We start from the raw sequence: 273,140 nt of genomic DNA, 5'->3' as shown, positions 1-273,140 counted from the left end.
AGAATTATTATCCATTACGTCATTTCACTGTAAAGAGATTACAGCTCCACAGTTTAGAATAAATAAATCAGGATATAGATTACACTCTCTATGACTGTTATTTATTTACACAGCATTCTTCAGGATAAGAGTTTCTTCAAGAGACACCAGTGTATTTCTTCAGTATCACATGATCATTTTTAATGGGGCTAAGGAAGGGTAACAAGAGACACTTTATTTTGGATATATTTGTGTTTTGCTTCATTGAGAGCCTGTGTCACAGCCCTATTATACAATATAGCACAGGCCTGAGGAATAGTCTGTGGGTTGCCAGCTTTTCAAGTGATAAATCTAGGTGCGTTTTGAACAGTCACTTGGTGTGGAAATGCCAGCAAGTAATACTTTCCTCTCTATTATGTGAAAAAATTCACATGTTGATTTTTGTGTATCACAGAAGAGCAGCACATTGCATTTTTCTGATTTTTTTGGTAACTCAACCAGCTACATCATTAAGCCACTACTGTGCACCTCTACGCTGGCTTGCAAAAACAGGACCGCAAGAAAGCCAGCCTTAGACAAAACAGCACCCCAGCTGTCAAGCACCTTCAACACAGAGAGAATACTTTTTTGATTATTAAATAATACATGGCTGAAAAGATCATTCTAGGAGATTTGAGGGAAACGTAGTTAAAGAACACTCCAAAAGGTTTTGCTCTCATATAATGATTAACACAATAATGACCCAGCTATTACCCCGACCAAACCTAAGAGGAGGCGTGTAGTGGTGATGGGGGATTCCCTACTGAGGGGAACAGAAGCAGTGATCTGTGGGCCTGACAAGATGTCTCGGGAAGTGTGCTGTCTCCCCGGGGCTAAGATCCAAGATGTAACTGAACGACTGCCAGGAATCATAAAACCCACTGACAAATACCCCTTCCTCTTGGTTCATGTGGGAACCAATGACACTGCAAGCAATAGCCTCCAGAAGATCAAAAGAGACTACAAGGCTCTGCGCGCCGCTGCCCTGCAAACACTGATAAGCTCCTCCCACAGCTAATCACCTGCCTCAACAGCAACCCTGCCCCCTCTGACCTTTGTACAGGGAGAGCAGCTAATCAGCCACAAAGAATCACACACACAAGAAAACCCTTTTGGCTCCTTCTTCAGCCGCTGGCCTGCAAACTTCTATGATTCTATGATTCTATTCTATGAAAGACTGTCGCAAGGCAACTCTTAAAAAAAATGTAGTATAAACACAGACAACTGGGAAACACTGACCTGTGAGCGCTCCAGTTGGAGAACAGCCTTTACCAAAGGTGCATGGGCTTTGAAGACACTCAAATTCAGGACTCAAGGGAGAAACATGTTAAGAGGAAGGCACGCTTGGCAAATCCACACTGTGATCAACTCCCACCCGGAAACCAATGTCCCCACTGTGGAAAGATGTGTGGGCCCAGAATTGACCTCCACAGTCACTTACGGACTCATTGTTAAAACCGTCTTTATGGAAGATAATCTTACTCGGCTACGAGTGATCGCCAAAGAAGAAGAAGACAAGAATTATCCACATCATCCAAACATAAAATTTTATATTACCATGATTTAACCTTGAGGTGGGAAGACCTAAGGGATGCGGGTGGCGCTGTGCGTTAAAGCACAGAGCCTAGGACTTGCCGATCAGAAGGTTGGCGGTTCAAATCCCCGCGACGGGGTGAGCTCCCGTTGTTCAGTCCCAGCTCCTGCCAACCTAGCAGTTCAAAAGCACATCAAAGTGCAAGTAGATAAATAGGTACCGCTCCGGCAGGAAGGTAAACGGCGTTTCCGTGCGCTGCTCTGGTTCGCCAGAAGCAGCTTAGTCCTGCTGGCCACATGATCCAGAAGCTGTACGCTGGCTCCCTTGGCCAATAAAGCAAGATGAGCGCTGCAACCCCAGAGTCGGTCACGACCGGACCTAATGGTCAGGGGTCCCTTTACCTTTACCTAAGAAGACCTAATGTTTAACTAAGTATGACCAGATTTCAGCAAATGAGGCCTCTCCTCCCTCATGACTGGTCCAGAGGAGGGAATAGCCAAGAATGGTAGGGAGACAGAACTAAGGAGAAGCTAGAAAAATCTTTATTGACAGTTTCCAGTTTTAACTGGAAAGAGATTCCAGGAATGGCTTTATTCTATCAGCAAAGCTCCTAGTAGTCGCTAATGCCACACCATTACAGCTTGACCTGTGCACATTCAAAGTATAATTGTGTTGCAGATGAACTACTCTGATACATGTGCTGAATGTGTGAATGACTATTCAGCCTATATGGATATGAGTTGCTCATTGACTCAGAGCTTCCTACAGCGACTTACCATAAAATCGCTTTGCTAGCTCATTCCAGTGTGCAGTATGTCTAAATGTTTGACACCTTGATGAAAGACTAAAGTTAAGTAAGTGGGAAGCAGGGTAAAAACCTCTGGAGAGTTAGAGCTCTTAACTTACCCCCACTGCATAATCAACAGCATGAAAACGAGAAAGCAAACATGCACATCTAATCAATATCCTGTGATTAATGGCTCATGTAAAAGAGTCTTGAGTCAGGCTGATAATCCTGAATCAACAATTAGGAAAATAAGTATGTATATAATCAGAAAGATTTCATATTGTGACTGAAATCACTGCCACATGAACAATAGCAGTGATATCAGCTACTTGTGTATAAGTTATGTGCAGCCTAATTCTATGCACACTTGATTGATTGGAAGAAAGTCCCACTGCATCCAACATGGCTCACACCATTTTGTGTGTCTGTGTGTGTATGTATTGGATTGCAGCCTTCTGAACTTTTTATACACCCTTTGTGCATCAAGGGAGCCATTCTATTGCAATCATGCCTACAAGAATACTACAACAACAAAGGACAGGGATTTCATCAATTGTCCTTTATTTGGCATGTCAACATTTTCTAAAATATTCCTGTCCTTTTTCCAATGTACTTATTGACCCTGGCTTCCCCTTGTTTTGCCCAAATGTATGATATGCTCTTATTTAACCATGCAAATAGTGCAACACAACACATTGCTACTCAGAATAAGTCCCGCTAAGTTCAATGGGGTTTATGTCTAGGGAAGTGTTACAGGGAAAGCTAAATCTGTTGCATCTGTTATTTTCTGCCAGCCACACAGGTTTAAAATTATTACAGAGGAGCCCTGCCAGAGAACTCTGATTCGTAGTAGAAGACCTTAAAGGTGATTGCCTGGTGATAGCTGTGGAATAGTCCTGTTAGGGCCAAATTGCACATTACACTATAAAAAGGTAAAGATAAAGGACCCCTGACACTGTTAAGTCCAGTCGCAGACTACTTTGGGGTTGCGGTGTTCATCTTGCTTTACAGGCCGAGGGAGCTGATGTTTGTCCGCAGACAGTTTTTCTCGGTCATGTGGCCAGCATGACTAAGCTGCTTCTGGCGAACCAGAGCAATGCATGGAAATGCCATTTACCTTCCCGCCGGAGCGGTACCTATTTATCTACTTGCACTTTGACGTGCTTTTGAACTGCTAGGTTGGCAGGAGCAGGGACCGAACAACGGGAGCTCACCCCGTTGTGGGGATTCGAACAGCCGACCTTCTGATCGGCAAGCCTACGAGGCTCGGTGGTTTAGACCACAACACCACCCGTGTCCCTATGTGTAACAATATGACAACATCTTGCCACCCACCAGGCTGTTTCTTCCTCCCATCCCCTGTGGTTCCAGTTTCACATTTATATGGTATACAGAAATCCAGAACACTGGCATGGGTAAAAGCATATGGGGAGTTTTTTTTGGGGGGAGGCTAAGCACTCAGCTTTGTCTGGTAGGAGAAGGGCTAAGCTGCACAGCAAAGAATCGCCCATGGAACTAACAGGTAGCTGCAGTATGATGTGAGACTTGACCCTTAAGAGTTTCATCCAAATGCTCCTTCTGTTCATTTTCCAAGAACACATGCTAGAGATTCCAACACATGATGTCTAGAATAACACTGAGAATTTAACATTGAGTAGCAAGCATTTTGGGTATGGCTATTCTAACTTTTAAAATAATAATAATTAAAAAATGGCTAGCCGCTAGACCAGCCTGCTTCCTCTAGCTATTTTTATTGAGACTAAAATCAACTCTGTATTTCGACCTGTGGTTTGCAATGTCAGTTGGCTTCAACATTTCTTGAAAACTGTGGCCCGCCCATAGGATGGGAAAACAGGAAAAATCCCCAGATCTTTAAGCACTAGCCTTTGAACCCAGAATTTCTGGGTTTCTTTTGCTTGAGATGAATAGAAAACAGACTTAAGCCATCAGGAAAATGACTAGTCTGTGGCTTCCTTGAAATAGAAAAAACATGGCTGTCATCGACAGCCAATGATAAGGTACAGAAGAGGAAAAGATTAATTATGTCAGTTGCCAAGCGCAAGAACAACCACATCAAAAAGTTACATCATCCTGTCAAAATACAAAGTAGACTTTTTACTGTGTGATTTATACTTGGCCTTAGTAGTCAGAAAACATGCTTCTTGATCATCAGTTTTTCCCTTTGCTTGATGAAGTCACTTTCTGTTTACCTCTTGTGATCAGTTTGTGTTTTTTTTAAAGCAATGGCTGTTGCTAAGGGATTAGTAGAAATAGCTTTGGCTCTTGTGTTTCTGGTAACTAGCCCAACGACATAAACACAACAGTAAATTTTCCTATTGCCTGCAAAACCTTTGTGATTCCTAAGGCTGATGTCTTTATCCTCATCCCCTTCCACTCATGCTTTTAGCTTTAAGCTAAAATGGATAGCTTTAAGCTTTAAGCTAAATGGATAGTCAGGCTACTTTTGCATGAATTACAAACTTGGTTCTTCCTAAGGAATTTATTGGCCTTGATGTTTGCATGTTTTCAAAATTTCAACACAAGAACAAAACTGGTGTCTCAAGCTGAGTAAAAATGAAAAGTTTTTCTTTCTATTCACATAGAATTGCAAGGTCATCAGTTTTACATGAGCTGCTAAGAAAAGAAGGGAAATCAACACTGACTTCTCAACAAGCGAGGCCCACATCACTGTTACTATTTAAATAGAGAACACTTGTTCTCACGTACCTCAGAGGGCAGGATGAGATCTAATAGGCTTAATTAACAGGAGTAGATCTCCGTGGAACATTAAGAGAAACGTATTGACAGAAAGAGCAGTTCAGCAATGCAGGCAAACATCTAGAGCAGGGTTGGGGGACCTTTTCAGCCCAGTGGCCCAAGCTCCTTATTTCCACAAGCCCTGCAAACCATGTTTGACAGGGGGACAGGGCCCCCAAACCCATGCAAAGAGTGGGGCAGCCAGACACATTTGCCCCAGCCTCAGAGAGTAAAGCTGGCTGGGAGAACACTCTGTGCTTCTCAGCCAACCATTGACTCCTACCCTGGGCCTCAGACAATTTCTGCATGGGCCTGGGGCACCCACTTGTCAGTTGTTGTGATACTGTTGTGATACTGACTCACACTTGTGTGCGTGAAAGGGTTAACCTGAGATCTTAGCTCGAGTGGGTGGAGTTTAACAGGCCCCCAGGAGCCTTTGATCACCTCTTTGCTGCATCCTGGAACATGCTGAAGTTGCTTCATGGTTTCCACCATATGGAAAAACCAAGTGAATGGAAAATCTCTCTAAAATGAGATTTTTACAGTCTGCGTCTTTGCTAACCAAAAAATTACATGGTCCTTTTTGTAAGGAAACCAAATTATTTTGAAAAACTTTTTTCTTATTTATTTTACTGCCAGCAGGAGGAGACTTGTTTGCTGTAACTCCTAAAAGTAAAAATCGTAACTTATTTGCAAAGCTAAGTGTCTGTGATTTATTCTAGCCTAGGTATTTTTATGAGAAACATCTGGATGAGGGCAGGTGTGAATCTAAGCAAGTTTTAATTTGCTTGGAGCAATTGCCATTATGCTAACTCTGCTACTAGAGAAAAAGAATCTCTCTTCCCTCCCATATCAGTCACCTGACATCATAATTATATCAGCTGATGATGCCTTTGAAGTGAGTTTCCAAGTGGTTTCTTTTGAAACTGTCTGGAAACACACTTGAAAGTGAAGGCTGCACCTTTATCTGTCTTTCACCTGAAGTGACATTAAAGGTAAAGGTAAAGGTACCCCTGACCGTTAGGTCCATAGAATCATAGAATGATAGAGTTGGAAGAGACCACAAGGGCCATCGAGTCCAACCCCCTGCCAAGCAGGAAACACCATCAGAGCACTCCTGACATATGGTTGTCAAGCCTCTGCTTAAAGACCTCCAAAGAAGGAGACTCCACCACACTCCTTGGCAGCAAATTCCACTGTCGAACAGCTCTTACTGTCAGGAAGTTCTTCCTAATGTTTAGATGGAATCTTCTTTCTTGTAGTTTGGATCCATTGCTCCGTGTCCGCTTCTCTGGAGCAGCAGAAAACAACCTTTCTCTATGTGACATCCTTTTATATATTTGAACATGGCTATCATATCACCCCTTAACCTCCTCTTCTCCAGGCTAAACATGCCCAGCTCCCTTAGCCGTTCCTCATAAGGCATCTTTTCCAGGCCTTTGACCATTTTGGTTGCCCTCCCCTGGACACGTTCCAGTTTGTCAGTGTCCTTCTTGAACTGTGGTGCCCAGAACTGGACACAGTACTCCAGGTGAGGTCTGACCAGAGCAGAATACAGTGGCACTATAACTTCCCTTGATCTAGATGCTATACTCCTATTGATGCAACCCAGAATTGCATTGGCTTTTTTAGCTGCCGCGTCACACTGTTGGCTCATGTCAAGTTTGTGGTCAACCAAGACTCCTAGATCCTTTTCACATGTACTGCTCTCAAGCCAGGTGTCACCCATCTTGTATTTGTGCCTCTCATTTTTTTTGCCCAAGTGCAATACTTTACATTTCTCCCTGTTAAAATTCATCTTGTTTGTTTTGGCCCAGTTCTCTAATCTGTCAAGGTCATTTTGAAGTGTGATCCTGTCCTCTGGGGTGTTAGCCACCCCTCCCAGTTTGGTGTCATCTGCAAATTTGATCGGGATGCCCTTGAGTCCATCATCCGAGTCGTTGATAAAGATGTTGAATAAGACCGGGCCCAAGACAGAACCCTGTGGCACCCCACTAGTCACTCTGCTCCAGGATGAAGAGGAACCATTGATGAGCACCCTTTGGGTCCGGTCAGTCAGCCAGTTACAAATCCACTGAGTGGTAGCATAGTCAAGACCGCATTTTACCAGCTTCTTTACAAGAATATCATGGGGCACCTTGTCAAATGCCTTGCTGAAATCAAGGTAGGCTACATCCACTGCGTTCCCTTCATCTACCAGGCTTGTAATTCTGTCAAAAAATGAGATCAGGTTCGTCTGACATGACTTATTTTTCAGAAATCCATGCTGACTATTGGTGATCACAGCATTCCTTTCTAGGTGCTCACAGATTGTTTGCTTAATGATCTGCTCCAGAATCTTCCCTGGTATTGATGTCAGACTGACTGGGCGGTAATTATTTGGGTCCTCTCTTTTCCCCTTTTTGAAAATAGGGACAACATTTGCCCTCCTCCAGTCTGCCGGGACTTCGCCTGTTCTCCAGGAATTCTCAAAGATGACTCCCAGTGGTTCTGAGATCACATCTGCCAGTTCTTTTAATACTCTTGGATGCAGTTCATCTGGCCCTGGAGACTTGAATACATCTAGACTAGCCAAGTATTCTGGTACTATCTCCTTGTTATTCTGGGCTGTGTTTCCTCTGCTGAATCATTTGCATTCTTCAGGTCGGGCATTGTTTTCTTTATCGGAGAAGACTGAGGCAAAGAAGGCATTGAGGAGTTCAGCCCTTTCTGTGTCCCCTGTTTACATTTCACCATCTTCTCCTCTGAGTGACCCTACTGTTCTTTGTTCTTCCTTTTGCTACGAACATACCCATAAAAGCCTTTTTTGTTGCTTTTAACCTCTCTGTTCCTCTTGTTGCTTCTCCCACTTTCTGGACAATGAAGTTGTCTGCAAGGCCAGTGAGGAATCTGTTTGACCTCCAACAAATTTGAGTTTGACATCCAACAAATATCTGGGTAATTGAAGTCCCCCATTACTACTATCTCCCTTCCTTTTGCATGCTTGGCCATCTGTTCCAGGAAGGCATCATCTATGTCCTCGGTTGGCTTGGGGATCTATAGTAAACTCCCACAATGAGGTCACTGTTATTCTTCTCTCCCTTAATTTTGACCTGACCCAAATGCTCTCACTTTGGCTTTGAGGTTCTAAATCTTGGATCTCTTCACAGGTATACACATCCCTGACATATAACGCCACTCCTCCTCCTTTCTTGTCTGGTCTGTTTCTCTGAAATAGATTGTATCCCTCCATTATTACATTCCAATCGTGGGACTTATCCCACCAGGTTTCAGTGATGCCTATTATGTCATATTTAGTTTGCTGTACCAAGAGCTCAAGCTCATCTTGTTTATTTCCCATGCTTTGCGCATTAGTGTACAGACATTGAAGTCCATTAATCATTCCCCCGTGTCTCCTATTTAAGGATTTTTTCCTCCCACCACTAGGTCTGCGTGCTGTTTGCTCCATTTGGTCTATGACATTTGGATGATCATCTTCATCAATTGATAGACTCCTACCTTCAGGAGCACTGTCTCCCTCCCCCACATTAGTCAGTTTAAAGCCCTCCTGATGTGGTTTCTGAGATTTTTGGCAAAAACATTCCTCCCAACCGTTGTGAGGTGCAGTCCATCGCTTGCCAGAAGTCCATCTTCAAGAAACTGCAGTCCGTGATCTAAGAATCCAAACTGTTCCTGTTTACACCATTTGCGAAGCCAGCTGTTCACTTCCACTATTTTTCCCTCTCTCCCTGGGCCACGTCGTTCAACTGGGAGGACAGATGAGATGACAATTTGTGCATTTAATTGCTTCAATTTCCTGCCCAGAGCCTCGTAGTCTCTTTTGATCTTCTGGAGGCTATTGCTTGCAGTGTCATTGGTTCCCACATGAACCAAGAGGAAGGGGTATTTGTCAGTGGGTTTTATGATTCCTTGCAGTCGTTCAGTTACATCTTGGATCTTAGCCCCGGGGAGACAGCACACTTCCCGAGACATCTTGTCAGGCCCACAGATCACGGCTTCTGTTCCCCTCAGTAGGGAATCCCCTATCACCACTACACGCCTCCTCTTAGGTTTGGTCGGGGTTCTTCCGTGAGCTGTCCGTTCTAAGGTTGCCTGCACATTCCCTGAAGACTGACTTTGCTGCTCGTCTTCATATACCTGATCGACTGTAATGAGGGAGAGATCCTCAAATGGAGTCTGCTCTTCGTCTTCCATGCTAGGGGAGAGGACCTCAAAGCGATTGTGTATTTCTAAACAATCAGAGCGAACCCTGGGCCTCCTACTTCTTTGAGTCACATTTCTCCATATATCTGGCTCCTTTGTTGGTGAACTAGCCTCCTTCTCAGGGGAGTCCCCTGTCTCCTCCTTGGTGGAGACAGTGTGCTCTGTTTCTTCCAAGAAGAGCTCCAGCTCTCTAATTCTTTGGAGCGTAGCTACACGTTCCTCCAGTTGCTGGACTTTGTCTTCTAAGAGGGCAATCAACATGCAATTGCTGCAGGTAAAGCTGCCTGCAACCTTTGGCAAGATGGCAAACATTGCGCAGGAACCGCAGGCGACTGCAGCTGTTCCCTCCCCCTCCATCTTGAGAACGTGTCATTGGGGGTGGCTAGGGCGGTCCTCCATCGTAAAAAGCGTGAAGACAGGACAAATAATTCCCCCCCAAAAAAACCCTAGGTCTCCCCCAACAAACGTTTGAGACTAGCTCCCCTAAATGTAAAAGATGGATCAAACTGCGCACGCCGCTGGCCTGCAAGCTCTGATAAGCTCCTCCCACAGCTAATCACCTGACTCAATGGAAACCCTGCCCCCTCTGACCTTTGCACAGGGAGAGCAGCTAATCAGCCACAAAAAATCACACACAGGAGAAAACCCTTTTGGCTCCTTCTTCAGCTGCTGCCAGTCGCGGATGACTCTGGGGTTGCGGCGCTCATATCTTTTTCAAGCTGAGGGAGCCGGCGTTTGTCCGCAGACGGCTTCTGGGTCATGTGGCCAGCTTGAATAAGCCGCTTCTGATGAACCAGAGCAGCGCACGGGGAAAAAAAACAAAAAACGAAGTGGCATTATGAAGTCAAATTTACGACTCCCGTCGGGCCTAATTAGGCTCACACGCCTGATGTACTGCACCCCGTCCTTTCTCACTCAAGGGCTTCCAGCAAAGGCTGGTGTGGGTGTGATGTTATAGCTCGGATTTTCTGCATGCAGCACAGGTGGGACTAGACTGTTTTGAAGACCCCTTCCCACTTTTATGATCATTTGACTGTATATACATCTGGCAATGTAGAAGCTGTAAAAATAAACCTCCCAGTGAATCTGAGTTTTGATTTTCTAAAAAAAAAAAGATATAAGTAATAATAATAATAATTATAATAATTTTTATCTATACCCCGCCCTCCCCAGCCAAGGCCGGGCTCAGGTCGGCTAACAAGCAATAATAAAAACAAGTTGAATGAATGCAACTTAAAAACAAAATTAAAATACAGCACTTAAAATATTGAAACATTAAAATATTAAAATGCAGCCTCATCACAGGAGGAGAAAGGAAAAAGAAAAAAAAGGGGGGGGAGGGAATCAAATTGGCTCCAAGCCAAAGGCCAGGCGGAACAACTCTGTCTTACAGGCCCTGCGGAAAGAAATCAGATCCTGCAGAGCCCTGGTCTCATGAGGCAGAGCGTTCCACCAGACCGGAGCCAGAGTTGAAAAGGCCCTGGCTCTGGTTGAGGCTAATCTGACTTCCTTAGGGCCCAGGACCACTGGGGTGTTGCTAACAATGGACCTTGAGGTTCTCCATGGGGCATACCGGGAGCACATTTGTCAGGGCTGGCTCCTGGTCCCAGCTCACAGAGGACCAACGCTGGCTGGTATTTATGTACAAAAGTCTTTATTGAAGTACAGTTTCCAATTCCACGCCGCAGCGCTCCATCCCTACGTCTAAACTTTAGACCGGCGAAGCTCCCTCTGAGTCCCCGCCCCCTGTACACCAGTTTAAGACTCTAGCTTTACTCCACCTCTTCTTTCTCCTCTGGGTCCTGTTGCCCTCCGGGGCCCCTGTCTCCCTGGATTCCTCTGAGGCTGACGATGACGACCCCCCTGACTCCTCCCGCTCTCTTCTGCGGGCTTTAGGACCTGGCTCTCTTCCCGGGCTGCCCACTGTGCCTCCCTCCTGTACATTTGAACTTGGCGCGCGCGCGCGTTTAACTTTCCTGATGACCGTTTCCTCACTCCCCGACGGAGGTGTGGTCAATCCTGCCTCATGTTCTCCCGCTGGCATCGCTCCACCTGATCCCGATGCCTGGGACTCCTCCCCCCTACTGCCCTCTGGGGGGGACGCGGGCCCTGATTTCCAACTGCTACTCTCTGAGTCTCCTCTGGCCCCTTCTTCCCGAGGTGTCCCCCTGGGCACTCCCCTTGCCCTGACCATGGGGGCCCCTTTCTGTGAATCCTCCGAGTCACTGGAGAGACTCAGAGACCTCGGACTACTGTCGTCGCTGACATTTCCTTCAGACTCCTCCCCCTCGCTCTCCGTTTCCTCCCTCTCCTGTGACTCTGCTCCTGAACCCCTGACAACATTCATTCAAATTGCTGAATTGGAAACACATTTATCAGTACAGAAATGTACTGCAGTATCATCAGTTAATAAAACCACGCAGGTCCTTTTCCTTTTTTTAACATTATATGCTAAAATACAACCTTATTCTATGTGCAGTTTTGAAAGTTTAGCCTGCAATGCATGTTTTTCATCATCACAAAAACCCACCATCAGCATTGGGGCATCACTTTAACACGCTTAATCTGCGGTTGAGAAGAACATTCAAGTGATATAAGCTGCAGACACAACTTGAGATGTTCTGTCGTCAGAAAAACTGTTCCCATTCTACTAGGAGGCTTTTACATGCAAAACAAAAACAAATTTCAAGCACAACGTATAGTGTACACATAAAAATACCACTAATAAATTAAGCAGCAGCAATAGTAGTTGTAATAAAAATACATACATACATACCCCAAGCCCAGACACGTCATTTAAAATGCAAAAATCTGCCCAGATGGGCATGCTGACTCCCAAAAAGAAGGCATGTCGGGGAAAACCTGGATGTATGGCAATCCTAGTTTAGCCCATGCTCCAGCTTCCCCTCTCTGTCATGTTTAAAAACATTCTTAAAATTAAGTTTTTGGTGGGTTTTTCTTTTAAATGACTGTACATATGAGTGCTGTGCTGTGATACCATGATGCCAAAAAGAATTGTTGTGCCCCCTTAATGAATGTAGTGTGTGGGTGTGCGGATGTGGGTGTGTAAGCATACATACCATTGGCATTAAAGTATTAAAGACAAATAACAAAAAAGGAACATTCAGACAGGAGAATGTTAGATTCATATTTTACAGAACGTTTACACTTTGAAGAGCTCAGGGAAGGTGATAGAATTTTTTAAAAAATCAAAGGAGGGAAAGCAAATTCACCATCATTATTAAAAATATCCAGCTCAAGCCTGACCGTCACAACATGAAACAGGAGAGAAGTTCCCAGCTTGCTTCTGCCTTATTACAATTTGCAGCAAAAACAGAATGAAACTAATTACACAGAGTGTTATACCAGGAGATTTGCAAAGCTCCAAGGGAAACAAAAATCCCCTTTCTTTGTCCCTTCTGCAGTTTAGCAAAAACATTCATAAGGTCAGGATGAGAACCACAAGCTCAGCTGTAGATAAGGGGGGGGGGGGGAATAAAACTTCACTGCAAGATGCCTTCACTCTGGCCGGTGTGGGGGTGGGGGAAATCTTGGCTGTTTCTTTTGGTGATCTGCCAGTGCACTTTTCTGAAAATGAGCAGGATTCTTCTGTCAGCCACGTCATACAGGGATGAAACTAGACTTTATTTCACCTGGGTCAAAGACCCAGTTTGGCAGCACGCACCCCCCATGCATATTTGCAGCCAAGGGGCGTGGATCAGCCAGGAGGACCACTTGGATGTTAAAAGCTAGCAGGGGGGGGGGGGGGGACAGCAGGCTGGGTCAGGGAGGTGATGAATGCCTCTTTATGAGAGGGGGTGGTTCCTGTCTGCTTGAAGGAAGCAGTGGTAAAACTATTCCATGAGAAACCCTCCCTGGATTCAGAAAATCTAACTAACTACTGTGGAGCCTTCAATGTGGGCTTCCTCTGGGTTCAATTTTATCCCCTAGGCTGTTTAACATCTACATGAAACTGCTGAGTGGGATTATCTGGAATTTTGACCTATAAAGCCTTAAATGGCTCAGGACTGCAATACCTCAAGGATGCCTGTTATGTACTGAGTTGAATAGGACCCAAAATGCAGCAGTCTGATTGGTCCTAGAACAATAGGATCCAAAATGCAGCAGTCTGATTGGCCCTAGAACAATAGGATTCAGAATGCAGCAGTCTGATTGGTCCTAGAACAATGCTGCAGTATGACTGGTCTGCAGGAGCCACCCAATCCGGCTCCAGATGGAAGTGAATTAACAACCTGATTGGCCTACAGGAGAATTCCGGAATTAGCCAATCACGTGCAGCCCATTGTGTAAATAATGTATATAAACAGATACTTTGAGGGGACTTTCATTCCTCCTCACCACTATGAGCTGAATAAAGAGCATGAAATCCACTCTCGACTCTGAGTATATTTCACTGGCGACGAAGGTGGGATCCCGCTGAGCTGACCACCACACACAGTACCGCAGCACCGCCATCTGCCACACCGCTGCCTCGCACCGTGTATCCAGGCTTCAGCTCCGGGACCCAAGGAACTCAGAATGGCAACCGACAGCAGCTTCTCGCTGTTCAACCCAGCATCCAGAGACTGGGAAGCGTATGCCTCCCGTTTCACTTTCCTCCTAGAACCAAAGGGGTCACCGATGAAGAAGACGCCAAGAAGAGGGCAATATTCTTCAGCGTCTGCAGAGAGGAGACGTTTGAAATCGCCCGGGCTCTCCTTGCGCCTGAAGACGTTGCTACTGTTCCATACAAAACAATAATGGAACAGCTGAAGGGTTACTTTTCGCCACAGCCCTCAGTGGTGGCTCGTCGAAATGCCTTCTACGCAAAGCAGCAAGCCCCTGGGGAAACCATAACTGGGTTGGTGACCTCTCTCCGCCAAGCCGCCCGGTTCTGCAACTTCTCAGAGTTGGAGAACATGCTTCATGACCACCTCGTCGGTGGCCTGAAGGATGAGAAGCTGCAACAACACCTCTATGCTAAGAAGAACCTAACGTTCCAGGTTGCTCTGGAGGAGGCCCTGGCAACAGAATCTGCCAAGAGGTCGACGCAAGAGGCACGACCAAGCCTGCCGTGCCAACCAAGGGTCCACCACAAAGACCTCACCGACGACTCAGGATCCGACAGGGAGGAGGCGCACCGAGTACAGCAGCGCACTCAAGCAGCTCACAGACCACAGCTGCCTCAACGAGAAGGGGGGAACTGCGCAAGCTGCGGGGAGAGTCACGAGAGGAGGACCTGTCGTTTCCGCAACACAGAATGCAGGCAGTGCAGAAAATCTGGACACATCACCCGGGTGTGTCGGGCTTGGCCCACCCAATGCCAGGCATCCACTAACCAATCCAAGAGCTCCAGGTCCCCGGGCCCAACGCACCAAGGCAACTCGACGGAGCTCACAGACTTCCAGGTATACCAGTTGCCCCACCCCAACGTAGAGAAAATTTATGTAGAGGTACAGATAGAGGGGGCTGCATGCCGCATGGAGCTGGACACGGGTTCAACTCTATCCATAATCTCGGCAAGGACCTTAAAGGAACTGTGTCCTAGTGGGGGTCCCAAACTCAGGCCGGCCCCATTCACCCTCCGGGACTTCCAGAAACGTAAGGTCCCCACAATGGGGGTGGGGACCTTCAGGGTGCAATACCGAGGGCGAACGCGGCAACTGGACTTGCTTGTGGTCAAGGGCCCCTACATTAGCTTACTGGGATTGGCATGGTTTGGACCACTGGGGATAGCCGTCACCGGGGTGAACCACACTAGCTTACAAGTGGACGTGGACACCATATGCAAGGAATTTCCGGGGGGTTTCAATGGGAAATTGGGACAATATACAGGGCCCCCTGTTGCTCTACAGCTTGACCCCGCAGTACAACCTGTCAGGCTCAAGGCCCGCCGGGTCCCGTTCGCCCTGAAACTCCGTATAGACGAGGAATTGGACCGGCTTGTGGAGCAAGGAGTGCTGGAGCCTGTGCCTAATGCCCCCTGGGAAACCCCGATCGTCACACCCGTCAAGCCTAATGGTTCAGTCCACATCTGCGCAGACTACAAATGTACCATAAACAAGGCCCTCACGGCCCATGCATACCCAGTGCCAGTGGTCAGCCATGTCCTTGCCACCCTGGCTGGGTCAAAAAATTTTGGCAAGCTGGACTTGGCCCAAGCATATAAACAGCTGCTGGTAGATGAGGCCACAGCAGAGGCACAGACGATTGTGATGCACAGAGGAGCGTTCAGGGTAAAGCAGCTGCAATTCGGTGTCAGTGTGGCACCAGGCATATTCCAGACTCAATGGACTCTCTCCTTAAAGGGATTCCTGGTGTCACCCCCTTCTTCGATGATGTGTTGATTGCTGGGCCCACGCCAGAGGAGTTTGAGGACCGCCTCCGCACCGTTCTGCACCGTTTCCAGACGGCGGGTCTCAAGGTGAAGCAGGAAAAATGTCTACTAGGAGTATCTCAGGTGGACTTTCTGGGATTTATGGTGGATGCAGAAGGGGTCCACCCGACGGGGGACAAGGTACGGGCCATTTGTGATGCCCCAGCGCCCAAGAGCAAGACTGAACTTCAGGCCTTCTTGGGACTATTGAACTTTTACCATTCCTTCCTTCCTCACAAGGTGGCGGTAGCAGAGCCCCTACACAGACTCCTGGACAAGCGGGCCTCTTGGGGGTGGGCAGTCAAGGACTTGCTTGTCTCCAACTCGGTCTTGGCACACTTCAACGAGAGGCTGCCGGTGGTGCTAGCATGCGACGCCTCACCCTATGGCATCAGCACTGTCCTGGGACACCAACTCCCAGATGGAAGAGAGGTGCCGGTGGCATACTTTTCCCAGACACTCAACGCAACCGAGCGGAACTACTCCCAAATCGACAAGGAGGGTCTGGCAATCGTGAAGGGAGTAAAAAAATTTCATGATTTCTTGTACAGGCGGCCCTTTACCGTGGTGACTGACCACAAGCCGTTGCTGTCGGCCCATGAACTGTCGGCCCACAAGGGGTGCCTGTTATGGGGAAGTAGGATCGTTGTTCCCTAGCCCCTCCGCAAAAGGGTCCTCACAGCCCTACACAAGCCACACCCAGGGGTAGTGAGAATGAAGGCCCTTGCCAGGAGTTATGTGTGGTGGCCGGGGATCGACGGAGAGATAGAGGCCTGGGTCAAACACTGCCAGGCCTGTATGCAACAACAGCAGCAAGAATACTTATCGCAAAGTATTGGAAGACACAAGATTTACCCACCCGGGAAGAATGGCAGATGAAGTTGATAGACTACATGGAACTGGCGGAAATGACTGGCAGAATCCGAGACCAGGGAGAGGAGTCGGTGGAAGAAGACTGGAATGTTAAAAGATTTTTGGAATGATCTTATATGGCTTTAGTAGAAATGTTATAAGGATTTAAGTATAAATAGATTAATGGAATTTTAAAGGTAAAATAAGGTTAGAATGTGCTAGGATAATTATAGGACAGATAACAGAGGAAGATGGAAAGGAATTGCTGAAACATTTGACAGAAGTGGAATACAAAAAGGGAGGTGTGAGGAGGTCGGTGAAATAAGTGAATGAAAGATAAGATACTGAAATTGTTTGAGTGTTTTAAATTGTTTTTGTTTGGTTTTGTTAGTTTAATGTGTCTAGTGTAATGTAGTGTTTTTATATTGTATTGTATTGTCCTTTTCTTTTCTTTTTTATTTCTTTTCTTTCTTTTTTCTGTTTTTATTTGGTTTTGTAGTGTGTAAATTGTTCAAAAAGCAATAAATATTAAAAAAAGAGAAAAAAACAAAAACAAACACTGCCCGGCCTGCCAAGAATCCCGCCCAGATCCCCCAAGGGCCCCAGTCCAGTCCTGGGAGTCCGCCCGAGCACCATGGTCACGCCTGCATGTGGACTTCACTGGCCCCTTTCAGGGGAAAACATTCTTTATGGTGGTAGACTCCTACACCAAATGGCTGGAAGTTGCACTGGTACCGTCCACTTCTACGTCCGCAGCCATCCGGGTACTACCGCAGGCTGTTTGCAACCCACGGGCTCCCTGACACTCTCGTCTCAGACAACGGGACTGCATTTACATCAGGAGAATTCCAAACCTTCACAGCGCACGCCATCCGCCACATCCACTCGGCGCCATTCCACCCTGCCACCAATGGTCAAGCAGAACGCATGGTGCGGACCACCAAGGACACCCTCCGCTGCATGACGCAAGGGGATTGGGAGTACTGCCTTGCCACGTTCCTTCTAGCACAGCACCCCCAGCTCAACGACTGGCCAGAGCCCCGCTGAACTACTTATGGGTCAGCGCCTTGTAATCAGATTGGACCGCCTTCACCCCGATAGAGCTCAGGATGAGGTAGTGGTGGGGGAAGGAAGGAACCCCCGGACCTTCGTGGCCCAGGACCCAGTGTACGCAAATAATTTTGGGGCAGGCCCAGCATGGGTACCCGCCACAGTCACCAGGGTCACTGACCCCGTGTCTTACGAGGTGCTAACAGATGGGGGGGGGCAATACTGTCGCCGCCACTGCGACCAGATACGGCGACAATTACTGGGAGAAAACCAGGAGAAGGACAGGTCAGAGGAGTCCCAAGGGAAAAGAGGGGCAGTGAGGCCCGTAGAACAGGAGGGGCCAGCAGGAAAGGCAGAATCAGTAAATACAGAGAGGACCCGTGAGGCCGAAAGGACACCGGAACCAGAACCACGACTGAGTGAGCCAGTTGCGCCAGACCAAACGGCCCCATCACAGCCAGCATCCTTTGAACACGAGCCAGAACCTGAACCCCGGACCAGGGAACACCCCAGGCCGCAACGCACATGTAGGCTGCCGGCGTACCTTGAGGACTATGAATGTGACCTCCTGGGCAGGACTGGAACTTAGAGGGGAGGGGTGTTATGTACTGAGTTGAATAGGATCCAAAATGCAGCGGTCTGATTAGTCCTAGAACAATAGGTTCTGAAATATAGTCGAGAGTGGATTTCATGCTCTTTATTCAGCTCATAGTGGTGAGGAGGGAATGGAAGTCCCCTCAAAGTATCTGCTTTATATACATTATTTACACAATGGGCTGCATGTGATTGACTAATTCCGGAATTCTCCTGTAGACCAATCAGGTTGTGGATTCACTTCTATCTGGAGCTGGATTGGGTGGCTCCTGCCGACCAATCATACTGCTGCATTGTTCTAGGACCAATCAGACTGCTGCATTCTGAATCCTATTGTTCTAGGACCAGACTGCTGCATTTTGGATCCTATTCAACTCAGTACATAACAGAATCCAAAATGCAGCAGTCTGATTAGCCAATCACACGCAGCCCATTGTGTAAATAATGTATATAAAGCAAATACTTTGGGGGGACTTTCGTTCCTCCTCACCACTATGAGCTGAATAAAGAGCATGAAATCCACTCTCGACTCAATTTCAATGCCTCTCCCCAGGTGAACCTACCCGGACCCTGCAATCATCCGAGGCCCTTCTTCATGTGCCTCCTCTGCAAAAGGTCTGGAGGACAGCAACATGAGAAGGGGCCATTTCTGCGGTGCCCCCCCTTGTGGAATGCTCTCCCTAAGGAGACTCACCTGGTGCCTTTGGTACAGATCTTTAGGTGCCAGGCAAAAACATTCCTCTTTTCCCAGGCTTTTGGCTAACATTCTACTGTATGTCTTTTAAAATGTGTTTGTGGGGGCAGGGGATTATTGGTTTGTTCTTGTTCATGTTTAATTTTGCATTGTATGTTCTCATTTTGTTCTTTTATGTTTTGGATGCCCTGTGATCTTATGATGAAGGACAGTATACTACTACTACTACTAATTAGAAGCAGGAACAGGACTGCACTTCTGCCCCTGCCCTCATCTAAATGATTAGCATAGATAACTGAAGAGGCAAACGTCTTCTGTTTGTGATGGGGAGGAAATTCAATTGAGTTCACATTTAAAAATGAATCTTATCAAATTCATACTTTCTGAAACAATATGCAAATCAAAATATCTGTCAAAATTCACACTTATCTGAATTTTGTGATGATGTTCTCCCACCAATGTTGACAAAATGTGTATGTTGCTGGGCACTGTGCATAAAAGTAATATATTAGTGAAAAACAACATGTAAAATGAATATATTGGGAGAAATTGCAAAAATTAGTCAAAGCTGCATGCAAAAATGTCTTTATTAGGAGAAATTCATACTAAAATGCTGGTGAATTTTTATGAGGATTTTAAAAATAAAAAATGCAGGTTGCTACAGAAATGTAGAGAAATAGATTTAAAATTAGAATAGTGAGAAAAGGAGAGAATCGAAATTGACAGATCTTCCCATCCCTACTTGTGACTGCCCTACACACAGCAACACATGAGTAGAGCTACAGTTACACATACATAAAGCTTGGTTAAATGAGGATTATTTGGGACTGAATTTGGTTCTTGGCTCACTGTCCCCTATTAAATGATTTCCTTCCCCTGGAGTCTTCTAAGCTCGAATGTCATCTTATAACATTTAAAGATGTTGATATGGAGGCTCCTCACAGCTGCATGCAGCTCATGCAGAGTATATTTATTCTAGGAGCATGGTTGCAATTTCTAATTTTGATGTGGATTCAATGTCAGAGGCTTTGTGGCTCTTTGAAGCTATCTCCAAAGTAGTGTTTTGTATTTTCATTAGGGAGCTTCACCAGCACAGCATACAAGCCAAGAGAAAAAGAACCACCAAAACCTTGCCAGAAAATAAGTACGTAGATTAAATCAGGCAGATGGATGATTTTTAAAGAGGCCATCCAGATTCACGAACATGTGTGTTTTCCTTTACAAGAGTATAAAACAATGAATCAGCATACATTGAATTACTGAAACCAGTGCTTTATATGTGATTTCTGCATGCTGTATACTAGAAGCAATGCAGTAGAACCTCGGGTCATGTACCGTCCTCCTTACAAACGCTTTGGGTAATGAGCTCCGCTAACCTGGAAGTAGGTGCTCCTGGTAGTGAACTTTGCTCTGGGATGCAAGTGGAAATCGCACGGCAGCAGCGGGAAGCCCCATTAGCAAAAGCATGCCTCAGGTTAAGAACAGTTTTGGGTTAAGAACGGACCTCCAGAACGAAATAAGTTCGTAAACCAAGGTACCACTGTATGTGCATTAGGATCTTGAGTAATTCTTTCCTAATCCCATATTTTGCACTGACTAGTGTTCTACTTTTAAGGCTTTCATGCGTTTCTGCTTGATCAGGCAAATATATTACAAACATTAAACGATTTTCTAAACAATTGCTACAGTCTTCTTATACCATATTATACCATCTTTGCAGCGTCAGCTCAGCCGTTAGGCAGGCTGAGGCAGCTCCTTCAGGTGGCAGAAGCCCTGAAGGTGGCAGCCCCTGTGGGAGCCCTGCCACCTCCTCCGCTAGCCAAAATTGTTTGAGATCTTATGGAGCGCACAAGATCTCACACAAAATAGGCAAGAATTTGATACCTATGCCAATGCCGCTTCTCCATCTACAATCAGTATTTAGCTAATAAAATACTACTACTACTATTTTCTAAAACATTATTATGTTTCCTTTAAACTGAATCAACTAAAGAGAAACTTCTCAGCCCTGTGTACTCCAAAATGCACTGTCTTTAGAAGATCACTTTCTTCCAGTGCTTGTGAAGGGCCTTCAGCTTAGTGGTAGAGCACAAGCTGTCCATGCAGGAAGGGCTGAGATGCTGGAGGTTTTGTATCCATCAGACCACATAATGCTAGACTAGATGAATCACTGGTCTCACTGGGTATAAGCTTATAAGGCTCATATAGGACTACAAGAGGAAATGTAGAGATGCTCTTCTCAGTAGTTGCGGCCTGATGAGGGAGCCTTGTTCCTTGTTTACTATCCTTAAGCTGGCAGTTGAATAAATCCCTTTGAACACAATGCAATTTACTTTTGAGTAGAAAACCTATGATTGCACTGTTTTCCTCACCTTGTATTTTGCTTTAATTATGTTTATATTTTTGTGAGCTGCCTTTAATATTTAGGTGTACCCAAAAGGCAGCCTAAACATATTTTGAAAGGAGGAAGATCCCGGATTGTTCCTGGATGTGCTGCCGGCAACCGCAGTCCCTGCGGTGACAGAGTGGCTTCAGGAGCTCCAGTCTCAACAACAACTATTGATGGAGCAACTGTGCCAGGCCAAGGAGGCATACAAGGCCCAGGCCAACCGCCACCGCCAGGTGGGGCCGGAACTCCACGTCGGTGACCTGGTATGGCTCTCCACTCGCCACCTCCACCCCTCTCGGCCGTCGCAGAAGCTGGACGCCCGCTTCACCGGCCCGTTTCCTATCGCGGACCAGGTCTCGCCGGTGGCATTCCGTCTCCGGTTACCCTCAACCCTGAAGGTTCACCCAGTATTCCACAGGTCCCTACTGAGTTCGGTGCCCCCCCCCCCGAGGAGTTCCACCCGAACCATCCCCGACCGCAACCAGTTTTGGTTCAGGGGGAGCCCGAGTATGACGTGGAGCGCATTCTGGACTCACAATACCGCAGGGGAAAGCTCCAATATCTCATAGATAGGAAGGGGTATGGGCCTGAGGACCGTTCCTGGGAACTAGCAGCCAACGTCCACATGCCTGCCTGCCTCCGTGATTTCCATGCGGCGTACCCCAGCAAGCTGGGTCCGGACTCTCTGTTTGGGGGGGGGAGGCTGTGAGAAGGGATGGTGTGATGGCCTGGGAATCTGATTCAGAGGCTGAACCGGAGGAATCCCAGCCTGCGCAGGAGTCCCCGCCTCCAGAGCTGGCTGAGCCAGGGCAGGGGCTTGAATCTGAAGGGCCCTTACCTGTGCCGGATCCTCAGAGCAGACACCAGCTGAATCCGCTCTGGCACCAGAAGTGATCGAGGACCCATTGCCTGCAGATGCACCTCTCCCAGCCCTGTCAGGGCAAGGTGAAGCTGCTCCTGGGTCCAGTAACCCTCCAGCCACTCCTGAGCTGCAGAGGCTCAGGGCAGAGAGGCGGAGGGAACTAAGTGCTCTCAGGAGGAGGGCTCGCCTTAAGGCCAGGGGAGGCGAGTGGCCAGGACCGCCCCAGGCCTCAGAGGAGATAAAGGCCAGTCAGCCCAGTCCCAGGAGCAACATCGTTGGAAACCTGTTCCTGCCAGCACCCTGACCTGCTCTTCTGGAGTTCCTGACCATGCCCGGCTCCTTGCCTTGGACCCTGCTTCACCCTTGTCGGACAGCCTCCAGACCCTCGACCCAGGACCAGACTCAGACCATGCCACACGGTAACCCCCCCCCCCCCGGGACCAGCACACAGACCATCTGATGCGCCTGACACTGAACTGGAAGAACCACTGTTCACCATTGGCCACTTTTCTCCTAAGAAGGAGGAAATGAGTGAAGACTTGCTTCTAGTACGCAGATCTGAAAGGGCCACAAAAGGCAAACCTCCAAAGAGATTTGCTGATGAGTTTGCTAAGACAGCAACTGCTGTTCTTAGTAGCTCAGAGAAGGTGTGGGAACCTTCAAGCTTCAAAGAGGTTCAGGAGTTAACCTCTAAAGATGCTGAACCATGGCTTGATGCCATGAAGGCTGAAGTTGATTCCTTGGATAAGAACCAAACCTGGGAGCTAGTGGCAGTAGTCCCAGGAATGAGACTGGTTGGCAGCAAATGGGTCTTCAAGGCCAAGACAGACCAGACTGGCAAGGTTGTCAGGCACAAAGCCAGATTAGTTGCCAGAGGTTTTTCACAGATACCAGGACAGGATTACCACGAGACCTACTCACCCACCGTCAAGTATGAGAGCATTAGGCTAATGCTCAAGATTGCTGCAGAGGAGAAACTGCACGTTTCTCATCATGATGTGAACACAGCTTTTTTGTACAGGGTTTTGGGGAACTGTATATGCTTCCACCTGATGGAGTGCAGATACAGAAGGGAATGGTCTGTAAACTACGGAAATCCCTATATGGTCTCAAGCAGAGGGCCAGGTGTTGGAACACAAAACTCACTGAGGATTGGAAAGTTCTGAAGCGCATAGCCCGCTATTTGAAGGGGACTTTGCATTACAGGCTGAGGTTCACCAGTCAAAAGATGAGAGATCTTGAAATCTTTGCACATGCTAGTTTTGGAAGTGACACCATGGATGGTACAAGCAGTTCTGGAGTGTGCTACATGTACAACCATTGTCTTTTTGACTGGCTATGCAAAAAGCAGACAGGAAATTGAAGCAATTAAATGCACAAATCGTCATCTCATCTGTCCTCCCAGTTGAACGACGTGGCCCAGGGAGAGAGGGGAAAATAGTGGAAGTAAACAGCTGGCTTCGCAAATGGTGTAAACAGGAACGGTTTGGATTCTTAGATCACGGACTGCAGTTTCTTGAAGATGGACTTCTGGCAAGCGATGGGCTGCACCTCACAACGGTTGGGAGGAATGTTTTTGCCAAAAAACTCAGAAACCTCATCAGGAGGGCTTTAAACTGACTAATGTGGGGGAGGGAGACAGTGCTCCTGAAGGTAGGAGTCTATCAATTGATGAAGATGATCATCCAAATGTCATAGACCAAATGGAGCAAACAGCAAGCAGACCTAGTGGTGGGAGGAAAAAATCCTTAAATAAGAGACACGGGGGAATGACTAATGGACTTCAATGTCTGTACACTAATGCACAAAGCATGGGAAATAAACAAGATGAGCTTGAGCTCTTGGTACAGCAAACTAAATATGACATAATAGGCATCACTGAAACCTGGTGGGATAAGTCCCACGATTGGAATGTAAAAATGGAGGGATACAATCTATTTCAGAGAAACAGACCAGACAAGAAAGGAGGAGGAGTGGCGTTATATGTCAGGGATGTGTATACCTGTGAAGAGATCCAAGATTTAGAACCTCAAAGCCAAAGTGAGAGCATTTGGGTCAAAATTAAGGGAGAGAAGAATAACAGTGACCTCATTGTGGGAGTTTACTATAGATCCCCAAGCCAAACGGAGGACATGGATGATGCCTTCCAGGAACAGATGGCCAAGCATGCAAAAGGAAGGGAGACAGTGGTAATGGGGGACTTCAATTACCCAGATATTTGTTGGATGTCAAACTCAGCCAAGAGCATAAGGTCAAACAGGTTCCTCACTGGCCTTGCAGACAACTTCATTGTCCAGAAAGTGGGAGAAGCAACAAGAGGAACAGCCATTTTAGATCTGGTCCTAACCAATGTCGATGACCTGGTTAATGGGGTAGAAGTGGAAGGATCATTAGGCGCAAGTGATCATGCTCTTCTGAAGTTTACTATACAACGGAAAGGAGCAGCCAAGCATACTAGGACTCAATTTCTTGACTTTAAAAAAGCTGACTTCATAAAACTTAGGGAAGTGCTGGGTGAGATCCCATGGACAGTAATACTAAAAGGAAAGGGAGTTCATGATGGCTGGGAGTTTGTTAAGAGGGAGATAGTAAAAGCACAACTTCAGGCAATACCAATGAGACGGACACATGGAAGGTGCCTAAAGAAGCCAGGGTGGCTATCTAAAGAACTTTTAACTGAGTTAAGATTAAAAAAGGATGTGTACAAAAAATGGAAAAGGGGGGAAACCACCAAAGAGGAATTCAAACAAATAGCCAGCACGTGTAGACACAAAGTCAGAAAAGCTAAAGCACAGAATGAACTCAGGCTTGCTAGAGAGGTTAAAAGCAACAAAAAAGGCTTCTATGGGTATGTTCGTAGCAAAAGGAAGAACAAAGAAACAGTGGGGTCACTCAGAGGAGAAGATGGTGAAATGCAAACAGGGGACACAGAAAGGGCTGAACTCCTCAATGCCTTCTTTGCCTCAGTCTTCTCCGATAAAGAAAACAATGCCCGACCTGAAGAATTTGGAGCAAATGATTCAGTAGAGAAAACACAGCCCAGAATAACTAAGGAGATAGTACAAGAATACTTGGCTAGTTTAGATGTATTCAAGTCTCCAGGGCCAGATGAACTGCATCCAAGAGTATTAAAAGAACTGGCAGATGTGATCTCAGAACCACTGGCAATCATCTTTGAGAATTCCTGGAGAACAGGCGAAGTCCCAGCAGACTGGAGGAGGGCAAATGTCCCTATTTTCAAAAAGGGGAAAAGAGAGGACCCAAATAATTACCGCCCAATCAGTCTGACATCAATACCAGGGAAGATTCTGGAGCAGATCATTAAGCAAACAATCTGTGAGCACCTAGAAAGGAATGCTGTGATCACCAATAGTCAGCATGGATTTCTGAAAAATAAGTCATGTCAGACGAACCTGATCTCATTTTTTGACAGAATTACAAGCCTGGTAGATGAAGGGAACGCAGTGGATGTAGCCTACCTTGATTTCAGCAAGGCATTTGACAAGGTGCCCCATGATATTCTTGTAAAGAAGCTGGTAAAATGCGGTCTTGACTATGCTACCACTCAGTGGATTTGTAACTGGCTGACTGACCGGACCCAAAGGGTGCTCATCAATGGTTCCTCTTCATCCTGGAGAATAGTGACTAGTGGGGTGCCACAGGGTTCTGTCTTGGGCCCGGTCTTATTCAACATCTTTATCAGCGACTTGGATGATGGACTCAAGGGCATCCTGATCAAATTTGCAGATGACACCAAACTGGGAGGGGTGGCTAACACCCCAGAGGACAGGATCACTCTTCAAAACGACCTTGACAGATTAGAGAACTGGGCCAAAACAAACAAGATGAATTTTAACAGGGAGAAATGTAAAGTATTGCACTTGGGCAAAAAAAATGAGAGGCACAAATACAAGATGGGTGACACCTGGCTTGAGAGCAGTACATGTGAAAAGGATCTAGGAGTCTTGGTTGACCACAAACTTGACATGAGCCAACAGTGTGACGCGGCAGCTAAAAAAACCAATGCTATTCTGGGCTGCATCAATAGGAGTATAGCATCTAGATCAAGGGAAGTTATAGTGCCACTGTATTCTGCTCTGGTCAGACCTCACCTGGAGTACTGTGTCCAGTTCTGGGCACCACAGTTCAAGAAGGACACTGACAAACTGGCACGTGTCCAGAGGAGGGCAACCAAAATGGTCAAAGGCCTGGAAACGATGCCTTATGAGGATCGGCTAAGGGAGCTGGGGATGTTTAGCCTGGAGAAGAGGAGGTTAAGGGGGGATATGATAGCCATGTTCAAATATATAAAAGGATGTCACATAGAGGAGGGAGAAAGGTTGTTTTCTGCTGCTCCAGAGAAGCGGAAACGGAGCAATGGATCCAAACTACAAGAAAGAAGATTCCACCTAAACATTAGGAAGAACTTCCTGACAGTAAGAGCTGTTCGACAGTGGAATTTGCTGCCAAGGAGTGTGGTGGAGTCTCCTTCTTTGGAGGTCTTTAAGCAGAGGCTTGACAACCATATGTCAGGAGTGCTCTGATGGTGTTTCCTGCTTGGCAGGGGGTTGGACTCGATGGCCCTTGTGGTCTCTTCCAACTCTATCATTCTATGATTCTATGATTCAGACGACAGTAAGCCTAAGTTCCTGTGAAGCATAGAATCATAGCAGAACTCAATGTCCTGTCATTTTCACTCATGGATTGTGAATGGTTGATACAACTGTTTCAGGACATCAGAGTTTCTGTAAAATGTCCTATACAGGTGTATCAAGACAATAGATCCTGTTTGGCTTTGCTGAACTCACAGTTGCAAGCAAAGAACCAAATACTTGCAGATTAAGTTACATCATGCACTCTCTTGTGTATTCAGAAAGGAATCATTCAGGTGTCCTACATGCCAGGAAATGAAATTCCTGCTGATCTGTTGTCTAAGGTTGTTAACAGAGAACAACTTAAGGTTTATGTACAGAGGTTGCATAGGTACTACAGGTTACACGAAAAGGGGGAGGATGTTAGGATATAGTTCCATTCCACCTTAAAAAGGGAACAGGCTGTTGTGTGTCACATACTTGTTTACTTCCAGCTTCTCGCTGGGAACTTCTGTTTTGTATATAGCTTTTGTTCTGGCTGTTTTCCTGGACACGGAGGCAAGTAGTCATGTTTTTCTTTTCTTTTTTTAAATAATTTTTATTAACCGGCCAATCAAATCAAATTAAATCACATCACATAAATTCCGAATTACAAAGCTGAATTTTAAATTTTGTTGGGGGGACCCATATTTCAAGATCCAAAGGGGGATTCTGATCATCTTCTTGCTACTGCGTTAATGTCCAAATCAGTCCAAATAAGTCCAAACAGAGTTCATAATTCTATCCAGTCTTATCTTGCTGTTTCCACATCACATCTTGTTCATATATTTTCTCTTTTTTCTTTATGATATCTTCTGATAGTCTCCTTAAGACGATAAACACCAATAATAATCCTGTGTGAATTTTTCCGTTCTTCCAATCCTCAAATCGAGATGGTTTCCATATATCATCACCTTCATAGATAACATCGCTCTTTCCATCATTAATTACAGAACTGTCGTTCTTAAGTCCCTCTGAGGAGTTTCACCCACAATATAAAAACAGCTCTATTTCTCTATTTCTCCTCTCAGACTCAAGACCTCCGACAGAACTTCCCAATATGGCGACGGCATTTTTAATTGCATCATTCCAAAGCCCTTATACATTCCACGCTCTTCTTAAAACATGCTTTGGTTCGAAAGTTTATCTCCACACAGCCTTAAATCCACAGCTTAAGTCCTTAAACCGACATTTCTGACTTGTGAGGGGAGGGGATTCTTGTTTAATCACATAAGGAAAGAAAGGAAAGTTTCCCCCCCTCCCCCATCAGTCATTTGCCATACCGAGTCTTGGCGTATCTTCTCATGATTTATTCTTGTTCCTCTGACTCGTCTTGTTTTATCTTAGATCGCTTCTGTTAGCAGTCTTTACTCCCCCTCCTTACTTGAAATATGAGCATTCCTTCATCCAAATTGTTTCTTTTGAAGTTCTTGCAGCTAGTGGTGCGAATCAGGGACGGCGTCTAGGAGCGCCGAAATCCCACAGGAGGGCTTTGTGCCTAGTGCCCCCATCCCCACAAATTCGGGGGTGGTATAGGGCACAGCAGGCAAGGGCAGTCCCCCCCCACCATCCTGGGGGGGGCAGGGAGGCTAATTACTCCCATCATAGCCTCCAAATTACCTCGTGTGGGTCGGAGAGATGTTATTGTCAGCCATCTTCTGATGCGCCCCCTAGTGGCCCCCCAGCAGTAATGTTTTTCCTTTGTTCTGAACTACGTTGAATAAAGCTGTAAATATGCTCTCCTGTCTGCATCCTTTTGTTGTGGAGACTCTGCTGAAAGGATGGTCTTGGAATGTCTCTGTGGCTCGTGTTGCTAATTGACTGATGCTTTTCCACGGGAGACCGGTGATCGTCCAGAGACGACTGGGGGCCTGCCTGATGCCTCCGTCTCCCTGGCAGTATCCCAACAGTGTGGGGGACAGAAGGAAAAACAAATACACCCAATATAGGGTTGGTGTGTTTTCCTTTCCTTGCCAAGAAAAAGGGATGGCTTTGGATCCTGTAGACCCCAAACCTCCTTCAGTGACTCCTCCCTTGGCAGCTTTCACATCCATGAGGCAGCCATGGCCTATTGCAGGGATCACAGGATTGCGCCCTTAAGCTTGCATTTGGAAGGGACTTACTGAAAATACTAGTTGTACAGGGAGGGTGGTAAAAAATCAGGGCATTCAAGTGCACAACAACAACCATTTTTATTATTTGTACTTTGCCCACCCGACTGGGTTGCCTCAGCCACTCTGGGCAGCTTCCAACATAGTGATAGGATATAGATGACCCTGCAAGCAGGCCAACTGTTTTAGGTGGTGTTCACTAAATATGGCAAATGCATATTAACTCCCCACCCCCAGTGTGTATAAAACCAAATCTTATCATCACAGCACTATATATTCATACTAAGTGAGCCCCTTGTCGATGGCAGACCCTGTTGCAGGATGTGGGAAGGATAAGCAGAAAGCTATAAGAGAATTTAAAATGTACTTGCTATTTTTGACAGCAGCCCAAACTAATGTAACATGCAGTTCCTTCCTAAGCAAAGCACAATAATTTACAGAATTCCTCTAACTTGACATCTGTTGGCTTAATCCATCACAGATAATTTCAGTAATCTGGGTTTTTATTTTCTTTTTTTCAACAGGTTAACAACAGGATCCCAATTTGGTACATCCATTATATAAGTACCGTATATGGATTTATTCTATAACCAACTATTCTAAAAGTTGCAATGTTATTTATTTTGCAGTATGATTCTACAATAATCAGATACAAAGATAGACTTTACTTTTGTAGAGTTGCTAGTGCTTAAGAATTATCTTCATTCACATTTGTCCGTATAGGGCTAGTTACAGGAAATACTTTTTGCCTTAGATCTGCATTACCATACAACCCACTCTCATCTTGCCATGTGTTGATCCCATGTCTTCTGTAATCAGCCGTGTCAGTAAACTGAGAATGACATTTTCTGTGAACTACAGAGTAGCCATCTGGCTGAAGCTCAATCTAAAGAAAATACATTCAAGGGCATGTTATTAATCAGAAGGCAAATTTGTAAACCATTTTTGATGATAAGAGAGGCAATGGTTGTGTTTGCACATCCAGCAAAACTCTGCCACAACCTAGAAAACCCAAGAAGCTGCTTTACACTGAATCCGACCATTGGTCCATCTGGCTCAGTATTGCCTATGTGAACTGGGGGGGCTTTTCAGAGTTTCAACTGGCGACATGACCAGCCCTACTGGGAGATGTCAGGGATTGAACCTGGAACTTCTACATGGGAAGCAGATGCTCCACCCCTAAGCTACAGCCCTTATTGCCCCCATAGAAAACCTTGTGCCATTAGCTCCCCTGGTTAAACAGTCTTGGTTTAGAATAGCTACCATTTTCACAGCAGATAAAATAGAATGAAAATCAGTGCTAGGGCAGGCTTCCTCAACCTCGGCCCTCCAGATGTTTTGAGACTACAATCCCATCATCCCTGACCACTGGTCCTGCTAGCTAGGGATCATGGGAGTTGTAGGCCAAAAACATCTGGAGGGCCGAGGTTGAAGAAGCCTGTGCTAGGGCAACAAAGCAAACAGTTTTTAAAGCTTTATTCCCGGTGACAGCAACAGAAAATAATTTTTAAAAAACCAAGAGCAAAGGAGGAGAAGAGTGAATTTCTGGGATTGGGGGTAAGCTATATCCCATGGTAATTTTCAGAGAGAAAAATATTTCACTTTATCCTTCTCATCCTAAACATATTTTATTTAAAGTAAATCCTCTTGATTTTGATTATGCTAATTTTCAAGTAAGCATGTGTCAGGGAACTGCCATCGGAGCGGGAGGCGGAGAGGAGGCTCCCGGATGATGGTGGAGAAGGTCCTAGTAGGAGGAGGGATAGCCCATCCGCTGGGGAAGGTAATCAGCGCAACATCAGTGGAGAAGGGGAGGAGATGGAGGAATCGGAGAGGTGGCTCCAGGACTCTTCGCAGGAGACCAGCGGAGAGGGTACGAGTACTCCGTTGCCCACACCCACCTTGCGCAGAAAACTTTCGTGCAGGCAACGGGGAAGGAGACTGGGCATGAAACAGCTTCTATGCTGGAAGCGGTTTAAGAAACACCCACTGACGGATTCTGCCAGCGACTGATGCAGCCACGGAACTTGAGGCTGTCCTGACAGAAAGGGTTCAACCATGCAACCTAGCCAGGAGTAAAGGCAACTTACGCACGAGCAACCCATAGAACCATTACAGCATGCTTAGGATTGCAGTCTTATTTTAAATGTTCAGTTTGTTATTCAGTTAGATAATTTCTACATGAAAGCTATCTTTCCTTTATGTGTACTAAAGGGATCTAGAAAAAGGAGAGTAGATGGAGATGAGCTGTTTGTTGGGGGGGGCATTTATCCCCCTTATTCCCTGCAAGTGATGCTGATGTTTGTTGGATCATGAAATTAGAGGAGGGCTTTCTGAAATTAATAGTATTTAACATTGTTGTCATTGCCTAGAGCTTGAAGGAAGCTTCAATAAATAAATGTAAAACCAGAATTCAAGCAAAAACCCACCAAGTCTATCGACAAGAAATGTAAATACCAACCCATTTCTTGTTTGATGGGTAGTTTTAAAAACAAAATTAAAAACCATAGGTTATGTTTGCTGTTTTAAAAGAAAAAAAGCCTTTTTTAAAAAAGATAACTAGCTAATAGAAACATAACAGCTCTGCTATTTCCCTCGTACCATTATAGCTCAGTTTATGTGATGTGGAAGCATCAGGTTGGATAAAAATCAATGATTTTCAAAAAAAATGTTTAAAAAACAGATTTTTTTAAAAAAAATCAGTTCTTTTATTTAAATTGGATTTTTAAAATGAAATGCTTTTGGAGGGAAAATCTTTCTAAAGATAGTTTTCTATCTAAGTTACATTATAGTCCAAAGGCTAATCATCAGGAAATAAGGATTTAAGTTTTTCATGTGTGCTAAAACTCAGTCTAAGGTTGTGGGTTTTTTTTTTTTTTAATTGTTTAACCACATCAGTTAACAAACATGGATACATATGCTATAATGTTACTGTTTTAGTTAAATAAATTGTTTGAATTGTTATTAAGGAAATGATTATTATTCTCCTTCCAATAAAGTACAGCGGAAAAGTTGTCCAAATATAGACAGTTAACTTATTAAACCTCACAATTTCATAATTATCTGTCAATGTATTTCTAGTAGTATAACCAAATCAGTAATTTTTGATGTAACTGCAAAAACTACTTTGAAAAATTATTATTCCCTGCAGGATACATTAGGACTAAGGAAGCAAGGGATCTAATTGTCAGGAGACTCAGGAGACAGAGTAGCTGAAGGAAGAGGAACAAAGGGGAAGGACCAGAAGGGAAGGGGAATGCTTGTTCTGGAGGGTTTCAATATTCACATTGTGTCCATCTTGGAGGGACCACGGTGGGACTTAATGCCCACCATGACCACTATGGTTTCTTAATACATTGTCGGCATGACGTTCTGCAGGATACACTTTGGATCTTGTATATTTGACACCACAGAAAGTGGACAGTCTGTAAATCAGGGGCTTCTCTGTCAGTCCAATGTCTTGAACAGACTATTTCTTGGTGAGGTTTTGTCAATATGTGGCCTGACAATGGGGAACCTAATCTGATGAAAGGAAATTGTAGAGGCCCCCCAGTACAACTGAGAACCTGGAAGAACCTACAAAAGTCCCAAAGCAGACTGTAGTGCCTCAGCTCATGAATGCCTTGTCTGAGCTGCGCAGCACAAGGACCACAGCCCATGCCCTGCCTTGATCCCCAATGCTTCCTCTTCCACCATCCAGGCCTTAAGAGCAAAGACGGCAGGGAATTCACTGAGTTCCTGCAAAGCTCCACAGGTGAAGTCATTCAACATCTGTAGCGAGGGGCCATCAGTAGGCCAATGAGACTCAACTCTTTCTCATCTGAGTCAGGTGATCAGGTGAGGTATGCAAGAGCTGAATTGGTGTCTGGACTCAGTAACTGGCAGCATGAATTTCAACAAGATGGAGGCACTGAGAGTGGATAGTTTTCAGGTTCAGAAAATTGGTGTTTGTCCTGATCTGGGTGAGATTTCATTCTTCCTGTAAGGGTAGAGACACAGTTTGAAGATATTCCCTGATCCCAGCACTGGATCCTCAGTGGCCCAGGGTGTATTTTACCAACTTTGGCTGGTTTGCAACTGCAACTGTTCCTGAATAAGGAGTCCTGCTTTGGTGATCTGTGTTCTGGGAACCTCTCTGATCACTAATGTATTATACAGGGGGATGCCCTTAAAGACATCCCCAGAAGCTTCCATTCATGAAAAATCTGGCTGCAAGAGTGTTGGCAGGTATAGCTGAGGTTGTTCATATTTCACTTATTTTGAAATATCTACTGCTTATTTGCTTCTAACCCTAATTTAAGGTGCTGGTCCTTACTTTAAAGTCCTAAATGGCTTGGAGTCCAAATACCTGAATAATGGCATCTTGCCATATGAGGATGCCTACGTCTTAAGATTTGTTCCAGTATTGCTCCAGGTACCCTCTTTAGTGGATTATGTTATACAAAGCAGATGTCTTTTTGTATTGATGTGTCAACATTTTAATGTGTTTGCCAGGGAGACACACCTGGTTTTGTTGACTACTGGGGTCATTCCTACTTGCCCAGGTATTTTAGCCTTTTAAAATTGTAGATGGTTTTGTTGGGGTTTCTATTTGATTTTGTCTTGTTATATTTTGCTGCATTTAAAAAAATATGTTAATTAGTTTTTATTTGTGCTTAAGTACACTCTCCTGGAATCTTTGTATGACGCATAAGTAAGGAATATTTTAAATTAAATAGTCAAGAAACTATGTGATAGTAGCAGAGATTGAGGAGACATAGAGGGTGCCTAGGCATGCTTAGAAGGAGCTTGAGGAGCCAAGGATGCTAATGATGGCAAATGCACTTTAAACATTAACTTGAAGCAGAACCTTGCGCTGGTATGCTTAATGAGATCAAAATATCCAAAGGATGTGCATATGGTAAAAAAGGTAAAGGACCCCTGAAGACAAGAATGCCTGGCGTGCTCTGGTCCATGGGGTCACAAAGAGTCGGACACAACTAACGACTAACAACAAAAGGACCCCTGGACGGTTAAGTGATCTGTGGGCCTGACAAGCAGTGATCTGTGGGCCTGACAAGATGTCTCGGGAAGTGTGCTGTCTCCCCGGGGCTAAGATCCAAGATGTAACTGAACGACTGCAAGGAATCATAAAACCCACTGACAAATACCCCTTCCTCTTGGTTCATGTGGGAACCAATGACACTGCAAGCAATAGCCTCCATAAGATCAAAAGAGACTACGAGGCTCTGGGCAGGAAATTGAAGCAATTAAATGCACAAATCGTCATCTCATCTGTCCTCCCAGTTGAACGACGTGGCCCAGGGAGAGAGAGGAAAATAGTGGAAGTAAACAGCTGGCTTCGCAAATGGTGTAAACAGGAACGGTTTGGATTCTTAGATCACGGACTGCAGTTTCTTGAGGATGGACTTCTGGCAAGCGATGGGCTGCACCTCACAACGGTTGGGAGGAATGTTTTTGCCAAAAAACTAAGAAACCTCATCAGGAGGGCTTTAAACTGACTAATGCGGGGGAGGGAGACAGTGCTCCTGAAGGTAGGAGTCTATTAATTGATGAAGATGATCATCCAAATGTCATAGACCAAATGGAGCAAACAGCAAGCAGACCTAGTGGTGGGAGGAAAAAATCCTTAAATAAGAGACACGGGGCAATGACTAATGGACTTCAATGTCTGTACACTAATGCACAAAGCATGGGAAATAAACAAGATGAGCTTGAGCTCTTGGTACAGCAAACTAAATATGACATAATAGGCATCACTGAAACCTGGTGGGATAAGTCCCACGATTGGAATGTAAAAATGGAGGGATACAATCTATTTCAGAGAAACAGACCAGACAAGAAAGGAGGAGGGGTGGCGTTATATGTCAGGGATGTGTATACCTGTGAAGAGATCCAAGATTTAGAACCTCAAAGCCAAAGTGAGAGCATTTGGGTCAAAATCAAGGGAGAGAAGAATAATAGTGACCTCATTGTGGGAGTTTACTACAGATCCCCAAGCCAAACGGAGGACATAGATGATGCCTTCCTGGAACAGATGGCCAAGCATGCAAAAGGAAGGGAGATAGTAGTAATGGGGGACTTCAATTACCCAGATATTTGTTGGATGTCAAACTCAGCCAAGAGCATAAGGTCAAACAGATTCCTCACTGGCCTTGCAGACAACTTCATTGTCCAGAAAGTGGGAGAAGCAACAAGAGGAACAGCCATTTTAGATCTGGTCCTAACCAATGTCGATGACCTGGTTAATGGGGTAGAAGTGGAAGGATCATTAGGCGCAAGTGATCATGCTCTTCTGAAGTTTACTATACAACGGAAAGGAGCAGCCAAGCATACTAGGACTCAATTTCTTGACTTTAAGAAAGCCGACTTCATAAAACTTAGGGAAGTGCTGGGTGAGATCCCATGGACAGTAATACTAAAAGGAAAGGGAGTTCATGATGGCTGGGAGTTTGTTAAGAGGGAGATAGTAAAAGCACAACTTCAGGCAATACCAATGAGACGGAAACATGGAAGGTGCCTAAAGAAGCCAGGGTGGCTATCTAAAGAACTTTTAACTGAGTTAAGATTAAAAAAGGATGTGTACAAAAAATGGAAAAGGGGGGAAACCACCAAAGAGGAATTCAAACAAATAGCCAGCACGTGTAGACACAAAGTCAGAAAAGCTAAAGCACAGAATGAACTCAGGCTTGCTAGAGAGGTTAAAAGCAACAAAAAAGGCTTCTATGGGTATGTTCGTAGCAAAAGGAAGAACAAAGAAACAGTGGGGTCACTCAGAGGAGAAGATGGTGAAATGCAAACAGGGGACACAGAAAGGGCTGAACTCCTCAATGCCTTCTTTGCCTCAGTCTTCTCCGATAAAGAAAACAATGCCTGACCTGAAGAATTTGGAGGAAATGATTCAGCAGAGGAAACACAGCCCAGAATAACTAAGGAGATAGTACAAGAATACTTGGCTAGTTTAGATGTATTCAAGTCTCCAGGGCCAGATGAACTGCATCCAAGAGTATTAAAAGAACTGGCAGATGTGATCTCAGAACCACTGGCAATCATCTTTGAGAATTCCTGGAGAACAGGCGAAGTCCCGGCAGACTGGAGGAGGGCAAATGTTGTCCCTATTTTCAAAAAGGGGAAAAGAGAGGACCCAAATAATTACCGCCCAGTCAGTCTAACATCAATACCAGGGAAGATTCTGGAGCAGATCATTAAGCAAACAATCTGTGAGCACCTAGAAATGAATGCTGTGATCACCAATAGTCAGCATGGATTTCTGAAAAATAAGTCATGTCAGACTAACCTGATCTCATTTTTTGACAGAATTACAAGCCTGGTAGATGAAGGGAACGCAGTGGATGTAGTCTACCTTGATTTCAGCAAGGCATTTGACAAGGTGCCCCATGATATTCTTGTAAAGAAGCTGGTAAAATGCGGTCTTGACTATGCTACCACTCAGTGGATTTGTAACTGGCTGACTGACCGGACCCAAAGGGTGCTCATCAATGGTTCCTCTTCATCCTGGAGAAGAGTGACTAGTGGGGTGCCACAGGGTTCTGTCTTGGGCCCGGTCTTATTCAACATCTTTATCAACGACTTGGATGATGGACTCAAGGGCATCCTGATCAAATTTGCAGATGACACCAAACTGGGAGGGGTGGCTAACACCCCAGAAGACAGGATCACACTTCAAAACGACCTTGACAGATTAGAGAACTGGGCCAAAACAAACAAGATGAATTTTAACAGGGAGAAATGTAAAGTATTGCACTTGGGCAAAAAAAATGAGCGGCACAAATACAAGATGGGTGACACCTGGCTTGAGAGCAGTACATGTGAAAAGGATCTAGGAGTCTTGGTTGACCACAAACTTAACATGAGCCAACAGTGTGACGCGGCAGCTAAAAAAGCCAATGCAATTCTGGGCTGCATCAATAGGAGTATAGCATCTAGATCAAGGGAAGTTATAGTGCCACTGTATTCTGCTCTGGTCAGACCTCACCTGGAGTACTGTGTCCAGTTCTGGGTGCCACAGTTCAAGAAGGACACTGACAAACTAGAACGTGTACAGAGGAGGGCAACCAAAATGGTCAAAGGCCTGGAAACAATGCCTTATGAGGATCGGCTAAGGGAGCTGGGCATGTTTAGCCTGGAGAAGAGGAGGTTAAGGGGTGATATGATAGCCATGTTCAAATATATAAAAGGATGTCACATAGAGGAGGGAGAAAGGTTGTTTTCTGCTGCTCCAGAGAAGCGGACACAGAGCAATGGATACAAACTACAAGAAAGAAGATTCCACCTAAACATTAGGAAGAACTTCCTGACAGTAAGAGCTGTTCGACAGTGGAATTTGCTGCCAAGGAGTGTGGTGGAGTCTCCTTCTTTGGAGGTCTTTAAGCAGAGGCTTGACAACCATATGTCAGGAGTGCTCTGATGGTGTTTCCTGCTTGGCAGGGGGTTGGACTCGATGACCCTTGTGGTCTCTTCCAACTCTATGATTCTATGATTCTAAGGCAACTATGGGGTTGCGGCACTCATCTTGCTTTTCAGGCTGAGGAAGCTGGTGTTTGTCCACAGACAGCTTTCTGGGTCATGTGGCCAGAATGACTCAACCACTTCCGGTGGTGTCTGATGGGACACCGTGACAAGTGCATATGAGAGAGACAGAAGGGCGGGGAGAGGGAGAGAGACAGAGAGTGTTCATCATGATCACAGGTGAAATGTGTACTGACAAACACTTTCCTCTATGAGTTGCTATGGTTACAAAAATATCTGGCCATGATTCCCATTCTGCTAAAATCCCTGGCGCGTAAAGGAAGGGATCCAGATCAAGCCATGATTCATCCACACACTTTCCTTTCTCATTTACTGGCTTAACTCTGTATTCCATACACACACAATTAATCAATGCAATTTAAGTGGTAAAGTTAACATTTCTCACTGCTACTAGAGGCCAACAAATAATACAACAGGTTTGCAATCCAGTTAAAGATTATGGGTTGTGTTCAAGGTAGCGCCAAGGTTATCATTCTATCAACGCAAGGATTTTTCCTTGCATGACAGAATCTTCTTCCTCCATCCAACTTTGTCCCTAACCCTCTAGAGCAGATTTGGGGACAGCACAGGGTGTGTACAGTGGGGTTGGCCCATAAGGTGGGGTGAAGAAACCACTTTGGGCAATGGGTGCCTCCCCTGTCCCCCCACCTCTGCCACCGGCCTGAGTCTGGACATTAGGTTAAGGCCAACAATTACTCAGCACTAGGTAGTGTGGCAGCAGCATGATCAGGGAGGAGCAAGGGCCTCAAACTGTTGCTGTGAGTTCCCACATGCTTTCTCATTCACACATGGTATGGCTTAATGTTATGTGCAAACTGGGCTGCTATCCAATTTCATTGCTATGTAATATATGTAAAATTGACTATCTTGGGGTGAATCTACATATTTCATTTACCTGGTAGAGCCTGTTTGAAACAACCTCTGAATGGCTACTGTTCTACACATGAAGGCCTTGATGTAAAGCATGGTAGAAAATAACCATTCTGCTCTTATACTTACATATGGTTCATAGTCATATGGTGGAACATAATCTGTTTGGTATGTTGTATCTAGAAACCTGTAACACAGAGAGTATATATTATACCTAGCTTTTGTGTAATGTTTTTAACTTGTCTGTCTCTAAGAGCTCTTAGAAAAACAACTTTAAAATATAGTTAACGTTGACCAAATGAGGACTGCTAATTTCCAGAACCCCCACAATTGTTTTTCAGTACTAGAAAAATTTAGCAGCTATGCCTGAGGCACAGGAAGAGTAATACTTCCAGTGAACTGCCAAAAAGTGTCATGCTAATGAAAATAGAAGTATTCCTGTGATTTGTCATATAACATGTTGCACTCGATTGGAATTTTCTGACAGAAGTTGATCTATTCTCAGCCTGTTTTTAACTGGAGAATCCCAAAGCCCAGTTCACCAACACAGCCCACAGCAGAACAGTTCCAGATATGAGTTTTCCAAAGCACTGCTTTTTTGCAGGGACAGTTCTCATGGCCCTTGGCATCCCTATATGGATGAGAGGATGGCACAGGTAGAGCACTACATTCATATGAACAGTCCAGTTGTTTGTACTTATTTCATACATGTATACAGCTGGAAACTTCTTGAAGTGATTTAGAGGAAAATTGAACAAACCCACAACTGCTGCCAATCAATTTCAGAATATGGCTCTTAGGAGGGTAGGAATGGATTGTGCCAAGTTGGCATTTGGACAGCCATGGCAGTACAAGGATTGATGTAGGTGGACACTGGAATTTCCAGCCCTGACCCAAAGACTCTGTTTACAATTTTAACAAGTTACAAGAGAATATGTAATAAACAACAACAACAACAACAACAACAATTTATTATTTATACCCTGCCCATCTGGCTGGGTTTCCCCAGCCACTCTGGGCGGCTTCCAACAAAGTATTAAAATACAGTAGTCTGTTAAACATTAAAAGCTTCCCTAAAGAGGGCTGCCACCTTCTGCCCCTCACTTAAATCTTATCTCATTCACTTCCAGGACTGGAACCCAGGTAAAGAAAAGTGCCCAAGCACAAGAAGGCACGGGTATATTTAGCTTTCCTTGCTCATATGCACATTTTGATGTAGAAATCAGACCCTACCCAATCCTACACTTGATATATGAACGGGGCAGATACAAGAACAATTAATGTGGCTTCAGTCTTCTCACTTAGTTCAGCCCTATGATGAAAGCAGCAGCAATCATGAATTCATGATTTATTACATAACCAAGCCAATAAATTAAACAAAGCATGTTCTGATCATCCTGTAACAAGATCATCTTGTAACCTCTTTTAAAGATGACCTCTGTAAAGTTTGTACTCTGAGCTAGTGACTAACTTTTTAAAATATGTTCAGAGTTGCCATGAAAGGCAAATGATCCAGCTCTAATAAGCATTATAATATCTAGCTTTCAGGAGAGTTGCAGGGGGATAAATATCAAGTTTATGGGGTCTAGCTAGTTTACCCACTAAAATATTCAACCACACTGCAATCCCACATCCTAGCCTCGCAAAGCGGCACAGGGCTGGCAGGGCAGTGTGAGGATGCAACAGGAACATGTGTGCTTTGGATACATGCCTGTTGCATTCTTGCATCCCCCTGTCAGCTCTGTGCCCAGTGCTTTTCCCACTGCAAAGAGCCCCCAAGCCCCAAGAAGGAGGAAGAGACGTTGTTGACCCTCCTGGAACCTCCTTGCACCCTGCTCGGCTCCAGTTGCCCCACAGCCTTCTAGTAGGAAAAGGCGCAGGCTGAGAAAAAGCAGGGTATAAATAAGAAGGATGGAAGGCAGGCAGGCACAGCATGCAGCCTTCTCTTCTGTTTTCATGCCTCTGCACCGCCAGGCGGACGCAGCCTGGAAGGCGAGTGGAGCCCACGGAGGAGCCTGACTGCATCGGAGGCAGCACAGCCGCGGAGAGGGGGGGACAACACTGACAGATGGGAGGGGACAACGGTAGCACAGATGAGGCAATTTGGGTGGGTCTTTCCCACTTGACCCACCATGTGTCTGTGGGGAGAGTGGTGCCCTCAGTGATTAGTCCTCACTTGCTGCACTCCGAGCCCCGCCTACCTGTGAGTAAGAGCTGTAATTTACAGAGACTAATATTTAGTCATATGGTGCCTTCAGGCAGCCTGTTTATTGAGCATCCATCTTAATTTGCTTGCAGGGAGATTAAAAGACATTGGCTGTTTAAGAACCTTCATTCCGATTTGTCTTCAGGGAGGTGACAAATCAAAGGTAGTGTTGTCCCACACTTTCCAGTGCATTTTCCTGCATGCACCTTGTTGCAAAAAGTCTGATCTTTGGGGGAAGTGGGCTTGTTGTGCAAGACATCCTAGTCAACTATAATGGCACAACCTAAATTTACTAGAACAGTGGTACCTCAGGTTACATACGCTTCAGGTTACAGACTCCGCTAACCCAGAAATAGTGCTTCAGGTTAAGAACTTTGCTTCAGGATGAGAACAGAAATTGTGCTCTGGTGGCGCGGCGGCAGCAGGAGGCCCCATTAGCTAAAGTGGTGCTTCAGGTTAAGAACAGTTTCAGGTTAAGTATGGACCTCCGAAATGAATTACCGTATTTTTCGCCCTATAGGACGCACCGGCACTGATAAGGTTTCCATCCTAAGAAGTCTCTACAGTGCCTAGCAGTTGTGAATATGGGATCGTGCTCCTTATGGGGCAGTGATGTCCAGAATTAAGAGACAGTCCCTGAAAATGAGGCAGCACCCTGACAACCAAGCACTTTAAATTGTTTTGTGTTATTTATAAAAACTTTGGGAGGGGTCCGCACCATAGCCAAAGCAATGATGCATAAACGGACATTTCAGAAGTCTGACAAAGGATGCATTTGCAAAGGCAAAGAAGTCTGCAGTCGTTCTCTTGGAGTGTTGCTTCCTTTACCTCTCTAGCCTTAAGGCTCACTGCCTTTTAAAAAGTACTCCGGCGGGGCTAAGAAGGCATATCCCCGGTTTTTTTGCAGTGACTTGCCCGTGAATGAGCCATCCCGGCGAGTCACAGGCGGCAAGCAGAACTCTTCGTCTGCTCCGAAGCTGACTCAGGCGCACTGCACTTCAGCGGAGAAAGTTAGCACAGCTGGAGCTAGGCGTCTCCAAGCAACAAGTCCACAAGTGATAAGCAGGCGCTCAGTGATCAGCCCCAAAGCGCCACCAGAAGCAGGCAAATCCGGAAGGCTAACGAAACAAGAACAAGCAATGCCTCTCCTCCCGCCGCTCCTTGGGCAGATGCTTCCCCTCGCCACCCCCTCTGCTAATGCCAAGTGCCGAAAGATCCGCGGTTGTTTTGCAAGGGGCTCTTTGCCGCCTTAAGCGCGCAAGTCCCCCTCCCTCCGCAGCGCTCCGAAAATAAGTTGGGAGATCCCTCCCGAACCTCTCCGGCTTCTCTCCCCGGTGCCTCCCGCCGCCACCCCAGCTCAGCTGCGTCCGGGACTCAGGCCCGCTGTACCGGGCAGAGATCTGGGATCCCCCCTTCCCTCGCAGCCTGACCACTTCCTAGGAAAGGGGGGCAGCCGGATGCACAACGCCAGGCAGCCCCGAGGTGGGTGGGCAGCCGAGGAGTGCGTCCTCCAGCGCGGCGGGGCTCTCCATGGGCGGCGCCCCACTGTCCTCCTGCAGGGGCTGCGCTCGGCTCTCCCGTTGGGTGGTTCCGTGGCCCCGCGCTGCGTGCCTGCCTGCTCCCTCAACCAACCCTGCTTGGCCGCCCAACCTGCCCACCAGCTCACCTGGCCGGGGCCGGAGGGGTATCAGCTGCATGTCCCTGGTTCTCCCCGCGTCAGGAGCAGCTCGCCTTTCCAGAAGCAGCAGCACGTGCGGCTGCAGGATCTGCGGAGCTCGGCCGGACGCCCCGGCATCGCCTCGTCTCCCGCCCAGGCGGAGGCTCCCCGCGCGCCGCGTCCCTGCCGGAGACAGAGTGGGCGCCTTCCGTGGGAACTCCCGCCGGGCTCTCCAGGCTTCAGCGAAAGCCTGCATTCGCCCCATAGGATGCACATACATTTCCCCTTCATTTTTGGAGGAGAAAAAGTGCGTCCTATAGGGCGAAAAATATGGTAAGTACTTAACTTGAGGTACCACTGTATGTGCTTGAATCCTACCTGAAAATAGCAACTGTCTGGAAGCACAGTTAGCCTACTTATCTATTTACCACATTGTCTACAAATACATTTATGCCCAAAGTGATTCTTCAGGAGTTCAGTGGAGCAATGCTACGCCAACCCCCACCCTTCCCAAATAGCAGTTACTGGAACAGGGTGGATGAAGGGCAGCAAGTGACATGGGGCTTTGTAGAAGGACATTTTACTTTAATTACAGCAGTATTTTCTTAAAATACAATGCATGTACTTTTGGGGTAAGGGGTTCAATTCTGGATGGGGGAAGGGAGTCAGAGTGTCATGGTCCACAAGCTAGGGGATGCCTTGCCCTGGGTGCTGGCAACCCATGCTACGCCGCTGAGCCTACTCACAGAAGTACCGTATTTTTCGCTCTATTGGACGCACCGGACCACAGGACGCACCTAGTTTTTAGAGGGGGAAATCAAGGGAAAAAATATTATTCCCCCCCCCAGCCCCAAAGACCAAGGGACAGGCTGCGTGCAGCCTGTCCGCTTCTCCCAGAGCTTCTCGGGGCTGCGGGGGAAGCCTGGGTTCCCCCCCCCCAGCCCCAAAGAGCAAGGAAGCCAAGACAGCGAGCGGGATCCATAGCCGCTCAACCTCTCCAGCCAGGAGCTAAACCTTTCCAGCGCAGCTAAAGAAGAAGACAAGGCAGCGAGCGCGATCCATCCCACTCACTGCCTTGGCTTCCTCTTTAGCCTTAAGCAGCATCTTTAGCCTTGCACAACAGGATGGATCGTGCACGCTGTCCACCGGGGCTGGACTAGATGACTCCTGGGGTTCCCTTCCAACCCTGCAATTCTGTGACCTCGGATGTTGTTTGGGGTCTCCACCACTGGAGGCTTTTAAGCAGCGGTTGGGGGACCATCTGCCTGGCGTTCTTTAGCTGTGATTCCTACATTGTGAGGGGGCTGGGCTAGATGACCCTCGGGTGGCCCTCCCAACTCTATACAGTCCTACACTTCTGCGGCAGGAGATCCACAGCCACTTCACACAATGCCCACTCCCAATTTTCATCGGAGAGACATGTGGCTTCACTGTCTAGGTAGGTACCCCCCTACCTGCCACTCTTCCCTCACCCCACTTAAGCCAAGGGAATTCCTGTCCAGAGAAGCTCCCAGGTGAGGGAAGGGTTAAGATCTACCTCTGGTAAATGGCTCTGTATCCTCCCTCTTTCCCTTTTCTCTTCTTCTTCTATGCTAGTTCCTTCTCTTCTGTTTTGTTTACCGTAATCTGTTTTTATTGTATACTAAAATAAAAGCTGCAAAGGTTCCTTTTTTATAATATTCCCCCCCTCCAAACTAAAACGTTAATCTAGATAAAAACACTGATCCAGAGGAAAAGAAGGGGGTGGAGAAAGGAGAAAGATAGAGAGATTTTTTAAAAGTTGGCTTCTTTAGCCTTGCTCAGCCTCCCGTGGCTGGAGAGGCGCGCAAGGCTAAGGAGGAAGCGCGCGCAGCGAGGGGATGGATCGCGCTCGCTGCCGGGCTTCCTCTTTAGCCTTGCTCAGCCTCCCGTGGCTGGAGAGGCGCGCAAGGCTAAGGAGGAAGCGCGCGCAGCGAGGGGATGGATCGCGCTCGCTGCCGGGTTTCCTCTTTAGCCTTGCTCAGCCTCCCGTGGCTGGAGAGGCGCGCAAGGCTAAGGAGGAAGCGCGCGCAGCGAGGGGATGGATCGCGCTCGCTGCCCGGGCTTCCTCTTTAGCCTTGCGCAGCCTCCCCGCGGCTGGACAGATTGTGCAAGGCTTTTCTAGAGGAGGGAGAAGGGACTGACTGACCGTGTCAGTCCCTTCTCCCTCCTGGGGAAAAGCCCGCAAGAGCCACACGAAGCTTGTGTGTGGCTCTTGGGGGCTTTTTCTGCCTGCCTCCCCCCTGCATTCGCTCCATAGGACGCACAGAGTTTTCCCTATAGTTTTTAAGACGGAAAAACTGCGTCCTATGGTGCGAAAAATACGGTAGTTGGTGGCTGATTAGCTGCTCTCCCTGTGCAAAGGTCAGAGGGGGCAGGGTTTCCGTTGAGTCAGGTGATTAGCTGTGGGAGGAGCTTATCAGAGCTTGCAGGCCAGCGGCGCACGCAGTTTGATCCATCTTTTACATTTAGGGGAGCTAGTCTCAAACGTTTGTTGGGGGAGACCTAGGGTTTTTTTGGGGGGGAATTATTTGTCCTGTCTTCACGCTTTTTACGATGGAGGACCGCCCTAGCCACCCCCAATGACACGTTCTCAAGATGGAGGGGGAGGGAACAGCTGCAGTCGCCTGCGGTTCCTGCGCAATGTTTGCCATCTTGCCAAAGGTTGCAGGCAGCTTTACCTGCAGCAATTGCATGTTGATTGCCCTCTTAGAAGACAAAGTCCAGCAACTGGAGGAACGTGTAGCTACGCTCCAAAGAATTAGAGAGCTGGAGCTCTTCTTGGAAGAAACAGAGCACACTGTCTCCACCAAGGAGGAGACAGGGGACTCCCCTGAGAAGGAGGCTAGTTCACCAACAAAGGAGCCAGATATATGGAGAAATGTGACTCAAAGAAGTAGGAGGCCCAGGGTTCGCTCTGATTGTTTAGAAATACACAATCGCTTTGAGGTCCTCTCCCCTAGCATGGAAGACGAAGAGCAGACTCCATTTGAGGATCTCTCCCTCATTACAGTCGATCAGGTATATGAAGACGAGCAGCAAAGTCTGTCCTCAGGGAATGTGCAGGCGACCTTGGAACGGACAGCTCACGGAAGAACCCCGACCAAACCTAAGAGGAGGCGTGTAGTGGTGATAGGGGATTCCCAACTGAGGGGAACAGAAGCAGTGATCTGGGGGCCTGACAAGATGTCTCGGGAAGTGTGCTGTCTCCCCGGGACTAAGATCCAAGATGTAACTGAACGACTGCAAGGAATCATAAAACCCACTGACAAATACCCCTTCCTCTTGGTTCATGTGGGAACCAAACACTGCAAGCAATAGCCTCCAGAAGATCAAAAGAGACTACGAGGCTCTGGGCAGGAAATTGAAGCAATTAAATGCACAAATCGTCATCTCATCTGTCCTCCCAGTTGAACGACGTGGCCCAGGGAGAGAGGGGAAAATAGTGGAAGTGAACAGCTGGCTTCGCAAATGGTGTAAACAGGAACGGTTTGGATTCTTAGATCACAGACTGCAGTTTCTTGAAGATGGACTTCTGGCAAGCGATGGACTGCACCTCACAACGGTTGGGAGGAATGTTTTTGCCAAAAATCTCAGAAACCTCATCAGGAGGGCTTTAAACTAACTAATGTGGGGGAGGGAGACAGTGCTCCTGAAGGTAGAAGTCTATCAATTGATGAAGATGATCATCCAAATGTCATAGACCAAATGGAGCAAACAGCACGCAGACCTAGTGGTGGGAGGAAAAAATCCTTAAATAGGAGACACAGGGGAATGATTAATGGACTTCAATGTCTGTACACTAATGCGCAAAGCATGGGAAATAAACAAGATGAGCTTGAGCTCTTGGTACAGCAAACTAAATATGACATAATAGGCATCACTGAAACCTGGTGGGATAAGTCCCACGATTGGAATGTAATAATGGAGGGATACAATCTATTTCAGAGAAACAGACCAGACAAGAAAGGAGGAGGAGTGGCGTTATATGTCAGGGATGTGTATACCTGTGAAGAGATCCAAGATTTAGAACCTCAAAGCCAAAGTGAGAGCATTTGGGTCAGGTCAAAATTAAGGGAGAGAAGAATAACAGTGACCTCATTGTGGGAGTTTACTAAAGATCCCCAAGCCAACCGAGGACATAGATGATGCCTTCCTGGAACAGATGGCCAAGCATGCAAAAGGAAGGGAGATAGTAGTAATGGGGGACTTCAGTTACCCAGATATTTGTTGGATGTCAAACTCAGCCAAGAGCATAAGGTCAAACAGATTCCTCACTGGCCTTGCAGACAACTTCATTGTCCAGAAAGTGGGAGAAGCAACAAGAGGAACAGAGAGGTTAAAAGCAACAAAAAAGGCTTTTATGGGTATGTTCGTAGCAAAAGGAAGAACAAAGAAACAGTAGGGTCACTCAGAGGAGAAGATGGTGAAATGTAAACAGGGGACACAGAAAGGGCTGAACTCCTCAATGCCTTCTTTGCCTCAGTCTTCTCTGATAAAGAAAACAATGCCCGACCTGAAGAATTTGGAGCAAATGATTCAGCAGAGGAAACACAGCCCAGAAATAAGTAAGGAGATAGTACAAGAATACTTGGCTAGTTTAGATGTATTCAAGTCTCCAGGGCCAGATGAACTGCATCCAAGAGTATTAAAAGAACTGGCAGATGTGATCTCAGAACCACTGGCAATCATCTTTGAGAATTCCTGGAGAACAGGCGAAGTCCCAGCAGACTGGAGGAGGGCAAATGTTGTCCCTATTTTCAAAAAGGGGAAAAGAGAGGACCCAAATAATTACCGCCCAGTCAGTCTGACATCAATACCAGGGAAGATTCTGGAGCAGATCATCAAGCAAACAATCTGTGAGCACCTAGAAATGAATGCTGTGATCACCAATAGTCAGCATGGATTTCTGAAAAATAAGTCATGTCAGACGAACCTGATCTCATTTTTTGACAGAATTACAAGCCTGGTAGATGAAGGGAACGCAGTGGATGTAGTTTACCTTGATTTCAGCAAGGCATTTGACAAGGTGCCCCATGATATTCTTGTAAAGAAGCTGGTAAAATGCGGTCTTGACTATGCTACCACTCAGTGGATTTGTAACTGGCTGACTGACCGGACCCAAAGGGTGCTCATCAATGGTTCCTCTTCATCCTGGAGAAGAGTGACTAGTGGGGTGCCACGGGGTTCTGTCTTGGGCCCGGTCTTATTCAACATCTTTATCAACGACTTGGATGATGGACTCAAGGGCATCCTGATCAAATTTGCAGATGACACCAAACTGGGAGGGGTGGCTAACACCCCAGAGAACAGGATCACTCTTCAAAACGACCTTGACAGATTAGAGAACTGGGCTAAAACAAACAAGATGAATTTTAACAGGGAGAAATGTAAAGTATTGCACTTGGGCAAAAAAAATGAGAGGCACAAATACAAGATGGGTGACACCTGGCTTGAGAGCAGTACATGTGAAAAGGATCTAGGAGTCTTGGTTGACCACAAACTTGACATGAGCCAACAGTGTGACACGGCAGCTAAAAAAGCCAACGCAATTCTGGGCTGCATCAATAGGAGTATAGCATCTAGATCAAGGGAAGTAATAGTGCCACTGTATTCTGCTCTGGTCAGACCTTACCTGGAGTACTGTGTCCAGTTCTGGGCACCACAGTTCAAGAAGGACACTGACAAACTGGAACGTGTCCAGAGGAGGGCAACCAAAATGGTCAAAGGCCTGGAAACGATGCCTTATGAGGAACGGCTAAGGGAGCTGGGCATGTTTAGCCTGGAGAAGAGGTCTCTTCCAACTCTATGATTCTATGATTCTAAGTGCCTGCATGCTTGCCCAGCCTGGCTCGGGATGGAGCCCATGTGAATGACTGTGCCCACCCTACTTGGGGCATCTTGGCTTATGCCTAGCCATCAATTTAACACCTCTGCTTTAACTGCCAGCTTTGGAATAATCATGCCGAGAGTCTGCCTACCATGTGCATGAGTGACAGCCAGGGCAGATGCAAAGGAAGAAAGCCTCTGGACAAACACAGAGGGCTGTAGTCAATGTTAGTCAAACTCAGAGTAGACCCACTCAAATTAAGAGACATGGCTAATTCAAGAACGTAAATTTCAATGAGTTTAGTCTGAGCAGATGTTACAACCCGGAATGCCTAGGCCCCCACCCCAAGGAGAAATGTATAGAATCATAGAGCTGGAAGAGACCACAAGGGCCAAGCAGGAAACACCATCAGAGCACTCCTGACATATGGTTGTCAAGCCTCTGCTTAAAGACCTTCAAAGAAGGAGACTCTACCACACTCCTTGGCAGCAAATTCCACTGTCGAACGGCTCTTACTGTCAGGAAGTTCTTCCTAATGTTTAGGTGGAATCTTCTTTCTTGTAGTTTGGATCCATTGCTCTGTGTCCACTTCTCTGGAGCCGCAGAAAACAACCTTTCTCCCTCCTCTATGTGACATCCTTTTATATATTTGAACATGGCTATCATATCACCCCTTAACCTCCTCTTCTCCAGGCTAAACATGCCCAGCTCCCTTAGCCGTTCCTCATATGTAGTCATAAAGTTACCTACATGGGAGAAAGGAAGGAAGCTTCTAGGCATGCACTGAGTGCAGTATAATTAACTGAGCCTATGCAGTCTGTGCTACCAGACTTCTGTTATAGTAATGCACTTTTAAATATGAAGTAGAGTTGCAGAAGATGGTGAATAGCAAGATACCGGTATATTCTATAGCCAACACAGCAGTTTCTAAATGTAGAATTTTAATGTTTTACTATCTATGCAGTCTGTCAATATCTGTATTATAAACATTTATCAACACCATATTCTTAGGAAATAAATATGGTGAACCAGATGCTGATAAAATTAAAACTTAACATACTTTCGTTTCACCAGAAGTTGTTTCCTGCATCTGCTCCCTAGTCTTGGATATAATCTTGCCCTCCTTTGCTGTCAGATTTAATTCAATTTATTTTTTAAAGTAGCATTGGCCTTCTGGATTTGATTTACTGCTCCACTGCCTTTCTGTTTAGGGTCATTTAATTTGCTGTTTTCAGTTGAAAGCCTCTCTCAAATGTTAATGCTAGTCATCTACTTTCCTCAAGTCTCAGTCACAATGCTAATCATTTTTAAAGTTTATGTTTTGGAACATAAATTGCTTGTAATTCTAGTAAGGTAAATACTGCAGCTTCTTTTATTCAAAACAAAAGCAGACAAAACCAGTTACTAGCCAGAAAACCTTTTAAAAGAAAATTACACTTTCCTCAAAAAATATCTCAAAATGTTTACATAAACCCATGAGCTAAAAGCCTGATTTGCACACCACGGTCAGCCAAACTATGGCTTCCTGGGACCATGCAAATCTGCAGGTTCCCAGGGAGGAGCTCACAGCCAGTTTGCTCCACACCTGTCTTTTCTACTCCCACAAAGCACTGAAGCTGGACTTAGCATATGGTGTGAACAAGCTCTCTCCTTGCTAACCCAGACTGTGCAGCCAAGGTTTATTCCTCAGATCCATTTTCTTTTGCATACACAAATGAACAGAAAGTGGAAGTGCTATGACAGAACATACAACCATTTATTTGGGACTATTCCAGTAATAACACTAACATCACTTACAGTGAGATCCTATACTGTACATGTATTCCCGGGTACTGAATCCTTAATTGCCAGGGAAATATTTCACTGGGTCATGGTCAAAAGCAACAGAAAACTTCTCATTGTGTTTCAAAATACAAAATTATGCCAATGCATTTAATGAAGAAATGAGTACTCCAGTCTTCTTAAGCAGTTTCAAGGTATCCTATGCAAGTATTGGAAGCAAACTCAAGAGGAAAATAAGATATCACAAGAGTTTTAACAAAGCAGCATGGAGAGGAAACATTCATATTTTTCCTTGCTTGAAAATAAAAAATATGATTAATATTCTAATGCAAAATACAACCACTAAAATAATTAACTATGTTGGAACTGAAACTAGTGCACACATGTCACATGTTATCCAATGCAAAAACAGTGGTTGTTAATTACTTCTCTGTGAACCCTTAAAATGCAGTATAGAATCTGATCATAAATTATCTAGCTATTACAATTTTGCAGGTACTAACATTTTAAAGTGATCTGGAGAGTGACAGGGCAATACGGCTCCAGGACCTGTTTCAGGTAACCCTGTCTCCCTGCAAAAAGAGAGTTTTTCAGACTTCAAGCAAAACAATAAAGCATTAAGCAAGTCAGATATTAAGCGTTTTATGATGAATTCATTTCCCATGAATTGAATGTGGGTATTAAAAAAATGATCAGTAGTCATTGGATCAAACTCAGTTATTAAGAGACATTATTGCCACAATGTTTTCATGCTACAATAAAATGCTGTTGCTTTTGACACAGTTGTAGGGTTATCACACGGCATTTTTGCAAGTGGTCACTACTGCTCTCTACTGGATGAAATGTGACAGACAGGTTCAAACATTTATTTATTTTTAAACTTTACTGCTTAGCAGTAGCTGAAGAGCAAAACTATTCTCATCCTGACAAATGTCTCTAGTATAGAGCATAACTTTCCATCTCAACAGCACAAAGAGGCAAGGTACAACATTAATTCTGAACTAAACAAATTTAATGGAGGATGCCAGTTTCTCATTCTACTTTTGATGAACTACCAACCTCTATCACAGATACTTTGGAGCAAATGTAGAAATTATTGGCATCCAATATTAATGGCACTCAAATGTTTGCCGTACAAATAGCGTAAGATATGAAGAAAAAGGGGGCGAAAACAGGAATTCACAATGTGCTATATCCTATAATGCAGTATTATTTGAATACTGAGTATGGATTCAAAAGCTTCCAGAAATACCTGCCAATAACAGCTATTTCAAAATTATCTTCATCCAACAGAGACTTCCGAATGTCTAGTTCTTTATATTCTTTAATTCTGTAGGGTTGAGACAAATGATCTTCATATGTGGTTACCCATTTCTAAATGGAAATGTAACAGAGAAAAGAATGGGTTTTAGAAATACACCAGCTGTCAAATTATTAAATGTAATGAAAAATTATATGTGCTTTTATATGCCAATTATTCTTATGGATGTAGAGTATTTTTCTGGAAGAAGTTCCTGATCCTGCCATTATACTTCTCCTCCTCCTCCTCCTCATGCTTCTCCCCTGCCTCACTCCTCTCCCTTACTGATCCAACCGTGTAGCCCCATCAAACTTACCATGACCTATCTAGCCTGACAGGCATAAGACACGGATAGGTTTCTAGAAGCAAGCCGAACCCCATCCTTCCTTGGCCTGTGTCAATGATTTCATGGGAGGGCAAGGAGTTACAGAAATCCCTTCCACCTCCTTGGCCTTAGATCCATTATGCTGTGAGTTGAATTTGCTTCCAAGAGATGCATGTAAGGAATGAGTCCACCACAGCAATTAAGAAACTGATTCCAATCATGTTGAAAATAAATAATATTTCCACACTTTAGGGAGCTTTTGATTAGAGAGGAAATAATCTAATAATCTGCATATCATATTGGCTGCCCTCTGCTTTTTTGAGGTTTGGAGGATCAGAATGTGACAGAATATTGCGGAACAGCTATTTTATATATCAATACTTTAAAACTGGCACGACCCACACACCCATTTAGTTGAATGAATTGATAAAAGGTATTCTATTCTTGCATGATGGCTCTACCACCAACTATATGGTCAAGATATACGTTAATACAGTCGTACCTCCGTTTACGTAACCCTCTGGTTACGTAAACTTTGGGATGCACGTGCGGCAAACCTGGAAGTATTTTACGGGTTTCGCCGCATGCGCGTGCACAGAAACGGTCCTCAGGTTGTGGAAACCTTGGGATCGAACTGGACCTCCAGAACAGATCCCGTCCGCAACCGGAGGTACCATTTTAATTCACTTACAATTAAATCAGTGTATAGGTTTGTATCAACTGCTATAATACTATAATGTCAGTTTTTGGATTTGATTTGAACTGGCCTCAGAAAGTTAAGCAAGGAGTTTATTCAGATTAATCTGATTCCATGAAAATCAAGGTGTGCTAAACTCTGCAACTCTCTGCTTTAAGAATTATGCTGGCTTTCACGTTCTCAGCAGGCTGCTCCTGCATCTTATTCACCCTTCCAACTTTACCTGGCTTATACTACATTTATAATAATTATTATTTGTTGAATCAACACTCAGGGCTTATCCACACTTCCCCTTCTCCCACTGCTTTCTCCTGGGGAAAACCGCTGTTTAGCACTCAACTGGAACAAATAGCAATTCTGGTTTTCCCTGGAGGTAAGGCAAGGGGGAAATCACTCGGACCCGTGCCTAGAAAGCTCCGGTCACCTGGAAAACTGCTTGGATGCATGCTTTCTAGTCATGACATAAGCGAAAGTGTGGAAGAGCCCAAACAGTTGACTCATGTGTGAATGGTCTCCATCTCCCACCGCCAATGAAAACTAATCAATGAATGGATAAAGAACCTACCCACATGACACTGACACAAAAATCTTGCATGTACATGATGTAAAATAATGAAAGTTCACTACCCCACCCCCGTACATCTTTTCTCCCTCAACCTCGTACTCTCTATAACTTTGGTGTCTCACATCAAAAGTACGCTAGTGGTCAACATTGTAGAAACCTGTTGGAAAAACTGTATTTCTGAGGTTTGATGGCTTATAACACCACTTTTTTGGAGTAATACCATAAAGTTATATATCAATGGAAAGATAATTTAATGAAGAATGCAATGCAATAACTTTTATGAAGGATTATTTATTACAACAGAAGTCATAAAGAAGAAATGTGAAACACAGAAAAAATTAGATATACAAAAATTCTCACCAGTTTCCTGCCATGGCATTTGGCTGCTTTCCCAGGGCACTGGACCCCAATTGTGCAAGTTTTCAGGGATAATATGGGGGTAATTATCCCTGCCACCCACCCCCCAGGGTAGGGGGGCTGGCCATCACCTCGTCCAATAACTGCTGCTCACTACAGAATGCAGGGGCAGGGACGCTGAGCACTGCCCGAACTGGAAACTCTCCAGAGTCATCGCCATGAGCGGGAGGATCCCTGTTCCTCAAAAAACTATTAAAATTCAGACTAAGAAACAGGCGTGTTCTGCAATGAAGGCAATAAAAAAGACCTGCTAAATAAATCAGTCACTGGGTGCCAAGGCTTTGATCTGAAAAGGACTTTCATTGTTGTGCTGTGATTTAAGTGAGGTGAGCGGTAGTTTCTGTTTCTATATTTCTACATTTGTTACTTCATGATTTGGCAAACCTCACCAAGAAAGAATCAACTATCTAAATGAAATGCAGGAGGAATGGTAAAATTGGAGAATGTGATGCTCCACGGTCCTCTGTGGAGAGCTCCTATTAGAACTGGCAAAAACAAGATCAGATATACATGTGGCTCGGGTTGAGAAAAGGGCGCAGGCTGTGGTGCGGGAGAAAAAGAAATGGCCTCCCCTCCAGGAGAGGCTGAAGATAATCGATGGATTATAATTGGGGAATTTTTCACACAAAAAACTGCATTTGCTTGCATGGATTATTGTTATATAAGGATTAATGTCAAAGTGAGGGTGAATCTTTGATCCTCGCGAGCTTTCCCTAGGGCCCAGGGAGAGCAAGCTTGGATTTCAGAGGAACGTAACAATTACTGATTGTGCAATATACCCTATGGCCCTGCTTTTCTATGCAAGACTCATATTTGGAACATCAGCTCGTTAAAAGACCTGAAAGATTGCTGTGCCATAAATCTTACTAAAAGAAGGAGAGCTGGAAGAGAGCCCAGAACCCTTGACGATAAGACTGGAATAAAAAGGGGGGGCCACCAGGGCTGAAAACCAATCGATGGATAACAACACAAAATAAAATGCCTCTTGCGTGATAATAGACATATGGATTTGCTAAACGCGATTGAAAGTCATACAGCAGTGAATGTGATATAAGACAATGGGATAAGATTGGAATTATGAAATTGGAAAAAATAAAAGAAAGCAGGAACAAGGGAAATAAACTTTCTCCCAACAGCCAGAACATGGGAAGTGCTCTTGAAATTTTTAATTTGGAAAGTATAATTGGCTTTACTGTTTGTATTATGATGTGGCAAGAGTCAGTTTGATTTGTTACCAATTAGAATGTTATTAACTGAAAATTAATAAAAAAAATATATACAAAAATTATCACCATGTCAGTTAATACTTAGTTGGGTAACCTTTAGCTTTAATTATGGTCTTACAACGCCTTTGCATGGAGTGAACCAAGTTTTTTCGTTCTGCAGCTGTAATAATGTGAAACCAAGATTGAATTATTGCCTTTATTAATTGGGTTTGTATTGCTGGCTCCATAGATTTTCAATTGGGTTAAGGTCTGGGCTATGTATTTGGGGGCATTTACATTCCCATTAATGATGCAAATTCTGCCCAAACCTTTTGCTGTCATACAACCCCAGATTACAACACATACCTGGGTGTTTCAGTGTAGGTGTAATGTAAGTAGGATGTAAATCTCCAATTCTCCTCATGTATTTCATGCCATCACTACCAGGCAAGGGCATTTTGGTCTCATCACTCCAAATAACACTGTCCCATTATTCCACCGTCCAATTAACATGGGTTTTAGCTCAGTTTAATCTTTTAAACCTTTGTTTAAGAGATAAAAATGGCTTTTTCCTTGGAATTCTAGGATTTAGACCATATTCCTAAAGTCTGCACCAAACAGTCCTTGCACTCAACTTCACATTACATTGCACCATGTCATCTTATATACACCCAGATAATTTTCTTCTGTCATGTAGGCACAGGCTTTCAATTCTTCAGCAGAGCTGTCTGGGCTCCATGCAATCAGAGAGGGCGCTTTGGAGCCAGACAGTCAATAGCCCTGGTTAACTCCGCATTCCAGCGGGCCACCATCTGAAAGGCCATCAACATAGTATAAAACATCCCCTCCCACTCTCTGGAAACCATTTGGATCCATTAAGTGGTGGGGTGTTATGAGCCATCAAACCTCGGAAATACACTTTTTCAAAAAGGTTTCCACAATTTTGGCCACTAGTGTAACATCCGCAGAAAGGACTCTTAGAACCTGAAGCAGAGATGCTGTATGTACTTCTGTTACCCAAGAAAATCTTCAATAAAAACAAAAAACAATATAAAAAAGTAATTGTATTTAGATGGGCTAGTTATTGGAAAGTTCTGCCTACTGGTTTCTGATGGCTCTTTACACATACAACATCAGGTATCACGCATGAAAGGAGAATACTAAGCACCTTCTGGCGAACCAGAGCAGCGCACGGAAACGCCGTTTACCTTTCCGCCGGAGCGGTACCTATTTATCTACTTGCACTTGGACGTGCTTTTGAACTGCTAGGTGGGCAGGAGCAGGGACCGAGCGACGGGAGCTCACCCCATCGCGGGGATTTGAACCACCGACCTTCTTATCGGCAAGTCCTAGGCTCTTTGGTTTAACCCACAGAGCCACCCGCACAGGATTGGGCTACTGTATTAAGACTTTTTTTCAGTCACCCAATCCTCCCCATTCCATACAACAACCAGCTTTTAAAACTAAGACAATTTTAAATAAGTTATATTGCTACTGAAATTTATTTTAAAAATATTTCTAATTATTCTTCATATTCAAATACAAGGAATAATATTTTGACAGCTGATTAAAGGTATACTCCTGACATGTTTATAGGCATGCAAGAGGAAAGACGCTTTCTTACCTCATCTATGGTTCCAAGTCGCCAGTAGGTAGAGCGACATAAGTTTTTCGAGCCCAAAGGAATTTCATGTATGTCATAGTCCTTAGGTTCTGCTTCTCTCTTGTAGTACCTTAAAAAAACCAAAACGGCAATAAGCTAGATGGGCGCTACCGAAGAAGCACACACAACAGACTCCTACCCAGAGGCGCACGCCAGATCTGTGCAAGATCCATCACATTTCGGGGGGGGGGGGGCACTTTCAGAGCTTTTAGGGTGTTACTTGAAGCACAACAAACAATTGAAACCATTCCAACCACAGGCTGCGCCAGAACATGCACGCCCAGCCGGAATGGGAAAACCCGCAACTCGAGCGCGCCTCCCCCCCCCCCCAGCCCGGAGCGACAGCGCGCAGCACCCCGCTCACGCCGCAGCCCGGGACTTCCCGCCGCCGCGCGCCTCCGGGAGCCTTTCCCTCACCAGCGGTGCACCAGGGTGGGCCTCCCGTAGTCGGCGCAGGGCGAGCGCAGCGTCAGGGCTCCCCGCCGCTCCATCACGTCCGGAGGGCCCAGCTCCATCGCGGCCGCCCACCAGCGCGGCGCCCCTCTCGCCGCCTCACAGGCCGCCTCGCCGCCGCGCCTGGTCGCCGGGGCAACCGCAGAGGCTTCGCGATCGCTCCGCCCCGAGACCGGAACTTTTTCTTCCGCGGCGTTTCTTCCGCGGCCGACTCAGGGCAGGGGAAGGGGCAAAGGCCCTAGCAGAGCCCCGGCAAACCCCGTTGGGCTATAAGCACCTCGGTGTGGTAGGAATACTTGGTAAAAACACCCTTTGCGTGAGAAGCCCGCGCGCATCCCAGGCTGGTTGTGGCGAATGAAATTCACTCTGCACATGCACAGAGGCACTGTTGTGTCGATCGCTTCATTGCTATACAAAGGTTGCTGGATGTAGGGCTCAAAGGGATGCAGCATTTCGGACTAAATTAACTCCTTGTGTGTAAGGGGATTCCCTGAGCGTCACGTGAGTAAGAGGATGCTTTCACCTGTCCAGTCGCTTGAAGGGATCACTGGGTGTCCGGGCAGCTACAGTAGATCTCTGTTTGCCCTACAACTCCTCCCGGCGCAGTCTTCCGTTGTACAAGGAGATGCCTTCATCATGGGCGGTGTCGGCCAGACAGACAATGACAAAGATTCTTCCCCCAGATGGAACTGTTCATAATTTATCTCGTGAAGCGCCCTGAATTATATGGATTCGTAGTATACAAAATTAAAAAATTAAATAAACCCCCATCCCCAACTCAATTCCAGGGTACATTGTGAAGGACTTTAGCATGCTAATGCCAACTTTCCCCCAGTAAGCACATTGAAATGTATTGCTCTGAAACAGAATGGGCAAGATTGCGCCTGGCACCACTGGCTGTGATTTCCAGGACGGCGACGAGGCGCCCATTCCCGCCGCCAGGCTCTGGCGGAGCGACCGCGGCGTCGCGCTCCCTCCCGGCTTCCCCGAGCTCGGCGCTCCGCCCCGCGGCGCCGCTGACCCGGATGCGCTCGGCTTTCCCGGCCCGCCTCTGCCCCCGCGCGAGAGCCGAGAAGAAGGAGGCCGAGGCGGCCCGCCATGGCCGAGTCCCCGGAGGAGGTGGCGGTGCTGGTGCAGCGCGTGCTGAAGGACCTGCGCAACGCCTTCCAGCGCAACCCCCACATGTGAGTCCGGCCCTCGCGCCTCCGGCACCCCCCCCCGCCTGCCCTCCCGGGAGGGAACGGCGTTGGCCGCGGGGAGCCGAGAGTCCCCTGAAGCTCAGCCGGAGAATATAGAACCTCCTCGGCGATGCAGCCCAGAGAGCCGCCGCTTTCGGAGTCTAAGCGGGGGGGGGGGGCGCAGGTTCAGTTCTCTGCCTACCTGGTTTCAAAGCGTGTGGCAGCTTTCCCTTCCAAGCCTCGCCTGCCTCTTGTTAGACAGCGCGAGCGAAGAAGGCGCTCCGCCGCGGAGATTTGCCAGTGCTTCTGCCCGAAGAAGAAGAAGATTGCAGTGTTGGTCTCTAAAGCACATTTCCAGTTTTAATGGTTCGGCGTTAATGTACTTTGGCAGTATCCCTCTCTTCATGGGATTTCAGATAGTTTTTTCGTGTCATGATGGCCTCTGTCGTGGGTGATCTAGCTGAGATTTCTGCCCTTCCAACTCCACAATTCTATGAATCATTAGCCAAAATGGGCAAATTGGGAGAGAAGAAGGGGGGGACCCTCTGGATCATTAGCATGGATGTCTTTTACCAGTTAGAATAACTTGTGTAAGATCCCATTTCAGATCTGGGGTGGTGATGATGATGATAATTTATTATTTGTACCCCACCCATCTGGCTGGGTTTCCCCAGCCACTCTGGGCGGCTTCCAACAAAAATTAAAAATACATTAAAATGTCACACATTAAAAACTTCCCTGAAGTTTGCCTTCTAAATGAAGCTGCCTTCAGATGCCTTCTAAATGTCCGGTGGTTGTTTTTGTCTTTGACATCTGGTGGGAAGGCGTTCCACAGGCCAGGTGCCACTACCAAGAAGGCCCTCTGCCTGGTTCCCTCTAACTTGGCTTCTCATAGCGAGGGAACCGCCAGAAGTCCCTCAGAACTGGACCTCAGTGTCTGGGCAGAACGATGGGGGTGGAGATGCTCCTTCAGGTATAGATAGATGGGTGTTTAGCTCCTAAGGTCTCAACTTTTAAATTTTGCTCTGGAATTTGATTAATGTATAAGAAAATATTTTCAAAGATGAAAGATGACAATTATTGAGGTCAACCTCAGTTTCAAAGATGACAATTATTGAGGTCAACACGCTGAACAAATTCAGAATGCTGTTAAAAATAATAAAAGCATGCAACACATTCTCCACTTTTTAAAATATTTGATAATTACTACAGGCCCACCACATATTAAAGGAAATATGTGTTCTTTTTCTCCATCTGTGTCTCCATAGGGACCACCATGACATGTGGAGGGGAGTCATATCTCTGGAAGCAGGCAGTAAAAATGCACAATTGGGAGCTCTGATTGGCACATTTTTAGATAAATGTCTTCTGTGTGTTATGATGATAGCTGCATAGGCAGATGATAGACAATCAGAAATGCGTTCTTAGTAATGTGTGAAGTAGCACTGAGAATTAGATGGCGGCATTATGCATCTGTTAGATATGTGTAGGTCTCTTCAGCGGTGGAGTAAGCTGATTGAGCGCCTGGGGTGGCGCGCTTACCCTGCGCCCAGGAGCGGGGCCAGTCAGGGCAGGACGCCCCAAGCAGTCTGCCTGCTTCCTCCCCCTCAGCCGCCCTACAGCTGAGGGGGAGGCGGTGGGCAGACCGTTTGGGACAGCGCGGAACCTGCAGGCACCCAAACCACCTGCAGGCCCCGTGGTGAGTGCCGCCTGGCATTTTGTCACCCTCCTCAGTGGTGATACCTGGGGTGGCCCACCCGCACCGCACCCCATTCTCTGCCCCTGGGTCTATTATTTTGAAGAGACGGCTACTTTTTACAGTGTCATCCTTACAGGGTTTATAATACAGGTTGCTATAAAGTGAAAATTTAGAATAAGGACCCGTTCTCAGATTCTTAAATCTCCTTGTAGAACTTATTGGAAAAGAGAACACCCTCTTGCACTTCCTGTATCAGCAGCGGGTAGACTTTGTAACTGGGCCAGACTCTAGAACGGGCTTCCTCAACCTCAGCCCTCCGTACGTTTTGAGACTACAATTCCCAGCATCCCTGACCACTGGTCCTGCTAGCTAGGGATCACGGGAGTTGCAGGCCAAAAACTTCTGGAGGGCCGAGGTTGAGGAAGCCTGCTCTAGAATGTAGGAAGCTACCTTATTCCTCTATATAGTCAGACCATTATTCATCTTGCTCTGGATTGTCAACACTGTTTGGTGGAGGTTCTCCAAGCTTCCAGGTGACAAATCTTTGCTAGTTCTACTGGAGATGCCAGAGTTGGATCTGGCACTGTCTGCATGCAAAGCAGCTGCTAAGGCTCCATTCTGAGAACAGAAAGCTTACTAATGAGTCAATTAACAATATCCTAAAGTAGTCCCAAAGTTGATGGCATTAGTACTCATCAGCACTTCGCACTTTTATTCCTTGACTTAAAATCTTGAACAGGCAGCCAGTAGAGTTCATTTTTGTGTCACGTTGTACCTGGCATAGAGAAACTTCCATGGTCCAGATTGCTGACTGGATCTGGCAGATTGGGACAGGTAACTTTGATAGCATATCATCTGTGTTAGTCACCTTTGGATTTCAGGTCTCATTCAGTGGTTTTAATCTTTGTAAATGGTCAGGGACCTATATAGTTCAAGAATTGCCACTATTGAGGCCCTTATCTAGAGTTGCCTTTTCTTTTCTTTTTAGTTTTGCAAGATCTTAAAAAAGAAGAAGTTTTGAGCTATTTTTAAGGTGGGCTTAAGGGGGAAGGCTTTTTTGCTGGCATGGTACCAACCCCTGGAATACTGTCAGAAGTTTGGCTTTTGGAGCAGATAGTGATTCTTTTAAGATCCTGAATCTGATCTTTAATTCCTGCTGCCTTTCATACTCGTTCTAATCTTTTAATTGCTTTTGCATATTCTTTCCTTTTGGTAATAGTTTTAATGGTTTTAAAATTTGTACTTATCCTTTGCTTAAGTCTTTTCTAAAAAGTTGGAATAGACATGATGAATAAAATGGGGTAGAAATGTTGGCTAAAAGTAGAGCTGGAGTCTTGGGCAGGTGCAGATTTTTAAAATTACAACACCTGTACCCTGGGGTTTGTGGGAACAACACCCTCCGCAAAATTCCCCAGCAGAGAAGTCTTCAAGTGGTTCTTTAAAGAGGACAGATGTGATCATGAGATGCTTGCTTTGTCTTTTACTTGGAGGGCAAAACTTATATACCCACCAGCCCTTTGTTGGTGATTGAAAAGCCCTTTGTTCTTTAAGTGTAGAAGTAGGAATGAATTTTAGAACAAAATGTTTTTGTGTGTTGAGATCAAACATAACCATTCTTTCCACATCAAGGAGAGACACCAAGGAGGGCTGGGAAACTTCTGCACTTCAGGGGATGAAAAGTGTCTTCATATATTGAATGGTTGCAAATACACTTTTATTACTGCATGTGAACCGCGACAAACAACTGCAGCCAATCTCTGTTTCCTGGATCATTTCTGTCTGTTGTAAACCAACACGGTGGCCTTAAGAAAGCAGTTGTTTTTTCAGGTTGTGTGGTGTTATCTCTCATACTGAATTTTTGCTTGCTCTCAAGTAGATTGCTTTAATCTCTTTAGAAGAAGAGAACTTTCTATTTTTATGTCTGTAGTGGTTATAAATTAAACATAAAGAGTCATATTTTTGACATGTTTTGCTCATTTGTGTTTTTCTGACTAAAGTAGGACAAGCCATTTTGACTGACATCATGTTCTATATTTAAATATTCACTAAATTTGCCAAATTCAATGTGCAGTGTTCTTGGATCCTGCACTGCCACATAAGTGTGAAGCCTATTCATTAAGTAAGCCATGTAATGAAAATGGGACTACTCTTGTGCTTTTTATTTTGTTGTAAGGAGATGCTCACACTAGCAGTCTTACTGGATGAGAAAATAATGCTTACACTGTGCTTGAAGCATTAGAAAATGGTCTAATAATAATAATAATAATAATAATAATAATTTTATTATTTATACCCCGCCCATCTGGCTCTGTTGCCCCAGCCACTTTCCCTTAGCTTAATATATGTCCTGTCTAGGTTGCTCAGAGATACCTCAAATTGCTTTGCGGTCCAACATCCATTCATTGCATTAACAGATGCAGTACAAGTTAACGCCATTGGGAATGGAACATCTTATTGCCTTCAAATATTAAGCCAGCACAGAAAAAATATAATTGCCATTTCAATTCTTATTTGATGTTCACAGGAGACTCTCAGTTGGGGCAAATCAGGTGGGGTGGAAAATATTCCAAGTGCTTTATTCTTCCAGGGGAAAAAATCCATTTCATTTTTAACATTTTTAAAGCTTTTTGTTTTGTTAGCTTTGTTTATTAAATGCAAATAAAATAAACATGCTAAATTAGATCCCTCTCTAGGGCAGGGCGCTCCAACTTTTCATACCAAGTGGGCCGCCAGAGTATTTCAACGGACTCCACAGGCCATGCATTGCCTTGTCACATGGGGAGGGGGAAGCGAGGCTGAAATCTGACACGCACACCCAGCCCTTGTGCTGCCTTCCCCAAGCCACCTAAGCAAGGTACCCGGCTTTGGGAAGGAGGAAGGAGGTCTCTAGGACTCTGCCAATGCCTCATGCCTCCTTCCCAAAGCCCACCGTACACCTACCTGGCTTTCCAGTGTGAGGGCTTGGGGGGGAGGTGTCAAATGTTTCTGAGGGACACCGGAAAAGGCCTTGGGGGCTGCATGTTGGACCACCCTGCTCTAGGAAATAGGAAATAAATATGTATTTTTATTATTTATACCCCACCCACTCAATTTAAGTGGAAAAAATCCTGATGCAAAATATCCAAATTTGCATCAGAAATATTTCAAGAAATAATAATAATAATAATAAGCCTCCCTCACTGGTTGGGGCCACAGAGCACTAGCCAGTATTTTCACTCTGAACAGGAAGATATTCAAATCAAATCAAATGTTTATTCGGCTTTACGCCCATAATGAAACAGAACACAACAGAACAGAACAAATCAAATAAAACAGCGGACTCATACAAAACACACGTAGTATGACACCGTTCACAACTCACAAGGACATATATTAGCCATTCATAAGAAAAGTTTAAGATTAAAGTTAAAAAAATTTTAAGGACTACTCTAAAATCAGTATCTGATGTCATTATAAAAAATTCTTATAGCTGTCAATAATCAGCTAACATTCCATTCCGTCTCTTATACGAGAGGACGGCTGTTAGGAACTTAGCAACCTGTAGGGTAATATAAGGATCCACATCCTGAAGTGCCCAGGCAAGCTGTAGGTCTACTGGTTTGCCAGCCATAGGCTGGATTATGGAGTTTAGTATGCTGGCACGGACTGAGCTATATAAAGGGCAAATAAACATAACATGATGAAGAGATTCAGATGTTTTCATTTCACAAGCACACGTTGAAGGGACTTGGCCCTTAGAAAATCTATGTCTCAGCACGTTTGTTGGAAAGACATTGAACCTAGCTCTAATGAAGGCATATCGGTGAGACGCGGCCATAAGCGATGTTAAATAGGACGGAGCGCGGTAGATGGGGGTTATGCCAAAGTTTAACGGTGAGCATACTCCACCAGCAGCTACGAAATTTTGGTATAGCTCCGCATCATCCAGCCTTTGGTTAATACACCTTTTTGCCACATTTAGATCCAGCTTGAGCAATACAGTGGGCGAGATCTCATAGGACAGCAGTTTGGCATGGATTTTACCTGACCACAAATTTGTGAAGTCATCTCGCCACATGCATTGAATGAGATTGTGATTCGGGAGTTTATGCCAAAGTGATATCCAATAAATCAGAACTCTCCTCCATATAACTAACTCCACTGAGGGGATCTTCATTTCTAGGCGAATAGCCGCATTACTTACGCATGTTGGTAATTTTAGAAGTCGGCGTAAGAATTGGCTTTGAAGTGACTCTAAAGGTGAGAGGTTTGCAAAGGCAGCCCATAAAGGTGCAGCATAGGCTATTGTGGCCATCACTTTAATGCTATACACTTTCAAGGCCGCAGGGATAAATAGGGCCCCCTCAGAGTAGAAAAAACGGAGGAGGGAGTATGAAAGGGCTTTTGTCTTATTTTGAAGATACTCAATGTGCGCTTTCCACCCTAAGTTGTATTGAAAATAAATTCCTAAATATTTAAATTTATGTACTTGTTCGATTTTCGTGCCCTCCAGTTTCCATGAATAAAGTTTTCGACTTCTTGAAAATATCAGTACTTTGGACTTGGTGTGGTTGATAGACAGGTGATTAGAGTGGCAATATGTCGCAAAGATCTTTAGCGCCCTCCTTAAACCCACTCTGGAGTAAGAGAGTAGTACCGCGTCATCTGCGTAGAGAAGTAAAGGACAACGGTAATCTGCTATACGCGGAGCGTGGATAAATTTTTGTGAGACGGCTAATGGGTTCCTCATATCACTGATAAATAAGTTAAAAAGAAGAGGCGCTAGAATACAACCCTGGCGAACACCCCTATTTACTGGCACTGGATTGGTCAGGTCTCCAGCAGGGGATAATCTCACCCTGGCCACGGACCCGGCATGAAGTTGGGAGATAAGCCACAGGAGCCTTCTATCTATTCCCCAACAGGCAAGTTTATCCCAAAGTAAGTCCCTCGGAATACTGTCAAACGCAGCTTTCAAATCTATGAAAGCTGCGCAAAATTGGCCCCGTCGAGGTGTCTAGTATTTCCGGGCTAAGTGGTAAAGAATAATTGCCTGATCTGTTGTGGATCGGTTTAATCTAAATCCAGCTTGCTCAGGTCCAATCAGGTCAGCCTCAACTGACCACTTCATCAACCTTGCCAGCAAGAAACGGGCATATATTTTCCCAATGGACGAAAGCAGACTGATGTTCCGATAATTCCCTGGGTCACCGGGAGGGCCTTTTTTGTAGATAGGAATTATAATGGCCTCCTTCCACGTTCCTGGTATTAAGCCCGTGGCATTTACTGCATCGAACGTTTTAGCTAAAATCCCTGCCCACCAGGCAGAATGAAGCTTTATAGCCTCAACAGGGACCAAATCAGGCCCGGGGGCCTTACCTGTTTTCAGCTCAGCTATCAAATCTAGGATTTCAGCAGGGTCGGTATTGGGCCAAACGGGAAGGGGTTTAGAAGGTCTCCAATGAGTGGCCGGAGCTTCTGCCACTGAGAAATATTTTCTCAGGAACTGCTCCCATGTAGGGGCCGGAATCACCGTTAGGGGATATTTCATGTTTCTTCCCTTTATTAAAGAACAAAATTTCCGGGAGTTATGGGATTTTGAGGCAGACATTATAGTCTGCCAACGATTTAAATGCCATTCCCTTTTGGCCGATTTCTGGGCCTGTTTGGATGCTTTTTTGGCCAGGGAATAAGATGGAGGTAGGGCCGGAGCGCCGGAAAGTTTATAGTCCTTATATATTGTATGTAAATGGAGTCTGGCTAGTTTGCAAGCAGAGTTAAACCAAGGGGCGCCAGATTTGAAATGATTGTTTTTAACTCCGTAGGTTGGAGAAGTAAAAAAGCAAGTTAAAACTTCTATCAGGCAGGAAAAAAAATTCATACAGGTAATAGGATCACACGGGACTATTCCTACGTCTGGCTGGTCACGAGGAAGATATTCTGTTCATGTAATGGGAGTTGCCCCACAGCCCCTTGTTTCATCCTGAACAGTGGTGCTTATTCCCAGGCAAATGTGCCTAGGATTGCAACCTGAAGCAGGCAAGTGGCAGATCTGAGCGGGTCTAGGGCAGGCATAGGCAAACTCCAGCCCTCCAGATGTTTGGGACTACAATTCCCATCATCCCTGACCACTGGTTCTGTTAGCTAGGGATGACTGGAATTGGAGTCCCAAGCACTTGGAGGGCCAGAGTTTGCCTATGCCTGGTCTAGGGTGTCACATTCCCCTGAAGACAAAAGCAGCTTGCCTCCAGTTGGGCATACCTGTTTGGTTTGTAGTGGGACTGCCTGGATGCCCAGCTCACACGAAACAAGGCACTGTCTTCGGTTTTAACTTGCAATCTGCTATTTGAAGAGACTGGTTTCTGACCATGACAAGCCTCTATTCCCTGCTTCTTAAAGTGGGTAACAGTTTACTTTGTGTCTTGTACTCTGGCTCAGTGGCAATAAGTATTATCATTTCAGTATTATTTCTATGAGAAGTGAATTTTGGAAAGAAAAGAGAGGCCTGAATTGTTCAGTTCAGCTTTCTTTTTTCCCTCCTGAAGCCTGTTTCAGGTTACCAGTGCAAAAGGAGCTACATTCCTTTGTGCAAATTAATTTTTGCACCTCTGCAAGGTGGTGCAAATGAGCTGAGCTACTCAAATGACTCCTTCAAGTTGCCTACAAAGCTTCCTCTGTGATCTTGATCAAGTGCTAAATGCCTTAGGCCCCAAATATCTGAGAGGCTGCCTTCTGCCCTGCAGACCCTCTCTGCTCATTTCAGCAGAGGGGGCTCTCTTGCTAGTTCCAGCAGCCTCAGAGGTGCAGTGGGTGGCAACTTGGGAGAGAGCATTTTCTGGGACAGCCCCTGGGTTGTGAAATCTTTGTACAGTTTCTGTCATTTGCTGAAGAGTGGCATCTTCACACCCGAGAGAGAGATCTTTTCAGAACCCGCCACATTATTGTGGATGTAATTTGTTTTAAACTGTTGTTGTAAGCCACCCAGGGACCGTATGGTAATAAATAAAGTAATAATATAATAGGAAGAAGGTGACACTGTCTCAGCCTAACCCTTAGCATAGGGATTTTCTCAGGATAAAGTGGGTCAGAAACTCTGTTTATCGGCTTGTCCTTGGAGGAAGCATGGGATAAAAATAAATATAATTAATAATAATTAGAATGTTCTGTAGCTGATAATTTTTTATTCAGCAGCTCAAATTGTGTGCTCAAGTCTTAGCATGCTGAAAATTGCTTTGTCTTTATTCTTTTTAAACAAATGAACTAAATGGCCTGTTTCCATACTCCCTGCAGTGGAACAAAACAATGCACTCAAGAATTTATTTGCATGTTGTTGTTGTTTAGTCGTTTAGTCGTGTCCGACTCTTCATGACCCCATGGACCAGAGCACGCCAGGCACTCCTGTCTTCCATTGCCTCCTGCAGTTTGGTCAAACTCATGTTGGTAGCTTCGAGAACACTGTCCACCATCTCGTCCTCTGTTGTCCCCTTCTCCTTGTGCCCTCCATCTTTCCCAGCATCAGGGCCTTTTCCAGAGAGTCTTCTCTTCTCATGAGGTGGCCAAAGTATTGGAGCCTCAGCTTCACAATCTGTCCTTCCAGTGAGCACTCAGGGCTGATTTCCTTCAGAATGGAGAGGTTGGATCTTCTTGCAGTCCATGGGACTCTCAAGAGTCTCCTCCAGCACCATAATTCAAAAGCGTCAATTCTTCGGCGATCAGCCTTCTTTATGGTCCTCACTTCCAAACATCACTACTGGGAAAACCATAGCTTTAACTATACGGACCTTTGTTGGCAAGTCTCTGCTTTTTAAGATGCTCTCTAGGTTTGTCATCGCTTTTCTCCCAGGAAGCAGGCATCTTTTAATTTTGTGACTGTTGTCACCATCTGCAGTGATCATGGAGCCCAAGAAAGTAAAATCTCTCACTGCCTTCATTTCTTCCCCTTCTATTTGCCAGGAGGTGATGGGCCCAGTGGCCATGATCTTCGTTTTTTTTATGTTGAGCTTCAGACCATATTTTGCGCTCTCCTCTTTCACCCTCATTAAAAGGTTCTTTAATTCCTCCTCACTTTCTGCCATCAAGGTTGTGTCATCTGCATATCTGAGGTTGTTGATATTTCTTCCGGTGATCTTAATTCCGGCTTGGGATTCATCCAGCCCAGCCTTTCGCATGATGAATTCTGCATATAAGTTAAATAAGCAGGGGGACAATATACAGCCTTGCCGTACTCCTTTCCCAATCAGTTGTTCCATATCCAGTTCTAACTGTAGCTTCTTGTCCCACATAGAGATTTCTCAGGAGACAGGTGAGGTGATCAGGCACTCCCATTTCTTTAAGAACTTGCCACAGTTTGCTGTGGTCGACACAGTCAAAGGCTTTTGCATAGTCAATGAAGCAGAAGTAGATGTCTTTCTGGAACTCTCTAGCTTTCTCCATAATCCAGCACATGTTTGCAATTTGGTCTCTGGTTCCTCTGCCTCTTCTAAATCCAGCTTGCACTTCTGGGAGTTCTCAGTCCACATACTGGTTGAGCCTACCTTGTAGAATTTTAAGCATAACCTTGCTAGCGTGTGAAATGAGTGCAATTGTGCGGTAGTTGGAGCATTCTTTGGCACTTCCCTTCTTTGGGATTGGGATGTAGACTGATCTTCTCCAATCCTCTGGCCACTGCTGAGGTTTCCAAATTTGCTGGCATATTGAGTGTAGCACCTTAACAGCATCATCTTTTAAAATTTTAAATACAGTGGTGCCTCGCAAGACGAAATTAATTCGTTCTGCGAGTCTCTTCGTCTAGCGGTTTTTTCGTCTTGCGAAGCAACCCTATTAGCGGATTAGCGCTATTAGCGGCTATTAAAGGCTTAAAGGATTAGCGGATTAGCTGCTAAAAGGCTATTAGCGGTTTAGCGGCTTAGAAAAAGGGGGTGGGGAGCGGAAAAAAAATGCAAGACATTTTCGTCTTGCGAACAAGCCCATAGGAAATTTGTCCTGCGAAACGCATTGAAAAACGGAAAACCCTTTCGTCTAGCGGGTTTTCCGTCTTGCGAGGCATTCGTCTTTCGGGGCACCACTGTAGTTCAGCTGGAATATCATCACTTCCACTGGCCTTGTTATTAGCAATGCTTTCTAACGCCCATTTGACTTCACTCTCCAGGATGTCTGGCTCAAGGTCAACAACCACACTACCTGGGGTGTACGAGACATCCATATCTTTCTGGTATAATTCCTCTGTGTATTCTTGCCACCTCTTCTTGATGTCTTCTGCTTCTGTTAGGTCCTTTCCACTTTTGTCTTTTATTATGGTAATCTTAGTACAAAATGTTCCTTTCATATCTCCAATTTTCTTGAACAGATCTCTGGTTCTTCCCATTCTATTGTTTCCCTCTATTTCTTTGCATTGCTCGTTTAAGAAGGCTTTCTTGTCTCTCCTTGCTATTTTTTGGAAATCTGCATTCAATTTCCTGTATCTTTCACTATCTCCTTCGCATTTTGCTTGCCTTCTCTCCCCCGCTATTTGTACGGCCTCATTGGACAGCCACTTTGCTTTCTTGCATTTCCTTTTCATTGGGATGGTTTTCGTTGCTGCCTCCTGTATAATGTTGCGAGCCTCCATCCATAGTTCTTCAGGCACTCTGTCCAGCAAATCTAAATCCTTAAACCTGTTCCTCACTTCCACTGTGTATTCATAAGGGAATCATAGAATCCTAGAATCATAGAGTTGGAAGAGACCACAAGGGCCATCGAGTCCAACCCCCTGCCAAGCAGGAAACACCATCAGAGCACTCCTGACATATGGTTGTCAAGCCTCTGCTTAAAGAATTTGACTTAGATTGTATCTTACCGGCCCAGTGGTTTTTCCTACTTTCTTCAGTTTAAGCTTGAATTCTGCTATAAGAAGCTGATGATCTGAGCCACAGTCAGCTCCAGGTCTTGTTTTTGCTGGCTGTATAGAGCTTCTCCATCTTTGGCTGCAGAGAATATAATCAATCTGATTTTGATGCTGCCCATCTGGTGATGTTCATGTGTAGAGTCGTCTCTTGTGTTGTTGGAAAAGCGTGTTTGTGATGACAAGCTTGTTCTCTTGGCAGAACTCTATTAGCCTTTGCCCTGCTTCGTTTTGAACTCCAAGGCCAAACTTGCCAGTTGTTCCTTTTATCTCTTGATTTTATTTGCATATAAGCTAGTAAATTTGTATGACAAATAAATGAAACAAGTTGCAAGCAATATTCTGTATATGCCTGTAACACTGAATGAAAAAGGATCCTCCTTAATGTTGGTAACAACATTAAGCATATTTGCCGTTTAAGTCAGTGAGACTTCCAATATCAGAATTGTGGCTGTCTGTCTGATTTCAGTGGTAACAGTCTTGCAAAGGACTGACACTTCTGCACTTAAAGACATACTTTGCATAGAAACTTAAATGAATATGATAGACCTGAATGACAGTCAGAAGGGCATCTCCAGATGATCAAAGTGACCAGGCTGGTGTATGAGGGACAAGGTCATGGGCACATTAGAGTTTTATATACTCCACCAGTCATACCTTGGACTCAGCCTGGTCCTAGCAGTCACCGCAGGGTTTTCTGGAGTGGTTGCAGCCCAAAGCCGGGCTGCTGCATTCTGCACTAGCTGTGGTTTTGGAACCAACCTCCAGGGTAGCCCTGCAGAGAGATCATCACAAAAGTCCAGTCTGGAGGTTACTATGGGCCTACGCCACTGTGGCTATGCTACCCCTGTCCAGGGATGGCCATAATGTGTGTTCCAGCCAAAGCTGGAAGAAGGCATTCTTGGCCAGGGGGGTCTCCAGTGACCAGGATCTGAGAGGAGCCCAAGTTACGTACCTGCTGCTTCCAGGAGAGGGCAACTCTGTCAAGAGCAGGCAACTTGCCAACCTCCTGAATTTGGGAACACATCACCAAAAGTTAGCATTGACTTAAAGATCAATGCTTTATTTATTGGTCTAATTTACATCCAATTATATCCATTCTTCCTTGGCAGCAGGTTCCATTGAATTCAGAGGGGGCTATGCCTAAACATACTTTCCTAGGAGTAGGCCCCATTGAATTCTGTGGGATATACTTCTGAGTCAACATATGAAGGAATGAGATACTAATTGCATAATAGGAGTTTTTCAAGGCTGCGTCTTTCAATTCTGGGAATCTAAGAACTAGACAGGCAGGAAGAAAAGAAGAGCCTGGCAAACCAGGAAGTGTAGAATGAACAACGGGCATACTTTAACAAGCATCAAAAGAAATGAAGAAAATAGTTATCTAATTATCTTTTTATATGTCTTTTTTGTTTTTAAGAGATGAAATTGGATTAATTCCCTGTCCTGAAGCCAGATATAACCGGAGCCCTATAGTTCTGGTGGAAAACAAACTTGGGGTGGAAAGCTGGTGTGTCAAGTTTCTTTTGCCCTACGTCCATAACAAACTCCTTCACTACAGACAAAGAAAGCAATGGCTCAACAAAGAAGGTGAGTAATTCCATAAAATGTGTATTGTATGGTGCCCATCATTATTAACTTTCTATACAATTGTAAAGGGAGCCAGAACAAGTAGAGGAACTATTGAAGTTGCATCTTGAGTGTTGATTTTGTGCAAGCATTTTAAATAAGGTGGGGCTCCTAGAGTGATGTTCCCACAACACGGTAGGACACAGAGGAGCAAAGTGACTGAGCTCCTCCCCTTGTAAGCCATAGCTGGACTTACTGTGTCATTGTGGATCATTCTTCACCACGTAGAGTAGAAAGGTAGCCTATTGTCTGCTATATGCAAAGCAAAGAAACTTACCAGTGCAATGCAATGAAATCCTAACTGTGCCTATTCAGCTGTAAGTCCTGTTGAATTTAGTGGGACTTACTTCCAGGTAAGTGGAGTTAGGACAGAAGCTTTAATAATAAAGTTTTAAAAATATGTATGGACTTTCTGGAACAGAAATATTTAGAGGGCTTGACACCTAAGAACTTGAAATATTTTTTATTTCCATGAATTGCTGGCTATCATAAAGGTCAACAAGTCAATTGAGCTTCATTAAAATGTGAACTTTTGCAGTTGCCATTAGTGACAGATTGAGCAAAATCAATCTCAGTAGCCTGAAGACAGATACAGACTTGAATTCCAACTAGTCCTCTGCAAGAGCTCCTTCTGGTCGGGGTGGGAACTGGAATTCAGGCATGTGGCAGCATTTTTTGCCTCCTTTCCCTTTTTGCTGCTGCTGCATCCTGTTCTGCCTCTCATTCTGCTCTGGAGTCTGGAGGCTGCCCAATCCTCAAGCAAAGGGGAGATGAGTGAAAGTCACCTCCTCATTTCCATTCACAGGATCTAAGTGCTTTGGTCCTTATCACCATCTGTAAACCCCTCTTGACAATGTGGCAGTTAGGCTACCATGTCTATCAACTGACTAAATGGATGCTTCTATAAACTGCTTTGAGGTTTGAGCAGTATATAACTTGTATGAAATAATAAATAAAGACACATTTGCAGAGGAAAACTGCATTCTCTGTTAGTACCATACTGTCAACACATTAGTGTCAGAAAAAGCAGGAATCATGTAGTGCAGACCACAATCAACCTCCTCATTTTTAATTTGTATACCGCCTTTCTATCTTACAATACTCAAGGCGGTTTACAAGCTGAAGAAACAAAAATGTACATCTTATAACAATCTAATGCAATACAAAAATGTGATAATAAAACATAACTTTAAAATAAACAACCTCCATCAAAAAAGTCACATTCAACAATCATTAGAATAGTATAAAATAATAATATCAACATATAAAAGTCAAACAGAAATTCACTCAACAGTTACAATAATATCTAAACTACAATCAATAAAACAACGGCAAGCCACAGTACATAAAACAATACAAGACACATTGAGAAGCAGAGGGTAGAGCAAGGCAGGTGGAAGGAGGCCTTGCCTGGTGGAGTCCCTCCCCTCCCAGTTCTTCCTCCAGGAACAGCTCCCTTATGAGGACTCCTAGGGCGCAGGGTGGGGCAAGGCAGGTGGAAGGAGGCCTGTTCAATAAACACCTCAAACTCACTTCCACAGAGCTCTGATGTGGGGTTGGCGGAAGGGGAGTGTGTCTGCTGCTGTTGGAAGGAGAAAAAAATGCCTGTATTGGGGGATGAAGGGGTGCGCTTCTGTCCTTTGCAACCCCCTTATGCTGCTGACACGGCTGCTGCTATGAGAAGAAGAAAAGTCCTGAATTTTAAAATACAAACATTTTCCTGTCCTTTCTCGAGCAGCAGCTGTGGCAGCAGAATTGGAAGGGAGAATGGACAAGGTGAGACTTTGTCCCCTTTGTTCCCCTTCCTCCCCCCCGCCCCCCGCCCTGCACCAAAGGTTTAATGGGGCTTGGCCTGTCTTGCCTGGTCCTCTGTGGGTCACTAGCTGTGCCTGTACTGCTCACTTGCTCTGCTGGGCTTTTATCCATTTCTCCAGTCACACAATCAATCAATCAATCAGTAGCTGAACTGGGATCCGCACAGTCACAAAAACAAATTAACCGAAAAAGCCTCAATAATTAGGAGACAGCCAACCCAAATGTACAAAAATGAATGGGAAATTTATAAAGAATATTTAATTAAACATTGTCCACAAGTGAAAATCTGGACGTGTTTTGACTAAACTCTGCAAACTGCAAGTTAGACTAAGAATAATGAGACAAAATAGAAGAAAGAAATTGTGATAAGGAATACTGAAGCAGTGATAATAAAAGGGGGGGAAAGGATGAACCCTCACCTCAGTGAAGAGGTTGGAATTCATTTGGAGGAATTAAGAATTTGTGAATTAAGAAAAAGACTTAAACAACAACATTCCTCTCTTAGGAATTTAAGGATTTGTATATTTTGGTTTATTTGGAAATTTGTTATTTCTTTTGTGTTTTATTTGGAATGTATAATTTGTGTCATGTTGGAAATTCAATGAAAAGCATAAAAAAGGGGGGAACAAAAAACAACAACGCAAAATAGCAAAAACAAAAGCGCCAAACTTAATCCGTTCTGGAAGTCTGTTTAACTTCCGAAATGTTCTAAAACCAAGGCGCAGCTTCTGATTGGTGCAGGCACCCTGGAAGCAATAGTCGACAACTGCATCAGATATTTGGCTTCCAAAAAATGTTCGAAAACAGGAACACTTGCTTCAGGGTTTTTGGCATTTGGGAACCAAAGCATTTGAGTACCAAGGTACCACTGTATTGATAACATACTACCTTTTGTTTTGATTGCAATCGTCTTCATGCTTTCCCATGGCCTGTGGAGTTATCTAACTGAAACAACACTTCATAGAAATTGGTCCCATTGATTCACCAAACTAAGATTTACAAGGAGATGGATTACCAGAACAGGCATTTCTAAATGTGCACCTTCCCAATCATTTTAGAGCTCTAACAACTCTAGGAAAACGGGAAATGTCACTTCGGATCAGACATTTGTTATTGGAGAAACAGCATGTTGAAGCTGTGGGATGTCTTTGGGAAAAGAGTAAGGATGCATTTTACTGGTCTTTAAATATTTGACATTATTTCCTGATTTTTTTAAACATCCTGCTATGTGTTTGTTAAACTAACTAGTCAGATTAATCTCTCAGAGGGTTTCATTTTTGCTTTTTGAGTTACAGTCGTACCTTGGATCTCAAATGCCTTGGCTCCCGAACAAATCGGCTCCCGAACGATCAAAACCTGGAAGTGAGTGTTCCAGTTTTCAAATGATCTTCGGAAGCCGAACATCCAGCACGAGTGTCTTGCAGCCAATCGGAAGCCGCTCCTTGGTTTTCGAACAGTTCCGGGAGTCGAATGGACTCCCAGAACACATTCTCTTCGAGAACCAAGGTACGAGTGTATTTATATCCTGCTTTTAGCAGACTCCTATCCAAAGGACTGGTCAATCCACGGCTGGTTAGCTTAAGCGATGTCATAGCATCAGATGTGCCTAAACCACCATAAGGTTTCATTTTTAAAAAGGCCCATTACTGAATAACCTAAAATTTTACATTATTGTGTACATCTGTCAGGGATGATTTGTGGGTGCTAGCCGAGATAACAACCCGGGATCCAGCCAGCTTTTACAAGATTTATTAAGTCCAAAAACTACCGTATTTTTCGCTCTATAAGACGCACCAGACTACAAGACGCACCTAGTTTTTGGTGGAGGAAAACAAGAAAAAAAATATTCTGAATCTCAGAAGCCAGGACAGCAAGAGGGATCACTGCGCAGTGAAAGCAGCGATCCCTCTTGCTGTTCTGGCTTCTGGGATAGCTGCGCAGCCTGCATTCGCTCCATAAGACGCACACACATTTCCCCTTACTTTTTAGGAGGGAAAAAGTGAGTCTTATAGAGCAAAAAATATGGTGTGTACAGTACAGAGCTCTTAAAAGCATGTCTTCCTCAGTCGCTATCAGTTGCCGGAAGTGGCTCCTGCCTCTTCCCTTTCCAGCATAGAAACTTCCCCCTCTCCCTACGTAAAGACCGAAGCGTCGGAGGCTGTTCCTTTCTCTCCGTTTCCGTGTTTCCTGACAGCCCCTCCAGTGAGGCTGCTCATTAAAGGAGGCGGCTCCCAGTACATTCCGATCTCTCCCCCCTTCTCAGCCAACAGATCCCTGACACATCGGCTAGCAGAAATTACGCTGCAAATATGGATAAAATATGCATATTTTGTTCGAATTCCCACCCACCCTATCCTGGAGTCTTAAACTGGGTTACAGCATTCTAAACCCAAGTATATTAAAATCTCTTGAAAAATATAAGATTGCAGAATACATTTCCTTCAAAAGAGACAAAAAACTTTTGATTCCTGAGTATGCTAAAGCACAGCAAATACCAGCTCAGCAAGATTAAAATATTGTTTCTTGCCATCTGTTACGCTACTGTCTAGATTTAAACTTATGTGCTATAACCAGTTTGTTAAAGGGTTTAAGATGACAAAAATATGTTAGCATACTATACAAAATTATAGCCTTATGTGCACCAAGGTTCTTAGATCTAGGCAACATTTCATACACTCTAATTGGATAATTCCTGTTGCTTTTCTACATTCTGGCTTTTTATTAGTGAAAGTGTTAACTGCATTAACTTCCCTTGGAGACCTCTTTCTAATTTGTTGCTGTACTGTGGTCTCATTGATTGACCTGGTTTTGAGTTAAATAAACCAACCGCTATATAGGAGAAGTAATAGATAGTTCTGGCACAGTCCTCTGCTGGGTATCTGGTAATTAATTATACTTCTGGCAGAATCCCACAACAAGCAAAGACATTCTAATCCACAACAGATAATAGGTGCTGAATTTCTTCCCCCCTAGGAGAGGGGGACTCTCTGAGAGGGTCAGAAAAATACGTTTGGGATTAATCCTCTCATTAATCTTTCTTAGTACAATAGTTGCTTATAGCTCAACATTTGAATTGAAAACAAGTTTGAGGCAATCTAAATGTACTGTTTTTGATTCATCCTTTGTATTCCCAATTTTATATCTCCAGTCAGTAATGACTTAGGTTTGTGTAACACCAAACTCGGCATTGTACACTACGGGAGTTCCCCTCTCCCTTCTGGTAGCTCACCGATAAGAATTAACGAGCATCTGGTAGATTTATAGCCTTTTTATTACAGTATCATGTTGCGAACACATATTAGCATCTCTCTGCAAGGATAGACGTTGCTCTCTCTGACTCCTCCCCCCTCACTTCCGCTGCAAGAAGTGCCACAACGGATGTCTCTCCTCCCCTGCATCTCTGTTGTTCTCTGACATACCTCTGAGTTCGGGGGGGGGGGAGGGAGGGGGTGCCCCCCTCTCTCTAGTGATGTATCAGCCAGCTGCTCCCTCCCTTCTGGTTGCTTAGCAACTACCTCAAAGCTGGGTAGCTCTGGGTCTGCCTGTTTCTCTGCTTCTGGAAATGCTGAAAGCAAAGGGGGCGAATAGTCCCCCTTCTCTTCTCTTAGATGCTGATCTCCCTGCCTTTCCCAATCCTCGTCTTCAGAGTATTCTCTGACAGGTATTATGCATGTAAGTGTACTAAAATTGATTTCCCTTTTTATCCAGAGGGACAGGTGATAATATGATGCATATTTCAGACCATTTGCAAAAGTAGATGAAACTGGATTACAGGTGCTCCTCATAAGGGAAGCGGTGGCCAATTGTGTGAAAATGTTATATAGTTAGGAAATTATTCCTTTCCCACTGGGTTGATAGGAAAAAAAGATTGTTCACAGTTGTTTAGGATGGGTAGTGCCTGCGCCTGAGCCCTTAGGCTTGACTGTTACATATTTAGGGTAGTTATATTGAAGCTGGCAAAACCCTCAAAATCTTGCTTAGCCACCCAGTGAAGAAAAGTACATCAGCTCTTGCATTTTTGTTCTGCTTAAACTACCATTTCCCATAACCCCTGAATCTGTAAAGCTATCTGAGTTATTTAACAACTCTCACATCGTCACCCAGCAATTACAACAACATTACATTTAGGTAGGTCGTTGTGTTGGTCTGACGCAGTCAAAATAAAAAAAAAAAATTGTCCAGTGGCACCTTAGAGACCAACTACGTTTGTTCTGGTATAAGCTTTCATGTGCATGCACACTTCTTCAGATACCTGTTACATTGAGCTGCATGAAATGGAAGTCCATCAGTATCTGAAGAAGTGTGCATGCACACGAAAGCTTATACCAGAACAAACGTAGTTGGTCTATAAGGTGCTACTTAAGGGACATGGGTGGCGCTGTGGGTTAAACCACAAAGCCTAGGACTTGCCGATCAGCAGGTTGGCGGTTCAAATCCCCTCAATGGGGTGAGTTCCGTTGCTCAGTCCCAGCTCCTGCCAACCTAGCAGTTCGAAAGCACATCAAAGTGCAAGTAGATAAATAGGTACCGCTCCGGCGGGAAGGTAAACGGCGTTTCTGTGCGCTGCTCTGGTTCGCCAGAAGCGGCTTAGTCATGCTGGCCACATGACCCGGAAGCTGTATGCCAGCTCCCTCGGCCAGTAAAGCGAGATGAGTGCCACAACCCCAGAGTCGGTCACGACTGGACCTAATGGTCAGGGGTCCCTTTACCTTTACTAAGGTGCTACTGGACAATTTTTTATCATTACATTTATTTATCAATTTGCACTTTGAAGATGAGAGGAGGTGACTGTACAATTCTTAAGTTCTTAAGATTTGCTTTCTCTCTCACAAGTTCTGGATTATTCAACAAAATCATCTACTGTCATCTCAGTTTCTGATCCATATGGCTGCCCCCACATCTCTTTGTTTTGCCTTGGTGTGAATTTACCTTATTTCTTATGCCAATGTGGGTTGTAACAGAGCTGCAGTTATAACTCAAATCACTCTTTCCCCCTGTTATTAACTCAAAAGGGCAGCATCACTATGTTAGCTAGAGTTCCTTTACTATAAAATAAAAGATTTTTTCTTTCTTGCCCGTTCTGTGTTAAAGTATTTTTACTCTCTGCCGATGATAAGATAGATTCAGGTGGGTAGCCGTGTTGGTCTGACGCATTCGAAACAAATAAACAAAATTTAAAAATTGTCCAGTAGCACCTTAAAGACCAACTAAGTTTGTGATTGGTATGAGCTTTCGTCTGCATGCACACTTCTTCAGATACACTGAAACAGAAGTCACCAGACCCTTATATATATTGGGAGGGTGGGGTGGGGGTGTTCTCAGAAGGGTAGTAGGAGATGGGTGATTGACTCAATGGGTATGGTAAACTTGTTGGACTGTTAACAACTGCCATGATAACATAGTCTTACTTTATTATTCTGCACAGTTAACCCACTTTTTCCGTTTCCCCTGCAAAGCACATTCCCTGTCTTTCCTCTGCTTCCCATAGTGTACTCCACAGGAGCCGACTCCTAGGGGCCAAGATCCCTTCCCCCCAGAATATTTGAGGAGGCTCCCCCAAAGTTGATGGGCATTGCCACTCAAATGGTGTGCGTGTGCCATGGCTTACCTGCTCCCTCCCCATATTTTATTCAAGTTGGCACCCTGGTGTACTCTGTCCTCTTGTTTCCTTTCCCAAAGCTCTTTCTGTAGCCTCATTTCTTCTCCCTCTTTTCTTCCATCCCTTGCTCTGCTCTCCCCTCCTCTCTTCAATCTTCTAGTTTTGCTCCGTTTCCGTACCACCATTCTTCATCCTCACCAAGACTTCATCTTCGCTGGACATTTAAAGCAGCATCATGCCACTTCAGAGAGTCCTGGGAACTGCCGTTTGTTCAGGGTGCTGAGAGTTGTTAGGAGGCTCCGTTCCCCCCATAGAGCTCCAGTTCCCAGAGTTCCCGGTGAAAAAGGATTGACTGTTAAACCACTGTGGGAATTGTAGCTCTGTGAGGGAAAGAGGCATCTCCTCATTACTCCTGGCACCTTTAACAAACCACGGTTCCCAGGACTCTTTGGGGAAGCCATGATAGTGCTTTAAAGGTATTCTGCAGATGGTGCCGGAGGTTCATAGCAGCAGTAGCAGCAGCAGCAGCAGTACTAAAGGCTTTCTTCCTCCAGTTCTTCTCTTCTTTCAGGATTCATACAATGTGGGAGGGTTGGACTTGCAGCAGAGCTGGTTGCCCTGAACTGGGAAACTAGCACCCAATCTCCCCAGGCACCTCCACTTCCAAGGACAGGAGGAGAAATCTAAACTTAGTGCTGTGTGGGCATTTTCCCACTCCCGTTTGGGATTGGCTTTTGAGAGGCTATAGGCTCTCTTTTCATTTTAAATCAACATCATGGGGGAAACTGCAGTATTGCTTTTTGTGACATCCCTTTGGTAATGTGGGAAGCTCCAGGCTTTGTGGGGAAAGTGCTGCCATCCTCATGCTGGTGCTTAGATGCTACTTGGACTACAACTTCTGTAAGCTCTGACCATTGGTCAAATTGACCTGGACTGATTGGAGTTGTAGTTCAAAACACCTGGAAAGTACCAAGTTAGGAAGGAAGAAACATGCCAGTATCACCCTTCCGAGTGTTAGGAATAAGAGTGCAGGAAAAAGTTGTGCCAGCATAATGAGGACTTTAGGTGTTCCTACAAACAGGTGGAAAAGATTGCCAAACAAGGAGTGTTTGAAATTTCCATGGGGACAACAAACAATCACGATGGAGGCCAGAATCAGCCCACAGGTTTTGTGTTGGGCGGTAGAGTAACAAAAAATAGTAATTGTCAACTGCAGTTCACTCTTCTGTAATTGCTACCATCTGCTGGCACATTTTTATCAATCAACTAGCCCTCAAACCAAAATTGTTCAGTCTGGGAATGCTATTTGTTTTTCAGTGCAATTGCCTAAATGAATCAGTTTGCTTGAATTTTCTAAATAAAGCACATGCCCCCTCCCCCCAAAAATTGAGAATTTGCAGTTGAGGCATTGGGGAAGATGTGAGAGTGTTGGTGGGCTCTTATGTAGCTAGCGAAGCTAAACAGGGAGTACTGTATTTTTCGCTCTATAGGACGCACCAGACGATAGGACGCATCTAGTTGGGGGGGGGGAGGAGAGAAAACGGGGGGGATTCTGAATCCCAGAAGCCAGAACAGCAAGAGGGATCTGGCTTCTGGGATAGCCTCTTGCTGTTCTGGCTTCTGGGACAGCCCGTGAAGCCTCCGGAGGGCAGCGGGATGAAGGCACCCCGTTGCCCTGCGGAGGCTTTGTGCCGCTAACCCCGAAGCTAGAACAGCGCTCCGTCTCGCTGTTCTGGCTTCTGGGACAGCCTGTGAAGCCTCCGGAGGGCAGCGGGATGAAGGCACCCCGCTGCCCTGCGGAGGCTTTGCGCAGCTAACCCCGAAGCCTTTGGAGTGCAGCGCGAGGTCCCGCTGCGCTCTAAAGGCTTCAGGCGGCTATCCCTGAAGCCTGGAGAGCGAGAGGGGTCGATGCGCACCGACCCCTCTCGCTTTCCAGGCTACAGCGAAAGCAACGCGTAGCCTCCGGAGCGTGGAGGGAGCGCTCCCTTTGCCCTTTGAAGGCTTCGTTTTGCTTTCGCTGAAGCCAAGGAGCCTGCATTCGCTCCATAGGACGCACAAACATTTCCCCTTAATTTTTGGAGGGGAAAAAGTGTGCCCTATAGAGCGAAAAATACGGTAGTTTTATCTATGTGTTATGTTTGTATCCTGTCTTCCCTTTGCTCAGGAGCTCAGAATGCTGTTTTAAGATTAGGATAAACTGAACAATTTAGCACAGAAGCTTTGTACTTTCATAGCAAAGTCAGGTATCAAAAGTTATTTTGGAAAGAAGTAGGGAGTATGACATCTTGTTTGCTAGCTGTAGCATGTGCTCTGAAGTTGCAAAATTTTGGCGCTGAAATGGAGAGAAGGATGCCAAGGTGCATGGTGTCCACATGGACGTCTCACCAGGGTTAATTCAAAATTAAAGTGCCCCAGTTATTTATCCAATCCCCTTTTTCTTTGTTGCAGAGATGCTCTCTGGGTTTGGATGAGGGGATGAGGTCTGCGTGTGTTGTATGTTATATTGCTAGCATGTTAAATCAGGACAGTCTTGATCACCCTGGTGCCCTCCAGTTGTTTGGGGCTGCAACTTCCACCAGCCCAAATCAGTCTGGTTAATGGTCAGAGATTATGGGAGTTCTAGCCCAAAATGTCTGGAGGGCGCTTAGGTTGGGGAAGGCTGATTTAGAAAAACGTGATAGCAGCACTGCTTAGAGACGGTAGTAGTTAAGTGGTATGTACATTGTTTAAAATAGTAGTTGTAGTAATGTTGTTGTTTAGTCGTTTAGTTGTGTCCGCCTCTTCGTGACCCCATGGACCACAGCACGCCAGGTACTCCTGTCTTCCACTGCCTCCCGCAGTTTGGTCAGATTCATGTTTGTAGCTTCGAGAACACTGTCCCACCATCTCGTCCTCTGTCGTCCCCTTCTCCTTGTGCCCTCCATCTTTCCCAATATCAGGGTCTTTTCCAGGGAGTCTTCACTTCTCATGAGGTGGCCAAAGTATTGGAGCCTCAGCTTCAGGATCTGTCCTTCCAGGGAGCACTCAGGGCTGATTTCCTTCAGAATGGAGAGGTTTGATCTTCTTGCAGTCCATGGGACTCTCAAGAGTCTCCTCCAGCACCATAATAGTGGTTGTAGTAATAATAAATAAATAAATGTCACATGAGGAACTGAAGTGGGCATGAAGACATAATTAATACTAACTTCTGCAGGTTTTGATGGGTTTCTTCTTTCCTTTCTAGAGCTGATAGATATCACCTGTACGTTGCTGCTATTGAACCCAGATTTCACTACTGCATGGAATGTCAGGTAGGTTAAGCAGCTGAGGATGGAAATACTTCTGGTAGCTGCCTTAAGTCTGTGTGAGGCATACGCATGGTTTTAAGCATACCAACTCGTGTGCTTTTTAGCTCATGTGCTTCAAGAAAGCTTTTAATCCTGCTTCTCCTTTTTCTTTTCTTTCCTGACACCCAAGGGAGAGCTTGTATTTTGAACAATGAGCTATGGCTGTTGGTTGCATCCATCTCTTGGTTTCTGACTCATTTTGGAAATGTTGGGGATTTAAGCAATTCCCAGCTACACAGCAAATGAATGCGAAAAGCACAGGACCAGTTGTTTGCTCCACTTTAGTCCACGCTGCAGGCTTCGTTTTAATGTATCCTTAGTTGCACTTGCTTTTTGATAATGAAGTGCAGGTTCAGACAATCACATTGTGGCTTATTCAGCGGAGAAGTGCACAACTCATTGGAAGGGGGAGGGCCACGTATTCCACCGTGAGCTGCCTGGAGGATATTATTATTATAAATAAAACAGAAATACATTCACCTTTTGGGACAAGAGAAAGCCACAAGAAATACCTCAAGGCAAGTGGGGAAGACTTCCCTTTCACTGCTTCTTCTCCCACTCTAAATAAAAATGCATGAAGCCTGTGTAAAACAGCTCATGAAGCAAGTGGGGAAGGCCTTCCAGTTTCCTGTTCTCTCCTTCTCTCAAAATGCCCTGCAGAGCTAGAAAGATGGGGAGGTGGGTGCCCCACTGCTTGTCTCTGCTGCCCCCCCCCTCTAAGTCAATAAAAGGTGGAACACCTCTCCCCCTTCCCAAATAAAAATGCCTTTCAGTGATAGAAAAAGCAGGAAGGCAAACCATCCTTGCTGCTTACCCGTCTCCCAGAGTAGGGCAGAAGTTGACTGCTTAACCAACTGGAGTGGAAGGGAAGGATGAGTCCTTCCAACTGCTCTTGGGTGCTGGGCAATATGACGCTCCTAGAGGGCACCAGTACATTTGGCTCCATGACTGTTTTCTTAGGAGCACGAGAGATATTCAGCATTGAGCTAAAGCAGGCGTTCCATCAGGGCAAGCATTCTGCTTGCCAGGCAGAATGATCCCCTCTCTCCTCCCCATACATGCTGGTCTGGGTGTTCTCATGACCCCTGTGAGCCAATTTCAGGACATCTGTGGATTAGTTGAATCCTGCCATTATTATTTAGGGAAGTTTTTAATGTGTGACATTTTAATGTATTTTTAATCTTTGTTGGAAGGAGCCCAGAGTGGCTGGGGTACAAATAAAATATTATTATTATTTTAATATATTATTAATATTAATATATTATAATATTAATATTTTTAAAAACCAAAAGCTGAAGAACCTGGGGCTCCTGAAGGCAACCCCTGTACTAGTGTAATATGTTTGTAACACCCAGTCCTAGTTAGCAGCCTTGCAGCCATATTCTGTATCCGCTGAAGTTTCCGGATCATTTTCAAAGGCAGCTCAACATATGGTGCACCCCATAATTCACATGGGAGCTTGCCAGGGCATGGGACAAGGCTATTCCTGTCCAGGTAGCATTTTAGTTGGTGCTCCAGCCTCAGCTTCAAAAAGGTACTCCCATCCTCAGCAGCTATTTGTGACCAGTGAGCATCCAAACTGCAACTTTAGAGGCAGCATGGCCTCTTCCATACCAGGTTGAACTTCATTTACCTAGACTCTAAATTTAAAGCAGTAGTATTATAAATACTCCCAAATGAGAATCAGGGAATCGTAGAATTGTAGAGTTGGAAGGGGCCCTGAGGGTGCAACCCCCTGCAATGCAGGGATCTTTTGCCCAATGTGGGGCTCAAACCCTGAGATTGTCTCATTCTCGACTGAGCTTTTTTAGAGCTTTTGCTTCCATTGGTGACAACCACCTTGGGGTTTTGTTTTCAAATAAATCTTTGTACCTAGTCCAAACATTAAACAGTGCTTTCCTGACAATGTGATTTTTGAACATTCTGTGCACTTTAACCTTGTCATACCATAAATATGCATGCCAACCGAAAACATTATTAAATCCTTCCAAATCCAGTATATCTGTATTTTCAAGAAGTAGCCATTCCTTCAGCCAGCAGAAAGCTGCTGCTTCATAGTAAAGTTTTAGGTCTGGCAGGGCAAAGCCTCCTCTTTCCTTTACATCTGTTAATATTTTAAATTTTATTCTAGGCTTTTTGCCCTGCCAGACAAATCTGGATATATCTTTCTGCCACTTCTTGAAACAGTGAGTTTTATCAATGATCTGCAATGTCTGGAATAAAAACAACATTCTTGGCAATACATTAATCTTTATAGCAGCGAGACGACCCAATAGTGAGAGTTTCAAATTTGACCATATTTCTAAATCCTTCTTTATCTCCGTCCAACATTTGTCATAGTTGTCTTTATATAAATTCCCATTTTTAGCTGTCATAGTAATTCTCAAGTACTTTACTTTTTTGACCACTGTCAACCCTGTCTCATTCTGAAACCTCTCTTTCTCAATTTCTGTTAAATTCTTTTCCAAAACCTTTGTTTTAGTTTTGTTCAGTTTAAAACCTGCCAATCGACCAAACTCCTGAATCAGTTCTAAAACTCTTTTCACACTAGATTCTGGCTCCTGTAATGTCAAAACTAAGTCATCTGCAAATGCTCTTAATTTGTACTGTTTAGCTCCGACCAGTATCCCTCTGACCAATTGGTCCTTTCTTATCATGTTGAACAGCACCTCCAGGACTGATATAAAAAGTAATGGGGAAATTGGGCAACCTTGTCGTGTTCCTTTTTCTATTCTGAACTCCTCTGTCACAACATTATTAACAATTAGTCTAGCTTTTTGTTCAGAATAGATTGCACCTATACCATTTTCAAATTCATGGCCTACCCCCATTCATAGAATCATAGAGTTGGAAGAGACCACAAGGGTCATCGAGTCCAACCCCCTGCCAAGCAGGAAACACCATCAAGCACTCCTGACATATGGTTGTCAAGCCTCTGCTTAAAGACCTCCAAAGAAGGAGACTCCACCACACTCCTTGGCAGCTCCAAGAATTCCTTGGAGATTCTTCTTCATAAAACTCCAAGAAATATTATCAAAGGCTTTCTCCGCGTCCACAAATATCAAAACTGCTTTTGTATTTATATTTTCCTGTAAAAGTTCCAAAATGTCTATTACATTCCTCACATTATCAGATAAATGCCTTCCTGGGAGAAAGCCTGCTTGGTCCTTATGAATCTCCTCTACTAAGACTTTCTTTAATCTTCTAGCCAAAATGTCTGTAAAATCCACATTAATCAATGATATAGGGCGGTAGTTCTTAAGTTGGTGCTTTTCAGATTCTGTCTTTGGTATAAGTGTCACAAAAGCTTCTTTCCACGTTTCAGGTGCCCTTTTCCCCTGTAGTATGTCATTGCAGACTTCTTTCAAGGGCTGAATCAACCAGTCTTTCAGTGTTTTATAATATCTCGAAGGCAGCCCATCAGGTCCCGGAGATTTGCCCAATTGCATGTTCTGAATGGCACTCTCAACCTCTTGTTCTGTTATTTTATAACTCAATTTAGATCTATTTTCTTGAGATATTTTCGGTAGCCCATTCACTTTCAAAAATTCCTCTATATCCACTTCCTTCTGTGGTTGTTGAGAGTATAGCTGTTTAAAGTATTTTTGGAAAGCACTCCTAATTTCAGCTGGGTTCTGTATAATTCTTCCTTCCACTTCCAAATTTGTTATCGTATTTAGTTTCTGTCTCTTCTTCATTTGCCACACCAATAACTTCCCACATTTATTTGCTGACTCAAAAGTTCTTTGTCTCATTTGTCTAATCTTCCATTCAATCTCTTGGTTTATCATTTGCATATATTGAACTTGATATAGCTTTATCTCTCTTAAAATTTCCTGTGATTTTGGTTTTGTTCTCAATCTCTTTTCTCCTTCTTTGATCTTTTCCAGAATCTTGTCTCTCTTTTCCTGTTGTAGTCTCTTCTTGAGTGCATTCTGTTGTATCAAGAACCCTCTCATAACAGCTTTGCTTGCGTCCCAAACTGTTCTTTTCTCCACAGTAGTGTTCAAGTTTATCTCAAAATAATCTTTCAGAGTTTTCTGGGCCTTCTTGATTATTTCCTCATCTCTAAACAGAGTATCATTCATCCTCCATCTAAAGGAACCAGTTGGTAGTAAGTTCATCACCATCTTTACTGCGTTATGGTCGGAGCAAGTCTTTGGGCAGATTTCCACTTTTTTTATCTTCGGTGCCAATCCTCTAGTGATCCAAATTTGGTCAATTCGTGTCCAAGTCATTTTGGCTTCAGAAAAGAAGGTTCCCTCTCTCCCTAAAGGGTTTTTAGTTCTCCAGATGTCAACCAAGTCCAAGTTATCAGTCAGTTCAAAAAAAGTTTTCGGTAGTCTCCCATCTTTGGTGACTACCTGCCGTTGTGCCTTGTCCATGTTTGTAGAAACTACTCCATTCATATCTCCCATCAAAATCACATTGTACTCCAAATAGTCTGTCAGTGTCTCATGCAACTTTTTAAAAAATTCGGATTTTCCTTCGTTTGGTGCATATACACCTACTATCAAGTATTTCTGTCCATGATACTGAATTTCAATTGCCAAATATCTTCCTTGTTCATCCTTAAAGATAAACTTTGGTGATAGGCTCTCTTTAGCATATATTACAACTCCTCTTTTTTTAACCTTATCCGATGAGATAAATTCTTGACCCAATCTTTTATTAATTAAAATTTTCCTGTGGAGCCTAGTCACATGTGTTTCCTGTAAACAAATCAAGTCCAATTGTTCTTTTTTTAGAATGTGAAAGATCGATTTCCTTTTTCTAACCGAGTTCAAACCGTTACAATTCCAGCTTAATAGTTGCAGAGACATGATGCGTTTCTTCTGTTATGTCCCTCCAGATGCTCCCATAATCTCCTCGTTATCTTCCGATCCCGGTGGTGTCTTCTTGTCCAAGTTCAATTTCAATATTGCTTTTGCAGCGTCTTTCCTTCTCCTCTCTAGTAAGTCCGACGGGTCTTGTCCTTCTACAGTTTCTTTCTGTAGATCCTCCTCGTAGTCTTTCAGAAATTTATCTTTGTCTTCCACTGATCTTATTTTTATCTTTCTTCCCTTGATGCTGAAAGAAAGTCCTTCAGGGAATTCCCACCTAAAAATGATGTTGTTCTTTCTCAGCAGAGTGACCAGATCTCTGTAGTTGGACCGAAGGTCCAAAAGATGTTTCGGGGTATCCTTGAAAATTTCAGCCCTTGATTGGTTTATTTCCAGCGGTTTTTGGAAGTGCAGTCCCAAAATCTTGTCCCTTTCCTCTTTGGATCTGAACGTAATCAAACAATCTCTTATTTTTATTCTTCTATTTGTTTTACCAAGTCGGAAGGCACTTACTATTTTAAATACTTCTTTTTCCAGATCCAATTCCCAGAATTTTGCAAATTCTTGTGTAAGAAAATCACTTAAGCCCTCTCCATCAGCTCCATTGAAAGACCAGCAACTTTGGGGGCGGGGAGTCATCAATCTTTGGAATTTATTAGACCCTTAATCCAAAGCTCTCAAGCAGGTATTATTATTATTAAAAAGATTTGTTGGTAATTACATTCTTTATTTCAGCCCAAAGACCCACAAAAACATTTTCAAAAGCAAAATAAAACAGAAATACAGGGGAAAGATTCCAAGGTGGTTGCTATGTTTTATCCAAAGCATGTAGGTTTCTGTTTCTTAAAAAGATTTGTAGTTGCTAGAGATAAAGATAGGAAGACAAATCATAACATCTCTGTGGAAGCCCCAGAAGAGCTTCTTAGTCCAAAGTATTTCCCCCTTAGCTATGAAGTCTTATGAAAAATCTTTACTGTCTTTCTAAAATATCATGAACAGCAGAATGTAGTGTAATTTATTTAATCTAAACTTAGTTACATTAAAACTAGTGTTTTAGTTCCTCACCTTATTTTTTTTAATGCCATTTTTGTCCAGCTCCTATTGCACAGCCATTTTAACAGGTAAAGCTGTGCAAGGACCTTTCTCCTTGTGGGGCCGCTGGAGTGGTGGAGAAGCGAATGAGCTGTGATTGATTCAATTTGTATATCATCTCAATCACAAATCTTGCTAAATGTCCTTGGACAAAGCAATAGCCCTAAACCTCTCACCACCCCTCAATCTGCAATACAAGGATTGTAATAGTACCTCACTGTACAATGCTCTTGTAAGGTTTACTTGATCATGTGTGTGAAGGACTTTGAACAGTGAACATGAGTAAGGCAAGGTATTTTGTTATGCCTGTAAAAACCAGATTCATAAGAAGTGTACTTGAAGAAGTAGTATCAGTGACATTGCTTCTCTGCTTAGTTGAAGCAGGAGAGAGTGGATGAGACCCAATCTGACTTTTTCACATGAGGCATACAAAAATACTTTGGTCCTGCAATTCCTCTCACCTGGATTTTTGTTTGGCTACTCTAGGCCCGTAGACTTCAAACTTCCTTAGACCTAAGATCCACCTTTTAACCCTAACATGCATTTGAGGCCCCATTTCTTAACTTTTTGCCAAACATTTACATAGAGACCGTGCTGCTGTTGTGTCTCACTTTGGACCTGGTCATGGCCCTGACCCACCAGTTGCAGGCCAATGCTCTCCATCAGTCATTGAGACCCCTAATGGAACCCATGACCACCTGGGAGACCATTAACACATCCTAAAGCTTTATGCTCTCCTTTTCTCTCCAGCCCCACACATGCTTCCAAAATCAGCACCAGGAGGTTGGGGTTCCCTCTGGAGCCGATTTTGGGAGCACACATGGGGAGGAGAGGAAATGGAAGCCCCATTGGAAACAACCCTAGATCTGTTCTTATTCTGTGTGTAGGACTGTGCCTCAATCAATGGCTTTGGGGAGTATCTATTATCCTATCCTTCTTTCGTGCCCCCTCCAGTTCTATAAACCATGATTCTCCTAACCTGTCATTCTGCACCCATAGTTTATGCAGTGGAACCAAAAGGTTTCTTTACCTAGTGTAGTCATCTGCAGCCCTTGTCATGTTAATAAAGTGCCTTAGAGTTGAACTGATATGATTTCTTTGTACAAGCGTTGCAGTTTCATAGCTCAGTATCACTGGATGCTGCAACAGGAGTAATGAACTGAGTTTCTTCTGTGGAATAACATTTGCATGAAAGGCATTCTGTGAAAGGATTCTTCAGTGGAGATTGGTCCTAGGAAGGATTTATACAAACAGCAATGCAGGCCACGAATAGGTTAAATTTGAGTCTTGATAATCTTGCTGGGTTTTGCTAAGAGGCTGGCAATCAAATGTTCTTCAGTAATAAGCATAATAAGCATAAGTGCCTGCAGGTGGAGTTTGGCATTTCAGATTCTCCACCAGGGCTGCTCTGTCTTTCTTTCATCTTCCCAAAAGGTAACTTCCAGCTGTTAGATGCATCAGCTTCTCAGCGGATGATCTGGCTTGGTCCTGGCTAGCAGGAAGCCAAACTGTATACAAATATATGAAGCCAAGGAACAAATGCCCCTAATAATCCTAATTAGTTTTCCATCTTTGAAGTTCAAGGTCAGGATAGATTTGATTGCCTTGCTGTATTTCATTCTTCACATAAAAATGAAAGCTGAAATAGAGAGCAAAATAATCTGCAGCTTGTTGGGTAGGATAAGTGCATTAACAGCCTGTAGTAGAAAACCAAAACTATTTTTATCATTTCCCCTTGTTGTTGTTATAAATTTATATGTTGCGCTTCACCCGAAGATCACAGAGTGGTTTACAGCATAAAAATACAAAATGAAAACACAAAATACATAACATAATAACAGAACCCCCCACTAATGACTCCTCTCCCACAAAGACATTTAAAAGGCCATAGATTCCAGTTTAGCACAGGTTGGTAAAAGTCTTTTCCTTTTTATCAAATCTTATTTCTGAATGGCATAGGCAGAAATCACATCACTGAACTATTGAATATGGTCAAAAAAAATGAATGTTCCATTATTATTTAGCTGCTTAATTTTAGCTCTGTTTTAAAATCTGACCCTATTTTAAAGTATTTTATAAACAGAGATGTGTATTAAGAACAAAATAGGTCAGAAGCAGACTTGAGGTAGCCGGAGATGTTTCTAAAGAGACATGTCATTCATTACAATTCTCTCACCCAAAATCAGTTCTCTGTGGAGCTCTGACAGTGGGGCATGCAAGTTGTTGCTCCATTTAGATGCATGCACGTAGAATGTGCAGACTGAGTGGCTGCAGCTTAGTATGTTTCTTTCTGTGCGCACACGCTTCACAAAGGGCATTTGTGATATTGTTACACATATCGGCATACTTCTTTCGCTCCTTTTTGTACATGGAAAGTTGTACCTTCTGAAGCAGCTCTAAATAGGATGGACTATAGGATTGGCCTGTTGGGAATTTAATGAAAAAATAATTAGCTTTCAAATACCTTGCATGCGTTGACTTGCACCATTACTTTCTGCTCTGTGTTTTTCTTTGTAGTGAGTAGATTTGCATTAGTTATAACCAAAAAGAGTTTATTTTTCTGTTTGTTTGTTTTTGAGAAAGTAAAAACTTCCAATTCCCAAAGGAAGTACATAAGACTACTGGCATATACAAGGGCCATGCCCAGTGGAAAAACAAATCAAATTATTATTTGTTTTTCTTGAACTAAAATAATTTTGGTTAACTCCTCCCTATTTGGCCTAAGCAGAAGCAGCATATTATTTTGTACAATGGCAGACCCATATAAAACTCCTTTTAATTTTTGACATTGCTGAACCCCCAGCACCATCTGGAAGCACCCATTTTACATCTGTGCAACTTTCATTTGGAATCTGCCAGGGTTCTATGTATGTGTGATATGCATGAGACTGGAATCTGATCCAGAATGTTTATTGGAATGTAGAAAGCATTTAACCAGGCAGATGAAGTGATGATCTGGTTGTGTGGGGAGAGAGGCTCAAGTGGGATAAAGAAGGAATTGACTTGCTAGTTACTACTTCACAGAGTTCAGAGCTTTTACTTTCCTCTGGTTCTATTCAGAGCGACTGATCCTGTGCCTCCGCAATCATGATCAGTTTTAATATATACATATATATATACCGTATTTTTCGCTCTATAGGACACACTTTTCCCCCTCCACAAATGAAGGGGAAATGTGTGTGCATCTTATGGAGCGAATGCAGGCTCCTTGGCTTCAGCGATAGCAAAGTGAAGTCTCCGAAGCGCAGAGGGAGAGCTCCCCCCGTGCTCTGGAGGCTTCGTGTTGCTCTCACGGAAGCCGCCTGAAGCCCCCAGTTCCCGCTGCGCTCCGAAGGCTTCCGGATAGCCGCCTGAAGCCTGGAGAGCGAGAGCGGTCGGTGCACACCGATCCCTCTTGCTCTCCAGGCTTCGCTTCGCTGGAGAGGCGCTGCACAGTTTTCCCCTTCAGCGAAGCGGGAGGAGAAATAGAAGGGGCTCCGTTTCTCCTGCCGCTTCGCTGAAGGGGCGCTGAGCAGAGAGGGGGAGAATTCCCCCCCCCTTCTCCCCCTCCTATGGTCCGGTGCGTCCTATAGAGCGAAAAATACGGTATATATATTATATAGGTATATGTATAGATTAATAAGTTTTAATGCTTTTATCAGTTTTTATTGATGGGTTGGATCCAGAGTTGGCATCCTGCAAATGCAAGGGCTCCCTTTGTACACATTCAGTTACTGATCCTGTGCAGGAAGCCTGTTAGCAGAACTGGGGAAGAAGTTGTTTTTGTCCATTTCCTGCCTCGCTCCCAGTGATCCCATCCCCTGCCCTCGAAAATCTGCTCTGGAGGTTGATGGACAATTTGGTCCAGAACCAGGGGGGTGGGGGTGGGGGAGGGGGAGAGAGAGAGAGAGAGAGGTGTTTCTGAGGTTCTGGGAGGAGGAAATGGTAACCTGCCCTCCCTGACCTCACTTCCATAGCAGTGGCATCCAGAACAGAAGGCTGTTCAGGGGACACTACTGTTGGCAACAGCAAACTCTGGATCCAGCCTTATGTGCAATTTATTACTGGCTACTTTCAGTAAATGTGTCTGTACTAATTAATTCCTTTTTTGGAAAAAATTGCAGGAAAGAATTAATAGTATCTGGCACTTTAAATCCAGTTAAAGATTTACATCTTGGGAAACTGGCACTAACTAAGTTTCCAAAGAGTCCAGAAACGTGGATTCACAGGTTTGTCTCTTTCTGTGGTTATTTCTCTTTCCCTACCCCCTCCTGAAAAGAATATGGAAACGTATAGCAGTGGTTCCTCCATGACGTTTTAAGTGAGAGGAAACTACTAGTCAGTCTATTTTAAAGTTCCTGTATTTGATGTAGAAAATACTGTCCATTTTTATATAAGGGTTTTCTGTTGAAAATGTGTGCTGCCTGTTTCTCTAAAGTGGCCACAACTACCCAGAAACGTAATCTTGAGGCCATAATGGAGATCTCACTGAAAACACAAGCTGTGGGTGCTGAAGAAACGAAAGGGGCAAATGAGTTATTTACAGTTATTAGAAAAGTAATTGGAACCAGGACAGAAAGCTTCAGAATGCTATTTTATGAATCTTTGATTACGCTGGTCACTTTCCCCATCTCAAAACAGGAACTCCTAGAAATCGAAAGGGTACAGAAAAGGGCATCTATGAAGGACAGACTAAGGAGAGTGATACTTTTTGGTTTAGAAATACAGTGACTAAGAAGGGCAAGAAGAGTTCATATAATAATTAGCCATATGGAGAGAGTATCTGATATTTATAGAATGAGAATCAACAGACAAAAGGAAGTAATAAATCAAATGACTTTTTAAAAGGATTTACTGACCTGGTTTGCAGGTGATGGTAAACCAAAGTTAATGAATGGTTTATCATGACTGCTGCCATGGCTGGAAGGAAGCAGTTCATGATCCCTGGCATAACAGTTTGTCTGTTTTGCTCCCAACAAACCATAATCAGTAAGCTAAGGACAGGCCTTGGCTGCACATTGTGGTTTGTTGGGAGCAATCCTTGATTTGTGCTTTCTCCCAACACAAGAAGGAAGGAGCAAAGTGGTGAACTATTAACTTACAAAGGTGGAGAATGTTTTTCAGGCCAAGGGCCACATCCCAGTGACCAGTGGGAGGGACACAGCTGTAGGTGGGCAGAGCTGTAGGCTTGCACACCAAAGTCAGAGGTTTTTAGACTTGCATGCACAACTCCCCGTCCTCCATCCATGCAAACGGCAGATGTCATCCCAGCTCAGCAACAATTTCCATCCCAGCAAAACCACCCAGAAGAAACAGGCTGTGGCCTAGAGGAGGCGAGGGCTTGAGGAGAGCCCTGAGGACCAGATATATTGGCTTGGAGGGCTGCATTTCGCCCCCAGGCCTGAGGTTCCCCACTCCTGGTTTACCATGCCAAATGTCAAACAGCAGGAGCTACAGGCTGAAGTAGCTGATAAAAGCATTTCAGGACCATAAAATGTATTTCCCAGTATTACTTGATTATTAGTGCAGAGGTTGATGTATTTCTTTTCTCCACTCCAACTTTCATTATTCCTGCCTTAAGACCTAGTAACAAACAGAACAAAATAAAATGTTTTCACTCACTTAAATTGGCTTTTGCCCTCTTAACTCTCTATGCCACTTGACCAGACGCTGGGTGCTGCAACAACTAATTCAGGAAAACTCCTTGCCCACTCTCGTGAATAAAGGGAATTTGGAAACAGCTCCCACGGAAAGGATTCAGCGGCTCGTGAAAGAAGAAATGGATGTTTGCTGTGAAGCTGCTGGGAGATATCCAAGTAATTATAACGCCTGGTCCCATCGCGCCTGGGTCTTGCAGCACTTGGCCAAGCTCAGTGGAAAGGTATGTCACAGCAGGGAGAAGTACCTTGTAAGAGCTCTTGGTAAGAACTGGAATGGCTTTCTTATAAATACTTTGAAATATTTGGAATGAAATTTCATCATGAATGGCCTGTGAAATTTTGGGGAAGAGAAGAAGGGATAAAAACTGCATTAGGCTGATTCAGACCATCCAGCTAGCAGCTACGGCATGGAGCCTGTCCCTCCGAAAGGTGAGACAGGAGAGCGGGTGATGCAGGAGGGAGATGGAGCTCATGATGAAGTTGGGACAAACTGTAAAGGCTCCTGTCAGAATAAAGGAAGAAATATTGTACAACAATATTTGAATACTATGATTTTTCTTTTCTTTTTTGATGCCTATATTCTCTAAAGACAGTATGCATTGTTAAAATGCAGATTGGGTATTGGCTTAGGTTCAAAGAGCTCAAACAATTTAGAAGCCCCATAGTGGTATTTATAAGTGCCTTTCACATATCTAAGGATATCCTTCAGCTCAGATTATGCTGGTTTAATGAATTAGCACAACATCAAACAACTGGAACGTTACTAACTGGCTTTAAAAATGCCTTATCAACTGGAACAGAAATGCCTGTTTGAAAAGCAGCTGTTTCCACCCCTTCAGGGAGGTTCTTGGAGGTGGGGGTCTCTAAAACGGGCTGCACCAGCGGGTTGGAAGCAGTTGATATCTGCCCCTTTTAAAATGTAACGTGCAATATTCTTATGACTTTCACATTGCCATTTCTCATTTGCAAAGCAGGCTTGGTGCCTTTTCATTATGCCGGCCCATCGACCTTCCACAAAGCTAAGCTTGAGTCTGCACTCTTTTCATCTCCAACATCATCTGCTTCTCTGCCTGAGCATTTTCAAGGGAAGAGTGCTGAGCTCAGCTCCTTGCAAGAAAATCATTTTGCAGCACCCCATCCCCCAATCTCTGCCTTGTTACCTGAGAACCTTCCAGAAATGATAAGGGCATTTAATAATAACCTGAAAACTATGCCACAGGCCCCAAGAGAAAGTCTGGCAGCCTCTACTACTTAATTTCCAAATGAAAAAGAATTTAGGGCAGCAAGAGTTTGAAGAAGTTAGATGGGGAAAGAAGCAAAAAAAATTTCTTCCATCATTTAGCAAGGGCTGCTTCAGTTTGCTTCTAAGGAGAAAAGTTAAGGCAGCCATTCTGTGGTATAATACAGGGCATCAATGAATACAGCAGTTTAAAAATCTGTTCCCTTTGCTATGCTTAAAGAGGTGCATATGTAGGGTTCTGACTTCAGAAGACTTACACTATGCACAGTTATAAAAAATCCAGATTATAAAAATAGAGTGTTTGGCAACTGCTGTATCCAACTTCACATGCGCTGAAAATGACTGCTGGCTCTTCTGCGCAGTTGTACCAGGTGTGCATAAGCCCTTGTGTCCTACAAGAAAGAAGAAACCCTTTCCCAGGTATCCACAAGGGTTGATTTTACCTTGCTACCTCTCCGATGACTGATGGAGCTATTATCCCTTCCTGACCTAACTAGCAATGTGGGGAGGAAACATTTACAGCGCTTAATTTTTCTGCAGATTTTTTTTTGTTTCATAAGTTCATTAGTAACAATGAATTGAATCCAATTGCAAATACAACAGGCAAGTTGGGCAGTTTCAAAGCTGTAGTTAATGTTTTTCAGGTGATTATCTCTAGCAAGTCTGAGTCACAGTTCTTTAGGGTGCTAAAATTTATTAGTGTGTCAGCAGTTTTTAGTACCTTTTGTGCTTGTTTCTTCTTATACGAGGGAACTATATGCTGTTCCAGTAACAATTTTCACTCAATATACAGCATTTAAACCACATACAGGCTGCATCCAGCAACAGTTTCTTCTGTGTTCCCAACATTTTCCTAACTGTTAATTTTGGTATTATATTTGAGTTTTCATGTGTCATAAAAGGCACTTCCAGGAATATAGCAGAATATAACACAAAGTTATGACTCATTGGCATGTTATTTGCTTCCAGAAAATCAGATTGTGAAGATACAAAATTTTGCCATTTAAAAACTTAAGCAGCAAATGAATGTCAAATTCAACTTAATATAATATAATATAATAATAATAATAACAATATATTATTATTATTATTATTATTATTATTATTATTATTATTATTATTAATAATAATATCCTGCCCATCTGGCTGGGTTTCCCTAGCCACTCTGGGCATCTTTCAACAGAGCATTAAAAACAGAATAAAACTTCAAACATTAAAAACATCCCTAAACAGGGCTGCCTTCAGATGACTTCTAAATGTCATATAGTTGTTTATTTCTTTGGCATCTGGTGGGAGGGCGTTCCACAGGGCGGGCGCCACTACCCAGAAGGCCCTCTGCCTGGTTCCCTGTAACCTCACTTCTTACAGTGAAGGAACCACCAAAAGGCCCTTGGCGTCCACAGAGCTCCCTAAGCATAGAAATGAAAAGCTAAACCAAACAAAAAGTATACATTTTAAAATTTGGAGGTAAAATTCTTGATTTGAAGACTGGCAGGGGAAGCAATGTACAGACTTGATTTGCCACAGTAGATATCAGATCTCTGTAGTTTTGTCCATTTCAACATCGCTTATATTCCTAAATTTATAGCAGGGACTGAAGCCCATTTTCTCTGTTATTTTGGCACTTTTTGTTTAGCTATATGGACGAGCTATGACTATTTTGGCTCAACAGCAGAAGACCTCAGGCAGTTGCTGTAAATGAAAATTGATTTTTTTGGGGGGGGTGTCTTATCTTTATGGATGGATTAATTTGCTATCCGCTTTTGACTTTCAGATTCTTCTAGATGAACTTTCTTCCACTAAGCACTGGGTCTCCATGCATGTTTCAGACCATAGTGGATTCCACTACCGCCAGTTTTTATTAAAATCTTTGATTGACGGAACTGAGACTGAGTGTACTGTAGAAATGCACAATTCACCAGCCAATCAGCAAGCACCCAGGCTTCTAAAAGATGAAGAAAATGATGAAGCAGAAGCTACCTGTGTGGAAGAACAACCAGATTTCCCACTTCTTCTAAATGAAGAAGTAGAGCTCTGCACTGATTTAATTAACACTTACCCAGGGCATGAAACCCTGTGGTGTCACAGGTAAGGAAATGTATACAAGGACCTGGCTTGAAGAGAATAGTTACCACTCTGATAGGATTCATTTATTCCAGCCATTCCACACTGTGGTGCTGGTGGTTTGTGTGTCATTAAAGCTACCTTTAAAAGTTGGCTCACAGAGCTGCCATTGAACATTGGTTGTTTTGCAATAAATCAGCATTTTCTATTTATTATTATATTTGTTTAGTAAAATATTGCTTAAATGTATGGCCTTTCTTCTGACAGTGTTCACTTCTACAAGGTACCAACAGCTCTTTTATTCCTTCATGTCAGCCATTTTTTATAGCACTTGTGTCAATTTATCAATATATAAGTACAGTACCCCATTTTTCACCAAAAAGACTAGCTAAACATCTCGAAGGTAGCCAGCAATGTACAACAAAAGCAATATGAATCATACAAGGACATCTTGTAGAGCAGAGCAAAAGAAAGTAAATTAGAACAACAGGAGCAGGAAAAATGCATCAGGGCAATCCAAAGTTCTCCAGAAGAAGCCCACCTTGATCTAGTGCAAAGTGTGTGTCGTGACCTGTTGGTGTGTCGGCTGCAGAGTGTAGGTGTGTCATGCGAATGCTCCCCATGTTCCTCCCGCAGCTGGAAAAGAGTTAGTTTAACCTTTGGTTTGCAAGTAAAACTGAATTACTGTGTCTTGAAATGATGCAATGTCTAAAAAGTGTGTCACCCACATGAAAAATTTGGAAAGCTCTAATCTAAAAGCTATTATATCTAAAAGCTATTAAGGAAGGAGGAAGGCTCAAATATTTGATTCAGTTGGTTCATAAGGCCAGGAAATGTTCCAAGAAAGACTCAGAAGTTTTGACAGCACATTTATTACTGAGTCAGTGGACAATAAGAAATCCCCAGAGACTCACAAAAGCTTCTACGGAACCTTCCATATCTCTAAAGAGCACTGTCCTGTTATATGTACCCTTTTAAAAAAATCCTTTTGCTGATATCTTCATTTGAGACCCATACTGTTTATGGTTATTGTTTTTCTCATAAAATTAATAAGAAGTTAATTTTTTTTAAGAAAAAAGGGGAAGGAGGAAGGAAGGACAAGGGAGGAAATTCCACAGCTTTCATGCTCCTGAAGAAATGACACTGGTTCACGTTATCACCCACCATACTTTAGCGTTTCCGTGCTCTCTGACTTCCATCACGGTGTCCCCTTGCGCCAGTTTAGTCTTGCTGGCTACATGACGCGGAAAGCTGTCTCCCTTGGCCTGAAGCGAGATGAGCGCCGCACCCCATAGTCGCCTTTGACTGGACTTAACCATCCAGGGGTCCTTTACCTTTCCTTTACCATACTCCAGACGTACCTTTTTGAGTTCTTGCATTCTGGTGTTAGCACCAACCCCCCACCAATAAAAGGTTGGCAGCAAAGTAGGACTTGAGTTTTGATGTCCGTTACATCAATGATATTAATTAGAATTCTCTTGTCCATTTAGCAAGATGCAGATCTGGTGTGAATCTGTCTCCTTGCAAAGTATCACAGACTCCGCACATTGCCAACAAGACATCAGATACAGAGAACGAGGAATTTCAAAGTTAGAAGTCAACCTTTTTAATCAAAAAAAATGCTTAACAAGTTGTGAAGAAGTTTATGGGGAAGAGGGCAGAAATGTTACTTTCAATCAACAGAAGTGCTAGACATTTGATTTACTCTTATTTCTTCTCTTTGAAGACGGCGTGTGTTCTATCTTCAGCACCACTTAAAAAACAAACTTCCACTTCCAAGTGTGTGGTCAGCAGCTGCAGACAAGAGTGAGGGCCTGCTGAACAACTCACACCCTGGTGCTGCATTTGGTCGTGTGAGCCAAGCCATGGATGTGGACGGCCTGCTGGAATCCAGCAGCAGACAAGGCTACACTCAAGAAACCAAACGCCTGAAACGTGCTCCTGTGCAGGACTCTATCAGTCTCGAAGCAGAATACAGGTTCATCGATCAAGTTTTATCAACATGTAGGGATGTAGAGCAGGCAAGGTTTGCTGGGGCATACAGAAAATGGCTGGTTTCCTTTCTAGGTCAGTGAAGAAGGAGATTTTAAAATAATAATAATAATAATAATAATAATAAATATGCAGGGTCCTTTGTTTAGTGCAATATTCTCTTTTCAAACATTGGTGCTTGTCGTGGCGCCTGGAACTTTTCATCCTTTGTTTTTGTTGTCTGTGCTAAACATCCTTTCCAGATGATGGCTTTTACTTATATATATTTTTAAACACCCTTGTGTTGGTCAATAAAAGTTTTTTTCTGAGTTTATGTTACATGTAGGGTGACTCCATATCACAAACTCATTAATTATAGTATTTTAAAAATCAGCTTTAATTAAGATGAATATAAGTTAGGTAGCCAATACCGCTGGAAAATTTATTCACTTTTCAATCTCTCTTGCATAACAAATGCACCTGATCAAAATCATTACCTACAGTGGAAAATAATCCACAATATCAGCGCAGACAGTGTTTGGGCCTGTTTGTTTTAAGTACAGATGTTTTAAGTGGTTTGTGTGTAAACCATAGTTAAAAATTAATTATGGTTTATTGCAAATGAGCAATGTATTGGTCTGCTTCATTTGTCTCCCACTCCTGACTTCACTGTGATGGAGAAACAGACCAGAGAGCAGCTTCATGGTTCCTGCACACCAAGCCTTGCAGTTTGTTTCTCTCCAAAGCAACCAGCTTACTGCTTGTGGTTTGTTTCAGGGAGTGAACAAAGCTGGGCCGCCTTCCTAGCAGATGCACCGGCACCTGATACTTCTCATTAAACCACCATTAGTTTCATGTGTGAACTGGCCATGGAATCCTTGCATTGCTTTCCGTGCTCTGCTGTGCTTCTGTAAATGTTCCAGACGCAGTTGGTTTCTTTCTGAATTACTCTGACCTTACTTACATATTCATTGCAGTGCCAGTTCTAGAGGAATATGGTTAATATGTTGCAGGAAAGTTGTGAAAATTAGTGAGAGAAAATTGTTTCAGTCTTACACACACTAGCTGTGTGGTTATTAAAGTCCTTCATTGTATGTTATATTTTTATTTATTTTTCATTTGACTCAAGCCAGTGTTAATTATGTATATTTATGAATGTATTATGAACACTACAGAATTCTGCAAAGCGTCAAAACACATGCCATGGGTAACTCAGTACAGATTCTTAACCTGAAATTATCTTAGTATAAGGTGGCTGCTGGCCTTTTTGCATTTGTGTTTGAAGAACAAGGGGATAAACAAGACTTTTCCTATTGATGTTGCTGATTCTTCTCAGTGAGAAAGACACTTTGTTGTCTTCAGCCTCCTCCTCATGTCCTTCTGTTATTTATAAATCCATCTTTATGTAAAGAAGCAATTCATTTCCTTGCAATCAAGCTTTTATTCCTTATTGCTTTGCTAACAGTAGAGTGAAGTATGATTGATTTGTTCCGGTATTTATTTAGTGCTGGCCTACATTTGAGATTCCTCAGCCATTATGGCAATACCCTACTAAATGCAGCCCACTTAGCACACAGGCTCCAATAGGAAGCCCCTTCTGTACCCCAAAACAAACGTAAACTCTTGCCCATGACCTCAGTCACAGGGGCAGCTTCAGGCACTGAATGAGAATTGGGACACGCTGGTCAGTAGGGAAACGGATGCTTTGCTTGAAGTTCCCTGCACGGAAGGAGCCCTGGATTGAGCACTCTGGGCAGCGCTCTGGAGTCTGTGAGTCTGTCAGCTCTCCCTCTCTTAAGGCCACCAAGCAAATGCTGCTTGTCTGGAAATAATAGTTCGCTCAGATTTCTCGACCCAGATAGCGGTGAAGCATTTCCATTCATAGTCATTCTGCCTGTTTTCTTTGCACAAAGATAAGTGTGCTTGCAGTTTATCTAAGTCAGAAAGTACTATGCCCTGAGAAACCTGGACAGCATTCTGAGACTGATTACATTGTCTTAAGTGGTGTAGCGCAATGGTTAGTTTATATCCCTTGCAAGTATTGCCAAAGGAAAAGCAGTAATGCGAAGAGGTTTCTGCCTCTCGTAGAGTCTGAGGTTGATTGATAAGGAAGATAAGGAAATGCAAAAAGGCCACCAGGGAATAGGTCCATCTTCATTTAGATCTGCCCCCATCTAGTCTTTTCTCAGCAGAGGCATCATTTGCATGTACTCAGCCAATCTAGGACTTGCCATGAACAAGCGCACATACACAGTGAGAAAATGGAGGCTGCTTTGCTCCTCCCCTGCTTCTGCCACACTACTTGGAACTAAGACATAGTTTGGCTCAGCAGAACGATGCTGTTGGTCTGTATTACGGGGGGGGGGGGGCATTCAAAAAAGCCATGAAATGCAATGAAGGCTGGTTCTTGGTTTATTATCAGCAGCTTGTTTGGGGAGTCTGCAGCCAGTTGGAGACCACCTGTAGGAACTATATTGACAGTGCTGATCCCTTATGTAATTCAGTTTTATTTTCATGAAAACTTCATCATTTAAAATGAAATCCACTAAGCTCTGGGAACATGCACTTTCCATTCATTACAATGGGATCATGCATGCCTCATTGAAATACCGTACTTTACCATGTATTAGACGAGGGTTTTTTACTCCAAAATAAAGAAAAAAATGGGGGGAGGGTCTTATACATGGGTAGTGCAGAGGGGGGGACAGGCATCCGCGAGCAGGACCTAGTGATTGGGGGGGGGGGTGAGTGGTGTCTGCTGCAAGGGCTGCTTTGGATTGGCTGCTGCTTTGTCAATTTGGCTTGCGTTGCTTGCGATTGTTAGCGTTTGCCAGTTGGGTGAGTGATATTTGGTTCGGCATCCTCCCTCCCACACAAATAGTTCATTTTCTTAAATTTGAGCCCCCCAAAATACGTGGGGGCGTCTTATAGACAGAAAAGTACGGTAAATCAAGGCTGTGCAACAGCATCACATAATGGATTTACTCCAATTCCCTCTTGGTTTTGGCATTGCTTAGGTGTATCATATAAATGTACAAGGGAGAAAAGTGGATTTCTCAAATGGGGGTGCAATATTAAAAGGTTCGTGATGGACAGATAATTCCCTCTTTGCTTGAGCTGCACTGATTGTATGAAAGCTTTGAAAGGTAATAGTGAGACGTGACTTGAAATCCATTTTTGCTTTCTGTTGGATTCCTAAACTGAAGTCCCAACTAGATTCCCTGAAGCTATGTATAATGATAACTCTATTAAATTTGGCAGCCCTTCCATTATCTTAGACATAAGGTCAAACTCTGCCCTCAAATGTGCATTTGTCCCTCCCAGTGATGGTAGTAGGAATTGTATGTGCAGAAACCTGCATGCCTGCAATGAAACAGTGAAGTATCTTTGGGTTTTAAGCTTGCAAAATAAAAGGGAGGTTCTTAAGAGTTTTTAAAGGATATAAATTGATTCAGAATGGTTGGGGAACAGTATTTTATAAAAAGATTCATTGAAATATTCTAATGTCTGTTTAACAATTCCAGTGGAAACTAAAAGAAAAATTAAACCTACCTTTTTTATAGCTGAGCTCCGGCAGTGTTTGGGGACCTAAAGGAAAGAGAAGTAACAATTTAGATAAGTAAGTATGGTTCATAGCAGCAACAACAAAAAGGAGTAATTTCTCCTTTAAAATAAAAAGAGTTGTTCGGAAACACAAGCAAATCACAGCAATCATAATAATAATCATAATACAGTGGTACCTTTGGATACGCACACCTCTGGTTGTGTATCCTTTGGGTTACACACGCGGCAAACCTGGAAGTATTTTTCCGGGGTTCGCCGCATGTGCAGAAACGCACTGTGCATGTGTGTAGAAGCAGCACCTCTGATTGCAAATTCCTCGGGGATCTGACCAGAGCTCCGGAACGGAACTTGTGTGCAACTGGAGATACCACTGTAACAACAACAATGTTTTCATTTAGCCGTGTCCGACTCTTCATGACCCCATGGACCAGAGCACGCCAGGCACCCCTGTCCTCCACCGCCTTCCACAGTTTGGTCAAACTCATGTTAGCAGCTTTGAGAACACTGTCCCACCATCTCATCTTGTCGACCCCTTCTCCTTGTGCCCTCCATCTTTCCCAACATCAGGGTCTTTTCCAGGGAGTCTTCTCTTCACATGAGGTGGCCAAAGTATTGGAGCCTCAGCTTCACGATCTGTCCTTCCAGTGAGCACTCAGGGCTGATTTCCTTCAGAATGGAGAGGTTTGATCTTCTTGCAGTCCATGGGACTCTGAAGAGTCTCCTCCAGCACCATAATTCAAAAGCATCAATTCTTCGGTGATCAGCCTTCTTTATGGTCCTCACTTCCATACATCACTACAGGGAAAACCATAGCTTTTACTATACAGACCTTTGTTGGCAAGGTGATGTCTCTACTTTTTAAAATGCTGTCTAGGTTTGTCATCGCTTTTCTCCCAAGAAGCAGGCGTCTTTTAATTTCGTGGCTGCTGTCACCATCTGCAGTGATCATGGAGCCCAAGAAAGTAAAATCTCTCACTGCCTCCATTTCTTCCCCTTCTATTTGCCAGGAGGTGATGGGCCCAGTGGCCATGATCTTCGTTTTTTTGATGTTGAGCTTCAGACCATATTTTGCGCTCTCCTCTTTCACCCTCATTAAAAGGTTCTTTAATTCCTCCTCACTTTCTGCCATCAAGGTTGTGTCATCTGCATATCTGAGGTTGTTGGTATTTCTTCCGGCAATCTTAATTCCGGCTTCGGATTCATCCAGCCCAGCCTTTCGCATGATGAATTCTGCATATAAATTAAGTAAGCAGGGAGACAATATACAGCCTTGTCGTACTCCTTTCCCAATTTTGAACCAATCAGTTGTTCCATATCCAGTTCTAACTGTAGCTTCTTGTCCCACATAGAGATTTCTCAGGAGACAGATGAGGCGATCAGGCACTCCCATTTCTTTAAGAACTTGCCACAGTTTGCTGTGGTCGACACAGTCAAAGGCTTTTGCATAGTCAATGAAGCAGAAGTAGACGTCTTTCTGGAACTCTCTATCTTTCTCCATAATTCAGCACATGTTTGCAATTTGGTCTCTGGTTCCTCTGCCTCTTCTAAATCCAGCTTGCACTTCTGGGAGTTCTTGGTCCACATACTGCTTGAGCCTGCCTTGTAGAATTTTAAGCATAACCTTGCTAGCATGTGAAATGAGTGCAATTGTGCAGTAGTTGGAGCATTCTTTGGCACTGCCCTTCTTTGGAATTGGGATATATACTGATCTTCTCCAATCCTCTGGCCACTGCTGAGTTTTCCAAATTTGCTGGCATATTGAGTGTAGCATCTTAACAGCATCGTCTTTTAAAATTTTAAATAGTTCATCTGGAATACCATCACTTCCACTGGCCTTGTTATTAGCAGTGATTTCTAAGGCCCATTTGACTTCACTCTCCCTATACGGCCTAGGACCCTCGTACCTACGGGACCGCCTCTCCTGGTATGCCCCACAGAGAAACCTACGGTCTGCAAATAAAAACTTCCTGAAGGTCCCAGGCCTCAGAGAGGTTAGGCTGGCCTCAACTAGAGCCAGGGCTTTCTCGGCTGTGGCACCAATCTGGTGGAACGCTCTGTCACAAGAGACTAGGGCCCTGCGCGACTTGACATCTTTCCGCAGGGCCTGTAAGACAGAGCTGTTCCACCAGGCCTTTGGTCAGGGCGCAGCCTGACCCCCTCCTCTGGCAATCTGCACAGGGTCTTGCTTGCTGGTTGCCATCAATTTGTTTTTGATTGATTTTATGGTGAAAAGTTTTTAGAATGTTGGATTGTTTTGATTGTTGTTAGCCGCCCTGAGCCCAGCTTTGGCTGGGGAGGGTGGGGTATAAATAAAATTTATTATTATTATTATTATTATTATTATTATTGTTGTTGTTGTTATGTCTGGCTCAAGAAGAAGAAGACCTTTCACTCCCTTTAAGGAGTCTCAAAGCGGCTCACATTCTCCTTTCCCTTCCTCCCCCACAACAAACACTCTGTGAGGTGAGTGAGGCTGAGAGACTTCAAAGAAGTGTGACTGGCCCAAGGTCACCCAGCAGCTGCAGGTGGAGGAGCGGGGAAGCGAACCCGGTTCCCCAGATTACGTGACTACCGCTCTTAACCACTGCACCACACTGGCTCTCAAGGTCAGCAACCACACTACCTGGGGTGTACGAGACATCCATATCTTTCTGGTATAATTCCTCTGTGTATTCTTGCCACCTCTTCTTGATGTCTTCTGCTTATGTTAGGCCCTTACCACTTTTGTCCTTTATTATGGTAATCTTTGCACGAAGTGTTCCTTTCATATCTCCAATTTTCTTGAACAGATCTCTGGTTCTTCCCATTCTGTTGTTTTCCTCTATTTCTTTGCATTGCTTGTTTAAGGAGGCCTTCTTGTCTCTCCTTGCTATTCTTTGGAAATCTGCATTCAATTTCCTGTATCTTTCACTATCTCCCTGGCATTTTGCTTGCCTTCTCCCCCCCGCTATTTGTAAGGCCTCGTTGGACAGCCACTTTGCTTTCTTGCATTTCCTTTTCATTGGGATGGTTTTCGTTGCTGCCTCCTATATAATGTTACGAGCCTCCATCCATAGTTCTTCAGGCACTCTGTCCACCAACTCTAAATCCTTAAAACTGTTCCTCACTTCTACTTCCATAAGGGATATGATTTAGATTGTATCTTACTGGCCCAGTGGTTTTCGCTAGTTTCTTCAGTTTAAGCTTGAATTTTGCTATAAGAAGCTGATGATCTGAGCCACAGTCAGCTCCAGGTCTTGTTTTTGCTGACTGTACAGAGCTTCTCCATCTTTGGCTGCAGAGAATATAATCAATCTGATTTTGATGCTGCCCATCTGGTGATGTCCATGTGTAGAGTCGTCTCTTGTGTTGTTGGAAAAGAGTGTTTGTGGTGACCAGCTTGTTCTCTTGACAGAAGAACTCTATTAACCTTTGCCCTGCTTCGTTTTGAATTCCAAGGCCAAACTTGCCAGTTGTTCCTTTTATCTCTTGATTCCCTACTTTAGCATTCCAATCCCCTATAATGAGAAGAACATCATTCTTTGGAGTCACTTCTATAAGGTGTTGTAAGTCTTCATAGAATTGGTCAATTTCGGTTTCTTCAGCACCAGTAGTTGGTGCATAAACTTGGATTACTGTGATGTTAACAGGTCTGCTTGGATTCGTATTGAGATCATTCTAACATTTTTGAGATTGCATCCCAGTACAGCTTTTGCCACTCCTTTGTTGACTATGAGGGCCACTCCATTTCTTCTATGGGATTCTTGCCCACAGTAGTAGATATGATGGTCATCCGATCTGGATTCGCCCATTCCCGTCCATATTAGTTCACTGATGTCCAGGATGTCAATATTTATCCTTGCCATCTCATTTTTGACCACATCCAACTTACCCAGGTTCGTGGATCTTACATTCCAGGTTCCTATGCAATATTTTTCTTTACAGCATTGGACTTTCCTTTCACTTCCAGGCACATCCGCAACTGAGCGACCTTTCGGCTTTGGCCCAGCCACTTCATCAGCTCTGAATCTGCTTGTACTTGTCCTCTGCCCTTCCTCAGTAGCATGTTGGACGCCTTCTGACCTGAGGGGCTCCTCTTCCAGCGTCATAACTTTTATATGCCTGTTCTTTTTGTCCATGGAGTTTTCTTGGCAGGGATACTGGAGTGGCTTGCTGGTTCCTACTCCCGGTGGATCACGTTTAGTCAAAACTCTCCACTATGACCTGTCCATCTTAGGTGGCCCTGCCCGGCATAGGTCATAGCTTCTCTGAGTTATTCAGGCCCCTTTGCCACGACAAGGCAGTGATCCATGAAGGATGATACTACTACTACTACTACTACTACTAATAATAATAATAATAATATATTACTAAAACCACACCCATCTGGCTGGGCCTCCGCAGCCACTCTGGGCGGCTCCCAACAGAATATTAAAAAATAATAATAATTCATTTTGGTTGGCAGATTTTGGCATGTGTAAAAGGTATTTCCTTAGTAATATATTTCCTTGTGGGAACCAGTGTAGTATGTAAATGAGAGCTCACAAATATGAACACTCAACATTCAATTTGACTGCATTCTTTGAAGTCCCAGACTGGAAAAAGGCTGTGCAGTCCCATTGATTTAGCTGTGCCTCGAGGAACTGGTGATTACCATACATTAAAAGTCCCCTGCACAGCACTTCAAGCACTAAGTAACACTAGATTGAGTTTTTAGTATGTCGGAGGTCAGGATATTCAAACTTAATAATTAAACCATGGCTTTGCTGGAAAAACACCTGAACATCAATTTAGCACCAAACTGTTGTTCATTCTTACAGTTCTTTGAGTTAATAGCGATACAATGTCCAAAATAATTGAGAACTAAACTGCCTGTGTATTTTTTAAGGATTCAGAGAGTGTTAGGTCTCCTTGCACTGTATCACATATGAACAAATCCATTCTTTTTGTTTTGCCCTTGTATGCTTGCCAGATCTTGTCATGGCAGCTTTTTGGTGAAAGTTAATTGCCGATATCTCTGATAATCACTTCAGAAGTGAGAATCCCATTTAAGAGTATTACACAGTGAGGTCAGTATAAGCAAACAAGCATTGAATACTGCATTGTGTCATCTGCAGCGATTGCACTCGAGGTCAGGGCTGAAGAAGCAATTGACTAGATTTCACGTAGTTTGTGGGATAAAAAAAGCACTATGTACATGATGACTTTTTTGACAGTTACTTGGAAAAGGCTAGTACAGATTCAGCCATTTTATATCAATTTGATATCAATTTTAATGCAATATTAAGCCATCCCATTTAAGCTATTGTAAATACCACGTTGAACGGAGGTTTTGCTTTTAATTCTATATTTTTGAATCAGCGGGAAACACCTGTGTTTGTGCTTCTTGATAGTTACTTGTTATCATGGAGAGAAACATGGGTCAGGAAGTTTAGTCGCCACTCTGATGAGTTTTCTAGATAGCAGCTATAGGATTGGGTTTTGGTCCCCCCCCCTTCACTTTAAATAAGCTTTGGGAGGCAAAAGAACCAGGGCACTTTTGATATTGTGAGTGATACAGTTGTGAAATAATGGACATTAAAATTCAACATGGGAATAGGTTGAGCTGTGGTTATGTAGACTTACTATGGAGAGAATAAATGCAAACAACACCAGCAAAAGCCATTTTCAGTGGCGTAGCGTGGGTTGTCAGCACCCGGGGCAGGGCAAGTAATTTGCGCCCCCTAACCCAGGGCAAGGCAAGTAATTTGCGCCCCCGCTGCATTGTCCCTCCCCCAGATAGTCCCTCGCTCTCTCTCCGCACCGCACCGCACGCCTGGCACCCTCCCCTCCACAGTGGGCGGCGACCCGGCGGCTCGGATCGGATTCGCACAGCCAGCACTGCAGTGAGAGAGAGTGAGTGAGCCAGGTAGGGGCAGAGAGCTGCGAGTGCGAGCGCGCCCCCCCCCGATGTTGCGCCCAGTGCAGCCGCCCCCCCCTTCACCCCCCACGCTACGCCACTGGCCATTTTCTTGTATTGTAGGTTTGTAACGCTTCAGCAGTCTTCCCCTGCTTGTTAACAACAATTGGCAGAGTGTTTTTATACTTTATTTTTTATTGCAGTTTTCTTTTATTATGCAGGAGTTAAATAATTGATATTTGAATAATCCACACATAATTTATAATTAGTTGCATTGTTACCATTACGCAGCAGACTTGTGTTTAAGGAGAAAACAGTGATATTGTTATGCTGTTAGATTAATGTTTATACCTTAAATCTGTTACAAACTTTATTCTCTTTCTGTCTCAGTAAAGGCATAAGCATAAGTAGAATCTGAACTGCATAATATGCTTCACTTTCCTTGGTCTGCCCTGCCTGAAATAATGCCATTTGTAAGCATTCTGAGTAAATAATGTTATTGTCAAGGAATGGCTGGCTGTTATGTGTACAGCCAAATCCAGCAAGCAGGTTTTGATGGTGCTCTGCAGTTTCCATTGAGAGTGGTTGTGTTTTTGGATCACTATACAGTCATACCTCGGATTGAAGTAGCTTCAGGTTAAGTATTTTCGGGTTGCGCTCCGCGGTGACCCGGAAATAACGGAGCGCGTTACTTCCAGGTTTCACCACGCGCGCATGCGCAGACGCTCAGAATGATGTCACGCATATATGTGCAGAAGTGGCAAATCGCGGCCCGCAGATGTGCAGTTGCAGGTTATGCTCTACCCAGGATGCGAATGGGGCTCCAGAACGGATCCCGTTCGCATCCAGAGGTACCACTGTACTCATTCCAAATTGTAATGCTTTTTTTTTTTGCAGAATACACAAGTTGAATCTGAGTTTTTAGTATATTCTTCTACATTGCTGAAAATTAGACTGTCAGTTTAGATTCGCTCTAGACATCTCAAGATCAGCTAAGTGAAAGATGGATGTGACTTTTAAGAGCACCTGAGACACAGTCTCCTCTTCTGTCTGTGGACATTTTGATATTAAAGACAAGGAGGGGGGACTCCACTACTTTCAAACATGTTTTTTCAATATGGCTTTTGAGTGTTGATGGGCATTTTTTCTCTCTTACTCTGTTTAATGTGTGGTGTCCAAATTAGTTTTCTCTCTGAAGAGTGAAGTGTAACAAGGCAGGGGGGTCTTTTTCAGATATCACGGACTCCTTCCCAAGAGTTGAGATGAGGCCATGTCTTCAGATGCGCCTGCTTTTTACCTTGAACCTCAAAGCTCGAGTTTTGAAAAGCAAGAACTGTATCAATTAAGCCAATGTGATTCCTTTTCATGAGGAGCTTTAACTAACAAATGCTTCCAATGGTTTGTGAAGTTGGAAAGCTCTCCAATGCCAGAACTTATTTCTGCCATTTCCACAATGCAAGTGCTGTATAATGATCAAACAATGGAAATGGGCTTGTGGTCATTGATGCTTTCAGTATATATCAAAGCGGGAACAGACTTCTTCTTGTGACTTCTAGTTTGTAATGCTCCTTTACTCAGGGTATAGAATATCAAGTGCATTAGATTCCTTTTTTACCACTATATAACCTATGATGTGTAAATACTTAAATGCTAAATGCATAATAATAGTCTCTTAAAATCTAGCCATCTAACTAATGCTGTAACTGGTCAACAGCTTTTAAAAATCCACTTTTTGCTCTTGTTCTGCAAACATATGGTTTATTTTGTTTTTGAAATGAAAACAGCTGTTAGTAAACTGTGGGCCTGCCCTTATAGGTTGCCAAATATCTCTTTGCAACTAAGAGTTCTTGAGAGGGGGACTTGTGACAATATCCTATTTAACAGCACAAATTAATTTCTTCTGCTGCTCTAGTTAAATCATTATAATACCCACTGATATCTGGAGCAGGCTTATTACCTATTGGCACGACTCAGCCAAAATTAATGAGTCTGCATGACAGTCCTAGGCATGCTTACTCAGAAATAAGGCCCCTAACTTTAGTGGGCTTACTTCCAAGTGAGTGTGCTTAGGATCAAAGTCTAACAGTGTTTAAGGTTGACTAAATAATGCCTGAAGCCAAGAGATATAACGATGGAATACTGTTGTAGAGATACAAGGGAGTTAAAATTGGTTAGATTTAAATTTTGAAATAAGCAAAGGATGCACAATAGCAACACCTGGGGAATTATACAGACACATGTAGCCCTGGTCAACTGCCCTATATAGACTCGGTAAATATTTGGATGGGAAAAGCATGGATATTCCATTGTGTGAAACTGTAAGCGGAATACATAAGTAGCATGAAGCACCTGAGGAATAAGTGTTTTGCACTCATCTCTTCAAGGCTCAAAAGCATTTTCTTGCCTTATATACCTGATATTCCTGATGTCCCACCTGCGTTTTCTTTGTGAAAGAGGCATTTCCTGTTGTAGTGTCATTACAGCATGACTTCTGGTAAATTCTTTAGTGTTTGTTTACATATGCTAGCTTTTACAAAACAATCCAATGGATGCAATCCACAAGTTCATTGTTGCTGCACAATCTCTATTAATTTCAGTGTGGGGTTTCTTTATTTGTTGTATGTACTGGAAGTTAGAATGAAACAAGCCTTAGGCTCATTTCAGATGTAAGAGGAAACCATGGTTATGTAAATGAGCCATAGTGACCCCTCTGGTTTGAGTAGTTTCAGCTTTTCTTTCCCTTGCAATTTTAAACAAGCCACTGTCGCCCATCATGGCAAAGCTCAGGGAATGGTGCTTTGTTTTGAAACCATAGTTAGTGATTTCAGATGCTTACTTGTTATCAAAACATAGTTTAAACACATTTCATGTCCTCTGATCTTTGATGGTGAAAGGAGAGATGGAGTTTTTGAGGGTGAGGCTTACTATGACAAATTTATGTAGTAGGAAACAGGAGCTTTTAGTTACTTCTGAATCAGGCCTTTGTCACCTTTGCTCTTGGTTTAAACGAGATCCGATGTACTGTATAACAGTGAACAAAAATATATGATTTATCCTATTCATTAAGAACAAATGAAGTGAATACAATTTGCCCTTTCTTTGTTGTACACTTTGTCTACTGAACTCTCCAGCAAAGACTGCCATCAAGGGGAAAAGGCAAAGGTGAAATGTGATGTGGTTTGGGGTTTCCGATACCCAAAGTCCAAAATCAAATAGCAGTCAAGAGGTTCTCTGGATGGCTTACGTATCACGTTGAGTGGTTGTGGTCGGGAGGCAAACCATTATTCTTAAAAATAAAATATTCCAGCATGAGGGTGACCTTGTATCCAGGAGCTTGTGATGAAATGCTATGGGTAACTAGTTAACATGACTGTTCTGTGTCTGCTTGTCCACTTTTTTTCTGCCTGGAATTGCAGTGGACTTAAAATGTTTGGACAACTGGAATAGGTGACAAGAGTAGAACTGGCAATTTTCACAGGCAAGTCATATTAGACAACTTGTAGCAGGATATACAATCACAAACAAATTTTGATGTGCATTGTGCATTCAAGGCAACGAAGAAATTACTTGGTTGTACAGTATTCAATGACACTTTATTTCTGTCTATCCATCACTCTTCCATTTTTAAAAATCACACTACCCTCTATTTTTCCAAATTAATGTGGGGTTTTGGATGTTTATTGGCTTTCAGATATATTGAAAAGCCTTTTATAAGATAGAGAGAGGTTTACATGAACTTTCTCTTTGAAAATTGAGCTGTTTCCTTGAGGATGGGCAGTTAAAATTGGGAAAAGTTACAAGTTATGTTCAAATATAAAAGCTGTGTGTATCCAGTTCCTTCATCCTGCCCTATTCCTGGGAGCTTTGCTCCTGGTTTACTGGGTAGGGGAAGCTGCTTCACAGAAGAATCTGTTTCTGGTGCCCCAAATACAGCCTGTATTACATCAAATGCAATGGAAAGAATTGGCCACACGGATCCAATTCAAGGGTGAAATGTTTGTTATGCTATAGTGTTGCTTAGCACACACTTCATGTGGGCATAACTAGATGGACAAAATGCCATTGCAGTGATATTTTTTCACATGTGTTGAATTGCCTAGATATTTTCACATTCTCAAAATCCAAGGTACACATTTTGGTGCAATATTTTAAACACCATAAACCAGTGTCAGTTCTTCCACTGGTTTACACGGTGGCAATGTTTTTAGGTTTAGTGTAGGTTCATAAGTTCTTATGAAATAGTACCGTAACTACCTAGGGGTGTGTGTGCTCTTCCACTCATTCCCACTTAAACCTGCTTCTCAATACGTTTTGCATTTCAAATTGCTGCTGAGTTGTGATTTCATGAAATTCTCATTTGGTCTGGAGAGTAGTAGAAACTTCATCCTGCTTAAAATATTGACATAACTGGTTGTGGTGTTAGCAACAGTGGGCAACAGCTACCAAACAGTTTCTGAGATCTGATCACAAAATGATCCCTTGATTTCTCCCCACCACCGCAAATGTTTTGTATCCTAGTAATACAAAAATATATTACAGACTGATTCTGAAGCTCTAGCCATCCCTATGCAATGTCTTCCAAATCTAACAGAAAAAAAATTGTGGTGGCAAAATTGTGTCAGCAAAATTATTTTTCCACTTCCAACATCCATCTGGATGTTTATGTGGTTCTCTTTTGTGTTCATATATGATGGTTCTAGTGACAGGCTATACTAAGCACAGTTATAAGTTATTGTATTTCTGTATAAAATGGAAAATAGTGTACTTTTTTTGCTAAATGTTGGCAGTTTTTAAATAAAAATATCTTCCCAGTCTTCTGTCTGACCATATCTTGAAGTTCAGTTTAGTTTCTTATTTGTAAGATTGTTCAAGTCTACTAATCTCTGAAATGCCTAACTTCTTAAATCTGTAGGAATACTGGAAGCTGCCTTGGAATACTGGAATCAGACCATTGGCCCATCTGGCTTGGCATAGTCTCCTCTGACAGGCAGCAACTCTCAAGGAAGCGTCCCCAACCCTGCTGGGACATGCCAGGGATTGCGCCTGGCTGTCTGCTCTACCAGGGAGCTACAGTCCTCCTCAGAATTAAAATAAGTGCCAGCAGTGAAGATCAGCCTCTCAGAGCAATTAAGTTATAGCCTGCATATTCATAATGGAATCATAGTCATTTCCATGGGTCTGAACCGTTTTCAGTGCAGTGGGAATCAGTTTGCATTAGTCCCTCAGAAACGAGCAGCATTGGGTGTGAATATATCTCTTGGCAAAGTGATTGCAAAGTGTGCAGGACTTGCACTGAATGCCTCATTTCAGCCCCTGAAGGATGGCTGCCGCTTAAGAGAGAGGTGGCACTGTAATGCCAGGAGGCTAAGTGTTGAAGGCTCCATATGCTTCTGACTGACAGCTGTCACATGGGACTGGGGCTTATGGGTTCGACTGGAAATAATTATTAGTGTTGGGTCAAGTCCGTTTCATATGCCACTCAGCTGTCAGAAATCTGCCATATGCTGCTGTAGCAGAGCTAAGGTGATCAGTTCTGATTAGGCTTTTCATTACTTATCTTCTTAGTCTCTAACACAGGACTGGCCGAAGACAATTTGGCACCTGAGGCAAACCACAAAATGGTCCCATCCCCCACTGTCGCTCTTCCTCTAGAACAAGGGGGCAATAAACATCTTCCTAGGGAACAAGGGCAGGAGCCTCCTATTTCCCCAGAGGATGCTGCAGAGGCAGGATTGGGCCGGCAGGCTGCCAAGGAGGTGGCAGATCCAGCCTCCAGGGAATGTGTCGCAGCAGCCACAGCAGCACTGCATTTCCTGGAGGCCGGATCTGCCCCCCTTGTGGATCCTGCTGCCTGAGGCGCTTGCCTCACCGGTAGATTGGTGCTGCTCTAACAAGATGGAGGTCTTTGGCCAAAGCAGAGTGCTGCAAGGCCCACTGAGGCCGACAGACACCCTTTCCTCCCCTGGAGCCAAAGGCTTTTGATACACAGCCCCATTTAGTTCTCTCCCCACTTCCCAGCCTTGGGTCCCCAGATGCTGTTTGATCACCCCCAGCCCCAGTCAGCATGGTGGCCCTTGGCCAGGGCTGAGGGAGGCTGTAGTCCCAACAACATCTAGAGCAGAGAGAATGAGAATGAATCCACAAGCCATACACGACTCCTGGGCTGCACATACATTGCACTCCTCACCTGCCAGCATTGCAGGATCTGACCATGGCAAAGAGTTCCAAAGATGTAAGGTTCACCCTCGATGTGTCAGAATCTTACCTGGACAGGTGTGCTCTGTTTTGGTTTTTAAAAAAAACAACCCAAGGGACCATGCAGATTTGCTAACAGATTTGTAACTGGCTGACTGACCGGACCCAAAGGGTGCTCATCAATGGTTCCTCTTCATCCTGGAGAAGAGTGACTAGTGGGGTGCCACAGGGTTCTGTCTTGGGCCCGGTCTTATTCAACATCTTTATCAACGACTTGGATGATGGACTCAAGGGCATCCTGATCAAATTTGCAGATGACACCAAACTGGGAGGGGTGGCTAACACCCCAGAGGACAGGATCACACTTCAAAATGACCTTGACAGATTAGAGAACTGGGCCAAAACAAACAAGATGAATTTTAACAGGGAGAAATGTAAAGTATTGCACTTGGGCAAAAAAAATGAGAGGCACAAATACAAGATGGGTGACACCTGGCTTGAGAGCAGTACATGTGAAAAGGATCTAGGAGTCTTGGTTGACCACAAACTTGACATGAGCCAACAGTGTGACGCGGCAGCTAAAAAAGCCAATGCAATTCTGGGCTGCATCAATAGGAGTATAGCATCTAGATCAAGGGAAGTAATAGTGCCACTGTATTCTGCTCTGGTCAGACCTCACCTGGAGTACTGTGTCCAGTTCTGGGCACCACAGTTCAAGAAGGACACTGACAAACTGGAACGTGTCCAGAGGAGGGCAACCAAAATGGTCAAAGGCCTGGAAACAATGCCTTATGAGGAACAGCTAAGGGAGCTGGGCATGTTTAGCCTGGAGAAGAGGAGGTTAAGGGGTGATATGATAGCCATGTTGAAATATATAAAAGGATGTCTCATAGAGGAGGGAGAAAGGTTGTTTTCTGCTGCTCCAGAGAAGCGGACACAGAACAATGGATCCAAACTACAAGAAAGAAGATTCCACCTCAACATTAGGAAGAACTTCCTGACAGTAAGAGCTGTTCGACAGTGGAATTTGCTGCCAAGGAGTGTGGTGGAGTTTCCTTCTTTGGAGGTCTTTAAGCAGAGGCTTGACAACCATATGTCAGGAGTGGTCTGATGGTGTTTCCTGCTTGGCAGGGGGTTGGACTCGATGGCCCTTGTGGTCTCTTCCAACTCTATGATTCTATGATTCTATGACCCAAGAAGCAGACTGAAAATATTTTCTCAAATTTTTATTAATGTACACTTCAAATATAAAACAGCAAACATAACCTTAGTACATGGTGTGCTTCTATGGCTCATAAACACACATTAATATAGGTTCCTAAAACACATTTCCTGATGCTCTAAACTTAGCATTAAAAATAAACTGTATTAAAGTCTACATGATGAACCATAAGACATAATAGTCGATAGATCAAGTCAACTAACAGGCACAGATCCTACCCATCATTGTAGTTTGGCACACTGTGGCCTCTAGGTTGCGGTGAGCCCAAATAAGCTATCTTATTTATTATTTTCATTAGACTTCTGACGTGCCCAATTTTTATGCACTTTAAATTGATACAGTTTTAAAAGCTACTACTTTAAAAAACAAAAACCCTGTCCGGCCATTAACTCTGCCTAAACATTTACAAAATTTCTGACTCCTTATTCTTCCATTTTCTTTGAAATGACTGGAAACCCTGAAGGGTCTCAATAAGAACAGATTTATTGGTTCCATCTCAATCCCTGTTACTTCCTGTTCATGCAGCCTTCTCAATTCAGTAGTGCTTGACTTGAATGAATGCAAAAATTAAAACATGCTGGCCAAACTCTTTCATCTGTAGTGCCCCTGACCTATAGCGGGGGTTATATTGTAATTCTAGTTGATCAGCCTGATGGAAGCTGAGGTAAGAGCATTTCCTAGTGACTGGAAGGTAATGTGGTATAATATTAAAGCAAACCATGCTGATCCTTTTTTAAAAATAAAAAAGTCCAAGCCCTGTGATTAGAGGGAGACCTTGAAAACTGCCAATGGATTTTCAAAATCGACAATAACAGAAACAAATAGATGGATATTGTTCTGTACAGAGCACCATTCCTATGAAGTACTGCAATACATGTCTTGGACATGGCAGAAGTGAGCATGGGAACCTCTACCCCCCCAATATTGTTGGACTCTACTTCATTGCTGACTGAGGCTGGTGGTTTCCAAAAAGACCAAGGACCACAGGTTCTCCAAGAATGGTTAACAAATAAAACTTTTTTATGCAAACTTTTTGCAATATGCTAAATATTAGGAAGAACTTTCTGGCAGTAAGCTGTTTGACAGCAGAAGGTGATGGATTCTCTCTTTCACAGGAGGCTTTTAAGCAGAGGCTGAATGGCCCTCTGTCCTGGATGCTTGAGCTGAGATGCCTGCATTGGTGGGGGCTGGACTAGACGACCCTCAGGGGTCCCTTCCAACTCTGCAGTTCTGTGATTCAACAGTACAAGAGGGAAAATATCTGGACACAATATGAATTATTGGCATGGCTAAGGAATATGAAGAGTTGTGCCTTTGACACAAAAGTTTTGTGTTGTTTTTTTTTAAACTGTGAGTCACAATTATTCTATCTTAAGGTTCATGAGGCATGTTTCTGCCAATGTGATTTATTTTAGATGCTTATATGCTGAATGAAGTCTGAGATGTCATGCAATGGGTTTCCTAGGAGATTTCCAATCTAGGTCCTAATCAGCTCCATATCTGTTTAGCTCAGAAACATTGCTACAATTAGATTTAAGCAGTTTTTCAGCAATCTGGGGAAGATTTGAGTTTTTGTCAGAACAAACATATATATATTTACTATTCAATGAGTTCTGCAGAGTTCAACAGGTCTTACTACAGCATAATTGGTTAATGAATTACTATCTGAAGTGCTTATGCTTATATGTGTTATGCCCATTGTTTGTTTTTTTAAATTCTGGAAATAATATATTTTGGGTCCCTTTCCTATATTTCAAGGGCTTTGATATTTTGTAAGGTATTCTGAGAGCCTTTTGGGTCAAGAGGGGTAGAAATGCTTTAACTCCAGGATAACTATTGTGGTGCCCGGCAGATTTTGTCAGCTATAATTTCCTGGCAGCCCTGGCCAATAGTCAGGGATGATGGGAGTTGTAGTCCAAAACATTTGAAGGGCACCATGTTGGCTACCCCTCTTTAAATAAACTAAAAATTATTTGTAGACACACAAACATATTTGCCACTGTTGCTTCCTCTGGAAGCATAATGGTTTAACTGGTCAGCTAAATGCCCTAGAAGCTTTTGAATGTAGCCTGAGTGTTATTGTAACTTAAAAAAACAGATGGTACTTTTTTTCAGTCATGCTATTTTCATCCCAATGTGGTCATTATGACCACAACATTAGTAATACAGTGCCTGTTGGTGGTAATCAGTTGTAGGAGTGACCACATCATTTTTTCAGTTTAACAAGCGTTTATCACACTTTCTCACAGAGAAGAGCTTAAAGTGAGGAAGAACCAAGAGTATGTGGTCCCCTTTAAAGGACTACATTTATTTAGAAACAGAGTAAGTGTGTGATAGGTTTATTTGAATACAATCTTCTTCACAAGTCAGAAATGTTTTCCTATATATAGTGTGTGACTGAACAACACAGAAGACACATCTTCCTGAATAAACTACACAATGCTATAGCAGCCATAGTTTCCAACATCAATCACTGGATGATTTCAGTTTTGTTATTGACAAAAGTGTTCAGAAACAACGATCAGTGAATTTTATATAAGTTTACTCAGAAGTAAGTCCCTTTGAGAGTGAGAAAACAGTTTTATGCCTCAAGTGTAAACTTATGCCTGAGAGTGAGAAAGCAGTTTTATGCCTCGTGTGTAAACTTTGCTTGAGGACGTGGGTGGCAATTCAACAGGTCTGGCTTTCCGGCACTTCCTTGTCCAGCTGCTTTCCCGTGAGCTTTGGAGCTTAGGCAGGGAACACAGGAGCAGCTGCGCTTCAAGCGGCCTCCGGTGTCCGGCACACGCGGAGCAGGGCTGCCCTGGCCCTCGCGAAGGCCACACTGACACGCAGCAGCTGGCCAGGCGCCCGGCCGGCGGGCGTCCATGGCAAAGAGCAGGCAGCCTGAGGGAGTGCTGGCCTTGCACCAGCTCAGACCACGGGCAGCTGCTCTCCCTCAGCACCGGCCGCTTTTCTCGGGGCTCCAGAGAGGGGTCTCCTCCAGGCAGGGCCGGATTTATGTATCGGCTAAGTAGGCTGAAGCCTAGGGCCTCTAGATCTAGGGGGCCTTGCCAGCCTGCCCTCTCCCCAGCACTGCAGTCTCCCCTCTCCCAAAATTGCAAACCCAAGACTTCATGCGAGGGCATTTCTCCCCCATTTCAATGACATTTTGCTTCAAAGGGAAAGTCGGACTTGGACATCATCTTCCTCTATAGGGAGAGGTCACGTACTCAACTTGGATACCACCCTCCCCCATGATCCTTGGGATATACAGTCAAGTACACAGCACCCCTCCCTTGAGGGGAACAATGAACATCCACTTATGGCTTTCCTGAGGTTGGTGTTCCCACAGTCCATCCTCGGGAAGGCCAGAAGGCAAGGATATGCATTGCTAGTTTTCTTGTTCTTTAGGTGGCGGGTACTTAAGGTGTTGGGAACCTGATCTGATACCCAGGGCAAGTTGATGAACTTGGGTAACCTCACGACTTCCCCCGCTCCTTGCGACATGATGAAGATGTATCAGCGATGTATAAATTATGGTTCTGGATATGTATTCTGGGTAGGGAGGGAAGGTCTTCAAAGAGCTTGTAACCCGTGTTTGGGGTTCTTACTCTGTGTGGAGACCTGTTGCGCAACAATAAAGATTGTGGTCTACTGACCGCTGTTTTGCTCCTGTATTTGGCTTCTTCCGCTAACCACAGAAACCTACGGGGACTTTCACCCTGACAAGTATCCTCGCACCCCAGAATTTTCCATCTCAGAATCCAGAGCCAGCAGGCCCAGAGAGTCAACAACCAGCTGCACAGCCTTCCTCAGCTCAAGGGTCAGTCAGTAGTGGTACGTGCTACACTTTAATCAGTGGAAGGCTGCATGGAGCAGATAAGACTACGCAAGCAAGCTCTCCCAAGTCTCTTCCATTCCTTCCCTCCTTCTTGGCTTGAACAGAGCAAGGCAAGCACATGTGACTGGCACTGGCCTCACCCCTCCCAGGCAGAGAGGTCTATCTTTCACACTTCACAGAGCCCTGTTGGTGCCTGCAGCATGCACTGCAGAGAGAGGCCTTGGGGATCAGGGAAGGGATCCTCGGAGGGATCCAGAACTACCTTCAGAAGGCAGGGGGCCAGGCTTCAGGTTGGTAACTGGACCTCATCCTGAGGGCGGACAGAAGTATAGGGATCAGTTCAGGGTCAGAGGAACTGCGTTTTGTCTTATTTTATTTGTGCCCGGTGGTGTTTTCCTTTTCTGTGTTTAATTTAAAGTGCCTTTTGTGTTTAAAATCCTGTTACTTGTAGACAGTCAATAAAATATTTGTTCTTTGTTTAAAAGCCCAGTCTAGTGCTGTGCCTACAGTCTCACCTGCTCTGCCCTCTACCAGTGCCTTAAGAAAGGTTCTGGGAGGGGCAAAGCCCAAAAATGTGCAAGTGCCAACCCTCTAGGAGAAACACAAAGTTAGGGGTTTTCATCTCCAAACCCCAGGAGTCAGCCAGAGGGGTCTCACTGCCCCTCAAGAAAGGCATAGGGAAGTCAGTGAGTGGTGGCAGCTACTGAAGAGTGACAGAAGCCCGAGTCTACCCAGTTGAAGATTAATTTTTATTCTTATTTTTAGAGTCTAATCTAAGTATGAGTTAAAGATTTAAAAGTGGCGCTAGCAAGCGCAAGAGACAGAGACTCGGAAATGCTATGATAATGAAGTTAAGACCAATCACTGCTTTCGTGCATCAACCACTCAGTGAAGCAACAAGAGTCAGCAGTGAAGCTATTCAGTCTGAACCAAATACAAGCATTCAACCAGACAAAAACCTCCCTGAAAGAGAAACAGTGAAGCAGGATGTGGAACAGCAAGACGATTATGAGGAAGCAGCCATGAAAATATAGAACTAATTCAACAGTCACTTACTGGGCAGGGAGAGGCTAAAGAGCCACAAGAAAAGAATGTGAATAGTCAGATTTTGCAGTTCACACCTGATATGATAGTAGGCCAAGTCCCAGGTGTTCCAGATGCAAGAGAAAGATGATGCCAAACATAGATCTACCGTACCAGATGTTGGTTTGTGGTCAGAATAATCACACGAGGAAGTATCCCATTGGGTAGAGAGGGGTCCCTCTCAAGTTCTGCATCATCGTGGACCATTTTCAAATTCCAAATCAGTGTACAAAAAGCAGTCCAGGTTTTGCACAAAAGCTTGTTTTTATCCAACAAAAGTAAATGGGGAAACATATAGCCGAGAGTGGCTTGCATATTCTCCCTCAAAAGGGCAGATTTTTTGCTTTGTTTGTAAACTCTTTCCAGACTTTGCATCTTCTTCCACAGCTTTGGCTACCGAAGGGTTTGATGACTGGCACAACCCCCATCTTATCCAAAGTCATGAAAACTCAGAGAAGCATAGGAATGCCATGTTGGCCTACCTAACAAGGGAGCGCAGGCAAACATTTACTTCCAAGCTAGAGGAACAAATAAAAGCAGTACAGCAATACTGGCAGCATGTCATGGAATTACTGCTGTAATATGCACTCTTGTAGAATGAGGCTTACCATTCGGGGAGACAATGAACACTTTGGATCACCAAATAATGGTCTTTTAGAACTAGTGGCAAAATTTGATCCATTTTTACATGCTCCTATCAATCGGTATGGACATTCTGGATCAGGCAACCCCTCTTATTTGTCAGAAACTATATGTGAGGAAATTTTTCAGCTCATGGCAAAAAAAAGTTAAGGATGCAATTCTGGCTAATGTGAGAAAGGCTGGATATTTCAGCTTTTCAGTAGATTCCACTCCTGACATTTCACATACTGATCAGTTGACTTTATTTATCAGATATGTATCACCTGAAGATGGTTTGCCAACTGAGAGATTTTTAACTTTCCTTGAGCTGAAAGACCACTCAGGGAAAAGCATGGCTGATTTAGTGTTCAACTATTTTACTACTGAGCTTGAAATTGACTTTAGAAAATGCCATGGGCAGTCTTATGACAATGCTGCCAACATGGCTGGCAAGTACAATGGTATGCAGCAAAAAATCATAAAAAAAAACAATTTGCAAAATTTATTCCATGCGCAGGACAATTTTTAAATCTGGTGGGCTGTTCAGCTGTGGATTGCTGCCTTGATGCAGTGAACTGTTTTGGCATTATCAGTGAAATTTATACCTTCTTTTCATCCTCCACAAAGAGATGGGCAGTTCTAAAATCATTTTTGCCACCTCAGTCTAAAGTCTAAAGTGCCTTAATATTTGTCAGACACTAGGTGGGATGTACACGCAAAAGCCACAGAAGCTGTTTTGGAAAGTTACAGTGCTATCGCCGATGCCCTCAGTCATTTGTACTCTGATGTTAAGGGGAAGGGGGAGACCAGGCTTCAAGCTAATGATCTTTTGCAGAAAATTGAAGAACTGGAATTTGTGTTTGTGCTGCATTTTTGGATCCAAGTGCTTGGTCACATGGTCAGCAAAGCCCTTCAGAAATCAGACCTGTTACTGAGTTCTTGTGCAAGTTTGTACAGTTCACTCCTGGATTTTAAAGGAAAATTAGACTTGTTTTTGATGAGCTTGAGAAATAAGCAAAAGCCACCTTGCCAAATGTCAACTACAAAACAAGGCAAAAAAGAGTGAGGGAACGGCAAAGAAATGACAGAAGTGCACCTGATGCCTCACATGCACTATCTTCAAGAGATAGGTTCAGAAGAAAATCATTTATTAGATGCAGAGCCAGTGTGGTGTAGTGGTTAAGACTCGTAATCTGGGGAACCGGGTTCGCTTCCCCGCTCCTCCACCTGCAGCTGCTGGGTGACCTTGGGCCAGTCACACTTCTCTGAAGTCTCTCAGCCCCACTCACCTCACAGTGTTTCTTGTGGGGGAGGAAGGGAAAGGAGAATGTGAGCCGCTTTGAGACTCCTTAAAAGGGAGTGAAAGGCGGGATATCAAATCCAAACTCTTCTTCTTCGTCTTCTTCTTCTACTTGAAGCCAATTTAAAAAGAAGTAGTGTGTATAGTGATACTGCACAACTGTTTGCCATTCTTGCTAATTTGACAGCATCTAAGCAATAAATTGGGACGCGGGTGGCGCTGTGGGTTAAAGCCTCAGCGCCTAGGGCTTGCCGATCGAAAGGTCAGCGGTTCGAATCCCCGCGGCGGGGTGCGCTCCCGTTGTTCGGTCCCAGCGCCTGCCAACCTAGCAGTTCGAAAGCACCCCCGTGTGCAAGTAGATAAATAGGGACCGCTTACTAGCAGGAAGGTAAACGGCGTTTCCGTGTGCGGCTCTGGCTTGCCAGTGCAGCGATGTCACGCTGGCCACGTGACCCGGAAGTGTCTTCGGACAACGCTGGCCCCCGGCCTCTTGAGTGAGATGGGCGCACAACCCTAGAGTCTGTCAAGACTGGCCCGTACGGGCAGGGGTACCTTTACCTTTACCTTTAAGCAATAAATTAAGCAAGGTGTTGAACGGTTGATGAAAGCATACCCAGAAGATATTGACCTGAAACCTGTTGATGATATTTTGCACTTTGACCTGCTCTGGAGACAAAGCCATAGGCTTACAGCAGAGCACTCTCTGTCTCATACAGACCTTTATCAAATTATAAACAAGGAAAAAATTCAGATAGCCTTTCCTAATGTGAAAGCAATCTTGTGGCTATTTCTTAGCTTTATGGTCACTAACTGCTCAGGAGAGAGGAGTTTTTCAAGACTCAAAAGAATTAAAAATGAAATAAGGACCACAATGTCTCAAGAGAGGTTGTCCACACTGAGCATTCTGTACACTGAAAGTGACAAACTTAGACAAATTTTGATGAAGTTTTGGATGATTTTGCTATGTGAGGAAGGCTAGGAAAAAACCATTTTAGCCTTCCTGTATTTGATGGTTGTAGTTTACTTCCATTTTCAAACTGACTTTTTAATAACAGCATAAACTAGATTCTAAAAGTGCCACACTGTTAGGTAATCATAATCATATTATTTACACTTCCCAGGCAATATAATTTGTAAGCTCAAGGTGTGTTTTTTAAGGATAACATTACAACTTCATTTTCCTAAAACATATACTTATTCTACAACAGGTTTACAAAGTTTAGTAAAGTGGTACCTCGGGATAAGAACTTAATTCGTTCTGGAGGTCCGTTCTTAACCCGAGGTACCACTGTAATTGCAAAAGTTTTTCAGTGTTAATTCTATGCATTTTTAAAAATCACCATGGTTCACAATAACATCTTAGGTCCTTTATGAGAATTGCAGGATTTTATATCCCGTCCTCATCCTTCTCTTCACGCAATCTTGTTTCCAACACCTCCATTCCCTTCTAGTCCGGAGGGCTCCGCGCTGAGGGGAAGGCCGGCCGCCGGCCCTCTCTCCTCGGCCTCTCCTCGCCAGGCCTGCGGGCGACCCAAGCGTGTGCCTTGGCGAGCGGATGCCCCTCGCCGCCTCCTCTTTCGGGGCCGAGCGTGAGGCGCGCGAGCGAGCGAGCGAGCGCGGAGGCGGGCGGAGGGCGGAGCGGAGGGCGGGCGGGGAGGCGCTGGCCGGGAGGCTGCGGAGCCGAGCCGGGGCGGAGCCGGAGGAGGAAGATGGTGGAGCGCGAGGCCGGGCGAGCGGCTCCGCGGAAAGCTGCTTTCCAGGTGGGCCGCCCAGCCCAGCGCCGCCGCCGCCGCCTCGGCCTCCGCTGGGCGCCCTGAGTGCGGCGGGCGCCGCGGCTCCGCAGACAGGTAAGGGCCGGGCGGGCGGGCGGGCGCGGGAGAGATGCGCGGCTCCCTCGGGGCCGAGAAGGGGCTGGGGGGAAGCAGGCGCCGCCCGCCCGGCTAGCGAGGCAGAGCCGCCGGGTCTCCTCAGCCGCGCGACGGGGACGCGGGAATGGCGCGGGGGCTCCTCGCTCGCTCGCTCGGCGGGCTGCGGGCATCTCGGGGGCGGGCGCGGGCGGGTCTCCTCCTTGCCTGAGGCTGCGGGGCCCGCCAGGTGCCGCATCGGAGGGGAAGCCGACCTTCCTCCGTCGGAGCCGCCGCGGATGCTCCTGCAGCGCCCAGCCGCCGCCTCCTCCTCCTCCTGGCGGGGGCTCCGCCCGGGCGCCTCCCTGGTGCTGCGCGGAGGGCGGCGGGGGCTCCCGCGAGTGCTTTCTCCCCTTTCCTAAAGGCTCGTTTTGAGAAGACTTGGCGTAGCTCTCCAATGGCTGTAACGTCAGATTTTAAAAAATGCTTCTAGACCATATTATCTCAAAAGGAACGGTACCCACCGCCGGGAATGAACGGAAAGGCTCCCCCTTTTCCTGCCTCCGAACAATCCTTCATATTAAATGTATGCAAATGCAGGGGTGAGGGGCAGATCAGACATGTGACATAAATTTCTCGCCTCAAAGTATGCTGCTTATTTTGGTATGGATGTGCGCATCCATCAATATGCATTTAGGCATCCCTTTGTTTATGTATTTCCAGAGACCCATCTACATCATCTGAACAATATCTGAGTCACAGTACCTTACATTCTACTGCACTGCTGTCAAAATGCGAAGTGTTTTTTCTGTGTTTCCAGAAGCACACATACAATGCCATATTTATTGCAGGCTGAGAAATGGAGAAAAAAAGTACAGTATTGTATTTTTGTTGCTGCATTAACAAGAACACAAAACAGGAACCATTTCTGCTTAGTCTTAAATCTGAAAGTCATTTCAGAAACTTAGTATATCAAGCATATCCAGCATATCCCTAGTGGCATTTTTTGGGGTATTTTTGGGGGGGAGCTGTGGAGGGGCAGATCTGCATAACATCCGTGCATCCCCATCCCTAAACATATTAAGACCAAAATCCTACGCATGCTTTCTTGGGCTTTGCTTATGAGTGAGCAATGACAGGATTGTGCTGCACAGCTGTGGTCCTTCATACACCGAGTTTCACATAAGCAACAGAAACCAGAGTGTGGCTTACTTTTGAGTAAATATACAGCGGGTAGGACTATGTATGACAAGTTAAAGAAAGTACAGTTAAATCCATGGGGGATATTCCCAGTTGTGTGATTGATCATGGCCTCAAATTAAGTCAATCTTTGTAATAATACTGTCCAAGATTTGATTGTCTTTTAATTCTAACTTATATACACTGCTATTTTTCTAGAAAAAGGGGTGCTGGAACCCACCATGAACACCTCACTTGTTCTCTTATAATGGCAATGGTGCCCAGCTGAGAGGTGCCAGAACTGAGTTCAGGCGAGTTCCAGCTGAAAAAAAGCCCTGGGTATATATTTATTCTAAATAGGCAATCTAGGGTTCCTCATCACCACTGAAAGTCGTGCTGTTAGCCTGTTTTAAAGCACAGCATACTAGCCAATAGTATTTAGAAAATGAAAGCAAAACAGGGGTACTGTGTATATAGCTTTATTATAGCACTACATTTTCTGTATATGCCTCTGTTGCAGCTTTTTTGAGAGCAGTTTTGCTTATGAGTTTGAAATCTAGAAAGTACCGTATTTTTCGCACCATAGGGCGCACCGGACCATAGGGCGCACCCAGTTTTTAGGGGGGGAAATCAAGAAAAAAAATATTTCCCCACGCCAGCCCCAAAGAGCAGCGTACAGGCTGTGCACAACCTCTCCCTGCTGGAGGGGTTGAGCGGGGCTATGGCACAAGCCAAGGCAGCAAGCAGGATGGATCCCGCTCGCTGTTTTGGCTTCCTCTTTAGCCCCGCGCAACCTCTCCTTGCCAGGAGACGCTGCGCAGGGCTAAACAATCCATAGCCCCGTGCAGCCTCTCCTTGTCGGAGGGGTTGCGCGCAGCTATGGCACAAGCCAAGGCAGCGAGCAGCATGGATCCCGCTCACTGTTTTGGCTTCCTCTTTAGCCCCGTGCAGCCTCTCCCTCCCGGGAGAGGCTGCGTGGGGCTAAAGAATCCATAGCCCCGTGCAGCCTCTCCTTGCCGGAGGGGTTGCGCGCAGCTATGGAGGAAGCCAAGGCAGCGAGCAGGATGGATCCCGCTCGCTGTTTTGGCTTCCCCTTTAGCCCCGTGCAGCCTCTCCTTGCCGGGAGACGCTGCGCAGGGCTTTCCTGGCTTTACTGGGAGGTGGGGGGATTCCCTCACCTCTCCCAAAAGCCCGCAGAAGCCGCGCAACCCCTTTAAAGAGATTGCGGCTTCTCCTGGCTTTCCTGGGAAGTGGGAGAATCCCCCCACCTCCCGCAAAACTGGCAGAAGCCACGCACACTTTAAAAGGGCTGCACGGCTTCTCCTGGCTTTCCTGGGAGGTGGGGGAATTCCCTCACCTCTCGCAAAAGCCTGCAGAAGCCGCGCAACCCCTTTAAAGAGATCACGGCTTTTCCTGGCTTTTCTGGGAGGTGGGAGAAGGGACTGATGCGGCCAGTCAGTCCCTTCTCCCTCCTGTGGAAAAGCCCGCAAGAGCGCACGGAGCTTGTGTGCGGCTCTTGGGGGCTTTTCCCGCCTGCCTCCCCCCTGCATTCGCTCCATAGGATGCACACACATTTTCCCTTGCTTTTTAGGAGGGAAAAAGTGCGTCCTATGGTGCGAAAAATACGGTATGTACACGTCAGCTTCTTTTTGTCCTGCTGTGTTGTACCTTTAATAACTATGACTAGCAGAAATTCAGCAGGTGACTTTCTTTATGGTTTGTAGGTTCTGCATTGGGGAATACTGCTACATTTCTCTTTGTCTCCTAGCTGTAAAAGTTTTAGGAATCCCATCACTAAAAAGTGGGCAAGCTTAATAGAAAGTTGGGTTTAGTTGTGGGAGATAATTAACTCAAATACTATGGAGGTAACTGAGTGGCTTTGGGCTAATCATGTTAACTTACTTCAGATGGTGTTTATGAGACTATGCAGTACATTGTGATAAAGTTGAAAGCCAGGTTGATTGAAAATATCTATTGTGTTTGCTATAAAATGATTGTAGAATGGTTGCAGTAATCTGAATTTAAAAGTGCCATAAACATCAGATTTGAACTGGTTGGCCAAGTAATAGTAGTACTAGACATGTATCTTATAATTCATGGAGGTATAATGCCTCTTTTGTAGCTGTTCTACCTTGCAGCTACATTTTTGTTATGCACTAATGCGCCTGGCTTGATTTGAAATATTAGTAATGTCTTTTGACTGTTGTTTTGTCTTCAATGTAAAGCCTCGCATTTTAGAAAGCTGGTATAGAAAAGATATTTGTAGTTTGAGTCATTGGTTGATTCATTGAAAAATTGCCAGGGGAGGTAGACTCTAAGAAGAGAGTGCTTCTTGAGAGAAGCAGAAATGTTTTTCATATTGCATGCAGAAAATTTATTTTGTATTAGCTCAAAATGAATTCTGCTGTTTGAAAAATGTACTGTTCTTAAAGCTATGATCCGAAGCATACTTGCTTGAAATCAGGGGAATATCTAAATGGATGCATTTAATACTGAGTTATAAACTTAAACTTTTTGAAGCTTCTAAGTGGTTTTTTAAAAATTGCAAAAATTGCAAAACCAGCAATAAGTAAAAAAAAACACAAAATAAAATTCATTGGGAAAAACCCTCTAAACCTTCTAAATATGTAAAGTGGAAGGCAGCGATGTTACTTTTGCTTTTGTAATAATTGTTTTTTATTTGCTGGGATTAAAATAAAATTTAAAAATATGTAATGTATTAAATCGTTAAGAATAAGTATTTAAAGAGCTGAACTGTTTGATCATTGTCATTCTCAGTTCAACCCTTAATTGTCTTTAAGCTACATAGCTGCCTCTCTGATGTCTGATATCTTATAAAAGAAGCCTTAAGAATGAAAGGTGAGACAAGAGACATTACACATACTTCTGAAAATCAAGAAAATATTTAATAAAAATACGAAAGAAGAATGAAAGGTGGTGTCTGTGACCTTCAAGGAAATGTACAAAGGTATCATTGACTAAATGTGGGGAACTGACCAAAAGCAGGCCGGCCAGCTTGCCTAGCCTGGAGAGGCAGGAGATGAAGTTCTTCCTTCCCCCTCAAGGTTTCACAGAAGGTTGTTCTGACTCACAATCACTGAATTAATTTGAACTCTGCATTTAAGAAATTACAACAGTGCACCATTGCAACATTTTAGATATAATACCTCTTCATTCTTCCCCTTCCAGTTCCATCCTGCGGCAGTACAAAATGAAATTTAGGTCTCTTCTACATAAACTCAGGCCACATATTACAGAGTTCTTTCTGTGTGAATTTGTATAGGGTGTTTCTCCACGTTTTTCAAAAAACCTAAATCATCTCTGTGGGCAGAGCAAGACCAGATGGAAATGGAGGTTATGCAGACCTTTCCCATCTGGTCCCCAGAGGACCCCATATGTTTTATCTCATATATATACATGGTAGAAGAAGCTTCAAAAGGTTGCTTTAGAGCTGAAAAAAATGATCAGAGGGGAGAGGATTAAGCACGCTCTCTACTTTCAGTCTTTCTCTGCTTAGATTGATTTTGGTTTTAAAAAGAAGAAAAAAACAGAGGTAGAAAGAACCTCATGGAGTTAGACGGAATCTTTAATCAATGCTTGTGTATTTTCTTAAGATTGCAGAAATATCTCAGCCTGCCATTCTTTGTGTTGTGTGATGTACGGCACACAGTTTTGCTTAAATTTCCCTTGTGCTGGTATGGTTCCCTTCAACCTTCCTCTTGGTTTAGTCTACAGTTGGTTTCCCTGGCCCTCTCCAGATGTTGATGACTACATCATCCCTGCTGGAAGCAGGAGTCCAACAGCATTGGGAGGGCCATAGTGGACCTGCCTTGATTTAAATAGAACAAGGAACAGGATCTGGGAGACCCTGGAAGCACAAATTTTCTTATTTCAGTGTGAGAGCTTGTTTGTGGTGTTGGCTGTTTGTTTTCAGGAGTTTCGCAAGAATGCATGTGAGGAAAAATATGTGGAATCAGATATATGTGTATGTATATATACATACAGTTTTATACATTTTATTATGACCTTGTTCAAATGTGATACCAGGTCTTCAGGAAGAACTGAACCTAATGGGACACTGAAGGCACTCAGATTCTTTTGTTAAACAGGTCCCTTGACCATGATTCATAAAATATTGGCCTGCCAACACCTGGGCTACAAGTTTTTGGTCCGCTCACAATGCACATACTGGCAAGGCTAACTGGTTTTGAATGAAACACCAGGCATGTCTAACACTGTGTGGGTAAGCTATTCTTGATCGCCCAGAAACTTATTTAAATCAGGGCCAGACCAAGTTTGGTGTCAGTCTTCGTAAAAAAAAGCTGGAAATGTCAGATTCGGCCGCTGGACTAAAATCTATGGGAAAACAAGAGTGTACCCTTTGACAACCAATTGATAGGTTTGTGCTTACTGGTGGGTTATAATAATGGCTGAAAAGCATTACTAGGGTGTTGGAATGATGACACTTGACTATGACTTGACTGGGTAGACAATGTCACTGTGCTCAAGAGTTGCTTCCTCCAGTGTCTGTAAATACTGCAGTGAAGCAACACCCTCTAGTGCCCATTAATTCTTGCTTCCAGACTAAAATATGTGAGAAAACAAGGGTCTCACACATTAGAGCTCACAGGTTTGGCAGACTCTTAGCAAATACATTCTTTCCAGCCACTGTGAGGTGAAACCTATCACAAATGGGGTCCGCAGGGTTATGTCCTGGGCCCTTTGTTGTTCAACATTATAAAAGACTTGGATGAAGGTCTTGAGGAGATGCTTGGGAAGTTTTTGAGGTTTGACGTTTTCTTATGTTTGTATATGTGCTGGAAGCTGCCAGGGTAGCTGGGGAAACTGATGGGTGGAGTATTGTTGCTGCTGCTGCTGCTATCATCATCATCATCATTAAAATTGCAGATAACACCAAACTGGCAGGGGTAACTAATGCTGCAGAAGGCAGAATCAGAATTCAAAATGACCATATAACAGATTGGAGACCTGGGCCCAAGTTAACAAAATGAATTTCAATAGGGACAAATGTAAAGTTCTGCACTGAGGCAGGAAGAACCAGATGCACAAATATACTGGATTTCCAGTAGTACATGTGCAAAGGATTTAGGGGTCTTAGTAGACCACAAGCTTAACATGAGTCAACTGTCTGATGCAGCAGCAAAAAAACTAATGCTATTCTAGGCTGCATCAACAGAAGTATAGTGTCCAGGTCAAGGGAAGTAATAGTACCACTCTATTCAGTTTTGCTCAGACCACACCTAGAATACTGTGTCCAATTTTGGGCACCACAATTTAAGAAGGATGTTGACAAGCTGGAAGGTGTGCAGAGGAGGGCGACCGAGATGGTCAAGGGTCTGGAAACTAAGCCCTACGAGGAGCGCTTGAAGGAGCTGGGTATGTTTAACCTGGAAAAGAGGAGACTGGGAGGAGATGGCATCAGTAGGATAGCTCAGTTGGATAGAGAATGTTGCTGATAATAATAATAATAGTAATAATAATAATAATAATTTCTTATTTATACCCCGCCCATCTGGCTGAGTTTCCCCAGCCACTCCAGGCGGCTTCCAATCAAGTGTTAAAAACAATACAGCATTAAATATTAAAAACTTCCCTAAACAGGGCTGCCTTCAGATAAGACAGCTGCTCATTTCCTTCGCATCTGAAGGGAGGGTGTTCCACAGGGCGGGCACCACTACCGAGAAGGCCCTCTGTCTAGTTCCCTGTAACCTCACTTCTTGCAATGAGGGAACCGCCAGAAGGCCCTCTGCGCTGAATAACACCAAGGTTGCATATGGGAATAAGGGACAGTTGCCTATTCCTGCATTTCCGGGGGTTGGACTAGAACCTCAGGGTTCCTTCCAACTCTTTGATTCTGTATTATAACTGTCTTCAAATATCTAAAGGAATGTCACATGGACGATGGAACAAGATTGTTTTCTCGTGCTCTGTAGGCTAGAACCCAAACCAATGGCTTCAAGTTACAAGAAGGATGATTCCGACTAAACATCTGGAAAAACTTTCTGAGGGTAAGAGCTATTCAACAGGGGAACGGACTCCTTTGAGAGGTGGTGGACTCTCCTTCCTTGGAGGTTTTTAAGCAGAGGTTGGATGTCATTTATGTTCTAGTTGAGATTCCTGCAGGATCCCTCTCCTTAGCAAAGATCTTAGCAGGAGCGGGGCGGGGATTTCTCAGTTGGAAAGGGAGGCTTTGCCCTCCCCAGCTGAGCTGCCACGAGAGATCCCTGCCCCTGCTCCTGCTTGCACAGGAGTAGGAGCTGGATCGGGCTGCTCAGCTGGGGAGGTGCAGGCTTCATGCACTTTCCATTGAGGGGTTCGCGCTGGGAAGGGAGGCTTCGTGCTCCCCAGCTGAGCTGCCCCGATCCAGCTCCTCCACCTTTGCAAGCAGGAGCGGGGGCACTCAAAACAGAAGTGTGGCACTGAAAAATGAAGTGTAACAGTCAAAACGGAACAGTTCGGATTCTGAAAAAAGTTCACAAACTGGCATACCTACTTCCGGGTTTGCGGCGTTTGATTTCCAAGTTGTTCATGAATTAAGCTGTTCGAAAACCTAGGTACCACTGTATATTTCAGTGGGCAGAGAGACAGACAGGATGCAGTGGACACCCGAACAGAGCTATACAGTGGTGCCCCGCAAGACGAATGCCTCGCAAGACGGAAAACCCGCTAGACGAAAGGGTTTTCTGTTTTTCAATGCGCTTCGCAGGACGAATTTCTCTATCGGCTTGTTTCGCAAGACGAAAATGTATTGCGATTCTTGCGATTTTTTTTCGCTCCCCACCCCCTTTTTCTAAGGCACTAAGCTGCTAATAGCCTTTTAGCAGCTAATCTGCTAATCCCTTAAGCCTTTAATAGCTGCTAATAGCCGCTAAACCGCTAATAGCGCTAATCCGCTAATAGGGTTGCTTCGCAAGACGAAAAAACCGCTAGACGAAGAGACTCGCGGAACGGATTCTTTTCGTCTTGCGAGGCACCACTGTAATGGCTTGAGTGTGCTTCCTTGGGCAACTTCCTTACTGCCCATGTGAAAAAAGAAGGGACTTCCTAGGGGAATGTTACAATGCCTAGGGGACTGTAACATGCATTGCTCTGGAAATGGACCAGGGGCTAGATCTCTGGGTGTTCTTCAGGAAATCAGCAAATGTTTCTAAATTCCAATAGTTTAATAGAAAATTATAATATATGTGTATGCTATAGCTGGATGGCTTGGTGCTGATCTCTTAACCTTCATGTTCCCCACCTGGTTTCCCTGACTGTGTCTTACACACCCCAGTGCCATGACTCAAAATTTCCCAGAACATCTGCCTCAGTGAGATTGCTATTGCAATGAGAAACAGGTAATAAACATTTTAAATATGTGCTTAAAAGTTGTACAATGTGGCTTTTACAGATGTGTAGTCCGTAATGATGGTGATTGGAAAAAATGGTGGGGTTTTTTTTTTGGGGGGGGGGCGATACAGATCATTGATCAACATAATAAACCAGAAACTCAAAGCAGTACAAAGGCATTTTTAATAGCCACTAAAAATAAGTATTCCCATTCAAATCTGATTGTTGCCAATGGACTCTAAAAATGATATTCTGTTTTCAAAATGGAAATCAATTGGTGTTTTCACCTGCACTTTTCAGTCGCAGCTTGCACAGAACTACCTGATAAGCATATGTTAGGATACTGAAGATAATCATTCTTTTATTTTTAATAGAGCTAAACCCAGTCTTTATGCTAGAGTTCGTATTGGTTCAATTAATGCTCATTTGAATAATCTGAATGTAGAGACAGTGCTATTTGATAAATAAAATTATAGGAATTAATTCGCTGAATTTCATGTGAGAAAAAAATGTTTTCCTGACTGAAGCTATTCCATAAGTGTTTATGGTACAGTGGTGCCCCGCAAGACGAATGCCTCGCAAGACGGAAAACCCGCTAGACAAAAGGGTTTTCCGTTTTGGAGGTGCTTCGCAAAACGAATTTGCTATGGGCTTGCTTCGCAAGACGAAAATGTCTTGCGATTCCTGGGGTTTTCCCCCCCTCCCCCCTTTTTCCCAAGCCCCTAAGCCGCTTAACAGCTGTTAGCTAAGCCGCTTGACAGCTGATGGCTAAGCCGCCTAACAGCTGATCTAAGCCTCTTATCAGCTGATCTAAGCCGCTAATAGCCTTTTAGCAGCTAATCCGCTAATCCCTTAAGCCTTTAATAGCCGCTAATAGCCTTTTAGCAGCTAATCCGCTAATCCCTTAAACCTTTAATAGCCGCTAATAGACGCTAAATCGCTAATAGTGCTAATAGCGCTAATCCGCTAATGGGCTTCCTTCGCAAGACGAAAAAAACCGCAAGACGAAGAGACTGGCGGAACGGATTCTTTTCGTCTTGCGAGGCACCACTGTACATGGAAAGAAAATGAATTGGGTTGTTTATATATTTAAGCTAAATAAGTTTGGAAAAGGGATGCGGGTGGTGCTGTGGGTAAAACCTCAGCGCCTAGGACTTGCCGATCGCATGGTCGGCGGTTCAAATCCCCGCGGCGGGGTGCACTCCCGTTGCTCGGTCCCAGCGCCTGCCAACCTAGCAGTTCAAAAGCACCCCCGGGTGCAAGTAGATAAATAGGGACCGCTTACCAGCGGGAAGGTAAACGGCGTTCCGTGTGCTGCGCTGGCTCGCCAGATGCAGCTTGTCACGCTGGCCACGTGACCCGGAAGTGTCTGCGGACAGTGCTGGCTCCCGGCCTATAGAGTGAGATGAGCGCACAACCCTAGAGTCTGGCAAGACTGGCCCGTACGGGCAGGGGTACCTTTACCTTTACCTTTAAGTTTGGAAAATACAGGCCTGCAAAATTTTCAGCAGCTCCAAAAGTTCAAATCTTATTCACCTAATGAAAGGCTTGGGCTTCCTTTGCCAAACGCTTGGTATTTTACAAAAGTGGTAAGGGGATAAATTCTTTATTATGAGATGACAAATTATTTTATTATTTTATTAGCAATAGAGAAGGAGAAATAGATGAGTAAATTAGTCTGCCTAACTGCCAGCATAAAATTTTATTTTAGAGAAAAAAGGTTTTTAAACTTTTCTATGGAATTACTCAAAAATGTAATGAAAATATTGGCCTCGTTCAGATTACCATATCTTGGTGGAATACTAAGGTAAGCCAGAGCCTTTTGTTCCCCCCCCCGCCCCCTCTCTCCTTTATTAGCCATGCACAGTAATGAAACCTGCAAGTCTCCAATTTGAACTACCCCAATGACTTAAACCACTGTTTGAAGCTGTTGCTTCTGAATCTGATAAACATAGTTTCCTGGTTTGGACAAAATGGAAACTTCTGAGTCAAATTGCTGCATGCTGGAAAAAGAGGAGAGAAGGGCAAATGGCCATAAGGCTCAAGCTGAGATATAATTTGTTTGAGTGGGGCTGTCCTATTTGAGCATTTTGTGTCTGTATACATGGAAAGCGAATACTCTACAGTGATACCTTGGTTCTCAAACATAATCCATTCCAGAAGTCCGTTCCAAAACCAAAGCATTCCAAAACCAAGGTGCGCTTTCCCATAGAAAGTAAGGCAAAACGGATTAATCCATTCCAGACAATTAAAAACAACCCCTAAAGTAGGAATCTAAAATTAAATTTAACAGAAATTTTAGTATCTAATGAGACCATTGATCCATAAAATGCAAGCAATAAACAGTGTTAACGGTTGTCTTGCCTTTGCTGCTTTTATCCATTTCTGCAGTAGCATAATCAATCAATCAGTAGCTGAACTGGGTTCTACACAGTCACAAAAACAAAAAACCCGCACAAACAAAAACACAAAAAATAGCAAAAACAAAAGCACCAAATATAAGCTCCAAATATCACCTCAGAACACTGCAATCAGAAATGAAAGACTTCTGTCGGAATGGTAGGATGCAAATTAGCAGCGCAACACTAAAACTGGAACTTATCAGTTACAATGGTAGGATGCAAATTAGCAGTGCAACACTCAAAACGGAAGCTCAGGATTCAAAATGGAGCCTATTCGGCTTCCAAAACAAAGTTCGAAAACTGGAACACTCACTTCCGGGTTTTCAGCGTTCGGGTTCCAAGTACCGTATTTTTTGCTCCATAAGACGCACTTTTTTCCTCCTAAAAAGTAAGGGGAAATGTTTGTGCATCTTACAGAGTGAATGCCTACGGACGGCGGTGGGATCCCGCTGCAGTTGTGAGCGGAGGATCCATGGCTCCCCTTCCTTCCCTCCTCTGAGGCTCGCTTTAAAGCAGCAAAGCAGACAGGAGCCGCCCGCTTTGCTGCTTTAAATAGTTTAGTACAACATTTGATTCAGAATTTTGTGTGTGTGTGTTTTCCTCATCTAAAAACTAGGTGTGTCTTATGGTCAGGTGCGTCTTATGGAAAAATATGGTAGATACTCAAGTGCTTCCATCAGGGTTAGTTTGTGTCTTTATAAGGACGGATCGGGTAAAACCTTTTCAGGTGGTTCAAAATTGACTACTTCAACCCCTCATTAACCTATTTGCAGAGAAACAACATTTTAGGAAATTCTTGTTCAGAGTTCAAATGGTGGTAGTAGTGATGTGAGGTGAGAATATTCTCCAGAGAATATTATCAAGAATGAGAATATTCTCTGATAGAAAATTCTCCAGAGAATATTCTCTACAAACTGTAAATTCTAATGTAAGAACCAGTTTTACAACCCACATTAAAAAAATCTAGTAAGCTTTGTTACCAGTGGAAATGAAGATGGTGACATCCTCTTCAGATGTTTGAGTCAATATAAATTGATAAACATTGTTACTTAAAGCCTATTTTTAAAATAAAATTCTTTCTTGTGACAATTTATCAGTTATAATTTAAATATATTGTGTGTCGCCTTACTTGTCTAAGCAGATAGTAATTTGTATTTCTGATTTATGTAACTTGTCATTACTGATTGGGTTTTATTTTCTGGAAATAATAGCATTTATTTTAAACTTTATATTGATTTTATTAGTGTTTTGAACTTTTATTAGTGTTGTAGACACAAAGTCAGAAAAGCTAAAGCACAGAATGAACTCAGGCTTGCTAGAGAGGTTAAAAGCAACAAAAAAGGCTTTTATGGGTATGTTCGTAGCAAAAGGAAGAACAAAGAAACAGTGGGGTCACTCAGAGGAGAAGATGGTGAAATGCAAACAGGGGACACAGAAAGGGCTGAACTCCTCAATGCCTTCTTTGCCTCAGTCTTCTCCGATAAAGAAAACAATGCCCGACCTGAAGAATTTGGAGCAAATGATTCAGCAGAGGAAACACAGCCCAGAAATAAGTAAGGAGATAGTACAAGAATACTTGGCTAGTCTAGATGTATTCAAGTCTCCAGGGCCAGATGAACTGCATCCAAGAGTATTAAAAGAACGGGCAGATGTGATCTCAGAACCACTGGCAGTCATCTTTGAGAATTCCTGGAGAACAGGCGAAGTCCCGGCAGACTGGAGGAGGGCAAATGTTGTCCCTGTTTTCAAAAAGGGGAAAAGAGAGGACCCAAATAATTACCGCCCAGTCAGTCTGACATCAATACCAGGGAAGATTCTGGAGCAGATCATTAAGCAAACAATCTGTGAGCACCTAGAAAGGAATGCTGTGATCACCAATAGTCAGCATGGATTTCTGAAAAATAAGTCATGTCAGACTAACCTGATCTCATTTTTTGACAGAATTACAAGCCTGGGAGATGAAGGGAACGTAGTGGATGTAGTCTACCTTGATTTCAGCAAGGCATTTGACAAGGTGCCCCATGATATTCTTGTAAAGAAGCTGGTAAAATGCGGTCTTGACTATGCTACCACTCAGTGGATTTGTAACTGGCTGACTGACCGGACCCAAAGGGTGCTCATCAATGGTTCCTCTTCATCCTGGAGCAGAGTGACTAGTGGGGTGCCACAGGGTTCTGTCTTGGGCCTGGTCTTATTCAACATCTTTATCAACGACTTGGATGATGGACTCAAGGGCATCCTGATCAAATTTGCAGATGACACCAAACTGGGAGGGGTAGCTAACACCCCAGAGGACAGGATCACACTTCAAAACGACCTTGACAGATTAGAGAACTGGGCCAAAACAAACAAGATGAATTTTAACAGGGAGAAATGTAAAGTATTGCACTTGGGCAAAAAAAATGAGAGGCACAAATACAAGATGGGTGACACCTGGCTTGAGAGCAGTACATGTGAAAAGGATCTAGGAGTCTTGGTTGACCACAAACTTGACATGAGCCAACAGTGTGACGCAGCAGCTAAAAAAGCCAATGCAATTCTGGGCTGCATCAATAGGAGTATAGCATCTAGATCAAGGGAAGTTATAGTGCCACTGTATCCTGCTCTGGTCAGACCTCACCTGGAGTACTGTGTCCAGTTCTGGGCACCACAGTTCAAGAAGGACACTGACAAACTGGAACGTGTCCAGAGGAGGGCAACCAAAATGGTCAAAGGCCTGGAAACGATGCCTTATGAGGAACGGCTAAGGGAGCTGGGCATGTTTAGCCTGGAGAAGAGGAGGTTAAGGGGGGATATGATAGCCATGTTCAAATATATAAAAGGATGTCACATAGAGGAGGGAGAAAGGTTGTTTTCTGCTGCTCCAGAGAAGCGGACACGGAGCAATGGATCCAAACTACAAGAAAGAAGATTCCACCTCAACATTAGGAAGAACTTCCTGACAGTAAGAGCTGTTCGACAGTGGAATTTGCTGCCAAGGAGTGTGGTGGAGTCTCCTTCTTTGGAGGTCTTTAAGCAGAGGCTTGACAACCATATGTCAGGAGTGCTCTGATGGTGTTTCCTGCTTGGCAGGGGGTTGGACTCGATGGCCCTTGTGGTCTCTTCCAACTCTATGATTCTATGTAGATATGCTTATTAAAGAACATACTCATGTAGCAGACCTGAGTTTCTTTTATATTCCTTTTACTTTTAAAGCTACATTTCATACTGACATGATCAGGTGGATGCTTGAGTTACTGACCCGGGATGGGTTTTTAGGATTGGACTCACCAGAACAGTCTGAGAGTGGGATTTAGCATATTAAAATTTGTATCTTGTAGGTATTGCAACAAATGGTGCTTGCAACTGCTGTTCTGTGCATGTCCATGTTTGCCTACCCAGGTTCTTTTTTCTTCGGGTGATAGGTCCCAAGAAAAAAACATGAAGGAGGGAGATGACTTTTTAAATTTGTGAAGAAGTTACAAAGGTGGTAGAAAGGTGTTTGGAAGGTTACAAACACAGCTTCAAGCAGAAGGGTACAAACACAGCCTCAAGTCACTTCATGGCTATTTTTAATTTCTTGCGTTCCACAAAACAGATTAAAGGCGCTGTAATTTGCCTAAGAAAATAGTTAGCAGCTGGTGCACTTTCAAAAGAAATAAATGCCTCACAAGTGACATCATTCTGACTTAAATATTCTGTTTCTTCTTCTGTTTATTTCTGTTTACGTTTTCACTAATTGCTTTCTTTAGGCACCCTCTGAGAAATGCCCCATAAGCACTGAGTGCATTAGCATTCCTAGAGTAATGAATAGGCCTTCCGAATGGCAGCTGAGATTGTGCTTTTAAGCGATGACATCCAAGCCACTGGAGTGGAAACCGGTAAAAGGAAAGGACATTATTTTCTGTGTTCATTCTGCTTCAAGTTAAGGGGTTTCCCCTGCTACTGTTTACAAACTTAGGAACTGGTCAGCAATGGCATAGAGCAGATTGAAGCATTAAGAAAAAAATATGTGGTATATCCTTCCTGGAACCATATGGTCAAAATCCTTTGCACATGGAAAGCCAGCCCAGTTTTGTCTTTGGTGTTCTTTTTTATGTATAGGGAAGGTTTTATTTGGGAGAGCATTCAAGTATACAACATCCCACTGGCAGAATAGGATGCCAGGATGGAGCAAAGGAAGTTCAAAGGGAGATTGCAGTGTGAAATTGCTGAATTAGGCATTGAGGTTCAATGCCATCGCTTTTGGACTGAACCAAGGCAAAGGATTTTTAGCAGATTATATGTGCTAATTGGCTTACTAGCATCAGGCTGTCTGTGTTATCAGTAGGGGGCGAGGATCTGTCCATTTCTGCTCTTTCGGTTTCTCATTTTTCTAACCTTAAATTTAGTTTTCCACACTTCTACAGCAATTTGTGAATTTTGTGTTTTTTAAAATCCTCATTCAATATTTTAGTACAAAGTTCTAATAAACACTTTTGTAGACAGTTTTGACAAATGTGCACATTTTTGCAAGCTATTTCTAATAAAATGCATTTTTGCATGCTATTTTCACAAATATCTTTACTGATTGGTTGGAAAACTACAGTGCAAAATTTGGAGAACAATGTGAATTTTGAAGAATGGCCATGTTTCGAGTCTCATATTATTTCAAAAAGTAGAAATATGATAGATTAGACCAAGAGTCTTCCATGAACACTGTCTTTAACAGTGAGTCTGTAAGTGACTGTGGAGACCAATTCTGGATCCACATGTCCTTCCACAGTGAGGACATAAGCAGCGGCGGAGGAAGCCACTCAGGCGCCTGGGGCGGTGTGAACCTCCCATAGGGGTGGGGCACACCACGGGGCCTCCGAGGTCTGCCTGCCTCCTCCCACTCAGGCACCCTACAGCTGGGGGAAGGCAGTGGACGGACCATTTGGACAGCATGGAGGCTGCACACCCCCAAGCCACTGCGTCTCTCCCAGGCGCACTGCAGGCACTGTAGTGAGTGCTGCCTGCCATTTTGTCACCCCCCCTCAGTGGTGACACCTGGGGCAGCCCGCACTCACTGCTCTCCCATTCCTCCTCCCCTGGACATAGGTTTCCGAATGGGAGTTGATCACGGTGAGGGTTTGCCATGTGTGCCTTCCTCTTAGCCTGGTTCTCCTTTTCACCCTGAGTTCCTGCTTCTTCAAAGTCCACAGCACCTTTGGTCAAGGCTGTTCTCCAATTGGAGCACTCGCAGGCCAGTGTTTCCCAGTTAACAGTGCTGATACTACTATTTTTAGATTTGCCTTGAGAGCATCTTTAAACCTCCTCTGTTGTCCACTAGGAGCGCTGAAGTTGTAGTTGTACTTCAGTTGGCATATGAATGCATAGCAGGTTTGATTTGTTATGTTTTGTTGTTGTTTAGTCGTGCCCCATGGACCAGAGCACACCAGGCACTCCTGTCTTCCACTGCCTCCCACAGTTTGGTCAAACTCATGCTGGTAGCTTCAAGAACACTGTCCAACCATCTCGTCCTCTGTCATCCCCTTCTCCTTGGGCCCTCAATCTTCCCCAACATCAGGGTCTTTTCCAGGGTGTCTTCTCGTGAGGTGGCCAAAGTATTAAAGCCTCAACTTCACAATCTGTCCTTCCAGTGAGCACTCAGGGCTGATTTCCTGCGCAATGTTTGCCATCTTGCCAAAGGTTGCAGGCAGCTTTACCTGCAGCAATTGCATGTTGATTGCCCTCTTAGAAGACAAAGTCCAGCAACTGGAGGAACGTGTAGCTACGCTCCAAATAATTAGAGAGCTGGAGCTCTTCTTGGAAGCAACAGAGCACACCGTCTCCACCAAGGAGGAGACAGGGGACTCCCCCAAGAAGGAGGCTAGTTCACCAACACAGGAGCCAGATATATGGAGAAACGTGACTCAAAGAAGTAGGAGGCCCAGGGTTCGCTCTGATTGTTTAGAAATACACAATCGCTTTGAGGTCCTCTCCCCTAGCATGGAAGACGAAGAGCAGACTCCATTTGAGGATCTCTCCCTCATTACAGTCGATCAGGTATATGAAGATGAGCAGCAAAGTCAGTCCTCAGGGAATGTGCAGGCGACCTTGGAACGGACAGCTCATGGAAGAACCCTGACCAGACCTAAGAGGAGGCGTGTAGTGGTGATAGGGGATTCCCTACTGAGGGGAACAGAAGCAGTGATCTGTGGGCCTGACAAGATGTCTCGGGAGGTGTGCTGTCTCCCCGGGGCTAAGATCCAAGATGTAACTGAACGACTGCAAGGAATCATAAAACCCACTGACAAATACCCCTTCCTCTTGGTTCATGTGGGAACCAATGACACTGCAAGCAATAGCCTCCAGAAGATCAAAAGAGACTACGAGGCTCTGGGCAGGAAATTGAAGCAATTAAATGCACAAATTGCCATCTCCTCTGTCCTCCCAGTTGAACGACGTGGCCCAGGGAGAGAGGGGAAAATAGTGGAAGTGAACAGCTGGCTTCGCAAATGGTGTAAACAGGAACGGTTTGGATTCTTAGATCACGGACTGCAGTTTCTTGAAGATGGACTTCTGGCAAGCGATGGGCTGCACCTCACAACGGTTGGGAGGAATGTTTTTGCCAAAAACCTCATCAGGAGGGCTTTAAACTGACTAATGTGGGGGAGGGAGACAGTGCTCCTGAAGGTAGGAGTCTATCAATTGATGAAGATGATCATCCAAATGTCATAGACCAAATGGAGCAAACAGCACGCAGACCTAGTGGTGGGAGGAAAAAATCCTTAAATAGGAGACACGGGGGAATGATTAATGGACTTCAATGTCTGTACACTAATGCGCAAAGCATGGGAAATAAATGAGCTTGAGCTCTTGGTACAGCAAACTAAAAATGACATAATAGACATCACTGAAACCTGGTGGGATAAGTCCCACGATTGGAATGTAAAAATGGAGGGATACAATCTATTTCAGAGAAACAGACCAGACAAGAAAGGAGGAGGAGTGGCGTTATATGTCAGGGATGTGTATACCTGTGAAGAGATCCAAGATTTAGAACCTCAAAGCCAAAGTGAGAGCATTTGGGTCAAAATTAAGGGAGAGAAGAATAACAGTGACCTCATTGTGGGAGTTTACTATAGTTTACTATAGATCCCCAAGCCAAATGGAGGACATACATGATGCCTTCCTGGAACAGATGGCCAAGCATGCAAAAGGAAGGGAGATAGTAGTAATTGGGGACTTCAATTACCTGGATATTTGTTGGATGTCAAACTCAGCCAAGAGCATAAGGTCAAACAGATTCCTCACTGGCCTTGCAGACAATTTCATTGTCCAGAAAGTGGGAGAAGCAACAAGAGGAACAGCCATTTTAGATCTGGTCCTAACCAATGTCGATGACCTGGTTAGTGGGGTAGAAGTGGAAGGATCATTAGGCGTGAGTGATCATGCTCTTCTGAAGTTTACTATACAGCGGAAAGGAGCAGCCAAGCATACTAGGACTCAATTTCTTGACTTTAAGAAAGCCGACTTCATAAAACTTAGGGAAGTGCTGGGTGAGATCCCATGGACAGTAATACTAAAAGGAAAGGGAGTTCATGATGGCTGGGAGTTTGTTAAGAGGGAGATAGTAAAAGCACAACTTCAGGCAATACCAATGAGACGGAAACATGGAAGGTGCCTAAAGAAGCCAGGGTGGCTATCTAAAGAACTTTTAACTGGGTTAAGATTAAAAAAGGATGTGTACAAAAAATGGAAAAGGGGGGAAACCACCAAAGAGGAATTCAAACAAATAGCCAGCACGTGTAGACACAAAGTCAGAAAAGCTAAAGCACAGAATGAACTCAGGCTTGCTAGAGAGGTTAAAAGCAACAAAAAAGGCTTTTATGGGTATGTTTGTAGCAAAAGGAAGAACAAAGAAACAGTGGGGTCACTCAGAGGAGAAGATGGAGAAATGCAAACAGGGGACACAGAAAGGGCTGAACTCCTCAATGCTTTCTTTGCCTCAGTCTTCTCCGATAAAGAAAACAATGCCCGACCTGAAGAATTTGGAGCAAATGATTCAGCAGAGGAAACACAGCCCAGAATAACTAAGGAGATAGTACAAGAATACTTGGCTAGTCTAGATGTATTCAAGTCTCCAGGGCCAGATGAACTGCATCCAAGAGTATTAAAAGAACTGGCAGATGTGATCTCAGAACCACTGGCAGTCATCTTTGAGAATTCCTGGAGAACAGGCGAAGCCCGGCAGACTGGAGGAGGGCAAATGTTGTCCCTATTTTCAAAAAGGGGAAAAGAGAGGACCCAAATAATTACCGCCCAGGCAGTCTGACATCAATACCAGGGAAGATTCTGGAGCAGATCATTAAGCAAACAGCCTGTGAGCACCTAGAAAGGAATGCTGTGATCACCAATAGTCAGCATGGATTTCTGAAAAATAAGTCATGTCAGACTAACCTGATCTCGTTTTTTGACAGAATTACAAGCCTGGTAGATGAAGGGAACGCAGAGGATGTAGCCTACCTTGATTTCAGCAAGGCATTTGACAAGGTGCCCCATGATATTCTTGTAAAGAAGCTGGTAAAATGCGGTCTTGACTATGCTACCACTCAGTGGATTTGTAACTGGCTGACTGACCGGACCCAAAGGGTGCTCATCAATGGTTCCTCTTCATCCTGGAGAAGAGTGACTAGTGGGGTGCCACAGGGTTCTGTCTTGGGCCCGGTCTTATTCAACATCTTTATCAACGACTTGGATGATGGACTCAAGGGCATTCTGATCAAATTTGCAGATGACACCAAACTGGGAGGGGTGGCTAACACCCCAGAGGACAGGATCACACTTCAAAACGACCTTGACAGATTAGAGAACTGGGCCAAAACAAACAAGATGAATTTTAACAGGGAGAAATGTAAAGTATTGCACTTGGGCAAACAAAATGAGAGGCACAAATACAAGATGGGTGACACCTGGCTTGAGAGCAGTACATGTGAAAAGGATCTAGGAGTCTTGGTTGACCACAAACTTGACATGAGCCAACAGTGTGACGCGGCAGCTAAAAAAGCCAATGCAATTCTGGGCTGCGTCAATAGGAGTATAGCATCTAGATCAAGGGAAGTAATAGTGCCACTGTATTCTGCTCTGGTCAGACCTCACCTGGAGTACTGTGTCCAGTTCTGGGCACCACAGTTCAAGAAGGGCACTGACAAACTGGAACGTGTCCAGAGGAGGGCAACCAGAATGGTCAAAGGCCTGGAAACGATGCCTTATGAGGAACGGCTAAGGGAGCTGGGCATGTTTAGCCTGGAGAAGAGGAGGTTAAGGGGGGATATGATAGCCATGTTCAAATATATAAAAGGATGTCACATAGAGGAGGGAGAAAGGTTGTTTTCTGCTGCTCCAGAGAAGCGGACACGGAGCAATGGATCCAAACTACAAGAAAGAAGATTCCACCTAAACATTAGGAAGAACTTCCTGACAGTAAGAGCTGTTCGACAGTGGAATTTGCTGCCAAGGAGTGTGGTGGAGTCTCCTTCTTTGGAGGTCTTTAAGCAGAGGCTTGACAACCATATGTCAGAGTGGTCTGATGGTGTTTCCTGCTTGGCAGGGGGTTGGACTCGATGGCCCTTGTGGTCTCTTCCAACTCTATGATTCTATGATTCCTTCAAAATAGATAGGTTTGATCTTCTTTCAGTCCATGGGACTCTCCAGAGTCTCCTCCAGCACCATAATTCAAAAGCATCAATTCTTCGGCGATCAGCTTTCTTTATGGTCCAGCTCTCACTTCCATACATCACTACTGGGAAAACCGTAGCTTTTACTATACGGACCTTTGTTGGCAAGGTGATGTCTCTGCTTTTTAAGATGCTGTCTAGGTTTGCCATCACCTTTCTCCCAAGGAGCAGGGGTCTTTTAATTTTGTGACTGCTTTCACCATCTGCAGTGATCATGGAGCCCAAGAAAGTAAAATCTCTCACTGTCTCCATTTCTTCCCCTTCTATTTGCCAGGAGGTGATGGGACCAGTGGCCATGATCTTCGTTTTTTTGATGTTGAGCTTCAGACCATATTTTGCGCTCTCCTCTTTCACCCTCATTAAAAGGTTCTTTAATTCCTCCTTACTTTCTGCCATCAAGGTTGTGTCACCTGCATATCTGAGGTTGTTGATATTTCTTCTGGCAATCTTAATTCTGGCTAGGGATTAATCCAGCCCAGCCTTTCGCATGATGAATTCTGCATATAAGTTAAATAAGCAGGGAGACAATATACAGCCTTGCCGTACTCCTTTCCCAATTTTGAACCAATCAGTTGTTCCATATCCAGTTCTAACTGTAGCTTCTTGTCCCACATAGAGATTTCTCAGGAGACAGATGAGGTGATCAGGCACTCCCATTTCTTTAAGAACTTGACACTTCTGTAAATGTTCATTGGGAACAGTCTCCTTGAGCCATCAAAGCCATCAGGTATTGCCTGTCTTCCTCCTCTCCCCCGCCGCCCCATTTCTTTTTGTAATGTCTAGGAGTACTATAGGGCTTCCTAGAGGAGATTCTGTGCTGTTTGGCTGCTTTGCATTGAAAAAAATGGCTGAGAGAATTCATATTTTTTCCTTAGTGCTTTTAAATATTTTGGTACATGTTGGAATACCCAGTAAAATAGTACAGAGAAGACTTTACAGTTGATTACATGCAGAGTATTCAAATCACCACTTTATATGTTAACTAGGAATTCATTCTTTTTAGCAGTTTTCACTTGTTTCAACACTTCTGTTTTTACTGTTGAGTTGCTAGTTTTTATCTGGGTGATAAGAAAAAAAATGGCAAAAGCAATGCTACATTTTTTTTATCCTTCTCTAAGTAAAGAACCTTGCCACTTTAGATAAGATAAAATTCCCTTGGGCTCCATCCAGATTGAGGCAGGCACATCACTCATGTATGGAGTGAGCCCTCATAGACACAGAGGCATCAGGGGGGCCTTGGCCCCCACAGCAGGCACAGATCCCTGGCAGCTGAGGCGCAGCAGCAGGTGGGTTTGTCTAGTGGGTAGGTGGAGGGAGGCAGCAGACCCTGCTGGAGGTAGGCTCTGTTCACCCTCCAGGCACCCTCTGCCATGTGCCCCCACCCCAGCTGCCCAGTCCTCCAGGCAGCGCAACACTTGCCCTGCCCTGGGCACATGGGGCAACTGATAGGACACGAGAGAGGCTGGTTCTCCCCTCCCCCACCACATGGAAGCCGCCTTCCCTTGGTCCAGTTAACTCAGTATTATCTCCATTGACTGGCAGCGGCTCTGCAGAATTTCAGGGTGTCTCTCCCAGCCCTGCCTGGAGATGCTGGACATTGAACCCAGGACCTTCTGCACGCAAAGCAGATTCTCTTACCGCGGAGTTACAGCGTCATCTTTTGCATAGGATGGACCATAACAATAACAGCACATCACAAAATTTGACTTTGTATATGTGTTTTTAAAATTCAAATCCCGTGGGTCTCGGTTGCTCAAGCTACTGTGCATCAGGTCGCGAAGGAGTCTCCGTCCTGGCAGGGGCTGGAGTAGGACCTGCTTGGTTGGAGCAGCTTGCCCTGCCAGGGGCCTCCAAATTGCTCTTTATTAGAACGGAGTAATAAGCAGATCCACCAGTAAAAGTTTTAGAACTGTTGTGTTGATTACAGAAAATGAAAAAACTTTCCCATTTACTAAGTAATAGTAATAGTAGCTTAATTACTGATTTATATTACTTGTTAAAATATTTTTTGCCTTCACGGCACTGTTCTAGGATACATTACAATTAAGTATAAAGCATTCAGTAAAGTATACTTATTATTATTTCAAAATACCAGCAACTGGAGTACCTGAAAACAAAAGGGAATGGCTTAAGTGTCAAGAAGTTTATTGATCTATGTAGGATTCATGTTTTTACATTGATACAATGTGCATTTCTTTTAAGTTGTGTGTGTGGGGGGGTGTTTAACTGTAAGCTTAGTACTCTTGTTCAACCGCTTTGGGGGGAGACTTCCTAGCTGGTAAGTAAAACATGTTTTTACACCAGATAATTTGTAATTATCTTCCCATAATGTGTATGGTTTGGGAAGCAGAAAAAGTACTGGAGCTGTTTGAATTCTATAATGGCAAAGTAGCACAGATTAGTGAGATATGTTCATTCATCCAGGTCAAAACTATTTCAGTGGTATTTTGAGCTAGCTGATTAGGGAAGGTATCAGGGAACTCTTTGTATGTTCAGTTCTGCAAATAGGTTCTGTAGTTTAACAGATGAGACAATGAATTTATGGTATTCATAATGTGATCAACCTTTAACTTGTTTTAAGAAAATGTGAGGACTGCATTTGTTGATACAAACCCAAAAAGTGTATATTTCTACAGTAATATTTAGAATGTTAAAATGATGAGTAATGTTGTTAATGCTTATTTAATTTTGCAATGTTGGATTTAATTTGGAAGGGAGAATCTCTTTCTGTTTTTGTTTTTGTGCAACCAATTTGAAACTAACACATGCCAAAGAAAGTTGTTCATGGCCCTTGGGAAATCTTTGTTCAAATAGCATCCCTTTTTGAAAATGCCTGCCAATAAACTGTCACTCGAAATTCACACACCTGCCAATTACAACTCTGCTCTAAACATTCTCTTCTTTATGACGGGAGAACTCTCTGGATCCAAGTTGGATTCTGCCAGAATTGTATCATATATAGTCATACGTTGGTTCTCAAATGCCTTGTGACTCGAACGTTTTGGCTCCTGAATGCCGCAAACCTGGAAGTAAGTTTTCCGGTTTGCGAACTTTTTTGGGAAGCTGAATGTCCGAAGCGGCTTCTGTGGCTTCCCCTTGAGTGCAGGAAGCTCCTGCAGCCAATCGGAAACCGCACCTTGGTTTTTGAACGTTTTCAGAAGTCGAACAGACTTCTGGAACGGATTCCGTTTGAGAACCAAGGTACAACTGTATTTGGATATGCTTGTTCTCAATAAAAGAAAAAAATGCCAGCAGTCTGGGCTAATATAACTTGTGATTTCTGTTGTCTATGTTCCAGTAACCTCTAGGCTGGACCACTGGAATGTGTTATATATTGGGCTGCCTTTGAAGACAGTTCAGAAACTGCAGCTAGTGCAGATTTAGTGGTCAGATTGTTGAACATGACAGGATGGTCTGAACATATAACACAACATATAACACCACTTCTGGCACAGAAGTGACAGTTTAAAGGTAGGAAAACCAAGTTTTTGTTTGTTAATAGGAATCTGGAATCACCAAGCGTTCAAGATAATGTGTGGTGGCCTTCTGCCATTAGAATTTGCAGCACTACCTGAAAGTTGTTTTGCCTTTGCTTTTTTGCTTTGACTCAAGAAACTTGGAGTGGAAGGAGAGTAATTTATTGGTGCAGTTCTGTGATGTCTTAGTGGAGGGCTTCTTGCAGAACAGCTCTGGAACATATTGGAGTTTGTATTGCATTATGAGGAACATGGTAAATCCAGAAGATCCAAGAGACTCTACCATATAATCTTGAGAGTCCAATGGGTCATTAAAAGGTCTTGAAAGGGAGTTGTTCAAATTCTTGCATGTTAGTTTGTGCAAATGGAAAGAACAATGCTAAACGACAATTGATGACCTCCTTCTACCGGTCCACAGTAGAAAGTGTCCTCTCATATTGTACCACAGTGTGGTACGTTGGCTTGACAGCCACAGACAGAAAGTCTTTACAGAGCGTGGTGAACACAGCACATGATATCATGGGCTGTCCCCTCAGCCTGCTAGATGACATCGCAAGGGATCATTGCCTTAGGAGAGCGAGAAAAATTCTCAGGGACGAGTCACATCCTGGCCAGCACCTCTTTAATCTTCTACCCTTGGGCAGGAGATATAGAAGTATAATCATACCAACAGGCTAAAAAACAGTTTCTATCCGCGGGCTGTTAGGCTGCTGAACGGAAAATAATATAGTGCAACTGACTTTTGGGTTTGTGTGTTGTGCGACAAGCACACAGAGTGCAATGAGATTGAGTGTTTGGGGGGGAGGCTCGGTTAATTTCATTGTACACAGGTTGTACATTGACAATAAAGGTATTATTATTATTACTGCTACTACTACTACTACTACTACTATTTTCTGGTTTTGGAGTCACTTTTGTCACACAGTGATCTTCAGGTAAGTTAGAACCACCTTTCCGGGGGTAGGAGTTTTTCACTAGCCACTGCTGGATTCAAGCTGTCATTTTGTACAAGTGTGGAACAACATGTTGGAGGGCATGTACCACAGACTACTGTTGGATGGTTAAGTAGCCAACAAACAAAATACTTTTAGGCCAAAATTATTACTATTTATAAAGTACCAACAGTGTATTTATTTAAAAGATGTTGAAGCCGTCCATTGGTAAAATTATCTGGGACATGATTAAAAATAGGAAAAACAATATAGAATAGCAATAAAATAAAGTAAATGAGAACCAGTGTAGAAGAAAGTCAGCATAAAAATTCAGCAGAGCAGATGAAATTTAACCAGCCAGTTCACATTCCATGGCCCAAAGCCTGGACTAATAAAAACATATTTATCAGGCCCTGAAGAAACAACACCGGCTGCCCATGTAACTTAGAATCATAGAATCATAGAGTTGGAAGAGACCACAAGGGCCATCGAGTCCAACCCCCTTGCCCAACTTGGGCAATTTAGCTCCATTGGACTCAATATGATTTACTTTTGAGTATGGATTGTATGAATGGTGCCTGGTGAGCCATCCTGGAGAGGGAATTCCATGAACCTGTGCCATGACTTTTGACTACACGCCAGATGATGAGAGGGAAACTGGAGGTGAACATCAGATGTTGAGCATACTCCTGTTGTGGAAGGTAGTCCCCTGGCTCCCACCATCCATGATGTTTTACAGCATATGCAAAAACATGCATCTGCAGTGGCTCCCCGGGGAGGGTTGGCTGGTGCCTTCATTAAACGCCTCTAAGTGCCAGGAGAAAACATTGCTTTTTAACCACGTCTCTGGCTGATTGACACCCAGTGCCTTTTTAAATGTGTTGTGGAAGGGGGATTCTTGGGTGGTTGTTGCTTTTATTTTTATTGTGCATATTGTGTCTTTTATGTTGTAGTTTTATGTTGTTAACTGTCCTGAGATCTATGTGCATAGAGTGGATGATGATGATGATGATCCCAAACAATTTATACTCTGAAGTCTCAGAGTGGGAAGAGAACAAAAGGAGGGAAAAGGCAAGGATAATAAAGGATATTTGTGAACCAATGGCGATACTTGTACAGACTTGTACATAGTAAATGTTTTCATACATGATTAAGATTTAATTGATTTTTTAAAAAAAATATTTGATTGATATCCATAATTCTGGAGCATCTATATGCACAGTTTTAGTTGTGACCTATTGTCAATACAAAACAAATTACTGCTCCTACTGCTACATTGTGCCTGGTGATTCACAGATGGGATTCATTTTGAGGTCAGGATTTGAAGGAAGAAGAGAGGTAACCCCCCTTTATATTCTTATAACTTGAATTGAAACAGCTTTTGAAGACTATGAGAACTACTTTTTTGGAGTCAGTTTTGTGACATGTACATAACATAAGTGACATGTACTGCCTCCCTTAAATTTTCACGTTGGAAAAAAATCTTGCTCCTTTGCCAAGAACATGTTTGTATTTTTTGTTTATTTCAAGATAAATTTGTAGATATAAACAAGTAATGGTGTTAATAAGTAAGCCACCTGTCACTGTGAGAATGCAACTGATCCTGTTATGGATTGCTACTGCAGCCATTCTGTGCTTAGCAAAGGAGGGGAGCTTTATAACTCCGTGTTCTGTTCCTGGTACTTGTAGTACACAGATATTTGATGGAGTGAAAAATTTAGTGGCAGAATTAAGACAACGGAGACAAATGACAGAAGTTATATGTGGTTCTTATTATCAACCAGTGTCTGAGTTTTACAAAATCTGTTTACAAGTTTAGGGAACTGTTTCTTGCTTAAGGAGGAAAGTCATGAAACCAGCAGAAACAGCCAGATGGCACCTAGTGGGAGATGCAGTATTTTCCTCATGAATTGGGCTGTCTGTGCTTGGAAACAATCATGTAATTATACTGAGAAATTGACAAATTTTGCACTTCCTTCTCTAACAGCAGTAAGTGAAAGGTGAGGTCTTTAAAAGCAGGTTACTCATTTTCAAAGCATCGCGTGTTTACCCAGTTTATGCAACTTAACCAGTGTTCCTCTCTTTTGGCTGCCCAGAGGATAGGTGTAGCTGAAATGGAGAGGAAGTCAAGAATCAGCACTTACTATAAACCAGGCTCCCTCAACCTCGGCCCTCCAGATGTTTTTGAGACTACAATTCCCATCATCCCTGACCACTGGTCCTGTTAGCTAGGGATCATGGGAGTTGTAGGCCAAAAACATCTCTGGAGGGCCGAGGTTGAGGAAGCTTGCTATAAATGGTAAAATGGTTAATTAGTTAGAGGGCTTTTGTTATACTCTTCATAGAAGACAAGACACAAAGGTATGGTGGCAGAGAATCTTGAGCTACCTAAGGCAGCAAAAGTAGTGTGCACAAAAAGGAGACAGAAGCTCCTCATTGAGATTCCACACAGTTTGCCATTATGAATTTGCTAAAATTCCAGTTTCTTGGAATGGTAGGAATAATAATAATAATAATAATAATAATAATAATTACTTATACCCTGCCCATCTGACCGGGCCTCCCCAGCCACTCTAGGAAAGCTTTGACTTGATATTATGATATTATAGAGTGTGACACATAGGAAAGATGGCCCTCTAGGACCTTGGGAGATTTAATGAGGCAAAGATGGCTGAGAGTCAAACCATCCATCAGATGCTTACTGCTTAGAGGTCTTTTGCTGTGAGCAATCTTCTGTAAATGTTGCTGTTCGTTTTGGGGTCTAAGCCAATTTCACTTCTTTCTTGCATACTTTGGTTGATGCAGCTGCTTGTCATGTATTTGACGTGTCCTTTTGATGTTGGTGACACGGACGGTTCCCCCCTCCAACCGTGTTTGTACTTCTTAAGTGGAGCTTGTAGCTTGGTGCTCTACCTTTGTTAGACTTTATAAAAGTCATCCTTCATTGTTTCCTAACATTTACTGGGGCACCACACTGAGGTTGTCTGCTCATTGTTGGTTCACACTTTGCCAGACAAATATGAAAATGCCATTTTTTGGGGTACAGTATGTATACGTGGCAGGAGTGGGGACAAACAATGACACGATGACTGTGATCTGGGGAATACAGTGGTACCTCGGGTTAAGTACTTAATTCATTCCGGAGGCCCGTTCTTAACCTGAAACTGTTCTTAACCTGAAGCACCACTTTAGCTAATGGGGCCTCCCGCTGCCGCCGCGCCACCGGAGCACGATTTCTGTTCACGTCCTGAAGCAAAGTTCTTAACCTGAAGCACTATTTCTGGGTTAGCGGAGTCTGTAACCTGAAGCGTCTGTAACCTGAAGCGTCTGTAACCTGAGGTACCACTGTACAAACTTTCTTTGTTGCATTGCTACATCATCTCTATGTAGCAGTAAGCATAGAGATCTTTCCATCATGAAGGGCTCTGTTTGCATTTCCCGAATATTGCAGAGTGTAGAGCATCCCTCTCTTCCAACCTTTCTCTTCCATCTCTGACTTGATGGTTCTCACTTTGGGAGACCAGGAGGGTTCTGTGAGGGCAATCTTCAAAGCAGTTTTGTGTGCTTGGATTTTTGCATTGTACAAACATCTGGCTGTTACTCTTTCCTAGTGTGGACATGCAGACTTATGTTTCCAGGTTCAGATATGCATAAAAGGCACTGCTGAACCCTTCTAAGCTCTCCATTGATTCCTGTTTAATATCTTCTGCAGAACTGGAAGTATTCCTGTTGCTGTAATTATTTAGGTAATTTCTGTACTTGATAAAAGAGTTTACCATAGGCAACGTTTTTCAAGCTTGACATTTTTCTATCTATCGCTCTTTCTCTTCTGAACCTTGAAGGAATGGCTACCTAATGGCTCCTTATGCAGTGCTTGCCCATTTTCTCTTCTATTTCATACTTCATAAGTTGCCTCCCATTGGCACTATTGGAAGCTTTCCTTGCAGTGCAAATAGTAGATGCTGGAGGGCAATTCAAATAAAGACTACAGTGGAAGAGATTGCTGATTGTAATAAATTGTGTCAGATTTAGTTTGGTACCTGGTTCTGGTTGTATCCACCAAGAGCTGCAAAAGGGTCGGCTCGGTTATTCTCTGATGAGGAGCCATCAAAATGGTAAATGATATTTGGTCTGCATCAGCCATAAAAGAGGAGGAGAGTGACAGAATTTTAATATTTCCTGTACCTGGGACTTGTCCAGACAAGGATCTTCTCTTCAGCACCAGCTACATGTTAACTGAATTGGATTCCAGGGCCAAATGCTGGAATTGAGGCAGGAAGTAAATTTCTGTGCAGAGCAGCCACGGTGTGGCTCTAAGCATAATGATTTGATTTTAAAAGCTATACAAGCCTGACCCTTGTAGACTTCGATCTGGAGCTTATTTCCCTGCAATTATAAAGGTAAAAACAGCATTGGAACTATATATACCGTAAGTGATAAAGCGTCGTGGAGGCAGCAGCAAAAGCATTTCCCTTTCCTCTAGTGTTTTAAACAAAATTACAACCTTAGATATTCTCCTCAGTCTAGGAGTCATGTAACTTCCTGAGCTGTATTATCACCTGGCAGACTTTCCGGTGGTAAAGAGCCATGGCCAGCATTTAAGGTCGTCTTGGTCTTTTGGCTCCCTTCACAGACACCTTTCGTTTGTGGAGGTGAAAGAGCCTTGAAGTTGTGCAGACTATATTTTCATACGTCATTATTTATTATATCACTACAAAAACAAAAAAGCTTGCTGTTTTGTCTTTATATCCTGAGCATGTCTTAATTTCTATAGACTACCACTCATTTTCTATTGTCCGAATTTTCCCCCCTGAATTAAATTTGTCCTGTAGTTGGTAATATTGCAGCCAACTGGTACAGTGATATCTAACTTCTTTGTAAGGTTTCAGTTTCAATTGACCATCCTCCTCTATTAGGAGCTGTTTGTATGTTGCCCAATTTCCCCCCATATTCCCTTTTTTAACTGAAAACGCTTCCAGTGGTGACACTGTCTTGGGCTCTAACAAACTTTGGTATTTTATCCACACTTTATATAGTGCATTCCAAATTATGTGATTAGTAAACCCTTTGTGTGTTTTGGCCTTGTTATACCTAAGATATGCATGCCAGACGTGCATTTTATTCCAGCCCTCTAAATCCAAAATATCTGTATTGTCTAATAACATCCAGTCCCTAATCCAACATAAGCATGAGGCTTCATAATAGATTCTTAGGTCTGGAAGTGCAAAGCTCCCCCTTTCTTTTTTGTCTGTTAATAATTTGCATCTTATGCGTGGCTTCTTTCCCTGCCAAATGAATTTAGTTAAATCTTTCCTCCATGTTTCAAAACACTCCATTTCCCCTATAATAGGGATCATTTGAAAAGAAATAGCATTTTTGGGAGTATATTCATTTTAATGACAGAGATTCTGCCCCATAATGTCAATTGTAACCTAAACTAGATATCCATGTCATTTTTTATTTCTTTCCAAATTCTTTTACAGTTGTCTTCAGACAGATTGGTATTCTTCATAGTAATGTCAATTCCTAAATATTTGGCTTTCTTGACGATTAGTAGGCCCATTTTTTCTTGTAATTCCTTTTTCTCAGGATCCAGCATGTTTTTGACCATTAATTTCATTTTAGATTTATTAAGTTTGAACCCTGAGACCTCACCAAATTCCATCATTTTTTCTAAGGTTTTTGGAATACTTTCCTCTGGCTGTTCCACCATTAATCTTAAATCATCCGCGAAAGCTTTCAACGTGAAGGCTTTCCCCCCAAAGTTATCCCTTGTATACCTTGGTCTTTCCTTATGTCCAGTGTGAGTATTTCCAGGACTGTAATAACCAGTAAGGGGGAAAGTGGACAGCCCTGCCTGGTCCCTTGTTCTATTTGGATCTCTCTCTCTCTCTTTCTGTCTGAATATAATACAGAGCAATTTTCTTGAATGCCACAAAACTTCAGGTCTCTGTGCTTTATGTGTTGGCAGTGAGAGGTTGGGGAGAGAACTCTTAGTGCTGGAGGGAGCTGATACTGTTAACTCGTGTGTTGTTGCATTTCTTCAAATTGAAATGTCTTTCTAGCCAGTGGCATTTTGTGCTCGGTAATGGACATAGTTGGGGGATGCTGGGAATATTTGCCAGCCTTTATTTATTGGTTCAGATCCTTACTCTTTAGGGAGGCAGGTTAGTTTTTTTCTTTTTCTTTTGGGACAGAATGATTTCTTCCTTGCTCAGCGAGGAAAGGCATCTTCTAAAACAGCCATTTTCACTTCCTCAGTGTCTTAGAAAGATTTTGGCAGTAGGATAATTATATCAGTAACAGTTCATACAAATTAGGAAATGGATTGTTTATTTGTAAATCAATAGTTTTGTATATAGCAATAGCATTTTGACAATGGAGACCTAATGGATAGAATGTTGTATTGATGCCACGAGGCACTTGCTTCCTACAGCATGTGATAGAATCAAACAGCCATGGGAGGAGGTACCTGTCAGGGACAGGACTGAGGAGGAATGGTGGGGGCCACTTCTCCTGAACCTTCCCGAGAACAGGAGGACAGTATGAAGAGTGGTTTGCAGACGGACATAGTTCTGAGACTGCAGAGGGGGAAAGCTGGGAAATATTGGAAGAGGAACAGCAGGAAGAAGAAAAGGGGGAGAGATAGCTGACAGACTCCGGGTCTTTGGAGAGCATTCCTGACCTCCACCCCCAGGACTAGGCATGCATGGAGGGTAGTAGGACAGAAAGCTCAGAGACAGAAAGCCCAGATCATCCGGTGCAGGGAAGACATACAGGTGAAACTGGAAAAATTAGAATATCGTGGAAAAGTTCATTTATTTCAGTAATTCAATTTAAAAGGTAAAACTAATATATGAGATAGACTCATGACATGCAAAGCGAGGTATGTCAAGCCTTTATTTGTTATAACTGTGATGCTTATGGTGTACAGCTGATGAAAACCCCCAATTAACAATCTCAGAAAATTAGAATATTGCGAAAAGGTGCAGTAGCTATTCAATCCATAACACCTGCAATGGGATCCTGAGCCTTTAAATGGTCTCTCACTCTGGTTCAGTAGGAAGCACAAACATGGAGAAGGCTGCTGACCTGACGGTTGTGCAGAAAGCCATCATTGAGACCCTCCATAAGGAGGGAAAGCCTCAAAAGGTAATTGCAGAAGAAGTTGGATGTTCCCAAAGTGCTGTATTGAAGCACATTAATGGAAAGTTACGTGGAAGGGTAAATGTGGAAGAAAAAGGTGCACAAGCAGCAGGGATGACCGCAGCGTGGAGAGGATTGTCAGGAAAAGACCATTCAAACGTGTTGGGGACTTTCACAAGGAGTGGACTGAGGCTGGAGTTAGTGCATCAAGAACCACCACACACAGACGGATCCTGGAGATGGGCTTCAAATGTTGTATTCCTCTTATCAAGCCACTCCTGAACAAGAAACAATGTCAGAAGCGTCCTACCTGGGCTAAAGAAAAAAAGAAGTGGTCTATTGCTCAGTGGTCCCAAGTCCTCTTTTCTGATGAGAGCAACTTTTGCATCTCATTTGGAAACCAAGGACCCAAAGTCTGGAGGAAGAATGGAGAGGCACACAATGCCAGATGCTTGAAGTCCAGTGTGAAGTTTCCACAGTCTGTGTTGATTTGGGGAGCCATGTCATCAGCTGGTGTTGGTCCACTGTACTTCATTAAGTCTACCAGGAGATTTTGGAGCACTTCATGCTTCCTTCTGCAGACGAGCTTTATGGGGATGCTGACTTCATTTTCCAGCAGGACTTGGCACCTGCCCACACTGCCAAAAGTACCAAAACCTGGTTCAATGCCCGCAAGATTACTGTGCTTGATTGGCCAGCAAACTCGCCTGACCTGAACCCCATAGAGAATCTATGGGGCATTGCCAAGAGAAAGATGAGAGACATGAGACCGAGCAATGCAGAAAAGCTGAAGGCTGCTATTGAAGCATCCTGGTCTTACATAACACCTCCGCAGTGCCACAAGCTGATCGCATCCATGCCACATTGAGGCAGTAATTGATGCAGAAGGGGCCCAAACCAAGTACTGAGTACATATGCATGCTTCTACTTCTCAGAGGTCCAATATTGCTCTATTTGCAATCCTTGTTTTGCTGATTTCATTTAATATTCTAATTTTCTGAGATTGTTAATTTGGGGTATTCATCAGCTGTATGCCATAACAACAACAACAACAACAACAACAATTTATTATTTATACCCCGCCCATCTGGCTGGGCTTCCCCAGCCACTCTGGGCGGCTTCCAAAAGAATATTAAAATACTGTGATACATCAAACATTAAAAGATTAAATTATAACAAAGGCTTGACATATCTCACTTTGCATGCCATGAGTCTATCTCATATCTTAGTTTCACCTTTTAAGTTGAATTACTGAAATAAATGAACTTTTCCACAATATTCAAATTTTCCGAGTTTCACTTGTAGGACAGGGATGTCCAACCAGTAGATTGTGATCTACTGGTAGATCCCTGGCTGATCCTGGTAGATCACTTTTTGTGTACAAAAAGTTACCGGGGGAGAGCTAAAAAACTCTTTGCAATACTCCCCCTAAAAAGCTCAACTCTGGGCAATCCACCCATCCCACACATGCTCCTCCTCCCTCCAATGACGGTGGGTAGATCACTGCCAGTTTTTTTATACCAGGAGTAGATCACAGTCTCTTGGGAGTTGGACGTTCCTGGCATAGGATAAGAGAGACGGAGAGGGTTGGGCTTTACTTGGAACAATGCCATTACAACGGTACCTCGGTTTTCGAACAGCTAGTTCACAAACAACTGGGAGTTCATGATGGCTGGGAGTTTGTTAAGAGGGAGATAGTAAAAGCACAACTTCAGGCAATACCAATGAGACGGAAACATGGAAGGTGCCTAAAGAAGCCAGGGTGGCTATCTTAGAATCATAGAATCATAGAGTTGGAAGAGACCACAAGGGTCATCGAGTCCAACCCCCTGCCAAGCAGGAAACACCATCAGAGCACTCCTGACATATGGTTGTCAAGCCTCTGCTTAAAGACCTCCAAAGAAGGAGACTCCACCACACTCCTTGGCAGCAAATTCCACTGTCGAACGGCTCTTACTGTCAGGAAGTTCTTCCTAATGTTTAGGTGGAATCTTCTTTCTTGTAAATCTAAAGAACTTTTAACTGAGTTAAGATTAAAAAAGGATGTGTACAAAAAATGGAAAAGGGGGGAAACCACCAAAGAGGAATTCAAACAAATAGCCAGCACGTGTAGACACAAAGTCAGAAAAGCTAAAGCACAGAATGAACTCAGGCTTGCTAGAGAGGTTAAAAGCAACAAAAAAGGCTTTTATGGGTATGTTTGTAGCAAAAGGAAGAACAAAGAAACAGTGGGGTCACTCAGAGGAGAAGATGGTGAAATGCAAACAGGGGACACAGAAAGGGCTGAACTCCTCAATGCCTTCTTTGCCTCAGTCTTCTCTGATAAAGAAAACAATGCCCGACCTGAAGAATTTGGAGCAAATGATTCAGCAGAGGAAACACAGCCCAGAAATAAGTAAGGAGATAGTACAAGAATACTTGGCTAGTTTAGATGTATTCAAGTCTCCAGGGCCAGATGAACTGCATCCAAGAGTATTAAAAGAACTGGCAGATGTGATCTCAGAACCACTGGCAATCATCTTTGAGAATTCCTGGAGAACAGGCGAAGTTCCAGCAGACTGGAGGAGGGCAAATGTTGTCCCTATTTTCAAAAAGGGGAAAAGAGAGGACCCAAATAATTACCGCCCAGTCAGTCTGACATCAATACCAGGGAAGATTCTGGAGCAGATAATCAAGCAAACAATCTGTGAGCACCTAGAAAGGAATGCTGTGATCACCAATAGTCAGCATGGATTTCTGAAAAATAAGTCATGTCAGACGAACCTGATCTCATTTTTTGACAGAATTACAAGCCTGGTAGATGAAGGGAACGCAGTGGATGTAGCCTACCTTGATTTCAGCAAGGCATTTGACAAGGTGCCCCATGATATTCTTGTAAAGAAGCTGGTAAAATGCGGTCTTGACTATGCTACCACTCAGTGGATTTGTAACTGGCTGACTGACCGGACCCAAAGGGTGCTCATCAATGGTTCCTCTTCATCCTGGAGAAGAGTGACTAGTGGGGTGCCACAGGGTTCTGTCTTGGGCCCGGTCTTATTCAACATCTTTATCAACGACTTGGATGATGGACTCAAGGGCATCCTGATCAAATTTGCAGATGACACCAAACTGGGAGGGGTGGCTAACACCCCAGAGGACAGGATCACACTTCAAAACGACCTTGACAGATTAGAGAACTGGGCCAAAACAAACAAGATGAATTTTAACAGGGAGAAATGTAAAGTATTGCACTTGGGCAAAAAAAATGAGAGGCACAAATACAAGATGGGTGACACCTGGCTTGAGAGCAGTACATGTGAAAAGGATCTAGGAGTCTTGGTTGACCACAAACTTGACATGAGCCAACAGTGTGACGCAGCAGCTAAAAAAGCCAATGCAATTCTGGGCTGCGTCAATAGGAGTATAGCATCTAGATCAAGGGAAGTAATAGTGCCACTGTATTCTGCTCTGGTCAGACCTCACCTGGAGTACTGTGTCCAGTTCTGGGCACCACAGTTCAAGAAGGACACTGACAAACTGGAACGTGTCCAGAGGAGGGCAGCCAAAATGGTCAAAGGCCTGGAAACGATGCCTTATGAGGAACGGCTAAGGGAGCTGGGCATGTTTAGCCTGGAGAAGAGGAGGTTAAGGGGGGATATGATAGCCATGTTCAAATATATAAAAGGATGTCACATAGAGGAGGGAGAAAGGTTGTTTTCTGCTGCTCCAGAGAAGCGGACACGGAGCAATGGATCCAAACTACAAGAAAGAAGATTCCACCTAAACATTAGGAAGAACTTCCTGACAGTAAGAGCTGTTCGACAGTGGAATTTGCTGCCAAGGAGTGTGGTGGAGTCTCCTTCTTTGGAGGTCTTTAAGCAGAGGCTTGACAACCATATGTCAGGAGTGCTCTGATGGTGTTTCCTGCTTGGCAGGGGGTTGGACTCGATGGCCCTTGTGGTCTCTTCCAACTCTATGATTCTATGATTCTATTCTATGATTCTATGCTTGCAGAGAATTAACTGGCCCACAGAAGTCACATAAGCATTTATTATTTGTGTGGCAGAGTGTAGCCAGCAGAGGGAGTGCAAGTTAACAAACAGCCCCCATTTGAAAACTCCATACTAATAAATTTTCATACTTCAGAAATATTTGCCTGCTTGCAAGGAACTGATTGAGCTGTAGTGAAGCAATTGAAAGGCGAGATTGCAGTGTTTTAAAATAATTTTGGTAACTCTGGCTAGGTGAGTGAAGTTTGCTCTTGGATCCCTGGGGCACTGTAATTTTTGGTGGTGTTTCCAGACTCTGAAAAGAAATTGTTGATTATGATGCACTGTTGATTATGATGCACCACAAAAGTTGTTTTCCCAGCCAACCCCAAACAATTACATATACATGTATTTTTCGTTTATTCACCTCTCAAATTCTGTCCCATTTCTCAGTCTTCTTTCCAGTTCCTTTATAAGGGAGGTGCATTTTGAGTTCTCATATCCGTTCCCTTGAGACATGACTGCAATTCCCTTATCACACTGAGAGGTCTTGTTCACACATGAAACAATGATCAGAATTGCAGATTTTGGGTGTGGGAGCTGCTGCCATCTTTGGGGTACTTAGTGTGTATTAGTAAAATTAAGAATCCACTATAATTTGAGTGCGTGAGATCTGTAAAACAGCACAAACAGGAGAGGCATGGTGCTTAAATGGGGCAATAAGAAGGACACCAGGCACTCAGCAGTACAGGAAACACAACAGACAGTAATTGTGAGGAGCGGTACAGACAACTCCCCATTTATGCGGGGGTTGCATTCCAAGGAACTGCACATGTCAGTGGGGCGCATGTAAGCCTGTTCCACCTCCACCCTGCCCCCTATTTGTGCCACTTCTGGGTTCTTGGCGATGCGTGTGTGCATGGTTGCATGTGACTTGCATGAATGGGGAGTTGCCTGTATGTTAAATCCCTTCTTTGGAAAGAGAGTTGTCTGTCTATCCATTTCGCTCTCACAACAATCCTGTGGTGTAGGTTAGGCTGAAAGATTGTTCATGGCCCAAGGTCATCCATTGAGCTTCATGGAGATTTGAACCCTGGTCTCGCTGTGTTTATTCTGCAGTTATGTAGTTGTATTTTAAGGAATCTTTTGGAAGGAGAGGATGGTGTCTACGCAGAGAAATAGACCATGCCTGCACTAAACGCTGGACCTAGAGCTTTTCCAACTCACATTCCAAATACATGAGGCTTGATGGTTAAGCCCTGAGTATGTACCAGCCCTAATGTTTTCTTACATTTTGCTCTGCTATAAACATAAAAACGTTTGTCAGTTGAGGGGGGAAACCAATGGATGGAGCACTAACACATCCATATATGGAAGCATTCTACACAGGTCCAGCGTTTAGTGCAGGCATGGTCTATTTCTCTGCGTAGACACCATCCTCTCCTTCCAAAAGATTCCTTAAAATACAACTGCATAACTGCAGAATAAACACAGCGAGAGTGGTGTAGCTATTAGTGTTTGACTAGAACCTTGCAGACCGGGGTTCAAATCTCCATGAAGCTCAATGGATGACCTTGGGCCATGAACAATCTTTCAGCCTAACCTACACCACAGGATTGTTGTGAGAGCGAAATGGATAGACAGACAACTTAAAGCATCTTTCTTTGTAATATTCAGCTATTGTTGGCGAAATTAAAATGCAAGCATTTCCTTGCTGGTACAAAGATCAATCTAGTTCAGTAACAGAATTGCAGTACTGTATTTTTTGCTCTACAGGACGCACCTTGTTTTAGAGGGGGAGAACAAGAAAAAAAATTCATAGAATCATAGAGTTGGAATAGACCACAAGGGCCATTGAGTCCAACTCCCTGCCAAGCAGGAAACACCATCAGAGCACTCCTGACATATGGTTGTCAAGCCTCTGCTTAAAGACCTCCAAAGAAGGAGACTCCACCACACTCCTTGGCAGCAAATTCCACTGTCAAACAGCTCTTACTGAATTCTCCCCCTCTCTGCTCAGCGACCCTTCAGCGAAGCAGCAGGAGAAATGGAGCCCCTTCCATTTCTCCTCCCGCTTCGCTGAAGGGGCGCTGCACAGCTCACCCTCTCTGCTGAAGCCAGGAGAGTCTTGCTCTCCTGGCTTCAGCGAAAGCAACGCGAAGTCTCCGGAGCGCGGAGGGAACGTTTCCTGCACTTTGGAGGCTTCGCGTTGCTATCGCTGAAGCTAAGGAGCCTGCATTCGCTCCATAAGATGCACACACATTTCCCCTTAATTTTTGGAGGGGGAAAAGTGCGTCTTATAGAGCGAAAAATACGGTAACTTTCTTTTTTCCTTTCTTTTTTTTAGTTTTGAACCCTGCTGGTCCCCAAAATGTCTAATTACAAAGGTAAGAGAGAAGGCCTGGTCTATTACCTATTGCTAGCTAGGGTTGCCGTATTTTGAAGAGCAAAAACAAGGACACCTTTGCTGACTTCTACTTTTAACTATGGATCGCTATGATGAGTCTCATTTTACATACCCATGAAAAAGAGGGCATGTCCTGGAAAAGGAGGACATATGGCAACCCTTATAGCCTCCTTAGCTACTGCTTTTGGAAAAGTATAGAAGGCATGATTTGGTTGTTTGTAATTTTTTTATTATTATAAAATTACTTAAATACCACATTTACAGGCATAGTACTCCCACGAAAGCTCACAATATGCAGTTGCAATTGAAATTATTCAACCCCCATTGCAAATCAGGTTTATTATCAAAATTTACAGACTTTAAGTTGCTTGCAATGAGCAAATCAAACAAAAGCAATTGAAATAGCTCAGCACAACGAATGCTTCAAGCTGTTTCCCCAATTTAGCTGAAATTGCAACTCATTTTTGTATTAGTTCCTACACAACAAGGTGAAATGCCCATTTTTATAAAACTATGAATGTCTTTCTTAACTTTGTCCCTGACCATTTCTTTCTTGCATCCCTGACTATTTCTTTTCTTGGATAGGTTTTAAAGATCTAAAACATTTTAAGTTTATTTTCATTTTGTTCACCTTTTTCTAATCAGCTAGCTTTAATTCTGTATAATTTTCCATTTGCAGTTACATCCCTCCTCCAGGGCAGGATCAATCTGTATTTGAAGTGGGGGTGGGGAGGGGAAAGAGCTGTGGCATCATTCGGACATGGCATCCTTAGAAAAAGCATTCCTCTTTCTGCTTGGAGATGTAGATTCAGAGACTGCCATTCTTCATTAGGGTTTTAATTATGTTTAGAAAGCAAGCTGAATGTTTGCTCAGTTGTCCCTCATCAGCAAATTCAAGAAACAGAAAGCCACCCACTGCTTGAATGAAAGAGGAAAGTGTTCTCAAGAGATGAACATAAGATGCCCAGCTCCAGATGCACTTTACAATGGCAAGAGAAGCAAAAGAGCCCCGCCATGGGAACATGTTCTGCGCTTTGAAGCTCTGGCTCCTTTTGCTGCTCTTTGGAAATGCACATGTGGATTGCTTCACATATTGGACATATTTGAACGATTATATGAAGAAACCCCCCCCCCGCCCTCTGATCAACCATAGTTTACCGCTTTTGTCTGAACTTAGAAATTACAGTTCCTTGTTCCAAAATAAGCCACAATTGTTCTATTATTATTAATTAATTTTTATACTGCCTTTTATTGAAAGATCACAGGTGTACAGCATAAAAAACCAAAATGCATAACAACAATACAAAATTTAACACACACCCCGGACACATTTTAAAAGCCATAAAAGGATCTTAAACCTACTTCAGATTGTGGTTTATTCTGAAACTGGCTTCCGTACTGTCCTGGAATGGGGAACTATGGTTAATTGGAGGGTTACTGGTTTGATCACTCGTGCTGTGAAGAGAAGAGCAAGGGGGCTTCACAGGGGTGGGGTGAGGAGCAGAGCAGAAACATCATTCCTATCTCAGCTTGAGATTCTCCAAACCAGGGCATCATCTTCTCAGTCTTCTTAATTACCTTCCCAAAAGAAGGTCTATTAGCAACCAGTAAGTAGATTAGTTGGTCCAGGGTGGGTTTTGTAAAGGAGCAGTTGCCAGACCGCTTCTTTCCAAGCACTAGCCACTTTCTCCCACATTCATGGCAACTTAGGCCTACCCAGTCTATGTTTCCTGAATGTGAGATCGTCCCTGCCCATGATGAGTATCTGGAACAGTTGTTAAATTGTCTCTTCCACCACCTTCCCACAGCCACTCTGGACTAATTTCCTTTGCAGGGATGGTTAGACCAGTGTGCAGTGCTCCACTGAATTGCTGCATTCTGGTCAGGATTTGAAGGAAGCCCTCAAGCTGTGTTGTTGAACTTTCACCAGAGGACATTGCAATGTCAGCTCAAGACTTAGCCCTAAACAGGAGAACCTTCCACATAGACATCTTGCAATGTGTGAAGCAACCCTAGATGCTTTTTTTTTATTCCAGCCTAGAGGGGTGGATGATGTATCTTAATGGAAGATGTGCATGCCATGAACACTGTTCTGTTCATTGCTGGTCTGGAGCTGCTGTCACAAAAGCTGATGCACAAGTGTCTGTTTCTGGGATGAAATCTGTTGGATGATATCCTGTGTTGTGAGATGGGGAAGCTAAACAAATTCATCTTCCAGACAAATGCAGAAAAAAAGTATTTTATGTATTCAGTATTTTTTGTAATGTCCAAACCCTTAACATGTGGAATATGCTATGTACCAGAATCATAGAACTGTAGAGTTGAGAGGGACTGCAAGGGACATCTGGTCCACCTCCTGCAATGCAAGAATCTTAGCTAAAGCATTGGTGACAGACGGCCATCCAACTTGAAGCCATGGGTTCAAGTCCCACCCTCCAGAGCAGGAGAAAACAAGCTTGCTCCAATTAATGGAGAAATTGTGGTGGGTCGGGGGATAGTATTAAAAGGTACAGGATATTTAGTAGCTTCTGGATGCTGCTGAGAATGTTGCTTATAACTCAACATTAACGGCAGTGAAAGTTTTCAGCCTCATTCTCTCCAAGGAGTAACACCATTCCCTTTTAATACTATTTGTGGAGGAAGTATGCTTGGGCCTCTGAGGAATGCAGGCAGCTGGAACTGGAAGAAGCTGTTGGGATTAACGCCTGCCTCTTGACAGCATTATTTTCAAACAAATGTCAAATCCTTTAAACCTAGCAACAGGGAGGTGCTCTCTCTTTTGTCTGAGGGATAAGGGAGCAAGGGAAAGAGAAGAATGTGCTGATCCCTAATCCATTGCTTTCCACTAAAGCTCTGCTTTCTGGAAAGAGCCTATATCACCTCTCCCTTCAAATAATATATTAGCAACCTAATTCTAAAATTAATAATCAGAACATCAGCATTAATGCTGCCCTTTGGGGCTGTTGTTTTTAATGTAAACATTCACAGCAATGTTAACATTTTAAAGGTATTTTTAATTTTCAAAATGGTCTGCTTTTGACCATACAAAAAGTTGTAGCAGCTTTTGTCACCGTGATGCATGATGCATGTTCTTACGCCATTTGCATGCTTGCTTTTATTTTTTTCAACAGATATTAGACTGCTTATGATGACTTAACTCACATTTGAAATATTGTTTGAAATATGAAAGATACAAAATTTGAATGCTAAAATTTATTTCCTTGTTGTCACTGGGTTGCATTCAACAACTTCATAGTCAAAATAAACCCAATCCAATCTATGTAGAGTCCATTGATAACAGTGAGTATTCTGAGTGGGACTTTGCTGGACACATTCCAGTAAATCCTAGGTGATTCCCCCAGGAGTGACGTTATTTTAAACATTCTGAAAAGCAAAGAGGGTGGATTCAGTTCTCCAAATGCAACTTAGAAGCATAGAATCACATGATGTCTAAGATTTTTCTTATTTATTTATTAAATTTGGATGCCCCCCTCTCTCTACCTGCAGATCTCAGAGTGGCTCACAACCTGCCACCCTTGGACTGCTGCTCTGGATTTCTGATCAGATGCCAAAGTGTGGTTAAGATTTCTGCCCACCATTTGGCAGGAGAGCACAGTGGTCATAAATTACTGTTTGTGAATGTTTATCTACCTTCTAATTATTAGCAGCGTCTAAAGTATTCTTACTTCTGATTGAATTGCTGTTATTGAAAGGAGTGTTAAAAAGACATGTTTTCATGAAGGGCCATTTCACATGGTAGTTTTGTTTAGCATGTACGTCCTAAAAACAAGTGAAAGGGACAAATGGATGTTTTGAAAGAAATGTACATATGCTGACATAAAAGATGTGTACAGATAGCAAAAAAGCTAGAATTTGTTGTGTATACAACATTCATTTACACTGAATTGCATTTGCCGGTTTACTGCTCTTTCCCAGAGTTTAGAGAGCTCTTTTTACACTACTTCATCCACCTGCCAAGGTGCGCCATCGCTCCCTGAAAGAAATCCCAGGGCTGGGTTGCATCCATCTCTTTTTCATATCTTTGGTTCTCCTGTGGCTTTAGGCCTAGTGGTTGGTGTGTGTTACTAAAACAGGAAATTAACAGTGCACCAGCAAGACCCACTGAAGTCACAACTAACTTGCCCCATGCAGTTTTTAGTTATTAAATTGTATGTTACTTTACAGTTCCTTCAGTATCATAAACGAGCCCTATATATTGAATCCTTGGCAATTAGCAAATGTATAATTCAGTTACTTAAATGGCAGGCAATATATTGATTAAATTATGTAGTGTGACAATGCATATATTTTAAAATTGTTCTTTTTAAAGTTTATCCTAGCTTTATGGTAACTGAATTTTGGCCATTGGTCACAGCTGTATCTTAAGCCCACTGCCTCATCCACGGGGAAAGGGCTGAGGCTCAGTGGGACAGCTTGTGATTTTTTTTTCAATTCAAAAGTTCAATCTTTGGCATTTCCAGCTGGAAAGCTGGAAAAGGCTTTTGTCTGACATCATGAAGAGTGTTATGTACTGAGTTGAATAGGATCCAAACTGCAGCAGTCTGATTGGTCCTAGAACAATAGGATCCAAAAGGCAGCAGTCTGATTGGTCCTAGAACAATAGGATTCAGAATGCAGCAGTCTGATTGGTCCCAGAACAATGCAGCAGTATGATTGGTTGGCAGGAACCACCCAATCATGCTCCAGATAGAAGTGAATCCACAACCTGTTTGGCTTACAGTAGAATTCCGGAATTAGCCAATCATGTGCAGCCCATTGTGTAAATAATGTATATAAGGCAGATACTTTGAGGGGACTTTCATTCATTCCTCCTCACCACTATGAGCTGAATAAAGAGCATGAAATCACTTTGCGACTCTGAGTATATTTCAAAGAGCTTCAGCTTACCTTGGAGGTAAGATGAAATACTCACTTGCAGTGATAAGCTGAAAGATGGGAGCATGGGGGTGGTGGCCAAGGAGGCCCCACAGATTGGTTTCTTAATCTTCAGGGGTTTGGATATGTTTCTTAATGTGCTGAAGGCAGAGAGTTACCACTGCAGATATGAGGCAGCAAAAGGTTGTAGCTGGTTTCTCCTGAATTGTTTTTGCTGCATCTTCTGTACTCAGCAGTTGCCTGGCAGCATCCCTCATGGAGAATGGCCCAGTAGGAATGGCAGTGTTAGGACATAGCATTGTTCCCAGGGGATATCTTTGATAGGGGGCAGGTTTTTTTATTTCTTTATAAAGAATGCCCCTGGAATGGCACTGCAGCATGATGCAGCATTCCCATTGCTCCATGCTCAATGAGGAACACTGCCCTGTAGCAGCTGACACTTTTTGTCATGGTGTCACAGCTTGAAGCAAATCTTTTTTTAAGAAAGACCAGCTGCAGCCCTCTGTCGCTTCAATATCTACAATACTGAGCTCCCACGAAAAATTAAAGAAATCCCTCACCCCCTCTGTCCCTTCCCCTCCACTCTTTGGTGGGTAGAGCTGTCCTGCTCTCTATCCTGGTTTTGTTTCAACCATACTTCAGTATGATGGCAGCAAATTGTGATTATTGTTAACCAAGAATGGTCAGCCCTGGTGAATGCTAAACATTAGGTTGTCTGATTTGGATGTGAAAGTTGCATATGATTAGAGCAGGGGTATCCAGCATACTGCCCTCTAGATATTACTGGACTCCCATAAGCTTCAGCTAGCCTGATGGGATGATGGTGTTGTGGTTCAACATTATCTGATGGTGCAATGGCTTCCTCTGGGTTAGAGCAAATCTGAAGGAATGCTGGGAATCCATGCAGGAGAAAAGGAGAAGGGACAGAGTCTGTGGCACATTTTAGTCATGGTTTGAACCCTGGGAAGTGTGACGTCTGAATGGAGACATTTTTCTGCCTGTGCCTCCCTAAGCATAGGCCAATTGGAAGTGGATGGTTCAGTTTGTCTTGTCCAGGGCCTGAGAAAAAATGGAAGCAGGAGGGAAGGAAGCAAAGGCTGTGAGGAAAAAATGCCCAGAAACTCCAGAAGACATGAAGCAAATAGCTTTATTTTGTTACTGCCCTGGTTTAAAAGAGGAAAGTTAACAGTCTGCTTTTTGCCCTCAAACTATACTGTCCTATCAAGAAAGGCTGTGGTCACTGTGAGGGCCAATGAATGAATACCGATTTTAATCTCTGGAATACAGATTTTAGCTGAAGGAGTGTTATTTTTAATGTAAATAAGTTTATAGGGATTTTTTAATTACATCCACTTCTTCATGCAGAGGTGGCATATGTTGCTGTTGTTCACTTTGCTGTCTGGTCTTTGACTGCAATATAGATAGATAGATAGATAGATAGATAGATAGATAGAGTGTCCTACCTTTTGAGCCCTAGTGTTGGTCTTTGCTGGATGGTAATAGAACATGTTTGGAATGTGGAATGATGTCACAAACTGACAATACCATAGTTGTTTAAAGTTATGTAGAACTCCCACTAGAAGCTTCATAGGAGATTGCTCGGCATATATCATCCTAAAGATTCCACATGGAAAAACAGAGATGGTAGGCAGAGGCTTATATTCAAATCCTTTTTACATTTGCTAAAATATGCAAACAGATGTCATTATATAGACATCTTGTGGACTTGAAGATGGTACATTTAAGACTGAATTTATTAGTTTTGTCTGTCATGTTTTTATTTGCTTATAACATTTTTTCTTTAAGTTGGACACTTTGAATGCTGGATTTGGAAGAAATGTGTGAGTACCTTTATTCAATCATATACATGTGAAGTACAGAAATTATTTGAAAGCCTTAGCCAAAATAGCCACCTTGGGGCATCTTTGTACAGAGTGACAGGATAGGAATACTTCAGCTAATAACGACTTTTCTTTATGAAGACTTGCTGTATGAAATTCCTTGATCTTTAAAGTCAAAAATAATTCTCTATAACCTGGTTAACATGACTGCTTTTGTAATGAGCTTTATACATGAAGGTCGTTAACTATATGTACTAGAAATAGTATCGTGAATGAAAGGCAGATGGTGAGATTTTGCTCTCCATCAAAAGGACAACTATAATACATATACAATATTTGAAAGTCTATGTGTTATATTGCCCCCCCCCCGCCCATGAGGGAAATTGTTTTCATGCAAGAGCAAGAAAAATTGTATCTGGGAGCAATGGAGGAGTGTGGAACACAATTAAAAATTCTACCTTTGAAAATGTGTTTCCCCACATGTTGGATTTTTATTCATTCATCACTCCATGTCTGTGCTGCTCCCATTACAAAAGTAATTGAGGTTGTTCCTTTGCAACAAGAGAGCTACATATCTGTGCTAATTCCTTTTACCAAATAGCATTTGTCACAGACCATCAGAGGAATAAATTGAATTTCAGACAAACCTAGATTCCCTGTGAAATATTTCCATACAGACGCTTTCAAACTACAAAAATATGTACAAGCAAATACAAATAATGTATGTTTGTGAAATTAGGCAGAAAAGCGATCGCTTGTGTCTTGGAGCTCTCTTAGCCATTGGCTGGGCTGCTTTGATTTCACAGCATGCCACATTTGCCAAATCCTTATACAGTGGTGCCTCGTAAGACGAAAAGAATCCGTTCCGCGAGTCTCTTTGTCTTGCGGTTTTTTTCGTCTTGCGAAGCAAGCCCATTAGCGGATTAGCGCTATTAGCGGTTTAGCAGCTATTAGCGGCTATTAAAGGTTTAAGGGATTAGCGGATTAGCTGCTAAAAGGCTATTAGCGGCTATTAAAGGCTTAAGGGATTAGCGGATTAGCTGCTAAAAGGCTATTAGCGGCTTAGATCAGCTGATAAGCGGCTTAGATCAGCTGTTAAGCGTCTTAGCGATCAACTGTTAAGCGGCTTAGCGAACAGCTGTTAAGCGGCTTGGGGAAAAGGGGGGGGGAGGGGGGAAAAAACCCCAGGAATCACAAGACATTTTCGTCTTGCGAAGCAAGCCCATAGGAGATTCGTTTTGCGAAGCACCTCCAAAACGGAAAACCCTTTCGTCTAGCGGGTTTTCCGTCTTGCGAGGCATTCGTCTTGCAGGGCACCACTGTAATTGCTGAAGGGGAAGGGTCAGTTATTACATTTTCCTGAACACTGACAAGGAAGAGTATTTTCCAAAGACTAGCAATCAGAGTCAATTGGTATAAGGAAAGTTGGACTAAGCAATAAATAACAATCAATCAATCAATCAATCAGCAAGCAAGCAATAAATATCATGTATAGACATTGGAGAAATAAAACCTTGAGAGCTTTTGGTGGGGGGGGGTCACAGGGGCAGGGGGAGGTGACTGTAGGATGTTGGTTTGGAAAAAACGCTGTCCGAATTATGAATTGTTTTTGTGCAGTCACTAGAGAAGTTCTGCAAGAAGCCAGGAACACCAGAGGCCAAGCCATCCATCAGGGTCTGAGCTCAGAGCCAGGAGTGCTTAGAAAGGACTTCCTGCTATGTGCCGTGAGCAAATATTGGGAGAGAGCGCTACCTTTCCCTGCAATGTTGTATGTCTTAATTTGCAAAGCCATGTGATACCTAAAACTTCTCTTGTCGGTGGAAAATTACAGGAAGGCATTTGAATATAATTTTATATGTGTTTAGGAGAGAGGAGAGCATCTCATAGAAATACGATGCCTGCAGCAAGACTACTTTTTGTGGCCATTTGAATGATTAATTTGTGTCCTTTAATTTAGTCCTCTTGTAAAAATGGGTTTCACTCTTTTACATTTGTTAGGGTAAACCTCTGTATTAGGCAGCCATTGCCAGAAAAGCTTTCTATAAGGTTTCACACCAGGTTCCCCCTAAAATAGTTTAGTGTCAGACCTTGTGATATAAAATATTTTATCCAATTATTGACTTTCTGCTCATCCCCATTGAAGCCAGAGGCTGGGATTGGCGCATCTAGTGACAAATGTCTGCTTCTCTCATGGGCTTGTTGCAGGGCCTGGGATTTTTTCCCTTATTGTAAAATGGGAATAAGTATGATGTATCTCACATTATTCTGAATGCAGTAAAGATGCTAAAATGCTCTAGGAACTAAAAACATCATAAAGTTCATAGTAGTTTGGTGAGAAACAGTACTTTGAAAGATGTCTTCTTGTCCTAGGGTGGTGTGCAGGCCGTGGCCTAATTGCAAAAGCTCTGCAGAGCTCTCAGTTCAGGCCTCGGGCAGGAGCAGCCTGCTCCTCCCTGGATGGGCTGGGCGGGGGGAGAGAGGAAAAAGGGGGTGGTCCTCCTCTGGCCCCTCTCGCTGCTGACATTAGCTCTGCCCACAGTAATGTATTCAGGGGAATGTGACTCTCAACAGAAAACAGGTTGCCCACCCCTGATTTAAATTAAAATATTACACTTGATATTAGCCAAAAGGCCGAGAAGCCTTTATAAGATGGAAGCAAAATCCTGTGTTCAGTCCTGGGCGCTTCTTACATATGATTATGCATATGACTGCTTGTTGGATTGCTCTCTCTCTTGCTACTTTTCCATTTGTAGCTGCTTCTACTTAATATCTAGTTTTGAGGTGGGAAGCTTGGGTGCCTGCTTATATCCTTCTGCGTAGCTTCTTTACAGAATTTGTATGGAACAAATGGTACTTTTGAGTCACAGAAGCCTTTTGATAGCTGATTAAAATCAAGTGGGACATTATGCATGTGTGTATGTTTTACAATGCATACTCAAGGTGATACTGCTTATTTTCATTTTCATTCAGCATTAAGACAGCTCTGTTGCATATATTAAAGTATGCATTCCTAAGTTTAAAATTTTAATTAGCCATGACTTGAAAATAGTGTTGGTATGTTTGGATGAATTAGGTTGTTTTCAGGTGTCTAACCAAGGCTTCTTCACACAACCTGGCTCATTGGATGGTATTCTTCTAGTGAGTTTCATCAGTGCAAGGATTTCCAGTTGTGCCACAAGGCCTCTCTTTGTGTGGGCCCTCTGCCACCCCCAAATCAGCTCTAGAAGGTGGGGGGAACTCCTAGAACTGATTTAGGGGGTGCACAGAGGGAGGGGGAAACATCTTCTTGCACTAGGAGAAATTCTTGCACTGAAAGAATGTTCACCTTAGCACAGTGTTGGGTTTTACCCATTATTTCTTCTGGGCTACAAATGACTGGCGTTGATTCCTTCAGATGTGTCAAATACACTGTTTAAAAGATTTATATCCTGCCTTTCCGCTATTACTGTACAGTACTCATTTGAGACCACAAAGCATACATACATCAAGTGATGCTATAAATCCCAGCTGCTCTTGGATGTCAATTTCAATTAAATTTAGAGGACGTGGAAGTGCTATGTAAAAAGTCCCTTGAAGTCTACTCAGGTGCCAGTATCATGAGACATTTATGAAAATTACAGACCTTTCCCTGGATCCAAGTTGACCAATTTGTTACTGAAGGTGTTTGTATGTGGAGACATCATAATAAATACCACAGCTGCCTTAAAGTGCAGAGACATAAGTGAATGTGAACATTCAGTGCAAATACAGAAACTTTGAGTGTGCATATTTTTAATTTGTGAATTTTGTAAAATTATTTTGATGGCAGCTATTTCCTAAAGTTGATTTTAGCTGAAGTGTGCTTCTTCTTTTTTTTTTTTTAATGGGATTGCCTTTGCCCACACAATTGCTAAAGTTAGTTTGCAGTTATTCTTGGTCTGTGGCATGAATTTATGGGGTACACACGACCACATTTTCACTCAGTGTTCCGTGAGATGTGATTATGATGGAAGAGGAAATAAAAACCATCTTTCGACTTCCTTCAGTGAGACCAAAAGTGCCTTGCCCCTCTGCTTATGCTCTCGTATCCTCCTTCTCTCTCTATTGAAAGGCTGGTAGCTAATAGATAGATTGGAGGGAGAGAGAGAGAGAGAGAGAGAGAGAGAGAGAGAGAGAGAGAGAGAGAACACACTCTTATTGACTTCTGCCCATGCCCAGGGAACCCTCAGAGCCTGGCAGTGGTGACCTGTCTAAGATGCCCACCTTGGCTGGGAAGGTCTCTCCCGTCCCAGCCTTGGAATTTGGTCCCACCATTTTAAAATTGTTTTTCTTATCTCTGTAATGAATTATCCTGGCAGCTGCTTAGAGATGGTTGTTGCCACTTCTTCGTACAGTAACCGAGGGATCAAATATAGTGTGTGCTTCCAGACTATCCAGTGCTAACAAAATTCTCCCCCCATGACATAGCAGGAGCATTCAAGTGTTAGATTCACAGATTTCTGGCTCTACATCAGTGCTATCGGTGTGCTAAATATTTATTGGCATAGCACATCCATTTATAGTCATTTCAAGTTATAAATGTTCCTGTTTGACAAACACCTCCCCCCCCCCTTTCTCTAAATGGCCATAAACCAAAAGCTGTAATTTTTACTTCCCCTTGAGTGTATGGCATGATGACGCTTCGTGTTCCAGAACCGGCCTTCTTTATAATGCTGCATATCAGAGCCTTCAGCTTTGCTCAGAAAAGTAAAATGGCTTCCAGCAGCTTGCCGGGGGGGGGGGGGAGAGAGGAGCCCATTTATTTTCTTATACCCCTTTGTGGGGCTATCTTAACAGGTTGGAGGTGAAGTTCTTTACTTCAATGTGGAGAAAAGAAAAGGCTCAGGGCAGGCAATTAAGTTTTTAGAGACAAGAATTGTTCATTGCATGTACTTCTCTGGCGTTTTCTTCCCCTTGGATTTATTCAGTGGGTCAGAGTAGGACCATTGAAATGGCTTGTCAGTGGTTTCAGTGGGCCTCCTCAAAATAATGGCTTAGTTGGCTATCACCTAGTGAGTTCAGTTTTCACTTCCCTGTTTTTATTTTTTTCTGTTTCTGTCAGATCACTTTTGTATAATCTTTTGTTCTGTTATTCTCCACAGTCTGCCTACTTAGAGCATTTCCCAGTTGTTCTATTAACCATATTACCCCAGGCGGCATCTGTCCTCAGTATGTTCTTCTCTGTCCCTTGCCTTTTGCCCTCCTCCTTCGGTCTCTTATTCTGAGCACGTCTCCTTTGCAGAATATGCCTCACGCTGTCCATCTTGTCTGCTTGTCTGTTAAATTCTGGCTAGTCAGCTAGTATCCAATACATTCTCTCCATTCTTGCTAGGGTTTTCTGCTAATATCTTAAATTAATTTTTGGTAACACTTTACTTAAATTTTCAGCTTATCAGAACTCACATGTCTGATTCTTTACAGCATATAAGGCAACAGTTTATGTGAACCGCCCTGAGACCTTTGGGTATAGGGCTGGATAGAAATCAATCAGTCAAATAAATAAATAACAGTTTATTTTATGTAAAATCAAAAAAAGCCGACTGATACTGTATTGTTATATTAATTCTACAGTTCTACAATTCTAAGAAACTCCTTCCTTGTTCCCGTGTAATAAGAGGTGTTCATTTTTTGTCTTTCTTTACAGCCTCAACACACAAAATGTCAATAGAATAAGTGAGGCTCCCTCGAGAACCTGCCATGAACCATTTTGAGGGACCAGCTGAAGGAGAGGTGAATGATGAACTCAGGAGCAGAGTGGTGAATGAATCTGTGGAGGCTGACCTGGAACATTCTGAGGTAGAGGATGAACAGCCCCAGTATGCCAGTCATCACCCGAGATGTGCCAACAGCAGCCTTGAAGGACGTTCTCGACAGGAAGAGGAGGAGGGCACGTTGGCACGGTCCGCTAGCACGGAGAGCGGCTTCCACAACCACACGGATACTGCTGAGGGAGATGTCATAGCCCCAGTGGAGGATGCCTATGAAGGAGACCGAGTGCTGGACAATGAGGATGAGAGTGCCTATGCAGTGCAGTACAGGCCCGAGGCAGAGGAGTACACAGAAAATGCTGAGGCAGAACATGCGGAGACGACTCGTAACCGAACTCTCCCCAACCACTTGCACTTCCACTCCATTGAGCACGAGGAAGCCATGAATGCTGCTTATTCCGGCTATGTGTACACCCACCGGCTCTTCCACCGGGGGGAAGATGAGCAGTATGCGGAGCCCTATGCCGACTATGGGCTGCAGGAACATGTCTATGAGGAGATAGGTGACACGCCTGACCTGGATGTTCGGGAAGGCCTTCGACTCTATGAGCAAGAGAGGGAGGAAGCTGACAACTATCGAAAGGAAGCTCTCGGTGCCCGACTCCACCACTATGATGAGCGCTCTGATGGAGAGTCTGACAGCCCTGAGAAAGAGGCAGAGTTTGCTCCCTATCCAAGGATGGACAGTTATGAACAAGAGGAAGACATTGACCAAATTGTGGCTGAAGTCAAGCAGAGCATGAGTTCTCAGAGCCTGGACAAAGCTGCTGAAGACATGCCAGAAGCAGAGCAGAATGTGGACCCTGGTGATGCTCCTGCTCATGTTCACCATGAAAGCAACCGTCCGCTGTCTGTTGGCGCTAGACCTACAGTTAATGTGGGAGATCCAGTGCAGAGATACAGCAAGGAGAAAAGGGATGCAATATCCCTGGCTATCAAAGACATTAAGGAAGCTATTGAGGAAGTGAAGACTAGGACCATCCGTTCTCCTTATACCCCCGATGAACCCAAAGAGCCCATTTGGGTGATGAGACAGGACATCAGCCCAACCAGGGATAGGGAGGATCAGGGTCCACTAGAGGGAGATGTGAGTATACCAAACGGCTCACATAATAAGAAAACCGAATGTTAAGGCTATGCAGTGAAAATCGCACAAAACTGCATAGCCTTAACATTTGGTTTTCTTATTGTGTTTTTAACTACTTGCGGGGGATGACAACACATAGTTAAATGTTATTTTTCCTTATTAATTGTGTTTGGAAATCAGAATTATTACACTACAAATTCTCCTTTGGCCTTAAGAACCTTCATTATTAAGCATTGGCAAAAAAGGAAAAGAAATATAAAAATAATATTTAGATGTGACTTTGGTAAGATATGTCCTCTCACAGGTTAATTTCTAAATATTTGCGTTGATGCATTTGCTTCTAATAGAAGCTGTGTGTTGCTGAGCACTAGCATAGTGTCATGTGGAACTGCAATGGTGTCATGGTCAATATTCTTTTGAATTCTTGTTAGTTTTTCAGTCATCCAGGCTGCAGACTTGTTTTCTTCCACTGCTCATGATCAGCCTGTGTTGATTAGTAGATTCAGAAACCGCGTTCTTGTTTTCAGTTGCCATGCGAAGGAAGTGTTCCTCCTTCTCCCATTAATGTTTTTGTGTTTGGTGTTTCCTAAAGCACCACTGGATGCCTCAGAATATTTGCCGTGAATGGCAAGGCTTTAATGAATGTTTTAGGTTGTTGTTTTTTCTAAAATAATATTTATTCCAATTTTCAAAAATACAAGAAAAAATGAAAAAGACAATATACAATAAAATAAGAAAAGAAAAAATAAATAAAAATTAACAATATGTAGAAAACACCACCCCTCCACCCCACCAACAAGAGATAAAAGCAAAAAACAAAAACATTTTTTAAAAAAGAAAACACTTCCATTTTTTTTATTCCTTCCTTCGATAACCTATTTCCTCGACTTCCTCCCACCTGTCAGGACTGGTCGTTGTCCTCTTCAGATCACCACACAAACGCTTCTTGTTCTTTTATAACTTTTTATTGTGTATTAACAAAATAATCTTATAAACAGTTCTTAAGTATTCTTCCTCAGAGTCACTTACCTTCTGAGCTCTGCTTCTCCATGACCAGCCACCCTCAAAATGGCGAAGGCGCCTTTCCCTTCGCTTTCCCGATCTTTTTTCTACCCTCCTGGCTAGAGCTGGCCTGTATCTCCCCTTCTCCGAATCTGAGCTAGAACTGAACCCTTGCCTTTCCTGGGAACAGCCGGTCCCTCCCTCTTGTTCCTCTTGCTCCCTTCTATTAGATTCACTGTTCTCCCTCCCCCCTTGGGGAATGCTTTCTCCCTCTGAGAAACTGGAAACTTCTAACTCTTCCCTGACACCACCTCCCTTTTTGTATTCCAATTTATTAATTAGATCAGCAATTTCTTCCCATCTTTCACTGCTTACTCGCTTAATTATCATTAATGCATTTAAACCTTATTCTCCTATCAACATCTAGAAAGTTATCCAAATTCCAATCTAATAAGCAAAGAAAAGAGAAAAACCTTAACTTATACCCTTAAATCCTTAAATCTTAAACCTTATATCTTGTACCCTTAAATCCTAATATCTCAAATCTTTATCATATTGCCTCTAAAGTCCAATAAGTTCATTCCACCATTTCCCAACATTCCTTAATTATACAATTTTATACTAAATGCTGTTTTTTAAAAAAAAAAATTCCCAATCTTTCCCACCATCTCTTCCCCCTGGTTTCGGATTTTATCAGTCTTTTCTACTAATTATCAATCTTTTATGTCATTTCCAATAATTCCCTCAACCCGGTGCTCTTAAATCCGAGGCTCTTAACTCTTCTCCCTGATCTGCCTGAAAGTTTCTTTCCAAACCTAAAATTAAATCCCGAAGGACTTTTTCCTCGACGCCTCCTTTACTCAATTTCAACCTGCTTGCCCAAGCTCCAAGTTCAAATTTATAATCCAAAAGATATTCCAAGGCATACTCCACAGTCTCTTTGGGGTTATGGAAATCCATTTTTCCAAGCTTTCCCGCAGTGCCACCCTCCAGCAACAAATCCATCCATCTTGCCTTGCTCAGTCCAAGTGGGGCACTGCCTCTCCAGCTCTGAATCTCAACGTCCATAACCTCAAACTTCAATTTATGTCCATCAATTTGAAACACTGATGCTAGGGCTTCCACATGAAATTCGTCTTGCAGAGGCAAAACAGGTTGTTTTGGTTGTCCCATCCTCTTCTCCAATACTTGCTCTTTCAAAGTTGGCTCCACATCAGAGCAGGTCCGAGCAGCACCTGTTGAATTACTCACTCTCTGTACCAAAGCTGAAACATTTTGTTGCAGACCAGAGATACTCTGTTCAAGAGTACCCACTGTCTTTGTCAATTGTTCCAACAGAGCTGTTATTCTATCAGCCATGTTCCCAGGAACTTCTTGTTTTTCCAGTGTTATCTTAAAATTCTTCAAGGCCGCTTGTTTCACAGCCTCCGTGTGATGGAATTTTCCGCCTCAGAGATGTAACAGTTGCAACAGTTTCTGAAGCTCCCTGTATTGGCAACAATTTCTATTTTTTGTTATTATCAGTTCAGAATTCAGTTACAAAATTACCAACCAGCTCTTCTTCTTTTTTAAAAATACCACAAAGTCAAATCAAGATGTGCTCCATTCCCCGTTATTATTGTTATTATTATTATTTAAATCATAAGACCTTTGACAGCCCGATCCCAGGCTCGAGACAGTAGTAAATCAGGTCATCTTCTTTGCTGTCCTGCAGGTTTCAATCATCCACAAAAGAATTCCCCCCTCTTCCCCTGCTTCCGAGGGGGTGTTCGATATCTTAAATGGTGAAAATTAATGCTTTACAGAGTACTTTTCATAGACTTCAGCTTACAGCGGCTTTGCTTTAATCTTTTTACAAAACGGAAGGTGGACTTCCTGTTTAGACCTTCACGTTCAAGTGCCAAATCCAAGTATTTGATAGTCCAATTCAGTTTACTTACGAAAATTTGCTTAAAGTCCAAATGTCCACAGGAAAAGTCGGCGCTTTTAGGTTGTTGATTGCCAACTACTTAGCGATTTTCTGTTGAGTAAGTGCTGTATACATTTTGTTAAATAAAATAATAATAAACAAATCAGGCTAAAGTCCTGTACAGTTGACTTCAGTGGAATTATAGCAGCCTAAATGTGCTGCTGCCCCAGCACTTTATAAGATTTGAATTTATTACTTTGTCATCTATTGGGTTTTTTTTGGAGCCTCAAAATATACTAAACTTTTGATGAAGCCAGAAGCCAGCTATTCTTTGTGCTTCAGCCTGTACTAGGGTTACTATCTCTAGGGAGTTCTTATTTTGCAGAGTCATTTGCCTGGTTGCACGCCTGCTTCATAGATAGAAGCTCGCAGGCTGCATCCCCATCATTTTCTATTAGGGTATTTGATAGGAGGGATGGGTTGAGTAAGATAAAGCCCTGTTAACTGATATTTTCTCAATCAACAGAGATTTTTAAAAATCCTGCACTTTTTGATTGATCCTGGAAATGAATGTCAGCAAGGCTTTTTGCATCTCTATGCAAAAGAAGTGGGAGAAGCAGGTGCCTTGCTCATCCTGTCCCCCCCCCCCCCAATCTCCCTGCTATCCAGAAATGAGGCTTAAACTCCCAATGCAAGGACAGGACACAACATTTTCCACAGGGAGAGATACAAGAATTGCCTTTCCAATGAGATAGAAATATGGTGTGACAGGTAGTGCAAGACCTTTGCAGGTCTTGTTTTTCGCACAGCCACATCCCATGTGAAGCTGGTTTTGATTTTTGGACAGTAAGATTGAAGTTTTGTTTACTTGCAGCATAATTTCTGAGATACTTGTATAAATTCAGTTGCTCCCAAATGGTGGGGGTTTTGAGTATTGAGTATATTTGCTAACCTAAGCAAATATATTCAGGCTTTCGTTAGAATTCTGAGAACCCCAACTTTCATATTTTTTTAAAGAAATCATTTTCTATTCCACATGAATAGCCAAGGGCAGCCTTCATAATAAAATATAGTAGCAAAAATATTAAAGTAATGGAAACAAGTAGGACATCCCAAACTTAGTACATTGTTCAACTTCTCTAACTTGGTGCATGATGATGATGGAGAAATATTTTGGAGAAATAATAATAGCTTGCAGCTTCTAATAATCTCATAGGAGAATTTCCCTTAGCAAATTTTAGAAACCACTAACTTAAAGAGAGGGTCTTAATTAAGAGCACTTCATGGTTTCCCCCAAAGAAGTGTTTTTTGACCATTATGAGTTGACTTTGCATGTCCATCCCATGCAGTGCCTTTTTATTTACACCAAATGCCTTTTGCTCAGTGGTGCAGAAGGACAGTTTGTGACAGCTCTTCCCTGGCTTGCAAACCTCAGACTTGGTGGATTTGTTTTCATGATGTTTAGTAAATGATGCACTTGGATGGTCTGGTTTTGTAAGTGGAATGTCACATTTCTGAGGAAGACGTTTCTCTTTTCCGCCTCCCTTAGGGGGAATATCTTTTGTTTTCTTTTCGCTTGCCTTTGGGTCCACAGGTTTCCTTTGTTCTCTGCCTGGTGCTGTGCAGCTTTGCAGAGCCTCAGTTTTTCCACAGCAGGGCTCATCTATCATTAACGAAGGGAGTAGCAAAGGCGCCTTGAATAATGGAGCAGCTTTCAGGTGCTGCAGGAGCCTGAAATAATGTCACCAGCTATGCGGATGGGATGATGCTGTGCCTGACATTTGCACAGCCAAGGTTTTAGAGCTGCTCTTTGGAGCACAGATGGAATTCCATTGGACCTTGGTTGATAGAATTAACTTCCAAAATTATGCAGTGGCCCAAGTAATTTTCAGTTTTTTTACATGCTTGAATACTTGGACTTTTGCTGACTAAGATACCACTGTTAAAAGGGGGGGGGGTATATTTTTTCCAAATAACCATGAAAGGCTTGATTCAGAATTATTTGGAGTTGTGTGTGTGCACTGCATGTAAGAGATGTCAAATACATATATATCAGTTCATAGAATTCAGAATCAAGTGATATATGGAAAGATAAAATGTATGTTCACTATTTTCCTGCTTGCACCAAGTCCTCATAGCTTGTTCACCAAAATGGAAAAGTGAAATAGACTCGAGTACAAGAAGTTCCTAGCCTAGGTAATTTCCCTTTAAACGGAAACCTGAAAAAAGAAGATATGGTCTTGAATGCGGGGACATAGCTAGGAGGAAGATGCATATTACAAAAATACAGATCTGAAGGCTAGCTTTAGGTTTTCCATAATTTTTTATTTTTATATGTATAAAGCTTTATCAGAAGCCCAGTTTAATCAAAGACCAGGGTTGGACATACAAACAAAGGAACATTTTTACTATAGACAATTCATTCTAACTTTGTGAAAAATGCAAGAAGGGGAAAAAGGAAATATTATGACTATGCCTCCTAAGAGCCTCCACTAGCCAGAAGACAAAAATGGGGACTTTCTTACTCTGCAGGGACTAAAGAACCCTTATTCTTAGTCTGATCTACTCCAAAGGCTCAGGGCTTGTAATAAAAGCTTTAAATCTTCTTGAAAAACTGAATTCTATCACATTTGCCAGTAAGCCTGAGCCATGGTAGCACTTTGTCCTTGTGGCTATTCCATAATCAGATGAAATGTCTAGGATCAGGCTGTACATTGCGTTGGATCTAGACGTAGTCAAACTTTGATGGGAAACGATGAGACTCTCTAGTCATTATTAACTTCAGGTAAAATTACAATTATGCTTTACTTTCAGTTATAAACTTTTTTCTGGGGGGGAATTGCATAACTATAATAGCTCTTAAATTATGCTTGCTTTTTAAAAAAATCTTTGTACTTTAACCACCTAACTGTACATTAATATCATTTATTACTTATTCAGAAGATACCAATAGTACTGCAATTCTGCTAGAAATGTATGTCTTCAAGGCAATAAATGAAAGGAATAGCCGCTTGCTAAGGGAGAATGACCTTCTTAGGTATGGGTGTTTGACAACCATTCAGTATCAAATAAGATTAATCTACATAGATAGGATACTAGCAGCATCTCTTGTTACAGGCTTCAATTTCAAGTTCCAGGCACATAACACCACTGGAAAAAGTAATTTGGTGGCACTTGATTGTTAGCAATTAGCAGACAACTCTGAAGTTGAGCAGAACAGCAGCAAAATCAAAATGGAGAATTTTTGGATGTATCAGGCTGAGTGTCTTAGGAGAATGGTAAGTGAATTGTAGCAAGAGAGTAACTGTCAATTTAGGATTTGTTTTACTTAACCCCTGAAGGTGTTCTGTCTGCACAATTCCAAACTTTTAATAAGGTTAATGTTGTGTTGCTCTGACATTTCTATGTATGTATGATGTAGGAGCATCCAGAAGCATCTTGGATATTTTCTTTTGAAATTTGGATCTGTTCTGGTGTTTTGGTTCTTACCATAACAACAATTATGATAGGAAAAACAGAATATTTTTGAATTTTTTTAGTTATGAACAATAAGTATATTCAAGAGGTGCTTAATATTCATTTTTCTGATGCAAAGGCTGCAGTGTACAAAGGATACTGCATTAGAAATCCAAGCAACATAGTTGCGAAGAATACAGCCCTTGTTACTGAATATAGCCGTTGTTCTATAATATTGTGAATGATACTGAAGAATAGAATAATTTTTAAAAATAAAACTCTGCACCTGTGGTGTATTTTTTAAAAATAGTTGTAGGTTGTAGAGAACTGCTATTTGTGAGATTTTTAAGTGACTGTGGAGGGAGAGTTTGCTTTTCACAATGTGTAACCACATTTATTTTGTCCCGTTGTCACTTCTGGTTAGTCGCTGCAAGCTTATGGAGTGATACAGATCTCTTCAGCACTCTCTCCTCCGGCTTTTCTTTTAGCAAATAGAAAGAAGGCATTGGCAAGAGGGAAGTAAGATGAACTGCAATGGACACGGGAGGGGAACTTTCCCCCATTTTTCTGAAAAAGCAGTGTTTGGCGGGAGGGGAGGACAGAGTCTCCTCCTCCTGTGTTTGGAGGTCGGCAGCAGCTGGTCCCCAGGCAAGGCCTTCGCTCCAAAGATGTCTTGTGTCAGCAGGCTCCTGCCAGCCGTCCTTCAGCCTCTGGCACAGCTGCGGCAGCGCTGGTGCTGGCTAGCCAGGAAATCCCCGTGGCTTCAGCAGAGCTCTATTTGTCTATCTAAATAATATTTATTAAAAATTTAAAGATTCCAGAAGAAAAAAGAAAAGAATGAAAAAAGAAGAAACAATACAAATCAATACATTACAATACATTAAAAAAAACAAACAAAAAAACACAATACATCAAAACAAAAACAATTAAAAACACATCCAGAGCACAACAGAGCTCTATTTGAACCAAGCCCTGGAGGTTTTGAGAGTGGGCTGAAGGGGCTTCTCTGCATCTCCAAGAAGTGCTTGGTTCCTCTGAATTGTTCCCAAGGGGCTTGCCCCCTTGACTGGGGGGCGGGAGGGACACGAGGCGGGGCAAAGGGGAAAGAGGAGAAGAGCTGCAGCCTGGAAAATGTCCTGCCTGCCGCTTGGGACTCTGCATGGGAAAAGAAATAAGAACCGAGTTGGTTTGATTTGTCACCTGTAAATGTAATTTCTGTTGTTTTCTTGATATTGGTAAGCTGCTGTCAGAGTTCTTTCCCCCAACCAAAGAGCAAGATAAAAAGGCTTTAAATACTAATAGTAATAATTTTCAAAAATCTTTCTCTGCTTCCATACTTCTGATTACACTGAGCGCTGCACCCCGTAGTCACCTTTGCCGGGACTTCACTGTCTATGGGGTCCTTTACTTTTTTTACCTTTTACTTCTGATTACATTGTATAAACTAGAACTCAGTTTTGTATTACATGCTTGTCCTCATATTTTCAATGTAAGCTTGGCTCTCTGATTTTACTTTCTATTGAACTTGACCAGAAGTAAAGATTTAAAGAAGATAAAGATATCTAGCCACAAAAGTGCTGTTTATACAAACAGCCTGATAAACAGCTTTCTCTCAGGCATGACTTGGGAGGGTTTTAATGCCTGGATTTGTTGTTGCCTCAGTCATGGGCTTTAATTTAATTTGCTGCTTAATTACATATTTATCAGCAGTATTAAGCCAAAACTCACTACAGGGGGGTTGAAAATCATATGTCCCACTTCTTACTAATGTACTTTTTCCCTAATGTACTTATTAATGTGCCGTTTTCTTGCATTGTCTTTTGCCCATATCTGCAGCTCCCCCCCCCCCCAAAAAAATTAGTGGTTCAACAGTAATTTTATTATTTACATTTATGCAGACCTAAAATTAATAGGACTTGCTTCTAAGAAAATATAAATCTGAATATAATACCATGAAATGCTGCATGTTTAATTTTGCTGGAACCCTTTGCCCAGTCCTCAATCTCAAAGCAACAAATACCATTTATTGTTCTGTCAGCATTTTATTTCATTGTGTATCTTTTCTCTGTCTAGTCTCCATCTCCTGATTCATCTTCCCCACGAGGCGCTGAATCATCAGGTCTGCAGCATCACCAAGATGTCTGTGGAACAGCAGAAACCCCCACCAAGAAGGAGGTAGAGTGCAAGTCTTTTTAAAAGCAGTAGTTTTACTGGAAATGTTCCCCAAATTTAGGACTCCTTAATTGTGTTCTGTGCATTAAACAAACTTTTAAAAAATGATTTATTTATAGTAAGCAATAAGCTTTTTTGATTTAGGCTGCAGTCTGCAATACATGTATTCACCAGGAAATTTGAATCCAATCTGATTTAGGAATGCAGCTTTTATTAGGTAGTGTTATGTTTAATAGACTGGAGGTCTTGGATGTAAGCACTGCTGGAATCACTGATAACTATTCCTAAATTTAGTATATTAGAGATATTCCCACAGTTCTTTTTTAACAAACAGCAGCACCTTCCACAGGGGAGAAATGAGAATTGCCACAACACTTTCCAAATGTCTTTCCTCAAAGCAGAGTCCAATTTCCATAGTACTACAATCCGCTGCCCAAAGACATGCACGTTACTTTACTTTGAAATGCTTTGTCCTAATAGGTTAACAGTAGAATTCTTTATAGTGTCTGCTTACTAGTAATATTTGATGTGGGGTTTTTGGGGGGGGTGGACTTCTTTTCCAAAGAGCACATAAAATGTGCTCCTTAAAGGCAGCAGTGATACTGATTCCTTGGAATTCATTGGCACTAGACTTTCTAGCTGTGCAAAGTCAGAACTGAATCATTTCTGCTTCACCTGCCTGGACACACTATGGAGACATGAACCTCAGGAATCTCTCTTCTAAAAGTGGAAATGCAGATGTCCCACCCTCAGGCTCAGCTGACCAAGATGTTAAAGTTGGGATACTTCCCTCTCAAAATTTCCAGGCATTTGGACATATTTGCTCTTTTCCTGAAATCTGAAGGATATATCAGTGTCAGCCAAACCTAAGAGCTATATTCTGAATAACTGCACACAGTTATTCTGCCCATTTGGGGAAATAGCTTTCTTAAGAATAATTTTTAGTTAAAAAATACCAATCACCGTTTCTCAGGGCAGGCTGACACTTATCGTGTTAAGGAATGTGCCAGTATGAAGTTACTCTCAAAATGTATCATGTACTCTCTCTTTCCTCCTTTCTCCAGCCATTTAGTGAGATATGAAATGTTTTGCTTCTGTACAGATTTTTTTCTATAAAGCCAAATGCCTAAATGGAGGGAGATTACACAGTCAGGAGATTACACAAATATATTTGTAACAAATATTTGTTCTGAAGGATAATAGATATTTGTAAAAACTACTCTCTCTGAAGGAAGGAATCAAGATTTATAGTAATAATGATAGCTATAATAATAGTAAAGGTTTTATATCAGTTAATTGAAGGCTGTGTATTTTATACCACTAAGCTTTTCTCAGAAATGCTCTTTGTTGTTCTGCTGCTTTATTATCTCTGCCTACTTGAATCCAGAAGATAAACCACTTTAATCTGCTCATGGCAATTGGATGAATTATTTAAAAGGATATTGGAGTCAGAGTATCAAAAATAGAGGCATTGCAATAGATCAAATGGCTGCAGAAGCAGGTTCCCTGGTGGAAATAAATGTCACAATCTCACACCAGTACTTAATTTCCTGAAAGTGTCTTGTCAGCAAGAGGTCTTCCGTTATTTAGTAGTAATTGATACTTCTATTTGACATTTTTCTCTTTACTAGTTATTTTCTTGTTCTAAGATGCTGTTCTATAAGGACCTAATCAAACTGTAGCTTCAGTTTTATTGTATTTTATGGATTTTAAACATTTGCTGTATTTACTTGGAAGTAAGTCCCATTGTGTTTCTTTGTGTGTTTAGGGATTGTTTGTGTTCAATCAAAGTGGATTAATTTTTACCTTAAAACTACCAGTTTATCTAAACTTCAGCAATGAGCGAGATTACTAAGAAGTTCTTTCACATAAATGTAAGCCTAAGACCCTGAAGACATTGCCAGAGTCTAGAGCTCTTTAGTTTTTTTTTCCTGTTCACGACATGATAAATGTTTGTGACATCTTTGGAACTTTAAAAATCTGTCATTCGTAGGAAAGGCAGCCTGGAAATGCTTTATTGATGCTAATGGTCTAGACTACACTCTAGGATAACTTCTTAATAATTAACCGATCCTTTGAAATATGTATACATATTTCTTACTAGGCTGTCCACAGAGATCGGGTAACAACTGTCAGTGTGTGATGAATAACTTTGCCAGTTCTGCATGAAAGGCTTTTTAATGCATACGTCAGCATGCTTAGCTTAGTTTGATATCCTGTTTGTCTTAATTACAGTCAAGAAAAAGCTTGGCTTCTTTCCCAACCTATGTTGAAGGTAAGCTATCAAAATCTCTCTCTCTCTTTAAGTTTTAAAACCTTTTCATATAAGTGCAATGTGAGTTAAAAACAGGTGTTAATCCATTCACACAATCTGTTTAGTAACTTTCTCAAGTGCTTGTTCTCTGCACACAGAGCAGAATGTAGGTCCTCTACTGCTTTTGCCAGCACTCAGTGGAGGGGCTTTGTCACGTTAGAAACAAAACTTGCAAGTTTAAGAAAGACAACCCGGGCACACCAGGGAGAAGGTTCTAGCGTAGCTTGTTCCTTTTGCTCCTACTGTAGTCACAAACTGGATCTCTCCCTACACACTGCAACTGATATTTGCCTCAGGAGAAAAGCCCTCATTGATGTCTGTCTGGATGACAATGATAATTCAGAGTCCTCCATGTAGGGACAATGGCATGGGTGAAGTTCTTTTTTTAAAAAAAGTGTCTTCTCCCATGCTGTAGTCCTAGGGCTGCTATTTCGTAAAGTAAAATCCTTGTACGCCATGGTCAGACTCATGTCTACCTTGGTCCATGTGGGCCACCTCTAAGAGAAACCCCACCTCCTCTTTTAAGCCTTGCATTGGGTTCAGCTTCTCGTTGCTTCCAGGCCAAATTCAGCCAGAGGAAGATGACCCAATGACCCTCAGCTTACATCCCCTGGGCAGCTTTTCAGTCATGGAAGGGCATTCAATTCAGTGAGGGCATCTGCTAATGGAAGACAAGGCGAGACCACATTTTGCCAATTTCTTCCTCTTCCCCTCCCTGCTCCAAGCTTCCTGTACCCCCTTCGACACACCAGGCTGTTTTGAAGGGCTCAATTGTTTTGCTGTGCTGGAAACTGCAAGGAGGGAGGGGAAATAAGCAGAAATGGCTCTTCGTCCCTCCCTCCACTGGGAGCCCTTCTGGAAGGGCCAGGACACCACTTGGATTTGGGGTTAATACATCCAGTTTGCTAACATGCTTGTGTTGGTGCACTGTGTCCAACATGGATTGGGGCCTAAAAGCATTTTCAGGCAGTTTTGTTTGTGAATATTAATAATCACAGTTAAAACGAATAGTGACAATAATGTTGTCTGCATGCTTTTGACTATATGCTCGATTCTGTCCTAATGTCTTGTGCGAACAAGCTCTCTGGGGGCTTTTATATGCCGATGTTAATGGTCACCTGAATATTAGCCTTCGGTTGCACAACCAGTAAACCAGTAACCAGTAAACTACTTAATGAGTACATAAATTTGTATTTTGTTTAACCAAAGGTTGACTAACCTTTGGCCCTCCAAATATTGTGCCCATCTTCCCTGACTGTTGGCCATGCTGATTGGGGTTGATAGAACTTGATGTCCAACAACAGGTTAGCCCACCCCTGGTTTAGGTACATTAACATTTATTTAGTTATTACATTTATATCCTATCTTTCCTCCAAAGAGCTTAGGAGAGCGTACCTGGGTCTTCTCACACCCTCAAAAACCCTGTGAGGTAGATTAGGTGGAGAGTGTCTGCCCCTGGTGTAAGATTCTTGGCTTAGTGGAGGTTGGATCAGTCTTAGTCCAACACTGTTCAATTCTGACTTTTGTTCAGAACATTATTCTTTATATTCTGATGTCTCTACTATTGCCCGAAGATATATCCTCTGTGAACATTAAATTGCCTTAGGTTGCAGACCTATAACATCCTTAGCAACAAATAAATCCCATTAAACCCACTGGAAACATGGATAGTATTGGACTAAGTTATGGACTATTTATAATTGTGTGCATGCAGCTGAATTGGTTAACGGATTGCATCATTAAAATTATGTTTTATTGAATACTAATTTGTTTATTGATGGTTGTTGTTTTTCAGTTGACAGTGTTTTGTCTCAACCCCCACAAATCCTTCTTGTATTGTGGAATTATCTATTACACACTCTATGCTTTTACATTTTTCAGCATAAATCATTTTTTAAGATTTTTGGTTGGATTTGTAGCTGGTTAACTGACAGAACTCAAAGAGTACTCATTCATGATTCCTCGCCATCCTGGCAAGAAGTGGGGGGGGGGGGTGCCACAGGGTTCTGTCCTAGGTCCGTTGTTGTTCAATGCTTTTATAAATGACTTGGATGAAGGAATTGAGGGGATGCTCATCAAATTTGCAGATAACGCCAAACTGGGAGGGGTGGCTAATTCTGCAGAAGACAGAATCAAAATTTAAAATGACCTTAACAGGTTGGAGAAGTGGGCCCAAACTAACAAAATAAATTTCAGTAAGGTCAAATGTAAGGCTCTGCACTGGACAGAAAGAACCAGATACACAAATATAGGATGGGGGACACCTGGCTTACTAGCCATACATGTGAAAAGGATCTAGGGATTTTGGTGGACCACAAGCTTAACATGTCAACAGTGTGAAGTAGCAGCAAAAAAACTAATGCTATTCTAGGCTGCATCAACAGAAGTCTAGTGCTGAGATCCAGGGAAGTAATAGTCCCACTCTATTCTGTCTTGCTCAGACCACACCTAGAATACTGTGTCCAATTCTGGGCACCACAATTTAAGAAGGATGTTGACAAGCTGGAAGGTGTGCAGAGGAGGGCAACCAAGATGGTCAAGGGTCTGGAAACTAAGCCCTACGAGGAGCGCTTGAAGGAGCTGGGTATGTTTAGCCTGGAAAAGAGACTGGGAGGAGATATGAGAGCCATCTTCCACTATCTCAAGGGCTGTCACATAGAAGAGGGAACAAGCTTGTTTTCTCCTGCTCTGAAGGGTAGGGCTCGAATCAATGGCTTCAAATCACAAGGAGGAAATTCCAACTAAACAGGAAGAATTTTCTGACTGTAAGAGCTGTTTGATAGTTGAATTGTCTCCCTCGGGAAGTTATGGACCCTCCTTCCTTGGAGGTTTCAGCTGAGATTCCTGCATTGCAGAGGGTTGGACTAGATGACCCTTGGGTCCCTTCCAACTCTACAGTTCTATGATTCATACAATCTGAGCAAGGGCGTTGAACATTTAAAGCACAAGCATGATTTACAATAAGCCAGGTTTCCAATTTGAATTCCTGCTTTCAAAGATGTCCTTGAGCCTATCATTTGTTATGCCGAGCTTTTCCAAACCTGCTTTTTAGTTTTCAAAAAAAAGTAGACTATGATTTAGAGTGCTCAACCTAATTGTAAATCTATTCTCAAAGAGAGAAGTTGTATTGTGTTGAAGATCATCTGGCTTGGAATGCCAGAAAAGGCTAGAATCCGAAACCTGCATGGGAGAGAACAATGATAACATTTGTTTTCTCTATTTGCGCCTGTACTTCTGCACAGCTTGTAACACTGGGTTATTGGCAGTGGGAACACCTAAAGTAGAAAGTGAATACAGAAGTCCCACAGTTATCTCTCACACACATGCATATCCTTTCTTTTGATTCTTCTCATATTTGAGTTATAATGTACCCTTTTCTCCTCTGGGGGCAGTGGAAGCAAAGAAGATCTCATTGGCCTGCAGATCAAGCTGTGTCATTTGTTAGCCAGACTGGTGTATTTTGTCTTCCCTGCACAAGGACTATATGGCTAAGCTGGAATATTCTGTCCAAAGGAGGGTATAAGTACACTGCATTGCTGTCATGTGCAAAACTGTATGTACTTTGTAGGAACAAGCCAGTTCATAGAATCATAGAATCATAGAGTTGGAAGAGACCACAAGGGCCATCGAGTCCAACCCCCTGCCAAGCAGGAAACACCATCAGACCACTCCTGACATATGGTTGTCAAGCCTCTGCTTAAAGACCTCCAAAGAAGGAGACTCCACCACACTCCTTGGCAGCAAATTCCACTGTCGAACAGCTCTTACTGTCAGGAAGTTCTTCCTAATGTTGAGGTGGAATCTTCTTTCTTGTAGTTTGGATCCATTGCTCCGTGTCCACTTCTCTGGAGCAGCAGAAAACAACCTTTCTCCCTCCTCTATGTGACATCCTTTTATATATTTGAACATGGCTATCACATCACCCCTTAACCTCCTCTTCTCCAGGCTAAACATGCCCAGCTCCCTTGGCCGTTCCTCATAAGGCATCGTTTCGAGGCCTTTGACCATTTTGGTTGCCCTCCTCTGGACACGTTCCAGTTTGTCAGTGTCCTTCTTGAACTGTGGTGCCCAGAACTGGACACAGTACTCCAGGTGAGGTCTGACCAGAGCAGAATACAGTGGCACTATAACTTCCCTTGATCTAGATGCTATACTCCTATTGATGCAGCCCAGAATTGCATTGGCTTTTTTAGCTGCCGCGTCACACTGTTGGCTCATGTCAAGTTTGTGGTCAACCAAGACTCCTAGATCCTTTTCACATGTACTGCTCTCAAGCCAGGTGTCACCCATCTTGTATTTGTGCCTCTCATTTTTTTTGCCCAAGTGCAATACTTTACATTTCTCCCTGTTAAAATTCATCTTGTTTGTTTTGGCCCAGTTCTCTAATCTGTCAAGGTCATTTTGAAGTGTGATTCTGTCCTCTGGGATGTTAGCCACCCCTCCCAGTTTGGTGTCATCTGCAAATTTGATCAGGATGCCCTTGATTTAATTTAACACAAAAAAACAAATCATCTGTCAAATAATTTTAGGAGCTAGTCATAGACTTGTAGTTAGTCCAGCTAAGCTGAGTTAAGGCTAAGGTAGTTTTTTAACAGGTTATGGATACCTTTTAGGATCTCCTGAGTTGAGAGCTATTTGGTCAGGGGCAGCTGCTGGGACTTGTAGGTAAGAAGTCCCTCTGCTAAGTGGAGCGAGAGCCAATTAATTTTAGTTTCCCCTCCTCCTCCTCCTGTGTTCTACAAGGGCAACACCAATATGATTCTCCCCGGACCGGTTGTAAGGCAGGTCAGGGGGGACCTAGCCTGAGGTTGGTGGGGCAGTTTTGCATTCACTGGCATGGACCAGTCTCCACTGTATTTGGGGCAGGGTGTGGGTCTAGGTTAATGTTTTCTTTCTAGGATTGCCTTTGCTGGGTACATATCAGTGTCTAGCCTTCGTTATTGCAGAGAAACCCTTGGAAAGACGCAGGTGATATCTGGGGAAAGGAGACATTGCTTCCACAAAGAAGCTGGGCAGAGCTTCCGTTGGTAAAGCCATAATTGCTCAGCAAATGGGTGGCTGCAGAGAAACCCAGCCTGTGCTGCCTCATTGACACCAGAAAGGCGACTGGATGCGTCCTCATCACAGGAGAAATTTAGCTTCCCGTATGCTTCTGCACACGCACAGAAAGCTGCATTTTCAGCTGTGTGTCATTTTGCACCTTGTTTTTAGCCTATCTGATGTTATATAACCCTGGTTGTAGGTGGGGTTGGGGCCAAGCCAGTGCTTTGTGCCTTTCTGACAAGGAAAGAGAAAAATCCTTTGAGATTATTTTGCTTCAGGGTGAACTTTTGTTTCAACTGAATGAGCAAATGTAAGAGTCAGGTTGGATTATCAAGTGGTGTCTCTGTGACAGAGAGGTTGGTCGCTCTTTGTCTCCTCTCATTGTATCTGATCTTTTGCTATCAGGATGAATTTCAACCAGTCCAAAGCCTTTGCTTCTGGCAGTGGAGCGTTCTCTCTCTTTCCCATTAGCAGCATAATTTTGCTCAGTATTTCAATTTTTCCATCCTGTAGTTCCTGGACCCTGTGATCCTGAAGATTTAATTGATGGAATCATATTTGCTGCCAATTACCTTGGCTCTACTCAGCTTCTTTCAGACAAAACTCCGTCAAAGAATGTGAGGATGATGCAGGCTCAGGAAGCTGTGAGCCGAATCAAGGTGAGGAATCTTTCTTACTGTCTGTCTCTATGGAAGAGTCAAAGCTGAATCTAGGAATGGTGCGTGCCTAAAATCCCTTCTGAAATGCAGTCTAGTAGTAATTTGTGTTTGGACCCCAAAATTTGCCAGGTCATATTTTCATATACAATAAGTTGTTTTCATGCTCTGCGGGTGACATCATACAGCAGTGGACGTTATTACATAATCCTTATAAGGAGGGGGTCTCTGGAGGGAAATTAATATTTCTACCGTTATTCTAGGCACAGAGTATCCAACCCATCCACAGTGTTCAGCCCTGTAGGCCGACTTCCGAATAGTTTGGAGAGGCCTGTGGGGGGTGCAGTGGGTTGGAGGGTGAAGGAAGGATGGTTTGGGAGACTGAATACACACCGTCTTGCTGTTTTAACATATATTGCATTGTGATCAAGCCCAAGAAGAATGCTCACACGAACATGATGACCATGGAATGGGTATTGAGGATTTACTATGCAGGGAGGAAAAGAATACTGATATACAGTAGTGCTAAGTTGAATCTATGCAGCCTTTTCAAAAATGTGCTGGTAAGATTGAAGAAGTTTTAAATGACATTTTGTGTATTTTCTGGTAGATATCTGACATAAACACAGAATTTATAAGAAGTATAGATACGTACAGTATATTTTGTATTTTTAAAAATGTATTTTAATAGTATTTTAAATCCATCCTGTGTATTATCCAGCACAAAGTGCCAAAACTGTTATCTTTGTACTGGTGCCAGTAACTGAGAGCACTGCTCCCCCTGTGCCTCAGCCCCTGGCACATGGAGTGGCTGGGGAGGCCTGGATGGTTCTGGCCCCTTAGTGGTTCATTGAAGTCTTTAACCACCTTCACAGCAAGGGTGCTGGGTGTTCCTGACCTTGTCCTTCCCCTCTGGCCCAGCAGGGGGGGCAGCAACAGTACTGGTTGCACCAGCTTGGTTCATTGAGATTGTTCAGTCTTCTGTTTGGTGCCTCAGAATGGCCATTCCCCAAAGGAGCATGGAAGGGACACAACAGAAATACTTCTGTCTAGACCCACATCTTTGTGTTCTTTCTAGCCATCTGTACAATCACTCCTCCTAGATTATGCCTCAGCTCCACATTCAGGGTTTCTGTGTTGACCATTTGTAGCAGTAGAGCTGCTGAGATTTTCTGGAATTTTTTGGCATGCATTCACATGTTATCGTTGTTCAGTTAGTATTCTGAAATAATGTAACCCCCCTCCCCCAAGAAAAAATTCCTGCCACACAAACAAACAAAAATCAACTTTTGTGAAAGATCTGGAATGAATTCTCAATATTTTTGTTAGTGTGGCACCTAAGCCTCTGTGTGGAGGGTTGATGGGCATGGTTTGGGAGACAGCCGCTTTGTGCCACGTCCCTCTGATCAGTTTTCAAGTCAGTTTTGTGTCAAAACATCTCCTCCTTGCGGGCCCAAATGGCTGCTAGCCATTCATACAGTGCATAACACCTGGAATCCTAGATGGTTGGTCTTGGTCGTAGGCATCCTCCATATGGTGTGATCCTTTAGTACATACACATCGAAGACCCAGTATAGGAGTTGACAGAGGCACACCATTTCCCAGCAGTGCTGCTCATCTGGAGGGGGACGATTTTTTAAAAAATCTGCCATGCTCATGCCAATTGCCACCAGGGAGCTGTGGGGGCTCAGGAGCTCATTTGCCTGTGGCCCTCCAGTAGAATAGCCATTTGTCAGTTGCCCAAAGGCTGGTTTACAGTTGCAGCTGCCAAGTGGAGGTGGCTTGCAACATCCTCTGGAGGACAACGACTCTGTGTGTGTAGAGCAGGGGGCAGCCTGAAGGGTGAGCATCTGTTTCTCCTTGGAAGTGGAGGCCAAGGATCTACATGGCAAACCATCTGGCTGAGGATGTTTTCAAGCAGCCTCCACAAAAAGAAGACTCATTTGTTTATATTGAGTTCTAGTACCATGTTTAGGATTGGATGGAGTTTGGCTGTATTGGAGTGCCAGGACTGGATTACTTTTCTCTTGTGGATTTAAGAAATGATGTTTCATATATATTCAGTAGCAACAGCTGAATTTGCTCTTTAGCAGAATTATTTCTCTCAACAGTAGATTCTCCTTTAAGACAGCTAGTCTTTTTTTTTCTTTTTTTTTAAGTTACTGGACAAAATGTTTTCCTTTTTCTGTCTGTCTGTCTGCCTTCCTCTCTCGACTGGTGTCTATGTGCAGGGTTATTTTATAAAACTTTACTCTCCTGTGTGAAATTTGAATTATGAAGCAGAACTTAATTTGGCTAGATGGCAGTCATAGTCCTGATGTTCTAGATCCCTACTTGACTTGGAGTCTCTGAAAGTACCTCTCTAACTATTCTCCTGTCTCTGTTTATTACATGCTAAGCAGATGGCCCAGAAATTAGCCAAAAGCAGAAAGAAGGTGCAGTACAAACTCATCAGCTTGATGTTTTTCCTGTTTTTTTGTTTTTGTTTTTTTGTTGTTTTGTTTTTGCATTTCTTACTTTTGATTTTCACATTTTATTTTAAAAAATTCTGTATCCAGCAAACCTTTTCTTACAATTTGTTTGAACCCCCATATAAATTGACATTTTTCAAATAACCAGTAGCATGGTTTACTCTTTGTTGTTTACCATTAGCCATTTCATGTTAGTAGGGTAATGCAAAGTAGGGTAATGGAAAGGTTTAATTAAATGGAAAATAGGCTTTTCCCAAAACTATCTTCCAACTATAGAGCTGACTGAGAAAGGTTTTAAATATATCAAATGGTATGCTTCTAAAACTGTGCATTTCAGCTTGTGTTTAAACGGTAGTTTCATTTGATTTCATGGAGGTTATTAAATTGCTGGATGCAAAAAAACCCAAACCTTTATAGACATAAAATTATATACTATACTAAGATTACTAAATACATATCATTGTGGGATTTAAATGGAATTTTTAGGTGCTTTTCTAAAAATTTTGCCAATTTTTACTGTACGAAATTGTGCTCCTAGCTGTTTAGCCTCTAGTGACCACAAGGACTCTTCTACCAGAACTGCATTATACATTCCTGTATTATACATCACAGACTCTGATCTTTGGGGTGTGTTGGGTGTTTTCGTTTTCGTTTTCCATTTTTTCCATTTTTGCAGGCTTTGTGACTTCCCATGAGTGGGAAAAAAAATGTAAACTGGCACGTGTGAAAATGAGTGTTTTTGGACTGTCTCAGAATACAATAAGAGGACCCCATTTGTATAATCATCAAAGGAGAGAAGAGCTGGGCACTTTGGGGTCATTACCTTACCCTCCCCTCTCTTGTCCCATTCTTCTGGGGTACTGAGGGCAAGGTTATTCATTCATTCACTTATTAAATACAATTTATAAATAGATATATACAAAAGTTCCAAATTTTCCTAATGCAAAATTATTATTCAAATATAAAAAGGCTGCCATTGAGAAAAGGTCACTGTATATATCCTTGTCCATTTCTTCTCTATGCCATCTTCCTTAACTCTGTTAAATAACCACTCTGTAATAGAGAGCTAACCAACATGGTGCACCCCAGACCTGGTTGGGCTTCAGCTCCCATCCTGCCTGACTATAGGCTGTGTTGGCTGGCAGCTCTTATGGGAGTTGGACTCCCATAACGTCTTGAGGGCACCATGCTGACTACTCCTTCTCTAACAGATGGGATTATAGAGTTCCCCCCACTGCCGGTCCAGGACAGTCTTGCAACATTAGGAAGTTAACAATCAAGACAAATACCAGAGGTTTGTGTATACCCAGGCTCTCCTTGAACCCACTAAGCATCACTTCATAGGCTCAGGGAGCTCCCAGTTATGGCAGTGAACATCACAGTACTTTCTTTCTATGTGTGGGAAAGAGGAGGAGGGATATGTGCAAGAGCGCAAGTCTAGCTTCCCCTGAAAGGAACAGGGATAATGGGCAAGAGATTTGTAGGGAATTAACACTTTTGTGCAGTACTGACTTGAGCTCGTAACTCACATTTCGTACCCCTATAGACAGCTTCTGTACCTCTATGCATACCATTAGCTTCTGCTATCTTAATGCTACATGTTGCATTGCTCTTCTGATGACTGTGTCCTAAGGCTTTTTTGAATTGTGATCTAACACAGTTCTGTTCACGGATTCTCCTCAAATGCTTGTTTGTTGTTGCTGTTGCTGATTAACTCTGGCCTTAATTGCAGGCCGCTGAAGGTGAATCTCAGCCCATGACAGAAGTTGACCTCTTCATCTCAACGCAGAGAATAAAAGTGCTGAATGCAGACACTCAGGTACAGCAAATACCCATCACTTTATCAAGATAAGACAGTGTTGTCTTACCATCATTGATTCATCACCCATATACTGTATTTATTTGCATTTGTTCCTTTCATTAACCTGAAGGTAGCATGTTTTAGATCATTTATTAAGGGGTGAAGTGAGGCAGGAAGATCATTGCACCCTGAATGTTTTATAAAAGGAGCTATCAACATAGTTTTGTTTTATTTTTGTCATTCATTTCACAAAGGTTATTTCTCCACTTTTATGAGCTAGATATTTTTGCAGATGCTTACTCTAAGAAAGGTCAAAAATAAAAGTTATGCCGAGAAATATCAGTTTGACAAGGAAGAATAAAATGCTAGATTTGTAAACGCCTTCTAGCATTTTAGGTTTAAATAAGTATTATGGGGGAGGGAGCATAGGGCTACAAATATAACTGAAAAGTACTCCTAGATTGCTGTAGTCCAAAATTAGACAAGCTTATGCCTTCTGCAAAGAGGTATAGATATCCTGACCTCACATTGCTGCAATTCGAGATTTTGCAAGTGGGAACTTCTACTGTTCTTTGCTTTTAGGAGGTGATGAAAATTCCCTTTAATGTGGAAAACGTAAGTGTTTGTGTGCACTGAATGCCAATGTTTTTTTAAATTCTTATGTGTTAGTGCTAAAGAACACTAATGGAAGGGTTTGTCTTCTCTAGGAAACTATGATGGATCATCCTCTGAGGACCATTTCCTACATTGCAGATATTGGGAATATCGTCGTCTTGATGGCTCGCAGGCGAATGCCAAGATCTAATTCCCAGGATAATGTGGAGGCATCTCATCCCTCCCAGGATGGGAAGAGACAGTATAAAATGATCTGCCATGTCTTTGAATCTGAGGACGTAAGGAGCTTTATTGTTTCTGCATTGAAAATGAGCAAAGAGTTGTTCCTCTCACTTTCAAATGCAACCACTACTGATCACAGTGCAAGAGAAGGCTCTCCTTCCGTCATCTGGGAGTGGGCAGTGACTGATGACTGGAATGACCAGCCGGATGATCCCAGCTGGATATGGGTTGAGATGGAAACAATGACAACAGAGGAAGAGAGCAAAGAGAGGAAGAACAAAGGCTTCCTTTCTTTCAGGACAGGCAGTCATTGTGGTGCCCTCCAGATGTTGGTAGACCACAACTCCCATCATCCCTGACCATTGGCCATGATGGCTGGGGCTGAAGTTATAGTCCATGACAGGGGTCAGCAAACTTTTTGATCAGGGGGCCAGTCAGCTGTCCCTCAGACCTTGTGGGGGGCCGGACTATATTTAGAAAAATATAAATACCTGCAGGCCGGTCCCGCAGCTGCCTCCGGACCTGGAGGAGGAACACACTCTGCATGCACTCAGGAGCACATCTCAATGACGCCCGCTCACTGGCGTTGTTGACGAGCAGCAGCCGCTCCATTGGCCCGTCCTCAGAGCTCCCAGGCAGTGTGCACCACACGCTGCGGCCCATTGTCCGAGGCCAGGTTGGCAGGCAGGCTGCGCACGCAGAGCGCCGAGCAGGCGGCACGCATCTTGCCCTCCAGCTGCTCCAGTGCTGCCACTGAGCTTGCCGCCAGCAGCGGCGCCGAGATGGGCGCCAAGCTCCTGCTGAAGCCCTGTGACACACCCACCACGATGCCCATGGTGTGGCTCAGACCCCCCGCCCGCCGGCCTCCGTCCGTGGCTGTGCCGGGTTTACCTAAGCGCACAGGCGGTGAGGCTTTGGATTGGCTGCGGGAACTTCCTGCAGCCAATCCGAAGCTGCGTCAGCATCGCAGAAGTCAGTCCCTGTGCAGCGAGGCGTCCTTGGCTTCTTTTCAAGGAAGTGCCACGGCGATTTAGCCCAGTGCAGGGACTGACTGAGCGGGCAGCAGGGTCCGCAGGCCAGATTTACGAGCCTGGTGGGCCGCATCCAGCCCCTGGGCCGTAGTTCGCCGACCCCTGTTCCATGACATTTGGAAGGTGCCATCCAGACTACTCTTGGGGTATGAGTTGGTGAGAATAAGAACTGGTAAGAATACAGAGCAGACCCAGAAACACAAATTGCAAGTATGACCCAAATTAGGAATCATCTTTTTCTCTTATGCAGTGATGTACTTGAGGAGACCCTAGGCAAGTGAGGAACAAGAGGCTAATTTTTATGATGGCCCTCACTATATTTTGCCCACCTCATGGCCCTTAGTGAGCCAAATGATTCAGCAACCACTAATAAAAAAGAATCATTTTGATGTGTGTTCTGTAGTTGCATCATTTTTAAAGCTTTTCCAGCTTCCACTTGATTTTGTGAACTAATTTGGTATGTCTGATTTGGTTCCTGTTTCATTCCCCCTCCCCTTTGGCAACTGCTACAGGCACAGCTAATTGCACAGTCCATAGGTCAGGCATTTAGTGTGGCCTACCAGGAATTCTTGAGGGCCAATGGGATAAATCCAGAAGACCTGAGCCAGAAGGAATACAGTGACCTGCTCAACACCCAAGACATGTACAATGATGACCTGATCCACTTCTCTAAGTCTGAAAATTGCAAAGATGTATGTACCCATTCTAGTAACAAAGCCATTGAGCTGATAACCCCCTGAGCAGCCCAATTCTAGTAACAATTATACAGCCATTGGAGTTCCTCAAGAATGACTTCTGTCCCTGCTTCTCCACTCGTGGGATATTAGCAGCCAGTCTTTCCTCCTCTCACACCCCACTTTTCTATATTTTTAGGATAGTGCTAAATTTATCAAGATTGAATTGATTACCATCTGCCATGTATTTTTTTTTTAAAGGAACAGCTTTCAAATATTTGGCCTCCTCATGCATTCAGAATTTTCACTTACGTAGTTGTAACATGGGGTTGCAAGAGCTCGTTTCAAAAACACTATGTCTGAAACTGGCTTGAGAGATACAGTGCTAAACTTTGTAGAATAATAACTTTATGAAGATGTAATTCGTAGTCATTTAAACCCATAAAAATAATCCTGCTGAGTTCCTTTGCTTTATTCCACTCCACTGTTGCACAGATAATAATGTTATACATATTTTTCTTGATGTAAATCCTCCAGATGCCTTCACTGATTTAGTTGCAAGAGAGAAGTGTGTGCGCTTGAAGGCAGTTTCATTTATTCTGTAGGTTTCATAGAGGAGAAAGGTTTCAGGTTGTTCTCGTTTTTTGTTCTCCTAATCCAGGTTTTCATTGAGAAGCAGAAGGGAGAAATTCTGGGTGTAGTAATTGTAGAGTCCGGATGGGGATCCATCTTGCCTACTGTTATCATTGCAAATATGATGCATGGAGGACCAGCTGAGAAATCGGGGAAGCTGAACATAGGGGACCAAATTATGTCCATCAACGGGACCAGTTTGGTTGGCCTACCACTCTCTACCTGTCAGAGTATCATAAAGGTACAGAAAATAGACTTAGTCTCGAAAGGGCTCCTGACTGGGTGTAGCAGGGAAGAAGGCTGTTGGCTCCTTGGCAGGTTAAAGTGGGATGATGCTTTGGTGTGGTCACACGTGGAAAGCCTTGCACCATGAAAGCAAGCTGTTGAGATGATGACATTCTAGAGCATGAAAGGATGACCCAGAGGAGCCTGTGTGCAAATGGGTGTTGTGACCAATTAATGCATAGACATTAGCTGTTAGTTTCCATCCAGATGGAAAATACCTTCTGCATTTGGGATCGCCATTACCTGTTCAGGGGTACCATGGCCCAGGTATTTTACATGTTAATCAAATCTGCTTTCCAGTCCATACATGTCAATCATTTTTCTCACACCACCCAGTACCAACTTACGGCTTATAGGATAGCTGTCATCAAAATGAAATATATGAACTCTCAGACTTTTTTAAAAACAAAAGCCAGAGGAGCCTGTGTGCAAATGGGTGTTGTGACCAATTAATGCATAGACATTAGCTGTTAGTTTCCATCCAGATGGAAAATACCTTCTGCATTTGGGATCGCCATTACCTGTTCAGGGGTACCATGGCCCAGGTATTTTACATGTTAATCAAATCTGCTTTCCAGTCCATACATGTCAATCATTTTTCTCACACCACCCAGTACCAACTTACGGCTTATAGGATAGCTGTCATCAAAATGAAATATATGAACTCTCAGACTTTTTTAAAAACAAAAGCATAATGTGCCATGGGGAACTTGCTAGAAGCTCAGCTGGCCTTTCCTGATTCTTTGTGGAAGGACAGAACCTTGGGACATTTTCTGACTGGGAAGGCGAAGGGGTGGGCATATGCAACACAGCCGATGTTTGGGTCTGGATTGTCTGGTGCTTTTCCATGTATAAATAAAGCCAACCAACCACCCCAAATGTGGAAGCTATAAAACAGAATGAAAATCTCTTGCAACCTTGTGTGTCTTTGCACACCAGATGGCTGCTGAATAGCCTTTTCCTACTGTCAGAGTTGTAGTTTTATTTTCTTTCTTGTCTTCCCACATCTATGTGCATGTATCTTTGCTTGATTAACAAGCAGAGATTGGATGGCCATCTGTCCTGGGTGTTTCAGCTGAGATTCCTAGACTGCAGAGGGTGGGCTAGATGACTCTTGGAGTCCCTTCCAGCTCTACAATTCTATGAAATGAAGTGGCTTAAAGTAAATTCCAATTTTTCCGAAGTGCTGTGGGAGCCACTCCTGTGTGGCTGAATCCCTTTCCACTGCAGGAACTTTTCTTGGATGAAGTTGTGTAGCTACACTTTATTGTCTGACTACTCTTTGCATTAGTTATCATTCAAGTTCTGTAACATGAGCTTGTATTTCTGCTGTGCATGTTCTTAAATTGTGATGATGGAGCAAATGGTACCATAGTGCACATCAAGAACTAAAGTGTAATGTTCCAGCACAAATTAAGATTAATTTTAAATTTTATTTGCCATATTGTTTTCAAGGGGTTGAAAAACCAGGCTAGAGTTAAGCTGAATATAGTCAGATGCCCTCCAGTAACTACTGTCCTTATCAGAAGACCAGACCTCAGATATCAACTTGGCTTCAGTGTTCAGAATGGCATTGTAAGTAGCATTTGACATTCTTAACTGTTTATAAACCTAGCTCTATTGATATTTTCTTTAATAAAAAAGGAAGTTGATTTCAAAAGCACTTAATATACAAGTGTATTGAATTTTAGCCAAAGCATTATTATGTGCATAAACATTAAGGACCTGATAGTTAAGCAAATGAATGAAGGAGCGTTTCTACCCCCATCGTTCTGCCCGGACACCGAGGTCCAGCTCCAAGGTTCTTCTGGCGGTTCCCTTGCTCCGAGAAGCCAAGTTACAGGGAACCAGGCAGAGGGCCTTCTTGGTAGTGGTGCCCGCCCTGTTCAACGCCCTCCCGTCAGATGTCAAAGAGAAAAACAACTACCAGACTTTTAGAAGACATCTGAAGGCAGTCCTGTTTAAGGAAGCTTTTAATGTTTGATGCTTTATTATATTTTATATATTCTATAAGCTACCGGGTGCCTGGGGAAACCCGTCCAGATGGGTGGGGTATAAATAAATAAAAAAATATAATTATTATCATTGATTGAAGGAATAATATCTAGTAATTAAATAATGGAAATTGAGATGTTAATAATATTGCTTGTGGATTGGGGTAGTGTAACTGAAGGGGATTGCAGAGTGCACATTGTTGCTTTTCCAGCAGCGGGATATGTGGTAGAAATATTCCCATGTTTAATTGGTAAAGCCAGAAGCATGGCAGCTGAAATCTGTTGACGTGTGAGGGTGTGGCTGTAGTTAGTGAGGAGTAAGTTCAGGGTGCCAGGATAACACTGAAGCTGCTAGTGATTCTGTAAATATCATCCCTAATACTGAATAGTGCAGTGGTACCTCAGGTTACATACGCTTCAGGTTACAGACTCTGCTAACCCAGAAATAGTGCTTCAGGTTAAGAACTTTGCTTCAGGATGAGAACAGAAATCATGCTCTGGCGGCGCGGCGGCAGCAGGAGGCCCCATTAGCTAAAGTGGTGCTTCAGGTTAAGAACAGTTTCAGATTAAGAACGGACCTCCAGAACGAATTAAGTACTTAACCTGAGGTACCACTCTATTAGGAACCAGGCAAAGAGCCCGTCCTGTAGAACGCCCTCCCATCAGATGTCAAGGAAATAAACAAATACCTGACTTTTAGAAGACATCTAAAGGCAGCCCTGTTTTATACTTATCTGGCAGGGGAGACACCATGATCATAAAGGCAGCCCTGTTTAGGGAAGTTTTTAATGTCTGATGTGTGAATTCAACGTTGGTCTAATGGCAGCTCCTGCCTTTTCATGGTTCCAGGGCCTCACATGGTGTGCTGTCATTCTTTTGCATCTTCTCTTTCCAGATCTGTAGCCTTATGCGAGGAGGCATTGCAGAGCGAGGAGGCGTACGAGTGGGTCACCGAATCATTGAAATAAATGGGCAAAGTGTTGTAGCAACACCTCATGAAAAGATTGTTCACATTCTTTCAAATGCTGTTGGTGAGGTAGGAGCTGGCAATTTTCACTCCCCCACCCAGGCCATTTTGGCACCAAAGGAGATCACAGGTGTGGGCACGTCAGCCCTTCCTGCTGTGTGTGGCTTTCTCAGGAAGTACATTGAATGACCATGGATCTAGTTGTACAAACATTTACCTCTGTATGTTTTCTTTTTTCCTTCCAGCAACTTGGGGCTTATCCTCACATCAAATTGATTAGATATGCTGGGCTAAGGGGTAAGGCACTGGGCTCAGGGCTCAGGTGAGCCCTTGGTTTCCTTCCCTCAAGATCCTCCACCATTCTGGCTTACCTCACAGGAACACATGATGCCGCCATCAGCTGAATGGAAGCCAAGGGCCTTCTGCACTCCAGTCAGAGCCAAGTGGCCCTCCTTCTTACCCTACAGGTGTCAGGCATTGAGTACCTGCTCTGGTCCCTTCCAGCCAGTGAAGAAGGGGCAAGTGGCAGCAGGGGCCCAGCAGGCAAGGCGTTTGCTTCCGGGGCTCATGGTGCTTCCTTATGCTAGACCCAGGTTAACAAACCTAGTGAGCTTTTTCACTGAGAAGGCATTTCATTTGGCTCTCCCTGGTCCAGCTCTCTAGTGCCATGGTCAGATCACTTCCTGGTGCAACTGGACTTCTCTGCGACCCTTCCCCTCTGCAGGGAGGTGGACCAATTTGCAAGGTCTGCCCCCCGCCACTTAATGGATACCCAAAAGGTTTCCAAAGAGTGGTAGGGGATGCTTTATCCCATGTTGATAGCCTTTCAGCTGAATCCCTGGTGGCCTGCTGGAATGTGGAGTTAACCAGGACTATCGACTGTCTGGCTCTGAAGTGTCCGCTCCGATTGCATGGAGCCAAGACAGCCCATGGTTTTCCCTGGAGCTGAGGGTAATGAAACAATCGCTGAGACGGCTAGAGCGCCGGTGGCAGAAAACCCATTTTGAATCAGACTGGACACAGGTTAGAGCTCAACATCGAGCCTACCAAGTGGCAATAGCGATAGCAAAGAGGACTTTCTTCACCACCTCTATTGCATCTGCAGAAAATAGTAGCAGGGGACTCTTTAAGGTGGTTCGCAATTTAACGGAACCACCTTTGCCATCGGGGCCTGGTAACAATTTTGCAAAGTTTTTTTGCATATAAAGTCACTCAGATTTGGAAAGAGGTAGACTCCACCGTGAGAGCTGGGCCAGGGTGGGAGAGTACTAGAGTCCTGTCTAGTCAAGTTGCGTGGGATCATTTCCAATCTGTTACCTCCCAGGATGTGGACAGGCTGTTTGGACAAGTGAAACCTACCACCTGCCTCCTTGATCCTTGCCCATCCTGGCCTCATAAAAGCGAGCCGGGAAGGTCTAGGCCTGGCTTCCTCAACCTCGGCCCTACAGATGTTTTGAGACTACAATTCCCATCATCCCTGACCACTGGTCCTGCTAGCTAGGGATGTTGGGAATTGTAGGCCAAAACAATCTAGAGGGCTGAGGTTGCGGAAACCTGGTCTAGTTAATGGGCTTCGCAGGGTGGTGAATGCTTCTCTCTGCGAGGGAGCCTTCCCAGACGCGCTGAAAGAGGCGGTCATTAAACAGCTTCTTAAAAAAACATCTTTAGACCCAGACAATATGGCCAGCTATTGCCCAGTCTCAAATCTTCCATTCTTGGGCAAGGTGATAGAGTGGGTGGTTGCTGAACTCCAAGCATGCTTGGGGGATGTGGACCATTTGGATCCCTTCCAGTTGGGATTTAGGCCTCATCATGGGACTGAAACTGCTTTGGTTGCACTGGTCAATGATCTCTGGCGGGCAAGGGACAAAGGTGAAAGCTGTTTCCTAGTTCTGCTGGATCTCTCAGCGGCCTTAGATACCATCGACCATGACATCCTTCTGGACCATCTAGAGGGGCTGGTAGCTGGGGGGACTGTTATACAGTGGTTCCACTCCTTCCTCCTGGGTCATGTCCAGAAAGTGGTGTTGGGGGATGAGTGTTCAGACCCCTGGGCTCTCACTTGTGACACCACAAGCCTCAGAGTTCCGTCCTCTTGCCTCATGCCTTTTAACAACTATATACAGCCGCTGGTGGAGATCAGGGGGTTTGATACCCAGCTCAACCTCTCTTTTAAATAAGAACCAGTGAAGGTGGTGAAGGTCCTGTTTGAGTATCTGGAGGCGGTTGAGGATGGATCACGGCTAACAGATTGAGGTTGAATCCTGACAAGAGAAGTACTATTTTGGGGACAGAGGTGGGCTGGTGTGGAGGACACCCTGGTTCTGAATGGGGTAACTGTGCCCCTGAAGGACCAGGTGCACAGCCTGGGAGTCATTTTGGACTCCCAGCTGTCCATGGAGGCGCAGGTCAATTCTGTGTCCAGGGCAGCTGTCTACCAGCCCCATCTGGTATGCAGGCTGAGAGCCTACCGGCCTGCAGTCTGTCTTGCCAGAGTGGTGCATGCTCTATTTATCTCCCGCTTGGACTACTGCAGTGCTCTCTACATGGGGCTACCTTTGAAGGTGACCCGGAAACTACATCTAACCCAGAATGTGGCAGCTAGACTGGTGACTGGGAAAGGCTGTCGAGACCACATTACACTGGTCTTGAAAGACCTACATTGGCTCCCAGTACATTTCCTTCTGGTGTTTCCCTCACTATGAGAAGTGAGGTTACAGGGAACCAGGCAGAGGGCCTTCTTGGTGGTGGCGCCCGCCCTGTGGAACGCCCTCCCACCAGATCTCAAGGAAATAAACAACTAGCTGACTTTTTGAAGACATCTGAAGGCAGCCCTGTTTAGGGAAGTTTTTCATGTTTGTTGTTTATCTTTTTTAAATCTTTTGTTGGAAGCCACCCATAGTGGATGGCGAAACACAACCAGATGGGCAGGGTAGAAATTTATTATTATTATTATTATTATTATTATTATTATTATTATTATTATTACTACTATTACTATTATTTTATTTTATTATTCACTACAGCTGTGGAGGTAGGTCGCACCCCACAATTTGATAATATCCCAATTTAAAATTGCTTGAACTAGTCCCCATGCTACCATAGTGTTTTCTTTTTGTTGATGTATTAAAGATGGAAGGAGATGAAGAAATACAGATGATGCAAGTGAGGAGGAAAAAAATAAATGATTATTATAAAATAAATTAATAAACATGCTTAGAGATGTGTCCAGGGTCTGAAAAGACTGAAGATAACTGTAGCACACTTGTTCCCATTTGGTTAATGTTTGCATCTTCTGATGATGTCTATATTTACCTGAACTCAGTAAGTCCCACTGAGTTCGGTGGGACTTCTAACTTAGACGACATGGATGGTCATAGAATCATAGAGTTGGAAGAGACCACAAGGGTCATCGAGTCCAACCCCCTGCCAAGCAGGAAACACCATCAGAGCACTCCTGACATATGGTTGTCAAGCCTCTGCTTAAAGACCTCCAAAGAAGGAGACTCCACCACACTCCTTGGCAGCAAATTCCACTGTCGAACAGCTCTTACTGTCAGGAAGTTCTTCCTAATGTTGAGGTGGAATCTTCTTTCGTGTAGTTTGGATCCATTGCTCCGTGTGCGCTTCTCTGGAGCAGCAGAAAACAACCTTTCTCCCTCCTCTATGTGACATCCTTTTATATGGTGTTGCAGTCTTTGCAAAAATGTAGAAACTCAAGTACTGTACCTTAATTTAGGATACACTCTTTCTTTCCTTTCCCCTTTTGTTGAACATCTCCCTCATTCCTGAACACAAAGGGTTGCAAGAAGTATTTCCATAAGCAGAACTCCATTCACAGGATTTTCCTTGCTTACTTTTCCTTCTCCCTGCAAACCCCACAAATCTGTTCTAGAGGCATGGGAAACCCTCCACAACAGTGTGTGAAGCTGGCAAGCTGCCAAGGGAAGGAGTTCAGCTAAGCTAAAATCCCATTCTTCCACCTCCAGTGGGAACCTCTGCTAGGTCTCAATCCCTTGCGCAGATGGAAGGAGCCCTTCAATTTTCAGAAGGCTAACTGTGAATGTTTGGAAAACGCATATATGAAACTGATGCCAGTCTTTCTTTCCTTTGTCCAGATTCATATGAAGACCATGCCAGCTGCCATGTACAGACTCTTGACCGCACAGGAACAACCAGTTTACATCTAAAGTTGTCGCACCCAGTGTGCAGGGGAGACACTTTTCCTCATTAGTGGAGTTTTCTTGTGCTGCATTTTTATTTCTGCAGCAACATGTCTCACTCTTGTTTCTCACCTTTTTTCATTCTGTGTACAAGATGACATTTTGGGTTGCACCTTTTTACTACTAGTTTTATGTAATTCTTCACAAAACAGAAAACTAACCAAGAATTTCTTGTTCACGCACGCACGCACGCACACACACTTGTTCCAGCTACATCATTTTATGCCTCTCTGGCTGTTAGGATAGAAAATAAAGTTAGAAAGCTCTTTTTACCAAATAGGTAAAATTCTCTTCCTTGAGTGACAGAAAGGATGCAGATTTGTTTTATCCTACATAGCTGCTGTTAGGTGTATGTTAGCAACAAGCTGACAATTTTGCCCTAAAGAAAAAGTTGTGATGTGTTTGAAAAAGGAAATGGGATGACACCTTGTCTTTCAGGTGAACTCTGCTTTCCTAATGTAGCTCAACAGCTGTCTATGAGGAGGGGGCTGCTGCTGGGTTCTGCTCATCCCATGCTGGAAATCCTCTGGGAATAAAATGTACATTGTCTAGAGATGCTGCTGCAAGGTCTTTCTCCACCACCTCACACACTCCCCAAAGTCTCCTATTTGTCATGTGCAGCATGATTTTTCTTGCAATGGCTTTTCTGTTCTGTACTTTCCAAGATTGAGTGGTCCACCAGGAACAGTGTGGGGTGTGTGGACAATACTGCTGTCAGATCTTAACTTTCTAACTTTTTTTCCATTTGTGTATGTATGAATGTGTCTGTGGGCTGATAGGCTGTCACGTTTTAAAACTGTATGCTTGATATTTATGTATTTCAGCAAGTCTACATGCAGTTCCAAATGGTTTTGTTTTGAGCCAGTTTACTTCTAACATATCTTTGGTCCAAAAGTTTGTATTTATTTTTTTTTTAAAGAAAATTTCTCATTAATTTTGGACCATAGCAAAATAGTGGAAGGTATAAACTTAATTTATTTTGTAATATATATATATAAATATATATATAAATATATGTAAAGTTAATCCCATGCCTGGGATACTAAAAGGGTATGCTCACTTACTGTAGATGCTCGTGCAATGAAAGAGCATTCCAAAAGGCTTTGGTCATAATATTTAAAATCAAAGGAGTCCATAGACTGTAATATGCTCCTGTGGCACCTTAAACACTTAAAAATTTATTATGGCATGATCCTTTTTGGGGCAGAGCCCACAAAAGATTGTGTCATTCACAATACATGTGTTGCTCTTCAAGGGGTTCCAGTATTCTTTGGAGGAAAGAGAGCTGCATTTCTGGAACCTAATACTGTGTGTAGGGGGTAGGAAATCTGGAATACTACTGATAAAGTGGCAGCCCAATTTACTGCCCAGGACAACACTGACGTATCAGGGGAAGGGGTTGGGGGTGTTTGCATGTTGCATGGATATGCACACATGTTGCAGATTCTGATGGGATTCAGTGCCCTGCATGGGTGTTACATGTGGATCCTACTTCCCACTACAGCCATGGAAGTTCTAGGAAGGAAAGGAGCTGGTTGTGTAACAGATGCTTGAGCCACAACCAAGCCCTGCGATACACACAAGTTGTTAGGGAGGCTAAGGAATGGAATGCTAATTCCCTTTCTTATTCACAAACGAATTGTTCATGTACAGTTGCATAATATTGCCCATATACAGGGTGAGTCCTTTAAAAGAGGCCCTGTGGATACAGAGTACACATTTTCCCCGGGGCCTCTTTTAAAAGACTCACTCTGTAGTAGTCTTATAGGAGATAATAAGAGAGAGAGCGGAATATTTCAACCTGGACAAGTCTAGCAACAATATCTTCTTCCCTTGGCTAACCCCTCAGCCCACGGAAGCCAAGAGGCAACTCTGCTTTGGGGGGGGGGGGCAGCACTTCTGCATATTGGGCTGCATGTGTTGGCCGGCGTCAGATGCTGTTGCTTTATTGCACCACCACAAAGTGGTGTGGACCTGGACAGCATGCTAGATAAGAAACCATTAGCAAATGTATGTAAGCAAAGTCTTTTTCCAAAAAAATTGGCCACATTTTTTCCAAAGCAAAACCAGAAGAATTATTTTCAGCTGTAGGATTTACAGCCTATTGAAGTTATTTAGCTGTGATGCAGGGGGAGTGAGGTGTAAATGAACAAAAAGTTGGAGAGGGAGAAAAAGCCGCACTGTGTCTCAAAAATGGCCTTTAAAAATGTGGATTTTGTGTATGTCATTACAGCTTTTCTACCGGGTCAATGGGAAGTGTGCAAGGATTGCATTTTCACTTCTGAAATAGGGAGTTGCAGTAGAAAAGAGAACTATCAGTATCCTTTTGACTAGGCCAAATAATGATGCAAAGAAATATAGGAATTGAATATCTTCAGAGTAACAACACTGCACAACTCTTTTATTAAATTAAAGGGATTCTAAGCCATGGGATCTCTAAAGATAGTAATGCTGGTATTCCAGATTAAGAGCCATAGTTTGTACTTAGTCTGAGGCTACCTAGATTCAGTAAGATGTTTTGAATGGACTTTACACAACAGCACACAACCCCTAAGTTCCTTAACTAAATGCAAAAGTAGCAAATGTAGAGAACATAAAAAATTAAATTATACATAGTGTTGTTCACCATTTTTTTCTACCAACTCCAACTAACCTATAGCCCTTTCTTCCCGCTTCCCACAAGGAAACACACTTTCTTCCTCCTAAGCCAGGCATACGCAAAGTCGCCCTCCAGATGTTTTGGGACTACAACTCCCATCATCCCTAGCTAACAGGACCAGTTGTCAAGGATGATGGGAATTGTAGTCTCAAAACATCTGGAGGGCTGAGTTTGCCTATGCCTGTCCTAAGCCATTATTCATCTTATCGACACCCAATCAGGAAAAATCTTGTTTCTCTATATACAGAACAGCTTTTCCAGAAAATCCCTGAATGAAAAGCTGGTCTTGAAAGCCCAACCACTTAACCATGTTGACTCACAGAATAGATCTATTTCTTTTTCAGGTTTAGCCAAGAGGCATCTTTTCACAGCTGTTATTAAACATCCAAGATACTAGGATATAAATGGGACTGGAATGGATATATATATATATATATATAAAATCAGACCATTACTGGTGGAAACTTAACCATGTCCTTAACTCAATGTCTTTCAAATTATTACATGAGAGTAAAATTATCAATGTCCTAAACCTCTTTGGGCTTGGCCTTTATTGCTCCATCATAAGTTTCACATTGCTTTCACACACACACGGCTATTGCACACAGACAGGGCCTCACAGGTGCAGTGGAAGGGGGAGCCAGACATGGAGACAAACCGCTGCTGCTGCTTAGAACTGCAGAAGTTTGGGAAAGTGCTGTCACAATTACAAAAAACATTGTCAACTGTGTTCACATACAACCTGGTTCATGTGGACATTTCTCAGAACGGTTGCAGTGTTGTGCTGCTTGTACATAGGGAATCTGACTTGTGACCTGATTTCCAGCTCTAGACCTCTCAATGTTAAAGAACCATATGGACTGAAAGGTTATGTTAAAATTGATGTTTTAACAGCTTGTTAAGAAATTCTAGTAAGCATTACGTACTGTATTGGGATCAAAGGAAGAATTTATTTTATACTTCAAGTTTGCTAAACTCAGCAAGAATGATAGTTGCCTACTTGTGTACTTTATTAATTCTTCCATGTTTACAAAACAGATGAAATTGCCTCTTGATTTACCATTTTTCTATGTGTGTGTCTGAATTGCATTATAATTTGCAATATGTTTTGGGATTTTTCAAGTACAAGCTTTTGGGGAGAGGGAGGGGAGGTCTTTGTACTTCTGGGAATAAAAAGAAATCTGTGTCTGAAGATGGCAAGCGTGTTTGTGTGTGTGTGTATATATATACATAGGGACTGAGCACAGTACTGAAGAATATGAAATTTATACTACTGTTCTGTAAAGAGGGTGAATAGAAATCATTGAAATGCGTCAGGAGAAGTATAGTATTGTATTTGTAACAATATTGTTCTTGTAAACACTAAACTTGATGAGCTCTCTCTCTCTCTCTCTCTCTCTCTCTACATATAAATGTGAACCTGGAATGTTGGTACTGCACATTTACTGAATGTAATTTCTCAGACTCTTCTCACAGGTTTCTGGCCCCTTCCTCTGTAATGCAGCTTGTGGGTGGGGTGGGGTGGTTATTTTTTTACTTTATTTTTAATTTTTTTGCCTCTGTTTTGTTGTGATGTATTCATGTGTGCTACATTCCTTTACTTAACAGAGTGCTAATGTCTGTAAGATTTGCAACAATAAAAAATGAAACAAACCAAAAAAGGCATTAGGTTATAGCCAAAACTTCATTAATGCTGAACTAGGAAGGTTTATTCTGACTGAACTACCTTGTTATTAATGGATTTCCATTTCCACAACCTTCCAGGACTCCATAAATATTTGTATCCATGTTGGGCAGAGAACTCTCCATGGTCATAACAACTCCCACTTTTACAAGAAGCTGCAATTAATGATTCAGCCCTCCATTTTTTTGACATAAAAGAATATTGGTGAAAATCACTAGATTAACTTGCTTTGCCCTTACAAATATGCACAGAGGAAGAACATTATGAAGCATAATTTACTTTTAACATCTAAAGAGATGAGTGTAATTGTACTTTGAAATAGTTGAAATAGTTATGTCTCACAAACAACTTAAAAGGAGTGCTTTACATAAGATTAAGAAATTTTTTATTTCTACCCTGCCCATCTGGCTGGGTTTCCCCAGGCACTCTTGGAGGCTTCCAACAAAAGATTAAAATACAATATTCCTTCAGATATTAAAAGCTTCACTAAACAAGAGCTGCCTTCAGATGTCTTCTAAAAGTTTGGTGGTTTTTTTGTTTGACATCTGGTGGGAGGGCGTTCCACAGGGCAGGCACCATTACCGATAAGGCCCTCTGTCTGGTTCCCTGTAAATTCACTTCTTGCAGTGAAGGAACCACCAGAAAACCCTCGGCGCTGCACCTCAGTGTCTGGGCTGAATGATGGGGGGTGGAGACGCTCCTTCAGGTATACTGGGCTTTCAAGGTTAGCACCAACACTTTGAATTGTGCTCAGGAACGTACTGGGAGCCAATGTAGGTCTTTCAAGACCAGTGTAATGTGGTCTCGGTGGCCGCTCCCAGTCACCAGTCTAGCTGTAGCATTCTGGATTAGTTGTAGTTTCTGGGTCACCTTCAAAGGTAGCCCCACATAGAGCGCATTGCAGTAGTCCAAGCAAGAGATAACTAGAGCATGCACCACTCTGGCAAGACTGCCTGCGGGCAGGTAGGGTCTCAGCCTGCATACCAGATGGAGCTGGTAGACAGCCGCCCTGGATACAGAATTGACCTGAGCCTCCATGGACAGCTGAGAGTCCAAAATGATTCCCAGGCTGCGCTCCTGATACTTCAGGGGCACAGTTACCCCATTCAGGACCAGGGAGTCCTCCACACCAGCCCGCCTCCTGTCTTGTCAGGATTCAACCTCAATCTGTTAGCCGCCATCCATCCTCCAACCGCCTACATGCACTCACACAGGACCTTCACTGGTTGATTTGAAAGAGAGGTAGAGCTGGGTAGCATCCGCATACTGACCCAGCCCAACCCCCCCCCCCCCCGATTATCTCTCTCAGCGGCTTCATGTAGATGTTGAAAAGCATGGAGGAGAGGACGGAACCCAGAGGCACCCCACAAGTGAGAGCCCAGGGGTCTGAACACTCATCCCCCAACAACACTTTCTGGATATGGCCCAGGAAGAAGGAGCGGAACCACTGTATTAACAGTGCCTTCAGCTCCCAGCCCCTCTAGGCAGTCCAGAAGGATGTTATGGTCAATGGTTTCAAATGCCGCTGAGAGATCCAGCAGAACTAGGAAACTGCTCTCACCTTTGTCTCTAGCCTGCCGAAGATCATTGACCAGCGTGACCAAGGCAGTTTCAGTCCCATGATGAGGTCTGAATCCTGACTGGCAGGGATCTAAATGGTCCACATCCTCCAAGCATGCTTGAAGTTGTTCAGCAACCACCCGCTCAATCACCTTGCCCTAGAATGGAAGATTTGAGACTGGGGGATAGTTGGCCATATTGGCCTGGTCTAAATATGTTTTTTTAGAAGCAGTTTAATAACCGCCTCTTTCAGTGGGTCTGGGAAAGCTCCCTCACGGAGGGAAGCATTCATCACTGTGCGGAGCCCAGTCCTTCCCGGCTCACTTTTATGAGCCAGGATGGGCAAGGATCAAGGAGACAGGTGGTTGGTTTCACTCGTCCAAGAAGCCTATCCACATTCTCAGAGGTAACAGGTTGAAATTGATTCCACACAACCAGACTAGAAAGGACTCTAGCACTCTCCCGCCCCGGCCCTGCTCCCACAGTGGAGTCTTTCTGCATCTGAACGACTTTATCTGCAAAAAACTTTGCAAAATAATTGCAGGAGATCATGTGACCCGTACCGGGGCCCAATGGTTCCTTTAAATTGCGAACCACCTGAGTCTTCTGCTGCTGTTTTCTGCAGATGCAATAGAGGCAGTGAAGGTCTTCTTCGCCGTTGCTATAGTCACTTGGTAGGCTCGACGTTGACCTCTATCCATGAGATGGCGCTCTAGCCATCTCAGCAATTGTTTCATCGCCCTCAGCTCCAGGGAAAACCATGGGCTGTCTTGACTCCATGCAATCGGAGCGGACACTTCAGAGCCAGACAGTCGATAGTCCTGGTTAACTCCACATTCCAGCAGGCCACCAGGGATTCAGCTGAAAGGCTATCAACATGGGATAAAGCATCCACTACCACTCTCTGGAAACCTTTTGGGTATCCATTAAGTGGCGGGGGGCAGACCTTGCAAATTGGTCCACCTCCCTGCAGAGGGGAAGGGTCGCAGAGAAGTCCAGTTGCACCAGGAAGTGATCTGACCATGGCACTAGAGAGCTGGACCAGGGAGAGACAAATGAAATGCCTTCTCAGTGAAAAAGCTCACTAGGTTTGTTAACCTAGGTCTAGCATTAGGAAACACCATGAGCCCCGGAAGCAAACGTAGCTATAGTCACTTGGTAGGCTCAACGTTGACCTCTATCCTGTGTCCGGTCCAATTCGGAATGAGTTTTCCACCACTGGCACTCTAGCTGTCACAGTGATTGTTTCATTGCCCTCAGCTCCGGGGAAAACCACGGGGCTGTCTGGGCTCCATGCAATTGGAGAGGGCACTTCAGAGCCAGACAGTCAATGGCCCTGGTTAACTCCACATTCAAGCGGGCCACCAGGGAACCAGTTGAAAGGCCATCAACATGGGATACCACTCTCTGGAAACCATTTGGATCCATTAAGTGGCAGGGGGGCAGATGATCTGAATTGGTCCTACCTCCCTGCAGAGGAGAAGGGTCGCAGAGAAGTCCAGTTGCACTAGGAAGTGATCTGAGCATGGCACTTCTTTAGTTTCGCTTTTACTAAGTGTCAGATCACCCACATCCACATCCAACACTAGGTCTAAGACATGTCCGCGAGTATGAGTTGGGCCCATGTCCATGGGACAGCCCCATGGAGGCCATGCTTTCCACGAAGTCCCGAGCAGCCCCTTGTAAGGTTGTGTTGGCATGGATGTTAAAATCCCCCAGGATAACCAAACTGTCTCCAGGAGAACATCTGCCATGACTGCTGGAATTACGATACTAAATGTATACTTATGTTTAAGATTTGAGCTTGTTGCACACTTAGCTACATCATCTGAATTTATGTTTATGTGCAATCCCACACTGATTTTATGTTTCCATAGAACCATTTTTGGGCATGTTCTAGAGCTGTAGCCGAGGTCCTGGCTCTCTCATGGGGCAGGGCAAATGCTTGTCCACTGTTTTCTTTTTGTCATGGAACTTTTTCACCTACCATCCTTTCACTTTTATTTTTTATTAGTTTGGAGGGAAATGTGCATTATTTAGCAGGGATATAAGAGCCAGCAATAACAGTATTCTAGTACTGGGCGCAAGGGAAGCACTGCTGCTATCTCTTAACTAGATTATAGGAACCCAGTCTTAGTCTACTGGACACCCATGAGAAGTGAGAAAAACCTTGGAAGCTGATGACTTCTCCAGGAGCTCCATTTTCCAAACAGAACCCCACTCCAAGACCTAGCAATAGCAGTAATTCTCAATGCATTGCCAGCTCTCCTGCATTCACATTCACTTTCCAAACAATCAAAGGAAGGGAGCTACAAGTGCTGTTTGGTTCTACTACTGACACTGATGCAAGACCTGCTTACAAGGCTGTGGTTCCTCAATGATCCTTGAAGAACCCATTACTATCCTTCAGTGACGTCGTGTATGAGTAAATAGAGTTGGTTTTTATGCCTAATAACATTAATTGAATATGTTCTTTAAACTCTGCATACCGTATTTTTCGCTCTATTGGACGCACCGGACCATAGGATGCACCGAACCATAGGAGGGGGGAAATGGGGGGGGCTTATTCTCCCCCTCAAAAACAAGGTGCGTTCAAGGTGCGTTCAAGAGCAGACCTTGCCACTGCCCCCGAGCTTGTGAGGCTGGCAGTGGGGGGAAGCGCTGCTTTCCCCCACCACCAGCCTCAAATATCCCTGAAGCCTTTGGAGCGCAGCTGCACTCCAAAGGCGTGAGGCTTCGGGGACATCCTTTGTAGCCTCCACAGGGCGGCAGGGTGCCTTCACCCCGCCACCCTGCGGAGGCTTTGCGCAGCCATCCCGAAGCTGGAACAGCGAGACGGAGGGCTGTGCAGCGCCCCGCCTCGCTGTTTTGGCTTCGGGGACAGCAGGCTGCTATCCGCAAGCCTTGGCAGCCCGGCAGGAACTCCCACCGGGCTCCGCAGGCTTGTGGAGAGCTGCCTGAAGCCCGGTGTGCACAGGGCCATGCTCCCCGGGCTTTGGGCTGCAGGCAGCTGTCTGCAAGCCTGTGGAACCAGGTGGGAACTCCCACCGGGCTCCGCAGGCTTGTGGAGAGCTGCCTGAAGCCCGGTGTGCACAGGGCCATGCTCCCCGGGCTTTGGGCTGCAGGCAGCGGTCTGCAAGCCTGCAGATAGCTTCCTGAAGCCTGGAACGCGAGAGGGGTCGGTGCGCACCAACCCCTCTCGCTCTCCAGGCTTCAGCAAAAACCTGCATTTGCTCCACACACTTTCCCCCTTCATTTTTGGAGGGGAAAAAGTGTGTCCTATAGAGCGAAAAATACAGTATATTGTTCAACCAAGGGTAGTGAAAACACTCAGAGGTGCAGTCCTTCCTTGCTAGAGTGGCTTGTACTTTCACCTTGGCCTTTTTCCTGAATGGGACAGCAATGTACGCTCTTCTGAGGGCTCTCCTTATCTCCTTAACACTTTCAGGTAGCATGTTCAAAAAATTAAAGCCAGGTTCATTCAATGGCTGAGAGGCCCACTGTAAACTCTTTATATTAATTTTGTTTTTACTCTTAACACAGTACATGTGGACAACATTGGTGTTTTCCATTAAATATTTATCCAGCTGAATAGTTGTGATTGAGGGTGTGATTCATCTGCTAATGAGTGTATAGCACCAATTGATCTCCAGAGAAGGGTGGAGGAGAGAGAACACTTTTAGTTTGACATCAATTCCAATGGCTAACTCTATCACATATTTCCTTGGAGACAAAACACAAGCAATTCACTGCAGATCGCAGGTGAAACCACAGCTACTGGAGGCATAAAGCCCTTCTACAGAAGTTTAAGTAGAATGAATCAGTTGCTTCCAAACATCTTTGAACACATGCTCTTATTTCTTCCCAACACCCAATAAAAGTGCTTCTCATATATACAAATTGCACCTGAATATACTTGATTTAAAGACAGCTTCAAATTGGAACATTCTGAGGTTTTCCTAGAAGTAACCTCTTCCAACAGTGTCCTCAAGTATTGTTTCCAAAAGCAGCAATAAGTATGAAATACAGATTAACTTGTTTTTTCACAGAGTGGTTTTCTGGTCTGTTCATTGCATCTGATAAAAGTACTCATAGCTTCAGAGCACTGTTTCGCGTACAACTCCAATGAGACTATGTGGCCGTTCAGGCTCTGACCTCTGTGTTCTCTCCAGCCGCCGAGTTTCTGCTGTAGTAAAAGTGCTCACATCCCCACAGCTCTCCAAGTGCAGGAGTCCCGGGTGCCTTCTAAAAGGCAGCGTATATGCCTTTGATGCAGATGAACACTCAGGGATCATTACCTTCACAAAAAAGGGGGGGAAAGTACAGTTTTGTTTACCTTATAACACCTTTCATTCACATTTTTATATCAAGGGAGGAAAACAGTTACTTCTCATTATGAAAATCCCAATAATCTTAAAACACTAAAATGGGCCATTCAGTATGTTGAAAAAGAGTCAAGTCACATGTGAATTTGAGCCTGTACATAACTTTATTTATTTGGAATGCTACCTAAAAAGACTCTAATTTAGTCTTTTATTGATGGGTCTATAGCACTTACTCCTAACGATAGCAAAACTATTCAGTAATCCAGACAAATGAGTTGCATCCACTTTGCTTTTTAAAAAGAATATTTTTTTTTAGGATAAAAGCAACAAGAGGCCCATGGCAAACAGGCTGGTTTCAAAACTTGAGCCACTTCCACTCCTTTCCTAGTTCAGTATGGAATTGGACAAGCAGGAAATAATCTCGTATTTGATAGTAACCTAGCAAACCAAAGCAGATATATTAAGAGACGATCCATTTCCCCAGCACATACTCTTCTTCCCCTGTTTGTGGTGTTATTTGTGTATCCAAGACTTATCCGCCTCCCAGCTCCAGACTTTAAAGGGCTGCAGATAATCGAAGGGGCTGGTCCATATTTTTATGTTTTGCTAAATGAGTTTGGAGGCTTCATTCACAAGTATCATAGTCCTTTTGGTTATTTTCCAAGTGAGTAAAATATTATTCCATACTTGTCAGTAGTACTACATCAGTATACAATGAGTTTTTTTCCTGCATTAACATGATCACTACCTCCACATGAAGTTAGCATATGTTTATCCTTCTTGCTGTTTCACTCTGCCATAGGGATGAATTTTATAAATTTTATAAATTCAGAAGTGAAAAGTTAATAAATAAAAAATATTGACACAGATTCACCACTTATTATCACTAGCTCCAGGCTTGGAGAAATGTGAAGAGAATTGTGACTAGATTTTTCCATCACCACATTCAGTACCTAGCATAAAAAGAATCCTAAACTGTTTGATTCTGACTGAACTATTATTTTTCCTTTCAAAAACCAAGTTGACACAGGCCAGCAAGACTTCCAAAACTGCAGCTACAAAATGAATCTGCATCCTGAAAGCCAGATATGTCCATTGCAGTGAAGGAACACAGGAGTTCAGCTGCAATAATCAATTACCTGCTCAAGGAAGCTGGCACTGTGGATGGCTTCCTCCATGTGCTCCTCATCTGATTTTAAAACACATTTTATGTCTTCCACTAGTTCATGTATGTCAGGGGTCATGGTGCAGGATGACTGCTCTAGAAACCTTGCCACGAGCAGTTTGGTATCCATGTAGGATTTGTAGTCTATCAAAGACCGAGGCCGTGAGCGCAAGGCCTTTGCTCTCAGACTTTTTCGCAAAGTGACAGTAGCTACTTCTGGTTTTAATTCTGTTTGGGTAGCAGCTTCACAACTCAGCACTGGACCTGAAAAGAAAAAGGAAATGCTTCTGGGTAGCATATACGTAGGCTTGCATCCAGCACTTCGAATTGTGCACAGCAGAGCATGTGATGTTTGCCAAACCCTCCTACCTCCCAAAAGAATAAGGCAGATCAGCTGTCTTTAGATATAAAAAAGGGAACCTGATAATCATAGGTCTTACAAAAGTGTAGAGTCAATCAGTATTAAGGATATATATATTTCAGAGAAGTATATGTTTTTATTATGACTTACTATGGTCATCCACACTCAACCATACTACTTGCAACTTGCACAATATTGCCTTTGATTGCATAATAGCAGTCTTAACTGCTTACTAGATGCAGAAAACTTAGTTGGCGTGAAATTTAATGGTGGCTTCAAATAATTCTAAATATTAGTATTGTATAGAATAGGCATACAACAGACTGGAACAGATGCTTAAGAAGTTATTAGTATTTTCTAGCTCTGTTCCAGAAACTTGATCTGGCTTTGGCCCCAAAAGACTTCAGTTCAAATCCTGTATTTGCCAAAAATTCATTGGATGGGCTTTAACTCTGCCACTAGACCGGCAACTCATAACCAGAAAATAAGATGGTGAAACTGTTTGTGATAGTACTACTATAAGGCGACCCCTATTTTTTTGAACCCAAAATTAAGAAATCAGTATTTTAAACATAAAACAGAACAACTTTGAGCTTTTTGGGGGGAGGTCACCCCAAGTTGTTTTTTGAGGGAAGTTGCCTTAAGTTCCTGAGCTTTTTTTCTTCTTCCAGCAGTTGGCCCAAGTTAGGGTTGCCATATTTCGAGAACCAGAACCTGGGCACCTTCACCAGGACCCAAGCCCTGTGCATTCACCATCTATGTATAAGATGACCCCCATTTTTGGACTAAACAAATTTAGCAAACAGCAGTGTCAGACACAGAAAACTGCAGTATCTGAATGGTAAAGTGCAAATACAGGCCTAACACATCATCTACTATTTGTAGTAGTATGCAAAATGACATCCCTGAAGATGTATTTTACAAAATTGTTGCTAGGATTAAGAAACTACTAAGGAATACACACTAACAAGACAGACAGACAGACAGACAGACAGACAGACACACAATTTTTACATTAGTTAACTTGCTCCTCCAAGGCATCAGTCCAATTACAGATCAAAAAGTCTTAAATGCAAATACAGTGGTAACTTGGGTTAAGTACTTAATTCATTCCGGAGGTCCGTTCTTAACCTGAAACTGTTCTTGACCTGAAGCACCACTTTAGCTAATGGGGCCTCCTGCTGCTGCCACGCTGCCGGAGCACGATTTCTGTTCTCATCCAGAAGCAAAGTTCTTAACCTGAAGCACTATTTCTGGGTTAGAGGAGTGTGTAACCTGAAGCATATGTAAGCTAAGGTACCACTGCAGACCTCTTTTATTTTGCAGCCTGAAATGGCTGCTTACCTGGCTCTTGGGTGGGCAGCAGTTGGGGCCTAGCACGGCTTCCCCTCTTCCACCAGGGGGACAAAAAGCCTATTTGTCATGACTGGCAACTGGGACCTCCTTTGCCACTGTGGATGGCAGGATAACCTGCTAACACCAAAATTTGAACTGCCCAATTGGGCAAAAACAGGGTCAGAGTCTAGGTCTTCACTCCCGTCCACTGGCTGAAAATAAAAGTGAGTGGGTCCACAACTGAAAGCTATAGTAAATTTCCTTAGGGGAAAACCCCAGTCACCTCTTGGTGGAAATCCATGCAGCACAGGATCACTTTTTGATCGTATCCTGAGAGGCTTGAGGACTGTCTTGGAGGATCCTGCAGGGACTAAACTGGCATCTGGATGCAAGGTGGTCTCTCTAGTTATGGAATTACGTTCATCACCACCTACTGCAAAAACAAAGTAACAACTCAGAAGGGAAAAGAAAATCAGTTAGAATACGCTTGCATGTAATGAAGTGTGTAGAAAAAAAGATCCTCGGGACATGTATTAATATTTATTTCAAACAGATTTCTATGACTATTTCTAAATCAAATATTGGCTCCCAAGCAATTATTATTTTTAAAAAACTATGTTTTACTCACACTAAGTTATTTGTAAAAGAGAAAAAATACTCCTTGTCACAGGTAGCACCAACAGGGCATTCTAGAGCAACATCCAAAAACATTTTTACTGTGTGTGTGTGTCACATCTGGCAAAATTATGTTCACATTACTCAAGGAACCAAAGTTTAAGCAAAACATCTTAGAAATGTTAGGGCATTATTCAGTCATTTCATGAAGCAGCTGGTACCAAAGGTGACAACGTTCACATCTACAGAACAAAAGGCTTCCAAAGCCCTACTAGATATATTCTTATCATGGTGAGCTGGTTCCCTATCCTCACCATCCAACACCGTCCTCCTACCATTGCAGGTTTCTTGGGATGGACCCTCCACGTGGTCTGAGTAGACCACAGGAGACTTCTATAGGCTGAATGACCTGCCAGGTAACACAGGGCTACATCTCAGTCCTGTGCACAAGGGCTCACTTAATCTGGGATGTCTGAATCTGACATCACCCAAGTTGAACAGCTGGGTCCACAGAAAAAGGAGTTAATTCAGAAACACAAAATAAAAACAATTAAAAATTAGGAGTACCATCTCAAATCTGTCAAACACAAAGAAGCAAACATTGTGGACAAAAAGAAAAGGCCAAGTTCATTCCTTCAGTAATACAGTGGAACCTTGGTGTTCAAATGTAATCCGTTCCAGAAGACTCTTTGACTTCTGAAACTTTCAAAAACTGAGGATCAAAGGGCGGTTGGCAAAATGCATTGAAAAAGTGGAGAAACACGCCTCGGAAGCTGTTCAACCTCCGAGGCACGTTCAAAAACGGAAGCAATTACTTCTGGATTTTCGTCTTTCAGGTTCTGAATTGTTCGGCTTCTGAGAAGCTCAAAAACCAAGGTTCAACTGTAATACAAAAATGATATAAGGCCCCATTCTTGCTGAAATATTTACAGATATAAAGGATCATGGCCTGATACATGGAACTTGGAAAAGCACACACATCATAGTGCTACCAAAACCAAATAAAGACTTGGAGTCGGTTGAGTCCTTCAAAATTTGGAAAAGCTTAATTTTGGTCCAATGATCCGAGAGATTAGACAAAAATTGAAAACTTGGAGCAAGGGTTCGCTGTCATGGTTGGGCCAAATCGCCACTATAAAAATGATGGTGCCTCTTCAGATTCTTACCAATAACCATAGAAGACAAAAAATTACAAAATTGGCAAAACATGCTTCCAAAATTTATACACCAGAATAAAAGGCCAAGGTTACCATATAAAGCATTATATAAACCAGCCAAAGGAGGTGGCAGCACCTAATACCATGTATGCAGCTGCCCATCTACATAGCATTTTTCTGGTAATTCAAGGATCTCAACAAATAGCTTGGCTAAATATGAAAAACCCAAATGAACAGAATTCAGTAAGAGGGGTCCTATTTTGGCAAATTAATAAAAAAAAATTACTGAGCTAGAAAACCCCTCTTTATTATCTTAATCTAAAAGTGTGGAAGAAATGGTTCCCAAGGATGGCCTCTCAGCTTTCTCCTGTAATACCATTGGCATTTCACCCTACTTTCTATAATAGAGACAGAAAATTCCCCTTTGAAAAATGGCAAAATGTGGGCCTGTTTTGGCTTAAAGACTTTTACAAAGAAAACACCCCTTTGTCTGGATTAATACTACAAGAAATGGTTCAAAACTTTTCCCACAATTGGATGGTAATCCATCAAGTCATCCATTTTATAAGTAGCACAGAAATCTGCAAACAAGGGACGAAGTCACTAACTACATTTGAAAATATTTTATATACCAGAGACCCTAGAGGTAATGGTCTAATTGCTTTAATCTATAAAGTGATTGTAATTTTTTCAACCTCAAAGCCCTCCATGTTGAAGACTAGATGGGAAAGAGACTTGGGAGAAGGGATTGATGATGGATTGTGGGAAGGAATGTGGCAAAAAGCCCCCTTTCGAGCTATTTCTGCCCGAATAAGAGAAAACACCTGGTACTTGCATTCCACATTGCTGAGCAAAATAGACAAAAATATTTCTCCGCAATGTTGTAGAAATTGTGGGAATGAAGGAACATTTATACACATGTGGTGGAAATGCTCATTGATTAAAAACTTCTGGTTAAAAATATTTCAGGAAATGGAACAAATTACATCTTAATCGATCAATTTAGATCCCAAAATAGCATTGCTTTCTATATTTGCAGATGAAGCACAAAATCTTAGAGACAAAGACTTAATTGTGCATCTTATAACTGCAGGACGTCTTGCTGCTGCTAGACACTGGAGGACATTAAACGTGAACCTATATGAAGTTTGGTATGCTTATGTCTGGGAATTAATTTTGATGGAAAAGTTAACAGAAAGGGTATGTGAAAGAAAATGTGAGAAACTACATAACTTTTACATAACATGGTCCTCCTTTATTACATATGCATCAAAGAAAGAACATGCATTTAAACAACCTAAGACACATGGAAGCATTTGGAATGATATTTTTTAAACCAGCAACTGTAGAAATAATTTTTTATTTGATTATATTACTAATGTAATTACCTGGACGTAGTTGGGGCTGTTTTTTTGGGGGGGGGGTGTTAGGGGAAAACTGTATTTGATTGCTTGTATTTGATTATATGTTGTTCTTATATTCAACTAATAAAATATTCAAATAAATAAATAAATGATATAATTAGCTGTGGAAACAAATGTTTTGGGTACATGTGTGATCATCTTGGCCCAGTTCCTAGTGAAATGAAAATAAGTTAGATGATGATAATTTTATTTCTACCCTGCCCATCTGGGTGTAGACAAAAGCTTGCTGAACCACAGACAACTCAATTCAATTCAAGATCAGCTTGAATTGCTAAAACCATCTGCTAATCTCTTTAGCTGCTGCCTACAAAGGACAAATCAACAGGAGAACTGCAAAGATGGGGTGAGTGGCAGACAAAGTCTTGTTCAGGGGTCAAGAGCTAGTTGGCTAGCACAGGAACTGTGATGGCTCCTCCCATGAAAAAGCCATGTTTCAGGATTTCTGCCAGAGATGCACAAAGTTAGCATCATCCAGCTGCTCTGCAGTTAGACAACCAATACCGTTCTTTGCCACCAACATTTCTAAAAGCATTATATTAACAGAAATCTACCATAAGTCAGCTTGAAGCCATAAACTTTATTCTATCAGGGTTCCTGAATTCAACATTTCCCTGATAGAATATAATATTTCTGCAAAAAAGTTTAAATAAACCAATGCATTTATTCAAAACCTATTTAAAACTTTTTTCACAGACAAACCTTGGTAGAACTGCATACTGTTTTTTTGTTTGCTCTTATCTGAAGCTACACTGTAATTTTTTAAAAAATTATACTGTTGAACAATCTGGTGAATCTTCTATTGAGTCTATCAATTGATGAAGATGATCATCCAAATGTCATAGACCAAATGGAGCAAACAGCAAGCAGACCTAGTGGTGGGAGGAAAAAATCCTTAAATAAGAGACACGGGGGAATGATTAATGGACTTCAATGTCTGTACACTAATGCACAAAGCAAGGGAAATAAACAAGATGAGCTTGAGCTCTTGGTACAGCAAACTAAATATGACATAATAGGCATCACTGAAACCTGGTGGGATAAGTCCCACGATTGGAATGTAATAATGGAGGGATACAATCTATTTCAGAGAAACAGACCAGACAAGAAAGGAGGAGGAGTGGTGTTATATGTCAGGGATGTGTATACCTGTGAAGAGATCTAAGATTTAGAACCTCAAAGCCAAAGTGAGAGCATTTGGGTGAAAATTAAGGGAGAGAAGAATAACAGTGACATCATTGTGGGAGTTTACTATAGATCCCCAAGCCAAACGGAGGACATAGATGATGCCTTCCTGGAACAGATGGCCAAGCATGCAAAAGGGAGGGAGATAGTAGTAATGGGGGACTTCAATTACCCAGATATTTGTTGGATGTCAAACTCAGCCAAGAGCATAAGGTCAAACAGATTCCTCACTGGCCTTGCAGACAACTTCATTGTCCAGAAAGTGGGAGAAGCAACAAGAGGAACAGCCATTTTAGATCTGGTCCTAACCAATGTTGATGACCTGGTTAGTGGGGTAAAAGTGGAAGGATCATTAGGCGCAAGTGATCATGCTCTTCTGAAGTTTACTATACGGCGGAAAGGAGCAGCCAAGCATACTAGGACACAATTTCTTGACTTTAAGAAAGCCGACTTCATAAAACTTAGGGAAGTGCTGGGTGAGATCCCATGGACAGTAATACTAAAAGGAAAGGGAGTTCATGATGGCTGGGAGTTTGTTAAGAGGGAGATAGTAAAAGCACAACTTCAGGCAATACCAATGAGACGGAAACATGGAAGGTGCCTAAAGAAGCCAGGGTGGCTATCTAAAGAACTTTTAACTGAGTTAAGATTAAAAAAGGATGTGCACAAAAAATGGAAAAGGGGGGAAACCACCAAAGAGGAATTCAAACAAATAGCCAGCACGTGTAGACACAAAGTCAGAAAAGCTAAAGCACAGAATGAACTCAGGCTTGCTAGAGAGGTTAAAAGCAACAAAAAAGGCTTTTATGGGTATGTTCGTAGCAAAAGGAAGAACAAAGAAACAGTGGGGTCACTCAGAGGAGAAGATGGTGAAATGCAAACAGGGGACACAGAAAGGGCTGAACTCCTCAATGCCTTCTTTGCCTCAGTCTTCTCCGATAAAGAAAACAATGCCCGACCTGAAGAATTTGGAGCAAATGATTCAGCAGAGGAAACACAGCCCAGAAATAAGTAAGGAGATAGTACAAGAATACTTGACTAGTCTAGATGTATTCAAGTCTCCAGGGCCAGATGAACTGCATCCAAGAGTATTAAAAGAACGGGCAGATGTGATCTCAGAACCACTGGGAGTCATCTTTGAGAATTCCTGGAGAACAGGCGAAGTCCCGGCAGACTGGAGGAGGGCAAATGTTGTCCCTATTTTCAAAAAGGGGAAAAGAGAGGACCCAAATAATTACCCCCCAGTCAGTCTGACATCAATACCAGGGAAGATTCTGGAGCAGATCATTAAGCAAACAGTCTGTGAGCACCTAGAAAGGAATGCTGTGATCACCAATAGTCAGCATGGATTTCTGAAAAATAAGTCATGTCAGGCTAACCTGATCTCGTTTTTTGACAGAATTACAAGCCTGGTACATGAAGGGAACGCAGTGGATGTAGCCTACCTTGATTTCAGCAAGGCATTTGACAAGGTGCCCCATGATATTCTTGTAAAGAAGTTGGTAAAATGCAGTCTTGACTATGCTACCACTCAGTGGATTTGTAACTGGCTGACTGACCGAACCCAAAGGGTGCTCATCAATGGTTCCTCTTCATCCTGGAGAAGAGTGACTAGTGGGGTGCCGCAGGGTTCTGTCTTGGGCCCGGTCTTATTCAACATCTTTATCAACGCCTTGGATAATGGACTCAAGGGCATCCTGATCAAATTTGCAGATGACACCAAACTGGGAGGGGTGGCTAACACCCCAGAGGACAGGATCACACTTCATAATGACCTTGACAGATTAGAGAACTGGGCCAAAACAAACAAGATGAATTTTAACAGGGAGAAATGTAAAGTATTGCACTTGGGCAAAAAAAATGAGAGGCACAGATACAAGATGGGTGACACCTGGCTTGAGAGCAGTACATGTGAAAAGGATCTAGGAGTCTTGGTTGACCACAAACTTGACATGAGCCAACAGTGTGACATGGCAGCTAAAAAAGCCAATGCAATTCTGGGCTGCATCAATAGGAGTATAGCATCTAGATCAAGGGAAGTTATAGTGCCACTGTATTCTGCTCTGGTCAGACCTCACCTGGAGTACTGTGTCCAGTTCTGGGCACCACAGTTCAAGAAGGACACTGACAAACTGGAACGTGTCCAGAGGAGGGCAACCAGAATGGTCAAAGGCCTGGAAACGATGCCTTATGAGGAACGGCTAAGGGAGCTGGGCATGTTTAGCCTGGAGAAGAGGAGGTTAAGGGGTGATATGATAGCCATGTTCAAATATATAAAAGGATGTCACATAGAGGAGGGAGAAAGGTTGTTTTCTGCTGCTCCAGAGAAGCGGACACGGAGCAATGGATCCAAACTACAAGAAAGAAGATTCCTCCTCAACATTAGGAAGAACTTCCTGACAGTAAGAGCTGTTTGACAGTGGAATTTGCTGCCAAGGAGTGTGGTGGAGTCTCCTTCTTTGGAGGTCTTTAAGCAGAGGCTTGACAACCATATGTCAGGAGTGGTCTGATGGTGTTTCCTGCTTGGCAGGGGGTTGGACTCGATGGCCCTTGTGGTCTCTTCCAACTCTATGATTCTATGAGTCTGTTTGAAGCTCAAAAGCTGAGAGTGCTTTCCCCCATAATTTAGATAAAAATGGTTAGTCACCCCTTATTCCTGATGTGGGGTTCTAGGAACACGTTTTGCAGGTGAATCACCTTTAATACTCTTAACTGTGGTCAATTGTTCTAATGAAATCCCATGTTAGATGCTGCACTGTTGAAAACAATAGTAGGAAACATCTGTTACAGAGGTGCATCCGCTGGCTGTTTATTCATTCAGCATGAACTCCACCACAACACTTCCAAAGGCGTTTTTTTCAAGTACTTAAAATCAAGCCTACATCTTTACCTGGGGATACTTGTGCCTCATTCTGTCCTGGTGAGCCAATCACTGCTTCTGAAGCATCTGAAATTTGAAATGTGTTTCCCTAAATAAAAAATTAACATTATCCACATAAATATTAATAGGGAATTCATAGAAAGGACAATTCAAGAGCTCTTCAGTATCTTGGTAAAACCAACACCTATCCTCCCATTCAAAGACCAATAAATATTAAAGAGCTAGCAAGCAAGCATATAATCCTTGGGCCATAGGTATAAGAAGCTGGGCAAAAAGCAAGACAAACCATATTATGCTTGGTTTTTTAAACTAATTATTATCAAAATGAGTTATGCAAATGGAAAGTAGCTTATCCCTCAGGGAAAACTTCATTATTATTTTTAAAGCCTGCTTTGAACAGCAAAACATGTTATATATATTTTAAAATTCAGATTACCAGTGAAATTGAAGATACTATTTATGCCTTTTCAGCTTCTAGTATTACACTCAGGTTTAGGGACTGGACTCTGATTCTCACCATACATGGAGTAGATTCACTGAAAATCAATGAGGTTGAGTTCCACTGGTTTAAATGGGTCTACTCAGTGCATGACTATGTTTGGATCCAATACTAGGATACTACAAAAACCAAAAGTATATAGTCAAGATGCATATAATCTAATACTAGGATACTACAAAAAACAACACTACAAAAAAAAAGTATATACTCAAGAGACATAAAATCCAAACTAGCTAAATATCTTTCATTCCCAATTTAGCAACTTCCAGTTAAAACCTGAACGTATTTAGCTACTTATTCCTAAGCAGAAAAATGAAAATTCAGTAACCTGCTGTGAAAGCACATCAAGTTGGTGGAATCCAATGGACAGTACCTGCGCATGATTCTGGCCAACCACAGCTTCATAAGGAGGTGGGGAATCAAGCGGACAAAAAACCTCAACTCCTTTAATTCTGGCTCCATAAATATGTGGCAGTGGGATGACATCAGAACCCAGCATCCTAGGAGAAAAAGGTTGTATCAGCTATAAAGTTCCCTCGGCTCTTCTATGGAAAGTGGTCCCACAGAATTCAGTGACCACAGCAGATATCATTCTTTTGTGGAAGAGCAATTTGTAGGATACTCTTTCAAGAATCTTCACAGGGCCTCTAACATAACCCAAACAGAGACTGTTATCTGTGAACATAAGCCAAATAATTTAAATACTAAATCCAATAAAAGTATATGTGATTTAAATAAATGCTGGGAGTTAGACACATAATCTTGGAAATCCATCACATGAGCAACAGAAAGTGGCAAAAGCAGCTGGAGATGCTGTTATATTTTAAGCCAGCTGCACAGCTGACTCCCAGGTAAGAGGTCGGCAGGAAAGGCCTCTGTGGTGTCCCAGAAGCACCCTCTCTCACATTGCTATGTGCTATTAATGTTTCCTTACATTCTTCAGTTCCTTTTTCATGCTTAGGCTGCAGCTCTAGAAAACCTTCACAGCTAATTCTAGATCAGGCTGTGTGAAAATTCAGTGCCATGATCATGAAATGTGAATTGAATTTCTCACTCATCCCTTAGACAGCAAACTTTTATACTCTGAATCCCAAGCCATTCAAATTTCCTAATTAACAGACATATTTTTATCTGGTGCATAATGTGCCTATATATTTAAACTCCCCATACTTAAATGGTCTAGTATGCTATGCTCTACTTAGTATGTTGGCTTTATATGAAAATTTGAAACTGATAACTACAGGATTTAAGTAAAGAGCAATAATTACCATTCCAGTTTTTTTAGATTATTTTTTTTTAGGGGAACCAGCAGGGGGTAAAAACCCTGCTTGAGTCCAATGTGTCTCAACATCCTACTATTTTACTGTGAGTGAAGAGAGGTGCACCAATCTGGGACTAGGGAAAAGACAGGGGAACACTTCAGTTCCACTCTTTCCATGAGCTCTGCTTCACTTAGTTTTGTTTCACACTTCTTGCTTTCTATTTTTTATTTTGACGAAGGAAATCTGCATAGTAATGACTCTGTATAGATCAGGCAGACTACAGGAGGTGGCAGGGATGGCCAGCATTTGATTAGTATTTTATCCTGCACAATCAATTTACTTTCCATTAGTCCAAGCCATTTCCATTTGCAAGACACTATCAGCTGCCGCCACCTCATACTGTAAAGGGCTGTGAACAGATTGTCTCCAGGCTCTTCATAAAACTGCCGTGTGCAAGGAGAAAAGGGAAAGATGCAGAGAAAACTGGACTGCTCTAAGAGTCTAGCTATGTTACATAGTCAAGCATTGGCACGGGGACATTCCCAGGGGAACTGAAGGAAGCAGTGGTGTGTCCGCTTTTAAAGAAAACTTCACTAGATCCTTTAGACCTTATCCAATTACCGCCCAGTTTCAAATCTTCCATATCTGGGTAAGGTAATTGAGAGAGCAGTTGCTGAATAGCTTGGTAGGTTTTTAGAGGAAACATCGGCTTTAGATCCATTTCAGTCCAGGTTCCGTTCTGGTTTTGGGACCGAGACGGCTCTGGCTGCCCTAACAGATGATCTGTAGGCAAATGGATCTTGTAGGTAAATGGTAAATGTAGGTAAATGGATTTGTCTGTAGACAAATGGATCGAGGCGGGTGAGGACTGCTGATTCTTTTAGATTTGTCAGCAGCCTTTGACATGGTCGAGTATGATCTTCTGGACCACCGCCTTGCCGACGTGGGGATACAGGGCAAAGCCCGTAAATGGCTGTGCTCTTTTATCTCTGGTCGGGGACAGAGGGTGGCGCTAGGGAGAGAGATGTCGCGCCACTCCTTGGTGTGTGGAATGCTCCTTGGTGTGTGGAATCCTCTCCCTGATGCTTTTTAACATCTTTATGCACACCCTTGCCCAAATTATCTGGAGCTTTGGGCTGGGCTGTCACCAATATGCTGATGACACTCAGCTCTATCTGTGTGATGGCCCTGGACACACTGACCAGATGCTTGGAAGCTGTGGCTGGATGGTTTTGTGGGAGCCAATTGAAACTAAATCCTTCGAAGACAGAGGTCCTATGGCTGGGTCGGGATGGCATAGGGATGAGGGACCAACTCCCTTCTCTTGCGGGGGCCCAATTAGTGCCATTGCCTTCCGTTAAGAGTTTGGGTATAATCCTTGACTCCTCCCTTTCCATGGAGGCGCAGGTTACAGTAACAGCCAAGGCGACCTTCGCCGCATCAAGCAGTTGGTCCCTTACCTTTCCCGCCCCGACCTGGCCACAGTGATCCATGAGACGGTCACCTCCAGGCTTGACTACTGTAATTCACTCTATGCAGGGCTGCCCTTGAAGCTGTCCCAGAAACTCCAGCGGGTGCAGAATGCTGCAGCGAGGCTCCTAACGGGGTCTCTGCCATGGTAACAGTGCTTTTCCAGCTGCACTAGCTCCCAGTGGAGTACAGGGTCAGATTTAAGGTGCTGCTTTTGACTTTTAAAGCCCTTAATGGCCTAGGACCCTCGAACCTACGGGACCGTCTCTCCCTGTATGCCCCACGGAGAGCCTCAAGGTCCATAAATAGCAACACCCTAGTGGTCCCGGGCCGTAAGGAAGTTAGATTAGCCTAACCTGAGCCAGGGGCTTCTCAACATTGGCTCTGGCCTGGTGGAACACTCAGTCTCATGAGACCAGGGCCCTGCAGGATCTGATTTCTTTCCACAGGGCTTGTAAGACAGAGTTGTTCCACCTGGCCTTTGGCTTGGAGTCAATTTGATTCCCTCCCCCTCTTTCTTTTTTCCTTTCTCCTCCTGTGATGAGGCTGCATTTTAATGTTTCAATGTTTTAATGTCGTATTTTAATCTTGTTTTTAAGTTGTATTCATTCAACTTGTTTTTATTATTGCTTTTTAGCCTCCCTGAGCCCAGCCTTGGCTGGGGAGGGCGGGGTACAGATAAAAATTATTATTATTATTATTATTATTATTATTATTATTATTATTATTATTCTAGAAGACATGGCTCTTTCCACTGAAGAGCCTAGCTTTCTGATGGTTTACTATGAGGCTACAGTCACAATGGATGCAGTCTTTGGCATGCAGTCAGAAAGCAAGAGAGGGCTGAATTCAATCCGTTCATCATCTTGCTAGTCAGCAGCAGCAACCTCTGTGCCTGTCAGAGGACAGAAATGCTAACACAAGAGGAACCCAGACTGATCCAGGTTTGGATTTGTTTTCAGTTTCTTTGGTCTATGAACAACAATAATCGCATATGGTATAGACTTATCAAGACACCCAACAGCAGAAAAAAGGGGAGGGAAAGTATGCACGCACACACAAATTATGCCTTTTGAAATAATAATACAAAATCCATAAACAATAATGGTTAAAAATGCAGACAATTTTGACTCAAAACTCATCTTCCCCTTTGATAATTGTGGCCTAGTTTTGATAGCTATAGCAAAAAACTTCCTAAGACTGTTCATGATCTTAGGGTTAGAATCTGCCATTAAAATGGAGACCAAACTTATCTGTGCTCCCAAATGTACACAAAAAGTACTTGTGAAATTGCAGGTTTTTCTGGTTAATTAAAGTAGTTTGTGAATGCATCTTCCTTCTCCCTTAGCTGTTAGGTCTCGCTTCTTCCTTAGACCTTGAAGTCATCTTTTGAGGGGCTCTCTTCTGGGCCTTAACAGGATGCCCCATGCCAATTAATTTCTCAATGTGATAGGAATGGTTGTGTCTGCTTTTTTGCATATGGGTATTGATATAAGCACTAAGAACTAAGGGAAAAGCAACAGTAAGGAAGGGAAGAGACGGGAAACCCACTTGCTTCTTCACAGCTTACAGCCCATTTCTGTTACTCAGCCCTTTATAGGTTTTCTGCTTTCTCTGCGCCGTTAGCAATTCAGGACAGGCAAGAAAAGAACAGCTACTGCTTTTCTTCTTCTCTCTGCTGGAGGAAAGCAGCAACTGTTCTGCCAGTTATACGGTTCTCAAGAGCTCTGCTTGCCAGCCCCCCGTTCCCTGACCCTCTTCCCTTCACCCCTGACGAACCTCCCCTTGACACCTCACCCATCCCCTCGCCTACTTGGGCCTAGTTGGTCCCAGTATCGTTTTCTGTTCATGCTTCCCTGCACCCCACCCAGCCATTGTCTCCTCCAGGACCAGATTCCTGCCTCCCAACTATTGGCTCCCTTCCTCATTTAGCCACGCTGGCTTCCGCCAACATATGATACCCAGCAGTCATGTTCTCACCACCCTCCTTCCTCCAATTTTGTGTTAAATTAAATGCTGAAGTATTATTTACATCAATGACTTTCAAATGACACACTGCATGTACACAATGGTCGCACAGTTTCAGAGTATTTCTTCAGAAACAGCAAACATTTGCTGCTGATGGGGTTAGCACTTGCCATAACAATATTTCCTGAATTTGTACTTAGGATGAGGAAATATGGAGGTTATTTGGCAGTAATAATAAACATAACCTACAGTATCTTTTTCTTCCCAAGCACATATTAGAGGCTGATCTCAAACATGAGTCCTACTCAAGAGTACACTTTATATCATTGGGTCTACTCTGGCTATGACCAACGTCACATATATATGTGTAGGGCACACCGGACCATAGGGTGCACCTAGTTTTTTTGGGGTGGGTTATTCCCCCCCCCCAGCCCCAAAGAGCGAAGAAGCCAAGACAGCGAGCGGGATCCATCCCGCTGGCTGTCTTGGCTTCCTCTTTAGCCACACGCAACCTCTCCAACTGGGAGAGGCTGCACGCGGCTTTGGCAGAAGCCAAGACAGCAAGCGGGATGCATCCCGCTGTCTTGGCTTCGTTTTTAGCCGCGGGGCTGGGGAAGCCCGAGCTTCCCCTGACCCCAGCCCCCAAAACAGGTCCAGGAGCGGCGGCAAGATTGCGCGTAACCTCACCGCCACTCCTGGAGCTTGCGGGTCTGGGGTCTGCCTGAAGCCCGGGGAGCACAGTGGGAGTTGGTGTGCACCCCTCTCGCTCTCCAGGCTTCAGCGAAAGCCTGCATTCGCTCCATAGGACGCACACACATTTCCCCTTCATTTTTGGAGGGGGGAAAGTGCGTCCTATAGAGCGAAAAATACGATAATAGTGTCCCACCAAAACGTAAAACATACACTTCTCAAAGAACGCTTATAATCCATACTACTTCAACACAAAATTGTGAACTTATCCTTGCTCTTAATGAAATCTTCACTTGTTATCCTTCTTCCTTCTTCCCCTATGGAAGCCTTAACAGTTAATAGTGTTATCTCAATTAGCAATTACTTAATTAGTATTTTCATCACCGGGCTCACGTAGGGACTTTGAAAAATTGGAATCTATCCAAACCCAATTCCTTAGGGCCATACTCAGGATCCCCCCCTCCGTGGCAGGCGCAATCATGAGATTGGAAACCGGTTGTCAAGCCTTTAAGTATGTGGCTCTGAAAGCGAAGTTATGGCTATGGCTCAAGCTCTGTTTCAGACCGGTGGGCTTGGCCCCCTTGATTCTGAGGGACAACTTTAAATCTCCATGGGAAGGGGAGATAGTGGAGGAAGTGCAGAAGTGCGGGTTGTCCATGACGTATAGCCATGCAAAGGCGGTGATCGCTCAAAGATTAAGGGATACTGCCAGACAGGAGGACATAGCCCGTGTGAAACCTGGGTTGTTTCTGGGGGAGCAGTTGTATCAGGCTGCTCCAGCTTGCTACCTGGCGGATATCCACTACGTGGAATACCGCAGACTATTTACTGCGGCTAGACTGAATGTTCTTGACTTGGCGGTTCTGAAGGGAAGATATGGAGGAGTCCCATATGACCAGAGATTATGCCACTGTGCATTGGGTGAGGTAGAATCCACAGAGCACATTTTACTGAGCTGTCCCATCTACAACGATTTAAGACAGTATCTTATAACTCCATACTTACCCCAGCTCAGTTCCCGACAAAGAGGAAAGCAGACAGCTTTCCTTCTTCTGGGAAAACAACTTTGTCAGTGGCTAAATTCCTTTTCCTGGCACTCAAGTGTCGGAAGCGTATAATTGAATGCCTTGATGTGGGTTATCTGTGAGAGGTCTAGTATTGTGGCCCTACTTTATTTATGTACCCCCATGATGTTATAGATTATATTTATTGTGTAATTTTTTATTTCTGACTATCGGTCGAATAAAGGAAATTGATTGATTGTATTCCTGTTTTACACTTTTTATGCCTTCCTATTTACTCAGTTCCGAATTATAAAATAACTAAAGAACATGAAAATTTGCTCCCCATGGAAAAATATAGTTAAACTAGTAACTAGCACGGTATCTTCTGCAAAGTTCTGCAAATACAGTCCCTTGAATGAATATAGAGAACAGAACAACAGATCAGAAGCCTATATTTTGAAGTAAATTATGTGTACAAAGTACACAAATTATTTTTATCTAATTGACACAAATAATTAAGAATATATCATCATATACCATTTGCTAAAATTCTAAAAGTGAAATATCTTCTAAAATTGCAAAAACCAATTTTATTATTACATATATAAAAGTAAAGGGACCCCTGACCATTAGGTCCAGTCGTGACCGACCCTGGGGTTGCGGCGCTCATCTCGCTTTATTGGCCAAGGGAGCCAGCGTACAGCTTCGAGGTCATGTGGCCAGCATGACTAAGCCACTTCTGGCGAACCAGAGCAGCACACGGAAACGTTGTTTACCTTCCCGCCAGAAGTATTTACCTACTTGTACTTTGACATGCTTTCAAACTGCTAGGTTGACAAGAGCAGGGACCGAGCAACGGGAGCTCACCCCGTCGCGGGGATTCAAACCGCCAACCTTCTGATTGGCAAGTCCTAGGCTCTGTGGTTTAACCCACAGCACCACCTGCATCCCTATTACATATATAAGAAAGTGTATATAGTTTACACCAGGAGAAAGTTACTTCTTTAAGTTCTATATGGATACTAATAGACGTCAGGGAAGTCTAAGACATTTTGCTGCACAAAATAGCACCACTTCTCATTCTACATTCACACACACACTTTATTTCAGTCCAAAGAACCCCAAAAACATTTTCAAAAGCAAAATAAAACAGAAATACAGGGAAAGGGTTCCAAGGCGATCACTATGCTTCATCCGAGCATGTAGGTTTCTGTTTCTCAATACTTCTGAGAGGAACTTAGCCCAGCCAGAATAGTATCATTTGACATATCTCCAAGGATAGGTGGGAGGTTTCAGATTTTCCAGTTAAGTTTACCAACAGAGGTTTAATTAACTGATCCCTGGCTTGTTTGAACTGCTCACAATGTACAGTGGTACCTTGGTTCTCAAACGCCTTGGCACTCAAAACACCTTAGTTCTCAAATGCTGAAAACCTGGAAGTAAGTGTTCCGGTTTTTGAACGTTTCTCGGAAGCTGAACGTCTGATGCAGCTGTTGGCTATTGTTTCCAGGGCACCTGCACCAATCAGAAGCTGTGCCTTGGTTTTCGAACATTTCAGAAGTCAAACAAACTTCTGGAACGGATTAAGTTTGGCGCTTTTGTTTTTGCTATTTATTTTGCGTTTTTGTTTTTGAGGCTTTTTCGGTTAATTTGTTTTTGTGACTGTGTGGAACCCAGTTCAGCTACTGATTGATTGATTGATTGATTGATTGACTGATTGATTGATTGATTGATTGTGTGACTGCAGAAATGGATAAAAGCCCCCCATCCAAACAATGACTATCATCAGTGAAGTAAGAAAAAAAAAATATAATTTTTATCATCTACAATACTATCTTTTTTATTTTATAGTACAGTACATTGATTATTGCTTTCATTTTATGGATCAATGGTCTTGTTAGATAGTAAAATTCATGTTAAATTGCTGTTTTAGGGGTTGTTTTTAAATGTTTTAAATGGATTAATCCATTTTGCATTACTTTCTTTGGGAAAGCATGCCTTGGTTTGGGAACGCTTTGGTTATGGAATGGACTTCCGGAATGGATTAAGTTTGGGAACCAAGGTAGTACCACTGTAGTAGAATATGCTTCATAGAGTCAACACCCTGACAGCATAAGCAGAGCCTATTCTGACAGGGTATATCAGACAGTCTGTCATTTAGTACTTCTGATGGAAATACATTTAGTCTGGCTTTGGTGAATAATCGGCGATAGTTAGGTACAGACAGATTCATGAAATATGATGGTAACTGAAGATCATGGCCATAGTGGATTCTAGATGCAAACGGTCCACAGGTTACTCTCCTGTGTGAGTGTCTGAGGGCCCTGCTCCTTCCTGCCACTTACCACCTGGCCCAGGGCAGGGCCTGACGGGCCTCACTAGGACAGTTGCTGTTACTGCTAGAGGGGTGCAGAGTGCTTTTAAAATGTTTTAAATTTTTTCTTTTGAATTTTTTGTAAGTGGGGGTGGGGGGTGGGGGTGGGATGGATGTTTATTGGGCCTGGGAATTTATTTGATTTTATGTTTTTGTAATTTTTACTGTTTTTTGTTTGTATTATTTTATTGGGGGTTTTTTTTGTTTTTTGTTTAGGTGTTATTTTGTCCGTAAGGGGAGGGGTCAGGGCTGCCGGGGAGTAGGTCCCAGCCAACAAAATGGCTGGGGCATGTTCCACGGGGGGGATGCACTGGGACAACCGATCTCAGTGATCACGGGTAGGAGGAGGAGTTACGCTAAGACCATGCCATTACAAAGGAGGCAGGTTTAGTCGTTGTCTGAGGACTATCCCTGCCTCCGGGTCTGGTCCTGACCGGATGGATACTAGAATCAGCAAGGGATACCCACATGACCTGAAGGTGCTGCTGTGCAATGCTAGGTCCATGCCATCCATGACTTGATCATGGATGGAGGACTTGACCTGGCATGTGTAACAAAGACTTGGTTGAATGAAGCAGATGGGCCTGTCCTTGCCGCTGCTTGTCCACCAGGTTTCTCTTACGCACAGCAACCCAGGTCATGTGGGCGGGGAGGGGGGGTTGCAGTGATTTTTAGGAAGTCATTAGTTTGCACCAGGCGTCCTATTGGGAAGACCCAGTTTTCCGAGTGCATGTTCTGGAAGGTGGGCAATAGGGGCAGTACAGGAATTTGCTGCCAAGGAGTGTGGTGGAGTCTCCTTCTTTGGAGGTCTTTAAGCAGAGGCTTGACAACCATATGTCAGGAGTGGTCTGATGGTGTTTCCTGCTTGGCAGGGGGCTGGACTCGATGGCCCTTGTGGTCTCTTCCAACTCTATGATTCTAGGATTCTAGGATTCCTTTTGGTGTACCGACCTCCCCGCTGCTTCAGGTTGTGGCGGATGTTCTCCTGGAGACACCTAGCTTGGTTGTCCTAGGGGATTTTAACATCCATGCCAACACGACCTTACAAGGGGCTGCTCGGGACTTTGTGGAAAGCATGGCCTCCATGGGGCTGTCCCTGAATAAGTCTGACCCAACCCATAGCCGCGGACATGCCTTGGACCTGGTGTTTACCTCTATAGATGTTGGTGATCTGACACTAAGTAAAAGCGAAACGAAAGAAGTGGCATGGTCAGATCACTTCCTGGTGCAACTGGACTTCTCTGCGACCCATCCCCTCTGCAGGGAGGTGGGACCAATTCAGATGGTCCGCCCCCGCCACTTAATGGATCCTAATGGTTTCCAGAGAGTGGTAGGGGATGCTTTATCCCATATTGATGACCTTTCAGCTGATTCCCTGGTGGCCCGCTGGAATGTGGAGTTAACCAGGCCTATGGACTGTTTGCTCCGAAGTGCCCTCTCCGATTGCATGGAGCCCGGGCTGCCCCGTGGTTTTCCACGGATCTGAGGGCAATGAAACAATCATTGAGACGGCTAGAGTGCCGGTGCCGGATAACTCATTCTGAATCTGACCGGACACAGGTTAGAGCTCAACGTCGAGCCTACCAAGTGGCAATAGCGACAGCGAAGAAGACTTTCTTCGCCGCCTCTATTGCATCTGCAGAAAACAGCAGCAGGAGACTTTTTCAGGTGGTTCACAATTTAGCGGAACCACCTGCAACATCGGGGCCCAGTACAGGCCACATGATCTCCTGCAATGATTTTGCGAAGTTTTTTGCAGATAAAGTCGCTCAGATTCGGAAAGAGGTAGACTCCACTGCGGGAGCAGGGCCAGGGCAGGAGAGTACTAGAGTCCTGTCTAGTCAAGTTGTGTGGAATCAATTCCAATCTGTTACCTCCGAGGATGTGGACAGGCTGCTTAGACGAGTGAAGCCAACCACCTGTCTCCTGGATCCTTGCCCATCCTGGCTTATAAAGGGAAGGACTGGGCGATGGGCTTCGTGGGGTGGTGAATGCTTCCCTCCGTGAGGGAGCCTTCCCAGACCCGCTGAAAGAGGCGGTTATTAAACCGCTTCTTAAAAAACCATCTTTAGATGCGGCCACAATGGCCAATTATCACCCAGTCTCAAATCTTCCATTCTTGGGCAAGGTGATTGAGCGAGTGGTTGCTGAACAACTCCAGGCACGCCTGGAAGAAGCGGACCATTTGGATCCCTTCCAGTCGGGATTCAGGCCTCATCATGGGACTGAAACTGCCTTGGTCGCACTGGTTGATGATCTCCGGCGGGCTAGGGACAAAGGTGAGAGCTGTTTCCTAGTTCTGTTGGATCTCTCAGCGGCGTTTGATACCATTGACCATAACACCCTTCTGGACCGTCTTGAGGGGCTGGGAGCTGGGGGCACTGTCATACAGTGGTTCCGCTCCTTCTTCCTGGGCCGTGTTCAGAAAGTGGTGGGGGGGATGAGTGTTCAGACCCCTGGGCTCTCACTTGTGGGGTGCCTCAGGGTTCTGTCCTCTCCCCCATGCTTTTCAACATTTACATGCAGCCACTGGGAGAGATCATCAGGAGGTTTGGGCTGGGTGTTCATCAGTATGCGGATGATACCCAGCTCTACCTCTTTTAAATCAGAACCAGTGAAGGCGGTGAAGGTCCTGTGTGAGTGTCTGGAGGCGGTTGGAGGATGGATGGCGGCTAACAGATTGAGGTTGAATCCTGACAAGACAGAAGTACTGTTTTGGGGGGACAGGAGGCGGGCAGGTGTGGAGGATTCCCTGATCCTGAATGGGGCAACTGTGCCCCTGAAGGACCAGGTGCGCAGCCTGGGAGTCATTTTGGACTCACAGCTGTCCATGGAGGCACAGGTCAAATCTGTATCCAGGGCAGCTGTTTACCAGCTCCATTTGGTACGTAGGCTGAGACCCTATCGGCCTGCAGACTGTCTCGCCAGAGTGGTGCATGCTCTGGTTATCTCCTGCTTGGACTACTGCAATGCGCTCTACGTGGGGCTACCTTTGAAGGTGACCCGGAAACTACAACTAATCCAGAACGCGGCAGCTAGACTGGTGACTGGGAGCGGCCGCCGAGACCATATAACACCGGTCTTGAAAGACCTACATTGGCTCCCAGTACGTTTCCGAGCACAATTCAAAGTGTTGGTGCTGACCTTTAAAGCCCTAAACGGCCTCGGTCCAGTATATCTGAAGGAACGTCTCCTCCCCCATCGTTCTGCCCGGACACCGAGGTCCACCTCCGAGGGCCTTCTGGCGGTTCCCTCACTGCGAGAGGCCAAGTTACAGGGAACCAGGCAGAGGGCCTTCTCGGTAGTGGCGCCCACCCTGTGGAACGCCCTCCCATCAGATGTCAAAGCGATAAACAACTACCTGACATTCAGAAGACATCTGAAGGCAGCCCTGTTCAGGGAAGTTTTTAATGTGACATTTTAGTGTATTTTTCAACTTTGTTGGAAGCCACCCAGAGTGGCTGGGGAAACCCAGCCAGATGGGTGGGGTACAAATAATTATTATTATTATTATTATTATTATTATTATTATTACATAGAATCTAGAGTGAAGATTGCTGTGTGAAATATCCCATAACCTCTTCCTCAGGGCTTTAAAGGCAGTATCATAGCCCAGATGATGTAAAAAGGATGGTGAAAGACCAATTGAGGCTTTCTGGCCATAGTTTCTGACCATGAGCTGATAGACTCCTCATTGATTAGATGCAAAAGTAATCTCTTCCCCAGGCCAGAATTCAAGGCAGCCCACCATGCTTTGGTGGAGAGTGGGCATTCACCTGTTTCCAACAGTTGAACTGAGTTAGGGACACAGTTTGGGACGTGAAGTAGGGAACTTAGCTTGGAACCCATCTAACTTAGAAAACAGACCATTGTACCAGACGTTTGAAGCATAAAGGAGTTGGGAAACAGATTTCGCATTAAAGACCCTAATAATAATAATAATAATAATAATAATTTTTGATTTATACCCCGCCCTCCCCAGCCAAGGCCAGGCTCAGGGCGGCTAACAAGCAATAATAAAAATAAGTTGAATGATTACAACTTAAAACAAAATTAAAATTAAACATTAAAATATTAAAACATTAAAATATTAAAATGCCTCATTGAAGGAGAAGTAAAAGAAAAAAGAGAGAGAGGGAGGGGATCAAATTGGCTCCAAGCCAAAGGCCAGGCGGAACAACTCTGTCTTACAGGCCCTGCGGAAAGAAATCAGATCCTGCAGAGCCCTGGTCTAATGAGGCAGAGCGTTCCACCAGGCCGGAGCCAGAGTTGAAAAGGCTCTGGCTCTGGTTGAAGCCAATCTAACTTCCTTAGGGCCCGGGACCTCTAGGGTGTTGCTATTTATGGACCTTGAGGCTCTCCGTGGGGCATACCGGGAGAGGCGGTCCTGTAGGTACAAGGGTCCTAGGCCGTGAAGGGCTTTAAAGGTCAAAAGCAGCACCTTAAATCTGACCCTGTATTCTACCGGGAGCCAGTGCAGTTTGAAAAGCACTAGGTGAATATGCTCCCATGGCAGAGACCCTGTGAGGAGCCTCGCTGCAGCATTCTGTACCCGCTGGAGTTTCTGGGACAGCTTCAAGGGCAGCCCCGCGTAGAGCGAATTACAGAAGTCAAGCCTGGAGTTGACCGTTGCATGGATCACTGTGGCCAGGTCGGGGCGGGAAAGGTAAGGGACCAATTGCTTGATGCGGTGAAGGTGGAAAAATGTTGCCTTGGCTGTTGCTGTAACCTGCGCCTCCCTGGAAAGGGAGGCATCAAGGATTACACCCAAACTCTTAACGGAAGGCAATGGCACTAATTGGGGCCCCACAAGAGAAGGAGTTGGTCCCTCATCCCCATGCCATCCCGACCCAGCCATGGGACCTCTGTCTTCGAAGGATTTAGTTTCAATCGGCTCCCACAAAACCATCCAGCCACAGCTTCCAAGCATCTGGTCAGTGCGTTCGGGGCCAAGTCAGTGTGGCCATCCATCAGCAGATAGAGCTGAGTGTCATCAGCATATTGGTGACAGCCCAGCCCAAAGCACTGGATAATCTGGGCAAGGGGGCGCATAAAGATGTTAAAAAGCATCGGGGAGAGGATTGCGCCCTGCGGCACTCCACACACCAAGGAATGGCGCGACGACATTTCCCTCCCTAGCGCCACCCTCTGTGCCCGACCAGAGATAAAAGAGCACAGCCAGTTACGGCCTATGCCCTGTATCCCCACGTCTGCGAGGCGGTGGTCCAGAAGATCATACTCGACCATGTCAAAGGCTGCTGACAAATCTAAAAGGATCAGCAGTCCTGACCTGCCTCAATCCAGTTGTCTACGGAGATCATCTGTTAGGGCAACCAGAGCCGTCTCGGTCCCGAAACCAGACTGAAATGGATCTAAAGCCGATGTTTCCTCCAGAAACCTACCAAGCTGTTCAGCAACCGCTCTCTCAATTACCTTACCCAGATATGGAATATTTGAAACTTGGCGGTAATTGGATAGGTCTAAGGGATCTAGTGAAGTTTTCTTTAAGAGTGGACACACCACTGCTTCCTTCAGTTCCCCTGGGAATGTCCCCATGCTAAGGGACAAATTGATAATTTCAACCAGGGGGGTCCGCACAACATCTGGACACTCCCTAATCAGCCAAAACGGGCACGGATCAAGGAGGCAGGTGGTGGGCCTACCAACTTGGAGGAATCTATCCACATCACCAGGGAGTATCCGATCAAAATGGTCCAAAAGTCGAGGGGCCTCCAGTTCAGTCACTATATCTAAATTGGCAGGGAGGTCACGGCGGAGCAACAGGACTTCCTCCTAAGGACGTTATTGACCTAATTATTCTAAAAAGTTGTGCCGGGCGAGAGCTAGTGGATGCAATGGCAGCTGCAAAGTAAGATTTCTTAGCAGCTTTCATAGCCTCTCATAGGCTTTCATAAGCGTCCTATAGGATGTTCTTGAAGCTCCGGCACGAGTCCGTCGCCATACTTGCTCTAGCCGTCTGAGATCCTGCTTCATTTTCCGGAGCTCCTCAGTAAACCAAGGGGCCCGGTTTCGACATGGTCGCAGAGGGCGCTTAGGCGCAATCTCATCAATGGCTGCCAAGAGCCGGTTATTCCAGTCCTCAACAAGGTCATCTAATGAGTCGCCAGGAGGAGCAGGGTCCCGCAAGGCTTGTCGGAATCTATCAGGATCCATCTGTTTTCGCGGACGAGCCCGAACAGGTTTGCCACCTGAGCAGGGGAGGAGCGGGAAGTCAATCTTGGCTTTCAGATCGTAGTGATCAGACCATGGCACTTCCACAGGGGGGAGCATGATCACATCTATGCCAGCCCCAAAGATCAGATCCAGCGTGTGGCCTGCTTGATGAGTGGGGCCCAAAACAAACTGGGAGAGCCCTAGTGTTGCCATGGAAGTCAATAGGTTCAGAGCCTGTGAGGAGGGAGCGGCATCGGCATGGACGTTGAAGTCTCCCAAAACCAGTAGGCTTAGGAACTCCAAGGCCCAGCCCGCCACCACCTCCAGCAGGTCTGACAGGGTGGCTGCTGGTGTGCTGGGTGGTCGGTACACCAGCCAGACAGCCAAGCTCTCCTTGGTGCCCCACACAAGACCACCACATTCAATGCCGGAGATCGCCGGTGATGGAAGAGCTCTGAAAGAGCAATCCTCCCGGATTAACAAACGCTACTCCTCCCCCCCCCGACCCACAGTCCGCGATTGATGGAGGACAGAGAAACCTGTGGGTGTTATCTCATGTAGGGAGACTACTTCGTCTTCCCGTACCCAGGTCTCCGTCACGCAAGCCAGGTCAATCCCCTGCGAGACAAAAAGTCACGCATGGTGGCGGTTTTGTTGCCTATGGACCTGGCATTGCACAGCACCAATTGCACAGCCTTATTGCTGATGGAACATAGTGACCTCCCTTTGTGAAAAAGAAACAGAGTATAGCAAATTTTCTCATCTCCACCTTCTGACAGATAGTCTGCCAGTGGCAATTCCAGGACTTTGTGTGGTGAAACAACAGCCCTAGGTACTGGAAGCATTTAGTCTGCTCTAGATTATGGCTATCTAGTACCCATTTACAAGGGGCATATCTTTTCTCGAGGACCAAAATTTTGGATTTCTCAGAGTTGATGGATAACCTGTTTACAGAACAGTAATCTGAGAACTTTCTTAGTTGGTATTTCAAGCCAGGTCTGAAACGAGAGAGGATGGATGCATCGCCTGCATTTAGCAAAAGAGGGGTCTTTCTGGTTCCTATTTTTGGGAGATGACCATCTGGGTCCATTAGACTTTGCTCTAAATCATTTAGTACAAGGCTAAACAATGTGGGGGCCAAAATACAGCCCTGTCTCACTCCCCTAGCCAACTCAATCCAGTCCAAAGTTGGATTGGTTGGCCCTGCAATCCACATCTAACCTGCAATTTGATTTCACTGTACAGAGCTTTAATAGGAAGAAGAGTCATTTATCCTGCAGTAACAGATGTCATTTGGTCCATAGTTTCAATCTGGAAACAGAGTCGAAAGCAGATTTCAAATCCATAAAGGCAACAGATAGTTTTCACTGCAGAGGTCTAGTGTATTTCTCTGCTAAGTGGAACATCACGAGGCAGTGATCTGATGTCGAAAGGTTATCACGAAAGGGAGCCTGGGCCTCAGACATTATATATTATAATTTTAAAAAGTTGTCAGAGAGGAAACAAGCATAAAGCTTTCCCATTATAGAAAGGAGACTAACTGGCCTATAATTTGAGGGCACATTAGGTTGTCCTTTAACGCACAGACTTCTTTTGCTGTAACTGGCCTCCAAAGTGAGAAGAAGAAGAAGAGTTTGGATTTGATATCCCGCCTTTCACTCCCCTTCAGGAGTCTCAAAGCGGCTCACATTCTCCTTTCCCTTCCTCCCCCACAACAAACACTCTGTGAGGTGAGTGGGGCTGAGAGACTTCAGAAAAGTGTGACTGGCCCAAGGTCACCCAGCAGCTGCAGGTGGAGGAGCGGAGACGCGAACCCGGTTCCCCAGATTACGAGACTACCACTCTTAACCACTACACCACACTGGCTCTCCAGCTTTGTCAACTCTGCAAAATAATCATCACATATGGTGGGAGGGAAATTCATATTGTCAGTAAATATTGTTTTATAATGGTTCATGGGCTGGAATAGCGCAGTTAGGGGCTGGGGAGTTACTTCTGAGCATACCATAAACCAGTTGGCAAAAAAGTTTAACTTCATTATTTAGCGAAGCATTCAATAGCAGAGACCAAGAGTTGTGTTCAAACTGCCTTTTTTCCACAGCCAATAAAGCTTTATATTCCTTTTTTATTTTGAAATAAAATAACGCAGGGGACGCGGGTGGCGCTGTGGGTTAAAGCCTCAGCGCCTAGGGCTTGCCGATCGAAAGGTCAGCAGTTCGAATCCCCGCGGCGGGGTGCGCTCCCGCTGTTCGGTCCCAGCGCCTGCCAACCTAGCAGTTCGAAAGCACCCCCGGGTGCAAGTAGATAAATAGGGACCGCTTACTAGCGGGAAGGTAAACTGCGTTTCCGTGTGCGGCTCTGGCTCGCCAGAGCAGCGATGTCACGCTGGCCATGTGACCCGGAAGTGTCTTCGGACAGCGCTGGCCCTTGGCCTCTTTGAGTGAGATGGGCGCACAACCCTAGAGTCTGTCAAGACTGGCCCATACGGGCAGGGGTACCTTTACCTTTACCTTTTATTTTGAAATAGGTTGGAGGCAAATAGTTTAGACCAGCATTTTTATTCCACATACAGAAACCAACCTGGCTGCTGACTCTTATTTCAACACGGGCAATGAAATAGCATCCTTCACCACACCTGAGGACAGCAAGCTGGCTGAAGAGGTGCAAGGCAGGCAACACGGCCAACCTCCGTCTAGCTTCTCCTGCCTGAGGCAGCTGCCTCACTCTGCCGAAGGGCAGCACCAGCCTGATCAATAGGCTTTAATGCTTAGAAAAATCAATTCATATGCACCTTATTTAGAAATATCTACGGTATAAATGGAATTTTTAAAATTTAAAATCAATTCACCCTTCTCTAAGCTATTTCAGAGAGTTTCTGTGCTGAAGCAGTTGGGAGTCTAGCAATCAGTTTTTATGGTGGCTCAAGGCAGCAGCTTTATAATATCAAATTTCAACAAATCACTATATATATTTTATCCAGAAACAAGTGTCAAGAAGTTTTTACATGAAAACCACAAAATTATAATCTGAAGTCAGTCAAAAATTACTGCAGGTACCACTTGTGCGAGAAGTTACATGTAAATCATGATTTCAATGAAAGTGGCAGTAAGGCTGTTGCTTAAATCAGTTATTGGTGAACCAGAATATCCAGGGAAAGTTGAGTTTCAGCATTTTACCTGCGATTGATCCTAGGCGTACAAGAGTAAAATGTAGCAAAATATGAGGGAGGTGGTACTGGTGGCACAAAATCTTCTGGATCAGAAGTGTGGCCTTGTTCTTCAGCTTCTTCCACATAAACATGGGGCTCTTCCTGACAAGATAAATGTTTGTTTTGTAAAGACTTCTGCACTGAAACCACAAGCAGAATTCATGGAAGACTGACTTCCTTCTGCACTTTTAGAAAACAAAACTGTGCCCTGCACTCACTTACTATGCAGGATCTTCTTGTGGCAAATATCTGCAGATAACGTAGGGCAGCAGCTACTAGGCATACAGTAGTGGTCAAGGCATTCAGAGCACAGAGAGCAAAAAGAACTTTCTGTAGTGCGACAAAAAGGAAAAAAAGACTACAAAAATAATAAAGGTATGAAAAGGTGAGCAAACAGAATAGATGACAATAAGCATCATTTTAAAATGTGGACTTTTTCTATAAAGCACACCGAAACAAAATGGAAACATTTTAATTGCATCAGGTTTTGCTACATTCCACTCCCTGAAACACAGGTGTCTCTCCACTTACACGGGGGTTACGTTCCAAACTGTTGCACACCTCACTGAAATTGTGTAAAATTGGAAGTCGCCTGCATTTCTTTTCAGGAAATTTAAGGAAGCCAGAAGCTCGCTGAGACCGCTCACCTGACGCACAGGAAAACTTTTCCTTGTGTCAAGTTGAGCAGCCTCAGCAAGCCTCTGGCTTGCCCGGAGATCCTCCCAGAGCTCCAAGAGGATATCCACTCCAGGCTCCGGGGAACGTCTCCTTGCGAGCCGCATAGCGGGTCTTTGCTGAGGAGCTCTTTGCGTCTCTGCCCCAACTTCCAGGATTCTGGGACCACACATATGCACAGCTGCACAGGAATTGAACATGCATAAATGGGGGGGGGGGATGCCCGTACTAGGATAATGGGATCACTCTGTGTTAAAAAAGATCCATAACTATTCCAAAATCCATAACTACCACGGACAAGCTGCTTATATCATAACGGCAACCACTGCTTTGTAGATTGCGTCTATACCCTAGAAGTAAGGTGTCTTGCGACTTTCAAGGGCTATCTCATTCTATAGGCCAAGAATTTATAAGTTAACCTCCTCTTTCATTCTGAGCAATGGGTTCTTTATGAAATTACATGATGCCAAAGTGCATTTTTCTTGCAGTTTATTCTTTGCCAATGCAGTCCATGTCACATGGCGACTTACCTTGAGTAGAAGGTGAACTGCACCACATGGTTGGACAGGATACAGCTTCAGCGCATTATCTTTCTCTGTGCATTTTTCTGGCAGAAATTCTTCACAACAGAAACAAAACTTACTTTCACCCACATCAGCCTTCAATATTGTGAAAAGTAAAGAGAAATTTGAATCAGTAAATTGAAAAATACTGCACTGAATGCAAAAGCGAAGTACAGAAGAATTAAAATCCATAAAGCAATTTCCGACTCTAATAAATGTATTGCTTGAGGAAAAATTGGGGGCCCAGTTGCACTGAGGCCATAGAAGAGTGTAAGGTCTGTAGGGTGTAAAGGGACCCCTGACCATTAGGTCCAGTCGTGACCAACTCTGGGGTTGCGGCGCTCATCTCGCTTTATTGGCCGAGGGAGCCGGCGTACAGCTTCCGGGTCATGTGGCCAGCATGACTAAGCCACTTCTGGCGAACCAGAGCAGCGCACGGAAATGCCATATACCTTCCCGCTGGAGCAGTACCTATTTATCTATTTGCACTTTGACGTGCTTACGAACTGCTAGGTTGGCAGGAGCTGGGACCGACAGCGCCACCTGCGTCCCGTATAGAAGGGTGTATGAACAGCAAATAAAACAGAAAACATACACTGGGTTCAAATTTGGCCACAACTTTATTGTTTACAGATGAACGCAGGTTTGCTGTAGGCACAGAGTCAGATGGGATAGACTAATGTTAAGGAGTCCGCTTAGGATGTGAACCACATCCAGGGTATCCCTACTGCTCTCACCGGCCAAAGGTGCTGGGGTCCATCACAGACCCTCCAAGTGTTCCTATTTTTCAGGGACATTCCCAGATTTACAGAAGCCATCCCAGTTTCTGATGTGGTCCCAGAATGTCCCACTTTCCCTTAGGACGTCCCTATTTTCATCAGAGAATGTCGGAGGGTATGCCATCAGCCCCTGAGCTGGGCATGTGGTTAAGAAGCACCACCCTCCTATAACTCTTAAGTCCAAATAAACAATAGAAGAGCTCCCCCTTCTTCTCCTCTCATGAAGGACTTAGTGCTTCCTGGTCTGATATAATCCTAAACTGCCATTATATTCAAACCAGAACTGAAAGCCAATCCTTGTTCAAAGCAACTGCTCAAATCATAGCTTGCCAGTGTTCTTTGCCAGCTTTAGCAAAATATAAAGCATGCTGAGGCATTCTTCCATTAGTCTATAAATTAGGATTATTTGGCCCCAAAGGGACACCAAATGTGGTTCCTTCAGATCACCCCTTCTCCTCTTTGAGAAAGCTTTGTATCAACATCCTCATTACCAATGTAATGGACATCTACTGTGATCCAAATAATTTAGGGGCTGAACACCACATGGGTATGTTCTTTTTAGTATTCTCCATGTTTTGCATAAGGCGTATTTTTATGCTCAGGGAGATAAGGACTAAGCAAGTAAGCCAAAGGCTTATGGAAATAGGAGTACAGACTTGGTATCTGAACACAGATAATCTATAGATCCACGAATTAATCCATTTATTATTTGATAATATGGTTACTGTTATTCCTTTTCTAAGCCACTTTTTTGTTAAGAGAGCAAAACATAATAGAATATAATTAGACTGCAATCCAAACTCCACTTACCTGGCAGTAAGCCCTGTTAACTAAATTGACTTCTTACTTCTGAGAAAACAAACTTAGGACTGCAGCCTTAGTTAGTATGGGAGGGAGGTATAGTTTGCTTTATAGTTTGTATATACAATGCTTGCACTTCTAAGTCTCCTGGCACGGTAAAGCTTTATATGACAAGCACAGTCATCTACAGTCATGCTTCAGACACAATCAGGTAAATTGTCTCCTCACCAGATCACATCTAGGGAGACTGGATACAAATTGAGCACCTTGGCATCCCAGGATGAATCCAGCCAGGTTCAAGAGAACACAAATGACAGAAAGCAAAACAAACAGGTTAACCTAAAACAAAACAAAAAATACAAGAATTTTAAGCCACTTGGCATTCTATGTAAACACTATCAAAACACACTGTCCTGCATGTTACCTTTGCCATCTATGCCTTAGGATTTAAAATACTGTGCTAAATTCATTGTCCACCAAAAGATTTGCCATTTGAAACATATTCCTACATATTCAGTTATATTCTATCACTTATGAGCAATCATAAACTTGACAGGCTGGTATAGAAACTTCTAAATACTGCTTGCAGAATTTGATATTTCAATCTGTTACATTATTTTTCACTGGATTCAATATTATGAAATCTGAAGAAGTATCTAATGATCACATTGCAATAAGGGAAAGAAAGCTGATGAAGCCGCTTTATAGTACAAACACTGAACTGAAAACAGCATATTCCAGCAAAGGCACAGGCAAATTTGACAGACTCAAATAACACTTTACTTTTTCCTCTACTACCAAATATAGTATAGAATATATTCTTGACATAACCCACATTTATTTTGCTGATACTCTCAATAGGAAAAATTACACAGTCTATTAAACAGATTATGCCTCCTTTATTATCACAAAGATCTCTGGATGGAGGAAATAAAGACATTAGTCCCGGCTATGCCTGCCCTCTGATCCAGATAGGTACCAATTAATGATGGGGGGGGGGATTCCATTTAGTTGGCATTTAAATGTGCACTGGGCGATCTCCGGTGTAGTGCTTTGAATATTTAATAAAAAATCAAAGTTGTTCTGTTTGATGTTTAAAAATATTGATTTCTTAGAATCATAGAGTTGGAAGAGACCACAAGGGCCATCGAGTCCAACCCCCTGCCAAGCAGGAAACACCATCAGAGCACTCCTGACATATGGTTGTCAAGCCTCTGCTTAAAGACCTCCAAAGAAGGAGACTCCACCACACTCCTCCTTGGGGGAAAAGCCCCCAAGAGCGGCACACTCTTTAAAGAATTTCCCCACCTTGTAGAAAAGCCTGCAGGAGCTGCGCAGCCCTTAAAGAGCGCACCGCTCTTGGGGGCTTTTCCCCAAGGAGGGAGAAGGGACTGACTGGCCGAGTCAGTCCCTTCTCCTTCCTGTGGGCTTTTATGGGAGATGGGGGAATTCCCCCACCTCCCGCAATAGCAGGGAGAAGGTCTGGGAGAAGTGCACAGGCTACGTGCAGACTGCCCGCTGCTCTTAGAGCTGGGGGGGGGGGAATCATACTTTTTCCCTTGATTTCCCCCTCTGAAAACTAGGTGCGCCCTATGGTCAGGTGTGCCCTATAGCCCGAAAAATACGGTATCTATTTTTCAGGGTTTAAGCCCTGCAAGAAGTTTGTGTTTCATTTAATATTGACTAGTATGTTTTCTTATTATATCATTCTTTTTCTACTGTATAATGCCATAGTTTTCTGTGTTTTCCGTATATAAGATGCCCCCATGTAGAAGATGACCCCTATTTTTTTGAACCCAAAATTAAGACTTCATAAAACTTAGGGAAGTGCTGGGTGAGATCCCATGGACAGTAATACTAAAAGGAAAGGGAGTTCATGATGGCTGGGAGTTTGTTAAGAGTTGTTAAGCACAACTTCAGGCATTACCAATGAGACGGAAACATGGAAGGTGCCTAAAGAAGCCAGGGTGGCTATCTAAAGAACTTTTAACTGAGTTAAGATTAAAAAAGGATGTGCACAAAAAATGGAAAAGGGGGGAAACCACCAAAGAGGAATTCAAACAAATAGCCAGCACGTGTAGACACAAAGTCAGAAAAGCTAAAGCACAGAATGAACTCAGGCTTGCTAGAGAGGTTAAAAGCAACAAAAAAGGCTTTTATGGGTATGTTCGTAGCAAAAGGAAGAGCAAAGAAACAGTGGGGTCACTCAGAGGAGAAGATGGTGAAATGCAAACAGGGGACACAGAAAGGGCTGAACTCCTCAATGCCTTCTTTGCCTCAGTCTTCTCCGATAAAGAAAACAATGCCCGACCTGAAGAATTTGGAGCAAATGATTCAGCAGAGGAAACACAGCCCAGAAATAACTAAGGAGATAGTACAAGAATACTTGGCTAGTTTAGATGTATTCAAGTCTCCAGGGCCAGATGAACTGCATCCAAGAGTATTAAAAGAACTGGCAGATGTGATCTCAGAACCACTGGCAGTCATCTTTGAGAATTCCTGGAGAACAGTTCTGGGCACCACAGTTCAAGAAGGACACTGACAAACTGGAACATGTCCAGAGGAGGGCAACCAAAATGGTCAAAGGCTTGGAAACGATGCCTTATGAGGAACGGCTAAGGGAGCTGGGCATGTTTAGCCTGGAGAAGAGGAGGTTAAGGGGTGATATGACAGCCATGTTCAAATATATAAAAGGATGTCACATAGAGGAGGGAGAAAGGTTGTTTTCTGCTGCTCCAGAGAAGCGGACACGGAGCAATGGATCCAAACTACAAGAAAGAAGATTCCACCTAAACATTAGGAAGAACTTCCTGACAGTAAGAGCTGTTTGACAGTGGAATTTGCTGCCAAGGAGTGTGGTGGAGTCTCCTTCTTTGGAGGTCTTTAAGCAGAGGCTTGACAACCATATGTCAGGAGTGCTCTGATGGTGTTTTCTGCTTGGCAGGGGGTTGGACTCGATGGCCCTTGTGGTCTCTTCCAACTCTATGATTCTTATGATTCCCCAAGGAGGGAGAAGGGACTGACTGGCCGAGTTAGTTCCTTCTCCCTCCTGTGGGCGCGGCTTTTGCACGCTTTTGCGAGAGGTGGAGGTCGCGCGCCTTCCTGCTGCCCCCCAAGCCTGTGGGGCTGGCGGTGGGGGGAAGCGCTGCTTTCCCCCACCGCCAGCCTCAAAGACCAGACTCTCCTGGCTTCAGGGAAAGCAACGCGAAGCCTCCAGAGCACAGGCTTCGGAGGCTTCACGTTGCTATCGCTGAAGTCAGGGAGCCTGCATTCGCTCCATAGGACGCACGCACATTTCCTCTTCATTTTTGGAGGGGGAAAAGTGTGTCCTATAGAGCAAAAAATACGGTAATTTGTTTTCAAGTATATTTCATGCTTATCTAAAAATTACCAGACTAATATAATGTATAACATTGGATACAGATAGGGTTTTCTGTCAGTTTGCATTTCTTAGTGCAGAAAGTATTGATCTACTGTGTAGAGATCTTTCTTTTCTAATTAATTCAAGAGGGTTTTGTTCTTATTGCAAATAATCTTCTTGACACTACTCAGAAGTAAGTGGATTCAATATTTCACCCACACAAATTCTATAGAACAGCATTAGTTGGACAATAAATTATTGTGCTATAACCAAACCAGAACATATTAACCAACACATACCAGAAGTATCATTGGTCTCTTCCATGTGGTTAATCCTATAATTCCCGATAAAATTACCTGGAACAATAAAAAACAAATAGTTATTAAGAAGTGAGAGTTCACCACCCATCATTTGCATGTTGAATAGCTCTAACTGTGAAGCTCTAAAAGAGCACTGACAAAATTCTGATTAAAAAGGTAGGAGCTCAGGACCCACTGACTGGGTCACAATAGGAATACATATATGATCAATTCAGTGTGCTGCCTGTAACACATGTGTGCACCCTCCCAAACACACAACTCTTCACACCTGGATGGTCTATTGAAGAGGAATGGGGACAGTAGAGGACTCCCACTGTTCCCTTTAACTTCAAGGGTATTCCACACATTTTAAGCTCTACAGGGGTACCTCTAGATGTGAACGGGATCCGTTCCGGAGCCCCGTTCGCATCTAGAAGCAAACGTAGCCCGTGTCTGCACGTCTGCACGGGTCACATTTCGGCGCTTCTGCGCATGACGTCATTTTGAGTGTCTGCGCATGCGCAAGTGGTGAAACCCGGAAGTAACATGCTCCGTTACTTCTGAGTTGCCGCGGAGCGCAACTCGAACGCAAACATCCCGAAGCGCATTCAACCCGAGGTATGACTGTACTTGTAAAATACAGAAAAGCAGTTTCAGTGCTGAACGTAGGATGCCAATTTTCCTGCTTTGCTAATAAAACCAAAATTTGTTCCACTATTTCTTTTGCTCTTCAGTTGAGTAAGCATATACATGTTAAAAAAAAAGAAAGATCCATTTCCAAGCAGAGATTAAAACACACATTTAAAATTTAAATTTAAAATTAAATATAAAAGGATGTTCATCTAATTCTATCACGGAATGCTTTTAGCCAGGAATCAAAAACAGGTGGTGGACTGGCAAACATTTAGAGAATTTTATCTTTAACAGGCCTTTATGTTCTTTATGCCTTTTACACTTTACATTATTAGTCATTTTTGTTTGTTATTGATTTTGCACAATTTTCTATAAGTCTCATGCTCACAAAGAGAAAACTTCTCTATCAGTGTAGGTTTTTTTAATAAAAACAAACACCGTATTTTTATTAAAGATTTCTTGGTTTACAAAAGTATGTCCAATGTCTCTTTTTTCCAAGTTACATTTTCTACAGATCAGTTTCATTTGTTGAGACGTTAGTGTTACAATAGAAAGAAAAGGGGGAAAGAGGAGTGTGGTTCAATGATAAATTCTACCATCTGTGCTGTACTGATTTTCAAATCAATTTTGTTATCCATATTAAAATTAAGTTAGTTGCACTTACATTCTCTTGAAATCAATTTTTAAAACCAATGAGACAAGGAAGTGGTGACAAAGACTCTCCTCCTGCAAGAGAGGGGAGTGGTTGTGGTCGGGAGGGCGTTAGCCCCCTGCCTCCCACTCACCTGGCTGGCGCCCACGCCCATGGGCAGGCACCCAACCAGGTGCCTGCGAGGGGGCGTGTTTAGCAGCCTAAATTGCTGTGGCACCAGCCTTCCGGCCTCACTTTTTGTCGTCCAATAGCGAGTCATCGGTTAGGAGTCATCATAGGGAAGAGCCACGAGGTTTGGAGTTGGGGGGGTCTGTGTGTGTGGAGGCTGCCTGGTTCCTGGCTTGCCTTTTAACTTTAGGAGGCTTGCGTGCGCTCATTGCTTTACTGCTTTTAAAAACCCAGGCATCCAGGTTTGCCTTGCTGTGTCCTCTTTTCCATGATTTGTTTGTGCGGTCTAAGTGCAAATTACCTTTCTTAAGCTGCAGCTTGTTCCCTTGCCCAGCACATGCCCCCAGCGAGGTCTGAGTGTGAGTGTGGTTCTGTCTTTCTTTCTCCCTTGTCTCCTCGCTTTCCTTCTCCTGCCTCTGCCTTCGTAGCTGTGCGTTTTATTTTAATTTTTGGCCAGGGTGCTTGTACGTTTTCCCCTCTATTGCCCTTGCCTGTCCAATTGTGTGGCTGGTCTAGGTGACTGAGTGGGTTTGCCTTACATTTTAATTTGTTGGCCAGGGTGCTTGTGTGTTTTCCTGCTCCATTGTCCTTGAGAGCCTGGATAGCTCAGTTGGTTAGAGCATGGTGCTGATAATACCAAGGTTGCAAGTTCGATCCCTGTATGGGACAGCTGAATATTTCTGCATTGCCTGGGTTGGACTGGATGATCCTCAGGGTTCCTTTTCCTGTTCCTCTCTAATTTTAAGTTGTGTGTGTGTGTGCTTGCAGCGTGTGTTTGTGCCTGCCGTTTATTGATTTATTACTCTTCTAGCGTGGGTTTAATTTACCCTGCCATCCCTTCCATTGGTACCACTTAAATCGGGAGCCCCCTGTAAAATTTTAAAGGCTGCAGGGGCTTGGAATAGACTGTGCGCTTAAACCTCACCCCTCTTGGTTTCTCTAAGCCACCCCACCCCCTTCGCTTGATGTTTGGGGGAAGAAATAAGGCAGGGCTTGGGGTGGACAATTCAGGGTTTCTGATCAGGGAACCATTCCTCAGCACGGCACGTTTATACGTTTAGAACCTTTGAAGGTGTGCCTTTGCCCAGTTCTTGTCATTCGCTTCACTTGCCAGTACAGGCTCCCTAAAGAAAACCGCTTTTAAACAACAACAACAAAAAAGGTTACGGCTTATAGTACCTTACTGAAAACTCCAGGTTAACCCACGGTTTATATTTCCACTTCATTTTGGCTCACTGTAAAGGACAGCTATTTTCCTTTTCTTCAAAAACTTTTTCCTTGCCCCGCATGTTCATTTTACTCCCTCCACCCCTCCTCCCTCCCAACTCCCCCCACACTTTCCTTCTCCTCCCTCCACCCCTCCTCCCTCCCTACAACCCCCAACCCTTTCAGGAGATACATTGGTGTTTGGAGTTCCCTTTGCTTCTTGCCTGAGTCATCAGTTACCAGACAGGTTTTTTCAACTGCTGGGGCAGGCTTGATTGCTCTCTGAGTGACCGGCAGTTTGTGAGGCATTGTCTTTAAGTACCTGGCAGTTCAGCAGCTCTAGTTGCATTTTCAGTTTAACTAACCAGCAGTTTGACCAATTGCAGTCTTTTGTCTGATTAAGCACCCTTATTTCCCTCAACTGGTCCCTCAACCTTGTGGGCAAAGATTTACTTTTCTTTGTTTGGCAAAGTTTCCTTTGTTTGGTAGAAGTTTCCCCAGCAGTGAGATATTCCCCTTAAGAGCAACCTCACCCCTCCTTTTCAGAGGGCCGCTGGTGTGGGCCTGGAATCTTATTGATTTCCTTTTCTCTTAATTTGGCTGCAGCTTCTGAGCATCTCCTTGTAAGCAGTTATTTTCAATTCTGTTTGATTACTTGGCATTGCTTTCCGCCTAGATTTGCCCATCATTTAAAAGGGGCAACTTTTTATTGTAGGCAATTATCTTCTAATTCTGTCTGACTGCAGTTGGGGTTGCTTTGTGTATGGGATTGTTCCTTGGAGCCAGGTGCTAATATGTAGCTGAGCGCTGCTGCTTGAACTCTTGCTGGGTTGTGATTAAGGGATTAGCGGATTAGCTGCTAAAAGGCTATTAGCAGCTTAGTGCCTTAGAAAAAGGGGGTGGGGAGCGGGAAAAAACCCCCAGGAATCGCAAGACATTTTCGTCTTGCGAAGCAAGCCCATAGCAAATTCGTCCTGCGAAGCACCTCCAAAACGGAAAACCCTTTCGTCTAGCGGGTTTTCCGTCTTGCGAGGCATTCGTCTTGCGGGGCACCACTGTAATGATAACGATGATAATGATAATGATAACAGCCCTGCTCCTGAGAACCTTGGAATCTGCAGGTGAAACTTTCCTACAGACCACAGTAATCTCCTGGGTGTATACGAGACTACCCTGGTCCTGAGCTGTTTGATGAGACATAATATCAAAATTTTCCAAAAAACTTTCATTTTCTACCTCTTCTGGTCTAGAGGTGGACAAGAAATTAGAAAGAACTTTCCCCTCTGTTCCAAGCCAAAGCCTCACCTCATGAGACTGTTGTTGTTGTTGATTAGTCGTTCAGTCGTGTCCGACTCTTCGCGACCCCATGGACCAGAGCACGCCAGGCACTCCTGTCTTCCACTGCCACCCGCAGTTTGGTCAGACTCATGTTTGTAGCTTCGAGAACACTGTCTAACCATCTCGTCCTCTGTCTTCCCCTTCTCCTTGTGCCCTCCATCTTTCCCAGCATCAGGGTCTTTTCCAGGGAGTCTTCTCTTCTCATGAGGTGGCCAAAGTATTAGAGCCTCAGCTTCAGGAGCTGTCCTTCCAGTGAAAACTCAGGGCTGATTTCCTTAAGAATGGATGCGTTTGATCTTCTTGCAGTCCATGCGACTCTCAAGAGTCTCCTCCAGCACCATAATTCAAAAGCGTCAATTCTTCGGCGATCAGTCTTCTTTATGGTCCAGCTCTCACTTCCATACATCACTACTGGGAAAACCATAGCTTTTACTATACGGACCTTTGTTGGCAAGGTGATGTCTCTACTTTTTAAAATGCTGTCTAGGTTTGTCATTGCTTTCCTCCCAAGAAGCAGGTGTCTCTTAATTTCGTGGCTGCTGTCACCATCTGCAGTGATCATGGAGCCCAAGAAAGTAAAATCTCTCACTGCCTCCATTTCTTCCCCTTCTATTTGCCAGGAGGTGATGGGACCAGTGGCCATGATCTTCGTTTTTTTGATGTTGAGCTTCAGACCATATTTTGCGCTCTCCTCTTTCACCCTCAATAAAAGGTTCTTTAATTCCTCCTCACTTTCTGCCATCAAGGTTGTGTCATCTGCATATCTGAGGTTGTTGATATTTCTTCCAGCAATCTTAATTCCGGCTAGGGATTCATCTAGTCCAGCCTTTCGTATGATGAATTCTGCATATAAGTTAAATAAGTTAAATAAGCAGGGAGACAAAATACAGCCTTGTCGTACTCCTTTCCCAATTTTGAACCAATCAGTTGTTCCATATCCAGTTCTAACTAATCAGTTCTCAGGAGACAGATGAGGTGATCAGGCACTCCCATTTCATTAAGAACTTGCCATAGTTTGCTGTGGTCGACACAGTCAAAGGCTTTTGCATAGTCAATGAAGCAGAAGTAGATGTCTTTCTGGAACTCTCTAGCTTTCTCCATAATCCAGCACATGTTTGCAATTTGGTCTCTGGTTCCTCTGCCTCTTCTAAATCCAGCTTGCACTTCTGGGAGTTCTCGGTCCACATACTGCTTAAGCCTGCCTTGTAGAATTTTAAGCATAACCTTGCTAGCATGTGAAATGAGTGCAATTGTGCGGTAGTTGGAGCATTCTTTAGCACTGCCCTTCTTTGGGATTGGGATGTAGACTGACCTTCTCCAATCCTCTGGCCACTGCTGAGTTTTCCAAACTTGCTGGCATATTGAGTGTAGCACCTTAACAGCATCATCTTTTAAAATTTTAAATAGTTCAGCTGGAATACCATCACTTCCACTGGCCTTGTTATTTGCAATGCTTTCTAAGGCCCATTTGACTTCACTCTCCAGGATGTCTGGCTCACGGTCAGCAACCACACTACCTGGGGTATACCTCATGAGACTAACCCTTATCAATGAGCAACTATCCACATGGGCCCTGACCCACCTGCATATAAGCAGCTATACACTGCTGCATTCACATAGCATCAATCACCTACTTTGAAGGTCTTTGATAGGATAGTGACTCCACACTCCCCCCCCCCACCTTACCCAACTCTGCTATCTCTGCAAGAACAGGCACTTGTGTTTACTAACACTCCACAAAAATAAAAATATATCTAAAAATGCCTTGCATTAACCCAAATTTATGACTAGAGCCTGAAATGATGCTCTGCAAGGTTTTAGCTCTCTGGTTACAAAAAAAAGGGGGCTAGGTGCCCCAATTTTATTAATTGGGTGCCTTTGGTGTTTTTAATAGCATGAAGATCAGTTGCTCTTGTGTTCAGATAATACAAGATGCCCAAAACTTAAAATGCCTTGCAGTGGGTCAGACCATTGGTGCGTATTGTCCACACTGTCTGGTATCAGGCAGGGTTTTTCATCCCCACGAGGGGATGCTGCGTTTTAAACCTGGGACTCTCTGCATGCTGAGCACATGCTCTACCCCAGGGGTCGGCAAAGTTTTTGTGGCTTGGGCCAGTTCACGGTCCTGCAGACGCCTGTGGGCTGGAGTGTGCATGTGCATAGCCAGCACATAACCAGGCACTTCATAATCAGCAGGTATAAAAATGGTTATATTTTTAAAATAATATTTAAGTTATTATTTAAATAAACAGAGATGCATAACCCAGAAAACTTTGGAGGTAATAATGAGGTTCCCATTATTTTCCTTGAGCACTGAAGATACATTACATTTGGGAGTACTTTATCTTCAGTTCTGAAAGTTAACTTAATTTGCAACCCTCAGAGGCAGGGAGATGCAGCACATAGAAAAACAAATTCCATGGAAATCAGTAAGAATTATTATTGTGCCTTGTGCATGGGATCAAATGTCATATGATAAATGATATTTATCAAGTGATATTTACAAAACAAATCAACTGTTCTCCTCACGAGGAAGGTTCATGGAATGTATCATATTAATACATGCATAGGTAAATAGGCGCAACCGAATCTTGCCGATTTGACATCAAGAGTAATCGGGAGTTATTACAGAGGCGCTCGCCCCCCGAGCTGCCTCTCGCTAAGGGCCGGGCGCTCCTGCCATCGGAGGGCGAACACTCACTGGCGGAGAGCCGAAAGGAAGCAATCGGGGTCAACGAAGGAAGCTCGCCTCCGAGGGGAGCGTCAAGAGCAGGCCTTTTCCCGGGCGGCCCCGGAGGCGCTGGGCCGGGCACTTACCGAGGAGCCGGCCCAGAAGGGGCAGGAGTTCTTCACTTGCGGGGAGCTGCTGAGGGACAGCGCCCCGAAGCTGAGCGCCACCAGGCAGCAGCCCAGGATCAGCTGCAGCAGCCCCAGAGAGAGCAGAGGGCGCGCCGGCAGCAGCCCCGGCCGAGACGGCGGCGGCGGCCTCCCCGCCCAGCGGCAGGCCCCGCCGGGGGAGAGCGCGGCCGAGCGCGGCCCGGGCCACCCGGAGCGGGACCATGGCGGGCGGGCGGGCGGCGGCGGCGGCGGGGCGGAGGCGGCGGGTCTGGGCGCCTCGGGCGCCGCCGAGAGCCGGGCCAGCGGGCAGCACGAGCCCGGCAGCACCACCGGCAGAGACATGGGCGCCTCGCCGCCCGCCCGCCGCGCCGCAGGCAACAAGTGCGTGGCCGCCGCGGCCCCTTTAAGGCGCGCCAGGCCAGGCCCCGCCCTCTCTCGCTGCGCGGGCGCCCCCCGGCGGAGGGTCCTGGAGCTGCGGCGGGAGGAAGATGCGCGCCCTCCGAGCCCCGTCGGGAGCGAGCCTCTGGGGGCGTGGTCTCCCCTTGCCCCGGACTAGCGAGAATTAGCCGGGCGGCCGCCGTGGCCGAGGGGAAAAGGGGCTTCTTATATCGCTCCATTTTGTCCATAAAATCTGCCACATTACAAGTGTTACTGTAATCCTTCTAAAATTTTAATCCGTTTACAGTGATCTCCCAGATATATTATAAATTTCCCCCATTCCTTCTGGAAGTTTGGGTCTTCTTGCCTGACCTTTCCGTCAGTTTTGCCATTTCAGCCGAATCCAGCCTCTTCCTTTGCCGCCTCTGAGAGGAACTTGGTCTTCTTTCCATCTCTGCCAGTGGCCGCCCTGTCCTCGCATACATTCAAAGGCTTTCCGGCTCCTTTGGAATATTGGCACCTACAATTCCGAATAAAAAAGCTTCTGGTGTTTTTTTTAATAAAAGTTATTTTAAACATTCCCCCCCAATTCATTATATATCGTTTCCCAGAATGCTTTTATTACCTTACATGTCCACCATGTGATAAAAGGTACCTTCTTTTTCTTTACATTTCCAGAAGCTACTTGTCCTACACATTTTTGCCAACTTAGGTGGAGTCAAATACAACTAGTACATCATTTTCTTTCTTTTTTTAAATTAATTTTTATTATTAAAATAATTCAGCATTAATACATACGTTACAAATATACAAACATACATTTCACACAATCCTTAAAAATATTCCTACATACCCACACTCAATCCCACAGACTGACCACACAAATTTGGCCAAATCTCTGTTCCAATTATTAAAACATTTCTCTCCTCCTAGTACTGGGATACTTTGAAATAAAACATCATCCTTGGTGAATAAACATCTTTATTACCGATATTTTCCCTAGTAAGGAAAGATTTAATTTCCCCCATACTTGCAAATATTTTTTTATTTCACTCCATGTTTTCCCATAGTTCTCATTACTTAAATCCATAGTATTTGTTGTTAAATTTATTCCAAGATACCTTATTTTCTTTTTACTTTCCAATCCTGTAATTTCTTGTAATTTCACTTTTATCTTTTTCTTCCATATTTTTCACTAATATTTTGGTTTTCCCGTAATTTAATTTGAATCCTGCTAATCTGCCATATTCGTTTATACATTCCAATACTCTAGGTGTGCATTGTAGAGGATTTTCTGTTGTAATCATAACATCATCTGCAAAGGCTCTTAACTTAGATCTTTTTTCACCAACTGCTATTCCTCTTATTTGGTTGTCCTGTCTTATTTTCTTTAATAGAACCTCTAATACTATTATAAACAACATTGGGGATAGGGGGCATCCTTGTCTTGTACCTTTAAATATTAATTTCTTCTAATAACTCTCCATTAATAATAATTTTTGCCTTCTGTTGGTTATATATTGCATTTATACCTTTTTAGAATTTTTTGCCTAGACACAATTCTTTTAATAGTTTTTTCATAAATTCCCATGAGATTTTATTTAAAGCCTTCTCCGCATCAATTGAAATCAGGGCTGCTTGTTTATCTCTTCTTACTTGTAAATATTCCATTATGTCTATTATATTTCTAATATCCTTTATTTGCTTCCTTCCACAAATCCAGCCTGGTTTTTATGTACTATTTTTCCTATTATTTTTCTCAGCCAATAATCCTGCATAAATTTTATAATCTGAATTTGAGACAGATTCCAAGTCCATACCTTGTTTTGGCAGGAGCGTTTTATATGCTTGGGTCCAAGAGTCTGTAATATTCCCCTTCTCTACCGCTTCCTCTATTACTTCTTTTAGTAGGTCGATTAATTCATTTAACATTTCTTTATAGTATTCTGCTGGTAAGCCGTCTGGGCCTGGGGATTTCCCTATTTGTAATTTTTGAATTAATTCATTGATTTCTCCGGTTGATATTGGTTCATTTAATAATTTATGGTCTTCTGCTATCTCTATTAATTCTTATGGTCTCTTCCAATTCTATGATTCTATGAAAAAATATAAGTTTTACAGCATGTTACTTAATAAGAGAGAACTATATGAAAATGTATCACACGTGGTACCTGACACCAGAAAGGCTTGCAAAAATGAATAAAACATATAATAATAAGTGCTGGAGATGCAAGATACAAAAAGGAACCTTCTACCATATGTGGTGGACATGCCCCAAAATTGGGAAATTTTGGAGCATGATCCACAAAGAAATAAAGAAAATATTAAGAATATCATATAGTAAAAGGCCAGAGGCATTCCTTTTATGAATGTCAAATAACGATATCCCAAAAGACAAAACTATTTTTTTCTTATACGCAACGTCTGCAGCAAGAATCCTGGTGGCTAAGTACTGGAAAGGGAGTTACCCACTAGGGGAGAGTGGCTATGTAAGCTAACTTAGAATTAGCCAAACTGACAGATATAATAAGACAAAAACCAAAAAGTGAGGTTAAAAAAAGAGTGGGAGTGCCTAAATGAATACCTCAAAAGTCAAGGTTCGAGGGCAGAAATCTGGCTGAGTCTGGAATAACCTTGTGAAGTGAAAGGATATGAAAGAAGGATTTATATCTAGATGTTAGGATAGAAAACAGGAAGACAGGAAGACACAATGAGAGATAAAGGAGGTGCTGTGGGATTGGTGGAAGTCAATGTCTTGTTGTTTTAGTGTTTATAATATTAACTTGTAAGATATGGATTTGTTTGTTTTTTGTTTTTGTTTTGTTTTGTTTTAGTTTTCGAATGTTGATTTCTGTGTGTTGTGTATTGTTATTTTTTGATAGCTTTCGTGTTGTTGTGTGGAAAATACTAATAAAATTAATTAAAAAATAAATAAGGTGAATTGGCTTCAATACTATCAAATCAATGAATTATTGAAGATCGATAAGAGAAATGGTTTTGCAACAGAAAAAAACAAATTGGAGACGGAGTTGTTAGATACTAATGTTAAAAACATGTCTAAAATGTATAACCTGTTGTTGGAGTGGCATACAAAGGATGAACAAGTTAAATCGGCCATGATTGATTGGGCACAAGATGTAGTACATAATATAATGATGGAGGATTGGGAGAGGCTATGGAAGAAAGGGGTAAAATTTACTGCATGTACGACGTTAAAGGAAAATATAATGAAAATGATGTATAGATGGTATTTAACTCTAGTTAAATTAGCTAAGATTTATCACAGTTGTGATAATATATGTTAGAAATGTAAAGAAAAGGAAGGTACCTTTTATCACATGTGGTGGACATGCTCCAAGGTGAGAGACTTCTGGGAAAAGATTTATAATTAATTTTTAAAAATGTTGAAATATACATTTATAAAAAAACCAGAGGCCTTTCTCATTGGAATAATAGGTTCTGAAATGACCAAGAAAGATGTAAAGTTATTTTTGTATGCCACAACTGCTGCTCGAATTTTAATAGCCAAGAAATGGTAAACACAAGAACTACCAACTGTGGAAGAATGGCAGATGAAAATGATGGAATATATGGAGCTGGCTGACCTTACTGGAGGACTCTGCGACCAAAAAGAAGTGGAATACCAAGAAGAGTGGAAGAAATTTAAGGACTATTTGAGTAAATACTGTGATATTAAAAATTAGAAATTACTTGAAAGTACCAGAATAGGCCTAGGATTAAACTAAGAGCTAATTAAATAAATAAGATTTAGAACCTAAAGGAAAGTTAAGAAATTTTATTTTAATTGGAATACTGTGTTTAAAAAAAATGATACCACAAAACTGCTGAAATTCTTTTCTGAAATTCTTTAATTCTTTAATTTGCGGCCATTGGCCCATATCGAAAAAAATACATCAAAATTTATCCATAAACAATACAATTTAAACAGTTCCAAGTTAAAACACCCATATAAAACCAATTTTACTTCAGTTAAGTAAACACTGTACACAATAAGTTCCCTCTATGTAAACCGCAATTCAAATCCATCAGATTTTGGGGGTATGCGTCTTAGTTCTGGCACTTATTGATGGTTCTTAAGTTTAGCTAAGCTGTCAGAGTCATACAGTGATCCATTTCTCCTCTTTTGAAATAAAACATTAATCAGGTATCTAGCGACAGCAAGGGATCTACTTCTGTCTTCATCGTTTAATAAGTATATTATTTGGGCTTCCTGAGGTCCGTCAGCAATTCTTGATAAATATGGGGCCGAAACTTGGACCGTGAGGCCGAATGTAATGGACAACAGAAGATTATATGATATAACGATTCTATAGATCCACTTTTACAGTCACAGAGGAGTGAGATCTGTCCGTTGGAGAGTCTGTTACCCAACACATTTGATGGGAAAGCATTGAATCTAGCCTTTATAAAGGTGTACCTGTGCGTCACCACAGATAAGGCTGTTAAATAAGATGGGAGTTTCGTTGGTGGTGTTAAGCCAAGGTTTATCGGCGAACAGGTGCCACCACCTGTCGCAATATTAAATTGTAAATCCATCTCCTCTAATTTGTGAGTTATGGTTCTCTTGGCAGAAATTAAATCCAATTTTAATAGTTCAGATGGAGATAGTCCTAGAGACACAAGTTTCCCATGTATTATTTTTGCCCAGGGGCTGGGGAAGTCATCTCTCCAGAGACACTGTATCAAGTGGAGATTTGGAAGTTTATGCCATAATGCCAACCAGTAACAGAGGATGCATTTCCATAATGTAGTTTCTAGAGATGTAACATTTAGTTCCAGTCGTATAGCAGTATTGCTTACACACCTGGGTAGTTTTAGCAACCTTCTTAGAAGCTGGTTTTGGATTACCTCCAAACGGGTTAGATTAACAAAAGACCCCCATAATGGGATTGCATATGCTATTGTTGCAATCACCTTTGCCTTGAAAACTTTTAATACTGATGGAATATAGAAAGCCCCATCTGAAAAGAAAAAACGCAGTAGTGCAAAGGAAAGGGCTTTAGCTCTGTTTAATACATATGCAAGATGGACCTTCCAGCCCATGTTGTGTTGGAGAAGGACTCCCAAGTACTGAAATTTAAAGACTTGGTCAATAGCTTTTCCGTCTATTCTCCAATTATAGGTTTTTCGACTCTTGGTGAAAATTAGGACTTTGGACTTAACATGGTTAATTGTAAGAAAATTTGATTTGCAGTAAACATCGAAAATTTTTAATGCCCTCCTAAGGCCGACTCTCGAGAAGGATAGGATCACTGCGTCGTCTGCGTAGAGTAGAAGGGGGCAACGATATTGGGCAAGACGGGGGGCGTGGATCGTTTCTTGAGAATCTATCAGAGGCGCCCTCATATCACTTATAAATAGATTAAAAAGGGTCGGAGCAAGGATACATCCTTGACGAACACCTCTATTGATAGTTACTGAATTTGAGAGGTTGCCGCATTTTAATTACAAGGAAATTCAGACGGGAGGGCTCAGAGGAAGCCCAAAATATGTTTATGAGGTTAGAAGTTTAAATAATTAATTAATTTGTGTTGTTTAGGTTGTTAGGTATTTAGGTACCTTGTTTTTATTTTCTTTTTTGTTTGTATTTGGGATCTTGTCTTTTTTCTTATGTTTTTTCTCTGTTTTTCTTTTGTTGTGATATGTGTTATATCTGTAAGAAACTTAATATTTTATTTTTTAAAATAAGCAACAACTAAGAAGAAACTCAGGCCTTGAACAGGAAATGGATTTTCAGGAGCTTAAGTTTGAAGGGGAACATTGGAGGAATGAGAGGAGATTTGGAGGAAAAAATCAATACAATTGATGGGAAATTAGAAAACACAATGGAAAAAAAGAAAAAGAAAATGAATAAATAAAGAAAAAATTAACAGAAGTCTTAGAAGGAATGAAGGAGACAGATAAGAAAGTACAAGAAATAAAGAATAAAAATCAACAAATGGAAGAGATGGTGAAGAAAATTAGCAAAGAACAAAGGGAACAAAGAAAATAAATGGACAGATTGAAAAAGGAGATGGAGGAACAAAAAGCAATCCTGGAAGCTACTGGGGATGAGCTGGCAATGATACAGATGCAGATTAAAGAGAAGACCTTGAGATTCAGAAATGTTCCAGAAGAGGAGAGGGAGAATATCTGGAAGAAGATGATCAAAATTTTAGCAAACTGGCTACATTTACAGGAAAAAGACATCATAGAACAGACGGAGAAAATCTTCAGAGTGAACTAAAGAAAAGCAAAAATGAACAAATGGCCAGCGGATTGCATCATTGTATTCACATCGAACTGGATGAAAGATAATCATAGAATCATAGAATAGAATCATAGAGTTGTAAGAGACCACAAGGGCCAAGCAGGAAACACCATCAGAGCACTCCTGACATATGGTTGTCAAGCCTCTGCTTAAAGACCTCCAAAGAAGGAGACTCCACCAGACTCCTTGGCAGCAAATTCCACTGTCGAACAGCTCTTACTGTCAGGAAGTTCTTCCTAATGTTGAGGTGGAATCTTCTTTCTTGTAGTTTGGATCCATTGCTCCGTGTCCGCTTCTCTGGAGCAGCAGAAAACAACCTTTCTCCCTCCTCTATGTGACATCCTTTTATATATTTGAACATGGCTATCATATTACCCCTTAACCTCCTCTTCTCCAGGCTAAACATGCCCAGCTCCCTTGGCCGTTCCTCATAAGGCATTGTTTCCAGGCCTTTGACCATTTTGGTTGCCCTCCTCTGTACACGTTCCAGTTTGTCAGTGTCCTTCTTGAACTGTGGTGCCCAGAACTGGACACAGTACTCCAGGTGAGGTCTGACCAGAGCAGAATACAGTGGCACTATTACTTCCCTTGATCTAGATGCTATACTCCTATTGATGCAGCCCAGAATTGCATTGGCTTTTTTAGCTGCCGCGTCACACTGTTGGCTCATGTCAAGTTTGTGGTCAACCAAGACTCCTAGATCCTTTTCACATGTACTGCTCTCAAGCCAGGTGTCACCCATCTTGTATTTGTGCCTCTCATTTTTTTTGCCCAAGTGCAATACTTTACATTTCTCCCTGTTAAAATTCATCTTGTTTGTTTTGGCCCAGTTCTCTAATCTCTCAAGGTCATTTTGAAGTGTGATCCTGTCCTCTGGGGTGTTAGCCACCCCTCCCAGTTTGGTGTCATCTGCAAATTTGATCAGGATGCCCTTGAGTCCATCATCCAAGTCGTTGATAAAGATGTTGAATAAGACCGGGCCCAAGACAGAACCCTGTGGCACCCCACTAGTCACTCTTCTCCAGGATGAAGAGGAACCATTGATGAGCACCCTTTGGGTTCGGTCAGTCAGCCAGTTACAAATCCACTGAGTGGTAGCATAGTCAAGACCGCATTTTACCAGCTTCTTTACAAGAATATCACGGGGCACCTTGTCAAATGCCTTGCTGAAATCAAGGTAGGCTACATCCACTGCGTTCCCTTCATCTACCAGGCTTGTAATTCTGTCAAAAAATGAGATCAGGTTAGTCTGACATGACTTATTTTTCAGAAATCCATGCTGACTATTGGTGATCACAGCATTCCTTTCTAGGTGCTCACAGACTGTTTGCTTAATGATCTGCTCCAGAATCTTCCCTGGTATTGATGTCAGACTGACTGGGCGGTAATTATTTGGGTCCTCTCTTTCCCCCTTTTTGAAAATAGGGACAACATTTGCCCTCCTCTAGTCTGCCGGGACTTCGTCTGTTCTCCAGGAATTCTCAAAGATGACTGCCAGTGGTTCTGAGATCACATCTGCCAGTTCTTTTAATACTCTTGGATGCAGTTCATCTGGCCCTGGAGACTTGAATACATCTAGACTAGCCAAGTATTCTTGTACTATCTCCTTAGTTATTCTGGGCTGTGTTTCCTCTGCTGAATCATTTGCTCCAAATTCTTCAGGTCGGGCATTGTTTTCTTTATCGGAGAAGACTGAGGCAAAGAAGGCATTGAGGAGTTCAGCCCTTTCTGTGTCCCCTGTTTGCATTTCACCATCTTCTCCTCTGAGTGACCCCACTGTTTCTTTGCTCTTCCTTTTGCTACGAACATACCCATAAAAGCCTTTTTTGTTGCTTTTAACCTCTCTAGCAAGCCTGAGTTCATTCTGTCCTTTAGCTTTTCTGACTTTGTGTCTACACGTGCTGGCTATTTGTTTGAATTCCTCTTTGGTGGTTTCCCCCCTTTTCCATTTTTTGGGGATAGTCTTTCCCATTCATTATATTCAATTGGGTGGCCCAGGTCTTGTTCCCATTTTTTAATAGCGTCTCCTTTTAGCTCCTTTTCTACTTTCCCATTTTGTAACAGTTTTTATGTTTTTGAGAGAGTCTGTTGGTTGTTATATAAAATTTCTTTTTCCCATACCAAGATTTTTTTATCAAACCCCTTAAGCTTACTATCCTTCTCAAATATTGTTTTTAATTGGAAATATTCTAACCAATTCACCCCCCCTTTTAATTCTTCAAATTTATTTACTGTTGGGCAATCTTTGATCTCTTCTACGAGTTCCCTATATGTTAGCCAGCTATCTTTCATATTCCTTCTATGCAAGGCTGATGACTCTATAGGTGATAGCCACCAGGGAGTTTTGGCTGCTACTATTGTTTTATTTCTTTCCCAGACTTTGAATAGGGCCTTTCTCACCAAATGATTAGTGAATCCTCTATGTGCTTTTATTTTATCATGACCCAGGTAGCCATGCCACCCGAAAACTTTGTCCCAGCCCTCCAGGTCTAAGATTTCGGTATCTGTCAGTAACATCCAATCTTTCAGTCATGTCATGCATGCAGCCTCAAAATACAGCTTGAGGTTAGGTCTGCGAACCCGCCCCTTTCTGTAGGCTCCATCAGTACTTTGAACCTTACTCTTGGCTTCTTACCTTGCCAGATAAAATTAGAAAGATCCCTTTGCCAACCTTTAAAACATTTTGTCCCGATAATTATTGGGATCGTCTGGAAAAGGAAGAGCATTTTTGGTAGAATTGACATTTTTATCAAGGATATCCTTCCCCATAAGGACAAGTTCAATTTATTCCATTTATTAAATGTCATTTTATTTCCTTCCACTTCTTCACATAGTTATCCTTGTACAAATTGGTATTTTTATTTGTGATCCAGATCCCCAAATACTTAACTTTTGTGGTAATTTTAAGGCCTGTTACTCTTTCCAATTCTTCCTGTTCCTTTACCCCAATATTTTTCGTTAATAATTTAGATTTTTCTTTATTTAACTTAAAACCTGATACTCCTCCATATTCAAACAATTTCTTTAGTGCTTCTGGTATTCTTTCTTCTGGGTTTTCTGTAGTATTGATTACATCGTCCGCAAACGCTTTGACTTTATATTGTCTATTACCTAGACTAATCCCCTTTATTTTTGGGTCCTTTCTTATCGCTATTAGGAGTGTTTCCAGCGTCATAATAAACAAAAGTGGGGATAGAGGGCATCCTTGTCTGATGCCTCTTTCAATTTGGAATTCTTCAGTTATTTCATTGTTAATTATTAACTTAGCTTTCTAGTTCTCATATATCGCTTTAATACCATTCGAAATTTTGTTCCCAAGTTTCAAACTTTCCACAGTGTGGACCAGAAAATTCCAGGCCACACTGTCGAAGGCTTTCTCCACATCTACCAGTAACATTGCCACCTTCTTGCTAGGTTTCATATCAATATATTCTAGAAGATCAATCACTATTCTTGTATTATTTTTTATCTGTCTCCCTGGTAAGAAGCCATTCTGATCCCTGCCTATTACTCTTTTTCAACCTATTTGCTAACACACCTGCAAAAATTTTGTAATCAATATTCAATAGTGAAATTGGCCTGGAGTTCTTTATAATATTTGGGTCCATTCCTTGTTTTGGTAGTAAGGTTATCTACGCTTCGCACCAAGAGTCAGGAATTTTCCCTTCTTCCATTAACTCATTCATGATCTTTTTAAGTCTAGGGATTATTACATCTTCTAGTTTCTTATAATATGTAATCAGTATAATATGTAATCTGGGCCTGGTGATTTCCCAGTTTCCATTTTCCTTATCACCTCTCTTATTTCTTCTGAGCTTATGCACAAGTTTAAATTACTAAATTCCTTGCCATCTATTTCAGGGATTTTGTTTTCTCTTACATACTCTTTAATTTTATTCTCATCTTTGTCTTCCAACTTGTATGATTTTTTATAAAAATTCCTAAACATCATTTTTATTTGGTCCGGGTCTGTAATTTATTTTCCCTGTTCAATAATCTTATTTATAACCCTATCCGCTTGTTTCTCCTTTGTTAGGACAACATTCTACTGGGTTTATTTGCCGATTCAAAATACCTTTGTTTTGTCCATTTAATATTATTTTCTACCTCTTTGTTTTTTAAATTGTTTAATTGGGATTGTAAAATTTTAATATTCTAGATTATGCTCTCTTGTTTTGGATTTTTCAACAGATCTTTTTCCTTCTCCCTTATCTGTTTATTTATTTCCATAGTATGCTTTGCTTTATCCTTGCTTATTCTTGCCATTTGTTGTATTCCAATTCCTCTCATATAGGCTTTAATGGTATCCCAGATCATTTTCCTGTCTGTCCCATGTCTCTCATTAATTTCGAAAAATTCCTTCAACAATTCCCTCATTTTAATCACCTTTTGCTCATCTCTCCAAACCTCATCATTCATCCTCCACCTCCCTCTCGTATGTTTTTTAAATCTTATGTGTATAGTAACTGGATTATGGTCTGAGAGAGATTTATTCAGAATCTCTGCTTTTACCAAGCTCAATGTCAATTTTTTCGAGGCCCAAATTGCGTCTATTCTCCCTCCCGATTTTTTATTTTTGGAACAATAGGTAATATCCTTTTCAGTGGGGTGCTTCAATCTCCAGGTATAGAATAAATTATTATCAGTCAACTGGAAGAACGATGATGGTAGTCTGCCTGAGTTTGATTTTTCCCCTCTCTCAGTTCTATCCATTTCAATAGATATAACTCCATTCATATCTCCCATCATAATTATCTTTCCATTCTCGAATTCCCAAAGCTTCTCTTCCAATTTTCTGTAAAATTCGGATTTATTATTATTTGGAGCATACACTCCTACCACTATTATCTTTTCTTGATTTATTTGTATTTGCATTTCTTCCTTCCTCATCTTGAAATATTAGTTGTGGACTTAACGCTGGTTTTACGTAAATTACCACCCCTCTTTTCTTTTCCGCCGCTGCAGCTATAAACTCCAGACCCAAGTTCTTTTTTTTTAGTACCTGTATATGATCTTTAGATACATGGGTCTCTTGTAGACATATTATATCCCATTTTCCTTTCTTTAAGGTACATTCTACTTTGTTCCTTTTCAGTTTACTGTTCAAACCATTAATATTCCAGGAAATACACTTAAAGGCCATACAGTTTTATTAAATTTATATGAACTACTTTGAAATCGGGGGTAGTTGGTAAAGAAAAAGAAATCATATAAGGGCACGAAAGATAGAAGTCGTTATAATAATTCTAGCTTTATCTTGTTTCTTCTCGCTCTTGGAGCCTAGCTCCTCCCAGTACTTCCTCCAAAAATTCTGGTCTCCTCCACCGATCTAAGGGTTCTTCTTCTCTCTTTATATGTAAAGGTAAGTCCTTCAGGAAATTCCCACCTAAACAGAATTTTATTCTTCTTCAGCGCTGTTGTTAAGAATCTGTAATTGTCTCTCCTCTTCAACAACCTGGTCGGGATCTCCTTCATAATTTCAATTATTTTGCCCTCTATACACAAGGGATCAGTCCTATTCTTTAATAGGATTTTTTCCTTGAGTAGCCTCGAGTTCAGAAATACTAAACAATCTCCCTTTTTGTTTCTTGACTTGTTAATCCTAAATATTTTTTCAATGTCCAAAAGTAATTAATCTTCCTCGACCCCTAGCCAGTCCGCCAGTTCTTTCAATAGTTTTGTTGAAATTTCTTCCTTCTGGTTCTCTTTAACTCCTCGGAAGTGCAACAACATCTCCTTTTGCTTCATCTCCAGGACAGCAATTGCATCCAGGGTCTCTTCCTGAACCTTCCTCACTTCCTCAGTTTCCTCTTTGTTTTTCTCTTGGAGTTTCCTTGAATCTCTTTGATCTGCCTGAATTTTTTTCATGGCTTCCTCTTGTTTTAATGAATTATTATTTATCTCCTGCACCATCTTGTCTAGCTCTTTGTTCTTTATTGTCAGTTGGTTCACTTGATTAGAAAGGTCCATTATTAATGTGGAAATTTTCTCAGTCTTTGTGCCCATACTCACCTTATCTTTAATTTGTTCAAATGGTTTTAATTTAAAGCCTTCTTGGTCCTCTATCAATAAATCAGAGTATCTTAACCATTTGTTTTCCATATTTAACTTTTTTTGGGCCTGTGCTTCCATTTGAGAGATCCATTTGGGTGAATGAATTAAGTTTATTACGGTCACAGACCAGGATTAAAAAAAAAACCCCACCAAGATATAAATAAAATAGCAGTTAATGTTGTTGTTTTTAACCGATAATTGTTAGAGCAAATAAGGACAAAGAAACAAGCATAGGATAAAACATCTGAATAAAATACAAGATTAAACACGGATACTGGATGGGTAAAAACTGATAATTAAAACAGATAAAAACTAAAAACAAATAAAAACACACAGTTAAAACAATTGTAGGAGCATAAGAACTAAAAGATTTGCAGTTAAAACAACTATAAGGGGCTGCAGAGTAGAAGCCTCTGAAATAGAGGACACTCACAACATTAGAAACTGATGTGCAAATATGGTTAAAACAGACAATTAAAACAATTGTAAAACAATGTAAAACAATAATTTAGAAACAATGTACAACAATAAACTATCCCAGGGAGTTGACTCAGAGTCACCCATGGAACCGAGTTTGGGGCTTTGGGTGTTTTTCATTGTAAAAGATCTTTATATCTACTCCTAATTATATGATTCTTGAAACCAC

At 43.4% G+C, this 273,140-nt stretch overlaps 4 protein-coding genes and 4 long non-coding RNA genes across 25 annotated transcripts; 3 read left to right on the top strand and 5 right to left on the bottom strand.

The window, feature by feature from the left end:
- Positions 1 to 29,343: 29,343 nt before the first annotated feature.
- CFAP95 (cilia and flagella associated protein 95) lies at positions 29,344 to 56,531 on the bottom strand. Of its 2 annotated transcripts, XM_083403532.1 has the most exons (6): positions 56,361 to 56,531; positions 55,905 to 56,013; positions 51,024 to 51,145; positions 50,275 to 50,343; positions 38,408 to 38,465; positions 29,344 to 29,744 (listed from the first exon to the last, which is right to left on the bottom strand). In XM_083403532.1, exons 1-6 carry the CDS (start codon positions 56,456 to 56,458, stop codon positions 29,547 to 29,549), a joined length of 654 nt encoding a protein of 217 aa, XP_083259658.1. In that variant the 5' UTR covers positions 56,459 to 56,531; the 3' UTR covers positions 29,344 to 29,546. The 2 variants fall into 2 exon arrangements, with proteins under 2 accessions (XP_083259658.1, XP_083259659.1); XM_083403533.1 differs by lacking the exon at positions 50,275 to 50,343.
- Positions 56,532 to 57,446: 915 nt separating this feature from the next.
- PTAR1 (protein prenyltransferase alpha subunit repeat containing 1) lies at positions 57,447 to 99,429 on the top strand. Its single transcript, XM_083403530.1, has 7 exons — positions 57,447 to 57,580; positions 70,553 to 70,722; positions 81,399 to 81,465; positions 91,520 to 91,624; positions 93,063 to 93,276; positions 96,070 to 96,383; positions 98,086 to 99,429. The coding sequence occupies exons 1-7, from the start codon at positions 57,495 to 57,497 to the stop codon at positions 98,432 to 98,434; spliced, it is 1,305 nt and encodes a 434-aa protein (XP_083259656.1). The 5' UTR covers positions 57,447 to 57,494; the 3' UTR covers positions 98,435 to 99,429.
- A 24,258-nt stretch (positions 99,430 to 123,687) lies between these two features.
- APBA1 (amyloid beta precursor protein binding family A member 1) lies at positions 123,688 to 207,758 on the top strand. Of its 16 annotated transcripts, none has more exons than XM_083403394.1 (15): positions 123,698 to 123,776; positions 162,344 to 162,383; positions 174,803 to 176,013; positions 184,454 to 184,555; positions 186,788 to 186,827; positions 192,423 to 192,568; positions 194,968 to 195,000; positions 196,769 to 196,855; positions 197,420 to 197,452; positions 197,545 to 197,730; positions 199,218 to 199,397; positions 200,041 to 200,253; positions 201,753 to 201,872; positions 203,187 to 203,327; positions 207,377 to 207,758. In XM_083403394.1, exons 3-15 carry the CDS (start codon positions 174,856 to 174,858, stop codon positions 207,446 to 207,448), a joined length of 2,511 nt encoding a protein of 836 aa, XP_083259520.1. In that variant the 5' UTR covers positions 123,698 to 123,776; positions 162,344 to 162,383; positions 174,803 to 174,855; the 3' UTR covers positions 207,449 to 207,758. The 16 variants fall into 16 exon arrangements, with proteins under 16 accessions (XP_083259516.1, XP_083259520.1, XP_083259525.1 ...); XM_083403393.1 differs by having other exon boundaries at positions 123,704 to 123,863; XM_083403388.1 differs by lacking the exons at positions 194,968 to 195,000; positions 197,420 to 197,452 and adding exons at positions 130,994 to 131,068; positions 132,334 to 132,397 and having other exon boundaries at positions 123,709 to 123,863.
- Positions 165,602 to 166,641, bottom strand: LOC310659781. The gene is made up of 2 exons (XR_014502999.1): positions 166,090 to 166,641; positions 165,602 to 165,787 (listed from the first exon to the last, which is right to left on the bottom strand). It is a non-coding gene; the product is annotated as an uncharacterized lncRNA (long non-coding RNA).
- Positions 207,759 to 209,845: 2,087 nt separating the features above from the next.
- On the bottom strand, positions 209,846 to 215,509 carry LOC310659758. Its single transcript, XR_014502970.1, has 2 exons — positions 214,560 to 215,509; positions 209,846 to 214,075 (listed from the first exon to the last, which is right to left on the bottom strand). It is a non-coding gene; the product is annotated as an uncharacterized lncRNA (long non-coding RNA).
- A 1,351-nt stretch (positions 215,510 to 216,860) lies between these two features.
- Positions 216,861 to 260,148, bottom strand: ENTREP1 (endosomal transmembrane epsin interactor 1). Of its 2 annotated transcripts, none has more exons than XM_083403447.1 (11): positions 259,771 to 260,148; positions 252,957 to 253,013; positions 249,525 to 249,635; positions 247,684 to 247,812; positions 246,701 to 246,808; positions 246,447 to 246,580; positions 228,657 to 228,828; positions 227,839 to 227,917; positions 220,854 to 221,003; positions 218,849 to 219,138; positions 216,861 to 217,682 (listed from the first exon to the last, which is right to left on the bottom strand). In XM_083403447.1, the coding sequence occupies exons 1-11, from the start codon at positions 260,131 to 260,133 to the stop codon at positions 217,482 to 217,484; spliced, it is 1,794 nt and encodes a 597-aa protein (XP_083259573.1). In that variant the 5' UTR covers positions 260,134 to 260,148; the 3' UTR covers positions 216,861 to 217,481. The 2 variants fall into 2 exon arrangements, with proteins under 2 accessions (XP_083259573.1, XP_083259574.1); XM_083403448.1 differs by having other exon boundaries at positions 228,702 to 228,828.
- Positions 235,519 to 244,884, top strand: LOC310659767. The gene is made up of 3 exons (XR_014502981.1): positions 235,519 to 236,870; positions 240,823 to 241,352; positions 241,411 to 244,884. It is a non-coding gene; the product is annotated as an uncharacterized lncRNA (long non-coding RNA).
- On the bottom strand, positions 245,344 to 246,440 carry LOC310659774. Its single transcript, XR_014502990.1, has 2 exons — positions 245,769 to 246,440; positions 245,344 to 245,380 (listed from the first exon to the last, which is right to left on the bottom strand). It is a non-coding gene; the product is annotated as an uncharacterized lncRNA (long non-coding RNA).
- Positions 260,149 to 273,140: the final 12,992 nt, after the last annotated feature.

This window comes from Podarcis tiliguerta, assembly GCF_965153285.1.
Source record: "Podarcis tiliguerta genome assembly, chromosome: 11".
In the NCBI taxonomy this organism is placed as follows: Eukaryota; Metazoa; Chordata; class Lepidosauria; order Squamata; family Lacertidae; genus Podarcis; species Podarcis tiliguerta.
This window is presented reverse-complemented; position numbering and strand designations above follow the sequence as displayed.

Bases quoted from the DNA above. Each gene is read 5' to 3' on its own strand.
- ENTREP1 (XM_083403447.1), bottom strand. From the start codon at position 260,133: ATGTCTCTGCCGGTGGTGCTGCCGGGCTCGTGCTGCCCGCTGGCCCGG. The intron at 246,581-246,700 runs GTAAGTGAGTGC...TTATCTTGTCAG, and splicing joins CCACAAGAAGATCCTGCATA to GAAGAGCCCCATGTTTATGT. The intron at 217,683-218,848 runs GTAATTGATTAT...TTTTTTGTGAAG, and splicing joins GTGCCAGCTTCCTTGAGCAG to GTAATGATCCCTGAGTGTTC.
- PTAR1 (XM_083403530.1), top strand. From the start codon at position 57,495: ATGGCCGAGTCCCCGGAGGAGGTGGCGGTGCTGGTGCAGCGCGTGCTG. The intron at 81,466-91,519 runs GTAGGTTAAGCA...AAAAAATTGCAG, and splicing joins ACTACTGCATGGAATGTCAG to GAAAGAATTAATAGTATCTG. The intron at 93,277-96,069 runs GTATGTCACAGC...TTTGACTTTCAG, and splicing joins TGGCCAAGCTCAGTGGAAAG to ATTCTTCTAGATGAACTTTC.
- CFAP95 (XM_083403532.1), bottom strand. From the start codon at position 56,458: ATGGAGCTGGGCCCTCCGGACGTGATGGAGCGGCGGGGAGCCCTGACG. The intron at 51,146-55,904 runs GTAAGAAAGCGT...ATTTCCATTTAG, and splicing joins GACTTGGAACCATAGATGAG to AAATGGGTAACCACATATGA. The intron at 50,344-51,023 runs GTATTTCTGGAA...CTCTTTTTGCAG, and splicing joins GAAATAGCTGTTATTGGCAG to GGAGACAGGGTTACCTGAAA.
- APBA1 (XM_083403394.1), top strand. From the start codon at position 174,856: ATGAACCATTTTGAGGGACCAGCTGAAGGAGAGGTGAATGATGAACTC. The intron at 176,014-184,453 runs GTGAGTATACCA...TTCTCTGTCTAG, and splicing joins AGGGTCCACTAGAGGGAGAT to TCTCCATCTCCTGATTCATC. The intron at 200,254-201,752 runs GTACAGAAAATA...ATTGTTTTCAAG, and splicing joins CCTGTCAGAGTATCATAAAG to GGGTTGAAAAACCAGGCTAG.